Raw genomic sequence first — 229,657 nt, 5'->3', positions numbered from 1 at the left:
GTTTTATATGTTCTTCTTCAAGAACAACACTAAATGATGTTTCTGCCAAAGGACCAGTCTCATCTGAAAAACAAAACAGTTTTAGTTCTTGGTTTATGGTAGTCAATAAGAAATTCAAAAGATCATTTTGGAAATTATTCCTACTAGTGTTAAATTACCGAATTTCTTGCAGGAAGCAACTAACTACTATTTGTTTTATACCTTCCAGCTGATATTTGTATACTAAAATTCATACACAGAAACCTTCATGAAAGAAAATTCCATTGAAAAGTCACAGAATACAATCTTCACCTACCTGCTGCTGCTGCCTCGTAGGCTGCAGTCCACGGGGTCAATTACCAGTTACTTTGATTTTTTTCCTTTAATCTTGAAAACTTTTTTTCCGCAATAGTTTGATTTTTAAAATTCATTTTTAGTTAGAGGATAATTGCTTTACAATGTTGTGTTGGTTTGTGCCATACAATAACTTGAGTCAACCATAAGTATATATACATGTACCCTCCCTCTTGAACCTCGACCCTCCCTCCCTCCCCTTCCCCTCCCCATTCTACCCCACCCTTCTAGGTTGTCACAGAGCATCCGGTTGAGCTCCCCATGTCATACAGCAGCTTCCCACTAGCTATCTGTCTTACAGATGGTAATGTATGTTTCAATACTACTCTCTCAGTTCATCCTACCCTCTCCTTCCCCAGCTGTGTTCATAAATCTGCTCTCTATGTCTACATCTCTATTCCTGTCCTGCCGACAGGTTCATCACTATCATTTCTCTAGATTCCATAAATGTGCATCAATATAGGGTATTTGTTTTTCTCTGACTTCCTGCTGCATAACAGGTTCATCTAACTCACCAGAAGGGATGCAAATCCCTTTTAAAAGGTCCTTTAAAAAGGACCCTACTCCGTCCTTTTTATGGCTGAGTAGTATTCCATTTAAAATTTATTTTTAATTGAAGGATAATTGCTTTACAATATTTTATTATTTCCTGCAGTACAATAAGGTGAATCAGCTCTAAGTATACATATACCCCCCCAAGCAACTTTTAACTGTAAGTGCTAGCCGCTCAGTCGTGTCTGCCTCTCTGCGACCCCACAGACTGTAGTCCACCAGGCTCTTCTGTTCATGGAATTCTCCAGGCAAGAATACTAGAGTGGGTTGCCATTTCCTATTCCAGGGGAATCTTCCTGACCCAGGGATCTAAGTCGGGTCTCCTGCATTGGTAGGCAGATTCTTTACTGTCTAAGCCACCAAGGAAGCCCTATTTTTAATAAGTAAGCCAGCTTAAATTATTTAATGCTCCTCCTCAAATGGGGACAAGGCTTTGTGACCAGCCAGTCGTTAAGATCCCTAAGGGCAGGGCCTCAGCAGCATCTCCTGCTTCTGCTTCATCTCAAGCATCTACAACAGGGTCCTTGGACATCTGGGGCCAGGGGGAAGAGTCTCCTTTTATTTTGAAGGACAATCTTCTTTTCTGCGGATGCAAGAGTAGCAAAAGTCAAGGGCGAGAATGGGGGCAGCCGAGATGGGATCGCCACATCAGAGGAGTGCCCGGACAGGGAGGACTCCGGAGGCAGCAAGTGAACCCAGAGAGCCAGCAGAAGCAGGGTGCGCTCACCGGCCGGGAGCGGGAGGTTGGGGGCAGGCAGACAGAAGTAAGGTTTGGGACCTTCCTTCTGGAGAATCGACGCGAAGCAAGCCGCACCCACCCTCCCAGCAGGTGGAAGCCGTCCCACGCCCGCCGCGCTCCCTTGGGCGAACCCGCGGCGGCAGGTGCGGCGGGAGCATGCGCCCGGGCGGTCCCAGGCCCCGGGCCCCCGCCCCGCGCTCCCCCTCTCCCTGCCCCCAGCGCCGCTGCCCCGTCGCCCGAGCCCCGCGCTGCCGCTCCGCCCAGGCCTGTCGCCCGGTCCGCCCGGTGGGCGGCGCGGCTCTGCTCCGGGTAAGGAGGGCGCCGCCGCGCGCGCCGCGTGCCCGATACCGCGAGGGCGCCCGCCCGCCGCCCCCGGTGTCCCCGCCGGCCGAGGGGCCGGCGCGTCGCCCGCGGTGGGCCGCCAGGCGGGGGGGCGGCGGTTGGGGGTCGCCTCGCCCCGCGCCACCTCTTTCTTTCTCTGTCCCCGCGGGGCGCGCGCCGGGCTCCCCGGGGAGAAGCTGCCCACTTGTCGCCCACTTCGGACGCGAGAGGGAGGATTCCCGTGGCCCTCGGGCCCTCGCCGGGCGTCGCTTCCTCCCGGGCCACCGTCCTGTGGACCGAGACCCGCACCCCGAGTCCGCCCGCCCGGCGATCGGGGTCGTACCTGCCTCCCTGCGCGGGACTCCGCCCAGTGCGTGGCGGGATGGGCTCACCTGGACGGGGTCATCTGCTCGGTCGGTGCGGGCCTGTCCCCCGTGGGGGCGCGCTGGCAGGCTCTGTCCCCCGCTTTTGCATCCCCTTATCGAAGATGAAAGTCCGCAGAGTGTGCTTTATTCCGTATATGCTCGCAGCCACTTAGAGGGGCGGTCTTGATCCGCCCATGGCCCGGTGTGGAAACTTACTAAAAGGACGGTGTGGTGGTTGTTGAGGCTGCAGCGTGTCGAAGCCCGGAGAAGACAGCCCGGTGGGGATCCGATGGGGACCCCTTCGCTGGGCCACGTCCCTGCCCATGGCTCACTCTCCCTGCAGGTTATTCGGTGTCCAGCAGGGGCACCAGGTTCGAGGTCCCAGGGTTGGAGCTTGTCTAGAGGATGCTTCTGGTGGGCTCAGGTTTCAGTCCTTGACCCACAGAAGCCTGGGAGGGTCTCCTGATGGTTTCAGAAAAGGTTGAAGTGGTAAACGGTGGTGGAGTTTATTCTTGATGCTTGGTAATACAAAGATGTTGAATGTATTTAGCTGTTCACAAGATGCTAAGTAACCAATAAGTTACTGCTTATTGCACTTTAGAATCTGGAGAAAGTGGTCAGAGTAGAGATTTTTGGAGTGCACAAATGGATTCAATTCTGTCCCACTCACTTGTTAACACAGTTGAGCAGGAAGAAAGATGAGCTTAGAACTGCTAGTTACTATGTTCTCAGGTTGCCAGACACATCCACGGGTTTGTATTGCAGGTGACCTTGACTGTGGAATTGTTTCCATAGCACTGCTGGACAGAATTGGGGTCAAGAGAAGAATTAAACTTACTCTGCCACTTCAGCAAGCTCTGGGTTTGTGCATATGGACAGAGGAAGGAGGGAGAAAATGGTGCCTGCCCATAAAAAGATGATAATGGTTTAGAGCCAAAAGAAATCATCTGTAGGGCCCAGTTTGGGCGCTGTGGACATCATGCCCTCCCTGGAAGCCCCCACCCTCCCAAACTAGAAAGCATGCATTCGCCTTTCATGATTCAGCATAATTTCTTCTCTGTGAGGGCTTCCCTCATTCTCACAGCCAGAGTTCCTCCCTTTGACCTGCACTTTCCTGGTTCACCCATCAGTGCATGTATAGAAAGAGGTTCTCTTTTAATAACCCTGACTTTAGGTTTTGCCATTAATTAAAAAATTGAGGTATAGTCGACATATAACATTATTTTATGTTCCAGGTGTGCAACCCAGTGATTTGATATATGTGTTATGGACTAATCATCATAATAAGTTTAATTAACATCCATCATCTCAAATAGTTCAGAGAAGGCAATGGCACCCCACTCCAGTACTCTTGCCTGGAAAATCCCATGGACAGAGGAGCCTGGTAGGCTGCAGTCCATGGGGTCGCTAGAGTCAGTCACGACTGAGCAACTTCACTTTCACTTTCCACTTTCATGCATTGAAGAAGGAAATGGCAACCCACTCCAGTGTTCTTGCCTGGAGAATCCCAGGGACGGGGGAGCCTGGTGAGCTGCCGTCTATGGGGTCGCACAGAGTCGGACACGACTGAAGCGACTTAGCAGCAGCAGCAGCATCTCAAATAGTTACAACTTTTTTTTCTTATGAGTGGAAATTTTTAAAGCAACTTTCAAGTGTGCAATGGAGTATTATTAACTACACTGCATCGCACACTTGAAAGTTGCTGGGTGGCTCAGAGGTAAAGAATCCAACTGCCAGTGCAGGAGATGCAAGAGACGGGGTTTAATCCCTGGGTCGGAAAGATCCCCTGGAGAAGAGAATGGCAACGCACTCCAATATTCTTGCCTGGGAAAATTCCATGAACCAAGGAGCATCATGGGCTACAGTCCATGGGGTTGCAAAGAGTCAGACACGACTGAGTGACTGAGTATAAGTGCACACACACACACACATGCACACACACACGTGTTATTAACTATGGTCATCATTAATGATAGTCATCAAAAAAGGTTGTATGTATTCTTCAAGACTTAGTTCCTGTCTTTAAGGAATACATGTATGTCCTTCAAGAGTAGGAACAGGTCCTCAGATCTCTTTATTCAGGGTTTTTTTGCTCTGTGGTCATAGCTTTTTAACGTCAACGATGCTAACCCTCTGGCAACTGATATGGTACCTGGCTGGTGCTTCAGTGTACTCTTACGAGGTGTGTGGACAGTGGAATCCAGGTGGGAGCAGAGGCTAGGCAGTGAGGTGACATTCAGGAAGCCCCTCAGATGATGGAGCAGGAGTTGCTGCTGGAAGCCCTGGCGTTGTCATGGTGAAGGGCAGGGAGAGCGAAAGCCACTGCAGGGAGGGGGAGGGCTCTGTGCAGGCAGCCCAGGCCCCCGTTCCTTCCAGTGTGACTTAGGTTCCCTACTTCAGAGCTGAAGGAGATTTGAAAACCACCATTAGACGTGTGATGATTGCTTTGACTAATTATTTTAATGAGGAACACCACTGCTGGGAACTGGGGACTTGGCGGGAGAGCCAGGTTGGCGAGTTGGGAGCAGGGTAGCAGCCAGGTTCAGTGTTTAGAAAGCTGCATTCACAGACATGTTGAGATGGTGACTTTGGACAGAGGAGCTCTGATGCTGGGTCAGGAGAAAGCCGGCCGGGAAGTGTTCAGCTGTCACGGAGGAGGGGTTGACAGTAAAAAGCAGGGGAGGGAACGGTGAATTCCACAGAGAGGACGGAGTGGTTACCTCCCTGGTGGCTGAGGTTCCACCCAGTGAAGGAGACCCCAAGAGAAACCAGGAGGGTCAGATGCGGGGAAAGCAAGCGGCCAGTGACAGGGGAGCCCATGCAGAGCCAGAGGGGGAGCTCCTTGTTAGGTCAGTACAGATGAATCATCCCAACTGCAAAGATGGATTTCAACTTGGCTAGGAGGAGGTGGTGTTGGCTGCAAGGCTCAGTGTGAGCCTTTGGTCGTGTTTTGCTTTTCTGTTAGGTGTAGACATGCTCCCCTTTCATTTGAATAGTGTTTTGTAGTTTACAGGGTGTTTCCTCCTTGTAGCATTGATGAACATTTTTGTTGTTGTTTAGTCGCTAAGTCTGGTATCCAGCTCTTTTGCAACTCCAGGGACTGTTACCTGCCCGGCTCCTCTGTCCGTGGGGTTTCCGAGGCAAGAGTACTGGAGTGGGTTTTCATTTTCTTCTCCAGAGGCTCTTCCTAACCCAGGGATTGAACCCGTGTTTCCTAAATTGGCAGGCAGATTCTTTAGCACTGAGCCACCAGGAAAGCCCATGGTGAACATTTTGAGGGTAGTTTATATTGTAGGAACAGCTGTCCAAGTGAAGAAAATGCTTTAGGTCCATTAAAAAAAAAAAAAAAAAAACAGTTCGCGTAATTCCAAAGGACCCATGTAACAAGTATTATTATTAGTAGTATTATTAATACAAATATAGTTATTATATTGTAGTTAATAAAACAAAAACAATGAATTAGGATATACTAGGAAGAAATAACAGAGAAAGCAATGGCAACCCACTCCAATACTCTTGCCTGGACAATCCCATGGATGGAAGAGCCTGGTAGGCTACAGTCCATGGGGTCGCTAAGAGTCGGGCACACCTGAGCAACTTCACTTTCACTTTTCACTTTCATGCATTGGAGAAGGAAATGGCACCCCACTCCAGTATTCTTGCCTGGAGAATCCCAGGGACAGAGGAGCCTGTGGGCTGCCGTCTGTGGGGTTGCACAGAGTCAGACACGACTGAAACAACTTAGCAACAGCAGCAGGAAGAAATAAAACTCTAATTACTTCACATACATAGACTTTTTTTTGAACATTTGTTTGTTTAAAAAAAAAAACATACTCTTTTTTTAGCATTTAGAAGAATGTATCCCTATTTTGGGATATTGAGGGTTTCCCTGGTGGCTCAGTTGATAAAGTATCTGCCTGCAGTTCAGGAGACCTGGGTTTGATCCCTGGGTCAGGAGGATCCCCTGGAGAAGGGAATGGCAACCCACTCCAGTGTTCTTGCCTGGGAAATCCCATAGACAGAGGAGCCTTGTGGGCTACAGTCCATGGGTTTGCAAAGAGTTGGACAGGACTGAGCAACTAACATCCCTATTTTATTTTGCAAATACACTTTTCCCCAGGACCAATGGAAAAATGAAAGCTTTGCCCTGAACCCATGGGAGCTGTCACTCTGCTCGCCAGGCCTCTGTACACCTTCTGGGTGGAGTCACTGCAGGAGGGCCCCCAGCCCTGGGAACCCCCTGAACCTCTCTGCTTCCTGTTGAGTAGATTTCAGCTCATGTGTAAGCTGTTTTCTTAATGAACCTGGACGCTGGGGAGAAGGCTTGTGCATCCATTTCGACAATGGATCTGTAAGTGATGAGAGTGCAGTGGCTGCCACAGTTACTAACAGATTGATAACATGTGTGGAAGGGGGGGAATGGGGGACTGGCAGCAGTGGTACCTCTGTTGTCTCGGTGCCTGGCTAGGAGGACGCACTCAGCCCCAGGACAGATGGACAGCAGGGCACTGTCTTACACAGCATTTGGTTTGTGAGCTCTTACTATGGCTTTTGAGGTTGTGACTGCTTTAATTTTTTTTTTAATTGAAGTGTAGTTGATTTACAATGTTGTGTTAATTTCTGCTGGGCAGCAAGGTGACTCAGTTATACACATACATGCATTCTTCTTCATATTCTTTCGCACTATGGTTTATCTCAGGGTGTTGAATATAGTTCCCTGTGCTATACAGTACGACCTTGTTATTTTTAATAGCTTTTAGATTGAATCATGGTTTCCCTAATTACTCCTTGTTTTTTCTCTCTTTTCTTTTTTGAGGGAGGTGAGTGCAGTTCCATTCAGTTGCTCAGTCGTGTCCAACTCTTTGCGACCCCATGGACTGCAGCATGCCTGGCTTCCCTGTCCATCACCAACTCCAGAGCTTGCTCAAACTCATGTCTATCGATTCAGTGATGCCACCCAACCATCTCCTTCTCTGTCGTCCCCTTCTCCTCCCACCTTCAATCTTTCCCAGCATCAGGGTCTTTTCCAAGTCTTTTACAAGTGATGAGTCAGCTCTTCACATCAGGTGGCCAAAATATTGGAGTTTCAGTTTGCATTAGTCCTTCCAGTGAATATTCAGAACTGATCTCCTTTAGGATGGACTGGTTGGATCTCCTTGCAGTCCAAAGGACTCTTCTTCTCCAGTACCACAGTTCAAAAGCATCAATTCTTCAGCACTCAGCCTTCTTTATGGTCCAACTCTCACATCTCACATGACTACTAGAAAAACCATAGCTTTGACTAGAAGGACCTTGACGGACCTTTACTGGCAAAGTAATGTCTGCTTTTTAATATGCTGTCTAGGTAGGTCATAGCTTTTCTTCCAAGGAGCAAGCGTCTTTTAATTTCATGGCTGCAGTCACTGTCTGCAGATTTTGGAGCCCAAAAAAATAAAGTCTGTCACTGTTTCCATTGTTTCCGCATCTATTTGGAGGCCTAAACTCCAGTACTTTGACCACCTCATGCAAAGAGTTGACTCATTGGAAAAGACTCTAATGCTGGGAAGGATTGGGGGCAGGAGGAGAAGGGGACAACAGAGGATGAGATGGCTGGATGGCATCACCGACTCGATGGACGTGAGTTTGAGTGAACTCCGGGAGTTGGTGATGGACAGGGAGGCCTGGCGTGCTGCGATTCATGGGGATGCAGAGTTGGACGCGACTGAGCGACTGAACTGAACTAAACTTAAATGGGGACGAGGCATTTTTGCTGGAAGTCCACTTTGTGTCAGTCGGGTGCTGTGTGCATGGGTTGACTAGTACAGACAACTCCTGCCTTCCTGGACGGTACAGCCCAGCAAGGGTGTGGGGGCAGACTTAAAGCAATCTCTCATGTAAGTATCTGAGGATAGACTTGAAGTGTGTTATGGGAAAGACTGATAGAAGTCCCTAAGTTGGGTGTGTGGGTAGAAGCAGCATCTCTGATGAGACAGCTGCTGGCCAGGCGGGGGCAGGGCAGGAAGAAGTTCAAGGAAAGAGAATGAGCATGTGTGAAGGGGGCGGGAAGGGCATGGCTCAGGTGGACAAGGGGCTGCCGGGGGAGGGGGCGTGGGAGCCAGAAGCCCAGGAAGGCCACACTGAGGGTCATGCATTCTCTTTTTCTTGCCACAAGCAGGCTTTGCAGAGTGTGAGCAGGCGTGACAGGATCTGCTTTGTGATGGGTAAGGCCCCTGTGGGCTGCTGTCTCTAGAATACTGTGCAGGTGGTAGGACCCCATAGGATGCCATCACGGGGTCCAGGTGATGGGAGGTGGGTGTGGAGATGGACAGAGATGGAGGGACTTCTAGGGTGCTTTCCCGGGCAGAATTTACAGAATTGCTTAGGGATGGGAGGGTAAGATTACTTCCCTGAATATTCGAATGAGAAGCTGGGTGAATGTTCATAGATGGAGGAAGGCTGGGGTGAAGTGGACTTTGTAATGTCAGTTGCTATGACTGTTTTTCCAGTGTGCGACCTGCTGGATGTAGGTTATTTTTAAGGAGAAAACTTGGTGGGAGGGCTTGCTCAGTTCACTGCATTTTTCCAAAACCCAGTGACTGCCTGATGTGTGTTAGACACCAAGAAATAAAAGGTGAGTGATTTGGATTCAGTTAGTGACAGACTCAAAACAGGAAAGAAATTACACAAAAATATGAACATTTGGGGATTCAGTGACTATCCATCTTAGACTCTCGGTTTGATTGAAAATGTAAACCACTGACCTTTCAGCCACTCCTTTTATTGTTATTATGGTCACATGACAAATGAAATATAAAAGTTCTCCTCTTGCTTTTTGGCCAGGAGTATCCATTAATTTCTGATCATTGCACCCTTCAGTCCTGGAACTAGAAATTTCTCTTCCAAGGTGGGTTATTAGGGATGCTAGAATGGTGCTTACACATCTATATATTTTGCTCTCAGTTTCTGAGGATGGTTAGAAGAAAGTCTTTCCCCCTACCCCGTCTCTCTTCCAGAACAATGAGCTTGCTGTCATTTTACTCCCAGAAGATAATGTGGATATTTTTCGAGCAACTTAATGTGTGCAATTGAGCTTGGACTGGGATCCATTAAGACTAACAGACCAATAATTTGAGACGAAGTCACCAGCAGAGGAGGGCAGATCCCACGCTTAGAGCTGATTTCCAAGTTGATAGAGATTTTATTTTCTTGGGCTCCAAAATCACTGCAGATGGTGACTGCAGCCATGGAATTAAAAGATGCTTGCTCCTTGGAAGAAAAGCTCTGACAAACCTAGACAGCATGTTAAAAAGCAGAGACACCACTTTGCCAACAAAGGTCTACATAATCAAAGCTATGGTTTTTTCCAGTAAGCATGTATGGTTGTGAGAGCTGAACCATAAGGAAGGCTGAGTGTCCAAGAATTGATGCTTTCCAACTGTGGTGCTGGAGAAGACTCTTAAGGGTCCCTTGGACTGCAAGGAGATCAAACCAGTTAGTCCTAAAGGAAATCAGTCCTGAATATTCATTGGAAGGATAGAATACTGAAGCTGAAGCTCCAGTACTTTGACCACCTGATATGAAGAGCCAACTCATTGGAAAAGACCCTGAAGCTGGGAAAGATTGAGGGCAAAAGGAGAAGGTGGCCAACAGAGGTTGAGATGGTTGGATGGCACATTGACTCAATGAACATGAGTTTGGACAAACTCTGGGAGATAGTGAAGGACAGGGAAGCCTGGCATGCTGCAGCCCATGGGGTTGCAAAGAGTCATATGCGACTTAGTGACAGAATAACAACAGCAACCCTTATGACTCAGCATTTGGCCTGTGTGACAGGTCTGTTGTCGTCAGCATCTTACATGTCAGGGAGCTAGTGGGCAGAGGGAGAAACTTGCCTGAGGCCTGCTGCTCTGAGGTGGTGGAGCCCAGTTTAAGCCCCAGGACGCTGATTCTAGACAGAGCAGGGGGGTTGTGAGAAGAAGCCGAGTGTCCATGGAGTACACGGGGCCACCAGGAAGGGCTCTTGTTCTACTTTCATGCTTTGGGAGATCAGTGATACACATTGGAAACCAAAGATTAGAACAATTTAATACATCCTCTTTTCAGACACTTACTTTTGTTTCTGCTCTAATTCTAAGACCCTCCTTTAAAGAAGGAAATAGTTCTGTTTTCATCTGTCACCTCGGAAAACAAACACAGTATCTACTTGGATTAGCCTGTCACTTTCCAATTTACTTTATTTGAAAAATATTTGAGTCTATAGAAGCGGTGGAGTGAGTGTGTTTTGTTGTTAGTTCACTTGACATTTGGGCACATCTGAAGCAGTTTGGAAACCAAGGGCTATGCTATGATTCCCTTTTGCTTCCTCTGGCCTTGTCCTCTGAGTCTGGGGGGCGGGGGCATGTGTTTTGTTCAGTGATCGTCTTGCTTTGCAACACGGGGTCAGCGTCCTTGTTTATGGCAGGAACCACCACAGTTTGGAGTAGAGGGACTTCTTTGTGGGCTTTCCAGGTGGCGCTAGTGGCAGAACCTACCTGCTGATGCAGGAGACGTTAAGAGATGCAGGTTCGATCCCTGGGTTCAGGAAGATCCCCTGGAGGAGGGCATGGCAACCCACTCCAGTGTTCTTGCCTGGATGCCGCATGGACAGAGGAGCCCCAAGGGCTACAGTCCATTTGGTCACAATGATTTGAACATGATCGAAGCAACTTAGCGTGCACGACTTCTTTGTTTTATCACCTCTTCAAATCCTCGTCATGTGTATAGGAGATGGGCAGGGCAGGCAGAGGGGGGTTTGCTGGAGAGTTGTTTTCAGCCGCTGACCCAGAAGTGTGTAAATGAGACAGGACCTCACATCAGGGGCCCTGAGTAGAGTGACTGCCTGGTTTCTGTGAGGCGTGCACCCAGACGGTACCTCGGCCCTCTCAGGTGGAGGACAGCTCACTCCTCTAAGGTGGAAACGTGAAACGTTCTGGCTGCCCTTTGGGAAGGTCTGATAAAGGGCTGCTCCGTGCAGGTTGTGTTTGCTGTGTAGGAGACAAGCTGTCCCGTTTCCGGCATGGATGGGGTTACGGAGACACAGATGCGGGAACTGGAGTGCTTCCCAGAATCTGCAAAGGCATGTCTGCGTGGTATGGCCTCATTATTTTTCTTGAGGAATTTCCCCCCGCCCCTCCCAGAATACTGTGAGTGGAGGGACCCAGGTTTAAATATTAACATAAAATGTTATCAGATGTGTAGAATTTTTGCCTCATTTCCTCTTTTAGATGACGAGTCCCTAAAAGGAAAAATAGTGCCTGTATTAATGTGCTCTGTAACAATAACAAGCTTAACTAACGTTCTGTGTCATCTTGTGTTAGGAGGACACTGAATTCAAAATTTTCTTCCCAGTACTTGTAAAATGTACTTATAGTGGGTTAAATTCTTGGAGGAAAAGGTTTTTAGGTGAAAGAAATAAGTCAGACCACATTTTCTTTTTTAAAGAAAAATGATTTCAAACAAAAGTTGAAGCAATACATACATACTGCTGCTGCTAAGTTGCTTCAGTCGTGTCCGACTCTGTGTGACCCCATAGATGGCAGCCCACCAGGCTCCCCCGTCCCTGGGATTCTCCAGGCAAGAACACTGGAGTGGGTTGCCATTTCCTTCTCCAATGCATGAAAGTGAAAAGTGAAAGTGAAGTCGCTCAGTCGTGTCCGACTCTTTGCAACCCCAATATATGAAAATATTATATATCTGTCTACTGTGTTTATAACGAGGGTGATCACTGAGTAGTATACAAGCCAGAACACTTTGAAGAGTGAAAGGAGAGCCTGTGGACGAGGAACAGCAGGTCAACAGGTGTGACCAGACTGTTCTGTGCAAGCCAGGAGCTTTGATCCCCCTCAGCATAAGGACACTCGCAGAAAAATAAATATTTTTAAAAGGAGAATAAAATGAAGAGTTGCAAATTTTTATTGAATATTGAAGAGAACTATAATTGTTTCTGGATTTTGACTTTCCTCTCCTTAGAATCTGGTGGAGGCTGAGATGGTTGGATGGCATCACCAACTCAATGGACATGAGTTTGAGTAAACTCCAGGAGATAGGGAAGGACAGGGAAGCCTGGAGTGCTGCAGTCCGTGGGTGGCAAAGAACTGGACATCCCTGAACAACAATTGTGACTGAACAACAAGGCGTTGAATTCACAGAGGAAGGGCCCACCACGACCTTCACCCCCAGCCCCGTAACGGACGGGGCCGGAGGCTGTGCCTTCCACGGTGCCCTTGGCCAAGGCCGGGTGACAGTTCCACAGCTTGTCCATCTTTATTTAATACAAGAGAATGACCTTGATTAAGACAATTTAGCTAGTAATTGTAAAAAATAAATGACTAATGGCAAAATCTGATGTCCCTTGAGGAACTAGTGATAATGTGAAGATCTTTTTACTTGCAAACAGGGCAGCATTTTGGGTAACATTGTAAAAGCTGGTATTTTTGTGCAAGGTGAGCAATCCAGGAGGAAGCTTATTATAAGGAAATAGCTGCCTGAATTTTGTTTTTTCCTTGACTTTACAGGTCTGACCCTGGTGGCTCAGCGATAAAGAATCCATCTGCCAATTCAGGAGACTTGGGTTTGATCCCTGGATCAGGTGGATTCCCCTGGAGAAGTTCTGTGGGCATTGTTTTCTTTATCTGAAATATGGGATCTGATGATTCAAACCTTGTTCCTGCCTTATCTTTGTAAGAAGAGTGAGTAATTTTCCTCATTTAAATGCCTGAAATGCCTGTTCTCAAATAGGAAGGCAACAGTAGGAAAAATCCTCTATTTTATTCTTCTTTTGAAGAAGAAATAGACAGAAGAATTCAGACCCAGTTTTTAAAGTAGCCTCTGTAGCTGTTATGTGCATTAATGATTAACTTACTTATATTTCTTTTTGACTTTATAAAGTATAACTTGATTTCACAAAGCTAAAAGGAAAATAACAGCTCCTTAGACATTCCACTGGACAGTGTGTTTCTTTGATCTCTTTGTCTTTTTGTGTGTGTCTTTTTCTTTCTGTCTGTCTGTCTCTTTTTTTTTTTTCGCCTCTGTGAAACATCATTATGCTTTTGGGTTATACATTTTGTAATCTTTATAAACTCTGTATCTAGAAGGAAGCATTCTGTTGCATTAAGCATTTGTACATACTTTGCATCATGATGTGATCATCTCAGCCTCTAATAGATGTTTTTGGTAAGGATGATTGTAATTGCATTGATTATAAGTTTAAATATTCAAGCCTAAGTTTTAAAAGATATATAAACATATCTTAGTAGCAGCAGCATGAATCGACATTTTATTTAATTTGAGAACTTACATTATACTTACGATTTTTCTTGCCATAATATATCTCTAAAAACCCCAACAACTGTCTTCATACTTGGTTGCCAGCATGGAAGTTAGGAATGCCTTCTGTGTGGCTGCTTTTGAAACATGCCATACATTTTGTTTATGATATAAGCCATCCACCTGAATTGCTTAGATGTGAAAGATACCTTATGAAGTCTAAGATTACAGTTATGAAGTTATTAGGTGTTGTATAGAGTGTATATATGATTGATAACATAGTGTTATAATTGATACTAATTAACTATGCCAAAGCCTTTGACTGTGTGGATCACAATAAACTGTGGAAAATTCTCAAAGAGATGGGAATACCAGACCACCTGACCTGCCTCTTGAGAAACCTATATGCAGGTCAGGAAGCAACAGTTAGAACTGGACATGGAACAACAGACTGGTTCCAAACAGGAAAAGGAGTACGTCAAGGCTGTATATTGTCACTCTGCTTATTTAACTTATATGCAGAGTACATCATGAGAAACGCTGGGCTGGAAGAAGCACAAGCTGGAATCAAGATTGCTGGGAGAAATATCAATAACCTCAGATATGCAGATGACATCACCTTTATGGCAGAAAGTGAAGAGGAACTAAAAAGCCTCTTGATGAAAGTGAGTGGAGAGTGAAAAAGTTGGCTTAAAGCTCAACATTCAGAAAACAAAGATCATGGCATTTGGTCCCATCACTTCATGGGAAATAGATGGGGAAACAGTGGAAACAGTGTCAGACTTTATTTTTCTGGGCTCCAAAATCACTGCAGATGGTGACTGCAGCCATGAAATGAAAAGACGCTTACTCCTTGGAAGAAAAGTTATGACCAACATAGATAGCATATTCAAAAGCAGAGACATTACTTTGCCAACAAATGTCCGTCTGGTCAAGGCTATGGTTTTTCCTGTGGTCATATATGGATGTGAGAGGTGGACTGTGAAGAAAGCTGAGTGCCGAAGAATTGATGCTTTTGAACTGTGGTGTTGGAGAAGACTCTTGAGAGTCCCTTGGACTGCAAGGAGATCCAACCAGTCCATTCCGAAGGAGATCAGCCCTGGGATTTCTTTGGAAGGAATGATGCTAAAGCTGAAACTCCAGTACTTTGGCCACCTCATGCGAAGAGTTGACTCATTGGAAAAGCCTCTGAGGCTGGGAGGGATTGGGGGCAGGAGGAGACGGGGATGACAGAGGATGAGATGGCTGGATGGCATCACTGACTCGATGGACGTGAGTCTGAGTGAACTCCAGGAGATGGTGATGGACAGGGAGGCCTGGCGTGCTGCGATTCATGGGGTCACAAAGAGTTGGACATGACTGAGCAACTGAACTGACTGAACTTTAAATATAATTAGTTAATCACAGAAATCTATCCTGTTGATTACATTTGAAAAATATATTCTTTTGATTATACTTATGGGTAAATTTATGGTGTAATTTGATTTTGTCAGTTTTGAAGTTGAGCAGCTCACTTAATCATGAAGAACTCAGTTAAAAATAAGATAGTTCCCAATGACTCTTATCTTCCCTTCACAAAATAACATCTAAGCCTTTAGGCTTGGATTGTGGACTCTCTGTCTACTGTAAACATGAAGATTTGATTTTTATATTTTAGGATGGGCATACTTAGACTTTTTGGTCTCAGAATGCTGCTATTCTCTAAAAAAACTATTAACGACCCTGCAAGTGTTTTTATTATTGTGTGTGCATGCTTAGTTGCTTCAGTCCTATCTCTTTCCCACCCCATGGACTGTAGCCCATCGGCCTCCTCTGTCCGTGGGATTCTCCAGGCACGCATACTGGAGTAGGTTGCCATGCCCTTCTCCAAGGGATCTTCCTGATGCAGGGATCGAACCTGCATCTCCTGCACTGGAAACGGATTCTTCACCACTGAGCTACATGGGAAGCTCTTTTATTATTATGTATGCTTTATATATATCAGTATTTATTGCATTAGAAGCTAAAGTGGAAAAAGTTTAAATATGTGTACATTTATTTAAATAACAGTAGTGAATTTATAAACATATTATATTTGCATGGAAAATAACTATTTTCCAAAACAAAAATCTTTAGTGGCATTGCTTTGCTGTCATTTTTGTTCAGTTGCTAAGTCGTGCCCAAGTTCTTGACCCCAGGGACTGCATCATGCCAGGCTTCCCTGTCCCTCACCGTCTCCCAGAGTTTGCCCAAGTTCATGTCCATTGAATTGGTGATGCCATCCAACATCTCATTCTCTGTTGCCCTGTTCTCCTTCTGCCTTCAGTCTTTCCCAGCATTAGGGTCTTTCCCAATGAGTCCAATGCTACAATGCTCTAAAATGTGGTTGGTATTAGAGGGATATGCCTTGAACCCGTGGTAACATTATTAACATCTCAGGGTTTAGAGGGAGCTCCACCTGAGGCAGTGGGGCTGGAGCAGTGGCCATGTCCAGGGTTCCAGGCCAGGGCCTGCCCTCAGCGAGCTCTGTGACCTCTACTCTTATTTGCTTGGGCTTCATTTTTTAAGTGAAATGAAATGGTTGGGTTGATTTGGATCAGGATTTCATAAACTGTGCTTCCATCAAACACAAATTCATTGAATAGGCTTTCTGGGACAAACAGGATCTGTTTTCATCAAGATTAGAAATACAGTTTGGATTAAAGTTGAGACTCTTCTATCAGTCATACATTTCACTACTTTTATTTTGTTAAAATTCATCAAAAGGAGAGAGTTTCGTGTCTGGGCTTCCTCTGCCTCCTGAGGTCACAGAGCACAAAGGTTAAGAGCCTGGGCTTTGGACAGAGTTCAGTTTGAACCCCAGCTGTGCTCTTTCTTGCTGTCTAACCTTGCATAGGTCACTCACACTCAGTTTTCCCATCTGTAAAGCAGGTACCCAAGTACCCAAGATTACATAATGTCTATAGATCAGACATTTTGTGAAATTCCTTGCAATTAGTCAATGCTCAATATATGTTAGCAAGTCTTAAAAAAGAACAGGTTCTGATTCCATGATTGACTTATATCTCACTTGATTCTTACATTGTTCTCTGATGGTGGTGTTTTGTAAGAAACACGATTAAAATTTCCTTCACTAGCTTCCCTGGTGGCTCAGATGGTAAAGATTCTGTCTGTAATGCGGGAGACTTGGGTTTGATCCCTGGGTCGGGAAGATCCCCTGGAGGAGGGCATGGCTACCCACTCCAGTATTCTTGCTTGGAGAATCCCAGAGGAGTCTGGCAGGCTGTAGTCCATGGGGTTGCAAAGAGTCGAACATGACTGAGCGACTAACACTTTCACGGTTAAATTTTAGAGTGTGGGTGTCTTGCTGAAGGTGACAGTATGAAGGAACTGCAGAGTCAGGACTGGGACTTCTGATCCCTCATCTGGAGCTCTCCTCCTCCCGGGACTGCTTTTCCAACACTCATGGGGGTGATCCAGACGTCTCTTAGGCTGGGATTCCACTCTGGAGTCTTGTCAGCTTGGGAGACCTTCTTTACACAATCAGCTGGTGTGGACGGTTCAAGAGATTTGCCCAGGGTGGAGTTATAGAAGTGTAAATTAAACCTAGCAGAGCTTGCCTAGATCATCTTCTAGGTGGTCTAACCCATTTTATCTGACAAATGAGGTCACAACTTCCAGAGCAGTGAAGTCCCTGCCTTCAATTAAGCTGTATAATTTATAGTGAGAGTCATGTTTCCACCTTGAAGTGGGGCGGGGGGAGGCAGGTGAGGACAGACACCCTCTGTGAAGTCTGTCCTGCTCTATCTTTACCTGCTTGGGGCTTCCTTGAGGACATTTTTTAGTGGCTGCAGTTTTTTATCTTCACATGAGCAGAGATTCTGCCTTGAACTTGGCAGCACTGAACAGAGTCAGCGAAAGGATGAAGCTGCTAATGGATGATGCAAGTCAGTCTATCCTGACGACTACATCTTACACAACCTGTGGCACTTAGCAGCTGATATACCCTTCTAGTCACCAGAGAACCCTGCGTCTCTGTCCATGTGCTTGTGCTGTGATTTTAATGCCTTTTTTTTTTTTTCCAAAAGACCTGATTATGATAATTGGAGCCCAATAGTCGAAGTAAATTTTCACAGTTGCTAATGTGTAGGTAGCATTTTGATCAAGGCAACTTACAATCAGGCAGTCAGCATTCAGAGGACTCCTGCATTCATATTAGAAGGGCAATCTCTTGTTTTTCCTCTTAAACCTTCACCACTCAGAATCAGAATAGTTCTTCGGTTGAGGGTGGTGGGAGTAGATGATTTAACAGACAAGATACTGAAGTTAAATGAGCTGCAGGATGGAAAGAAGGCATCTCACGCGTGAGGATATTTTGTTTAGTGCTATTACATGCTAAATTCTCTCTTAGGAAGTTCCACTCCATACAGACTTAGAAATTTCACAAAATGTTCGGAGGTTTGGTGAGAAAGTAACAAGATACGAAGTGGCGTCAAAGACTCCAGCTTGTCATCACCATTTGCGTTTAAGATAAACGGTGTTTCTTAATTACAATTTTTTGGGTAGACTTAAGCTAAAATGAAGTTTCAAGTGGGAACTGGTTTGATAAGCGATCAGTGCTTTGAATGGGGTACAGCAAAAGTAAAATCTGTTTAGATTGATCTAGAAAATCAGAAAAATGATCTGTGTGCAGGGATACATAGACAGACACTGACGTAGTGCACGTGGGGCTGGAAGGAGGCTGGTCTGTGTTACCTCGGTTCCCGCCTCCTCTCCTGGGTGGGCCTGTGGCTTCCTCCTGAGCGTGGGGAAGCATCCTCTGCCTCCCCCGAGGCTATCTTTGGGGTTTTAATGTCATCTCGCACCAGGTCCTGTACAAATGCAAAACCATTTTGGATTTAAAATGTATAGACAAGAAAGTCCAGATGGCTCCTGTGGCTTTTATTAGTAACTAGAAGGAGAGCTTGGAGCAGATGGCATGAGGGTGAGGTAGAATCAGTGCTTTCTGTGGGCTGTGAGCCAGCTACAGGACAGTGGGGGGCTCTGGAGGGCCCCACCTGCTGCTCACTCACAGGGCCTTGGGTTGTCGTCACGTAAAGTGGGTGAGGCCACCTCCCTTGTGATGAACCCAACAAATGCTGGTGAATCACTTTGCATATGCATAGTTCCAGGGTGGGGGTTCACCATTGTGATCTTCATGAATTTGGATTAAGAAAAATAATTCAAATTAGGTTAATATGGGAATGATAAAGTTCATCTTTGCCTAGGGCTTCCCAGGTAGCACTAGTGGTAAAGAACCCGCCTGCCAATTCAGGTTGCGTAAGAGACAATCCCTGAGTTCAATCCCTGAGTCAGGAAGATTCCCTGGAGAAGGAAATAGCACCCCACTCCAGTATTCTTGCCTGGAGAACCCCATGGACAGAGGAGCCTGGCAGGTTACACAGAGCTGGACACGACCGAAGTGACTTAGCACTCATGCACAGCTCACTGCTTAATCAAAAATGATGTATGTTGATAGACTTTAATTTTGCAGGAAATGGACTTGCATGCAATTGACAGATTTTTAAGTCATTGAGATTAATTCATTAAGTCTAGCCCTATGTTCTTGAATGTAATCCAATGATAATTCTTTAGAACTATTCCATTTTGCAGACCTTTGGCATTCAGATAGCTGCTTCTAGCTGGTGGAGTGCTCCTAGCTGATAAACTTACGGTAGCATCTATTTCACTCGAGTCTTAGGTTCTCTGTGGACAAGATGGAAGGTGGTTATTGTTACTCAGCATTTTGGCTTTCAGTCTAAAAGACGCCCCCCTCCCCGAAATATCCTTGCCTAATCATAGTACTACTGAAATGTCGAGAGAATCAAGAGTTAATTTATTGAAAGTATCTTGAGAAATTTGTGTACTGTGTTTTTGACAAAATTGATTTTAAGAAACCCATGTGACTTGTATTTCTATATCTATTAACTTGTATTTCTATACCTTTTATTTTATCACATCTGCTTAACTGAAGTCCATAGAATTCTTGCCTCATCATGCATAACATTTTCTGTAGTTTTGCTGACTGAAAATAATGAATGGAATACATATGTGATTGTTGTTGTTTTTCAGTCACCAAATCATGTCCGACTCTTTGCAACCCCATGGACTGTAGCACACCAGGCTTCCCTGTCCCTCACCATCTCCCGGAGACATATGTGATTAACAGCAAACAAATACATGCTGTGTTTTTGCTTTAATCATGTTCTTTTGAGAGCTTGCTCGTGAACAGTCACTCTTGACTTGTATCATACTACGAGTATGTCCATGGCAACAGGCCAGTGTCTGTTCTGTCCTCATTTTTCAAGTATGTGTTTGTTAGAGGCAGAAATGTGGGAAGCTTGTAAAACAGAATGTGACTGTTTGAAAAGAAACTGCATGAAGTTGTATTTGTAGTAAGTTATAACTTACATGTTTTAGTTGAGTGTTTTGATGAACTTTGATTTTTTTTTAGCTGCACTACACAACTTGTGGGGATCTTGGTTCTTCAACCAGGGGTCAAACCTGTGCTCTTGGCAATGAAAGCTTGGAGTCTTAACCACTGGACCACCACTGTGATTTTGTTTTCTTTTTTTTTGTTTTTGGTTTATCCTGGGAGGCCACAAGAAGTATTTAAAAGAAAATGAAACGTAAGAAAGAGAGTAATTTTGACAAAGTACTCCCTGAGAGAAGTCTGTTTTCAGTTTCTTTCAGCTTTGAAACTGGTAACTAGATCTCCTTTTCTTTAATTCTTCAGCACACAGGGATGCAAGTAAACAGATGGAAAAACGTCACTGTCTGTGATGTACCTTTCCTGTGCATTTCACCAGCAGAAGCAGGGTCACTAACTGTACCCTACTTTCAGGGGAGTCTATGGTTCAAGGCTTTCTGGCCTCTGCCCTGGGGAAAGAAGGACTCATAATGTGGAAGACTGCCCAGACATTAGGGAGCTACAAATGACACATGGTCACAATAGAATTAATTTTATCTACCACTTTATTTTTCCAGATCAGAAGCTACAGCATGCCATTCAGAAGTTTTCTTAGCTAATGTGAGAGAATTTGTTTTTGTCATAATAGGTTCTCAACACATTTGAACAAATAATAATATTTAACATGGATTGAGCACCTATTTGTGGAATGGACTTAATACAAGTGAATGCATTAAGTAATAGATATAGATTAAATTAAAGATTGATGACGTATGGCCTTTGGAAGTATAAATCAAATTTGATAGGGGATTTTTAAGGCATTTCAAAAGAATAAAGAAACATGCATTGTTTTGGTTTGTAAGCTCTTATTGATTTTCGAGCAGTCAAGAAACTCTAATACCTATATAATTAGTGTGCTGTGGGAACATATTATTTTTGTCTCCAAGAGAGCAATTGATTTCTGAGAACCTCGATACCTTAGCAAGATAATTGTGGAGAGACAAAGGTAAAACCTCAGTGGTTCAGAAGAGGAATTAGTAGATGCTTTTTGTAGTGCTGTTGAGATTTTATTTTCCTTTCAGTGATTTTGACCATATTCAAAGAGGGCATTTCAGAAATGAAATGCCCTTATTTAACCCCAGGTACAACTTTGGCAGATCAGATACAGAGGCCCATGTCAACAGGGAGGTAAAATTACACGAGTAGTATCATAAGGAAATCAGCTCATATCTTTTTGGTGATCACAAAATTCCTTACCCCAGAACAAGCCATGCTTTCAACAGACTAGAGCGTAGACTTGCTATGTATGACTTCTTTGTGGAAACGACTGTGTTTCATCTCAGATAAGACACATTGATTGTAAGCTACTCCACTGTTTTATTGGCTTCCTGGGTAAAGAATCCACCTGTCAATAATACAGGAGACCCAAGAGATATGGGTTCAGTTCCTGGGTTGGGAAGTTCCCCTGGAGAAGGAAATGACAACCCACTCCAGTATTCTTGCCTGGAGAACCTCATGGACAGAGGAGCCTGGCAGGCTACAGTTATGGGATCGCAAAGAGTCGACACAACTGAGCAACTTCGTACATACATACCACTGTTTTAAGGGCCAGTGGAAAGGGAAAAAAATGCCAAAGCAGAGAGTTATATAATGTTTTCTCATCACTAAGAATTTGTATTTTATGGAAAGGATTCTTCTATTCTTACTTTAGCATATTTTTTATTATATATATATATATATATATATATATATATATATACACATACTATATATATTCAAAAAAGAGGATATTAGCTTAGTAAGTTGGATTGGGCTTTTCTAAAACTTGATCACCCGCAGTGTCCACCTCTACTAACTCACTTGTGACTCATCATCGTTCTGTGTTCCCGTATGTCAGCCTGTGCCCCATATCTCACCTACTATTGCCTCTGCACTTGCCAAACCCATTCATTATCATTATTATTGATTCCCAATCTTTTAAACTTTAATCAACACCTTTATTTTGTGTCATCTCTTAATTTCCCTAAAATTAAAAATGTCGTATTTTCTGAAGTCCCAAATAATGCAATAAAAATGATTTTGTTTTGAAGTCATCATTTATAATTTTGTGATGTTTTTGAAGGTAGTTGGAAGAGCTGTAAGACCTTATAAAACCCAGACTGGATTCAGAGCATCCAATATGATTAATGAGTCGGAGTAATGTTGGGATTGCAATCCAAATCCTTCCCAGTGTTTTAAATTGGGGAGCTGTTTAGAGAGCAGATGTCCACTTTCTGTTGCTGCTGCCAGTGCTGCTTCCTTGCTTCTAACATTTTTATTAGTCTTGACTCTTTCAGTTGCAAATGACAGAAATCCAACTCCATCTGGCATAAGCAGAAAAAGGTCTTTTATTAGCTCATAAAACTAAGCGCTCTTGGTGTGGTGTTGGATTGGATATGGTTAGATTCAGGGGCTCTTCACTCTCAGCTCTGGATTTTTGCCTTCCTCTCTGGGCTCTTCAGAAGAAAAGCTGTGACAAACCTAGTGAGTGAAAGTCCCTCAGTTGTGTCCAACTCTTTGCAACGCCATGGATTGTAGCCTACCAGGCTCTTCTGTCCATGGAATTCTCCAGGCAAGAATACTGGAGTGGGTTGCCATTCCCTTCTCTAGGGTAACCTCCCAACCCAGGGATCGAACCCAGGTATCCTGTATTACAGGCAGATTCTTTACTGTCTGAGCCACCAGGGAGCAGAAACATCACTTTGCTGACAAAAGTCCGTCTAGTCAAAGCTATGGTTTTTCCAGTAGTCATGTACAATGGGTGAGTTGGACCATAAAGAAGGCTGAGTGCTGAAGAACTGATGCTTTCAAACTGTGGTGCTACAGAAGACTCTTGAGAGTCCCTTGGACAGCAAGGAGATCAAACCAGTCAATCCTAAAGGAAATCAACCCTGAGTATTTATTGAAAGGACTGATGCTGAAATTGAGGCTCCAATACTTTGGCTACCTGATGTGAAGAACCAACTCATGGGAAAAGACCCTGACACTGGGAAAGATTGAGGGCAGGAGGAGAAGGGGGTGAGATGGTTAGATGGCATCATCAACTCAGTGGACATGAGTTTGCACAAACTCTCGGAGATAGTGAAGGACAGGGAAGCCTGGAGTGCTACAGTCCATGGGGTCGAAAAGAATTAGACACGATTGAGCAACTGAACAACAGCAACTGTTGGCTTTGGTCTCAGTGAAGCTCTTGGTGGCCTCTGCAGCTCCAGACTTACTTCTACTAATTTTGAGAATCTTAGATTATCAAATATATCTGCCCAGGATTTCCCATCAGAGTCCTGAAATCAAATCTAATTAGTTTTTCTTAGTTTGTGTATCTGTCCTTGAAATGCTTACTGTGGCCAGGAGGGTTTAATTGAATTGGCTTTTTCAGGGTTATTGCCTACCCTGGAACTGTGTGGCCTTGTAATGAGGCTGTCTCAGATAAAGATCAAGAAGCTGGACAAAGGAGGAGGAGGATGTTGGGCTGGCCAAACCAGCGATTCTCCTACTGGCACTCTAAGCAGAAGCCCAGTGGTCTCAACACGTGTAAACCATTTGGCTTATCTGAGCAAGAAGGGAAAGTAAAAACTAGAGTACTGAACCTAGAGCTAGATCTCTACCCTCAGCTCTGACTCTATCAGGCTTGTAGGGCAAGATTACTTTTCCACTTCAAAATTATGTCCACCAAGAATGAAGAGTGAGACAAGCTGATGGCACCCGAGGGAGGCAGAGGGTCAAGTGTGGAAGAGTCCTTCCCAGGAGCCGGGGTGCCCCATGTGCTTCCAGCCCCACCCGTGGATCTTGCATTTTAAACTTTTTGTCTCTAGTTTCTTTTTCTTAGTCCCTCCTTCTGAGTATCCTTTTATTTTATTATTATTATTTTTTAATATAAATTTATTTATTTTAATTGGAGGCTAATTACTTTACAATATTGTATGGTTTTGCCATACATCAACATGAATCTGCCACGGGTGTACATGTGTTCCCCATCCTGAACCCCCTGCCACCTGGGTATCCTTTTAGATGTATGTTGGTGTCTCAAATTATCCTTTATGTCTCTTCTCTTTTATACTTTTTAGCACTTGTTTTCCTATTTCGGGTGATTGTTTTAGCTCTAGATTCCAGTTTTCACTTTTAAAAAGTATGCTTATTTCTATCCACAGAGATTTTCTTACCATATTATGTATTTTGTTTCTAGATTTTCTTTTATCAAATCTGCTTTTTTTAAAAAAAAACTTGAGCAATGTTCTATTCTTGTCTTAGAGAGTCTATTTTTATTTATTTAAGAGTTTGTACATTCTTATTTTTATATCCTTCTAGGCTTTTCCTGTTATGAAGGCTTCTGGGGTGTTCATTTTTTGTTGTTTGTTGTTTTTGCATGTGCTCACATGTTTCCTCGTGTGTTCTGTTAGTTTTAGTCTGTGAGCTCTCTTCCAGGGAGTTTCATGTGAATTCTGGGAGTGGCCCTGGGTGGTCACGGTGTTGCTATGGGGCAGTTTTGCTGTCACTGATTTGAGCTCTCTGTGCCTCTGGGTTGAGGGCGTATGTGCGTGCTAAGCTGCTTAAAGTCGTGTCTGACTCTGTGACCCTATGGACTGTAGCCCACCAGGCTCCTCCACCACTGCTGGCTCTGAAGGTAGAGGGAGGGCTTCAAGTCAAGGCAGGTGGGTGGTTCCCTAAAACTTGGGGAAAAAAACAGACAAAAAAGGATTCTTCCCTGGAAGCTCTGGAATAGAATAAAGCCCTGTTGACACCTTCATTTTAGCCTCTCAAAATCCATCTAGGATTTCTGGCCTCCGTAACTGTATAATAAATTTGTGTTTTTTCAAGGGCCTGCATTTGTGGTCATTTGTTAGGATAGGAAAGTAATGCACACAAGGATGACCCAGCAATTCCTACCAGAAATGTGCCCCAGGAGATGTGCTGTAGAATGTTCAAGACCACTGTCTGTAGCACCCCACACCTGGAAATTACCCAGATGCTGGTCAGAAACAAGTACGTCGTGACACAGCCTGCATACTCTCCGGCGATGAGAGTGACCTGTCTGCAGCTCCGTGTGACAGTCCAGAGAAATGTCAGACGCCATGGGAAGAAAGTGAAAGTGTTAGTCGCTCAGTCTTGTCCAGCTCCTTGTGATTCCATGGACTGTAGCCACCAGGTTCCTCTGTCAATGGAATTCTTCAGGCAAGAATACTGGAGTGGATTGCCATTCCCTTCTCCAGGGGATTTTCTCAACCCAGGGATTGAACCTGGGTCTCCTGTATTGCAGGCAGATCCTTTACCATCTGAGCCACCAGGGAAGCCCAGAACAAGGTGTACTATGTAAGTCCATGTGTATAGAAGATAAAAGAGACTGAAGTAGTGCATTGTGTAGAAAGTCAGGAGGACCCTTGAGATCATCCTGGTTGGCGGTGGGGGGGGTTAGTGACTGTAAGGGGACATGCTTGTAACATTCTGTTTCTTGATTCAGGTGCTAGTTACATGTGTCAAGTGTGTGAAAATGTATTGAGCTACACTTTTATCTTTTATGCATTTTTCTGTGTGTCTGTTCAGTTCAGTCGCTCCGTCGTGTCCAACTCTTTGCGACCCCATGAATCACACACTTGAATTAAAAAAAAACATGTCCCAAACACAGTATTGTTTTCCACGAGAGCTCTGCAGTCCGGTCCGTGTGGATGGGGCGTGATCTCCTAGCCTGTGTGCGGGAGCATCAGACCCAGAACCTTGATCGGATGACGGCCTGCTGCTGTCGACTGACTCCCTCCTGTTCACTGAATCAGATTAAAGGAAGTTTCTGTAGTACCGGGTTTTAATTTGCCGACAAAAATTCTGATGTCTAGAATTCACAATACCCAGTGCAATCTCGAAATGCTTGTCATAGAGACATGCACTAGTAACAAAACAGTTTGATTTATTTCTGCTAATAATGTATGTTCCTGTCATTTAATGTGGCATGTCGTTTCAGGGAGCTGCACCAGTTGTCGTGATATGAGTGCCCATGTGTTAAGGCCACCCCTAGAAGGAGGCTTATTTCGAACAGTGCTCAGTGTTGTGACATCAGAAATTTGATCTGGCAGGGCTCCAAAGTGGCATTTGCCGGAAAAATCTGTCCTAACGAGTGTAGCCTGTTCTCCCTGCTAAGATGGGAAGTGGTCGGTTGCCCAGATCTTGGATGCTAGTCCTGGCGGTGCTATCAGCCAGCCCCAAGAGTTTAGGCAAGTCATTCATTTACACGTTTTCCCATTATAGATGTTAATGTTACTCCTTTGCTTTAAACACATGCTTTGCCTCCATGGTGTAGCCAAAGTCAGCAGCAACAAGGTTTTCAAATGGAGCCATTCATTAAGGTGTAAACTTTTGGAGTAAGACAAGTTCTAGCTGTGCTCTGGCTGTGTCGCTTGGGGCTCATTACCTCTGGAAGGGCTGATGAGAGGCCGCCCCGCAGGCTTGGCATATAGGAAGGGCTGCCTGGATAAATAGTGTCTGCTGGGATGATGGTGTCTGTGGTTTGTTGCAAGTCCCTGATGTTGTTTGAGGCTGATATTGAGGGAGCTTGTAACTTTGTTATTGGATGATAGCATTCACGGGTAATGAAACCCTCACAGAAGTTAACTATGGGGACACAGAAAATCCCTCCTATGAAAAAGTACCCTGAAGGTTGCATTTTTATTATAAATATTCAAATTTGCACTGAAGTATAGAGAGTAAGGAAATGAAGAGCTCTATGCTGGCCATTCAGATTTAATAATCATAGCGAAAAAGTGAAAGTGTTAGTTGGTCAGTCATGTCTGATTCTTTGTGACCCCAAGGACTGTAGCCCACCAGGCTCCTCTATCCATAGTATTTGGCATTGGCTTTTTTTGGCCACAAAGCATGAGGGATCCTAGTTTCGTGACCAGGAATGGAATATGGACCCCCTCCCCAACACTGTAAAGAGAAGTAAGTCTTAACCTCTGGACTGCTAGGGAAGCCCCATGGCTTCCCTTTTTTGAAAAAAAAAAAAAAAAAGGAAACACTGTAATTACAGCTGAAGCCTCCTGACCCCAGACTTGTTTATTTCCAGCAGTCCTGAGATATAACCATGATGCTGTAGTTTGTGTCATTCTCTGCCATGTTTTTATATCTTCTTAGATGTTGATGTTATGTCAGCAGTCATCGTATACATGATCTGTGGCATCGTGCAACTTGATCTTTTTTGTCCAGATGTATCTTAGAGATTTATCTATGATAGAATGTACATCACTCTAGCTCATTTGTTAAATGCTATATTGCCTTCCAGTTTTGAATATATTCCAATTTCTTTTTCCATTCCTGGATGCATATTTGGGGGTATGACCAATTTTTTCTTATTATAAACAAGATCAGAATAAACGTGTTTCACTTCCAAGTGTCTCTATGCATCTAGAAACAGCTGAAGCTAACTGCTGGTTGCACCAGGTTACAGTTCAGTGACCTGTAATGGTTCCTGCTGCTTCCTGCCATCTCTGACACTTGACAAGACTAACCTTTGCCAGCCTCATTCATGGTGTGACAGGATGTTTTTTTTTAATATGCATTTCCTTGTGTGTGTGTGTGTGTTTTATCTTGTCATAGATGTTAAATCTCTGAGCCCTGGATATTCTTCCAGCAAATGCCTCTTTGCTTAAGAGAACCAGACTGAGTTTCTCTAATGAGTGATTTGCATCCGCATCTTCTGTCCCTGCTCAGACTTGACTCCATGGAGGCAGAGATGCTGGGTTCAGCATCTACCCTATGCCCATTGAGGAGCATGAAGAAGGCTGGTGCCTGGTTCACAGACTCCTCCTTCCTCAGGGGCCGAGGAGTTGGAGGCTGGCAGAGTATCCAGGGCTCCCGGCCCACCTGACTCTTACTAACGCACATCACGCATGCTCAGAAAGGGTTTAGGGAGCTCTGCCCCACCCCAAGTGTAAGAGGAAAGGGATTTAGACACAGGGAAAATGGACTGTTTGGTTAAAAAAGAACATGGTATCTATTCTTCCTCAGTTTTTCTTTCCTTATATTGGATGACTAAGGTAACCACTTCACATGTCTAGAAAAATCCCTTAACATTTTAGAGATACGAAACAATAAATTTTATAAGTAAGTTATAAAGCCTAGCAGAAAAAGAGACACGAAGCCAACATCCGACTTAATGAAAACATTATGATAATGTTTGTTTTCCTGTCAACTGCTATGCTGAATTTTATGTTTATCACTTGTTTTCTTCTTCAAAGTAATTTCCTACTTAAAAATATATCTCTAAGGCACATACTGAGTGCTTTTGGATGGTTTTACATTAAAAATGTAGACAGGCTTCTGGTTTCCTTTGTTCATTCAGTATTATTGCTCATATTTTTGTTCTTACAAATGTAGTTGCAGTTGTTTCATCTTCACTATGTAACATTATATTTTGTGACTGTAACACAGTTTTTCAGATTCTTGTAGATATTTGGATTGTTCCCAATTCCACCCCACCCCTGGTGCATTAATACGAACTTGCCTCCTCAGTTCAGTTCGGTCGCTCAGTCATGTCTGACTCTTTGCGACCCTGTGGACTGCAGCATGCCAGGCTTCCCTGTCCATCACCAACTCCAGAGCTTACTCAAACTCGTGTCCATCGAGTTGGTGATGCCATCCAACCATCTCATCCTCTGTCGTCCCCTTCTCTCCCCACCTTCAGTCTTTCCCAGCATCAGGGTCTTTTCAAATAAGTCACTTCTTCCCATCAGGTTGCCAAAGTGTTGGAGTTTCAGCTTCAGCATCAGTCCTTTAAGTGAATATTCAGGACTGATTTCCTTTAGGGTGGACTGGTTGGATCTCCTTGCAGTCCAAAGGACTCTCAAGAGTCTTCTCCAACACCACAATTCAAAAGCTTCAATTCTTCAGTGCTCAGCTTTCTTTATGGTCCAACTCTCATATCCATACATGACTACTGGAAAAACCATTTAACTAGAAGGACCTTTATTGGCAAAGTAATATCTCTGCTTTTTAATATGTTGTCTAGGTTGGTCATAACTTTTCTTCCAAGAAGCAAATGTCTTTTAATTTCATAGCTGCAGTCACCATGTGCAGTGATTTTGGAGCCCCAAAAAAGAAAGTGTCACTGTTTCCATTGTTTCCCCAACTATTTGCCATGAAGTGATGGGACCGCATGCCATGATCTTAGCTCTCCGAATGTTGAGTTTTAAGCCAACTTTTTCACTGTCCTCTTTCACTTTCATTAAGAGGCTCTTTAGTTCTTCCTCGCTTTCTGCCATAAGAATGGTGTCATCTGCATATCTGAGGTTATTGATATTTCTCCCAGCAGTCTTGATTCCAGCTTGTGCTTCATCCAGCCCAGCATTTCTCATGATGTACTCTGCATATAAGTTAAATAAGCAGGGTGACAATATACAGCCTTGACATACTCCTTTCCCCGATTTGGAACCAGTCTGTTGTTCAATGTCGAGTTCTAACTGTTGCTTCTTGACCTGCATATAGGTTGCTCAGGAGGCAGGTTAAGGTGGTCTGGTGTTCCCATCTCTTTAAGAATTTTCCACAGTTGTGATCCACACAGTCAAAGGCTTTGGTGTAGTCAATAAAGTAGAAGTAGATGTTTTTCTGGAACTCTTTTGCTTTTTCGATGATCCAACAGATGTTGGGAATTTGCTCTGTTTCCTCTGCCTTTTCTAAACCCAGCTTGAACATCTGGAAGTTCACAGTTCACGTACTGTTGAAGCTTGGCTTGGAGGATTTTGAGCATTACTTTGCTAGCTTGTGAGATGAGTGCAGTTGTGTGGTAGTTTGAGCATTCTTTGTCATTGCCTTTCCTTGGGATTGGAATGAAAAGTGACCTTTTCCAGTCCTGTGGCCACTGCTGAGTTTTCCAAATTTGCTGGCATATTGAGTGCAGCATTTTCATAGCATCATCTTTTAGGATTTGAAATAGCTCAACTGGAATTCCATCACCTCCACTAGCTTTGTTCATAGTGATGCTTCCTAAGGCCCACTTGACTTTACATTCCAGGGTGTCTGGCTCTAGGTGACTGATGACACCATTGTGGCTATCTGGGTCATGAAGATTTTTTTTTTGCATAATTCTTCTGTGTATTCTTGCCACCTCTTCTTAATATCTTCTGCTTCTGTTAGGTCCCTACAGTTTCTGTCCTTTATTGTGCCCATCTTTGCATGAAATGTTCCCTTGGTATCTCTAATCTTCTTGAAGAGATCTCTAGTCTTTCCCATTCTATTGTTTTCCTCTATTTCTTTGTGTTGATCACTGAGGAATGTTTTCTTATCTCTCTTTGCTATTCTTTGGAACTCTGCATTCAAATGGGTATATCTTTCCTTTTCTCCTTTGCCTTTCAGTTCTCTTCTTTTCTTAGTTATTTGTAAGGCCTCCTCAGACAACCATTTTGCCTTTATGCATTTCTTTTTCTTGGGGATGGTCTCAAGACACTTATGGGGAAGTCTGGGTCAGTCTATTGTGGGGTCACTGCTCCTTTCTCCTGGGTCCTGATGCACACACGGTGCCCTCCCAGAGTCTGTTTCCAAGTCCTGTGTAAGTTCTAGCAGCTCTATGGTGGGGTTAATGGCGACCTCCTCCAAGAGGGCTTATGCCATACCCAGGTCTGTACCCACAGCCCCTGCCCCTGCGGCAGGCCACTGCTGAACTTGCCTCCGAATGGAGTGTAATTGCTGGAGTCTTGGGGTCACGGAATTTGCTAGAACATCATCAACTTTCAAGTTTACACTGCATTGTTTTCCGTGTTTGCAGTGCTCCTCAGCCTTGCCAAGGTCTAATGTCCGAGTTCTTGAATCACCATGACTTGGTGTCTCACTGTGGTTTTTTAGTTTTGATCTCCCCGATCACTGACAAGGCTGAGCTACTTTCCATACATTTCTGTGTGAAATATGTATTCATTCATAGTTTTCCCTCTTTTCCCCCCATTTGGATCGTGATATCTGTCTGCTCTTGTGACCAAAAATATTGCCTCACAAATGTCCCCAAGCTCGAGCATCTTAAAACACCACCTGCTTGTATGCACAGTAATGGATCTTTAGGTGGTTTGAATGGGGCCGATCTGAGCTGGGCCTACGGGGTGGTTCATCTCAGGCTTCAGGCTCAGCATGCTAGATCTGGCTGCAGGCTGTGCATCGGCTTGGGTGTGCTTACCTGTGTTCATTCCAGGGCCTGCTCTGAGGGGGAGAAGGGTAACTCAGCACACTCTGTGAATGGTGGATGTTGCACTGTAGTGGGGCTGAGACTGGTTGTCAGCACACATTTTAAGCCTTGGCTTCCATTGTATCTGCCGATTGCCAAACAAGTGTTAGGACAAACCCAAGGCAAGTGCATTTGGTCCAAGTGGAGCCACAGCAAGAGTGAGGATGTAACACTAAATTCCAGGAGAGTCGAGAATTCAGGCTAAGAAAAGTGAAGGGACGAACAGAGGTAGTTCATGTAAATGGTGAGCAAAACAGAACAGGGGTAACTATGCTGATAGCAGACAAAGTAGGCTCAAGTCAAAAACTCTTGCGAGAGGCAAAGAAGAGTATTATGTAATGATAAAGTGATCAATCATCCAGGAAGATATAATAATTATAAATACACATGTATTTAACTTCAGAGCACCTCACTGTGAAGCAAACATGAACAGAACTGAAGCGAGACCCAGACAATAACAGGTGCAGCAGGAGGCTTCAGCTCCCACTTTCAGTGATGGGGGGAGGATCTGAGAGGTCAGTAAGGAGACAGAGGCTTTGAACAACACTGTGGACCAAGTGAACCCAACAGAAAAAAAACACAGAGCTTTCTACCCAACAATGGCAGAATATCCTTTCTTTTCAAGTGCATATGAAACTTTCTGCAGGATTAGTCATATCTTAGTTCATGAAACAAGTCTTAAGAAATTTAAAATGATTGAAATCATACCAAGTACCTTTACCAGTCAGAATGGAGTGAAAGTAGAGATCAGTAGCAGGAGGAAAACTGGAAAATTCACAAGTAGGTGGAAATACAATAACAGATTCTTAAACAACCATTGGGTCAAAGAAGAAATCTAAAAGGAAACTGGAAAATACCATGAGAGAAATGAAACTGAAAACACAACATATCAGAACATAGGGGATACAGCAAAAACAGTACTAAGATAGAATTTATTGTGCTAAATTCCTACATTAAAAAAGAGGAAAAATCTCAAATAAGCTAAGGTGGAAAAGGGAGAAAAGACTAAACCCAAAGTTAGCAGAAGGGAGAAAATAGCAAAGGATTGGGCAAAAATAAATAAGATAGAAAATTAAAAAAAAAAAACAACCCAACTCTTAAATTGATATTTTTGAGAAGATAAACAATATATTGACAAATCCTTAGCTAAAGTAATTAACCAACAGAGGGAAGATTCAAATAAAATCAGAAGTGAAAGAGGATACAACTGATACCACTGAAATAATAAGGATCATAAGAGATTACCATGAACAATTACAGGCCAAGACACTGGATATATGCATGCTCGTTCAGTCGTGTCCAACTCTTTGTGACCCCCATGGACTGTAGCCTGCCAGGCTCCTGTGTCCATGGAATTCTCTAGGCATGAATACTGGAGTGGATTGCCATGCCCTCCTCCAGGGGATCTTCCCGACTGAGCAGTCGAACTGCACTGCAGGCAGATTCTTCCCACCAGAGAAGCCCCTTACTGGGGGATACTACTTGAATTAATCTTCTAAGGTTAAGCTGACTGTGCATTCCTGATCATGCTAACACTTTTGCATGTTGCTGGATTCAATCTGCTAGTATTTTGTTGAAGACTGTTTTTACCTATATTCATAAGGGATATGGGTCTGTCCTTTTCTTGTGATATCTTTGTTTGGTTTTGAAATCAAGGTAATAGTGGTCTCATAGAATGAACTTAAAGTATTCCTTTCTCTTCTCTTTTTTTGGGAAGCGTCTGTGTTGTGTAAACTTGAGCAGTGTTTCCTCATCTGTGAAAAGGAGGTGATAATAGCTTAAAAAAAGTTGAGTTGTCATAAGAATCAATTAATACGAATAAACTGAAAGTCTGTCTGGAGAGGAGATCCAACCGTGCCGACTGCACGTGGGCGCTCAGCTCACGTTGGCTGTTACTACTGATGCAGGCAGTGGGGAGCTGCCGTCTGTGCCCAACTGTCCAGATGCATTCAGTTGTAATTACTTATTAATTTATTCAAACGCCCACTACTGTGTGTTACAGGTTCTGAGAATCAAGTGGACAAACACATTTTAGCCTGCTACATCTTTGGAATAATGGGAAATCAGTGCAGTAATTGGATATTTGTATTGGCTATTTTGGCACTACATTCACTTTATATTCTATGCAGCAACCTAGAAACAGCTGAAATATGCGTTTTCTAATCTGTGTGGACGTTCTCTCCCTCTGGGAACACCACATGAATTGCCCATTTGCAATTCTTTAAGGGCATACATTATATTTCTTGTTAATATATGTGTGTTTCTTCTCCATAGGGAGACTATATATGATTTACTATTTAATCGGGAATGTTTTGGGGAGTGAAAGGCAGTGTTATTACTAATTACTCTAGGACAAGAGGCATAAGGCAGGACTGTGCTGGGTTATCCAGGGTGTATGAACACCTGGTTCTCTCCTTCTCCAGAATGTCTGTTAAATCTTTCTTATATTCTGCAAGTATCTGTGACTGTCCTGATGATAGTAGATGATCGATAAATATTTCTGGAGGAATTACCAAACAACAGCCAGACAGAGACGGACTGTACATTATTTTTATTGTTTATTTACTGCTTTAATTTGAAGTATTGAAACTGTTCACAGGCTTTCTAATTGACAATCTAATTTGTCTGCTTAATTAGGGGGTCAGTAAGACAAGTGTTTGGCCACTTGCAGCCAGAAAATTCTATGAACCGTGAAGGAAAATAAAAGCGATTAAGAAAGAGGGTTAATTTGAAAAATCAGCACACTATTTCCACATTCTTCACAGAAATTCAAATCATTTCTACATATTCCTGTCTTTTTGTTTAAATATGAAACACTATTTAGAAGTGTAATTGAAATCGCTTAAAATAACCTTGTCCTTTGTAGCAGGTGTTTGGGTGCTGTCACAGGAGTGCCCTGGGGGCACGGCTCTGCCTGCTGCTGCTCACCTTTGCTTCTTCTTGTTTTCAAATCTGACGTTATTCCTCCTCGGTGCTGAAATTTTTTTTATTTCTCTAAAGCTCAGCAGGGAGGCATGTGGCTGACATGACATTTGGGACCCCTGGGAGTAGGCTGTGTATCCTGGAAAATCAGAATAATCCATTTATTTGGATACTGGACCAACGGTATCAGGTTCAGTTTATGTCAAAAGAAGTGTTGTGTTTGGTTGTTTAGAATACATGCTGAGAATTGATGGTCGAAGGAATTACATCAAACTCCCCGCCGTCTGTCTGTCTTTCTGTATATCAGCCCGTCTGCCACCTGTCTGTCTGTCTATCGATCCATCTATCATCTGTCTACATATCATTCCTCTCCTTTGTATTGTATTTGATGGAATTTTTATCTAATTCCTTTTTCTTTTTTGTCTGATAGAATATATGGGCTGTTAGTACCTTTTATATTTTTGCTTTATTATTTCTAAGTCGGAAGAGAATCTGCTACTAAATTGTATTTTGAAACTTCTCAGCATAAAAAATTCTAATTTTTTGCCAATACATAATATAAATTCAAGCTTTCTTGCTTTCTGAAACAAACTGAAGTTACTGAGATAATTACCAGGTATTATCAGGACAGATCACAGATGGTGAGGAGAAGATCCTTAGTAGCCAGATGATTTCAGTTTGACAAGCCACGGGGTGTTATTAGTTATACACAGGCCAGCCTTGGTTGTGCTTCAGTTCAGTTCAGTTCAGTTCAGTTCAATCGCTCAGTTGTGTCCGACTCTTTGCGACCTCACGAATCGCAGCACGCCAGGCCTCCCTGTCTATCACCAACTCCAGGAGTTCACTCAGACTCACGTCCATCGAGTCAGTGATGCCATCCAGCCATCTCATCCTCTGTCATCCCCTTCTCCTCCTGCCCCCAGTCCCTCACAGCATCATAGTCTTTTCCAATGAGTCAACTCCTTGGTTGTGCTTAGCATGCAGTAATACTTTGCTAGAGGCATCAGGTCTAAACTGTTCATTTGCATAGATGTTCAGAGTATTACCCAGAGCTAAACATGATAAATTGTGTTTACATCCAACAAAATGAGTACAGTGCTATTGAATTTAGCAGGAAAGTGTCCATTTTAAGGACACAAATGTTATCTGGCCAGAAGCAAATGTGTCTACTGTAGCTCAAACGGTAAAGAATCTGCCTGCCATGCAGGAGACCAGCATTCGATTCATGGGTTGGGAAGTTCCTCTGGAGAAGGGAATGGAAATCCACTCCAGTATTCTTGCCTGGAGAACTCCATGGGCAGAGAAGCCTGGTGGGCTACAGTCCTTGGGGTCGCAAAGAGCTGGACACGACTGAGTGACTAACACACATAACACACAGAAGCAGATGGCTGTGAGGAAGTGTCGTTTGTTTGTGGTTTTTTTGTTTTTTGTATACCAAGGAGAGAGGGAGGGGAGTTACGGAGTTTGAGAACATGTTCATATTATTAGTAGAGTCATACCAGCACTCTAACAGGAGTATCATATGGGTGCAGAGCTAATATCCTCTGGGCTCCAGGCTTTTCTGTAATTTGAGAGATGGGCGTATGCAGTTTGGGGCATGTGGAGAGTTTGTTGAGAGCGGCCTGTGGAGACAGTGAACAGTGGGGATTAGGCATCCACAGTCCTGGTCATCAAGATGCTCACAGCCTTGTAAGGGAGACACCTCTGCAGATGGAAACAGGAAGTGTCTGAAGTGTTGAGTGTTGTGGCTGAGACAAGGACAGGTGTGGTGCGTTTGAGGTAAGACACACACACCTTGTCCATCGGAGCCAGAGATGAGCGAGGAAGGCTTTTCTCCAGGAGGTGCAATTGTTCAGTCACGTCCTGCAGAATGAGTAAGCACGGGAGAGGCTGACAGAGGAGGCAGCAGCTCTGAGGTTGAGGGGCCAGCACCGTGCAGGACTGGGGAGCTGAGGGCACATGGTGTCCAGAGGACAAGAGACCTGTGCTCATGGGGCATGAGACTGAAGGGAAGGGGGTCAGTGAGTAGGAGCAGAGGGGATGATGAATTCAAGACAAGCTGAGTAGATTCAACACCCCAACCTGGTGGGCATGTCAGGGGAAGGAAGGGAAAGACGAAGCGATGGTGGCTCTGGCAGAGTCAGGGCCACCATTAGCCCAGAGGTGTTTTCGTTTGAATTAGAAAAAGACGCATTTTCATCCTGTCAGGTAGAAACTCTGTGACATGAGGAATGGCCGGTGTACGTGTTACTGAGTCCAAGCTCATTATGCTCATTGCACGACAGGCCAATAAGTTGAATGCAAACTGTTGAGACAAGGAAGACAACTTTATTTGGAAAGCTGGCAGACCGAGAAGATGGCAGACTAAAGTCTCAAAATAACCGTCTTATCCAGGTCTGGACGCCAGGTTCTTTTATGGAACAAAGATAGGAGAGGTGGTAAGAAGGTAAGGTAAAAAGGCCATTAATCTTGCAAATATCTCCTGGAATGGTCAGCCTCAAGGAGGGAAGGTGTCTGTTTCTTCCTTGCTGTAGCCACCCACAGGTGAACAGGGTCCTGAACAAAGGCACTTTGGTTTAACATTCAGGCAGAAGAGCAGGTTCCCCAAGGCAGGTTATTATGTTTGGACAGAATTCTTTCGGGGCACAAAAGCAATGGGAAGCAAAGGTTAAAGTAAAAGAAACAGATCCAACCAGGAGTCAATTCTTCTCTGTAACATGCAGAGCCCAGGGTGAACGTCAGTTTCCACCAGCCCCTTGGCTCACTCTTGTGCAGTGCACAGTCTGAACAACTGTAGGAGCAGATATGGGCAGATGGGCAGCCACTGTCATCATTAGTGCAAATGGGAAGAGCGAGAGGAACTGGGAGGTCATGGGAGGGGCAGTCATGTGCTCAGTTTGTAGTATTTAGGGTCACTGTTCAGGCTGTGTGTGTGCTCAGTCACTTAGTTGGGTCTGACTCTTTGAAATCCAGTGGACTGTAGCCCACCAGGCTCCTCTGTCCATGGAATTCTCCAGGCAAGAATACTGGAGGGGGTTGCCATTTCCTACTACAGGGAATCTTCCCAATGCAGGGATCAAACCCACATCTCTTGTGTCTCCTGTATTGGCAATTAGATTCTCTACCACTGTGCCACTTGGGAAGCTTCATTATTCTGGTGGAAATATCAAATAAGAAGTCAGATATAAGAGTCTAAAACACTTGGGACTACAGGTGGTTTGGGTCCTTAAACTTAAAAAAAAATTACATGTAAATTGCAGTTAAAATTATTCATACTGCACAACCTTTTGAATCATGGCTCCAGTGGGACTCATAATACTAAGTTTCAGTTCTCCAGAAAGGTTAATCTGCTCTGTCAAAAAAGTAATTCCAACTAACTTACCAAAAAATGTCTACTACTGTTTACTAATATACAAAGACTGGTCACGAGTAACTGGATTGGTGAAGTTTTTTACTTTCTCTGCTGCAGACCACAGGGCTATGCCTTGTGTGATGGGGACCTAGTACCTAGAGTACCTTTGCCTTGATGCTCTCAGAAAGTCAGACTGTGTGAGTAGAATCTGTACAGGTAAACTGCAGCCAATCCATATTGGTTAGGTCAGCTAAGCAAAAACCCAAAGATTTCATGAGCGGGAGGACCAAAAGAAACATGTTCTAGGTAAACCAGGCTTCCCAGGTATCTCAGATGGTAAAGAATCCACCTGCCAGTGCAGGAGACGTGGGTTCAATCCCTGGGTTGGGAAGATTCCCTGGAGAAGGGAATGGCAACCCATTCCAGTAGTTTTGCCTGGAGAATTCCATGGACAGAAGAGCCTGTACAGTCCATGGGGTCGCAAAGAGTCAAACACAACTGAGTGACTCAGACTTTTTCTTTCACATAAGAGATGTTAAGAAGATCAGTAGATAGTGGACATTTGGGTGAATTCCACCTTGCAATGTCTTTTTGCAGCTCATTGCCAGTGTCCCTTTTCATTATTTAAGTTAAAAGTTTTAATACAGGATGCATGGTCACCTCTGTTGCTGCATTCACTGTGGAGGGAGATTCGGTCACTGAAGTCGTGTCTGAATTTTGTTTGAAATATCAGTGACATCCTTTACTTTCAATGTTACCCTTCTGGTTCTAAAGTGACATTTCCAGCCAGCCAAGCAAAATAGCACTGGCAGATTAAGCATCTAAAACGTCAAACTGATGATAATTGGGTGCTTTCTGAACATCTGCTTTTGAGACAGTGATGTCATACATATCTTGGATATGTAATAATTTTTAGATGCTGATATTAATATGTCAGTGAACATCTTCCTAGACTAATATTTCCATGTATTTCATTGTAGGATTTTAAAACTATTTATAGTCTTCAGTGTATAGACACCCAGTTTAAAAGATCAAATAGCACAGACAGGTATTAAAATTAAAATTCTCTATTGTACCCCGTACTGCTATTAAACCCCCAGTCTTTTCATAAAGGAATCAACAAACAAAAAACCAAAACACAAAAAAGCTAAAAAACCCAAATCCTTTATGCATGTACACATATATACATTATACATATACATTATACATACATACACACACAGGCAACTGTTGCTCTGAACTTGGCATTTTTGCACTTAAAATTAGATGCAATCATCTAATTGTTTTCAGTGGTGCATAGCATTCCACTCTGTGATATCCTGTAACTTATTTAAACAGTGTCCCCACAGTACCCATTTAGGTGGTTTTTATTTTTGGTCATCACATACCCAGTTACACCCAGTGTTCTTATTCCTATATCTTAGTATAATTTTGCAATTGACTCACAGGTAAAATCTCACCAGTAGAAGTCTTGTCTCAAAGAGTTCGTGCTTTAAAAATATTGGTAAGCCTTTCATATGGTTCTCAGAAGAGCTCACCCCAGGTGATACTCTGTCTGACACATCCGGGAGAGTGCCTCTTGTCCTTAGGCAGCATTTTTGTCTCTTGTGGATGACTTGCCTGCTGATCTGGTCTCCGTGGTGCGGCTACAGACTTGAAGAGGGGGCTTCCCTGCCCTCTTAGACTCCTTCTCACATGATGCTTTTCACAACATCCCACACAGAGGTGGGTGTCACGTGGGTACCTCTGGTAGCCTTTGCCACCCACCACCCAGGGACTGACTGGCAAAGTGTAGCCCATGATAACTGGGGAAGCTAAGCATTTTTTCAAAGTGATTTTATGGATGTTTGGCGTGTATGTGGGTGTTCTGGGCATAAAACCCCAAAGCATATGTAGGCTGTAAAATTTCAAATTCCCTTCATAAAAATGCAAGTTTCTCAAATGAAAACAGGAAATTTTATTTGACTATACAAGAATAAAATATGTGTTGTCTAACTGTGGATATAAAATATCTGATACTGAATAAATGTTAGTTCCTGTTCTTCCTCTCCCTCTGCAGCTCTAAGAATCTGTGACTCTGATCTAATCAGTGAATTATGAACTTTGAGAAGTAGAAATACGAGGCATTATTTATTCTTATGCATCTCAGAGTATTACTGAATTAAAGAGAGCTCACTTATGTTGAACAACGAATGTAACTTGAATCCAGGGTACATATAGCCTTCAGAAAAAGAGAGGATCCCTGGGGGTCAGAGCTCGACCTTGAGGGGTGAAGAGGGCCTAAGGTGTCCATATGTAGTGCTTTATTTAGTTTATTTAGAAATAAAAATATCTAATGCATATGTAACGTTGTTACAACAATGACACTTAAATCCAACCTGGTAAAATGTACAATGAGGGAATGAAATTTACTTGCTTAAAGTCTGGCTGTTCCATAAACAGCTAACCTTGAGAGAGAAGGAAGTTGAAAGGTGAGATTGTCTGGCCAAGAGGCAGTGGGATCCAGGGTGTGGGGCTGGAGGCAAATATGACACCTGTGACGTCTGGTGGGATTGTAACGGCTGTAATGACCTGTCTGACTAGCGGATACTTCTGTCAGCAGTTTTATAAGTGTGTCTTGGGGTGGGGGTCAGGATATTTAGATTCTGGTCTTTGGCTCAGATGGTAACTGGCTCTGTGACCAAGGTCAAGCCCTTTACCAGACCAGGGCTCAGTTTCTTTGTCTCTATAACAAAAGTCTTAGAAGACTTTTAGTGTTTGTCTCTCAGTCTGACTGTCTGACTCTTTGTGACCCCATGGACTGTAGCCCTCCAGTCTCCTCTGTCCATGGGATTCTCCAGGCAAGAATACTGGAGTGGGTTGTCAATTTTCTTCATCAGGGGATCTTCCTGACACAAGGATTGAACCTGCTGTCCTGCATTGCTGGCATATTCTTTACGGTCTGAGCCACCAGGGAAGCCCTAGAAGATTTTTAAGGGCTTTCTAATTTCACCAAGGCTCAGTGTTGGTACTCAGTGAGCAAGTAAGATGAGCGGAGTGCATGTGGGTGGCCAGGCTCACGGGGTCTTGACTGAAGAATAGAGGAAGTTGAACTTGATGTTGTGGGTGCTTGGACCCGACATACCGACAGGAGGGAGGCATGGCTGGCTGCAGCAGGGGCAGAGAAATTTTTTTTATCGTGTCCTTAGATAATGAAAAGATGTTTAGAGTAGGCTTATTTTAAGTTCTTACTTTTCAATAGCATCAAATTTTTAAAAAAATCATTTTGTTCCTCCATATATTGGCTTCATGCCCCATATATGACTTGATACCAGTTTGCATCAGCCAGCGGAATCCATTTACATGTGGAGGAACCATAGAAAGGAGATGTTAATAAAAGCAGTTTCGATTTTTTCTCCCTTTTTTAGTGTGTTAGCAGATGCTGTTTTAAAGTATACCTGAGATTTTGTTTTTGTTCGGGTATAGCCAGGTAAACAGATAGAGCTGACTTCCACTGAAAAGATAGTTTGTGATTCACATTTCCCAAGAGTAGGGGGTCCATTCACAGGGGCAGGACCCTGTGGGGAGGCCCCAGAGTCGGGCAGAGGGGAGCAGTGGGAAGAGAAAAACTCAGGCAGGGGCCTTTGTTTGGTTTTCTGGGAAATGAATGGGGAAGCAAGGTCAGCAACCTGAGCAGGTTCAAGATCGTCTAGGCTGGATAATTCCAGTGGTCTCCGGCTACAGGGGCTGTCTCTGATTGTCCAGTACCTGGCCCTGGGGTTGGTTTAGGGCAAGCGGATAGTGTCCCAGACTGCAGGAGCCCGTAAGGAGAGGGAGTGAGCTATGGACTCAGAAGTGCTTGGTTTGCATGTCAGAGGTGTGACCCCGGCAGGCTGTTTGCTATCTCCAGGGATTGGCTCACGCTGATAGGGACAGTCCCTCCCCCGTCCACATGGCCCTCACATGTCAATCATGGAATACAGAAAATAAAAATCATGATGAATACAAATAGGAAAAAGATATTCCATTCAGGATATTTGAACAAAATGAGGGCATTTTTGCCTCTGCGTCTGCATCTCAGTTCCAGTAGAGCAATGGGAAGCCGTCCTGCCTGTATTTTTGTCTGAAAGGTTAATCTCTGTTATCTTCAGTCTGTGTCCTGCTTGGGATCAGAGCAAAAGGGAATTTTGAAAAGCAGACTTGACACAGCAGGTGAAATTCAAAGAGTAGTCTATTATCGGATATATTGCATAGGATTTTAGCATTTTCTATAGTTCTGGAAAGCAATTGGTACTGCCCTTCATTCTTATGAAAGAGGGGTGATGGCAGGATGCTTGGACATCCTGTGATCAAGGACTTGTCTGACAGTGAGCAAAAGAAAGGGCATCATCTGACGGCTCCAGGCTTACGACGTGAAACTACCAGACGCACATTAGTGGGTGAAGTCCTTCAGTTTCACTGCCTTGACTGGAATTCTTGGACAGGGAACTCAAGGCACTGATTAATTACAAAACATCACTGCAATGTGTCCTAAAGGTATATAATGCATCTGGAGCTGTCAGGAGGGAACAGAATGGCCAGCCTTTTGGGTTGTTTTCCGACCTCATAATCCTGGCTTCCAAAACCATGGATTTTAAGTTGGCTAATGGAAATGTACCATAGCAAGAGATTCATTTTATGTTCCTTAAACTATTATCTTCCCTTGTTCAGAGCAGTGTTTTTTTTTTTTCCCTAAAGCTTTTATTTTCAGTTTTCAGAACTAAAGTTGGAAACCTAAGAAGGCACAATGATGGTTTTGTTTCTCTCAATTCATCCTAATTTCCTGAAGTGTGCTGGTAGGGAGGATAAGGAAAAGTGCTCATTTTTCCCTTTAAAAAAAATTAACTCTATTCATAATAGCAGTGTGGATTTGTAACCTTTATGAGATAATTAATTAGTCTCGACAGAAGCAAAGAATGTTAAAGCAAGCAGGAGCTTTGGAGAACATTTAGTCCAATACCTTTATTTTACAGACAAAAAGAAATCAGGCCCAGAGTATACATGTCACTTGTTTCCAGTTACCCAACTCTTGGTAAGGTTGGGATTCAGCCTTAGGTTACCTGACCCCTGACCCAGCATTTTTCCTGCTCTATCATATTATGTTAAATCATTTTTTATTTGCAAAACTGTTCTAGAAATGAGGTCAGTGTATCATAAGGAAATGTAAATTTTTTTCTGTAATACAAAATCATGATCTTTAATGCATCTATCTACACATCTATAATCTTCAGTTCAGTTCAATCATTCAGTCATGTCCAACTCTTTGCAACCCCATGGACTGCAGCACACCAGGCTCCCCTGTCCATCACCAACTCCTGGAGCTTGCTCAAACTCAAATCCATTGAGCTGGTGATGCCAGCCAACCATCTTGTCCTCTGTCATCCTGTTTTCCTCCTGCCTTCAATCTTTGCCAGCATCGGGGTATTTTCTAATGAGCCAGCATATATAATCTTGTTCCATCCTAAAAAAACAAAACAAAACACACACACACACACACGGGCATAAGGACTTGGAGTAATTTAGCTTTGAACAAAGGTAATGTTATTTTTATGAGGAATAGGCTTCTATCTATCTAGGCAGCATTTCAATAGCAAGTAAAAAAGTGTGAACCAAACATCCTCATCCACTCACTGAGTGACAGACAGCATATTATGTATTTCTTTTTATGTTTGAATGATACAGTGATTATACAAACGCTTCAGTAGCTGCTGTGCTCACATAATCAGCCCTGTTTCTTGTTACCATTTCAGTTTCACTGTAGAACCTTTATGAGAAGAGACTTGTGTTGTTTTGAATTATGTAGATTTCCTGTGCAATGACTGGGTAGAGAGGGATGGAATTGAGGTGAGGAACGGCCATAGAAAATCACACCTGATACAGTGCATCATTTCACGTTTGTAGTGGAGCAGAGGTCGATAGGACCGATTGCTGACTCCCCACCCGCCCTGCCCCCCGCCCCACGGCTGTGGCCTTGCAGAGCCTTGTGTGGTCCACAGGCCTTCGGCAGTGGCTTCACGGGGGGCTTGTTGGAAACTCCTGCTCTTAGGCCCTTCCGAGACCCACGGAATCCAAATCTGCAGGTTAACAAGCTCCTCAGGTGATTGAAGCTCAGAGGATGAGATGGTTGGATGGCATCACTGACTAAATGGACATGAGTTTGAGTAAGCTCCAGGAGATGGTGATGGACAGGGAAACCTGGTGTGCTGTAGTCCATGGGGTCGCAAAGGGTCGGACTCGACTGAGCGACTGAACTGAACTGAACAGGTGATTCACATGCGTGTTAGTTTGAGGAGCACTGGGTTGTAGCATGTTTTGTAAGGATGTGGCTATATTACTCACACAAAGACATCCAAGATAACTTTGGACATGAAATCTGTGGGGCACCCAAGTACCGTTCTTGAACCTGGCATCCATGCCTTCCGTCTCCTTGGACCCAGCTGGTCTGCTTCTGGGAAGTCTTTCGTATGCATCCTGGCACATGTGCAAAATGCCCCGTGTGCTGTTTTTTTTTTTTTTTTTTCACTGCAGCATTATGTGGTTGGAAAACAGATTGGAGACAACCTAGACATCCCAAAGCGTGGAATCAGTTAAATAAATCATGAAATATCCATTCAGTGTGATACTATGTAACTGCAAATAGAAGGTATATGCTCTTACAACCTGATACAGACCTCTGAGGTATTTTAAGTTAGAAGAAAGATAGAAAACAGTGCCATCTTTGTGCACAACAAAAAGAAAATAAATTCATTTTCTTATATTTTTATAAAGAAAACTTTGCATGGATATGTCAGAATCTAGTAAAAATGATGATTAGGTGGAGGTATTATGAGTTAGCCAGATGGGGGAGGATGGGGGAGAGGAAGAGAATTTTCACTATCTTTAATGTTTCTCTATTTTTGCCTTGCATCATAAGAACTCAAAATAAATTATGTGTATAGACTAAGGCATCCATCTCAAGGAATCTATCATAGTCAGTTCTGTATGACTGTATAAGCAAATGGCAGCCTGACACAGTCATCTTCAGACTTGCTGGTTTGCTCACCGCGTCAGTAAAGAAACTTCAGTCACGTGTCTGGACATACACGGATTATTTGTTTACTCAAAGTTAATGTGATTTACTTTTATACAAGCTACATTTTGTACCTTAAAGCCATAGACTAAAAAAGAAACAAAAAGTACAATATAAAAATGAAATTAATAGTATTTGTTTTAACAGTTAAAAACTAGTTTGCTGTCATTAAACTATTAACATGCATGATTCTTTTTCGAAGCCTTGATTCAGAGCATTGTGTTGCTTATTATCTGAGGTCTTCTTTTAAGGTTTAGTTTTAGTGGCTGTCATGCCTGGGCAACCAACCCTCCTGGTTTGTCTCGGACTGAAGGGTCCCTCAGATACAGGACTTAAGTGCTGTGACCAGTTCAATTCCAGGCAGACTAGGACAGTCCATCACCCTGGTCTGAAGGAAATGATTGTTGGCCAAATTTACTAAACCCCAATACTCCTTTACCAGCATCACCCATCAGTTATACAGTCAGCTGCTGAATTTTCATCTTCTGTGATGACAATCAGTTTTTTCCCGGAAGCTAATGAATAGTGTTGCATATTTATAGTCCCAAAAGTGAGCTGAAAGCCCACTGACGCTCTTAATTTGAAAGATTCTAAAATTGGGAAACTCTGTCCCTTGAATTTTAAGTGTAAATTTATTATGAGTTTTTAATGGGAGCATACCTTGTTTATGGGTTTCCCTGGTGGCTCAGGTGGTAAAGAATCTGCCTGCAATGCAGGCGACCAAGGTTCAGTCCCTGGGTTGGGAATGGCTACCCACTCCATCTTGTTTATGGCCACAAAATTATGTAAATAAGGCCCATATTTTGATAGATGCTCTTGGAGTTCAGTTCAGTTCAGTTCAGTCACTCAGTCGTGTCCGACTCTTTGCAACCCCATGAGCTGCAGCACGATAGGCCTCCCTGTCCAACACCAACTCCCGGAGCCCACCCAAACTCACGTCCATCAAGTCAATGATGCCATCCAACCATCTCATCCTCTGTCGTTCCCTTCTCCTCCTGCCCCCAATCCCTCCCAGCATCAGAGTCTTTTCAAATGAGTCAGCTCTTCGCATCAGGTGGCCAAAATATTGGAGTTTCAACTTCAACATCAGTGCTTCCAATGAACACCCAGGGCTGATCTCCTTTAGGATGGACTGGTTGGATCTCCTTGCAGTCCAAGGGACTCTCAAGAGTCTTCTCCAACACCACAGTTCAAAAGCATCAATTCTTCAGCGCTCAGCTTTCTTTATAAGTCCAACTCTGACATCCATACATGACTACTGGAAAAACCATAGCCTTGACTAGACGGACCTTTGTTGGCAAAGTAATGTCTCTGGTTTTGAATATGCTGTCTAGGTTGGTCATAACTTTCCTTCCAAGGAGTAAGCGTCTTTTAATTTCATAGCTGCAATCACCATCTGCAGTGATTTTGGAGCCCAGAAAAATAAAGTCAGCCACTGTTTCCACTGTTTCCCCATCTGTTTGTCATGAAGTGATGGGACCAGATGCCATGATCTTAGTTTTCTGAATGTTGAACTTTAAGCCAACTTTTTCACTCTCCTCTTTCACTTTCATCAAGAGGCTCTTTAGTTCTTCTTCACTTTCTGCCATAAGGGTGGTGTCATCTGCATATGTGAGGTTATTGATATATCTCCCAGCAATCTAGATTCCAGCTTGTGCTTTCTCCAGCCCAGCATTTCTCATGATGTACTCTGCTTATAAGTTAAATAAGCAGGGTGACAATATACAGCCTTGATGTACTCCTTTTCCTATTTGGAACCAGTCTGTTATTCCATGTTCAGTTCTAACTGTTGCTTCTTGACCTGCATACAGATTTGCTAGGAGGCAGGTCAGGTGGTCTGGTATTCCCATCTCTTTCAGAATTTTCCACAGTTTATTGTGATCCACACACTCAAAGGCTTTGGCTCTTGGAGTACCTTTCAAAAAAGAAGGGATTCTCTTAGTCTTTGTTGAATGGTCGGCTTTCCTCCAGGTGGCTGTGAGCCTTGCCTGATGCACTGCTGCCTCCGAGGACAGAAACTCTTTGGGGTCACTTTTGTTGTCCGTGGTTTCTACACAAGGATATTTGAAGGCATTTGTCCACTCTGGGAGGTTTGGTGGGACTAAACTTGGACTTGGATGTTACCTAACTGAGCTTGTAAGCTGTAGTGTTTAATAGGTCCCAACAGTCTAAAAACTGTGGGGTGAGATGGGGGCTTGCTGGGGGCAGGGGCGACCCTCTTCCATCACCCTGCCTTTGATCCTTACTTTCTGTCATATTTAAGCCCAAAGAGTTAAGACAGTAACAAAGGTTCCTCTCGCATCCTCATGGATGGTGGCGTGGCCCCCGTGTCCCCCGCAGGGCACCAGCTGCTAGTGTGTCACCCCCCCCATCCACAGTGCTTCATGGCTTGGCCATCTGCAGACAGAAAAGTCAGTTTTCAGCGTGTCCAACAATTACCCAGAAATGTGGCCAACAATTACCCAGAAACGTGGTCTAAACCACATTTTTTGTGTGTTCTGGGAGCAAGCTGATGAAGAACAGAAGCCTGTGGATAGTGTGACCCTCCCCCCGCCCCGAGTCATGGTAATTGTCACCACACTTTAGTTTTATTTTACAATGAAGTACTTGTTAGTGACATTTTTATGGAGACAGCTGGAGTTCGTTTAGGTTTATTAGGTTAAATCTATGGCAATAGTATCACTTATTGACAGCGTCACATGCTATCCTGTAGACTTCATCAGTGTCAGCGAGGATTCTCAGAGACGTATATCAAGAAAAAGTCCAAAGCTCTTGTCTCTTTTATTCACTTTTTAAAAAAGCCTTAAGCAAAGCAACTTCTGACTTGTTAACATTCCCTGTGAACGAGAAAATAAATGATGCTTCTTAGTTGGTTTATGTAACTCTTTGCTTGAATTTTCCTGGTTTGGTTTAATCTTCTAGTGATGGCATTTATACTCTTCTGTTGAAGTCATGTTTTAGAGGAGGTTGTACATTTGCTCCAAGATGAATATCCCTCATATGGTTTTTAGATACATCAGTAGATTTTAGATAACAGCTTTTTAATATTCAACTAATTCTCTGATGCTTTAAATTTCAGTTGACAAATTCTGATACTTTTTCCCTGCAATATATATTCCATACATATTGTATTGATTTCTGCACAAGCCGGCAGCTGTTGTTAAATTTTCTGTAAAATATAGTTGAATGTCAGACAACATTTGTGCTATTCTTATGACAAATAAACATGTAAATTTGATAATTCTCCTCTAATGAACTTTTAAAGTACCATAAGCATTGAATATTTGTTGAGTAAGCTTTTTTTCCCCTCCAACAATGAAAACAATTGAAAATAGCTTTAAAAAATGACAGGCATTGAGGGTTTTCAAAAATATTTGTTTACTTATTTATTTGGCTTTGCCAGATCTTAGTTGCAGCAAGCAGGATCCAGTTCCCTGACTAGGGATCGAATCCAGGCCCCCTGCATTGGAATCATGGAGTCTTAGCCACTGGACCGCCAGGGAAATCCCAGTATTGAGGCTTTTTGAAGACCAATTATAATGCTTAGTTTTGGTACACAATATTGAAAATTTGTGATCTTCTACCTGAGTGACGTTTAAAATAGAATTTGTTTTCTATTAAAAGCAAAATACACTGCTCTAAATTTCTTTTCTTCTTTTGCTGTCACCCCAAGTCACATCATGTTTTTTGCTGAAAAAGCAAGGTACAATACACTAATTTGACAGTTACGCAACTTGATGTTCAGCTTCATTGAAATACACTCTGGTTATGCAACACTGGAATTCTAGAAATAAATTTGGACACTACCTGGCCCTAACAGCAGGGGGGTTTTTAAAACACATTTTTTTTTTCTCTTCTAAGAGAGAGGTTGTGATTTATTATGTTGTTGTCTCTACCCTGCAGCTCTATTTTCACACTAATGTAAATTGTTTTAGATTCTCTTATTTCACAGTTGAGGCATTTAATTCTAAGAAAAGAAAAGCAGATTAAGTCAACAAATTAAAAATATTCAGACCCCCAAATTAAAGTTTTTTTTAGAAATTTAGTATTTATAGTAATCATTATACCAATTGTGTGTTTGTCTTAGTTGATTTCAGTTTCACCAGGAAGCAGCTTCTCGTTGCTCTCCTGTTGTCAGACTTGTTTTATATTTAGCGGTCCAGTCCGCAGCGTGTCATCCTGTGGCTTATACTTCTCTGGATCTGACATTAGTGCCGTTGCTGTCCCAGCTGGAGAAATAGCTTAATGCTTAGAAGAAGGATGAGATCTGCTGTGTGTATACAGATGCCAGCAAGATGCTCAAAGAATGCAAATTGAATTATGTGAGGGGCTTTTGAGGATTTGTATTTTTACCACTTTTAATGGGATAAACGAAACCATTCCTCAAATTGCCTATTGTCCTAGTATTATAATGGAGATTTTCCTCCATGTAGTTCCGGAAATAGTTTAATCTTTTCTGTAGGCTGCTTGTTAAACAAAAGAGATTTAGTCACTTACCTTCTGTCTTAAAAATAATAACAAAAGGAAAGCAGAAACTGTGAACTCATACATATTTATATGTGAACAGAAAATTATATTGAAAAATAAACACTTTAATTCTTAGTAGTGATTTTACAACAAACAGGGCATTTCTTTGCAAATCACCACAAAATAATTTATTGAATACCCAGTCTCTATTATTGGCATTGACCTCTGTGTTACAGATGATGAAGCCTTGAGGAGCCATTTGATTGACTGAGGGTAAACCCAACTTGGCTTCCCAGGGGCTCAGTGGTAAAGAATCCACCTGTCAATGCAGGAGACACAAGAGATGCAGGTTCAATCCCTGGGTTGGGAAGATTCCATGGAGGAGGAAATGGAAACCCACTCCAGTATTCTTGCCTGGAAAATTCTATGGACAGTGGAGCCTGGCGGGCTACTGTCCATGGGATCACAGAGAGTTGGATACTATTGAGCTACTGAGCACAGCACAAACCTAAATAGTGAGTGGTGGATCCAGGATTTGAACCCACATCTACAAATTCTAAAGCATGTGGTCTTTCTACTTTACCATTTCTCCTTCTCTGTAGCTATTAAAACTCAGAGAAAGCTGGAATCTTGCTTAAAAATGGGATGGGAAGAGTAACTGCTAAAATTAAAGTGTCTCTACACCCTCTGTGTCCTTGGGGACTGGCTGAACTAAATTATTTTGACATAGTCATGCCATAAGATCAAATTTTTTGGTTCTTTTGGAAACTCTCAGCTATAATACTCCTATGTTTAAAAAAAAAATTACTGACTGTGCTAGAGACCCTCAAGAGAAAACTTGTCTCTGTTAGTATTATTTGCTAATACAGACAGCAGTGGCTAGCTGCTTGTCGTCACTTTTCTTGTTGTTCAGTCTTTGCTGGGGTTGCTGCTGCTGCTAAGTCACTTCAGTCGTGTTTGACTCTGCGACCATATGGGCTGTAGCCCATCTGACTCCTCTGACAGTGGGATTCTCCAGGCAAGAATACTAGAGTGGGTTGCCGTGGCCTCCTCAAGGGGATATTCCTGACCCAGGGATGGAACCTGTGTCTCTTACAGCTAACCTGCTGGCAGGCGAGATCTTTACCAGGAGTGCCACCTGGGAAGCCCATGTTCAGTCTTGAAACCCTCTCTAACCCAGCTGAAACCGACCTGAGGAGACCGTGCTAGCAGAGTGCCCCGTGTCCTTTCTGCAGAGTATCGTTCCAGGCCTCTCTGTCTGCACTTGCCCCTCACCTGCCACCCTCCACAGGGGTTGGTCTGCTCAGCTGAATAGAGCACGCAGTGTAGACCGCGCTGTCTGAAGAACTGTTCCCTCTGCCGGGAGAATTCTTCCTCAGGCCTCATCCAAACAGCTGGCGCCTTCAAAACCCATTGTCTTCCTTACTTGCCTTATTTTATATTTTCCTCCCTATTCTATTTTCTCCCAGCATAGCCCAGGGCATTTGGTTTTTAAAAAAATTTTTTTAATGCAATGCCTTATCTCTCACTAAAGTTCGGCATCTTTTAAAAAAGGCATATAACGAAGTCCAGTCCAGCCCATAGGAGCTATTGTTTAGTCTACTGAAGTCATGAATTACTGAAATCCTCAAATATTAATTAGCTAGATGGCCTGAAGAAGAATTAACACAGCTTCCAGAAGTGCTAGACTACTTCCAGGGAGTAGTGGCTGTGCTGAGGGATGTGGCTCATTAAGTGATTCTGAAAGATTCAGGGACGCGCCTTGACCGTTGTCCCTGCAGTCTCCTGTTAGAGGAACTGGTCCACTTCCTGGGTATACAGACAGAGGTACTCTCTTGCAAAATAATTATATCTCTAGTTACCAGTGGAACTAATGTCTGCACTTTTTTAAGCGTTGTGAGAGATCTGTTCACTTCCACCAAGGTAATTCTCCACCTGAGAATGGAATATCAACACCAGAAAAGTGAAAACCAAATTGATTTTAATTTAGATGATTCCTATCTTTTGATGGCATTTATGGCTTTTAAGGTGGAGAAGGAAATGGCAACCCACTCCAGTATTCTTGCCTGGAGAATCCCAGGGACGGGGGAGCCTGGTGGGCTGCCATCTATGGGGTCACACAGAGTTGGACACGACTGAAGCGACTTAGCAGCAGCAACAGCATGGCTTTTAAGGACACAACGAGATGTTTAGGCATTTGGGATTTTTTAACCTAAATAGCCTCATTTTCATCAAGCTGAGAAACTGTCACTGGAGAAGAAGCAGGGGAATTTTTTCCAACTAATGAACTTCTGGGGTGAGGGAACATCAGTAATTGAAGCATCCCCATGCACTACAACAGAAGTGCTTCTCTCTAGCAAGTTGTTCTGTTTGTGCTTTCAGATCATCTATTTTCTCTTGATGCTGGTTTGCAATCTTTGAATTTAATGGGTTAAGTCACCAAACCTCCCCTCTGGTGTTCTGTCACTTCTGGGTGGGTGAGTGGTGGTCTGTGCATGTATGTACTGGCACAAAGAAAATCATGCATTTCTTTCTTCCTGGAGTCAATCAGTAGATGATAGTGGATGGAACGGTATAAAGCACATCAGTAGGACAAGGGCCGTGTTCATAAAGCCTATCTTATAAAGACAGTTTGTATGGGCCATGTAGAATTTTTTATGTATGTATGTATCCATTTATTTAAAATTAAAAAAAAATTTATTTTGTATTGAAGTATTGTTGATTTACAATTTTGTGTTAGTTTCAGGTGTACAGCAAAATAATTCAGGTATACACATATATTTTTTTTCAGATTTTTTTTCCTTTATAGATTATTATAAGATATTGAATGTAGTTCCCTGTGCTATACAGTAAATCCTTGCTGTTTATCTGTGTTATATATAATAGTGTGTATCTGTTAAACCCATACTCCTAATTTATCCCTTCCCCTTCTTCCCTTTTCCCCTTTGGTAACTGTAAGTTTATTTTCTATATTTTTGAGTCTATTTCTGTTTTGTGTAGATTCGTTAGTATTAATTTTTAGATTCCACATATAAGTGATATCGTATGGTATGTGTCTTTCTCCGTCTGATTTACTTCCCTTAGTGTGATAATCTCTGGGTCCATCCATGTTGCTGCAGATGACAATATTTCATTCTTTCTTATGGCTGAGTAATATTCCATCATAAGTCTACCACATCTTAGGCCAGTCATCTGTTGATGGGTGCTTGAGTTACTTCCATGTCTTGGCTATTGTAAACAGTACTGCAGTGAACATTAGGGTCCATGTATATTTTTGAATTAAGTCTTCATCTTTTAGGGATGTATGGCCAGGAGTGGGATTGTTAAATCATATCTGTTTTTAGTTTTTTAAGGAAACTCAGTGCTCTTTTCCATACTGGTTGTACCACTTCACATTCTTGCCAACAGTGTGGGAGGTTTCCCTTTTCTCCATACGCTTTCCAGGATTTATTTGTAGACTTTTTGATTATGGCCATTCTGACTGGTGTGAGGTGGTATTTCACTGTAGTTTTGATTTGCATTTCTCTAGTTATCAGTGATGTGAGTATCTTTTTATTGCTTGTTGGCCCTCTGTGTGTCTTCTTTAGAGATATGTCTGTTTAGATCTTCTGTACATTTTTTGATTGGGTTGTTTGTTTTTCATTTTGATATTGAGTTGTATGAACTCTTTGTATATTATGGATATTAACCCCTGTTGGTCACATCATTTGCAAATATTTTCTCCCATTCTGTAGGTTGTTTTTTTAGTTTTGTTGATGAATTTCCTTTGCAAAAGCTTAGAAGTTAGATTAGGTCCCATTTGTTTAGTTTTGCTTTTATTTGTTTTACCTTGGGAGACTGACCTAAGAAAATATTGCCCTAATTTATGTCTGAGAATGTTTGGCTTGTGTTTTCTTCTAGGAGTTTTATGGTTTCATGTCTTATATCTAGGTCATTTAATTTAGATGATACTTAATATATTAATTATCCTTTTTTGTGTATGTCCTGTCATGGATGGTCATCTTTCAATATTGTAAAATCCAAAAAAGTCTTTAAAGAAATCTATTAAAGTTTTTTGATAATAAACTTTGTAATTTATATGTATTGAAAACAATTCTTTAATTCTGTGAATTCTTAACACTGTGAAAGAAGACATCATGCTAAACTTTTACTTCACTAGAGAACTTGCTAAGGCATCTTCAGATTATTTATGCTCTCAATCTGTCCTGCAAAGGAGCCTCTGCACCTGTCATTAGGGGTTCCTAGTAGGCAGTAAGACTCTTGAACCCAGGAAAGAGCACCAAGTTCCCTTGAGGGGCAACGCTGGGCTTCTGTGTGGAGACTGAGGGTCTGGTGAGAGGGGTGGAGGGGTTGTCAGTTGTGCAGGTAATGGATGAGCCTGTAAGTGCAGGGGACCCCTCTGAGGGTCCCCTCTGGGGGAGCTCCTTGAGCAGAAGGCTGAGGATACCTCCCCGACTGCACCTCCCCCACCAAGGGGAGAGGAGGAGCAGCGAGCAAGGGTCCCAGATGGAGCCCCCCAGACCCATGTGGGAGCCAGGACCCCACACAGCAGTCTGGATGCAGGCTTTCCACATAGAATGATAGAGATGTTGATGTAGAATTTCTTTTTCCCCCAATTAAACTTAAAGCTATAGAAAGCTAGGTTTTAGAAGTTTCAGACGCTACTATTTTAATTTTGCATATGTGTTGGAAAGTATTCTACCGAGATAAGCCTCTGGTCTGCCATTTTGTTTATACTTTTAATTATCTGTAGTTGTCTTCACAGGGCTTCGGATGTTAGGAGAAATTATTTTTCTCTGATAGTTGTTATCATGATTACTGTTTTATAACAGCAAATATGAATTCAGTAATTCAGGAGGTAATCTGACAAGGAAGCTATATTTTACTGATGATTTTTAAAGCATAGAAAGGATTCTTGGGAATTGAAACCAGCTATTTAAATTAGTGCACATTTATGGCTTATCAGAGTGATGGAGCCACAGAGTGAGACATTTATGCCAAAACTAAACCTCAGGGAAATCAGTTCTTTCGTATTTAAAATGATTAGCTGATTTATTAGATAGTTCCCAGTCTGAAGCTTTATGACTATATTCAAAACTATTTTGGAGAGTTAACATCAGAATCTTTCTGTACAAAAAAATGCTAAGATAGTGGAAGGTTTTTGTAGATAACAATGCTCTTTTTTATAAATCAGCTCCCAGAACATCATCTTAAATAGACAGGAAAATATTAGCTATGGATACATTTCAAAAGTTCTTTTATAATTTCTGTACTTTATGTATTTTTGTATTTTAAACCTCAGTTCAAATCAGAGAATACCGTTCCTACTGTGTGACACCTATTGTCCTAAACTAACTTATTATTTGTGGATTCCTTCTTATTTTTCAGGCTAATGAAGTATGATTATTTGTTGAGCATTTAGAAACTTTTGGTAGTGAGTTTAAACAGTTGTGTGTATGTGTGCTCAGCTGCTCAGTCGTGTCTGACTCTTTGCAACCCCATTGGAGTGTAGCCCTTCAGGCTCCTCTGTCCGTGGGATTTCCCAGACAAGAATACTGAAGTAGATTGCCATTTCCTCTTCCAGAGGGTCTTCCTGACCCAGGGATGGAACCTGCGTCTCTTGTGTCTCCTGTATTAGCAGGCAGACTCTTTACCACTGCACCACTTGGGAAGCCCTGAACAGTTTACTAAATACCAGTTATTCCTGATTACACTTCAGTGCTAATGTCCCGTAACCATGACTTAACAGTTTGAATAGCAGATATTGGTTATCTTCCAGTTCCTCAGATTAGAAGCTTGACTTGGATCCTGCTGGGCTAAATTCAATGGGCAGGGCTGCGTCCCTTCCAGAGGCTCAAAGGTTGAGGGTGGGGAATCTGTTTCTTGCCTTTTCTAGCTTCTTGAGATCTCCTGCACTCTTTGTCTCATGGCCCTTCCTCTATGTTCAAAACTAGCAAAGGACCATCTCTTGGGTTTTTGTTGTCACAGTCACATCTTCCTCTGACCACAACTGGGAAAGCTTGTCCACTTTCAGAGACCTCTGTGATCCTATTGGATCCACATGGATAAGCCAAGGTTATCTCCCCATCTCAAGAACCTTAACCTAACCATACCAGCAGAATCACTTTTGCCGTATGACATAGTGTAGTCATGGTTTCTGAAGATGAGGGTATGAACGTCTTTGGGGGCTGTCCTGCCTTCATTAGCTCTGGTTGCAGAACCACTTGGGGCTTCTTTGCAGGAGGCGGGATGACCATGCACCCGTTGCTAAGGGAACAGCACCATTACTGAGCTCATTTGCTTAGGGGTGTTTAGTCATGCCGGTGGCGCTAGTGGTAAAGATTCTGCCTGCCAATGCAAGAGATGCAGGTTCAATCCCTGGGTAGGGAAGATCCTCTGGAGAAGGAAATGGCAACTAAGTCCAGTATTCTTGCCTGGAGAATCCCATGGACAGAGGATCCTGGCAAGCTACAGTCCACGGGGTTGCAATGAGCCAGACATGACTGAGTGCACATAAACACACAGAGTCATGAGGTCTACAAATACAGTGCTTTCTTGTTGCATATACACAACATGATCTAATTAGGACTAAGGGGCTGTCATCCCAAAAGAGTCCTAAAGAGCTCAGTAGCAAAGAGGCCAATGGGGAGTGATGGAATCTTTGCTGCTGCTTTGAATGTGCTTTTCAAGAATTTAATTTCACAAAACTGTTCTAGATATTTTTACGTTAAAAATTTCCTTTAAATAGTGCTAATTTATCTTTTGGCTGATACAAGTACTCTATTTTGCCCTAAACGATCTGCGAGTGAACTGAAATGCAGCATTCCTTCATGGATTTTAAATTTACATCCACTGTGAATGATTAGTGTTTTGAAAGGTTAGCAAGCTGTGAGGTTAAGATATGATTTGGGGAATAATCTATTTTAAACTCTTGTAATGTGAAGAGAACAAACAATCTTGAATACTATTTTAAGCATGTCCATTCATCGAAGCCCAGCAGGAGATATCTTGAGTAGGGGAGAGTCTAAATTCTAATCGACAGAATTAATTAAATTAATGAGAACTGGAGCTCTGCTATATTCATCAGATGACATGAGATGTGTCTAGGATACAGAGAAGCAAAGGTCAAGGGAAATGTGTAGTTAATGACTTTAAGAAGAGGACGCCGTCGTCTCATATAGACGGATGTAAATTTGATGGTTGACAACATGGTATTCACAGGGGAGTATTTTAATATCAACCCACGGTTATGTGGGTTGACTTTAAGGTGTCTTGGCGATGAAAATTACTCCTGTAGACCCACTGGCCCTGGACGTCAAAGGGGCAGTCAGTTACCATGGAGGGATCCCAGCACAAATGTCTCTTTACAATAAACTCCACCATCATCTGAATGTTCCTGTAAGGATCCTGAGCTTTCTTAGTTCTTTCTCCTCTGGTGACAGACCTGGACCCTCTCAGGAGCCCTGATCTGCATCCAGTCCTCTGTTCCAGTGACCCTTCACCTTGTCTCTGTGTCCCAAGTCAACCATCTGTGCTGAACTCTCAGTTGAGGCAGTAGCTGTTTCTTCCTCTTCTCCTCCTGCTTCTCCAGCTCCTCTTCTTCTTCCCCTCTTCTTCCTCCCTACCTCCTTGCCCTTCTCTTCATCTTCCTCCCCTTCTTTCCCCTCTCCTCCTCCTTCATCACTTGCTCCTTCCTTGTATCCTGATATCTTTTTGGACTTTATGTCTCTGTGCTTTCTCTTTAATCAGATTTTTACTCTCTACCTTTCCTGCCAGTGTTGAGAAGTCCCTGTGTTTCAGCTGTGATTCTCTTCTCCTTTTTCACTTTTTCTCTTGATGACTTCTGTTATCTGGATGGTAACCCGGTTGTTTCTGCCTCACTGCAGTTCCATATCTCAGCTCCAGGCTGGGTGCAGGTGAACTCTTCCTGCTTATCCTTCACTATGTCAACTCACAGTCTCCCCAGTCCTCTTTTCTCTTTCTTGTTGATCTCTTTTTATGTACGAGTAAGTCACCACTTAACCCATTCTCTTAACTGTGTGCCATGTGTGCCAAGTCACTTAAGTCATGTCTGACTCTTTGCGATCCCATGGACTGTAGCCAGCAGGCTACTCTGTCCATGGGATTCTCCAGGAAAGAATACTGGAGTGGGTTGCTAAGCCCTCCTCCAGGGGATCTTTCCCACCCAGGGATTGAACCCAGGTCTTCTGCATTGCAGGCATATTCTTTATCATTGAGCCACCAGGGAAGCCCATATGCATCTTTTTAAAAAATTTTAAATAGACAAAGACTGGCTGAATGGATACAAAAACAAGACCCCTACATATGTTGTCTACAAGAGACCCACCTCAAAACAGGGGACACATACAGACTGAAAGTGAAGGGCTGGAAAAAGATTTTCCATGCAAATTGGGACCAAAAGAAAGCAGGAGTCACAATACTCGTATCAGATAAATTAGGCTTTAAAACAAAGGCTGTGAAAAGAGACAAAGAAGGTCACTACATAATGATCAAAGGATCAATCCAAGAAGAAGATATAACAATTATAAATATATATCCACCCAACATGGGAGCACCGCAGTATGTAAGACAAATCCTAACAAGTATGAAAGGAGAAATTAACAATAACACAATAATAGTGGGAGACTTTAATACCCCACTCACACTTATGGATAGATCAACTAAACAGAAAATTAACAAGGAAAAAAAAAATGTATCTATAAAGTTCACTAAAGCAAAGCACAGTAAAATGAGGTATGGCAATAAAAGGCGTTAAATTTATCAAAAAAAAATTTTTTAAATAATCCATTTTTTAATAATTTTAGTAATTAACAAAAATATTTTTTAAAGAGTTTGTATATTTAGGGGATGAAACAAGATGTCATTCTAGAGATGGGCACGATTTGAGCTCTTCAAAGAGGAGGGCATGGCAACCCACCAAGTATTCTTGCTTGAACAATTCCATGGACAGAGGACCCTGGCAGGCTACAGTCCATGGGGTCGCAAACAGCTGGACAGGACTGAGCAATGAACACTTTCATTTTCACTTTCAAAGAGAATTGCAGTATATATAGTGGCTGGCCTTAAACATCTGATACAAGAATCAATGTCTGTCTTTCCTGAATTAGGTTTTTTTTTTAAATTATTTATTTTAATTGGAGGCTAATTACTTTACAATATTGTAGTGGTTTTTGCCATACATTGACATGAATCAGCCATGGGTGTACATGTTGTCCCCCGTCCTGAACCCTCCTTCCCCATCCCATCCCTCAGGGTCATCCCAGTGCTCCGGCCCTAAGTGCCCTGTCTCATGCATTGAACCTGGACTTACGATCTATTTCACATATGGTAATATACATGTTTCAATGCTATTCTCTCAAATCATCCCATCCTTGCCTTCTCCCACAGAGTCCAAAAGTCTGTTCTTTACATCTGTGTCTTTTGCTGTCTTGCATATAGGGTCATTGTTACCATCTTTCTAAATTCCTTATATATGCATTAGTATACTGTACTGGTGTTTTTCTTTCTGGCTTACTTCACTCTATATAATAGGCTCCAGTTTCATCCACCTCATTAGAACTGATTCAAATGCATTCTTTTTAATAGCTAAGTAATAGTAATACCCATATGCATCTTAACCTTAATTAATAGTTAATAATAATTAACAAGAAAATAAAAGTAAAGATTAATAAAAAAATAAATAATAAAAAAGAAAAGAAAAAGGGAAAAGGTTTTTTTCTGTTTTTTAAGCAAAAGCAAAGGAATAATACAGACTTTTCTATAGCAACACGTTTGAAACTCCGGAGTAACTGGATGATTTCCTAGCAAAATAATGATTATCAAAATGCATCCAGGAAAAGTTGAATATTTGAATAGGTCAAACAGTAAAATAGACTGGAGGACAGGATCCAGCCAGGATCACAGCTGAACTATCCTTCAACTTTAAAAGAACAAGTAATTCCAATGATATTCAGACTCTTTCAAGCCATGTAAAAAGATGAAAAATTTTTATGAAACCAGCATATGAAATCTGAGGAACATAGCACAAAGCCAAAACTGTAGGTGACAAATACATGTCACATACAAATATGAAATTCTAAATAAATATTGCCAAATGTAATCCAGCAGCATATTAGAAAAATGATATCTTATTACCAAGGAGGATATAGCATGCAGTAATGTAAATTAAACAGTGCAACACAGTTCAGTATTATAAAATCTGCCAACATAATTCTTACATCAGCAGATTAAAAAGGAAAAGCCATATAATGATTTTTAACACTGAAAGATTTTTGATAAAATTTAGCCACCGTTCCTTGCAAAAATTGGTGTGTTAAAGAATATAATAAAAATTATTTACCAAAATATAATAGTGAATATACCAAATAGGTAAATATCAAAATATTTAAATTAAAATCAAGAAATTGAAATGCCCACTGTCATCATTGCTATTCAGTATTGTTTTGGAGGTTTTAGTGAATGAAATAAAAAACAGAATTTAATGAGTGATATAAACGAGCTCTCTCTCGCTCTCTCTCTCTCTATATATATGTGCAGATGATGTGATTTTATACCTAGGAAACCCAGGAGAATCTAATTACTGTACCACCAGAATGTCTGGGATTTCAGTACAAACTAAGTTTACCCAATTTAAATTAAAACCAGTTGAGATTCTAATTTGGAAGTGAATTCACTATTAACTTGGGGGGAGCTGACATTTTTGTGGTATGCACTTTCATTTGTTCAGATACTAAGTTACATGATTTTACTGTCTTCCCTTTCCTGTTCAGTGACCCCAGCTTCTGCTCTATGGCCCCGCAGGCTCCGGGATGATGTCCCAGACGACGCCTGGCAGAGGCTTTTAGCTCTCCCCTCTCTCCTTTTGCTCCTGCTGCTCCCACCTAGACTGCCTGCTGAATTCTGGTTTTCTGGGAGGCAGAGGTCTCCAGGAAGTTCCCTCTGTTCAGAAGCAATCCTTCTTCATTTTGTTCGCAGATGCGTTGTTTGGATTTCTTAACTGGTGCCCATTAGCACTGTGTCTGCCTATTTATTCACTAAAACGTTGAGTACCTCCATATGCCGGGTGAGGGTGGCGCTTGTTTGTCTGCACTTGTGTCTCCCCCGGTAGAGCTGGTGCAACGTGAGCACAAGTCAAGTCCCCAGGCATCCCCAGCATGTTGTGTCCTCACTCTCAGCACCCGCGCCGTTCAGGGAAATGAGCAGCAACTGGTTTTGAATTCAGTTGTATTGGAATGAGACTCAGCCTAAATGTGCAAATGAACAATGCTCTCAGCAGAGCAGGCAGAAGTCTTCGCTCCAGTGACACCGTGGACCTATTAGAAGGTGAAGGTTGGGGAAGTGCAATTATATTCAGGGAGCATCTAATTCTGGGTTTATTTCCCAACAGCAATAAGTTGTTAACACTGGGAAAATTATATCATTTCCAGTGGGTACCACAAAGGGAGGCATTATTTATATCCATGTGTGATAAAATTGGTTGGTTGTTACCAACAGTTGTTTTTCTCACATATTATAAGATACTGTCTGATGGGGCTGGATGCAACATAATGTTCGAAATGAAGTTGAGATGCTGGTGTGAAAGGTTGTGAGGTTGTGTTTATGGTTAATGGAATTGGAGAGGTGTTTCTCAGGAACACGATTTACATGGTTCTGTCCTTAAGAACGACAGCTTATTCACTCTTCACTCCCTGCCATGTTTAATTTGAGATTAGAACATCATTAATAAACATTGTGCAGTTTCCTAGAACTAGGATTCTTAACTGTCAGGTAGAATTCATCTGTCAGTGGTTCTTCAGTCTGTATTCTCTAGGGAATGGGGATGAATGTGATGCTGAGTGGCCAGACAGATATGCTGTGGGGCAGACGGAATATCTGTACTTTTGGGGTTTCTAATATTGGAACTCCTGAAAAGATATTTTATAAGTTAAAATGGAGTCATGCTAAAGAGAGAATTTTTAGAGCTCCCAAATCGATAAAACATTTCAATTTATTTTTAATTTTAAAATGATTTACTTTGGGAAGCAGTTTTTACCTACTTTTGTTTCTATAACATATGGTTAAATTGTGATGTACATTTAGTCCCCAAAGCAAATTTGATAAATAGTTTCATTTGTTGACAAATCGTGCTTTTTTTTGGCAGTTAAAATCAGCATGTATCATTTTTAAATGAGGAAAAGAGTGTTTAAAATCATCAATGTAATTAAATATGGTACAATTACCTTCAATTAACAATATACTGTTATAATTTTTTCTTTTTTACTGAAGTATAGTTGATTTATAATGATTCAGATGTACAGCAAAGTGACTCAGTTTTATATATATATATATATTCTTTTTCATTATAGGTTATTACAATATAGAAAGAAGTTTAAGGTTTGAAAAAACTCCGAGCTGGATGCCAATAGGAGCCGCCCGTAGCCTCTTCCCCCCCTCGCCAGCGTGTCCTTGTGGGCGTCCATCTGGGGCTCTGAGGTCCAGGTGCAGTCCTAACACTGGGTCTAGGTCCTCTCAGGGTCTCTCGGTCTTGAATAGTCCTTGTTCTTACAAGGAACGATCTTCTTCCCCATTGGGAACGACCTCTGTCACCATCCGGGTGACAGCACTCTACACACACGATTTTAGGAATGCAACTGTTGTAGAAAACGAGATATTTATATCTGCTTGGGAGTCAACACTGCTGTAATGATTTTGGTAAAGCGTATAATTGTAATGTTGTAAAATGCTTATGTGAAAACAGGGATGTTGAGTAATCTTACCAGAGGATCTTCAGGGTTTGTCACATTGCTTTCTGTGTTTAGCAAAATCAAATGTCTCATGTTGTGTAGAAATGGCAGCAGATCTTCTGGTGCTGTGATGGCCAACAGACGGCGTGCGAGCTCCTTTGTGGGAACCACACGAAGTCATCCTGCCGTCTCCAGGCAAAGGCAGGAAATCCACCGATTACAGTTCTTCCAGCCTTATTTAATGGTTTTGTTGTTCAGTCATTCAGTCATGTCTGACTCTTTGCGACCCCATGGACTGCAGCACTACAGGCTTCCCTGTCCTTCACCGTCTTCCGGGGCTTGCTCAAACTCACGTCCATTGAGTTGGTGATGCCATCCAACCGTCTCATCCTCTGTCACCCCCTTCTCCTTAAAGTGCATTTAAAAAATTTTATACTTTAGCATGTGTATTTCTTCGCAAGAACAGGTCAGTGTGTTGTGCTGGAAAAATAGTAATATTTATCCACTGATATAAAAATATCATAATATTTATCCACTCATATCAAAAAATTTGATGAGTTTTTCCTTTTAACCTGAGCAACTCTTTTTTTGTTGATTGCATATATGAATATCAAAGGAAAAAATAGTACACATTATTTATTTTTCAATTACTAGACCAGGCACTGTGTCTGTATTTTTATTCCAGAAGACAGCACACTTGTTGGCATGTTAAGAAGAACTCAGGACATTTTTGTTTGGCATTTAGTTATTCGTTTGGCTGCGTTGCAGCATGCAGGATCTTCATCGTGTCGTGTAGGATCTATCGCTGGGGCACACGGACTCTCTGGTTGTGGCAAGCAGGCTCACAAGTTGCGGCGTGTGGGCCTCAGAGCTTGAGGGCTTCAGAGCACGGGTTCTCTAATTATGGTGCGAGGGCTTAGTTGCTCCTTAGTACGTGGGATCTTAGTTCCCCGACCAGAGATCGAACTGACTTCCGCTGCATTGCAGGGCAGATTCTTAACCACTGGACCACCAGGGAAGTCCCCGTATTTTTTTAAGTAGTTAAAAGTCCACAAGAATTCTTCCTGCCCAGCTGGGTTGAGTTTGGCTTTTGTTACTCCATCAAGTTGCTTTATTGTCTTGAGATGTTTGAATGTTTGACTTGGAGGTGTACTTTATCACCTGTTGCCACCAACATGCTTGCAGCTCTGACCTTTTACCATCTGCTCCTTCCCCAGGAACATTTTACTGCAAGATAAACATTAAAACTAATGTTCACATAGCACGTTTTGACCAGTCTTCTCCAAGGGTGTGTGTATATGAATGTGTGTTTGTGCAGTGTATGTGTGTATATGGTTATAACAATGCTTGTTGACAATTTTAAAACTCTAGAAAGTAACAAGGAAAGAATATTTATGTCAGTCCCACCCCCCCATGTATAACCATCATTAATATTTTGCTGTTTCTTTCCAATTACTTTTCTATGCATGTGAGTTTGGACTTTTCCACACACCTTTCTATGTGTGTGGACTCATACATGCAGAGTACCTTGCCTGAAGTAGGGGCTTTATAAATATGTGGAAAAATGAACATTTCAATACATGTAATCAATTCTATTTTAAATTTTAGGATCATAGAATATGTACTGTTTTGTGTCTTTTGATTTGTTTACTTAAGTCAGAAAATTCTCAATATGTTTTATAAAAACAGGTTTTGACAGCTTCATAATCATATATGTGTGTGTATGTAATATATAAATTTCTTTAACCTTTCTCCCATATTGCTATTACTTTGCGTTATCGCTGTAATAATGTTGTGATGTCCATTTTTACCATTAACTTTTATCAGGACCACTTCCTTATCATATCAACCCTAGAGGAGGAGTTACTGGAACATAGACTATAAACTTAAAACAATTTTTGAGCTTTGCTGCCAGATTTTTATTATTTAGAAATGATCTTTTTATTGAATTACAAAGGATCGCTATCCATCTAGAAAGCAGAAACGTTTAAAGTACAAAGAAGATTGGGAAGAAATTATTTATAATCCCAGCATGTAAAGATGACTTCATTTAAGATTTTGTTTTGCACAATTTTAGTCTTTTTTATTTCCATTATATGTTTTACCAAAAAGGATTATTTATTTCCTTAACTCCTTTGTTCCGCACTTGGTGTGTCATTGTGTGTTAGTCGCTCAGTCGTGTCCGACTCTCTGTGACCCCATGGACTGTAGCTGACCAGGTTCCTCCGTCCATGGGATTTTCCAGGCAAGAATACTGGATTGGGTAGCCATTTCCTTCTCCAGGAGATCTTCCCAGGGGATTGAACCCAGGTCTCCTGCATTGCAGGCAGATTCTTTACCATCTGAGCCACCTGGGAAGCCCCTGGTGTGTCATTAACATAGACTTTCTCTGCCATTCGACAGTCTTCTGCAGTGTAACTTTTTGACCTGTTGTTAAAATGACATATCTGTATCCGTCTTCTCTTGGTAAATCTTCAGTTTGTTTCCAGTCACTCACAGTTTGTTTCCAGTGCTCAGTCACTCAATCGTGTCTGATTCTTCAACTCCGTGGACTGTAGCCCGCCAGGCTCCTCTGTCTGTGGGGTTTTCTAGGCAAGAATACTGGAGTGGGTTGCCATTTCCTCCTCCAGGGGATCTTCCTGACCCAGGGATCAAACCCGCTTCTCTTGTTGTCTCTTGCATTGGGAGGCAGGTTCTTTACCACTGGCACCACCTAAGAAGCCTAGATCCATCTTAGCTAACATTTTAAATACTAGCATGGCTTTACAAGCTGTAACGAGACACCTTGTTACATTATGAACCCAGATATGCTCAGGGTCACATTATGGCCTTGTCCATATGCTTTTTTAAATTCACCTCAAGTGTTTACTTGTCTACCTGTTTTTATCATCTCTATGTATTGTGTTACCCCCCAGTTTTATGATAACTTCATTGGCATTTAACAGTTCTCTCCACCAAAATACAAAACATGTTTTGAAAAAAGTTGTACTCAGCTGTTTGGTTGGGGTTTAAAACACAAGGCGCGTCAAGGGCAAGAGAGAAAGAAGTGTGTTTGCAAACCACGCTGTGGCCTGACACTGTGCAGTCATGTAAGCCGATTGCTGGCTGGGACTCTGAAGATCAGAGCGAATTCTCATTCATGTTGGTTTCTCGTGTTTCCCAGAGCTCTCAGTTCTGGGGCGAAACTGAAGCTGCATTCTGATCCTGGTTCAGAGCCTCCTCTTCTCTTAGTACCCTCTCCTCTGAAGTAGTGGGGCTCAGAGTTCCAGGGTGGGAAGCAGTTCAGTGGATCTGAAGCGGTAGACCCAGACAAACAGATCAGGCTCTCTTTTGTTCTTGGGAGGGGCCCAAAATCCCCGTCAAGGCGGCTTATCTGCAGTTCCAGCTGGGAACCCAATGTCATGTTCAGAGTAAGGAAAATTAAAAGAAGAAAGTAGTGGCATTTAGAGTCAAGGGCGGCCCATTTCACGGCTCTTCTCCTACAGTTAAAGGAAATTTATATTAGAAATACCCTCGTCTCGTTTCCCTGGGAGAGTTTTGTTATTCAGAGAAAAATATGTGGGTTTATTGTTTCAGACACTGGAGTTAGGATTTGTAGAATCCACTCAGTACGGCCAGAGTTATCAGCCGACTTTATGAGTTATTTTAAAAAGTTCCTCTGTGCAGCTCTTTATTTTGTTCTGTGTGGGTTCTTTTTCTTTGTTCATAAAGATCTCTGTTAATCTGGAGCTGCTTAAATTCTGCGGTATTTCACCCACTTTGATCTGTGCTTTCTTTCCATTTCTGAGACTATAATTTAGTCAGTGGTTAGGTTAGGGTCTGGACACTCATGCTCACAACACTCACACACCAAATTTCTTATTATGAATAGGTCAGTGGGCTCCAGGGGAGTGAGAATTTCTGCATCTGAGATTACAGAAGAGATTGGCAAAGAAACGGTAGGAATTCCATTTACTGACTTACGAAGTGCACTTGTGTGGTACCAGGCATTCTGTGTTCTCCATTTGTAGGAGACCTCCCAGTATAATCTTGACAGCAGTTTGGGATTCAAACTTAATTTATGAAAAGTGTTCGAAATAACAAGGATGTAGTCTTTAAAATGAGAGTTTAAAAATACACAATCCGCCATCCGTCACTGCCATCTTCACGGCAGCTTTGCAGCAGTGGTGTTTAATTATGTAGGTGATGATTTTTCTCCATTAGTCTAACAAATAAATGGCAGAAACAGGCGTCACTTTGAAGAAGCAGTGTCGGAAGCAAGTCGTGCTGCCTGGCCTGGGTCTCCATGATGAACGGCTGTGCTCTGCTTACGTGAAGGCTCCTGAATCAGTTATGTAGTCTGTGGGCTGATTAACGGCAGGTTGCTGTGAAGGACGGCCATGTTGCTCTGGGTCGTTTTTTGACAGGGGCCGGAGCGGGGGTCTTAGACCCCTTTGAACATCTTATGTAAGCTATTGATAGCCTCCTTAGAGAAGTGTTTATATCCATTTTCACACACAATTTTATATAAAATTCAGATTTCCAGAATCCTCAAAGGCATTGTGGACCACCCCTGCTGTTAAGAACAGCTACACTAAATGAGTACAAAACACCAGTGTGTGTGTCTGTGGACCTGAGTGTGTGCTGTGGGTAGTGTATGTGTGCATTTTTCAAGTTCTCCGTTTTCTCCGTGATTAAAACAAGAGGAAGTCAGAAGGGGTTCTAATATTCCTGATAATTTCCCCTCTTCACTCAGGCGGAAATCATAGTTTCTTGAAGAAGAAGCAAGAAAGGTGTTCCGTAACCTTTCACCGTGTGCTGGCATCTCTTGGTGAGGAAAGTCATCGCAGGGTGCTCAGGAGTGGGGGTGGGGGCAGGTAGATGAAAGCTGTAGTGATGTGCCAGAAAGGTGGAATTGAAAAGCAGCTACAGAAGTAAAGTTTTTGTGAGCTGTTCATCGGGTCCTTGGAGGTCTCAGTAGATACTGAGCACTTTATAGAATGGAGATGTCTCTTCACCCTGAAACCTGGGTGTCAGTTTAAACCCCCTGCCTTCCTCATCTTGTGCCTCCGGCCAGTCAGCGGCTGGTACCCATCTTACCTCCCAGGCGAGTGTGGAGTGGCCCTTGCTCCTCCCCTCAGCTCTTGTTCTAGGTGGTTGAGGGTCTCATCCCTGTTGTTCAGGCTGTCCCATCATTCCAGAATATAATATAACTTTGCGGGTAAGCACAGACCAGGGTTTGAATTCGAATTCCACGTTTTTACTGATGAGCTGTGCAACTGGAGAGATTTGTGAACCTCTCTGAGCCTCTGTTTCCTCCTGTTTGGCGTGGGAATGATAACGGTCCCAGTACTGGGGATGTTAAGGTGTAAATGAGCTGAATTAGATGCTGTACATGGTCCATGGCAAATTCTTTAAAAGCCTCCTCGACCATCTTTTCTATTTCTAATCTTGCTACTTTTCTAATTAATTCTCCACATTTCCACTAAAAAGACCTTAATATAATGCAATAATATTTTTTTTCTTCCTAGTGACTAAAAGCTTTTGCTAGAACATCATTGACTAACGATAAACCAAAAGGTCCTTAACAAGACTTACAAAGCTTCTCGTGACCGGGGTCCTGCCTGTTTGCCTGGCATCTTTATCACTTGATTATGTGTGTGTGTGCTGATCTCTTTAAAAAAGTTACAGTTCTTTAAAAAAGTTACGGTACCATTTACAAATTTTAACAAGACAGAAGAGTTTAAAAGGCTTTCTCCTCATTCTGGATGAACCACTCAAAGTAATGTGCTGTGTGTACCCCTGGATCTGCCTAGATATAGGTATGGAGACCTGGGAATAATGTCCATATGGACGGCATGTGACTCGTTTGCTGCTTGCTCTGTATTTATCAGTACATCACAGCCTCATGCTGCCTCAGCAGATCCACATCTGTGACTTACTGTTTAATAGCTGCACCGAATTCTGTTGTATTGTGTCTGTTTTCTCTCCATCTGAAATGATTGTGTGTGCTGTTGTGGTCAGAACATAATTCCATTTTCCTCACCTGATGGATCATCATGGGTCCTGATGCCATGCGTCCTTACTTTGCTGATTGATCAGATAGGAAATTCCTATCGATGGGGTCCGTTCTCCACGACACTGCTTTCAAACTCTTGGCACCTGGGGATCATTTATTGGTCATGTAGCACAGACTCAGATGTCTGATTAACAATATCCCAAAACTCATCCTAAGTTTTAATCATAAAGTAAAATTTTAAAATGATGATGCCTTCAGTGTCACCTCTAACCCTTCAGAATGACCTTCCATAGTGACCACCCTTGTTATTCCATTTTTATTTCTGTTTAATGGAAAGTTGTACTGAGCTGTTGGTAGGTTTTTGGCTGTGATACCAAAAGATGGTTCTTTAGGTCCATGTGGGTTGTTCTGGATATTTAGAGCTCACCTGAACCCAGATTTATTTTGTTTCATCAAATGTCGTCTTGACACTTAAACACACTCAGAGCCTGGCAGGTTGAGTCTCTACTTCAGAGGACACTCAGATGCATTTGCAACTTCTTCTTTGATCACATTTGTTCCAGGAACATGTTTTTTTCATGCTCCCTTCTTTGTTGTCGTTCAGTCACTCAGTCTTGTCCAACTGTGCGACCCTGTGGACTGCAGCACGCCAGGCTTCCCTGTCCTTCACCATCTCCCAGAGTTTTCTCAGACTCATGTCCATCGAGTTGGTGATGCCATCCAACCATCTCATCCTCTGTCATCCCCTTCTCCTCCCGCTCTCAGTCTTTCCCAGCATCAGGGTCTTTTCCCGTGAGTCGGATCTTCACATCCCGTGGCCAAACTATTGGTGCTTCAGCTTCAGCATCAGTCCTTCCAGTGAATATTTAGGGTTGATTTCCTTTAGGATTGACTTGTTTGATCTCCTTGTAATCCAAGGGACTCTCAAGAATCTTCTTCAGCACCTGCAACACTCCCTTCTGCAGTATTTCAATAATGTTCTTTATCAATAGCATGATTGATTTCTTTCCTCACTGAGTAAAGAAAATCGTCACATGTTGACGAAAAGCTAAATTCTCTGTGATCAAGTTGTTTATATCACAATTTGCCTACATAAGACTTCCTGACAGCTCACCTTCCATATTTACAATTGTTACATTTCAGCCCTGGAGATACACGTCGAGATGGTTTAAGATTTTGAAGGTGTTGCTGAGATAAACCATTTAACAAGGACACTGAACTCGTGGCACTGGTCTTTGGTGTCATAAGGAATTTTGTTTTTATCATCTGCTTGTAAAATCCTCAGGAACCTCTTTCCCCCGACAGTCCTCATGTGGAGGTTGGAAACTGTAGGGCTCAGCCCTCCTCCAGCTCCCTAAAAACATGTGCCTTGGTGGCTGTGGCTCCATTCATGTCCAGTTTCTCCCATTTCTTTCTGTATTGAAGTATGATCAGGGAAGCACTGTTGGCTGCCAGCTCTCTCCTGTGACTAATATGGAATGTCTGCTGACGTTCGGATGAAGTTGTCCACTTGGCATACTGGCGCCCTTCTAGGGGTGGGCATCTCACTGATGCCCTGCTGGTGCTGGTGAGCTCCGCCCTTCCTTCTGCAGTCTGTGTACTGAATCCTCTCTTTGCTCGTGCAGTGGTATTCTCAGTGATAAACAGATGTATCTACCCACCGTCCAAGAGCTGTTCCTGCCGTATACTTGTGACTGTGTCCACCCGGGGAGCAAAGACCTGCTACCATGCTCCCGTAAAAATGATTGCATTTCATTAAGAAATTTTGCCAGCAGCCCATCTGATTTTATCAAGGCATTGTGTTTTCTTTCTGTTTGTTGTTTTCTAATCCCCTGACTCGTTTTGTTTTTAAATAATAGTATGTCATTTGTGCCTACTTTAGATATGAGGTGTGGAACTTTGAATAATCCTTCTTCTCCATCAGTGACAAAATCTGTCACTTTCATACTAGAAAGCGTTATTTTGCAACTGTTCTGAGAAAAAACGGCAAGACAAAACAACGTTCCTTCTGTACCCAGGAGCACGTGGCTTCCTCGGAAATGTCCTTGAATCCTTCCATGACCCCGAGCCGGCTTTTGTTTTGCGTTTTGTTGCCACTTCTGTCCCCGGAGTGGAACAAACAGTTGGCAGGTTTTCAGAAGACTTATGTCCTTACTTGTACTTTGCCCACTAAACTGGTATGACCTTGAGAAAGTCTCTTAACTTCTCTGGGCTTGAGTTTGATTTATCTGTAAAAGTATTTTTTCAGGTCCACAAACCCTGTGGTTTTTTATGACTGAATTTAACTGGTTAATTGTTTGCTTTAAGCCTGTGCTTCCAGTTCCCTTTTTTCATTGTAAAGTATAATTTTATAAGCACAGCTAACAATTATGTTCATAAAATGTAAGATTTTTAGAAAGGAAAAACATCTTTATCTGCCATGTAAACCATCCCACAGGAAAGAGATTGTTGACAGGCAATGATATTTCTCAGTAAACATTGCCTTTTGGATTCTTTTTTTAATTAAAAAAATATTTTTTAATTGGAGGAAAATTGCTTTACAATGTTGTGTTGGTTTTTGCTGTACAATACAAATCAGCCATAATTATACATGTATCACCTCCCTTTTGAGCCCCCCTCCCCTCCCTCCAGTCCACCTTTCTAGGTCAGGTGGATGAACCTAGAGCCTATTATACAGAAAGAAGTAAGCCTTTCAGATTCTTAAAATGACCGGTTTGGTTTTTGTTTGAAACCCTCTGAATACTGCTGTTTTCTTTGCAACATCACATAAAGCTCCCAAATGTTCAGCCGAGAGAGCATTTTGAAATGCTGGCAAGAGTGAAGTTGATCATCCCAGCTCTCAGCTGTTTTGCTGCAGTGCCTTGGATTTATCATTCATAAATGATATAAAACTGGTTCCTCTCATCCCCAACTTTGCATCTTTCAGTTTTGTTGAAACATGAAAAATGTCCTCTCATTTTCTGCAGCTTCTTAACTTTCCTTCCAGCTTTATTGTTATCGTCTCCCCAGGTCTCTCCTTCCCGTTTGCTTTTCTTAGCTGTATTGCATGCATGTATATATGTATCTATGTATATGGACGAGGCGCTTTTGAAGTTAACTGAGAAATTTCAAAGCAATGAACAGGAGGCAGTCACACAAAACTTGTTAAGTGCAATCTGCTGGGAAACAGAGTAGAAGTGAGAAGAAGGCTGGGAGAGTTAAACACACACATGACATTTATTTTTGTAGAAATAAAATATTCCTGAGAAATCACTCATTCTTGCCATTTCATTTTTGGTTTCTATCATCTTTCAAGTTTTTCCTTGGAACCTTGTAAAGTGAGCTGTGAATGTAAGAAAGTTTTTCACGACATTCTTACCAATGAATTTCAAGCCAATTCATAAAGATTTTAAAAACAGTTCCCCGTTCTTGTATAAAAGGCATGCACCCAAGTGTGTGGAAGAAGGTTGAGTAAGCGATGTTCGCTACAAGTGGTTGAGGACAGTGCAGCTTGAAAGAGAAGGTGGACAGTGGCTACGACCTGACATGAGGTGGCTTCCAGGGGACACTGGGATGGGAACAAAGCCAAGTGCAAAACAGCCTGTATCATGTGCTCTTACATAAGAAGGAAGGGGGCAACAAGGAAAAAAACAAGTGTGATTGCTATTTTTAAAAGAAGAAACCTGGAAAGGATAAACCTTAAAAGACTGAGGTTGGTCCCCTGTTAGGTTAGAATGGTGTTGGGGATAGGATGTGGAGTGGATAGATACTTCTTTGAGTCCCTTTTTGTAGAGCTTCAACTTTGGAAAGTCTGATATTCTGCGTATTAAAAGTCAAAATAAATCATTAGGAACTGAAAGAAAATAGAAATAAACAGAACTCAGCCACATTTCTGTCTTCTCTGTGTTGAGGAGAGAAAGAATGAATCCAAGTAGTGTATGAACAGAGTTTCTAACTGTGTACCCCATTCCTGGATGGCAGAGCAGGAAGAGAAGATTGTCAACAGATCCTGAAATCTTTGTTGTGGGTTTGTTCCTTGCTGGACTGGGGTTGAAAGAGTTCTGAAGCTGCAGTAGATACAATGTAGGATTTAGTACATGAGTAAGCATGGTACCTTGTTAGAGGAGGAACACGAACATAGAAAAAGAAAGAGCCCTTTGGGGATGGGTAGGAATAAGATGGATCTTTTTGAACTTATGATTTATTGTGTATGTGTGTGTGTGTGTGTATACACACATACATGGGCTTCCCTGGTGACTTAGATGGTAAAGAATCTGCCTGCAATGTGGGAGACCTGAGTTTGATCCCTGGGTTGGTAAGATCCCCTGGAGAAGGAAATGACAACCCACTCCAGTGTTCTTGCCTGGAGAAATCCACGAACTGAGGCTACAGTCCATGGGGTCACAAAGAGTTGGACATGACTGAGCAACTAACATTTTCATATACATATGTAAATGTCTATTCATGTATGTATTTTGTATACCTAGACAGCATATTAAAAAGCAGAGACATTACTTTGCCAACAAAAGTCCATCAAGTCAAAGCTATGGTTTTTCCAGTAGTCATGTATGGATGTGAGAGTTGGACTATAAAGAAAGCTGAGTGCTGAAGAATTGAGGCTTTTGAACTGTGGTGTTGGAGAAGACTCTTGAGAGTCCATTGGACAGCAAGGAGATCCAACCAGTCCATCCTAAAGGAAATCAACCCTGAATATTCATTGGAAGGACTGATGCTGAAGCTGAAACTCCAATACCTTGGCCACCTGATGCCAAGAGCTGACTCATTTGAAAAGACCCTGATTCTGGGAAAGATTGAAGGCGGGAGGAGAAGGGGATGACAGAGGATGAGATGGTTGGATGGCATCACTGACTCAATAGACATGAGTTTGAATAAACTCCAGGAGTTGGTGATGGACAGGGAGGCCTGGTGTGCTGCAGTCCATGGGGTTGCAAAGAGTCGGACATGACTGAGCGACTGAACTGAACTGAACTAATGTATTTTGTATATAACTGTAGTAAAGGAATTGGAGAATACTATAATTGTGTGATCAAAATTATCATCACCAGTGGACCCAGGAACACCATATAGATCCAGTTGGCATATCCTGGGAAGACACATCATCACTCATGTCAAATGCTGGCAAAAAACATTCATAACCTGAATCTAATCACAAGGAAACATCAGACAAATCCAAAGCGGAGAACTTTGTTTTCAAAAATAAGGCAGGGAAAAGACTATATTCTTTAGAAATGTTAATGTTATAAGAGATAAAGGCTATGGAATATGTTCCAGATTGAGGGAGACTAAAGGCACATGTCAGTTAAATTTAATATCTGACCTTAAACTGAATCCTGCTTGGGAGGGGAAAATACTATGAAGTGCATTGTTGGATAAATTGGAAAAATGGAACATGAGTGGAAGATTAAAGTATTGAATAATGTTAAATTTAGAGATGTTTATAACTGAGCTATTGTTACCAAGAGAGCCTTCCTATTCTTGGGGAAAATAAACTGCTCTTAGGGAAAATTTTTAGTATTTAGGGGTAAAGAGAGCCCAAATGATTAAAAAAATCATATGTACACATATTTCTGTATCTACCTATACCTGTGTACATATAGACACTTGATTGGGGGCAAGCAAATGAGGTGGAATGTTAACAATAAATCTAGACAGAGGCTATTCTGTTCTCTGTACTGTTTTGTTCTTGAAACCTTTCTTTATGTTTGACATTATTTCCAAATGAAAAGGTTTTTCTCAAGTAAATTTTACCCGAAAAATAGGCATTTGTATGTTAAATAGTCATTCAGTTCAGTTCAGTTCAGTTGCTCAGTCATATCTGACTATTTTTGACCCCATGAATTGTAGCATGCCAGGCTTCCCTGTCCATCACCAACTCTCGGAGTCCACCCAAACTCAGGTCCATCGAGTCGGTGATGCCATCCAGCCATCTCATCCTCTGTCGACCCTTTCTACTCCTGCCCCCAATCCCTCCCAGCATCAGGGTCTTTTCCAATGAGTCAACTCTTCGCATGAGGTGGCCAAAATATTGGAGTTTCAGCTTCAGCATCAGTCCTTCCAATGAACACCCAGGACTGATCTCCTTCAGGATGGACTGGTTGGATCTCCTTGCAGGCCAAGGGACTCTCAAGAGTCTTCTCCAACACCACAGTTCAAAAGCATCAATTCTTTGGTGCTCAGCTTTCTTTACAGTCCAATGCTCACATCTATACATGACCACTGGAAAAATGATAGCCTTGACTAGACGGACCTTTGTTGGCAAAGTAATGTCTCTGCTTTTGAATATGCTATCTAGGTTGGTCATAACTTTCCTTTCAAGGAGTAAGCGTCTTTTAATTTCATAGCTGCAGTCACCATCTGCAGTGATTTTGGAGCCCAGAAAAATAAAGTCTGACACTGTTTCCACTGTTTCCCCATCTATTTGCCATGAAGTGATGGGACCAGATGCCATGATCTTAGTTTTCTGAATGTTGAGTTTTAAGCCAACTTTTTCACTCTCCTCTTTAACTTTCATCAAGAGGCTCTTTAGTTCTTTGCTTTCTGCCATAAGGGTGGTGTCATCTGCATATGTGAGGTTATTGATATTTCTGCCAGCAATCTTGATTCCAGTTTGTGCTTCTTCCAGCCCAGCATTTCTCATGATGTACTCTGCATATAAGTCATTAATCATGATTAAAAAGCAGCTCTAGGTCTAACAGTACTAGATTTTAATCATCATTTCCATTAGTATATTTACAAGTTTATTCTCAATTAAGAATAAACCAATAATGCTGAATCATCTCAAAACTGCTCAAAAGCTGTTAATCATTCAGCAAGACTATGGTAAACAAGACCTATACTGAAGAAAATAATAATAAATGGGAATGAATGAGAAAGTCTTCTATAAAAATAAATCCCTTTTACAATAGCAACAAGTATAAAAGGTACACAGAAATAAATACGATGAAGTCTATGTGAAAATTTTGAAAAACATCTTGGACAAAGAAATGATTAGATTAAATGAGAGGGAACAAGTTCCTAAATTAGAAAACTTAATCAGATACAGATTGCTCTCCAGATAGACTCATTATAAGCAATGAAGACACTGCGATGTAGATAAATATGCCAATAAATAGGATTAAAAGGCCAGGAAAAGACCCAGGCATGTAGGAACATGATATAATAGAGGAAATTTTGCAGACCAATGAAAGTATAGACTATTCAAAAAGTTTTTTAAAAAATAATAATTTGTTTTCCATATGAAAAAATAGAGCTCTACCACACTCTAGAAAAAAAATCTATACTGTGGCATTATAGATTTAAATAGAAAGAACAAAGGTTTAAAATTACACTGGGAGAATATTCATTTAACTTCACTGTTACAAAGGATTTCATAGGCTAGATGTGCCAACAACATAGGACATAATTTATATATTACATTAAAATGAAATTCTCCACAAAGTTATCATATACAAAATGAAGAGCCAAGTCACAGACTGGGGATAAGTAACCATTATAATCCCTGGTGGCTCAGATGGTAAATAATCCACTTGTAATTCAGGAGACTTTGTTTGATCCCTGGGCCAGGAAGATCCCCTGGAGAAGGGAATGGCTACCTGGAAATCCCATGGACAGAGGAGCCTGGAGGACTATATATAGTCCGTGGGGCCGCAAAGAGTGAAACAGGACCTAAAGACTAACACACTCAGCAAAAGATTGTTACCAGAGCTCAGGAGACTGTCCTTCAAATCATTAAGGAAAAGGGGCAAATGAAATAAATGGGGTGTTCATGGGGCATAGACTTTGGCAGATGGAATATTTTAAAGCATGTACAAGTGACCATGCCATCTTTGAGGGCAAAATCTGTTAGAGCAGCCTTCTTTCTTAATACTTGTGTTACTGAGCTTCCAGGCTTGTGTGAGTGTGTGCAGAGCCACACTAAGTGTTTTAACATCAGACTGTGGAGCTATTTCAGTGACTGATATTATTATGTTGTGAAATTTCACAGGACCAGCCCTTTCCAGAGCAAGAAAATGGCTTTTAGGCTGGAATAAGATTGGAAGGCATCAACCACCAACATCCATCTGTATTTTGTGTGCTCTCTGTAGCTGAGGTAAGAGATAATGTTGCTGCTGCTGCTGCTGCTAAGTCACTTCAGTCGTGTCCGACTCTGTGTGACCCCACAGACGGCAGCCCACCAGGCTCCCCTGTCCCTGGGATTCTCCAGGCAAGAACACTGGAGTGGGTTGCCATTTCCTTCTGCAATGCATGAAAGTGAAAAGTGAAAGTGAAGTCGCTCAGTCGTATCCGACCCTCAGCGACCCCATGGACTGCAGCCCACCAGGCTCCTCCATCCATGGGATTTTCCAGGCAAGAGTACTGGAGTGGGGTGCCATTGCCTTCTCCGAAGAGATGATGTTACTGTTAGGCTAATTGTAATGACAGAGGAGAATTTTATAGAGAATGACAAATTTCAGTGCTTTGTGTTATAAACAAGTTCCAATACATTATGGATTCATTTTATTCAGTGATGGGTGAAATATGTTTTTTAATGATTTTTTTTCCTTCTCTGAAGATTATAATTTTTTAGTAAGTCCCTCCTCACTAATGGTTACTCTTACTTAATTTAATTGGTAATAGTTTTCACCTGAGGTTGGTGAAATCCCTGAATCCCACAGTGTTGCTTTTTTCTGTTAAAAGAGACATAGTTATTCAGGTTTTATCTGCACTAATGAGAAATGTATATGAAAAATATCCATGCTTATGAATTATGCATTTGCATACATACATGAATTTTATGAAAACTATATAGGGTTAAGAGCCATTGATAAAAGTAAATGACTTATAAAATACAATATTTACTAAATATTTTGTTAGCAAATTGATAAAAGACCTCAGTATTTTGAATAACATCAAACATCAAAAACACTATTCACTTAATTTGCTGATTGATTACAGTTATTAAACTTGTATAGCATTTATAGGAGGTGTGTTTTCCAGACTGTATTATTATTTTCTTTGTTGAGTGTGCTGGATGCATATGTCAGAGTTGAAGTAAGATCATCCCCATGTTGGTTTTTGCTTGGTACTTCAATGTCTTCGGATGTGAATCTAAATCAGGCAGCAGGAGATGGGGTTTCTGAAAGGAATATTTGATAGGTATTGAATGTCATTGAATAAATAACTTGTTGATCAATGGATATGTAAATTGATCTCAGAGTCCTAGACTGAGTAAAAAGATAATTTTCTTGCAGAAAAAATCTTAGACTTGAAAGATAGCGTCTAGTTTGTCCGCATTTAGTCTTATCCAGATGTCATCTATGAATTTGTTCTCTAACATAAGCAATTTTGGTAACAATTGGTTCATATATGTTGATGGTGTCGACGGAGTAAACGGAAATGCTGATTTTGTGTACACTTCAAATGCATGACTCAAAGATTGTAAACATTCTGTTTTACAGGTGTGTGGTTACCATCTAAGGCTTCGTTTAGATGGTTATTTAAGCTGCTACGATTTTTGGACCAATGTTGGCTTCCCTGACGTCCATCCAGTGGGGTGGTGTGAGAAAACCAAACATGACTTATACATCCCTCAGGGTAAGTAGGAGGGAAAGGCAGTCAGCTTTATCTTAACAATGATTTATGAAATACTAATAAGAAAGCCTGTGTGAATTGATTTTCAAAATGAAAATTTGATCCCAAAGAGCCATAAGACTACAAAGATATCACTCTTAGAAATAAAAAATGTCTTTAAAAGCATCAGTGATCATTTGGGTCAAGTATTCTGAGGTATGTAGGGCAGAAATAAAATCTTACAAGAACATTTTATCTTACATGAAGTTTATTAAGCTTTATAAGGAATGAAGAAACTAATGTTTAAATTACGTTAAAACATTTCCCTTAATCAGTGATGCTGCACAGTAAGGAACCTTGATTCACTGTATATCATTTGTTTCAAGCAGAAATCACAGCAAGCAGGGAACTCCAAAAGAGAAAAATTTCATTATTTTAAAAAATTTTTATTTTTTAAATTTTGGATGCATTGGATCTTTGTTGCTGCTCACGGGCTTTCTCTAGTTGTGGCAAGAGGAAGCCACTCTCTGGTTGAAGTGTGTGGGCTTCTCATCATGAAGGAGGAAAGGAACAGGCCGAGCTAACTCCATCTTGAAAATGAAGGAAACTCTATCTTGCACTTTCAGTGAATTTTGGACTATGTGCCTGGTGGCCATGGGGATAACATACCTACGGCCAAACTGATAAACACGATTCCGTACCAATATTTCCCATCGCCAAAAAGAATGTAATAATCCCCTATGTAGTCAATCACCTTTATAATCTTTATGGCACCCATTGGTGTAATCTACAATGTATAATCAGCTGACTCTTCTGATTATGAAACATGGCTGTAACCTAATTGTATCTCCCTTTAACACTTTCCAGGCTAGGTTTAAGGAATTTGGGGGTGTGGGCTTGAGTAGTACATGTAAGGTATATAAGGTTTTCACAAAAGTTGGTCGGGGTCCCTGGCTAAAGAGGAAAGTCTGCCTCGGACCAGCTGGTGTAATAAACTGCACTCCACTATCCACGCTGTCCTTCTGAGTGAGTTTGTTTCCTGGAGGGTTTGGCTGTAACAATCTCAGTGGCTTCTCTCATTGCAGAGCACAGGCTGTAGAGCACGTGGGCTCAGTAGTTGTGGCTCGGGGGCTGTAGAGCTCAGACTCAGTAGTTGCGGCACAGGGCATGTGGGATTTTCTCAGACCAGGGATCAAACCCATGTCCCCTGCATTGGCAGGTGGACCCTTAACCACTGGACCACCAAGGAAGTCCTTCACTATTTTCTCTGGATGGGAGTTAAAAATTTTGTCTTAGTCTCCTATCTCAGTTCAGTTCAGTTCTGTCGGTCAGTCGTGTTCAACTCTTTACGAGCCTATGGACTGCAGCACGCCAGGCCTCCCTGGCTATCACCAAGTCCTGGAGTTTACTCAGACTCATGTCCATTGAGTCAGTGATGCCATACAAACATCTCATCCTCTGTCATCCCCTTCTCCTCCTGCCTTCAATCTTTCCCAGCATCAGGGTCTTTTCAAATGAGTCAGTTCTTCGTGTCAGGTGGCCAAAGTATTGGAGTTTCAGCGTCAGCATCAGTCCTTCCAGTGAATATTGAGGGTTGAGTTCCTTTAGGATGGACTGGTTAGATCTTCTTGCAGTTCAAGGGACTCTCAAGAGTCTTCTCCAATAGCATACCTCTTTAGGCAAGAGGAACTGGGTCTGGCAGACGTGGCTGAAACCTTTCTTATCTGCTGAGAGCTAGCGAGGGGACAGTTCACAGGTTGCGATGCTGGTGAGCCCGTTCCCTTGACCAACACTCTTTTGTATTAATATAAGGTCTCCTGCTTGGGTCTTAGACTCCAGATGACCATGGCAATGTCTGGAGTCACCATATAGTTGTTTTATTCTCAGGAAGCAGCTTGGGGTGTCCTCTGGGATCCACCCCCAAGGCTGGTGGCAGGGTCCCCTGAGATTGCTGGATCTCATGAGCCTGTGACAAGCCCCATGCTCATCAATTTATCAAGCCCTTACTGTGTACAGACCCTGAGGATAGAGCTTTGAATAAAATAAATCCTCTCTGTCCTCATGGGGCTTTCATTCCAGAGGGGAGGAGAGGATAAGCAGAAAAGGATGCATGTTCAGCAGCCTCAGGGGTGGAGGCTGAGAGGGGCACAGGCCTGCCCTCGCAGTAAGTGTCCTGAAGACAGATGCTTGGACAGATGTGTTGCAGGAAGGAGGACCCCTTCCAGGGCCCAAAACTGGGTTCTTGTCTAATAAGAATTGTTGGAAATGAACTGTCCAAGGAGCAGTGTCAGCATGTGCTGACAAAGCAAGAGATTTTATTGGGAAGGGGCACCTGGGTGGAGAGCAGTAGGGTAAGAGAACCCAAGAGAACAGCTCTGCCACGTGGCTCACAGTCTTGGGTTTTATGGTGATGGGATTAGTTTCTGGGTTGTTTTTAGCCAGTCATTCTGACTCAGGGTCCTTCCTGGTGGTACATGCCTTGTTCAGCCAAGATGGATGCCAGAGAGAAGGATTCTGGTAGGTGGTTGGACATGTGGTGTCTCCTTTTGACCTTTCCTGAACTCTTCTGGTTGGTAGTGGCTCATTAGTTCCATGTTCCTTACCAGGACTTCCTGTCATAAAACAACTCATGCAAATGGTTTCTATGGTGTCTGGCCAGGGTGGGCGGTTTCAGTCAGTGTGCTTCCCCTAACAGATGCACAGGACAGACAGCTAGGTGGCTTCTGGGAAGAAGCCCAGCCTGCAGGTGTGTGGTGGAACCACAGGGAGGTGAAGGCACTGGAGTGCAGAGGTGAGGGCCAGGAGCCGGGAGGTGAGTGGCAGGTGTGGCCATACCTTGAAAGCCCTGTAAGGAGTTTGATGTCTCTTCTGAATGTCATTCGTCTGAAGTGTCTACTGAGCTGAGTGGTCTGGGCCAGGCCGAGGCCAACCGCTTTAGGGACATGGGCAGGAGGGGCAAGTGTTCTGCGTGTATAGACAAGGAGCAGAGAGCTGGGACTGCCCCATGGCCTGGGGGGCTTCCTGTCATTCATTCCTGCATCTAATTCCCTGGGACTGCTCTCCATCAGGCCATCGCTGGCTTGGGGACTCATGAGCTCTGCCCTGCCCCCCTCTGCCCATTTTGGAAGCCTTCACAGGAGATGAGAGTCCATCAGACCACCAGGTCCTGGTTCCATAGTTTAATGAGTTTTAGGATTTGTAGAGAATGACATGCATGTTGAGAAATCACACTCAACAGGTTTGAATTCCATACACTGAAAACACACTGAAGCAGTTTAGAGATTTTCATTTAAATCTTTTGTGTCTGCTGAAGGACATCGAATTTATGGCAGAAAACTGAATAAGAATAATATGGTTATTATGCACATGGTTACATCTTGGGGGCATTGTGGGTAATCCATCCTTTTTTTTAGGTTATGGAAAAGATAGATTTGTTTGGATGGATTGCCTGAAGGCATGAAAATTACAAAATGCTCCCGAGAAATTATTCAGAGTTCTGTTAAGTATTTTCTTCCTTAGTATAAAGCAGATTTTTACTTCAATTTAAATTTCTTAAAATTCACTATGTATTCTGTTGTGTTTAATCTTTAAAGAATCCTTAACTTCCTATGACTTTTATCGCTAAAATTTTCAGTTTTCTATGGACAAACCTTCCCCCCTCCATACACACCCTTTAAACATACAATTACGTACTTTAATTAAATGGAGAGTAGAAAACTTTGCACTGAAAGCCAGCTAAAATTGCCTGCAAGGCGGGAGAACTGGATTCGATACCTGGGTCAGGAGATCCTGAGGAGAAGGGAATGGCTACCCATTCCAGTATTCTTGCCTGGAGAATCCCATGGGCAGAGGAGCCTGGTGGGCTTCAGTCCATGGAGTCTCAAAGAGTTAGACACAACTAAGCAACTAACGCTTCCACTAACATTTTAAGTGCCTTTTAGAATACATTTCCTTTTGCTTTTAATGAGTTAGTCAATTAAACTTAGTCTGGTGCTTTGAGACCTGCTGATAAACCAGGTAGACTCTGACTGTACCTGGTCCAGGTGTATTTACGTGCAATGAAAAAGAGGGTGATATTTCACACAGATTCAAAGGGTTTATGAGAATTGGGTAGCACATACTCACATGCTCTGTATCCCAGCAGCCTAAAGGGTGTTCAGGAGAGGGGGTCACGGCCCCGCCTCCTCTGGGCCCTCGGGGAGCCACACACTGGGGAGGGGCCGGAAGTCTGGGGCCAGAAGAGGCCCGGTCACCTGCTGACTACGTCCCCTGAGGATAGCCCACCCCCTTCCCCAGGCTTCTGTGTCCTGCTCTGTAAACCAGTGTTCACAGCTGCTCAAAGTGTTTCATTGTTGTTTTTATTTGCTCGCTAAGTCGAGTCAGACTCTTTGTGACCCCATGGACTGCAGCGTGCCAGGCTCCCTTGTCCTTTATTACCTCTTGGAGTTTGCTCAAAACTCATGTTCATTGAGTTGGTTATGCTATTCAACCGTCTCATCCTCTGTCGCCCCCTTCTCCTCCTACTCTCAGTCTCTCCCAACATCAGGGTCTTTTCCAGTGAGTCAGTTCTTCCCATCAGGTGGCCAAATCATCGGAGATTCAGCTTCAGTGTCAGTCCTTCCAATGAATATTCAGGGTTGACTTCCTTTAGGATGGACTGGTTTCATAGACTTATTTCAAGGAAAGAGAGTTATAGAGGTATGAAAATGCTTTTTAAAATATACTAAAGGAAACTAAAGATCAAGACCCAGTATAGACAGTAAAGAAGTAGGAAGAAAACCTTCTTCCAGGCCCCAGATAGTGTGCATACTTTCTAAATTTCTAGCCTGGCTAACTTACAGCCAGGAAAAGTGGAGCTTTATCATTGTCATAAGAATCCTTGGTATTTTTAATACTAAAAAATATGTGCAGGTACTAAAAAAAGCATTCATTGTTTTCAACTATAATTTATTTATGGATAAGTGCATGTGTTCCTTAAACATGGAGAAAGCCATTAATTTCAACTCTGGTCAAAGTAAGTGATAATCTTAGTGCTAAAGAACTTATCTTACAACATTTGCAAATAATGGTATTTGGAAATACCACATCAGATCAGATCAGTTGCTCAGTCGTGTCCGACTCTTTGCGACCCCATGAATCACAGCACACCAGGCCTCCCTGTCCATCACCAACTCCCGGAGTTCACTGAGACTCATATCCATCGAGTCAGTGATGCCATCCAGCCATCTCATCCTCTGTCATCCCCGTCTCCTCCTGCCCCCAATCCCTCCCAGCATCAGAGTCTTTTCCAATGAGTCAACTCCTCGCATGAGGTAGCCAAAGTACTGGAGTTTCAGCTTTAGCATCATTCCTTCTAAAGAAATCCCAGGGCTGATCTCCTTTAGAATGGACTGGCTGGATCTCCTTGCAGTCCAAGGGACTCTCAAGAGTCTTCTCCAACACCACAGTTCAGAAGCATCAATTCTTCAGTGCTCAGCCTTCACAGTCCAACTCTCACATCCATACATGACCACAGGAAAAACCATAGCCTTGACCAGATGAACCTTTGTTGGCAAAGTAACGTCTCTGGTTTTGAATATGTGATCTAGGTTGGTCATAATTTTCCTTCCAGGGAGTAAGCGTCTTTTAATTTCATGGCTGCAGTCACCATCTGCAGTGATTTTGGAGCCCAGAAAAATAAAGTCTGACACTGTTTCCACTGTTTCCCCATCTATTTCCCATGAAGTGACGGGACCGCATGCCATGATCTTCGTTTTCTGAATGTTGAGCTTTAAGCCAACTTTTTCACTCTCCACTTTCACCTTCATCAAGAGGCTTTTGAGTTCCTCTTCACTTTCTGCCATAAGGGTGGTGTCATCTGCATATCTGAGGTTATTGATATTTCTCCCGGCAATCTTGATTCCAGCTTGTATTTCTTCCAGTCCAGCGTTTCTCATTAAGTACTCTGCATATAAGTTAAATAAACAGGGTGACAATATACAGCCTTGACGAACTCCTTTTCCTGTTTGGAACCAGTCTGTTGTTCCATGTCCAGTTCTAACTGTTGCTTCCTGACCTGCATACAAATTTCTCAAGAGGCAGATCAGGTGGTCTGGTATTCCCGTCTCTTTCAGAATTTTCCACAGTTGATTGTGATCCACACAGTCAAAGGCTTTGGCATAGTTAATAAAGCAGAAATAGATGTTTTTCTGGAACTCTCTTGCTTTTTCCATGATCCAGCGGATGTTGGCAATTTGATCTCTGGTTCCTCTGCCTTTTCTAAAACCAGCTTGAACATCTGGAAGTTCACGGTTCACATATTGCTGAAGCCTGGCTTGGAGAATTTTGAGCATTACTTTACTAGTGTGTGAGATGAGTGCAATTGTGTGGTAGTTTGAGCATTCTTTGGCATTGCCTTTCTTTGGGATTGGAATGAAAACTGACCTTTTCCAGTCCCGTGGCCACTGCTGAGTTTTCCAAATTGGCTGGCATATTGAGTGCAGCACTTTCACAGCATCATCTTTCAGGATTTAAAATAGCTCCACTGGAATTCCATCACCTCCACTAGCTTTGTTCGTAGTGATGCTTTCTAAGGCCCACTTGACTTCACATTCCAGGATGTCTGGCTCTAGGTGAGTGATCACACCATTGTGATTATCTGGGTCGTGAAGATCTTTTTTGTACAGTTCTTCTGTGTATTCTTGCCATCTCTTCTTAATATTTTCTGCTTCTTAGGTCCATACCATTTCTGTCCTTTATCGAGCCCATCTTTACATGAAATGTTCCTTTGGTATACCACCCATCAAAAGCCTAGAGGGAGTGAGGAAATTATTTGATATTACCATATTCAGTAAACAGTGTATTTTAAAATTAATACCAGTTACTCTAAGAACTGAAGAGGGAAAATGATAAGGGAAATAAAACCTACCTGCATGACAAAAGAGAAAAGCACAAAATAAAAGCTTGTTTCCTGGGAATTTTTTAAATGAATGTATACCTGGTAACAGTCCGTTGGAATATTTTTACTGGCTGGCTTCATTCTGGAGGACAAGTGTTGATACTCGGTAGACTTTTCTGATGATAAACTTCACAGTTTTGACAGTGGCTCAGTCCTGTTTGGTGTCCTTTCTGCCTCTCCCTCGTTGTGCTGTTACAGGCCAATGCCTAAGGAATTTCAGGTCAGAATGAAGCTGGAGGCCATCGTCAGGAAGAACCCTTCCTTGATATGTGTTTGGAGACCATAGCAGATATTGTTGGAAATTGCTTGCAAGTGCATTTTGACAATTGGGATGATAGTTACGATTATTAGTGAGACACCGACATGCGTTGTATTTCCATGTGTTTGTGTTTGCTGTTAAGAATTTATGTTCACTCCACCACTGAACAGTTTCAGCCAAGTCGCTGTTCTTGCCATTCTTATAGTAACGAACATCAGGAATTTCGAGGCTGACTTGTCACTACCTTCTCTTGCTTGTGAACTGTTGAATTAAAGAGCCTGGGAAACTGTTTCTCTGTCTCTGAGAGGTTGCCTAATGAGGTCTCATCTGAAATAATGTGACCAGTTCAGAGCACTGCACCATATCATGTCTAGTTTGTAAGGGAAGCATTTTTGTGAAGAGAAACTTAAGAACTTACAGTATTTTTTTTTTCCTGAAAAATGTTGAACTCAGACTGTCATATTTTTAAAAGGAAAGATTCGGGGAGACTAGAGAGAATAATTTGAAAGCCTACGGGGAGCAGAGAAAATGTATGCTTGCCATGCCATTAAACTAACATTGCAGGAGTTAAAAGGATTTTTGGGGTGAAAATCTGAAATATGGAAGAGGGCATGGCAAAAATAATTTTTGTGGCCTTTCTTCAGAGTATATATCCTGAATAATCAACAGATCCCCACCTGAGGCTGTGGTTCTTCACCTGCATGTCTCTGGGAGGGGGGCAGTTTTCATCTTTGAATTAAGCAGAGTATAGCTTCATTTCTGTATGTGTCTTAGGTAGAATAGTCTGTGCCCCTGGAAAAGAAAGAGGGAGGAAATTGTAGGCATATGAAGTCCGGTCTGTCCTATTAAAATTTGGACTGACCTATTAATATTTTCTTGCTGCTGGCAAGAAGTGGTAGGAAAGGTTTATTAAAATATTCACTCTTTGGGGAGATCACTGGCAGTTCAGGTCCTAGTCAAACACTTTTTAAAGAAATATTTTTAAATTTCAAGAAGGTTATGTAAAAGAAGTTTGGCCACTCAGCTGACAAAATAGAATCCTAAAATTACTTCTGATTTTCTTAGGCTGTAAAATATTTTAGCTGTGCAGTAATATTTTCCATGTGTCTTTTAACATCCAGAATGATCACTACTCTTGGATTCTTTCTCCAGTGTTAATACAGGATCTAAAATAGAATCCTGTTTCTGCAGGTATGATGTCAATCGTCCTTTAGGTCCAGCCAGTTGGTTGGTGTTGGGATCATGGAAGAACTCTGTTAGAACCCCAAGATGAGTGGGCTGATTGAGTTCTCTGAAGCCATCTCTACCTGAGTGGCAATGCCCATTTTATTTTTGTTTATGCAAACCACATTTCAATACAAAGGGTGTCATAAGGATACTGTAGAAGATTCTGTTAACCCTTGAGGGACCCAGAGGTTGGGAATCTGCAGATCCTTCCTCATAATACAAATGGACTGTGTTTATAAAGACATATTAGGCAGCTGTTTAAAAAGTTGGTACTGTTTTTTATCCAACGAAATGAGAAGCATTGCCATGAACCAACATTTAAAACTATTTATTTCCACTTAGGTAACTTAACTTATAACTAATGTTAATTCATTAACTGACTTTGACCACCTGATGCAAACAGCAGACTTCATTAGAAAAGACCCTGAAGCTGGGAAAGACTGAGGGCAGGAGCAAAAGAGGACGGCAGAGAACGAGATGGTTGGATGGCATCACCTAGTCAACGGACGTGAGCCTGAGCAAATCTGGGAGGTAGTGAAGGACAGGGAAGCCTGGCAAAAAGTCGGATACGATTTAGCGACTGCACAACGTCAACAACAAGGTTATTAAATATACTTCACTTTGGAGTTAAATGTAAGAAATGCAGAAACCTAAAAAGTGAAAATTGATAATGAGAGCTCAGACTTGCCAGATTCTTTCACCAAGCCAACTTAGTGGCTGAACACTGACATAGGAACTCATTTCTTGTTATTTATCTGTTTCCTCATTACAGAAACAGAATCTCTCCACTTACTTAGTTCTCTGATTTATTTCAGTGGCATTTTATAGCTTTTATTTTATTTTATAGCTTTTCTTATGTAGATCTTATATATATTTGGCTAAATTTTATAGCTATTTTATTACTTTGGATGCTAATGTATACAGTACTATGTTTTTAATTTCAAATTTCACTTGTTCTTTGCCAGTGTATAGGAAAGCAATTGAATTTCTATATATTAACCTTGTATCCTGCAACCTTGTTATAATCCATTATTGATTCTAGATTTTTGATTAGTTGCTCAGTTGTGCAACCCTTTGCAACCCCATGGACTGTAGCCTGCCAGATTCTCCAGGCAAGGATACTGGAGTGCTTTGCCATTCCCTACTCCAGGGGATCTTCCCAACCCAGGGACTGAACCCAGGTCTCCTGCATTGCAGGCAGATTCTTTACCATCTGAGCCACCAGGGAAGCGCGTAGAAGGGAGAGAACCTAGTAAGAATAAAAGAAAGGGATCTATATATATTTGTGTAAAAACATTATCAAGATCTAATTCACATGCTGTACAATTCATCCATTTATAAAATCCAGGGTTTTAAATATATTTACACAATTGTACAGCCATCACCACAGTCAGTTTTAGAATGTTTTCATCACTTGGGCCACTTAGCTCTTATCCCCAACCCTCCGATTCTGCAGCATTCGGAGAACATCAGTCTACTTCCTGTCTCACCCATTCTGAATATTTCATGTAAATAGAATCACATGAGCTGTGGCCTCTGGTGTCTGACTCCTTTCACTTAGCTTAATGATCTTAGAGTTCATCCACATTGCTGCATGCATCGGAGTTCATTGTTTCTTTTTAGTTTCTAATAATATTCTTTGCGTAGATAAACCACAGTTTGCATATTCGGTTTATCAGTTGATGGGCATTTGAGCTGGTTTCGCTTTTTGACTCCTTCAAACAGTGCTGCTGTGAATATTTGTGTATGCGTTTTTGCTTGAACGTGTTTTCTAGGGTTTATACATAGCATTGAAATTGGGGTCATATAGTAATTCTACATTTGCCTTACTGAATAGTGAGTAAGTAATTACTTACTGTGGAGAAGGAAATGGCAACCCACTCCAGTATTCTTGCCTGGAGAATCCCACGGACAGAGAAGCCTGGTGGGCTACAGTCCACGGGGTCGCAAAGAGTCGGACATGACTGAGCGACTTAAAACTTAATTACTTACTGACTTTTTAACCACAGGAGGCTGCACTTTTTAAAATTCCCACAAGTAGTGGGAAATCCCATGGAGCCCTGGGGGGCTACAGTCCACGGGGTCGCAAAGAGTCAGACACGACTAAACAACAAGTGGTGTGTGAGTGCCACAGCTTCGCCACATCCTTGATGACACTTGCTGTGTGTTCCTGTGTACTACTTTGTAACAAATTACCATGAAGTTAGTGAGCTGAAGCAGTACAGATTTCCTGTCTTATTATTCTGGAAGTCAGCAGTTCAAGATGGGTTTCACTTCGGTTTTGGAATATTAATGAGGAATTAGTGGGATGGGTAGATTGAGGTCTTTTTATGAAAGACCTTTAAAAGCCAAAGTGAGGAGTTTATAGTCAAACACTGATGTAACCATGGTGGAGCATTTATTTTGCAATAATAGGCCAAATTGGGGCTTCCCCTATGGCTCAGCTGGTAAAAAATCCACCTATAATGCAGGAGACACAGAAGATGCAGATTTGATCCCTGGGTTGGGAAGATCCCCTGGAAGAGAAAATGGCAACCCACTCCAGTATTCTTGCCTGAAGAATTCCATGGACAGAGAAGCCTGGCGGACTACAGTCCATAGGTTGCAAAGAGTTGGATAACAACTTAGCAACTAACCAACAACAACAATATGTAATTTAAACAAGAGATAGGCATACCAGACCACCTGACCTGCCTCTTGAGAAACCTGTATGCAGGTCAGGAAGCAACAGTTAGAACTGGACATGGAACAACAGACTGGTTCCAAATAGGAAAAGGTATATGTCAAGGCTGTATATTGTCACCCTGCTTATTTAACTTATATGCAGAGTACATCATGAGAAATGCTGGGCTGGAGAAACCACAAGCTGGAATCAAGATTGCCAGGAGAAATATCAATAACCTCAGATATGCAGATGACACCACCCTTATGGCAGAAAGCAAAGAACTAAAGAGCCTCTTGATGAAAGTTAAAGAGGAGAGTGAAAAAGTTGGCTTAAAGCTCAACATTCAGTAAACTAAGATCATGGCATCCGGTCCCATCACTTCATGGCAGATAGATGGGGAAACAGTGGAAACAGTGGCTGACTTTACTATTTTTATTTTTCTGGGCTCCAAAATCATTGCACATGGTGATTGCAGCTGTGAAATTAAAAGACGCTTACTCCTTGGAAGGAAAGTTATGAGCAATCTAGATAGCATATTCAAAAGCAGAGACATTAGTTTGCTAACAAAGGTCCATCTAGTCAAGGCTATGGTTTTTCCTGTGGTCATGTATGGATGTGAGAGTTGGACTGTGGAGAAAGCTGAGTGCCAAAGAATTGATGCTTTTGAGCCGTGGTGTTGGAGAAGACTCTTGAGAGTCCCTTGGACTGCAAGGAGATCCAATCAGTCCATCCTAAAGGAAATCAGTCCTGGGTGTTCATTGGAAGGACTGATGCTGAGGTTGAAACTCCAATATTTTGGCCACCTGGTGCAAAGAGCTGACTCATTTGAAAAGACCCTGATGCTGGGAAAGATTGAGGGCAGGAGGAGAAGGGGATGACAGAGGATGAGATGGTTGGATGGCATCATTGACTCGATTGGACATGGGTTTGGGTGGACTCCGGGAGTTGGTGATGGACAGGGAGTCCTAGCGTGCTGCGGTTCATGGGGTCGCAAAGAGTTGAACAAGACTGAGTGACTGAACTGAACTGAACTGAAACATTAGAATAGTCATCTTATTGTTCATACTGTTTTTGTAGCCTTTCCCCCCACTTACTTGAAGATATAATTTGAACATATTCCCTTTCTTTAAATAGTCCTTGATAACCTGGTTATTAATGACTGCATCCTTGTCTATATGTGAGTATACTGCACTTTATTTTTGTATTGTACATTAATTTTGTCTAGTTCTTAAATAACAATAGAAGACATGCTTTTATAAAAATAGTTATATGTTTATTGCTTAAATTTTTTTTTTAATTTTAAATATTTTTAAAAATCTAAATAAAACTTTTTTAAGTTTGTTATTATTTTGTGGTTGTTGTTAGTGGAATTATTATATTGCAGAATATGGAGGTAATTTTTAAGCTTTGAGTAAATATTTATAGATTGCCCTTCATATATTTTCTTTTCTTCCAACGATATAAGAAAATTCAGATATTAAAAAGAAAAAAATGGAACAAGACCAGATATCTCAAAATATAGACACAGATTTTATGTGAAGATTTTAAATTTGTTTGCCTGTTTTTTTCTATTGAGTTGTATCAATTCTTTATATATAACCTCTTATCAGATAACATAATTTGCAAACATTTTGTCCTACTCAGTAGGTTGCTTTTTCATTTTGTTGATGATTTTCTTTTCTGTGCAGAAGCCTTTTAGTCTAATGTAGTCCCACTCATTTCTTTTTGTTTTCATTGCCTTTGCTTTTTGTATCAAATCCCGGAAGTCATCACCACTATCAGGAGCTTATTGCCTGTTTTCTTCTAGGAGTTTTTAGGGTTTTAGGCCTTATAGTCAAGCCCTTAATCTACTTTCCAGGTTTGTACAAGGTAAATTAACCTGCTCCATACTGGCATTTCTCTGTAATAGATTTATGTTTGGCATCCTCAATTACTAGATATTAATCAGTTTTCATTCACTAATTTCCTTTCCCATTTCCAGGAATCTTTGTTGCCAATTCGCATCTGCTTTTGGCTTTTTACCTGTTTTCATTGTAGCTTTATGTTCTTGTACTAGTTTCATTAAAGTTTTTGTATAATATACATGTGTTTATACTGTATTATTACATTCATTTCTCCTTATACCCAAGTTACTCTCTTCTAGTAAATAGCAGGTGGAGGTAATTCCTCCATGCTAATTTTCATGAGCTAACTAGCATATCAGACCATTCTATAAAATGTTAGTGCCGTAATACATTAAGAATGGATTTCTTGCTCCTGTCAAAGTACAGTCATGGTTGATAGGAGTCAGTTCTGCTCCATTTAATTACTATCCCCTGGGTCCTTGGGAATCTTTTTTTCTCAGACCTGAGAACGGGAAGAGGGCTGATGGTCACACATGAGAGGGCTTTGGGGCCAGACTCAGAAGTGGCTTCTTGCATCGTTTCTGTGCACATGCATTGGCCAGAACGCAATTACGTATCAGCATTTAAATGCACAGAAGTAAAAGGAGTGCAGTTCATCTGTTTCCCCAAGAGGGAGATGAGCAATTAGCCATTCCATGCTATGCATTTTTTGCTAATTCCCATACCATTGCATATACACAGTCATGCACACCTCGAACATGCATATGTTCATGAGCCCATGTCCTTTATAAAATCACTGCCTGCGCTATAAAAATGGGTTAATATTGTGTACATCTGTTTTCATCTTCTCGTTCCCAGTCAGTGGTGGCTTTTCTCGGTCTCTACCATTGGGAGGCCTAGACATATGAAGTCCCTGCTCTGCCTCATGAGCATGACCTGAATCAGAGCAAGAAGTAGTGTCTGAGGGGCTTTCCTAGAGAACCCAGCCTCTTAAAATGATGGCAGAACCCAGTCTGGCTTCCCTGGTGCTGGTGGTCTAGCCCCCATTGCTTGCTGGCACAGGTGCTTGCTCCTGTCTCAGTGCCCAGCAGTCTTGGAGCATCACTGGGCCTCAGAGCAGCTCCCTGGAGATCTTGATCTCTGTAAATTGCAGGTCAGGATACCTGGGCTCCAGCTTTGCTTATTAGTCGTCCTGCTTTTGACATGTCAGCCAGAGTACCAGGTCTCTCTTTCCTCATCGACAAAATGAGGAGTTATTAATAGAGGAAGAGGACTCTTAAGTCCTTCCAGCATGTATTTATGGTCAATATTCTGTCTGTTCTTATTGAACCTTCTCAGTACGACTCAGAAGATCCCTGTTTATTGCTTGTTATTAAAAAGACTGTTGTCTATTACTTGAGAATTGCTTGTCCTGGGACACCTATGATTTTGGGTTCTGAAATTGGCTTGTGGTATAATTACTGTTGTCTTGCCTCCATGGAACAGATTACCCAGACCAGAAGGTTAGGAATGTAAGGACTTGTGTTATTTATTCATGATCCCAGTTTTCTTCTCATTAGACTGTTGTTCCTGGGGAAAGTGATAGAGGATGTTGTTGTGAGCAAAGCCTGGAACCCATCTCACCGCTCAGCTGGTCTTCTTACGTGGCAAGCTGGGGTGTGTCATGCCTGCCTCCTGCGAACACCACACATCAGACGCCTCGTCTGGGCTCCGTCCAGGCTGGAGTGCTGCCTGGAAGTACCAGTGGGATTCTGAGGCACCATTAGGACACAGTGATGCACCAGAATCATTACTGGCTCAGCTTCCAGTGAACTCATGTGGGTGGAGCACACCATACATAAGCAGAAGCCAGGTAGACACGCTTCTCTTGGCCGTAAGTGAAGAGGGTGAAGGCTGTTGTTGTTCCCTGTATTTTTTTTTTTTTCTTGTTTCAAGTATGAATTTAGCCATGTGACCGGATCTGTACCCTGCCCCTTCCTCTGTTCCTCTGCCTCCGCCCATGAGCCTGGCAGGACTCAGGTCCAGGCAGGAAGAGGAGAGGGGGGAATGGGTGTCATTTGCAAGGCTTTCATGGCTGGAAGACACTCTGTTCTTTGGGTTCATTGAACAGGGAAAATAGAATTCATGCATGTGTTTTCTTTTTTGCACATGCACAGCTCATTTCTGGAGAGTCACACAGAGGCAGTTAATACTTAAGAATCACTTAACACAATCACAGTCTTTTATTTTCACATATTGATCATGTATCTGGTCCTATCACTTCATGGCAAATAGATGGGGAAATAATGAAAACAGTGAGAAACTTTATTTTGGGGGGCTTACAAATCACCCCACTCCAGTACTCTTGCCTGGAAAATCCCATGGATGGAGGAGCCTGGTAGGCTGCAGTCCATGGGGTCGCAAAGAGTTGGACACGACTGAGCGACTTCCCTTTCACTTTTCACTTTCCTGCATTGGAGAAGGAAATGGCAACCCACTCCAGTGTTCTTGCCTGGAGAATCCCAGGGAAGGGGAGGCTGGTGGGCTGCCATCTATGGGGTCTCACAGAGTCAGACACGACTAAAGCGACTTAGCAGCAGCAAAATCACTGCAGATGGTGACTGCAACCATGAAATTAAAAAAACGCTTGCTCCTTGAAAGAAAAGCTATGACCAACATAGACAGAATTTTAAAAAGCAGAGACATTACTTTGCCAACAAAGGTCTGTCTAGTCAAAGCTATGGTTTTTCCAGTGGTCATGTATGGACGTGAGAGTTGGACTATAAAGAAGGCTGAATGCTGAAGAATTGATGCTTTTGAACTGTGGTGTTGGAGAAGACTCTTGAGAGTCCCTTGGACTGCAAGGAGATCCAACCAGTCCATCCTAAAGGAAATCAGTCCTGAGTATTCATTGGAAGGACTGAAGCTGAAGCTCCAATACTTTGGCCACCTGATGTGAAGAACTGACTCATTGGAAAAGACCCTGATGCTAGGAAAGATTGAAGGTGGGAGGAGAAGGGGACAACAGAGGATGAGATGGTTGGATGGCATCACTAACTCGATGGACATGAGTTTAAGTAAACTCCAGGAGTTGATGATGGACAGGGAAGCCTGGCATGCTGCGGTCCATGGGGTCACAAAGAGTCGGACACGACTGAGTGACTGAACTGAACTGATTGATCATGTAAAGCGAGTGGGGCTGTTCCTCTGGCCTCAGCTGCTGGGTCTGTCTTCGGGGCCAGAGCAGCACTGGATGCCTGCTCACCAAGCGTTCTTCACCCCACCACTTGCAGGTCTCATTTGTTGCCATTACCCTCCCTGAATGCGTTGGTCAGGTCCCCTGGGGGTCCTCCCAGGTGGGGAACCTGGAGCTGGCTGAGGAGCCTCAGTGCTCAAGGGGCAGATTCAGATCTTGTGCAGAAATGTGGAGGCCCAAGTAGCAAGGAATGAGTTTGGACAGTTTTTTAAAATACGAGCTATAAAGGTAAATGCAGCTGCAGAAATGTTAAACCAATGTATATTTTAAAATTATAATGAGAAATAGTAAACTTTGAAAATTGTAATTCCAAACCTTTAGTTATGAGAATAAAACCCTAATCGATGCAGAATAATTGGAAGAATTGGAAAAATCAATTCACAGTTTGAGGTCAGACAGTGATTGTTAGTCTTTTCAAACTTCTGAGGAGCCTCCTGGAGTGAGCTGGCCGGGCCACTTACTCACACCACCTTTGCACCCTGGTCCACCTGCTTGACCTTGTGGAATCAACGCGTGGACCAGTGAATGACTGCTCGTGAGCATGAAGGCAAGCAAAACAGCCTACTCAGAGGTTATCATAGACTTCCATTCTTGCTGCTGCTGCTGCTGAGTCGCTTCAGTCGTGTCCAACTCTGTGTGACCCCATAGACGGCAACCCACCAGGCTCCCCCATCCCTGGGATTCTCCAGGCAAGAACACTGGAGTGGGTTGCCATTTCCTTCTCCAATGCAGGAAAGTGAAAAGTGAAAGTGAAGTCGCTCAGTCGTGTCTGACTCTTCTCGACCCCATGGACTGCAGCCCACCAGGCTCCTCCGTCCATGGGATTTTCCAGGCAAGAGTACTAGAGTGGGGTGCCATCGCCTTCTCCGTCCATTCTTAATAGGGGCTATTAAATTGTTGTTGTTATTCAGTTGGTAAGTCCTGTCCAACTCTTTGTGACCCCATGGACTGCAGCATGCCACACTTCCTTGTCCTTTACTATCTCCTGGAGTTTGCTCAAACTCATGTTCATTGAGTCAGTGATGCCATCCAACCATCTCATCCTCGGTCCCCTCCTTCTCCTCCTGCCCTCAGTGTTTCCCACCATCAGGGTCTTTTCCAATGAGCTGGCTCTTCACATCTGGTGGCCAAAGTACTGGAGCTTCAGCTTCAGCGTCAGTCTTTCCAATGAATATTCAGAGTCGAGTTCCTTTAGGACTGAATGGTTTGATCTTGCTGTCCAAGCGACTCTCAGGAGTCCTCTCCAGTACCACAATTCAAAAGCATCAGTTCTGTGGCTCTCAGCCTTCTTTATGTTTTTTAACTCTTGCTTTTAGTTAAAAATACTAAAGTGGAGGTGACTTATTTACTATTGTTTCTGTACACAAATGTAGGTGACCACTTTCCTCCTCGAAGTGCTTTGAAAGCCCCATCAACCTCTGATGCTGAGCCCCTCATTTCTGGTCCTGTCTGTCCACTGAGTGGGAACTTTGACCTTTTCATCTCAGGGACTGCTGGACAGTCAGTGATGCCAGAATAATATAGGTGGATCATATGTAGTCCCTGTGTGTTAGCTGTTCACCCATTTTGAGGGAACACCTTTTCACACATTTTGATGGAATATTGCTTTTAGGAATTTGTTAGAATACCAACTTGTAAAGTTCAAATTTGTACTTATATATTTATTCCAGAATTAAACCAAGTATAAAGAAAGTGCACTGATAGCATAGTTAGGGATATTTATGTTCTAAACCAGTGGTTTTCAAGCTCTATTCCCTTTCAACTCTGTGTCCTCAGGGCTCCCTGGCTCATCTTTAATCAGAATTTTCTATAGTGAGCTTCTCCATATTATTATTATTATATTTTTTTTACTGGACGTCTTCTCAAGATCAAAAGGGATTTAAAACAAAATGCTATTTCGTTTTTTAAAAAGCAGTTGATTATAATAGGTCCAGTTAGGAGGAAGAGGGATACTCAAATTAAGAGGGCTGGAAGTTCTAGTGTACTAGAAAGAGTTTTATGTACAGCAAAACATTCAGCAAGTAAAAGTACCAGTTGCTTGTAGTCTCACATTCCTTCTTGCTTTATGTCAAAGCTTCATTTTATTTTTCCAAGAAGAAAATTACAAGAAAGTAAAATTACAAAAAGATCTGGTCAAAAGGGCAACCCCCAGGCTCTGTCACAGGGTTGTTACGGGTTCACCTTAAGCTGTATGTCTTTGGCATCTGAAACAATTATGTTTATTATCAGCACAGACCTCAGGGAGAAAAGAAAGATTTTCAAGGATCAGAGAGTAAACTGTAGTCAGTATCCTCCATTCAGTAGACATGATAATGGATCTTAGAGAGAAATATGTTTTTATAGAAGCTGTAGAGTAACAAACCAGGTATTGGAGAAATATTCAACTGTTTTGTAAGTCATGAATTATCAGAGGTTTTATTTTCCTGCTGCTATTTCTAAACTTGAGAAACCCAATACACTTTCATTTTCAAGCAAGTCAAAGAACACTTATAGCTTTCAGAGTGAACCTTTTTGCCACGTCTTAAACACTGGCCGAGTTGTCTTTTGACTGATTTTTGGTGAATTTTCTGTTTCCCTGATTTGGTAAGCTCCAGGGCATTTTCCCCCACTCCATTTTCTTTAATATTCCTTGAGTGACCATCTTTGTAGACTCCTGGTTCCCAGCATTTTAAGACTGGAAAGAAACTTTAAGTTAATACAGTCTAACATGGTTATATTAAAGATGAAATAAGAGAAACACAGGCTGTGGCTTTAAATTACATTGTGGTATGATTTTAAAACAGCTTAACTGTTATAATTATGGCAGCTTTTACCTGTTTTAAATTTAGATATAAAGGATCATATGTTTATCTTTTCTAATTTCTTAAGTTATAAGGTTAATTTTAGAAAAAAATGAAAGCATCTAAGCCAGTGGATAAATTATAATAAGATCCTTTTTTTGAACCCTGTGATTATTAATGAATTTATCATTTAATCTGTCTTTGTCTTTTAAATATCTTGAAAATAACCAAAACATTCTTTTAACTCTTACAGGCTTTTGTGAAACCTGGGTAAAATATTAATAATATGCATAAAATGTCTGTGTGTTCTTAGAACTACAGTTGTATTAAATATCTGATGCAAAAGTAGAACAGTCGTGTTTTAGAAAATGTTAGCAACACGTCTGAATTGTTGGATTTCTCATGACTTGTCCCTCTTGTAACATCACAGCGATGCACCATGGTTTTCTACTGAATGTGAAACCGGAAGATGTGGGTAAGCGAAACCCCAGGTGAATTTGCTTGCTGCAATTATGGATTTTGACGACCAAAGAAAAAAGGTACACGTTTACATTAGTGTGATATTATACTGGCGTTTTCCCTGTGTCTCCTGTGAGGCTGGCTTCAGAGGCTCTAAGTTCTTGTCTCAGAAGGAGGATTGAACTTGGTCTGAGTTCATTGCTGGTCTTGTGTCTCTGGTCTCGTGTCTCAGCCGACATGTGTGGAAGAGGATTCTATAGATTAGACACAACTGATTTTCTGAAGGCTCTCACACATCTTTGTTTGCACTTGCTGCTTAGATGTCATAAATTTTGTTCCTTTAAAAAAAAAGCTTCTTTTTGTTGGTATCATCAGAGTTTTCTTGGAACTGTTGTCATTAAGCAGCTTAAGAATGATTACCTCCTTGTTCTCTACTAGTCAAACAAAAAGTTTGATGTTGAAGTGAAAATCGATTCACAGATTTCTATACCATCCTTGTTGTGACATCTGTGTGTGTTTTTTTTAAATATACACATCTTCAAAATTAAATTATCCTTAAGTGAAAGCCTTTCATTTTTTTTTATACAGACAGCTGAAAGCAACTGTGGAATTCAATAAATCTTCTACAGCATATGACAGTTCAAAATTCATTTTCCATACAAGCACAGTTTATTTTCATATTAATAAAAAATTGAAGTCAATGAATATTTATAGGCTTTATTAATAAAGATGTATTTAAGTTGGATATACAGTTGGATATAATTGAAAAGAAATCTTATTTGCTCTATGCCTAATTTGAAAATAACTTCTAATTCATCTCATAGAGAATAATCAGTATATATATATTTTAGTAAAATATAGAGATGAGTATTTGGCTTGGCCATGGGTTATCAAGAGCAGATATTGGCAATGTCCTTTATTTTTCTGACAAGTGAAAACAATAACTGTGCTAAATGCTATTCAGGAATATGTTATAGATGTTCTATCCCACATACATTGTTATTAATGTTTACATTTCATTTTAAGCATATTAAGTTCTTATTTGTGGCTTTCTATTGTTTACTCTTATTATAGCACTTACTGTAGAAATGATCTTTGGATCTCATAATTATAAATTCAGTAATGTTTCATTACTGAAAATGAGCATCAATTTTTTTCTTTATATTCTTACTTAACTTTCATTATAAAATCACTACATTTCTAAGAAAAGCTTAATCTTGATAGTACATCACATGTTATTTAGAATTTTAATTGACAGATTATTTTCTTGTGATTCCTAAGATACATAATACAATAGTATCCAATTGAGCATATTTACAAGCTTATTGTGTGATCACATTGGATTAGTATTACCTTTTGAAATATCATTTGAAAATACCATATGAAAACCTTTAGCTCCTAAAGTAAATTTAGTATACTTCTTTATTTACTATCTCAGCATTGAACTTTTAAAATCTCTTATGATTTCGCTGATCCTTCCAAAGAAATATTTCATATGTCTTCTTTCTCTTTCATGGAAGTTCCTTTGTCCTTTATTAGTGGAAAAAAAGTTGAAAAGTATCTGGTACTTCTGACGAGATTAGAACCCTAATGTTACCTCCATGGCTGTGGGCAGAATGGAAATCCCTTTAGGATTTTAGGGCTAAATTAAGATGTGACATGGGGCTTTAGAAAATCTGCGGTGAATTGCTTCCACATACCCTTAGGTCTGCCAGAATATATCCATCTTGAAATGACATACATGTCTTGGGGCTTGTGGAGAATTTGAGGTCCCCCAAGGAGCCTCTGACCTCCTGCAGCACGTGCTGTCACGGCCCGTCCCTTGTCTCCTCCCCAGGCAGGCCCCCAGTTGGGTACATGCTCCTCCTGCCCCCGGAGGTGGAGGGGAGGAGATGGCCTGGGGGCTGGCCCAGTTGTCTGAATAGAAGCAGGTTACAGAGAAGACTCAGAAGCATGGCTTCAGATCCTATTCAGCAGTGTTCCCAAAGATACAGGGCGTTGAAAATGAGCATCAGGTTTTTCCTCTGAATTCTTGTTCAAGGCGATTAAAGGTGGAGGGTGAGACTCTTTCCAAGTAGGGAAATTAGTTGCTTTCCCTATCTTCTCTTGGCCCGATGCATCCATCTGTGCCTTTATGAATGTGTTGATCCTATTGTTCCGTAATCTTCTCTTTTGAAGTCAATATCCTTAAGGACTGTCTTTGTCCCTCGCAGGATGGATGCTGAGTGTACGTGTGAATGAATGGGTGAGTGCAGGGGTGCTCAGTGGCATGGAGTGTACCCTAAAACCCTCCTATTTGAATGGGAGTCCAGTGTGTCAGTCACAGAGCACTCTCCCCTTGAGCCCAGCTGCCAGGAAATCTAAGGTGGCCTTCTGCACAGGAAAGCTCCCTAGGTCACCCTGGTGGGATTTCTTTCCAGCTCTGACTCCTGTTTAACCAAGTTAGTAACTTCGTGGTTACCTGACCTATTTACGTTTCCCCCCTCTGGAGAGCAGTGGCCCGTAGTGCCCCCCGGGAGGTTTGCTATAAGCATCGGGATAAGGAGCCTCGCTGTGCCCGGCTCTTTCTAGGGCCTCAGTGGCCACCACCGTGGTTACTGGTCAGTGCAGGTGCTCTGGGCCGCTCTCCCAGGAGCCCTGGGCCTCATGGAAGTCATCACCAGCTGTAGAGGGAGAGGAGATGAGCCCAGGCTCCCTGGGGAACAAAACAGCGAGTCTTCCCGGAATCCCTGGAGATGCTGGCAGAGAACGTGTGATGTACCGTGGGCCCAGTCTTAATACTGATGGTGATGATGATGCCAGACACTTTTCTCAGGGCTTTTTATGCACCAGTGTATCCTCACAGCAGCTGGAACGATGTAATATATGACCCTGTGTGTCTGGCCTCTTTCACTTGCTGTAACGTTTTGAAGGTTTCATCCAAGTTGTAGCATGAATCAGTGTTTTATCCTTTTTTGTTTCTGAACAGTATTCCCTTGTATGGATGTATCGCGTTTTGTTCATTCATCACTGATCGACGTTTGGGTTGTTTCCCTTTTGGCTATTGTAATAATGCTGCTGTGAACATCTGGGTGTGTTTTTGTGTGCGTGCATGCTTTCACTTCACTCAGGTACACATCTAGGAGTGGAATTGCTGGATCTTATGGTATTTGGAGAAGGCAATGGCACCCCACTCCAGCACTCTTGCCTGGAAAATCCCATGGATGGAGGAGCCTGGTGGGCTGCCAGTCCATGGGGTCGCTAAGAGTTGGACACGACTGAGTGACTTCACTTTCACTTTTCACTTTCACGCACTGGAGAAGGAAATGACAACCCACTCCAGCATTCTTGCCTAGAGAATCTCAGGGACGGGGGAGCCTGGTGGGCTGCTGTCTATGGGGTCACACAGAGTCGGACATAACTGAAGCAACTTAGCAGCAGCAGCAGCATGGTATTTCTCTGTTTAAAATTGTTCTCCAAAGTGGCTGCACCATGTCACATTCTCATTGGAACCTCTCACAAAGGTCCAAGGAACCTCTCTACATCCTTGCCAACATTTGTTCCTATCTATTCTGTTTATTTTGTAATTATCCTATTGGGCCTTATGTGTTTAGATCCCGAGAGTCTGGATTATGACCTGTGACCACTAGGTTGCATCTTGGCCGAGAGGGGTGGGCTGCAGCAGTGGTTGCTCTGTGGCTGTAGTAATGGTGGTCACAGTAGTGGATGTGATGCTGTTGGTCTCCAGTGTCAGAGACACAGTCCTAGTAGAATAAGAAGACCCAGGTGCTGAATATGGGGTTTGTTCCAGGTACCTAGTTAGGTATGTCGTGTATCTCATCTTTATCTTCACAACAACTCTTGTTAATTTTTTTATTGAGATATAGTTGACGTGTAGCTTTGTATCAATATGAGTTTTAGGTGCATCATATGATTCAAGATTTGTTTATGTTCTGCAAGCATCACCACCGTAAGTCTAGTCACACAACAGCCCTTCTAGGTAGGTGTTATTTCTTCTTTATAGTCGGCATGGAGAACTGAAGTCGACCAGAGTGTCTTAGACAGTCTGCTTAGACTGTGTGCTTAGACAGTCAGTCGTGTCAGACTCTTTGTGACCCCATGGACTGTAGTCCATCAGGCTCCTCTGTCCATGGGGATTCTCCAGGCAAGAATACTAGAGTGGTTGCCATGCCCTTCTCCAAGGGATCTTCCTGATCCAGGGATAGAACCCAGGTCTGCTGCACTGCAGGCAGATTCTTTACACTTAGGTAATTAGACAGCTAGTGTACACTTAGATGTTTTGCTCTCATTTTAGCTCTTACTTAAGAGCTATGATGAGCCATTGAAATTAAGGAGCATCATTGTCAGTGTTGGAGAGGAGGACCGTGGCAGTCTGTGTGAAGATATTCTACACTCTGCCAGGACTAGTCAGGCCAGGTATTCTGATTTTCATACTGAAAATTTCAGTTGTGTGTGGTTCATTGGTAGGTGAGCTGTGAAGTTTTTCTTACAATGGTAAGACTTTAAGATGCTACTTCTTGATTATATGTGTGCTGAGCGCTAAGTCGCTTCAGCTGTGTCTGACTCTTTGCAACCCCATGGACTATAGCACGCCAGGCTCCTCTGTCCATGGGAATCTCCAGACAAGAATACTGGAGTGGGTTGCTGTGGATTACGGTGTATATTAATTACCATGGTTACTCTCTAATAAATATTTATGATGTACTCAGTGTGTGTCGCGTTCAGTTTACAGCCAACTATTATGGTTAATAACTGTTCTTTTGTTTGGTTGCACACTGTACTCTGTTATATCTGAAAACCCATTACTGTCCCCTTATCAGGAATTGTACATTAAATTACAATAGACGGATGGATGCTTTTAGGAAGTTTAGCCTTAATTTGGGGGAAAAAAATGTATTCTACAAATAAACTTAAAACAGAGAATTTAAAAAAGAGTAATATTTGATAAATATTTGCCCTGTGGGAAGCGCTGCTAAGCTGTGAAATGAATTATAGATGAATTCCAAATAGATGTTTTAGGAACTTCTACTGAATCATTAATAAATTGAGTCTCTTCAGCAAGTCTTTTCATATTTAATGCATTAACTGGATTATGTATTTGTGGCATTTCTAAATGAAACAAGAGCATCATAGCCAAGAGGAATTGTCGGGGTAAGTGGTTTATGTGTAGGACTCGAAGCTGGTTTGAATTTTAGGTCAGACCAATAAGTTTAAAGCTTTTTGTTTGAAAACACCTGCGGGTGGACTCCTGCAAAGCGAAAGTCCAAGTGCAAGCCTGTGAGTGCTCGCTGTAATTAAGGCTTGCCAGCGCTCGAGGAAGTCGCCTGACCCCCACGGGTCCTGGTGTAATTATCTGTCAGAGAGGGAGCAGAGTCTGGAGTTCGTCCTGTCACTTGGCAGTGTCTCCAACAAGGATGCATTTTTGAAAATGGTTTTGAAATACGAGGCTAAAACAAGATACCCCGTTTAAAATGACAGTCCTTTGAGCTAAACTTCTAATTAATGGCCATTATGGTACTGCGGTGATTGATCACCATCTTCATTTGGGAAGGAGACTGGGACAACTTTCAAAAATATTATGACCCATTAATGAAAAGATAATTTTCCGAGTAGGTGACAATATTAATTAGTGTCAGCCGTGATTTCCGGAAGAGTTGAAATGGGTACATCCGTGCGACCACAGTCACAACAAACAGCGATCGATGGTAACTGCTGTGCTGCTCCCTTGGGTGTGGCGTCCCATGCGGGCTCTTCCTCTCCCCGTCCATGCAGCCACCCCACAAGGGAGCCTCGGGGAGGAACCAGCGCAGGTGGCTTGGGCGACTCCCCCGAGGCTACAGGGTCTCTATGTGGTAGAGCAGATGAGGACCAGGTAGCCCAGATCTACAACCCGAGCTCTTCCTCTGTAGCTCGGCATCTCCACCTGTGCAGGGCAGACAGTGACTCAGCCCTGGGGGCCGTGTAGCTCTGGCGCAGCCGCTGGCTCTGTGGTTTAGCACAAAAGCAGCCATGAACTACCTGGAAGCTGTGAGTGTGGCTGGGTCCCTAGAAAACTTTATTTGTGGACAATTCCAATTCTTATACGTGTCATCAGATGGTCTTCTTCTTTTTTTTTAGCAGTTTAAAAATGTAAAAACCATTTTTAGCCACTGGCATGCACAGAATGGGTGCCAACCCTGTTTAGCCTGGCAACTGTATTTGCCAGGTCCTGTCTTAATAGATCCGCCGTGCTGATTTGACGGTGAGATGAACTCACTGAGTTGTTACCTTTAGTATAATCTGTTTTAGACCCCCACCTTATTTTTTCAGATATTTGATCTGTAAAGAAAACCAAATCGGTATTTAATTTTCAATCTAGTTTTAGGTAAGTTTTATACAGTCAGTCAAGGAGGTAGAAGAGATGGTGCCATGGATCAACACTTTCTAGACTTAAATGCATGTTTCTTAATAGCAATGGATTGTTGTTTTTTAGTTGCTAAGTCATGTCCAACGCTTTGTGACCCCTTGGACTGTAACCCACCAGGCTCCACTGTCCATGGGATTTCCCAGGCAAGAATACTGGAGTGGGTTACTATTTCCTTCTCCAGGGGATCTTCCCAACCCAGGAATTGAAACTTGCATCTCCTGCACTGGCAGGTGGATTCTTTACCACTGAGCCATCAGGAAAACCCATCAGTGGATTATCAGTCATTAATTCAATTTTCAGAGTAAAGGTAGTCAGTCTCTCTGCCCCTGCCACCCCATGATGTATATTCTTTCCCAGAGTCAGTGTCTCTGCCGCTGCTGGTGTATTTTCCAAGAACTGTGTGGAGACTTACCTTGCACATTTTTTATGGAAGTCAGTGTATCTAGCACAGAAACCTTCCTGGCAGCGTGAAGAACTGTGGTGGCAGGGAGCTGGCCCACTGGGCTGGAGCCACTGCCACGCTCGCGGGTACCCTCACCTGCTCATCCCCCAGCCTGACCTGCAGGATCTGCCAAGATCCTGCCGTGTGACCTTTTGGCTGGAGGCGCCAGCTGAGTCACGAGCTCGGGAGAATAGAAATAGCACATTTCACAGCTTCTCCACAGAACACTGTCTGTGTGGAACCTCTTAAATAAAATATGACGATGAAGGAGCACTGGTTGTTCTGAACCCTTGTTTCGGGATCATGCATCTCTTTGAGTGTCTGCTGTAGACGACGAAGCTGCAGAGTGCACGTGCCTGCATACACAGAGGCTGGATGCTGTTTGTGTTTCAAGGGTTAATGGACTTTTTTTAAACTTTTCATTTTGTACTGGGGTATAGCCAATTAACAATGTTGTGGTAATTTCAGGTGAACAGTGAAGGGACTCAGCCATACATATACATGTATCTATTCTTCCCCAAACCCCCCTCCCAAGCAGGCTGCCACATGACATTGAGCAGAGTTCCATGTGCTGCACAGTCCTTATTGGTTATCCGTTTTAAATATAGCAGCATGTACATGCCCATCCCAAACTCCCTAACTATCCCTTCCCCCTGGCAACCATAAGTTCATTCTCTAAGTCTCTGAGTCTCTTTCTGTGTTGTATATAAGTTTATTTGTATCATTTCTTTTTAGACTCCACAGGTAAGGGATGCCCTATGATATTTCTCCTTCTCTGTCTGACTTATTTCACTCAGTGTGACAGTCTCTAGGTCCATCCATGTTGCTGCAAATGGTACTATTTCATTCTTTTTAATGGCTATCATTCCATTGTATATTTGTACCACATCTTCTTTATCCATCCCTCTGTCGATGGACATTTAGGTTGCTTCTATGGCTTGGCTCTTGTGAGCAGTGCTTCAGTGAACCCTGGGGAGCATGTATGCTTTCAGATCATGCTTTTTGTGTTTTTTTTTTCAAGAGTTAATGGACTTTTGACCAAGTTAGTGGAAGGCCCTCCATTCCCTATACTCTATCACCTCATTCAAAGCTTTGCATTTACTCAGAAATTGTGAGGCTACTTGCCTGCTGTGATAGTGAAGACTCATTCCCCAAGCTTCGTCGGATGGTGCTGTCTAGACTCACTGCCTTCGGAGCAAACCAGACAGTCTGTGGCTGCATCTTAGCTTCGAAGGAGACATGGTGTCTGCTGTTGCTCTGAACAGAAGTGTGCCTTTTCTGACCAGCTGCCACGCTGACATCCCAAATGCCCTCGCTAATACTGACACTTGGCTAATTATGCTGAGCGTTGTCTCTTTCGCTCACATCCTGCTTTACTCTATTTTTACCCCTGGAAGAATATCTCTCAAAAATAAAGAACTAAATGAAGACACCCCAGAATAAACTGATTAGGCAGGATGGCGAATACAGCTCCCACCTTGTTACAGAATCTGTGTCGTTCCTTGTGATACAAGAAAGGGCGATAGACTCAGGGAAAGGGAGATCTTCTCCAAGCAGGGCGTGGGTGGAGTCTCACTCGGGTTAATTTATTTCCAGATGAAGTTGTGTTATCTTTCCATTGCTGCTGTAACAAATTACTGCAAACTCAGTGGCTTAAAGTGACACAAACTGGCACATTATATTTCCCTGTGTTGCTGGGCTAGAGCAGAGGTTTCAGCAAGGCCATCTCCCTTCAGGGAGCTCTGAGGAGTCCAGTTCCCAGTCTTTGTCAGTTTCTATTCCTTGGCTCTTGGTGATTTTCTTCGCCTTTAAAGTCAGCAGGCAGGACAAATAGAGTAGCATTGAAACATGTATATCACCATATGCAAAATTAGACAGCTAGTGGGAATTTGCTGTATGATGCAGGGAACTCAAACCTGGTGCCCTGTGATGACCTAGAGGGAAAGGAGGGTTTGGGAGGTGAGAGGGAGGCTCAAGAGGGAGGGGACATATGTATGTCATGTCGTGTATAGTTGCTCAGTCATGTCCAACTCTTTGTGACCCCATGGACTGTAGCCCTCCAGGCTTCTCTGTCCATGGGATTCTCCAAGCAAGAATACTGGAGTGGGTTGCCATTCCCTTCCCCAGGGGATCTTTCTGACCCAAGGATTAAACCTGCATCTCCTGCATTGCAGGCAGATTCTGTACATTTGAGCCACTAAGGAAGCCCAGAGGTATGTATACATATGGCTGATTCATGTGGATGTATGGCAGAAACTAATGCAATATTGTAAAGCAATTATCCTCCAATTAAAAATAAATAAATACAAATTAAAATTCTATTGTTGATAACTCTATCCTATTTCTATGCAAAAATGAATATATATTGTAGTTTTCATTGTGAAATCTGTTTAAATATAAAGCTTCTAAATATTAAACAATATAAAGTCAGCAGGTATCACCTCCATCCCTCCCTCTGACATTTCTGCCTCGGGACGTCTGGTTATCATGGGCCCACAGGATAACCCAGGATAGGACGATCTCTGCTGTCTCGGAGTCCTTCACTTGGTCACACCTTCAGTGTCCCTCCTGTGATGTACAGGAGCATTTTCATAGGTTATAGGGGTTAGGCTGTGACGTTACTGAGACCATCTTCTGCCTACTGCAGTGGTGTCAGGTAAAGTTAAGATACTAACAACAGAAGAGGCCGGCCCTTCCTTCCATGTAATTGGCATCTTTGATTCACTGAGCTCAGTCGGGTAGAAGGGACCATTCTGGGAGCCGGGGGCCAGGGACGGGACCTTACAGCCTGGCTGGGAGACGAGTTACATCACAGAGCAGTGTCGAGTACAGGGCACAGACGCGTTCACCCACTGCAGTGCAGCAAGCAGAGACTCGGAGGGGCAGATGGCTGCTCAAGAAGAGCAGTCTCTCTTCTCTTAGAGAAGTGTACAACATGCCTTGTTTTATTGCATTTCCAAACACCAAATGCCTTTATTTACTATCGCGTAGAGACAAAGGATATTCAGATTTAATGTTTTAAACCATGTGCATGTGTATGCATGTATGTGTATTTGTGCACACACACACAGATATATCTACTTAGTTTAACCGAGAGCTGCTTGGGCCAGCAGGCTGTTGCAGATCTGTGTTTGGACCTGGGTAATGGGACATCACGGTTAACTGCACGGCTGTGGCACTGTCGGGGCTCAGCTGCAGGGAGCAGGGGCCTGCAGCTCAGGCAGCTGGAATAAATCCTTTTCTGCTACTACTCCTTAGAGACTTATTGCCCACACCTCCTCTTCTGGCCTCCGTCTATGTGTGTGCATCCTTGCTTCCTTGGCAGAGCCAGCACGGGCCATGGAAACAAGGGACCAGACTGCATTCATGGGGACAGTCTTCTCCTGACCCTGAGGGGGCCTTCAACAGACAGAGACGGGTGTGTAGATCTTGAAAACGCAGAGGGTGGATTTGTATTGCAGGATTGTTGAAGTTGGGCTTCCCTGATAGCTCAGACAGTAAAGAATCCACCTGCAATGCAGGAGCCACAGGGTCAATCCCTGGGTCGGGGAGATCCCCTGGAGAAGGGAATGGCAATCCACTCCAGTATTCTTACCTGGAGAATTCCATGAACAGAAGAGTCTGGAGGGCTACATACAGTCCATGGGGTCACAAAGAGTCAGACATAAAAACCATCTTTGGAGCTTCCCCAGTGGCTCAGATGGTAAAGAATCTGCCTGCAATGTAGGAGACCCAGGTCTGATTCCTAGGTTGAAGCAAATGAGAGAGGAATCAGAGCTGAACTGTCTGTGGTGGGTCCAGAGGTGCAGGCAGGGCAGGGTCGCAGCCCCGTGAGTAGCTGATGATCAGGGACTCAGGAGGGACACAGAGTGGACACACGTGTCACTGACTGTATCCAGTATCCTGGCTTCAGGGTGGAACTGGGGGAACTTTTCCAGGCTTCCATGCAGGTGAAGGTTTCCTGCAGCTGCAGAATGTGAGCTCCAGTCCCCAGGGAGCAGGTTAGGAATGGTGGGCTCCCGCCTCACCCCAGACCTGCCAAGTCACATTCTGCATTTGAACTGGAGCCCTCTCCGCAGAGCTGTAGTCCTGTATTTAACCAGAACTTGATGTCACTTATGTGTTCCATACGAGCATGTCCTGGGGCACACAGACCCAGATCTGTTTCTTCCCTCGGTGTCCACAGTTTACTAAACAGCAGCTCAACCAGCAGCTTGCTCAGTTCAGACACTGGGGAGCTATTCCTAAAACCTACCTGTCTCAGAATAGCATGTAGCCCCCACCTTATCCTATTGATTCTCACTCCTGGTACTGTGTCCCTTGTCTCCTTACGTCTCTTCATCTCCATGACAACCACCATAATGAAAGCCGGCATCAGCTCTCTCATGGACCTCTACGCTTCCCATCCAGCTGGGCTCTCTGCACCCCGAGACCCTGTCAGTCCATGCTGCACAGAGATGCCAGAGTGGACTTACATGTGAAATGGAGCACCCACCTTTAGGTGGTGGTTATTGTTGAGTTGCTCAGTTGTGTCCAACTCTTTGTGACCCCATGGACTGCAGCACACTAGGCTTCCCTGTCCTTCACCATCTCCCAAAGTCTGCTTAAACTCATGTGCATTGATTAGCTGATGCCATCCGACCATCTCATCCTCTGTTGTCCCCTTCTCCTCCTGCCTTCAATCTTTCCCAGCATCAGAGTCTTTCCAACAACTCTCAGTATATCTGACTAGGTCCTGCATGCTCCATTCTCAGCTCACTGTCTCTTCCCATCCTTTATAACTTGAAAGACAGCTGTGTGGTTTAGAAAACTGCAAGGATCAGGTAGATGACTCTGGACTTGGTTTCCACAGTTCTCTTTGGAGTGACGGTGATGCTGCAGTCTCCACCTCTCAGGAATGGTCATGTACTGCCCTTTCTCATGCCCCTGGCAATGTGCGTTCATTTCTTGGGGAACTGGCCATACTCAGGACCCATGCGGGGTCATTTCACGACCCTTAGCACCTGGCAGAGCCCTTCTGCTTGGATGAACGGTGCATCTGGGTCTCACAGTCATGGAACTCTGCTGCAGGAAGGCGAGAGGTCATGTGGTAACATGCAGGATAGAATCAGGGAAATCAAAGAATTCCATTTTCGTGTTTTTTAAACAAAGATTTGCTTTGTGAAGTCAGTAGATTTGGTTTTTTTCCCCTAATAAATGGAATTGGGCTCAATTTTATGTGAATGTGCCAAAGGTGGAGGCTTTTAATCAAGAACCACCAGGGAAACAGAGGCTGTTGTCTTGTCCCCCACAGGAGCCTCGTCCCCGGCCATCGCTTCCTCTTCTGCCGTTTCTATTACCCTTCTGCAGCTCCTCTCTCCTCTGGGAAGGGGTTTCTGCCCTTTCTTTAATGGCTGCCTGTTTACAAACTTCCAAGTGAGGCCACTTTGTGTCCCGTGGCCTGAGAAGACAAAGAGCCATCCCAAGGGCTTACCTTCAATCAGGTCCGCAGGTTTCGGGGGCCCCAGAGCCCATCCTAGCCTCCGCCTCCCCATCGGCCGTGTTCCCAGCCTCCAAGGAGGCTGCTCCATGGTCTTGTCCCCTCACACCCTCTCCCCATGCCCTCACAACCCTCTGTACTTCTCCTTCACGGGGAGACCAAAGAAAAGCAAAGAGGAATCACCCCGTCCTCAATGGCCAGTCTCCTTCCCACACGGGGTCTAGACACATACTTGCAGCCTCTGCCTGCCTCGGTGGGAGAGACATCCCAGCTCCATCGGAGCGTTCACTTTCCTCTTGTGTGAATTTAATCCGACATTAGATCACACACCCGTGTGTTTAGTTCTTTATCATGTTTTGCCACTGGAATGTAAGCTCCTGGTATGTGTGTTAGCCTCTCAGTCATGTCTAACTCTTTGCCACCCCATGGACTGTAGCCCACCAGGCTCCTCTGTCCATGGGATTCTCCAGGCAAGAATACTGGAGTGGGTTGCCATGGCCCCCTCCAGGGGATCTTCCAGACCCAGGGGTTGAACCCAGGTCTCCTGCATTGGCAGGTGGATTCTTCACTGTCTGAGCTGTGGAGGAAGCTCTTTTCTCTCTTGGTTTCCCAAGAACTCTTGATGTTCTTGTGCCTGTAGAGCAGCCCCAGCCCCTGGCATCTCATAGGAACCAAATAAATACTTGCTGAATAGATGAATGAGGGTTGTAAATAAAAATGCACTGATAGGTTGTTTACTGGCAGTAAATTACTATTACTAAGGATCACTTACGACTCATTCCTTATCAAAACAAATGTGCATTAACCCCTGGCATTAACTGGATCTCCTCTACATAATCCCCCATAAAAGAGGAACTATAACACCACATGGGACATTGGACTTTAATTGGTGCTTCTATGTTCCTAATAGACTTTTAATAGGCCACACGGTAGCTATGAGCATAGCTAAGAATGATATAATATTTGAATAACTGAAATCATGCATTGTTTCATTATATATGATGCTGTCTCCCTTGGAATGTTGACACAGTGAGTCATGTCAATGATAACGGTGTCGGGGAGGCAGAGCCCATTTCAAGGCCATTATACTAGTGGCACGTGACTAACAGGGGGGCCAAGGATGGTAATGGATACATAATGGATAACGAAGGGCTAGGATTCTGCACAGTGATGGCTGCTAGTGATTTTCTAGTAGTAATAACCTCCTTCTCTCAAAATAAATGTAACTTCAGTGTTGAAAACTGTTAGCAGCGTGAAGGGCCCCCATTGCTTTGGGGGTGGCCCACTTTGCTTGGCTTAAGCTTTTCCTCCAGAAACCCAGGTTCATCTCGCTGCTTCCCAGGCACCGAGGCAAGCTGCTCTGACCGCCTGCACCACGTGTCCCCCGATCAGTGTGTCAGCAGGGCCCTCCTCAAGGAACACACACCCCCACACCCCAGACTGACTACCTTGTGCGTATCTCCTCCTTCGCTGGTCTCCACTCTGATGGTTTCTCACTTGCATCCAGGATTCTGGAATCAACAAGCAGTTTGCCCTGGTGCGTGGTAGTACCCTCAGGACACCTGCTGCCTGGCCCTTGTGTGGTGCTCCCTCGCGCCCCTTCACTCCTCCTTTGCTGGCTTTGGAGGCAGCACCCCAGCTGGGGTGGTGTCCACTCTGTGCTCCTTCCCGCCCAGCACCTTCCTGCCAGACATTCTGAGGCTCTGCAGCGGCCCCAGTCAAGTGTTGCTGTGCGAGTTCAGAGATGTGCTTTGCTCTGATCGCTCTTCATAATTCATGTCACCACCTGTGAGCCAAGGCAGTGCTGGACCCAGGATTCCCTTCCGCTGAGGCTCACTGCAAAGTCTCCATTTCCCTGGGCTCCAGAAACCACATTTATTCAAGAATAAGGGCTCCCCAGGTGTGGTGCTAGTGGTAAAGAATCCACCTGCCAATGTAGGAGATGCAAGAGACACAGGTTTAATCCCTGGGTCAAGAAGATCCCCTGGAGGAGGAAATGGCTTCCCACTCCAGTGGTTTTGCCTAAAGAATCCCATGGACAGAGGAGCCTGGTGGGCTACAGTCCATGGGGTCACAAAGAGTCAGACCAAGACTGAACAACTAACACACATTAGTCTCTGTGTGACTGGGATGCAGATACAAGAGGGATGTGTGATCCATGGGGTTGGGGGAGGCTGAGGATGCTGTGGACGGGGTGGGGCAGGAATGCAGAGGACAGAGGAGCCGTCCTCAGGCAGGGAAGTCGGCCCCCTCAGCCCCTTGTTTGCTGACCTTCAGCATCCACCAACATGTATGATGACTCTGTCTGTTCTGGGTTGGTTTGCAAAGTGTTTTTTAAAATTCCATTTTGTTTTTCTAGCACAGGAAAACCAGGGTTTATGGAATAGCTAATAAGGCCAATCAGATAAGCTGTAGGCATCTGCAGAAATTAAACTGAGAAGGAGGATGAATTGCATGGAATTTTAAGACTGTTTTCGCCTCAGCCACAAAATATTTTATCCCTAAAATAATGTTTTCATAATAAAAATAAATTTCAGCCATTTTTCAGCTGCAGAAATGTTGTGAGGCTTTTCTGAGTTTGCTGTTTGCATATGTTTGTGTTTATTCCTCAAACCGTCAGACTTGGCGTGATTGACTCATCCCGGGGGATCTGCCCAAATGGATTATGGGGTCAGAGAGGACCCTCTGCCCCGCTTTCAGACCCCGGCAACCCTAACACCAGAGAGAAAACCCTGGCAGGTCGGTCAGCTCAGCTTTACCGGGTAATTATACAAGTAGGTAATCCAGCACCTGGTGGAGGTGAGGCGTTAGCTACCCCATCTCTGGGGTACACGGGTTCCGGGGTTCCACACTTCAGGTGAGGTGACAGGAGTTTTGAGGCTGGACGGAAACCCGCCTTCCTTCCCTGGACCAGCCACCGCTAAGCCTAGACCCCCTTCCGCAGCTCAGGTGGGTTTGCTCTCAGCTGCCTAAACAAAGACAAAGCCTGCTTTTCCTGTGCTAGCAAAACAAAATGAAATTTTAAAGAATGTTTGCAGACCAGCTCAGAGCAGACAGCATCACTACACATGTTGGTGGACGCTGACTTTGGAGGTTGATGGACGAGACCTGCAGACCACAGGGTTTCCCTGCCCCACTCTGGGAGGAGCAGCCGCTCTGCTGAGGCGGCGAGGGCTTCGCTCACCTGCCCACTTGGAGCAGGGTGACGAGTTTCTCGGTGCTTCTCCTAGCTGCCTGTGTCAGATGCATCTTTATTGCAGTTGTCCTGTCTGGGGGCCTCTGTCTTCCTTACTGGTCCTCTGGTGCTCTCTGTCATGGCAGCTCCAGGCTAAGAACCACAGAGCATCAAGTGGAGAATCAGGGACCTTCCTGTTAGGTGTGCTGATCTGGCTGGGATGGCCATTATTCGGGCCATACAGCACGTGGGTGGTCATCAGTTCCATGGGCCTCTTCCCACTGTGCCTGTTTTTAAGCTGATGATAACTCTGATGCCATAGTTGTCCCTTTATTGAAAAAAATATTTTTAAAAGAAAACGGCTAAGATGGCTATAGATCATCTATTAGGGACTAAGATCCCTAGTAAATCTGTTAAAATATTAAATATTTACATTAAAATTTCAATATGAATTATATTGCAAGTGAACACTGGAGTGGATTGCCATTCCCTTCTCCAGGGGATCTTCCTGACTTGGGGATCTGACCCAGGTCTCCTTCATTGCAGGCAGATTCTTTACCATCTGAGCCACAAGGGAAAGTTTAGTCACTCAGTTGTGTCCAGCTCTTTGCGACCCTGTGGACTGTAGCCCTCCAAGCTCCTCTGTCAAGGAATTCTCCAGGCAAGAATATTGGAGTAAGTTGGTATTCCCTTCTGCAGGGGAATCTTCCTGACCCAGGGATCGAACCCAGATCTCCTATATTGCAGGCAGATTCTTTACCATCTGAGCCACTAGGGAAGCCCAAGAATACTGGAGTGGGTAGCGTATCCCTTCTCTAGGGGAACCAGAGTCTCCTGCATTGCAGGCAGATTCTTTACCAGCTGAGCTACCCGGGAAGTCCACATATGTATACACATAATCATATGTATGATTATATTAAAATATATTTGTATATGATCATAAACATAATGTAAAATATAATTAGTTACTTATTAAGGATGATCTGTGTGGAGGTTGGCAGAACTGGTATATTATCTGAATGAAGGCCAGCAGTTGCTGATTTCAGATTTCAGAACCAAGGCTTTCAAGGTAGAAAAGTGGGAGAAAGGCAAGAAATGAATGGATAGGCATAAATATTCAGGACCACATGAACTGAAACACTGGAAATAGTTTCTGGTTGGCACTGATGATTTCTTTTGGTTTTTATATAAAATAAACTAGAAAACTAGCTTGAGATGATTAGATCTTTGTATAATACTTTATTTTACATTATGTTAAGCTGTGTGACCTGTGGAGTTTTAGAGGATAAATAGCTTGTGAATAATTTTGTCTTTTTTTTCCCCTGTACCAAGAGCCCCGTGGGCAACTAAGTTATTTTCAACAGACATAATTTAAATTCCTGATGTTGACTTATGAACAAATACATAAGGAAACATGAGCAAACATGTTCATTTCAAACATTTATTCTCCTCCATTGCTTGAAAGTTATGCACTGGCTTGAACATGTTTTATTTTCTCCAGAAAGGTAATCCATTTTCAGAACACATTGTTGTGGTTGAGCTAACCACTCGGCTATACACGGAAAGAGGAGAAGTCTCCTGCAGTCAGCCAGATGGATTACTTGTTTCAGAGAGAGTGGTGCATGGAAATATGAGAAAGTTATAGAGAACTTTAAATTCATAACACAGCCCATCTTTAAAAACTTTGTATGTATCTTTATCAAAGCAACTCATATACAACATGCAGAAAGTAGCTCTCCTAGTTTTGTTATTGAACACTCGTCCCAAGACCTCCTTCTCCCACTCTTTGCACTCTGCAGAGGCCCCCACTGTCCTTTACTGGAGCTAATCGTTACGGTGTTTACCTGTGACTCCAAACATAGCCTTGTTCTGCACCGTCACGACACGCTGTGAGATCCTTGCTGTGTAGACAGAGCCTCTTCCCTCCCCTACTCTCTTCCTCCCCCTTACATGCTCTTCCCTCCATCTGTCCCCTCAATATAGAGAGATATTAGTTAAAACAATTTTTTAAAAATCCATGGCATGTTAGTCATCATAACCTAGAGACTTATGTGTCCCCTTTTGTATCCCAAAGAATAAATGCCTGAGAACAATCCAAGCAACTTTCACATGTTTCAATATCATCTTACTCAAAGGGAAAAAAAGTGTTGGTAGCCCAGAGGGATGTCTGTAGAATAAATGGATAAGGTTTTGGTTAAACTTAAATGGGCTCTTTAGATGTGTTTGTTTAGTACTGTTTACATAACTTGAATGGACATTCTTGAATCTATACATTCACTTGTTTGTTCATTCATCCAACAAATAGAGTGTTAAAATGCTTCAACACATATATTCCAAATATTATCTGGTACTGGTGACAAAAAATATTAGAAGAAACATCCAGATTGAAATTCCACATGGAAGGAACTTGGAAGTTGTCAGTCTCTTTTGACAACAAGGAAAAAGTTGAACAGACTGAAAACTGACAGCTCTTTTTGGATTCAAAAATGAGGCGAGGGCACAGGGTGACTTCATTGCCCCCAAGATCGGAGAGACAGACAGGTGGACACTGGGCATCATGGCTTACTGGAACAGAGTTGCTGAGCAGAAGCCAACCTGGGAACCAGGGCTGGGCAGGAGGACCTGAACCGTAATTGATGAGTTACTGGGGGCTCAGAGTTCAAAGCTCCGGGGGACCAAGTTGTGGTGGGTGGCACTTAGAGTGCTATGAGATTTGCCAATAGACCAAGTTTAACCAGGAGCTCAACTGTTGTAAATCTAGGAGAAAACACCCATCACACGTCTGGCAGTGGAAGGGGCAGAGGAATCATTTGGAAATGTATAGGGTACTCCGTCCTTCTTAACAGGGCTGCCTTTAGGAGAAGCTCTTTAACCAAAGCCCACCCTGCTGGGGCATTGGCAGAGCCTAACTGACTTGTGAGGGCGGATGGTTCTCATTCAGTCACTCAGTCATGTCTGACTCTTTGTGACCCCGTGGACTGTAGCCTGCCAGGCTCCTCTGTCCGTGAGATTTACCAGTCAAGAATACTGGAATAGGTAGACATTTCCTTGTCCAGGGCATCTTCCTGACCCAGGGCCCGAATGCATGTCTCCTGTACTGGCAGGCGGGTTCTTTACCACTGAGCCATCAGGCAAGCCTGAGCCAGAATATATCACAACAGAAATCTCCAAAACGTTAGCAGGGAACCTGCAGCCAGAGCTGCTTCAGTGCTTACAAATCTTAATGGCAGAGCTTTTGAAAATATTTATGTTAGTTATAACCATAAACTCATTTTGAGAGAGTTTGTCTTCACACCACTTATGAAGGAGCTTTTTCTTCCTAAGACATCACCCACGCATCTGGCCATGGAGCCCCAAGTGTGGCTGCTTCATGCCCAACTCTGATGAAATATTTAAAGATCTGTTAACAAAGACTAAAGCCCTGGGGATGCTGTTAGAAATCTGGCATTTTTATTTCTTGCAAGAATCCTATGGCAGAAATTTATCTTATGGGATAATCTAATTGTATTTGTTATAGCAGTAACTGTAGAAATAGAGAAGTGGAAACTTATGTAGACATATTTATCAGCAATGGAGACATTGAGAGTTGAATGTCCTCTGCATTAGGCCCTCCACCAGGTTTCTCTTGGACTCATTGTCTTACAAAATTAAAATTTTGTAAGACAAAATTTTACAAAATTCAAAAAATTACAAAATTAAACAAAAGTCTATGGCCTTAAAAACATTACATTATTTTGATTGTTTTGGCTATACCTCTGAGTTTGATGGCAAATTCAGTTGATAAACAACTGTTCCATGGTATCCCCCTGAAGAGGCATTTCCAAGTTTTTATCCAGAAACCATCTTCAGAGTAATCTAGGACATGTAGTTTAAGAAAATGTGATTTCCAGGTATTATTCCTGATGTCCACTCCTCCAGTCCCAAATTCAAGTCCTGATGGGGGAAGGGGACAGTTGGTACTTTGCTTATTACTAAGTTTTGAAAACCACTGCCCAAGAAATACGATGAATTGGGCGGTGACCTTGACAAATGAAAGAATTTTAGATTGGCTATGGTGAAACTATTGATTTTTAAATTTAATGATAAGTTGTTTTCCATAATCCTTATTATAGGAACAGACTAGGTAGGAGGTGAGGGAGCTGTATTTGCAAAGGAGGAGATTAGCGGGGGAAGGAAACGGAGATGATTTCCCGGAGTGGGAGGGAAGAAAGGAACGTAGGGGCTGATGGTTCCAGCTACTGAGCAGTAGCTCTGGAGAGTCGAGGTTTTCAAATCCCCATCAGTTGCTTGGAAATGCACATTTCCTGCCCGCTGTGTATCTCAGTAGCTTCTTGTATCAAATGGAGCTATTACATGACAAGGGTAGTTTTTTAAAGTATATCAACTCTTTTGTTCTAATTCTTTTCCTTCATGGTCCCTCGACATCAGTTCTTGCCTGGATAGACACAGATAGTGTATAGTAAGCAGATTAACTCAACATGGAATTAATGTTTAATGTGCAAAACTGTGGTAGTTCTGGATGGCAGTCCTGTGTTAGTTATCCCATGTTGCTTTGTTTTCATTATGAAAACACCATTTTATATTCTTATTAATTTTTGTTGGGGTTTAGTTGCTTTACAAAGCTGTGTTATTTTCTGCTATACAGCAAAGTGAATGAGCTATACGTATATGTATATCCCCTCTGTTTGAATTTCCTTCTCACTTAGGTCACCACGGAGCACTGAGTAGAGTTCCCTGTGCTATACAGTAGGTCTTCATTAGTTTTCTGTCTTATACACAGTATTCAGTAATATATGTCAATCTCAGTCTCCCAATTCATGGGAGATTCAATTCTGCCCTTGGTGTTTACAAGAATTTGCCCTTGGTGTCTATAAGAACTTGTTCTCTACGTCTGTGACTTTATTTCTGCTTTGCAAATAAATTCATGTATACCATTTTTTAAGATTTCACATAAAAGCAACGTTATACGATGTTTGTCTTTCTCCTTCTGCCTTATTTCTCTCTGTATGACACTGTGTACTATGTCCATCCATGTCACTGCAAATGGTAGCAAATGCCCTTTTTATTTTAAAAACGGAATTTCCCTCTGCTACAGTAGGTTCTTAGGTCGAGTGCTCCCAGATAACCTCACAATTTTTATTTCTGGAAGGTTCTTTCAGTAAACTCTTCTCAGCTTAAGTCTGGCTTTGCCATTTACTGGCTGTCTGATCCCTGCAAACCTCTTAAAAGGTTCTTTTCCATCATCTATGAAAACAATGTATAGTGGTCATTAAATGAGAATGTGTGTGTGTGTGTGTATAACAGCTATGCCTGGAATGCAAAAGTTCACAACAAAAGGACTCACCTCGCCTTACCACGCATGCCTGTTCTTACACTGTGGGGTGTTTTGTGAAAATGCAACACAAGTGTCCCAGTCCTGCCGTGAACAGGTGTCTGGCCTCTGTCCTCTTCCTGCTTCTCCTGTCTGGCCCCCAGCAGAGCCCTGCATCTTTGGAAGTCAGATTCACTGTGGTCTCATTAGCATGAATAGTTATGACTAGTGGGTATTGGGATAATGTATGAAAACTCAGTTCTTCTTTCTAGAATGAAATTCAAGGCCAAGTCTCATTAACTGAAACCATATTCATTTAAAGCTACACGGATTCAGGTACAGTAGAGCCTGTTTCTAAATAAAGCTCACGTCATACACATAGGTGCTTATAATTCATTCACCACAAGCCTTCGAAATAGATTTGAGGCCTCTGACAATAAAATACACATATCCAATAAGCCTGTTGAAATGGAAATTAAAATTTAAAAACCATATAGCAGGAGCAAAAAGCATAATAGTTACTTAGGCTAATAAAATTATTCTGATTGAGCATTAAATTGAGCTCCACTGTTCCCCAATAAATAACTGCTTATTATCCAACTGCCCAAAAGAAGAGGGATGATAATTACCGTCATACGTCTTACTCAGCTGATGGTTTTCGAGGTAAGGTGATGTGTGAGCCAAGGTGCCAGGAACCTTGGAGGCAGCCAGACGACTGAGGCAGGGACAGAGCGCCGAGGTCCAGAGGAAGTCCCCGATGTGGGGACTGGAATTGGATGGCAAATGATGAGGCAAAGCAAGAAAGACGGTGCAAGTCCAGACAATCGCCAGCTTTGGAGTTGCCTGAAGGATTTGTCCTGGTTATTTATGTGCTGATATAGTTCTTAAGTGTCTCAGTTATTTTACTGACCATTAATAACTAGTGCATATAGAGGTAATACCATCAGGAAGCTTCACTGTCTGTTCAAGGATAGGAGCTTGAGACAGCGGCCAATTTCATTTTCTGACTTTTGTTTTCCAGTTCATCAAAATCTGGGCTAGAAGGGTCTATATATTTACTCAGCTTTATGCAAACCCAAATATGTGAAAAATCATAAAAGCATGAAATACAGTGCTGGAGATGATTTGGTTTTCAGAATGATTCTTCGCTTTACAAAAGGACTCTTTGTAAATATTCTTAAACTGCCACTCTTCTTTAGTAACATGAAAATCTGGTTAGAAGTCTTAAAATTGGATTTTCCTCCCAAGTTATGAAGATCCAAAGATATGAAAATATCTTTCATAAAGACGTATATGGATACGGAATTTGGTTATAAATTCCAAGTTTAGATAGCCCTTGTAGGGAGGGGGCCTCATATCACTGGATTAGAAAGGGCTGTTGTAAATTTCCACTGTTTTCATCGTCAGTAATTATATACAGCCTTGGAAAGAGTAATTTAATATTTCTTAATGTAAACGTAAGGGGAAAATGTTGAATAGAGAACATAAGAAATCATGTCTATCTGCTTTCAAAACATTTTAAAAGATATTTTCTTTTACTTTTTCAGTTTTAGACCTGAATTCCACATAGGATTCCCAGGTTTGGTCCAATAGCTATAGCTGAACTAGAAAGACTTAGCTGTCCTGCACACTGGATCTGGGCGCGCTTGGCTTGCCTGGTTTGTGTTTAGACGTGGTTTCCTTGCTTTTGAAACGCACACTATAGCATTACAAAATTTAAAAGAGAAGGACTTTTTAAAAATTGAGTCTGGCTCATATTCATCTATGTATTTGCATATCTAATAAAATTCTATTCTGTGTTGAACATAATAAATGATACAGTGTATAGAGTTGGGAGTATTTGTCTCCCTTTAAAAAGAATAGTTTATTTTATCAGACAGTTGATTACTGGTGGTTCTTCTTCATCTTGTTGAGGCTTTATTGTAGCTTTTTTTAGAACTGGTCTGGAGTAGCCGTTATCTAGGATGTGGTTCTGGCATGTGCCTTTTTGGTGCCTCAGTCAAATCCTCAAGGTGTTACTAAGGTCCCTCCACTCTGGTCTCTCTGTTCTCCAGCGGTGTGTGTCCTCCAGTTTGAGTGAAAGTCGCTCAGTCGCGTCTGACTCTTTGTGACCCCGTGGACTGCAGCCCACCAGGCTCCTCTGTCCGTGGAATTCTTCAGGCAAGAATACTGGAGTGGGTTGTCATGCCCTCCTCCACGGGATCTTCCCAACCCAGGGATCAAACCCGGGTCTCCTGCGTTGCTGGAGATTCTTTACTATCTGAACCCTATCTTTGTCTTGTTTTCAGCTGTGTATCAGCTGCTCTCCACCAAGTCTCACCTCACACACGTGCAGTCCGGCCATTGGCCAAGGTCCTGTGAGTAACCCGGTAGACTCGGGGATCCCCTTCTCAGAGCTCTGTCCTCCCCGGTCTTTGTCCTCCCATCTCCAGCTGCATACTCAGCTCTGAACGAACGGCCATCTTTTCTCCTCAGCACAGCCTGACTACTTTCCAGAGTTGTCCTTCATAGCTGTTAGAATCACTCTTTATTAGGATCACTCTTAATCCGTCTACCTCACTGCACATATTGTTTTGCTCTCCTTGCCTCTTTGGGTCCAATGGCTCCATCTCTCTTCGTTTGTCAGGATATGAAGATTTATTGCTTCCTTTTGCTCCATGCATTTCCTGTCATTTTAAGTTTTATTCTGATGTCAGATGATGACTCTCACTATTGAGGGTGCCGGCCTTGTTCTTGCAGTGGCTGCAGGACAGGAAGTATTCTTTGAAAAACATCATAGAATTTCTAGTTGGGAAAACAGATGGGTCCTACCCTTTCAAGTTCTATTCAATCCTTGACAATTTTTTTTTTTTTAAATGTGACAACTTCTTTAATTTTTTGGAAAAACTGGTACAACCGCCTTTGGTGGCTAGATCAGAAAGCTGTTTCATAGCACATTTTCAGTATTGTTTCAGCTGAATGTGAGATTATAACAATTTTAATCTCAACTTCAGAGGTCTGTTTTCTCGTATTTTGACACAGGCATAGTGGTATACTGATGACCAAGGACTAATTTCCGACAGGTTCATTTTGATGGCTGGGACCACAGATACTACTGCTGGGTGGATGCAGATAGCCCTGACCTTCACCCCATTGCACGGTGTGATGTCACAGGTCGTCCCCTGGAAGTACCATGTCGTGCGTATCTTGCTGCTCATGTTGTTGCTTTTTAAAGACTTAGTCTGAAGTCTATCTCAGTGCTGTTTTTCTCATGTCACTGTAGGTATTTTAAAGCTTAATATCACATAGGTGAATTGATTAACTGATATAATAGTGACACTGAAAGCCAATTACTCATAATTAAGCCTTAAGCCTTGTATAAATGAGTTATCATCATTAAGGAATTATTTTGATAATGTAGTCTAGAAGAATCTTTGTTTTCCACATTTTAGTTGCGGAAAACTGAGCTCAGTCTAAATTCATCTGGGATCAAACCAGGTCTCTTATGTCTCCTGCATTGGCAGGCAGATTCTTTACCACTAGTGCCACCTGGGAAGCCCCTTGTTTGGATTAATTATTATTAATCTAGTTTATTATAGGTTTCCTGATTAACCTTTTGTTTTATAATTATTCAAATCTGCATTATTAGTCTTAGTTTTAAATACCTAGACTTTAAGACATACTCGTAGTTCTATATACCACACACACACATATATATCATCTACACCCCCATTGTTAAAGCAAAAATACATACACATACACACACATAATCCTACTCCAGCATTTATTTTCTTACTTATTTATCACAGAATCTTTTTACACTGGAAAGTAGAGATAATTCTTTGGTCTGGGTCCTGCAGAAAAGCAAAATATGAGGGTCTAGCATCGATGTTGCAACAGCTTCTTTACTATCTTGTCTTATTTCTTTGCCATAATAGTCTGTGTAAAATCAAAATCTAACCTTTTACCAGCATCTTTCGACTCGAGGCTCCTATGCACATACCAGGCCAGTCATGGTCTGTCCTCTGCTAACCTCTTGCCCTACCCTTCGCCATTTCAACCAAGAACAGAATTACTTCATTGATACGTAACAGGTTTGCTCATAGTACCTTGAACATTGGCCTTGTAACATTCTGACGACAGTGCGTCACGTTTGTGTCCACTGCTCTCTTAGCTTCCTTTTCAGAAAGTCGCACCCCACGGTCAGTGTCATGTGCCTGAGGACTGAGGAGCTGGCAGGATCACGTGCTCTGCAGCTTGGACCACATGTAGCATCTTCACTCTTGCGCCATCCCCTATGAGTGTACTTGTACAAACAGCCACATCAAATCATCTTTTACCACCCATGCTGTTTTAAGTCAAAGCATTTACTCATATAATTCAAGCCAAATTTGTAAGTCCAATATCTTTGATAATCAGATCAAAGTAATTATGTTTTGTAAGTAGATCTATAAAGCCAAACCCAGTATTTTATCATATATGAACAAAGTCATCTTAGCAATATTAATTTTCTTATATTTCAGATGTTGTAACTTTCAGACATTGTACTCTGTAGTTCTACTTCAGTTGTATTTATATGATTCATCAATTGCCTTCAGTACTTTATATAATATGATAGTTTTATTGATCAAATGCTGCAAAAGACTGTTCAACATTTAGGACTTGGAAAAGGGCTTAGAAATCATCTAATCTACCCTGTTATTTGGTGGAGGCAGAACCTGGCTTGAACTTTATCTGTTTTATTGATTTACTCTAGTGAATTTTTATAAAAGATACAGCAGTAGGTCATCTATGAGGGGTATTCTGTGAAAATAAGAGCAATCAAAGAAAATATGAGGTAGACACTTTTTATATCTGCTCTTCTCATCTGGTTTTCTTTATGAATATTTTCCTTTGACCCTTTTTCAACAGATCTGTAGCTCAGAATTATAATACATGCCTTGGAAACAAAGGAATAGAAAATAGAAAGAGAATATATGTTATATATATATTTATATATGCATTTTTTCTTTCTTGGAGTGACTTCCTAATTTATGTTTGTGGGAAGTCATGAAATATAATAAAATCGCTGCTTATGAACAAGTAAAACTAAATGCAGATTGCTACAGTGGTTTTGAAGACAGAGCAGATGGGCCAGTCTAGCCCGGCTCCTAGAAGGGTGTTGACCTGAATTCAGAAGCTCATGAGGGGCCTGGACCAGCGGAGGGACAGAGGTGGCCTCTAAAGGTAGAAAGGCCACAAGAAAACGCAAGTCAAATTTGTTGGTCTTCATGCAGATTTTATTAGAATCAATTAGAATTTTGTTTTCCTAATGAGTTTGTGTCTGTTCTTTCAGTGCCATTTTATCAGTGTCTTTATTCTCACTGCAGAAACCGAGCCGAGACGTAATGCACGTGATGGCTGCACACTTCTGTGGGAATCCTTGTGCAGTGCGTTTTGGCCAAGACCATGATATTAATAACCCATAGTATTCCAGCACGAAAATTCTTGAAAAAGGTAACTATGAAAAACCTTTTGAGAGAGAAACTTGAATGTCCCCACTCAGCCAGGAAGAGCGCCAGCTTGTGCAGCCAAGTGCCCATGACCTCCTCTTAGCCTCATTACTGGCCAGGTACTCACTGACATGTCGCCTGTGTCCACTGCTACAGTGAGATCTCCTTTCCTCAGCCCAGGAGGGCACAGTTTGCCTGTTTTAGCTGATGTATAATCCTTCAGGGTGGATTTTTTTTCTACACGTAGAATCAAAATTAAATACTTAAAAGTTAGCAGTGAGGTGTCAGGATCTTTTTCTTGTGCTTTGCATCCCCTAAATGTCCTTAAAAAGATAAAAATATCAGGACCACTTCAGACAACTACGGGATTGCCTCTTGGCAGTATTTTTAGTCATAGCATTTGGAAACTAAAATCCCAATCACATTTGATGCTAAATTTGTTTAAATAGAGGTCGTTTCTTTTATTAAATTATTGGATGCTAAGTCGCTTCAGTCATATCCAACTCTTAGGGACTCTGTGGACTGTAGCCTGTCAGGCTCCTCGTGAGATTCTCAAGGCAAGAATACTGGAGTGAGTTGCTATTTCCTCCTCCAAGAGATCTTCCTGGCCCAAGAATTGAACCCACATCTCTTATGTCTACCGCATTGGTACCTGGGTTCTTTATTGCTAGCGCCCAAGTGAAAGTGTTAGTCATGTCTGACTCTTTGTGACCCCATGGACTGTGACCCCAGGCTCCTCTGTCCATGGAATTCTCTAGGCAAGAATACTGGAGCAGGTAGCCATTCCCTTTGTCCAGGGGATCTTCCCAATCCAGGGATCAAATTCAAGTCTCCCTCATTGCAGGCAGATGCTTTACCACCTGAGCCACCAGGGAAGCCCCTGCAAATTATCCATTCCACCAGGCAATGGGGTGGTGCCCAATATTTTTTGCGTTGGAAATTAAGCGAGCTTGAAAAGCAAGATGGCGGACTTTGGAGTTAGGAAAGCTTGGGTTTAAATTTCCATTCTGCTCTGGCTGCCTGTGGCTTTGGGCAGGTTCCTTCACCTGTGGGACTCACAGGCTTGTGAGATTTAGTACCTGAACCACGTTACTGCCTGCTGCTGGCTGTCTGGGCTCAGCAGCCCTGCAGGATGGAATGGGCAGGTGAAGAGTACAAGCACATTTGCTTCCTAGACTGCCGTTTCTCTTCATTGATCCAGAAAATTGGGAGTTGACTTGACTGCCTACAACTTAAAACAACCATTCTGTTTTTTTCCCAGGTACTTGTTATGATTGCACAGTCCATAAAAGGGTCGCTGATCTTGGAGCAAATGTGGAATAACTGTTCCAAACACTGAGAGTGACTAACATAGGCTTGAGATAAGCAGGCCCTGTAAGTCCCATGAACCTAAGCATGAAAGAGCCTTGCTGTTCTTTAAAATAAAAGTTGGAATACTTATTGTACCCAATTCCAATGTGCATGTGGGTTTTTCTCCCCACGCCAGCTGGGTATCCCATGGTTCAGCTCAAGTCTGACATGTGTCGCCTTAAAAAAGTGCCCAACATGAGAGTTGTGAGTTAAGGTTTATCTGGGGCACAATGCAGACTGGAGCCTTGGAGACAGCACCTCAGATAGCTATGAGATTGTTCTAAAGAGGTGGGGGAAAGGACAATGTAGCCGTGATCTTGGTGAAGGGGGTGTATATGCAATCAAGCACATATTTTTTGGTAGAAAGGTTCTTCCAATCTCATGAAGCTTCTGTTAGTCATGAGAAACAGTTGACACCATGAAGGATTTTAGGGCTTTTCTAGATATGAGGAGATACAAGAATTGGGCTCAGAAAATGAGCTCCTGAGAATATCCAATGATCTGAAGACCTGTCCTGCCAGTTTTTCCTGGAGCACAGAGGGAGTTATTTCTTCTCTCCACCCTGAGCTCCTTTCAGGGTGTGTTGACGGTCAGCAGCAGCAGCACAAGATTTAATGCTCGTAGAGGTAGATGCCAAACGCGCGTGGCAAGTGCCAGTTTGTAGTTGATGTGCTGTTAACTGGAGGCGGTGGTGCAGTCCTACATCACTGCTTCCCCTACTCCAGCATCCTCATCCCCAGTTCTCACAGGGGTCACAAGTCCAGGGTGTCGTGTGGGCTTCTCAGGGACTGGCTATAAATCTGGAGGTTCCTACTGTCCTCTCCTTAGGTTTATTGATTTGCTAGCATGGTTCATAGAACTGAGAAACCTTTTACTCACTCAATCACTGGTTTATCATAAAAGGATACATCTGGGGAGCAGCTGGTGAAAGAGATGCTTAGAATGAGGTCTGGGGAGGGCCATGGAGCTTCCCTGCCCTTCTCCAAATCCCCTCTCCCACAGATTCCATGCGGGTTCACCAACCCGGCCAAGCTTTGGCCACTTTTCAGGGGTTTCATTACAGAGGCACTGCAATTCAGTCCTTGGCCATTGGAGCTTGAGCTCAGTCTCCGCTCCTCTCCCCTCTCGGGGGTCGGGAGTCGGGACTGGGCAGGACTGGAAGCTCCAAACCTCTGATCAGTGGTTGCTTCTCCTGACACCTGGCCCCCATTCTGTGGTGCTTTGCACAGTCATATCATTAATGTAATAAAGTGAAGTGAAGTGAAAGTCGCTCAGTCGTGTCCAACTCTTTGCGACCCCATGGACTATATAGTCCATGGAATTCTCCAGGCCAGAATACTGGAGTTGGGAGGCTTTCTCTTCTCCAGGGGATCTTCCCAACCCAGGGATTGAACCCAGGTCTCCCACACTGCAGGTGAATTTTTTACTTTCTAGTGGGATCTTTTGTGGGATCTCTTCATAATGACACACGGTCATACTGTAGTTACCAGGGGAAGCAAATAGCTGGCCCTCACCCCAGCCTGGATTGGGGGCTCAAATTAATGCCCCCAAATTTACAAATTAATGCCCACTCAGTGCCAGCCTAAGGAGTGGGTTGGGTGAGATCAGAGGGAGAAATGCACAGAGAGAAGGTGAGCACGCACACTTCTGACCTCCTTGTCTTCCTTTTACCTGCCTCTACTCTACTCATTCCCCTTTTCAGGTTCTTAAATAAGAATTCTTTCCACCCCAGGGCCTTTGCATAAGCCATCTTCTCTGTCCAGAATAGTCCATCTCTTCTTCTTAAACATGACTCATTCCCACCCTTGAGAATTCGTCTCCACTGGTCCCTTGTGAGAAAGGCCTTCCCTTGCCGCGTCCACTGTGATTTTGCATTTCACCACTTCCTTTGCTCCATTGTGCATATCACAGTTTGTAATTACTCTAATTGTCTATTTCTTTTTGTCACTAGTCCCAGTGAGACCGTAAGCTTCAGGAGTGGAGTGTCTGTCAACATTTTGCCAGTGTCTGGCTTCCAATAAATATTTATCTGCTTATCCATCTCTCTCTAAGCGTTACTTAATCACTTATACCAAAACCAGAAGCATCTCAGGAGACCAGCCTAGCCTTTCGCTGGCAACCTTTATGGAGTGAATTCTTGAGTAGTAGCTGTGCAGTTAGTCTATTCAGGCCTGGTAGGACACACATGGCCAACACCCCCACAGCTAACAAAAGAACCTTTCATAAATAGGAAGCTGACAGGCAGAAAAAGGAGATTTCCTTGTTGGCTTCCATGTCTAAATCATTTTGTCATTGTTCTTTCTTTAGCTTCTGTTTGTTTTATATTTGGAAGTAATTATGAAACTTGATTACAAATAAACAAAACATTATTATGAAGTTAAATGTATATTAATAGTAGTACAAACTACAACAATAAGATCTATAACCTTTGTAATTTATCTAAGGACCTCAAGAGCATTGCTAATTTATTTAACTGTTAAGCATAAATAAGCATACTAGAACATAACTTGATAAAAGATACAGCTCATTTTTACTCCATTTAGTTCATTCCATAGCAGATGTATAAATATGGCAGAACAACTTGTAAATACACCATATGGGCTGGTATGTTGTTTTTCCTGTTAAGAGAGATATAAGATTTAAATCTGCATTAAGAAATGAATGATTAATAAAGCTCTCTTTGGGACCTTTGGGATTAAGAGCATTTGGGAACCAATTTCTAATTGGGAATTAGAAAAGTTTTATTCTGTCAGAGATGGAAATCCCCTTAGAGTATAGAATAAGTTAATGAAGGGGCTTCCTGGATGGCTCAGTGGTGGAGAGTCCACCTACCAATGCAGGGGACAGGGGTTCGATCCCTAGTCTGGGAAGATCCTACGTGCTGTGGGCCAACTAAGCCCCTGCACCGCAGCTTCTGAGCCTGGGCTCTAGAGCCCTGGAGCCTAAGCTATACTGAGTCCACACATCCTAGAAGCCATGCTCCTCAACAAGAGAAGCCACCACAGTGAGAAGCCTGTGCACCACAACTAGAGAGGCCCCCATTAGCCACAACTAGAGAAGAAGCCTGTGCAGCCAAAAATAAATAAATACATAAAATTACTTTTTTAAAAGAAGAGTTAATACAGATATAGTCCAGATCTGGAATGATAAATGTGATGGTGGACAGATGTTATTCCGAGGAAAAAAGTGAAGATTCTTAACTTTTCCAGGTAACAACACATCTCCAATTTCATTCTAAGGAGAATTTCATAAGGAATCTTTAGTATTTGTTCTTCCAAAATAACAGCAGGCAAGTAATCAGCAGTTTTAAGAGTCCCTAAGTACTCGTTGACTTAATAGACAATTACAGCAGATTGTGTTAAAAAAGAAAAAAAAAGTTAGCTATTTTAGAAGTCCCTAATTACAGATTTACGTGATAGACTTATCAGGGAAAGATAATACATTTCAAAACGTACTTACAGTCTTAGTGATATTGCTGTTTTCGGTGCTCCTTGTTGCAGCGCTTGTCGTGTGAGCTCTGTCTGCTGGGGGGTGAGCGGGGCCCGCCGCTTTGTTCTGGAGCTCGGTCTCCGCTGCCCTGTGTGGTGTCCTGTGGCCAGGTGGTCTCAGTTCCCGTTACAGACGGGCAGACTGTGTCTAGACAAGACTCGGCTCTGGCCAAGGTCACTGACATTGAGGACAAGAGCACACGAACTGCTGGACGCCACGGAAGAACCCAGTGGTTTGACAGTGGGTGACGCTGGTTCTTATGGGAGCCCAGTTTAGAATCACATCTGGCCAGATGTGTGGACATCAGCACATGGATGTCCACCTTTAGGGATTTCTCTGAGTTGTCACCCTGTTCAGAAGACCATCACGCCTTCAAGGAAAAGGGACAGGATGCAGTTATTATACTCCTGCCCCTGTGTCCACCTTGGGGGACCTTGGGTGATGGACTGACCGCCTGGGTTTCGAGACTTGAGGGAGGGTTTTTCTATCCCAGGGATCCTATTTCTTTGGTCACTGAATGAAGGTTTACTTGGTGTCACCAGTATACTGAACACTGTACCAGGATTAAGAAAGTCCTATGGGACAGAACTGTGCTTCAGGGGCCAGGATGACGAAGGAGGAGGGTGCCGCTGGGGGCTTTGACAAAGGTCACTCGGGGTGACACAGGGCTGTGCCGGGCACTGGGATGCAGCATGAAGAGCCTGAGATTCCTCCTCCTGAGATGCATTCTCCTGGCCACACCACGTCTTCTTACAAATTAGGGCTTGGAGAAGGTGGTGAGGGCAAGTCCACAGTGGCTTTAAAGGCAAGCTTGGTGCTCTCAGCATCGTGAAGATGTTCTGTTCACTTGTCTAAAAAGATGAACAAGTCCTTGTCCATTGTGTCTTATAAGTGGATATATCATAAAGGGCTCCATGGAATGACAGTAGAATCACATATTTCTAATGTAAAGTAAATGCTATGTATTTGCGTTACCAGAGAAGCTGGAAGGAGATCATGGGTTTTGTTTTTCATCTCACTCTGCGTTGGAAGCAACCAAGAATTGAGAAGCTGAAAACATAGACTGACTTAAAATTGAATGAATGCTGCAAATGACAAGCTTATAGAATTGGAAATTTATAAAATGTTTGGTAACTAAGGGCCTTTGGCTTATACATGGCATGTCATCCATGCTTTGATACGGATTTTAAGTCAGGAAGTAAAAATTAGAATTGTTTTCCTTAGCAAGACAGCCAGTTTCACTTCATGTAAGATCACTGTGAATGGTGGACCACCCTTATCCTCCTGGGCTAGCGGCTCTCCATGCCCTCACACCAGCAGTGGGACCACAGGCCTTTCCTCCAGGCCCAGTTCCCTGGACCGCATGTCTGGGAGCATCTCACGCTGGGGCTGCAAACACACAGTCAGAGATGCTGAGGCTGGCTAGTGGCCTACTGCCCTCTGGGCCTGCCACCTCGCCCCAGAGCATTGTTTAGAGTACTCCTAATTTGACTAATTCCTCTAGTCAAAGCTATGGTTTTTCCAGTAGTCATGAATGGATGTGAGAGTTGGATTGTAAAGAAAGCTGAGCGCCAAAGAATTGATGCTTTTGAACTGTGGTGTTGAAGAAGGCTCTTGAGAGTCCCTTGAACTGCGAGGAGATCCAGGCAGTCCATCCTAAAGGAAATCAGTCCTGAATATTCATTGGAAGGACTGATGCTGAAGCTGAAACCTGATGCCAAGAACCGACTCATTGGAAAAGACCCTGATTCTGGGAAGGATTGAAGGTGAGAGGAGGATGAGATGGTTGGATGGCATCACTGATGAGATGGACATGAGTTTGAGCAAGCTCTGGGAGTTGGTGATGCACAGGGAAGCCTGGCGTGCTGCAGTCCATGGGGTCACAAAGTGTCGGACACAACTGAGCAACTGAACTGAGCTGTATTTGACTGACGTCATTCCTTCACTCACTAATATTTTCTCTGTGCACCATTATTTCTATCAGCACCAAACAGTGGAGGACGCTGAGGGGCGGACATAGCTGCTGGCGGTGTGCCCCTTGTCCTCCTGAAGCCCCAGCCCTGTCCTTCAAGGCGCTGTTCCTTGGATGGTCCTGCCTTCTCCTTATTGCTCCTGTACTTGGCTGTTTTCCTGGACATTAAAAGCTCTTCTGTCCCGAGGAATGGTAAAGCAGAGTAACGGAAGTGTGGTTTTGCAGGTTTCTGATCTTTAATGTGCAGTGTGTTTTCTAAATGCACGAAGAACATCCACCATCATTTTCTTTGAAGTTATCGTTCTACTGTTCACGTCAGTGGACCTGTTTTGTAAAGAAAGTCATTAGAATGGGAGGGAACTCTTTTTCTAATGTAATGTCTCGGACTAAATTTTATGTCATGCCAGGCACCTAGGGGAAATTTAACAGCACAGGGCAGTCACATCTTATTCCAGGGGTAGCTTCAAAATTCAGCAAGTAAGGCAAACGAACAAACAAAATGTCTCACCACAGTCACCGAAAAGTGTCTCGGTCTCCTTTAAGCCCAGCACAGTGAGTTTTCCTTCCATCAGCAAACCAGGCAGTCAGCAGGTATAGGGAGAGGTGTGTGATTGGTGTGAGTGGAGGGGCCCAGTTGTGTGAAAACCGTACCACATCTTAAACTCCAGGGCCATCGGAACTGGGGCGTCTGCTCCCGTTGTGGGGAGCACAGGTTGGGAGGGGAGCTGAGGAGAGGAGTGGGGGTCTCTGACTCCCAGCACCTGCCCCTGGGCCCGGTGCGATCACCCGGTCTTCGTTCTGTGCATTTCGGGTGTTTGATGACTTTGTCACACGTGTCTACCCTCGCTGCCCAGGAGTAGCTGGGGTCACTGATGAGGAAAACTTGTGTGTATAATAAACATATGAAAGTTGAGATTCCAGCAGTTACTCGTTGGGCAGTGTAGCAGACTAAAAAGACCACGGATCTGCATGTTAGGGGTCTTGAATGCTTGTCCTAACTGCCAAAAGGTGATTGGCACAAATTATTTACGCTTCCAGCGCTTTATTTCCTGACTTTCAAAAATAATCGGATGGCTTCGGTCAGTGGTTCCCAACCTGGTTGGGGAAACACTTAAGAAATACTATTCAGAAGCTTGCCTCTGGGATTCTGACTTTGAGGGGCCTGGAAATATATGTATTTGAAATCTTTGCATCCCTCTGTCTGTCCTCTGGGGCACTCCCAGGCTCTCTGCACTGTTCTGTCCATGGTCTCCATCCTGGTGTTCAGATGGGATGGTCCACACAGCCAGAGTCATGTCTGACTCCAGTGGTTGGAGCCCTCGAAGGACCTTCTCAGAATGGGGCGCCTCTGTGTCTGTTACTTGTTCTTTCCATAAGTCAGCATGTGGGGGTGCCCATCCGAAGATGTCCCCTCCATGGGGCTCCCCTCCTGCCCCCACCGGGACAGCTCTGACACACCCAGGAGGAGTGTAGCCTGTCTTAGGTCTGAAATCCAGGCTTATTCAGAGCCCCCGGGAGTGTTCTGGGGTGCGGGTCTGAGCGTTTGTCACAGACACAGCAGAGGAAGTTTCCTCCCCCTTAGACACGTGGCAGCTCTGCCAACACTGTTCTCAAGTCATTCAACATGGGAGCGTCAAGTTAGGTTTAGAGTAGGAGGCTTGAGGAGAAATGTAATTACCCGTTAAATATTTAAAAGCATTTCTTAAGCGACTCCCAGCATTTTCCATTGAGAATATCCAAAAGCTCGTTGTTGAGAATGCTCTTATTAAGTGTGGCCACGTGAGGTCAAGGCGACCATGGATGCTGTGATCACCGCTGTAGGTGTGTCTGCCGGTTATTGGGATGGTGTTCCAGCTACTCCACTTTGGAGTCTTGAGTTACAGAGAGCATCTCATTTTTCTAAAAAACGTTTGTATTTATGCACATTTGGTTATAAGAACAGATGACGTTTCTGTCAGCAACTAATGTTTGATCTTTTTAGTCAGCAGATTATGTGTGACACTTTTAATGAAAATGGAACTTATTGACTAATTTCCTCTGTTAGTAAAAGGGGGCAAAAGCAGTTCAAGGATTGGAGAAGCTGAGAAACAAGTCATGAGCAACTGTGGTACACTTAGAGTTCTCAGCCTGCCCCTTACCTCCCCTCATATGGACAAGGAAAATCCTGGGAGTAAGGATAGCATAGCCAATAGTCTTGTGGCTTTTATTTGTAGCATTTTGTTGTATGAGGTAGAGTGGAAGGATGGAGATAGAAATAGAAGCAGAAATAGAGAGCAAGAGAGAGAATGAACGAGAATCAGAAAAGGAGAGGAGGGGATGGATTTGCAGCACTTACACTTAGATTCATTGGGAATAATCCGTTTACACAAACCAAGCACCACATTTGTCATTTAAAAAATAGCTGTTTTCATATGAAAGATCAGCTAAATTAGGAGGTTCAGAAAGTAAGAAATAATTTTAGTTTTTTTATATTATCTTTGGGAGAGAATTTGTGTAAGAGTTAAAGTTTAGGAGACAAGTGCATCTGCTTTGATTTCTTTCTTAAGAATAATGAAGAAATGAGACAGTCTAGTGAAGTAGTATTTGTATTGGAGGCTGTTTGATGTCACATTACCCTTCAGTTCCTCGTTGTACACTTATCAGTTAGAAGGAGATTTAATCCAATTTACTTTATGTGTAAGTCAATTTCTCTGTTAGCCAATATCTCTAAAGGCTTTTCTACTCCTAAAATTCTATGTGATCTCTGTGGATCACAGAGTTTTCCTTTCTGTTGGTCGAGGGCTTTGCTTTCCTGATTTTTTCTTTTTTTTTTTTTTTTTTGAAAGGTTAAAATGGGTTATAAAGCTGTTGGGCATTTGAGAAAGAGCCTAGTCTTGTGTGTTTAGTTGTGGTATAAAGTGATGCTACAAATCCTTTACTTCAGAGTGTTTGATGGAGAGGTATCTGGGATCAAACCTGTATTTCTCCCTTCTGTCCCTGATGTCATCCTAGCCATATGTCACATCTCACCATTCAGGCTTCCTCACGGCCCCGTCTCCTCCTCTCTGTGGCTCAGGCCCATGCACAGTTTAAGGCTCTGTATCTCTCCCTCGGGCCAAACCACCTCTTTCCCAGAAGAGCCCTGGACCCCCAGGGCTGTGCCCACACGTGGATGGGAGACCTTCACTGCCCTGGTTCCTGGTGTAGTAGCTCCACTGTGCTGTCCTGTCCCTTATTTAAAATTACATGTGTGATTAAGTGCATTTTATTATATTCTGCTGAGAAAATCCTTGCCAGCTGCTCCACTGTCTCCTTTTAAACACAGAACAAAGCCCCAAGTGACGTGTTTCACTTTTCTCCTTGGCTGCTCGGAAGCTCTGTTGGGTCTGCCCTGTCCACGCTGCTATCCCTTTTCAGTCCAGGACATCTGTGAGGAGGAATCATGCGGTTACCATTGTGTCCACCCATCCTGCCCAACTCCATCTCCTTCCGCATGTTTGCCTGCATTAGGCACTTGGTTAATTCACCTTCCTCCACTCACACTGCCATTGTTATGCTTGAAAGGCTTGTCCAGATCAGCTAATATTCACACTTTTTACTCATTTCTCAAAATTATTGTTCTGTTTTTTTTTTTATGTGTCATGAAATCTGATGGCCTGAAACCCAGTACAGAAAACTGTGGTGTTTGGTTACACCATTTTAGTCTTCTTTTTGAGAAACTCGTTATTATGGTACAATGGGTATTTATTGTCCCTAATTTCATTAGAAGGTGGAGAATAGGTAGGAATAACCTATAATTTCAGTTTGAGAGATATCCTTATTACTTGCATTCTCCAACATTTGGAGTAATTGTTTCACTAAATCTTCTTAGCAAACTCTAGTATGAATTTCCTGGGGAGTATGGTGGAAAAAAACAGGATACTAACCTAAGTGTTAGTTGCTCAGGGACTGTAGGCCACCAGGCTCCTCTGTCCATGGAATTCTCCAGGAAAGAATGCTGGAGTGGGTAGTCTTTCCCTCCTCCAGGGGATCTTCCCTACCCAGGGGATCTTCCCTACCCAGGGGATCTTCCCGACCCAGGGGTCAAACCCAGGTCTCCCACATTGCAGGCAGATTCTTTACTCTCTGAGCCACCAGGGAAGGCCTAAAGTTTCCAATCCAAAATAAAGATCGCTAAAGCTTAATCCTTTGAAGTGAGAATATGTGTATATTTTAACCATTTGCTTTATTTTTACATTTTTAGTCCTAGATTTAATACTGCTGCACTCCTTGTCCAGCTTTTAATTTCAGTTGATTGAGCTCACTGTCTATTTGGCTGAGAAAATAAAAGTTCTGGGTGGAGACATTGGTTCTCCCATCCCCACAAGTTGCTCCCTTTCCTCGAGCCTGGCTGTGCTTGGGCCTCTCTGGCCGTGACTCAGGACATTCCCCAGAATCACACCCTCTCCTTCTGCATCATCACGTTTCCTCTACGGAAACAGAAACAGGAAAATACCTCCTTGGCCACAACCCACTTTTCTGTCACCTTTTATACTAAAAGTCCTCAAAAAAGTAGATCCTCCAAAAAAATAAAAGTGAGGACTGAGCAGCAAAGTTCTTAGCTGTATTTCAACACTCCTTACCCACTGCTGCATAGGATTCAGTTCAATGTGAGTCACTCAGCAAGTGTTTTATAGAGAAAGGACATTAGCACTGGGTGGTAACATCCTCTAGAGGATGTACAGACAAGTAGTGGCTGTCTAGTCACTCAGTCGGAGAAGGCAATGGCACCCCACTCCAGTACTCTTGCCTGGAAAATCCCATGGATGGAGGAGCCTGGAAGGCTGCAGTCCATGGGGTCGCTGAGGGTCGGACACGACTGAGTGACTTCACTTTCACTTTTCACTTTCATGCATTGGAGAAGGAAATGGCAACCTACTCCATGGTTCTTGCCTGGAGAATCCCAGGGACGGGGGAGCCTGCTGGGCTGCCGTCTATGGGGTCACACAGAGTCGGACACGACTGAAGTGACTTAGCAGCAGCAGCAGCAGTCACTCAGTCATGTCTGACTCTTGGTGACCCCGTGGACTGTAGCCTGACAGGCTCCTCTGTCCATGGGATTTCCCAGGCAAGAATACTGGATTAGACTCCCATTTCCTTCTCCAGGGGATCTTCCTGACATAGGAATCAAACCCACATCTCTCGCGTTGGCGGTAGATTCTTACCACTGAGCCACCAGGGAAGCCCAGAAAAGTCAGACAGAGTCAAATGCCAGCAGACAGTACTTTGTCTTCCTCACATTGCCCTCCCCGTGGGTTGTACTGTCTGGGGCAAAGTCGAACGGCCTTGTCTGGGTGTGAGGGGGGCTGGAGGAGATGACTGTGTTAGCTGACACATTGCTCCCGGGACCAGAGTCAGGGCTCATGAGCCAGAAGGGATCTAATTGCAGACGCTGGCACCTGCAGTGTCTGTCCTGGTGGCTTATGGCCAGTGAGGAACCTCATGGGAATGGGCATCTATGACCACGCTCTGCTGTGGTCTCGTGTTAGAACAAACCTTATTCACTGCTCAGATAATTTCCTGTTCACAGGGATATTTCCCATTTCTTTTTTGTCCTCATGGAAACAATTCTACATTTATTCTTGGCAGAGTAAAATTTTCAAGGAAGACTTGAAATAAATGAGGAGTTATTCATGCTGCTAGTTAGCAGACCAACAGTTTATTTTAGACAGTCTAAGCTCTGAAATGAGAATAAAATGTGATTATTTCACAGCATTATGGTCAGGATGTACCAAAATAAGACTCAGAGGTGTTCACTGTTGTTGTCTTTATATTTATTCATTCACAAGACACACTTTAATTCAACATTTCTTGTGGGCGGTCACTACTGCAGCCGGTCAGGGATGCAGCATAAACAAGCTGGAGACGGCAGGTGTCCTCACACCCCAGCTCACTGATAAGGCGATGAACAAGTAGACTAGGAAGGTCATTTCAGGTAAAATGTTAAAATGAAGACCAAAAAGGGTAAGACGGTCAGGGACGATCTCTGCAGAAGGGATTTTGAGCTGTGAACATTTTCTCTTGAGACCTAATTCTCCAAATATCCAAGTTACAAGTAAGATGTTCTTGGCAAATATACAATTACTTTCTGGGGAAAAGCATTAATTTTGTTGTAGGTTCCCTTTATCCTAGAGGCAATAATATGGACTAATTCATAGGCTTCTCGTCCCCAACAGAGGGTTCTCTAATTCACCCTTGAGTCCGCCCATTAAACTTCATCAGACAAAATTTGCCAAGAAAAGTTGGATTCTGTGCATTTTTATTGCATGCTGTCCTTGACTTCTTTGTTACATCCTTGCTGTGGTTCTTAATGAGGTAACTCTTCTCTGAGAGCCAAGGTCATGCCTGTTCTTACAGATTCTACAGGAGAGGGTCACCCCACCCATCAGGACTCTGGAGAGATACACGCAGTGATAAATATTTAAAGTAGCACTTCACACCTTGATTGAATCAAGTGCATTAAAATAGCCCTGACAAAAATACTCCTGTAGCCTTCATTGGAACTCTGTCCCCACGGAGCTACATCTGGGCTGGCTGGTGGGGGAACTGGCACGCGGCCTGTTTAAGGTTCCAGCCCTTGGTGCCAATAGCCTAGGAAGAGTGTCGTGAGGCACGATTTGGAGAAAAGTCTATAGTCTGTGCTTCTTTCTCATAGATTCTTTTTTGTTTTCACATAAGCATACTTCTTTTAAAAACCTTGTTATTTATTTACCTGGCTGTGGTGTGCAGGACCCTGTTGTCATTGTGTGTGTGTTAACCACTCAGCTGTGTCCAACTTTTTGTGACCCCCATTGACTGCAGCCCGCCAGTCTCCTCTGTCCATGGGATTTTCCAGGCAAGGATACTGGAGTGGGTTGCCATGCTCTCTTCCAGGTGATCTTCCTGACCCAGGGATCGAATCCACGACTCCTGCATTGTAGGTAGATTCTTTACCGTCTGAGCCACCAGGGAAGCCCGTTGTCATTAACTGGGTAAAAAGAACTTTTATATCATTCATAATCTCTGGGTTTTCTTTTCATGTCAGTTCTGTTATTGTTGTCTCAATTTTACATAGCTTCGAAAGATGAAAAATATTGTTTTATAGGATGCATCTTTGGTGGTGTCTGTTGAGGGTCTTAGAAACACAGACTCCCCCCACACACACCTGTACATATGCTACAAGTTTGCCGCAACGCATCCAAGGTTATCATGAAACATTTTGCTGCTTGTATGTCAAAGCAAGAGGTGAGACTGTTTAAACGTTATTGCCATCTCCCAGAACCCTAGACCGGCTACTGTGATCATGTCTAGCTTGACTTTCCTGAAAAATTTAAATTAAACATTCTAAAATGAAAGTATTTATTTAACTTGTCTCAGATATATGTACCTTTACCAAAGTCATCATTCTACAAGATGCTTTTTTTATAGTCTCTAGTCTAGAAGATTCTTAAGCAAATATTTTTACATTTAAAAAAAGAGAGGCAAAAAACAAGAAGCACTTCCTCCAGTTTCATATGCAGTCACTTCAGTTGTATCCAAATTTTTGCAACATCATGGACTGTAGCCCACCAGACTCCTCTGTCCATGGGATTCCCCAGGCAAGAATCCTGGAGTGGGTTGTCATTTCCTCCTCCAGGGGATCTTCCTGACCCAGGGGTCTAACCCACATCTCCTGCATTGGCAGGCAGGTTCTTTACCCACTTTAAATTAAGCCCCAGCTTAATTTAGAACAACTCAAATGACTGGTGCTCCCAAAGCCTTTGGGAAGGCTTGGGAGCCTAGACCTACATTAAGTAAAGTGGCTGTTTCAGCTGCTTTCCCAGAAAACACTCCCAGGCAGTGAATGCCTGCAAGGAATGGATGTTGTTTTTATCATTTCATGTCAGAATTCCTCCTTCTGATGTTGAAGGTTTGGCATTTTGAAAGGAAATAAAAAATATTCTTAAAATAAGTTGTCAGCATTTTGTTTTGTACAGCTGACAAGAAGGGTGACATGAGGGTGTAGCTGAAGACACTTGAAGATAACTCGTCATTTTCAGAGACCAGACAGAGCCCTCGGTGTCCTTTTCAGATGAATTTCAGACAGGCTTATTTTTGTTTTCAGGTAAATCATCAAGGGGTTAAAAAAAAATGTTCAACTCTGTTTAGAGTTCATGTAGAAGCTGCATAAACCATTATTTGAAAGAAATTGCATCAGTTCTTATCTGCACGAAAACAGGACTTTTGGCACAAAATTATCACACCATTTACATTTTATTTGAATGAATTTACATAGTGAATAAAAAGAAGTAGGTGTATTTGTTAACACAGAAATATTTAAAGATGACAACATTGGGACTACAGGATGTAAACCTCCTTTTAAGCCAGGGTCCAGGATTAGACATGTTGTTTTTTCTAAATGAGCAGAACACAGACTCAGGAAGACTTGATCTACGTCTGTGCTGTGAAACAGACAAAGGTGACGGCCTTAAGAGGTACTGATTATTCTTTACACAGAGAGCCAGGCACCGTAGAATGTAAACCCCCTACCCCGGTGCTCCAGGTGGGTCGCTGGACCTGAATTGCCAGCATCACACAGTCAAGAGTCAAAAGCAGAGGAGCACCTGCCACTCCGGGGTGAGGGGTTGGATAAACCTAAGGTGTCTGGGTGTTCCTCATGGAAACTTCCAGCACCACTCAGCCTCTGTTTGTGGTTTGTCTGGAACAGTTTTGCCAACTCAAGAATTGTTGTTGTTCAGTCACTAAGTCGTGTCTGACTCTTTGCAGCCCCATAGACCACAGCGCACCAGGCTCCCCTGTCCTTCACTATCTCTCAGAGTTTGCTCAGATTCATGTCCATTGAGTCGGTGATGCCATCCAACCATCTTCTCCTGCCCTCAATCTTTCCCAGCATCAGGGTCTTTTCCAATGAATCGGCTCTTCACATCAGGTGATGGTGGACGTCATTTCAGATCTGTTCTCTTCTCTTCACATCTGTTCCCCTGTGTGTGGTCACACCTTGCTCACAGGTTTGATCTGGAGACTCACACCTCTTATTTCCAGGAGCCCTGAGCTGTTTCTTCAGTCGCCGCCGTCTTTTCTCTTTGCTCCACTTGTTTTCCTATCGTGGTGCTCAATCTTCTATCTTAAGCACTTTCTCTCTTGTTCTCTTGCTTGAAATAGTTCTTGACTTTGTCTTCCATCCCTTTGATTTTTTTTTTTTTTTAACTATACTACGATTTTTTTCCCTCCAGTTTCTGAGAACATGTCCCTCTTCTCTGATTTGTTTCTCTGTTGCATCCTGTTCTTATTTGAAGGCTGCATGTCTTTTCTTAACTCTCAGACAGTATCTGAGGCTGTGGTTTTCCTGCTCCCTTGCGTGTTGGTTTGTCTTCCAATTAGGTCGGCCGGCTTCTCTCTCCTGTGTGAGACATTTCTCAAATTGTGACCATCTTTCTCCAAGTTCCTTCTTGAGGATGAGGCACCTGCAGTCCTTGCCTGCGTGCTCGGAGCCTGCCAGCTGGTGGGGCTCAGGGGCAGTGGTCAGGAGGGACCTGGCCGACGCCAAGGAGTCAACATCACCGCCAGGGGTCTCCCAACAGAGACTTGCTTCCAGATGTGTCCTAGTAGGTATTTGCCACATCATCTCTCTGAAGACTCCTGGCTCCCAGCTTACCCATTTTTGAGCCTCGAAACTGTGAGGACCTCTCTGATCCTCTGTCATTTTTGTTCTCATCCTTTGTCTTTATGCATTTATAGCCTTTATTCGTTTACTAATTATGTTAGTATCGAGAGAAAGGATTATCAAGAAGAAATGATAAATTCAATTTTCCAGTCTGCCATTTTTCCCTAACTTATTTTTAAAACTTTATTTATCCCCAAATAATAATTCTGCTAATAGCATATGACTTAATTTCTAACTCTCTTCAGTTGTTCTGCCTCATTATACCTGTACCTTCCTCTTAATATACATACAAAATATAAAATTTTCTACAGTGAATCTTTGTTTGGTTTGGCTCTGTAAATTTTATGATAATGGCTGATTAAAGTACTGTGTTCAAAAGGATCCTCAAAGGCATGGTCTTAATTTTATATGCACAGAACTTCTGAATTTACTGTTGCCTTCAGTTAAAACTTTCATCCTGACAAGAGAGTCCCTTAATGAACTGCGCTCACATTTATCTGATGCTTCTGTCACTTGGTCTGTCATTTGCTTTGACTTCATGTTACCACATAGTGAAACTGAGCTGGGTAAAAATTTAAAAATAAGCTTGCAGATGTATTTTTACTTTAGTAAGTAAAAGGAAAAAGAGTATCCGACTTTAGATAACACTTTTAATTCTCAAAATGACATGATTAATGACCCAATTTAGTAAAAGCATTGATAATGTAAGAAAGATCATCCCTGGGTCTTAAAATCACTTCTATCCATTATTATAAAATTCTCAAAGGTTAATATATATGTCTGATTTTACTGAACTGGGAAATAATTATATGAGAATTCTATGGAGTTTTTTTTTTCTATCTTTAAGGAAGAAGACTGCATATGAAATACTTAGCTTTATAGTAATTATAATGTTGATTTTCCAAAGATGCTATATTATTTGACATCTTAAGAATTTTATGAAGTATAAAATTCCAAACTACATGAATTAAAAATATTGTAGAAACTGTATCTTTACTGTTTTATTTTTAAGGATTTTATTAAATGCAAAAACATACAGGCACACACACACTCACTCACAGATACTTACCACTGCAGTTGTTATTCATAATTTGTTACAGAAAATAAGAATATAAGCTATCTGAATGCTTCTCTCCACCTTGGTACATAGAGCTGTTAAAGCTCCCCTTGTAGAGCATGAACCATCAGTAAGAAACTTATAAATCAGAAATTTGAAATAAAGCCTTTAGTTATGAAAATACTAAGCCAGGTATGGTGGGTTTTAATTATCCCTTTGTCTCAATTATTCCCATTTTGATGAAATAATAAATACAGCATCATATTCCAGTTCCTGTTATTACAGATCTGTGCCCACACATGTCAGATTTAATATTCATTTGCCTGCCTTTTCGTGGGGCCAGATGGAGAGGTATATTGGCTATTTATAAGAACTAGCTAGCTGTTATTACTGAATTTTCCAAATTACTTCAACAATAATCGTGGGTGTGTTGAGGGTGGTTTAGGATTGCATTAGAAATGCCAGAACAGAAATCCAAAATAAATAACATGGTACCACGTATCTACAAATGATGGGACCGGTGACTCAGTTAGACACGTGGCGTTGATCTCAGTTATAATAATAGACTCTCCAAAAGGCGCGGGTGTGAAGGAGAACAAATGGCTCTGCAGGTAATAAATGGACTTGGATCTTGGGGGCCTGTTATAGAACACTGTGAGCATCAATTATGTAGTAAATGCCAAAATTAATTTCAGAGGATACAGCAATCCCAGTCCTGGTTAAATGCCCAACAGAAACATGGGTATAAATTCACTGAAAGTCACGTGCCAGAATGTGTGTAGCAGCACATTGAGAGCAGCTCAAGCCTGAATCTTCCCAAATGCCCGTCAGTTGCCAGTGATGCTCTGCACCTTGTTTATGGAGTGGGAGCCCCGCGGGAAGGAGAGGGAGCAGACTAACCACGCAGCAACATGGATGTGACTCATGGACCAGTGGGAACCGAGACAAACACCAAGGCAAACCCTGAAAAGTTCCTTTAATCAAAGGGGCAAAAGCAGGCAAAATGGACCACTCCAGAAAGCTCCACACTGTGTCACGCCTGGGTGATGCTCTGTTTCTTCATGCTCCTGGCCGGCGTGTGTTCAGTCTATGAAAACAGCTAATAATCTGGGTGTTCTATGTATAAAGTCTACCATGAATAGAAACAAGTTCAGAAACAATTGCTTCAAAAGTCTCAGAGGTAGCCCTCCTGGCTGACATCTCTCCCATGTTTCTACAAGCCTGACCCTCTGTGTTTGGTGGACCTCACGAGAGTGTGACATGAAACCAGTCTAGAGAACTCTCCATGGAAATTTGACGTTTCCAGGAGCAACAGCTGCAGCCCAGCCCCAGGCTCGGGGACCAACTCCAGGATCAGTTGGCCAGCCCCACAAGCACCCCTTACTGACGTCCAGGTGCAGCTAGCTGGTTTTTCAGTTCTCACTGGAGTTTCAGAGTTCACAGGACTCATCTTAGGTTTTAACTGCATGGCTCTCTCACAGAGTAAAAGTGAATGAACAAGCAGAGCAATATGTGGAAATTTCCCTGAGTTAGAAATTAGGAGACTGGCTTTTCTGCCCTGTATGCTGCGTTCATTTCCCAGCCATTGGCTTTTTCTTGATCTTTTCACTTACCTTTGGTTCGAGGGGAGAAATAACTTCTCCTGTGAGACAACAGGTCTGGCAGAGAGATAAATTGGGACAGTGAACACTCACCTTAAGTTCCTTCCAGTAGGATTTATATTTCATGAAAATCCACAGTTTTATCCTGGAATTAAGCCTCATGAGCATCTACCTCCCACACGTGAAAGAGGCATGGAGTCTGCTGTCAGACGGAAGTTGGCCTGGCTTCTGGGCTTTTCACACCACAGGGGATGCTGGGATCTTAGGAAGAATGAAATAGCAGGACCACTCACCTGAGCCTCTCTCAAAGTGACCCACGCGCACTGACACTCCCTCTCTCATCCCCACCACCCGGGCTTTTGTCTGAGGATTCTCTGCTGGTGATTCACCAGCACTAAAGCATCTTTTGCAAGAGAACAAAGAGGCAGGCTTTGTGAAGCAGCAGCATGTCACATCCAAGCACAGGAGCGTCTGCTGCCCTTGGCCGGCCCCTTCCCGCTCCCACACCCTCCACAGACCTGGCCCTCAAGGGAAGGAGATGAATGTATGATGTTAACTAAGCAGCGTGAGAAAGTGTGTATGGAGAGCCACGTATGGGTGGTCCTGTGAGGGTCTCCAGCTGCTCTAAGAGCGTCAAGAAAAGTTTCCCCAAAAGATACCTTCCTGGGTCCTGAAGGATGAGTAAGCGTCAACTAAGCAAACACGGGAAGAAGGGATATTCTAGCTGAGACACAGAACATGCATGTGGGTGTGCAGGTGTGTGGGTGTGTGATTGCACGTAATTTTAATCTTGCATACCTCGAGCCTGGACTTGGGTGTGATGATGGGGGATGAAAGGGACACATGAGGCTGAAGAGTGGCTGGAGTTGATCCCGTAGTCCTAAACCTTCCAGCCTGTCCTGGCTGCGGGCCTTCTCAGCCTCTCAGGTTGCTAGTTCGGATGTTTCATCTTGCCTTCATGTATGAGCCGGTTCAGCCAGGCTGGTGTCTCTCCCCCAGTGCCCAGGCTGGAGGCTGATGGAGTGAGAGGAAGGGCTGGCTCCTCCTTCTGTTACAAGAACAGAATATTAGACCTTCTCTCTGTGAGTTCATCCTTCAGCTGGTCCGGGATGTGGCATCAAGAACACATCTTTTCTAACAGTTGTAACTGTGGTTTTGTTGCTACTAATTCACCGAGAAATTTTTGAATGACGCGTCAACATTGGGTTTCTGTTGTGTGCCAAGATTTTTGACATATGATGCTGAATTTAATTATCACAACACACATTTTACAAGAGACCTGATCTCCATCTCAGAGCTGAGGAAACCATGGTTGATTTTGGAGGGTTGGCCATCTCCCTGGTTATGGCTGAGGTTGTTTCATGGACTCTCTGTGCTCCTCCCTCTCTGCTTCTCTACCATGAGGATTCCACTGCCCTGGCCTGAGCACCTCCCAGAGGCCCTGCCTCCTTCTCCATCTCATTGGATGTCAAGATTTCAACATATAAAATGGGGTGGAGTGTGATGCAAACATTCAGACCACAGCATGGACTAATTGTTTATTCCAGAAACGTTATTGAAATACTGCTGTGCCCAGGTAATATGGTGAGAGCTGCGAGAAGTGATAAAGGATATCTAAGACTCTCAATGACCTTGTTGTCTAATAAGGTTGAAAATATAGGAAACATATGAATGCAGGTGATTTAATGCAAAGCAGAGAATGATGAGCATCTCAAAAGAAGCACAGATGAGTGCTTAGGGTTTCAGGGGAGGGAGAGATTAATTTGTGGTGCAGTTGACACAGAAAGCTTTCCAGAGGAAGTGATGTTCATGCTGTAAAGTGAGAGAAATCAGCCAAGTGAACCTGTGGGGGGAGGTAGGAGGAGAGGCGGGGCGAGGGGGAGATGGTTTCTTGGTTGAGGGACCCCTCAAGTTCCCTTAGCAAGGCCAGACCCAAACATAAGCATTGCCTCTCTCCCCTGCTTTATCGTCATTGGAAATGGGTATTTATCTTGTGTGTGTGTGTGGTGTGTGCACCATTCATTGCATCTCCAATGCCTGGAACAGTTCTTGGCATCTGGTAGGCCCTCAGTTAGTATTTGGGGGAGGAAGAAGGAAAGAAGAAAGGGGGAAGGGATCTGAACTTGAATTTGGTCCTCATCTCCAAGTAGGCAGACGGTGGCTCCTACAGAGTTGATCAAAATGTGAGCCAGATGGTGCCTGCTATACTTAGCTTAAGTGTACACTGGAGCAATTTAAAAACACCTTGCTTCCTATTTACTATTATCTGGATGTTAAATATCCAGTTTTGGGAAACAGTAATTATAATGTTGAACTCAAGTCGTCTCTGAGTTGCCTGTGATTGGTAGGACAGAAAAGGAAAACTGCCCAGGAGTGGCACACAGAAACGCGGTAGTTTTGTGCTCTTGAAACAGGTGACTCAGTGGGTATCTCTAAGAAGTCCTTTTGCATTCCTCTTGTTTGTGTTTACCTAATAAGGACACACAGTCATCAGAGGACTCGGAGGAGCCTGTGAGAGTCACAGTCATAGGCTCACTTGTGATTCCTCCACTGTTCTGGAAGTGAAGTGTTCCCTAAATACAAGTTGTTACTCCTTGGTCTTCATTTGCTTTTTTTCCCACACATTCCTTCAGTTATACCTGTGTCATAGCTTTATTGTAAATGCAACCAAGCTCTGTCGGTGTTTGTAGTTACACAATAATAACTTTTTTTACCTATTTTGAACTCGCTTTCTTTTTTGAGCCTTTGTTCTATCACAGTTTCTGAAAACGAAGCAGTGCCCATATCAGTGTATGAATGTGTTAGCCTTTAATTCTAACCAGATAAAATTCAGACATGTACAAAACACGAGAGAATAGTTTTTGTTCCACCAAAGATTCCCGTCCATCTTCTTTGTTTTGTTATCAGTATATCCAGTCTTATAAAGTATTTTCTCATAATTTTATCTTTCCTGAAATTGCTTTTTGGGAACTATCGAGTGAAAGATGCAATATACAAACAAATTGAATTAAACATGAAAGACAGATGATTCGGGCTCCGTTCTTCTGGTGTGCTGGGGAGTTAACCAGGCACAGTTCATTAACACTAATGGAAAAATTCATCATTTACCATGAGCTTATCTAGACATTGTAGGGCAATTTCTCTCCCTAATTTGCTATATAATTTGATTACTTCTAAATGTACTAAGATTCGAAAAGGAGGTATTTTATCAATCATGCATCTTAAAGATTACTTCTCATTAATTTAAATATGAATTCCTTTGAGAAGAGACTTCCTATCCCCAAATCAATTATTTTCTATAAATATCTCCATGATTTCCTAGGCACTATAGCCTTCTTTATGTTTCCGGATAATAAAAGCATATACTTGCCATTGTTTAACTATAACTTACATTCTCTTCGTGTTTTAAGTATGGCTCAAGATTCAGAAAAAAATTTTTTTTTTTTTCTTAATTTGACTCAGAAATCTCTATGGAGTAGAGATTTGGGACTTCCTTGGTGGTTCAGTGATTAAGAATCTGCCTGCCAATGCAGGGGATATGGGTTTGATCCCTGCTCTGGGAAGATCTCACATGTTGTAGGGCAACCAAGCCCAAATGCCACAACTAAAGTGTAGCCCCTGCTTGCCACAGCCAGAGAAAGCAAAGCAGCGACAACAAGATGTGTATGTGCATAGAAATGGACTCGCAAATGTGCTGATGTCGCATATCGGAGATAAAGTTTATTTGCTCTATTGCCAAAAGATTAAATTTGAAACCAAAGGGGTCTCGAGCCTAATTAGGATTAGAGGTTTCCCTCCAGAAGCAGAGACACTCCCAGCCTGCAAAGGACTTCGTAAATACTGAGCAATCATACTTCACCACCTTCAAATCTTCTCTTTGGACTTAAAGTAAAAATTCACATTAGGACACATCTTAGCTCTGCAGCCCAACGCCTAAAAGGGTCACCCTTCCACCCTAGTGAGCATGCAAACTGGTTCTGGATACAGATTCCGTTAGTGATGGTGCCCTTGGGTACCAGAAAGGCTCACTGGCCTCTGCTTGTCTTTTCTTTTGCAGGCTAAGTCGCTTCAGTTGTGTCTGACTCTGTGACCCTGTAGACTGTAGCCCACCAGGCTCCTCTCTCCATGGGAGTCTTCAGGCAAAAACCAGAGTGGGTTGCCGTTCCCTCCTCCAAGGGATCTTCCTAACCCAGGGATTGAACCCACATCTCTTGCTTCTCCTTCACTGGCAGGTGGATTCTTTACCCCTAGGGCCACCTTTCTTCTCTTTGCTTCAGTGGGAAAAGAAAATGTTACAAAGAGGCAACAGTAAAGTATATGAAAAAGGAATGAAAATCTCTGCATTTCTAAAGAAAATAAGAAAGTAGGGAGAATGCAATCTGTTGGAGACCCTTTTGTGGTGAAGTCTGACTGGTCCAGGTGTCTTCTGGGAGCCGTGAAGTCAGTGAGAGAATGGGCCATGCTTGTGTGTATTTGCATTTATGCATTTGTCAACCAGGGAATCCATGACGTTTAGTAGATTCTCAAATAGGATTTCGACTCCAAAGAGGCTCTGGAATAATATTTGTTAATCCTTCAGGAATGATTAGGTGGCACAGTGGCGCAGTGGTAAAGAATTTGCCTGCCAATGCAGGAGCCACAGGAGACATGAGTTTGATCCCTGGGTGGGGACGAGCCTCTGGAGAAGGAAATGGCAACCCACTCCAGTATTCTTGCCTGGAGAATCCCACAGACAAAGGAGCCTGGCAGGCTACAGTCCATGGGGTCACAGAGAATGGGGCACGACTGAGCACGCATGCACAGCATCAATCAGAAAGAACCTGCAGAGGAGAGAGAGCCTCAGAGGAAGAGGCTGTCAGGAGGCGGCTTACCGAGACAGAGAGATACAAGACCCTGGACGGTCATTGTGATGGTGACCACACTCCTCTATGGTGCACGGACACACTCGCATCAGTGACGCTTGCACACGTGGTGTACACAATAAAACCAGAAGGAAACGGGGGATCCATCTGGGAAACCATGATGGTTTCTAGCCCTGGGGGCTCTGGGAAACCATCTACTAACATTCTATACTAGAAAGTTTATAATTTATAAATTATATATAGTTTTTCTAAAAACAGAAACCTCAGTATATAGCTTACAAGCTAAAATGAGGACAAGTAAAACCTTGTTCAGGCTCTAAGGTAGTAAAATTTCTCGTAGTTTTCATGGTCTGAATATATAAGTAAACCTTGCATGTGGGTAGAAAGTATGGGGCAGAAATTGAAGTAAAGAATCAACACATTTAAGATTTCACTGCCGAACTGGTTAAATTTAATGAGACAATCGAGATTTAAACCATTTAAAAAATCCAACAAAGTTAACATTCAGAACCCTGAAACTTCCAAAGAACATCCACCTCGAGGGTAAAGTCATGGGTCGATTTCATCTTTCCATCTTTCCTGTCAAGTGCTGCTTTAAAAAGTGGCCCATCGCTGGTCTAGATAGAAATGGGGCCTTTTATCTGAGAGAAGCTGACGTGTGATACCACTGAGAAGAGTGTGTGGTTTCAACTAAAAAGAAACCCTGAGTTACCTCTACTAGTTTCCTTCCTCCAGAACATCTCTGCCTTCAACTATCCCCAAACACACACATCTGCACAGACTCACGGTCCCTTGAAAGCTTCAGCGTGCCACACACAGGAGGCGGCAGGCGGGAGTGGAGGTGCTTCTCCAGAAAGCTCAGCTCCGGGAGGGAAGGGAAGAAAGCAGCCAGCACAGCCTTGCTCCCTCCCGCCTCTGCAAATGGCCCACCTGCCCTGAAACCTCGGTTCTGCTTCACTCGGTTTTCAGGATGGGGTCATTGTCAGTCAGGGCCTCTAGCTCTGAGATCAGGTCCTGTAGAGTCACACGGAGCTCGGTGGATGGGCCTGAATAGTCTGTGCTGTTGCAAATGGGTCCTAGTTTCAGCTTTCTCGGATTGCACAGCTAACGCATCCGGAGAGCTTAAATGCCAGCTGATCTAGGCAGATTTGCCAACAAACACACACAACTGGAACATTTCTATTGAAACTATTTTTATACGGGCAAGTTTTTAAAAGATGGTAATTAGCAAAATTAAAGACAAAAGAAAACTTCTTCTGCCTTTTCAAATACTGTTACCTGCAGTACCAAGCCAGAGCCCCATCTCCTGCCTGGAGCCCCCTCCACCCCCACGCCACCCCAGCCACATCTCTCTTGTCTAAAGGATGCTCTTCTGTGTGAAATCGCACAGGCTCCCATTACTGAGAGGCTCTTAGGAAATCCATCCCCGCTGCTGCAGCTGGAGGCCAGGGACCACTCAGCTGCTCCTGAGGTGCCTGGCTTAGCGGGGGTAACGTGGGAAGCTGAGACCCTCGCTTAGAGCCAGAGAGACCCAATGTCGTGGCGTGTGGTGGAATTCACACTCTGAGCGGCCGTCTGTCTCTGCTCATCTGCAGAAGGAGACCACGGGGTCCCTCAGTCCTGCTGTTTAAAACACTGGAAACAGAGAACATGATCTTAGCCCTGTCTGTGGTATCTCATCACACTCAGGGGGTTAGGCTTCAGGGTTTGATGCCCAGATTGAAGCCTCTGAGCCCCACGGGCTGGTTTTCTACACTCTGCATCAGAACCAGCTTCCTTCTGCTGCTGATGCTGCTGCTCTGGTCCAGACCCTTGGCCTGCCTGCCATCAGCTCCTGTCCCCCCATCCCGTCCCTCAGCCTGCTCCTCTTTTGGCCAGAGCTGCCAGTATAAACTTCCCGACCTTTAACCTTTCTTTCCCAATTCAGGAACCTCCAGCATCTCTGGGAAGTTGAAGCTCTCGGGCCCCGTATGGTGAGAAAGGGTCTCCGCCCTGTTTCCTGGCCCAGTGGTCTTCTCCCAGGATCTTTCATCTGTCTGTCTCCATGCCTGAGACTGATGAGGCCAGACCTATTTCAAAAACCTGCCCCCTGTGCCCTCCTCGGTCCTAGATTAATTAACAGCAACGGCAACAACAAAAACAATTTTATGAAAACATTCCCTTCCCAGAGTGTGTTTATTTAATGAAATAATGCATATAATGTAATATACACTTATAGTGCCTGATACATAGTATATGCTTAAGAAGTATGTATCCCTGTTGTTACGGTTATATTGTTATTAAACACTTACTATGAGTAGTAACAATAAACTCACAATATAGTATCCACAGCTTTTGCCTTTTAAAGACGTTTTTAAATGGGAACCATTTTTAAAGTCTTTATTGAATTTGTTGCAGCATTGCTTCTGTTTATGTTCAGGTCTTTTTGGCCTCAGGGCATTGAGATTTTGGCTCCCCAATCAGTGAAGGAACCTGCATCCCCTGCATTGGAAGGCAAAGTCTTAACCACTGGACTGCCAGGGAAGTCCCTGCCTTTGCCTTTTAGATTTTTAATTCATTTCTTTTTGGACCCTCAGGTCAAAGACCCTTGAGGTAGGCTCTGTACAGTTGTCCAGGTTCCCTAATGCCTAATGCAGTGCTGTGCATACAGTTGTTGCTGTTCAGTCGCTAAATCGTGTTCAGCTCTTTGCAGCCCCATGCAGCATGCCAGACTTCCCTTGACCCTCACCATCTTTCGGAGTCTGCTCACATTCATGTCCATTGAGTCGGTGATGTCATCCATCTCATCCTCTGTCACCCGCTTCTCCTCCTGTCCTCAGTCTTTCCCAGCATACAGTGGCACGCAGTGAATGTTTGTGGATGGAATCTTGGCAGCATTTCTGCCCTCCCCCCGCTCCTGGCCTCCACTCACACAGGGTCTGCTTGGACACTTGCATGGCCAAGGTAGGTGGAATCTTGTATTTGGCTGTGTAGAAGAAACATTAGTTTGTGTGTATGTGGGTGTGAATATTTAAATTCTCATTTAAAACATGTTAGGATGGAATGCAAAATCTTTTTTCTGGCAGAAAGTCAAGCCTGTCTCTTCTCTATTTTCTCCTCCTTTCTCACGGTTTTTATAAATTACAGCTTGTCCCAATAAAAAATTATCCAGATGGCCAGTTCCTCACATCACATTTTATTCCATGCAGAGAACGTGTCTTTGTTTCTAAAGAATTCCTTTTTCACCACATGTTCTATTCTTGAAACAACTCAGTAAATTTCGGAATGAAATTGAAAAAAAAAAAAAAAACACTGAATGGCTTAAATTCTCTCCAAGTGTTCTGATTTTCCTACCTTTCTCTCTGTATAATCAACAATGCCAGAGACATTACATAAATACATTAACATCATAAATATCCATTTGGCAATGCATCCACTATGTACAGGGCGATAATGTCAAGTATTCCACCACTTTTATTTATATATGATGTATTCAGAAAAAGTCTCATCCCAGAGGAAGTTTGGCATAGAACTGAAAAGCCTAGATCCTAGCATGAGTCAGCCTGGGTCTCAAACCCGACTCCAGCGTCCTACCTGTGTGGCCTTGTATGACTTACTTCACCTCTCTGTACCTCAATTGCTTCATCTATAAAATGAAGATAATAATAGAACCTATCTTGAGGGATGTTGTGAGAATTCAGAAACTTAACGTATAAAGAGAGCTTAAGTCAGGGCATAACAAAGAGTAAAAACTATAGAACTATGATCTGTTTTAGATATTATGAGTATTAGATGAATCAAGTTGTGTTTAGGTATCATCTACTCTTTAAATTTTTGAATGATTTTACTGCCTAAATTTAGTAGAAATAAAAAAATTCATATATATATTTTAGATTAGTTTGGTCATCTTATATAAAATATTTTGCATGTTGATTCTCAGTAACAAATAGTTAAATTACTTGAACAGTATGTCAAGATAGCTTATGGTAGAAAAAGTAGTGTTGAATCATATTTTCTTGAAAGAAGTAAGTGTTCATTTTTATCCACAGTTACATGGGTGCCCCTAATCTTTAGGCTTCCCAGGTGGCACTAGGGGTAAAAAACTTGCCTGCCAATGCAGAAGACACAAGAGACTCGGGCTCAATCCCTGGGCTGGGAAGATCCCCTGGAGGAGGGCATAGTAACCCACTCGCGTATTCTTGCCTGGAGAATCCCATGGATACAGTCCTTAGGGTTGCCACAAGGACACAACTAAAGTGACTTAGCACACATGCATGCCCTAATATTTAATATCTCAGTGTGGTTTATTTAAACTTAAAAAAAAAAAAGAAATATATAAAAGCCTCCCTTCCAGGTTTAATAAGATTACTAATGTTGATTATTGCTAATTGGGATGATACTGCTTTATGCACATTAAATTGCAGTACAAGTTTGCCTTTGGTATGTTAACTGACTTAGGGGAAGAGAACTGGCAATCAACTTCAGGAATTTGAAGAAAACCTGATATTGAGACCTTTGATTGCTGCTCTATATATGTATCATTTGTACTTGCTCACAATCCTCATAGAAGTAAAATCAGTAACACTTTTAAGTCCTAGTTAGCTTTTGTACATTTCCATAGAAAATATTACAGGAATTCTACAATTACAGCAACCTGCCTTTCAGTGTTTATCATGCCTTTTAATACCGTTGGCCAAAAGGTCAATGTTACCTTCAAAATAAAAATTATCCATTTAACATACTATGCACGTTTAAGCTGTCCACATGTTAAAGCTGGATGGCAGTGAGGCAAAGGTTTGTCTTCCCCCGCTGTTTCCTGGCACACCCCCCTGTTCTTCAAGTCTCTGTCCCCATCCTCCGAGGAGGCAGCATCCAGGGCTTCCTTGCTGCCTTTGCTGCAGGAGGCAAGCCCCTTAGATGATCTGTTCCATGAACACTTCCAAATACTTGGCCTCCACTCACTCCAACAATTAAATTCTTGTCTTTTGAAGATAACCCAGGAGACTTTAGCATCTAACCTCCCGGCTTAGATATATTGTCTTGTCTAGGTCTGAGAAAGAAAGACTACAACTGGCCAGGAAAATAATTAAGACTAAGCTGTATGATGCGGTGAGCCTCCTGGAGATTGCATTAGGGAAGAACTCTTCACAGTCTCACTGCAGCCTAAGTCCTGGGCTGCGTGAGGCCATGTTCCCAGACCAGGCTCCTTCTGGGAGCTATTGGCCTTTCTTGGATGACTTCCCTTTTCTGGATCAGCAAGAAGGTTGTCAGCGACCTGACACTCTTCCTGGAATACCGCTGACCTCTGGGTTTTACTTATGTTTTGAAGTACAGCACCCAAGGGGCTGTTTCATCTTTCCCAGTTTGCTTGAATGTGTAAACCCTCTAACGTCAAGTCATGGAGAGAAGATGCTAATGGATACTTGGGCAGGTATCTGTTCAGAGAGGGGGGCCAAGGCACTCAGGACGGAAGGACTCTTGGTGCCCGAGGCCCCTCTGGCCACCCCGGGGCTGTCAGTGCCCAGCACTTGGGAATCTTCCAATTAGGTGTGTGGTGACAGCTTAGTTACACTCTCCTGGTCCAGACTGTCCATCCCCCAGGGTTTGACAGAGCATGGCCCGTTATTTTTATCAGGACAAGGGAATTATAGAGAAGCAGGGACCACATCAGCTGCTTGGGACTAAGAAGATGAAAACGTGGTGAGTACAAGATGATAATAGTGTTGGATGAGTAGGGCCCGGAGCCCAGGGGTTTGGAAATCAGCAGCTCTCGTCTTGACTCTTGGAATTGGAGCCAAGCAGGAGGAATCAGAAATGAAGGTGAGGAATCCCAGGAAGTGGGCAAAGCACAGTAAAAGAGAATAATTCAGAGGTGTAGGCACATGGAGGCCTGGTCAGCTGGGGAGGCAGATCTGCCTTCCAGGGGTGGGGTTAGGAGGCAGAGGCCTTGTCATGGGAGGGGGCCTGGCAAGAACCAAGTGGGAACATAGGGCTTCCCTGAGGAGGACCCCTGGGTTCTTGGCATGACAGTAGATAAGACTCTTACTTTTTTAAGTTTATTTTTACTTTCTGGCCATTCTGTGCAGCAGGCAGGATCTTAGTTCCCTGACCAGGGATCGAACCCATGCCCCCTGCATTGGAAGCTCGGAGTCTTAACCACAGGACTACCAGGAAAAGTCTCTCTAGACCAGGCTTTTAGAAACAAAGTGTGTGTGTATGTTAGTCAGTCAGTTATGTCTGACTCTTTGTGACCCTATGGGCTATAGCCCACCACGCTCCTCTGTCCATGGGGATTCTCCAGGCAAGAATACTAGAGTGGATTGTCATGCCCTCCTCCAGGGGATCTTCCCAACCCAGGGATCAAACCCAGGTCTCCTGCACTGAGGGCAGATTCTTTACCATCTGAGCCACCAGGGAAGCCCAAGAATCCTGGAGTGGCTTGCCATGCCCTCCTCCAGGGGATCTTCCCAACACAGGGATTGAACCCGTGTCTCCTGCATTTCCTTCTCCTTCATTGGCAGGCACATTCTTTATCACTGAGCCAACAAGGAGCAATGCAAATGCCAGGTTCTGTGATGCAAAGCCCACGAGGCTGAGCCCTGGGCTCCACTATCAGAACTGGGACCTGCTTCAGGTTCAGACCTTTGGACTTTAGACTGAACAGTGGGATTTAGCGACTCACCAAAGGCTTCAGATCAGGATTGGTCCTGAGAATAAGGGCCACTGCACTGACCTGTGAAATCAGGTGCTCCTGTCATGGAAGGAAGGTGAATTCAGAGGCTGAGGACATCAGAGGCCTGACATCACCTGCAGTGATTCAGCACTGGCCGCTCCAGCTCTGGCCCTGGTACAACCAGCAGAGCAGCAGCAGCCAAGGATGCTGCTCCTAAGAGGAGGGCAGGACAGTTTTTAAGGAAAGAATATATACCAATACAGTTTTCTTTTATTTTTTTATTTCTTCTCAGATGATATAGAAATTATACTTGCTTCTCAATTATACTTACATATTCTTAAAAGCAAAACTAGTATTTTTAATGGCCATCATTTTTCTGTTTCTATTTATGAAGAGGTCTACTAGATCTCAGATCTGGTCCAAAAATCTTCTTTCAAAAAAAAAATTTTTATTTGTTTTTGGCTGTGTCAGGCCTTAGTTGCAGCACCACAAGCATCTCTTGTGGCTCTCGGGCTCAGTTGCTCTACAGCATGTGGATCTTAGTCCCCCCGAGCCCCAGCCCAGGGATCGAACCTGCAACCCCTGTGTTGGAAGGCAGACTCTCAACCACTGGACCACCAAGGACATCCCCCAAAACCTCTTTTAAATTTTGCAGCTGTCTAGAAGTTTTTGTTTGTTTAGCATTTGCCCTCTAGTCATCTGTCTTGCTGATGAACTTGGACCTGACATATTTTATAAATTATTCAGCTGAACTGTATGAAATTCCTGGTATTCAGCTGTGTCTGACTTTTGAAAGCTATGTAGTTTCTGCAGTCTCTTCCTCCTTTCCCTGCAAGCAGCACACATACATTGAATTAAGGACAGCTGTGGTTCCCAGTCAGGAGAACCCCACCTCCTACGGAGTTCCCGCTCAGTCCAGCCATCCCACCCGTGGTTTTCTTGCTTCCTTCACTCTGTCCACAATGAGCTGAAATTTGAACCTGCCACCTCCCTGTCCATCAGAAGCTACCATTTTCCTTTGACCAACAGAGACTTGAGGCATAGAAATTTCAGCTTATATGTCAGCAATTTGCTGAAGAGTATGTCGTCAGAACCTTCCCCCCCTCCCCAATATTTGGCTAAATCAGTAGTAAGTTTTAAATGGTTTTCATCACACCTAGGACAACCACTTTAATCAACTTTCTTCTATGTGTATCGTTTTATGAAGAGTCATGTATATTCTTAAACACGCACATATACACACATATCCCCTGGAGGAGGAAGTGGCCACCCATCCCGGTATTCTTGCCTGGAGAATCCTATGGACAGAGGAGCCTGACAGGCTACCATCCATCAATAGGGTTGCATAGATTCGGACATGACTGAAGTGACTTAGAACACATACACACACATAAGGGTGTGCGTGTGCAGAAAGGCTCATGATGGGGATGCCATCTCTGTAACATAAATATTTCTCTGCACTGAACGCAAGTAAGCACAGAGCTACAACCCAGAAATGCATTCCCAGCAGAGCCGAGGTTGAATGGGGTGCTGACAATGCCACTGAAAGCCCATCATCTCTGCTCCTTACAAACTTCCATTTCTCTCCCATTGTTACCTTCTTTCAGGGTCTTCACCAGCATCTTCTGCAAAATATGCTCTTGTCATTTAATATATTCTTTTGAACTTCACACTTCATTCTGATCTGTATAATAAGGAGATACTCTATCATATGCCTTGCCTCTCAGAACTGAGAAATACCCCATTCTGGTGATGCTCGAGGCACTGCGTTGGTGCTAATAATTAAGTGATTTGTTTCGGGGTTTCCCAAGAAGATGCCAAGTCACATTGGGAAAACTGCTTATCTTGTGTGAACCTGTTTTCTTACCAATGAAAAATACATCAATACTATCTTTAGTTTTTCATGCCTTAGTACCTGTGAGACAAAGAAGAGCTGGAATGGGATTAAGAACTAAGTGAATGATTAAATGACTAAAAGGACTGATTAATGAGTCAAGATTGAGGAAAACAGAATTTCTCTTAACTGAGCAAGAGGGCGAATGGTAGCTTCTACAAGCCTGGGCAGATAAGCCTGAGGAAGACGGCGTGAGTGCTGTGCAGCCCAACTCACACAGGGGTCATGATATGAAATCAAGGAAATTCATGGCCATAATGATCACTAAACCATCTCGAGTTGGGAGTATGTGTTGATGGATGGTTAGCAAAGCTTCTGAGTGATAGTATTTTAGTGAAAACTCAACTGTGCGTGAAATAAACATTTTCCATCTCCCTTAGGTTAGCCTAATGCCTTTCAACTCTCATCTGCAGAAAATTCTTTCCAAAAATCTCCCTTAAATCTCATAAGTTGCAGCCTAAACCGATCGGTCCTGCTGGAAACTGCTTTATCACCATTCACGCCTCACACAGGACCCAGCACAGACTGATTTATTTTCCCCTAGAAATGGTGGGCTGGGTACCACTGCTTTCTCTGGGAATAGTGCCTCTGCCACTCTGCACAAGAATCATGTTCCCTTTCTGACAGTGCCGAAAGCGCCGTCCCACTTCGGCCCACATGGTTGGTGCTAATATTTAAGTGATTGATTTGGGGGGTTTCCCACGAAGGTGCCAAGTCACATTGGGAAAATTGCTTATCTTGTGTGAGCCTGTTTTCTTACCAATGAAAACTATGTTAAAGATATTTTTGGGTATTTATTGAACCCAGATCTCCTGCATTGCAGGCAGATTCTTTACCGTCTGAGCCACCAGGGATTCCCTTGGGTGTTTAGTGCTAAATAATAGAGATAATGTATGTAAAACACTTTGTATTGCAGTGGGGCTATGTAGACACTCAGTAGGGATAGCTTTTGTTCTTATTTTAAATTGTGTTTTTTGGAACATATCCCAGCTTCTTCACTAGAACTGTATTCTCTCAAGTGCCTAGCATGCAGCACATGCTAAATTAGTGGGTTGTTGGATCAATAACTGGATAAACAAACTAATAGATCAATGCCAATTAATATGAACTACAGAACATATGTGCATGGAACGCTGCTGTCTGGCAAAGTACAGGTTTACCCTGTTATGTCAAGCGAGGCTAGTGTTATCAGAATCACCCCACTCCAAATTCCAGAAGGCCCATTCCAGATCCAGGTTGGTACTGAAGCCTTCTGAGGTTAGACTTCATGTAGGGGCTCCCTAGAAAACTCAGTCTATTGTAAAATAGAGGGAAACCTCATTGCTCCTGAGTCAATTCCTAGGCAGGTTAATAAGAAGTCCGGGGTCCCCAAGGAGGAGAAAGGGGTCTGGGGCTCTTGAGGAGGAGATAGGGGTCTGGAATTCTTAAGGAGGAGAAAAGGACAACCTTTCCATGAGAGCAGCGTCCAGTCCTGGGGTGTGTGTGTATGTATGTGTGTGTCTATATGTATGTATGTGTATGTATGTATGTGTGTGTATGTCTGTGTATGTCTGTATCCGTGTCTATCTATGTATGTGTGTGTGTCTATGTTTGTGTATATGTGTGTGTCTCTGTGTGTGTATGTCTTTTTTTTTCTCTGCATTCCTTAGTCTTAGTCACATAAGACGTTTTTTTTTTTCTTTAAGCCCGGAGCTGATGATTACACAACAAAACAGCTCAGCTTAAACTCTGTACTAAGGATTATATAACAACAATGTATCCTGCTTGAGGACAGTTTCTCCTTCTTGAAAACCTTCTGACTAATCCTGTTATCTTAAAATGTATATTATGGAAGTGGGTCTGGTAAGATCTTTCTATTGTTAGTTCTAATCCTGTCATCTAAAATGTAAATTGTGAGAGTGGGTCTAGTAAGATCTTTACAACCTTGAGACATTCTTTGGATTTATTGCAATAACCAATTAAAAAAAGTATTTAGCTTGCTTGCTAAGACTAGCAAGGGGGGCACTCTCTGTCCCCCTTCTGATGTCTATGTCAGAAGCTTTCTCTGTCCTTTTTATACTTTAATAAAACTGCTACAGAAAAGCTCTTGAGTGATCCTGATCCCTGGTCCCAGAGCTAAATCTTCGGAGATCACAAATCCGACATCGTTCACTGTTAGCTATCACTCCCTAATTTGATCATGACTTGAAAATAACAAAAGCAAACTCTCCTGTATCAGAAAGGATTTATTATGCATCGTGTTACCAGCACATTTACAGTAACTAGGAAGTGAATTCCTGGAAAAAAAGAGCCCACTGCCAAGATCACATTTGAGTCCATGCTCCCTTGGATGTAAAGGATGATAGCACTGTCATCATGAGAGCACTTCCCAGACCTGGGGTGTGTGTGTATGTATGTGTGTGTCTATGTGTGTGTATGTGTGTGTCTGTGTATGTATGTGTGTGTGTGTGCGTGTCTGTGTGTGTCTCTGTGTGTATGTGTGTGTCTGTGTGTATGTAGTTTTCGTGTGTATGTAGTTTTCATGTGTATTTGTGTCTGTGTGAGTATACATGTGTGTGCCTGTATGTCTGTGTGTGTATTTGTGTGTGTGTGTGTCTGTGTTTATGTGTATCTGCGTCTGTGTATGTATGTGTATTTGTGTGTGTTGTGTATGTGCCTGTATGTGTGGGTCTCTGTGTGTGTGTGTCTATGTATGTGTCTATTTGTATGTCTGTGTGGGTATGTTTCTGCGTGTGTCTGTGTGTGTGAGATTTCTCATGGTCACAACACCCCGAGGAGCTGGATCTGATTTTCCCGTTTCCCTGGAGGAACTGGAGCCTGGGTGTGGGCCACGTCCCTGAGGGGCGCCATCACGCCTGGTCATCCTCCGATGGCGCCTCCCTTGTTCAGAAACAGGTTGGAGCCTCTGCAGGCAGAACCGTGGGTGCAGAGCCCTGGAGACAGCAGTCACCCGTGGAAGGGACTGGACCACTGGTCCCGGCAGAGCTTTGACCTGAACCTGCCGTCGGGCTCCAACCACATCTGGAATTCAGGATCCAGCTGCAACCCAGTCTCTCCTCTTTCACCCACAATCGGCGCTTCACGTTCAAACAGAAAACTTCCTAGCCAGGCGCAGGAGGATGAAGCGGACAACCAGATACAGAATTTCCAGATAAACAAATGATAAAAAAAAAAGCTTAATATTCTCTTGCTGGTAAATGTTTAATTACCCCATAGTATTTTGTGATGCAGGTAGTCCCCTCAGGGCATGAATTTTCAAGGACACAGACTGAGTCAGCTGTTTATATGGCATTTTCCCTGCACGTGCATCTTTATGACAGTCTTCTGTTGTTAAGTTTCTTAAATTGTGGAAACTGTATTGCTGACGACTGAGTCTGTGATGTCTGCTGACCAGTGTCTGAGGCCTGCGCAGAGGGCCACATGGGAAGAAACTTAACGGAGTGTGTTCCATGGAAGGAAAGCGTCTCTATTCAGCATTTCGGTTTTGGATGTGTGTCTGTTCCCATGACAGGTCAGCCCTGATGCGTCACCCTAAACTGACGCCTGTCCTCTCATTTTTATACAAACCAGTGCTTTCGGCTGTCTGTGTTCGGACAGGAACTTGAAAAAGGAGGCAACGCTTCAGAATCGTCTGAGAGAACAAACACAGGCAAAAAAAGTGGAATCAGGCTCTGCACATTCCGTATCGAAAAATCGCTATAGCTTGAACTTCAGTAGAAGACTCCAGAAGGTGAACAACCAGTTCAGGTAAGGAAGCCTTAAAAATGTGAAACAGAGAGTAAAGCATGTAGAAGAGAAAAGGACAAACTTGTTGCTGATAATAATTCCTTATGTTTCTTCAAAATCTTTTTTTTTTAATTTCTGGATAATATTATGTTCACTAGCTCGTAGAATTCATCTGAGTCTTGACACTTCATTTTTAAAATATTTTTACTTACTTCACCCTCAGTAATGTGAGTTGACCTCTAAGTGGAGGGATTATATGGAAGTGACAGAAAGCAAATCTCACGTGTAAAATTCTATAAGACTCCCTGCATCTTTGGAGATGTCTCACAGGTGGCATCTCTCTGGACACATGGCCCAGTATCCACGTCCTCTCATCCTACCAGCACCCTCTCGCTCACCTGGTACTTGTCATCTTTAACCCAAACATCCCTCAGACATGATTTCCTTCTTTAAGTAGTTTCCATCTTCATTTATCAATGGCACATCATCCTTTTGTTCCTAAATGTAAACTTATGACTATCGGTCCTCAGTTTTTATTTGTTGTTGTTGTTGTTCAGTCATGTTTGACTCTTTGTGACCCAAAGGACTGCAGCCTGCCAGGCTTCCCTGTCCTTCACGATCTCCTGGAGCTTGCTCAAACTCATGTCCATTGAGTCAGTGATGCCATCCAACCATCTCATCCTCTGTCGCCCTCTTCTCCTACCTTCAATCTTTCCCAGCATCAGGGTCTTTTCCAGTGAGTTGGCTCTTTGCATCAGGTGGCCAAAGTATTGGAGCTTCAGCTTCAGCATCTATCCTTCCAGTGAATATTCAGTACCGATTTCCTTTAGGAGTGACTGGTTTGATCCCCTTTCTATCCAAGGTATTCTCAAGAGTCTTCTCCAACACCAGAGTTTGAAAGCATCAATTCTTCGACGCTCAGCCTTCTTTGTGGTCCACCTCTCACATCTGTCCATGACTACTGGATTATTTACACATAATTTTCTAAGAAGCTGTAGATGCAACTGTATTTGCACTTTTTTTTTTAACCTAAACAAGTAAATAATCTAAATGACATTTAAGAATAAAAGCTTCATTCCCCATGCTGGGAATTATAAACACAGGAAGATCTAATACAAAGTGAATGACTGACAGCCAGAGATGGAGCCATGAAAGGCTTGAAAGAGGTGAGAAGTGGGTGTCTTCAGACCCTGCTGTGGGCAGAAAGCACTGGCGTTCAGGGTTGAAGGACCCCACCCAAGGTGAGCTTTGGGGGAGCTACTAGGGGAGGGGCTGCTGGTTCTCCCGACCCTCCACCCCCAGCCCTGTTCTTCCTACTCAGCATGTGGGACCAGAAGGTGTGCATGCCTCTACGCAGAGGCTGACTTAGTGGGGATACTCTTGTACGCACGAGACCTGATCCATCATTGGGAGAGTTTGGCTCATGCTGTGCTGTGCTTAGTCGCTCAGTCCTGTCCGACTCTTTGTGATTCCAGGGACTGCAGCCTGCCAGGCTCCTCTGTCCATGGGATTCTCCAGGCAAGAATACTGGAGTGGGTTGTCATGCCCTCCTCCAGGGGATCTTCCCAAAGTTCAGCTCATAGGACATGCTTTTCAGGTGGATTTTACATCTCAGACTGCGCATTTTGTTCCTTTTATAGAGCATTCAGGTGATGTTGCATTTTCATTCACTTAGCTGATTTAAAGTGTGGTGGCTCTGCACGCTCCTGCGCACCCTCCCTCTGCGGCGTGCCATGCGCTGCCTCTCGGTACCAAGGCGCTCCTCTGTCGCATCTGTATCCTGCATCTCATCCTTTGTTCTACACCCACTCCTCTTGCCGAAACTGCACAGGGTCTGGGTTTTCTTCACTGCTTTTCACACCCACGCCATTTTCAACTTCAACTGGCTGAGAGCTTCAACAGCCTTTCCGTTTCCTAGTGGAGGGAGAAGTTTTTCTCTTTTTCTAAAAACTGTTTTTCCCAGGAACCCTGTTTGTTTATTCCAGAGGCCAGTACATCCCTTTGCTCTTACTCTTTTTGTTCTGTTCTGTTATCTTTTTTCCCAAACAAAAATGCTCTTGTAAACATTTTAGACATTCATTCTCAATGTCAAAAGCCAGAGAGAATAAACAGCTCTTTGAACTGCTTTAAAAAGTGATGACACCGTGGCGTTCTCTCAGAGGTTAGCCAAGCCTTTCTCTTCAGCACAGATGTACAGCTCCCTAACTCCGCGTATGGTACACTGTTGAGTACCTTACGATTTTGAAGGGGGTTTTCACTGAAATGGATCAGTAAGCATAATTACTACTGATAGAAAAAGAAGAGAACATTAGTTGATGTGTGTATGCATGCCCATCACTTCAGTCATGGCTGACTCTTTTTGACCCCACGGACTGTAGCCCACCAGGCTCCTCTGTCCATGGGATTCTCCAGGCAAGTATACTGGAATGGGTTGCCATGCTCTCCTCCAGGGGATCTTCCTGACCCTGGGATCAAACCAGAGATTCTGGTGTCTCCTGCTTTGCAGGTGGATTCTTTACCCATTGAGCCACCTGGGAAGCCCTGTTAATTGATTACCAAGCCAAAAAGAAGAAAAAAAAAATCACACATGATGCTATTCTGTGAAATTGTCTTTTGTAAGCTCAGGGAACTGTGTTAGCAGCTGGGCAGGGGAAGGGAGACCCATGGTGAAAGTCTAGGATTCTTAAGCCATACTTTTTCTTTCACATCCTGAGACCAAAGTCATGCTCGTGCCCCAATCCTCGTCCTCTTTTTCTACACCGATCATCATAACGTTGTTTGGATCAATGGTCTTGACAGTAATGTCTGCTTGGACCTGCTCCCCGCCACCCCACCCTCCCAATCTCCCTGACCTCCTGTTCATGGTCCAGAATTCCAACTGGAGGAGAAAAAGAGAACAAGGAAATCAACAAGGAAGAGTATGTCTGCTAATGATGAGCAGATACAATTTAACTCTTCACAGTTTACTTGTGATAATCTCCTGAGGCTGCCTGTACTCTAACCCAGATCTTTGCTCTTAAAATAATAAGATACCACGTAGAGGTGGAGGAGAATGTTCAAATCCCATCTGGCCTCTTCTACATGCTGAGGGAAAATAATTTTTACTTGGCCCATGTCCAAGGATAGGCATGGGCATTAAATTAGCAAGTGAAAGTGTCTTAGTCGCTCAGTCATGTCAGACTGTTTGCGACTGTAGCCTGCCAGTCTCTTCTGTCCATGGGATTCTCCAGGCAAGAATGCTGGAGTGGGTTGCCATTTTCTCCTCCCAGGGATCTTCCCAACCCAGAGATCAAACCTGGGTCTTCTGCGTTGCAGGTGGATTCTTTGCTGTCTGAGCCACCAGGGAAGGCACGGGGTTAAATTAGCAAAGATCAGAGTTTTAATTTCCCCTGGCTTCCAGGGCATGCACCATCACTGAGCTCCGGACAGGCCCGCTCTGACTTCTTATACTGGCAACGCTGTGACCTTAGAATCTCCAGACTGCTTACAGTTCCAGGGGAAAATATAAAATTAACTCTTGACTTTCTTCCAAAATCAATTAGATGCTGCCCAGCAATTGAGGAACTTTTTCTTTTCCTTAATGGCACTCCAGTTCTGTGTTTATTTTTAAAAAGCATGCTTGTTCTGATGTTAATCTTTGGAGAGGGAACTGTAATTAGTAAATTCTAAGTCTCCATGATTTAGTAGTGGAAACAGTCTATTTATGGTCACATTTTCTTAGTGGAGGGTCATGTTATGGATTCGAGTGTATTCAGTTTAATTCAGTTCAGTCGCTCAGTTGTGTCCGACTCTTCGCGACCCGATGAATCACAGCACGCCAGGCTTCCCTGTCCATCACCAACTCCCGGAGTTCACCCAGACCCACGTCCATTGAGTCAGTGATGCCATCCAGCCATCTCATCCTCTGTCGTCCCCTTCTCCTCCTTCCCCCAATCCCTCCCAGCATCAGAGTCTTTTCCAATGAGTCAACTCTTCACCTGAGGTGGCCAAAGTACTGGAGTTTCAGCCTCAGCATCATTCCTTCCTAAGAAATCCCAGGGCTGATCTCCTTCAGAATGGACTGAGTGGATCTCCTTGCAGTCCAAGGGACTCTCAAGAGTCTTCTCCAACACCACAGTTCAAAAGCATCAATTCTTTCGCACTCAGCCTTCTTCACAGTCCAACCCTCACATCCATACATGACCACAGGAAAAACCATAGCCTTAACTAGACGAACCTTTGTTGGCAAAGTAATGTCTCTGCTTTGGAATATGCTATCTAGGTTGGACATAACTTTCCTTCCAAGGAGTAAGCGTCTTTTAATTTCATGGCTGCAGTCACCATCTGCAGTGATTTTGGAGCCCAAAAAAATAAAGTCTGACACTGTTTCCACTGTTTCCCCATCTATTTCCCATGAAGTGATGGGACCAGATGCCATGATCTTTGTTTTCTGAATGTTGAGCTTTAAGCCAACCTTTTCACTCTCCACTTTCACTTTCATCAAGAGGCTTTTTAGTTCCTCTTCACTTTCTGCCATAAGGGTGGTGTCATCTGCATATCTGAGGTTATTGATATTTCTCCCGGCAATCTTGATTCCAGCTTGTGCTTCTTCCAGTCCAGCATTTCTCATTATGTACTCTGCATATAAGTTAAATAAGCAGGGTGATAATATACAGCCTTGACATACTCCTTTTCCTATTTGGAACCAGTCTGTTGTTCCGTGTCCAGTTCTAACTGTTGCTTCCTAACCTGCATACAGATTTCTCAAGAGGCAGGTCAGGTGGTCTGGTATTCCCATCTCTTTCACAATTTTCCGCAGTTTCTTGTGATCCACACATTCAAAGGCTTTGGCATAGTCAATAAAGCAGAAATAGATGTTTTTCTGGAACTCTCTTGCTTTTTCCATGATCCAGCGGATGTTGGCAATTTGATCTCTGGTTCCTCTGCCTTTTCTAAAACCAGCTTGAACATCAGGAAGTTCACGGTTCACATATTGCTGAAGCCTGGCCTGCAGAATTTTGAGCATTACTTGACTAGCATGTGAGATGAGTGCAATTGTGTGGTAATTTGAGCATTCTTTAGCATTGCCTTTCTTTGGGATTGGAATGAAAACTGACCTTTTCCAGTCCCGTGGCCACTGCTGAGTTTTCCAAATTTGCTGGCATATTGAGTGCAGCACTTTCACAGCATCATTTTTCAGGATTTGAAATAGCTCAACTGGAATTCCATCACCTCCACTAGCTTTGTTCGTAGTGATGCTTTCTAAGGCCCACTTGACTTCACATTCCAGGATGTCTGGCTCTAGGTCAGTGATCACATCATCGTGATTATCTGGGTCATGAAGATCTTTTTTGTATAGTTCTTCTGTGTATTCTTGCCACCTCTTCTTAATATCTTCTGCTTCTGTTAGGTCCATACCTTTTCTGTCCTTTATCGAGCCCATCTTTGCATGAAATGTCCCCTTGGTATCTCTGATTTTCTTGAAGAGATCTCTAGTCTTTCCCATTCTGTTGTTTTCCTCTATTTCTTTGCATTGATCACTGAGGAAGGCTTTCTTATCTCTTCTTGCTATTCTTTGGAACTCTGCATTCAGATGCTTATATCTTTCCTTTTCTCCTTTGCTTTTCGCTTCTCTTCTTTTCACAGCTATTTGTAAGGACTCGCCAGACAGCCATTTTGCTTTTTTGCATTTCTTTTCCATGGGGATTGTCTTGAACCCTGTCTCCTGTACAATGTCATGAACCTCATTCCATAGTTCATCAGGCACTCTATCTATCAGATCTAGGCCCTTAAATCTATTTCTCACTTCCACTGTATAATCATAAGGGATTTGATTTAGGTCATACCTGAATGGTCTAGTGGTTTTTCCTACTTTCTTCAATTTCAGTCTGAATTTGGTAATAAGGAGTTCATGATCTGAGCACAGTCAGCTCCTGGTCTTGTTTGTGTTGACTATATAGAGCTTCTCCATCTTTGGCTGCAAAGAATATAATCAGTCTGATTTCGGTGTTGACCATCTGGTGATGTCCATGTATAGAGTCTTCTCTTGTGTTGTTGGAAAAGGGTGTTTGCTATGACCAGTGCATTTTCTTGGCAAAACTCTATTAGCCTTTGCCCTGCTTCATTCCATACTCCAAGGCCAAATTTGCCTGTTACTCCAGGGGTTTCTTGACTTCCTACTTTTGCATTCCAGTCCCCTATAATGAAAAGGACATCTTTTTTGGGTGTTAGTTCTAAAAGGTCTTGTAGGTCTTCATAGAACCGTTCAACTTCGAGTGTATTACATACTACTTAATGTTTATGAGATCCATTTTCAGAGTCTAAGTTTGCATGTTAATACAACCTTGAAGAGTCGGATTCACAATAAGATGCCACTACTGAAAAACTATATACTATTAGATATAGTCTCTTTTTTGGTGCTAATAGAACCAGGCTTCCCTGGTGGCTCAATAATAAAGAATCCGCCAGCAATGCAGGAGATGAGGATTCAATCCCTGGATTGGAAAGATCCCCTGGAGAAAGAAATGGCTACCCACTCTGGTATTCTTGTCTGGGAAATCCCATGGACAGAGGAGCCTGACAGCCTATAGTTTATGGGGTTTCGAGAGAGGGACACGACTTGAGTAACTAAACCATCACCACCAGAGTGAGTAGTAGTATGTTCACGGTGCATTAAATGCAGGCAAATGACCTTACCCTTGAGTATCTTGCATCCAGGAATGAACTCTAGGGTGAAAAATGACTTTAATATATACCTTTAAAGTTTCCCATAATCTTGTCATTTAGGCAAAATGGATGTTATTGTCATTAGAGTGTTGTCACTTAACTGGTGAGGAAGTCAAGGGTCTTCCTAGTAGCTAATCCAAGACCTGGGTCTTCTGGTTAAGTCCAGCATATTCTTAGTTCTGTAACCTCAGAGCACCAGATTTATTGACAATAATGCTAATTGCACACACTCAGCTCCTGCTGCAAAGCCCTGTGAAAGACAATTCATATACATGGTCTAGTGAATTTTATTTCATCCTCACAGCAACTCTATGCGTGGTAAATATTCTGACTCTGATTTTATGATGTCGGCACCTGAAGGTTCAGGGTGGATAGGCAAAGTGTGCAGGACCACGCTGTGGCAGAAGAGGTGGGATCTGAATCCAGAACACCTGACCCTGAATTCTGTGTGCATTTCAAAGCATCAGGCTGGCACCAACACAGCAGCTGGGGGCTCTGAACCTGCCTGGCTGGGTTCAGATTTAGACATTCTCCTGCTGTTCAGGATTCTCAGGGTCATCTTGAGAGGAATTTATTTACTTGATGGAAATAGAACTACTGAGGGGGAAGGATCTTAACTGTGTCCTCCCCAAACTGTTTATTCTTATTTATACTGTAGAATGTAAAACTTGCACCTTGAACACGTTTCTTTGTAATTGGTACTAAAGGCTTCGATCTGCAACAAGGGAATAAGATTATGCTCACTAAACAGTTTTCTCATAAAGGAAATTGCTAGAAACGCAGCTCCCCTCCCCCACCTTATACAATCTGTTCGCTGGCTTCCCCAGGCCAGCACAGGACTTTTTTCCAGGCCCCTCCCGTCCACCTCAGTATTCTCTAATAGCATCTTCTGCCTCCCAGAGCAGTGTTTAACATACTCTAATTCACACAATCGGCAGAACCATTAGTTATAATAGCTGTCATATTCAATCACTGCTATTAAGAGAATCTAACAAAACGCCTTATAAAGCTCACTTTGTTTTTCCTAATGCCTGCCATATTATAAATTCTGCACACTTCCCAAAGGCCTATATTGACGATGAAAGTGGCTGGGAAAAAATTATGGTAATCAGACAAGAACGGCAGGCAGTAAGGCGGTTCCTTAATGATCCTAATAATAAATTCGTCTGCTCTGAGGTAACTAGTTGGTATTCAGGACTCAAATTACCTTCTACAAGGTCCATTCTCAGAATTAAAGCAGTGTTAGCTGGTTTTCCGTATGAACCTTCCAAGACTTTCCATAGGTTTTCTTTAAGTGCTCCTTCCCACATGACTTTTGTGCTTCAGAAGGTGAAGTCTCCCAGGTGCCCCACATTTCCTGTCTCTGGCCATGGAGATTCTTATTTCTGTGCTGGTTCCTTTGTTCCATCCTTCCTGCCTTCTTCACTCCTGTCGCATCTTCTCCCTTCATCAAGGCTCATTTTGGTCTTGAAACTTTCCACAGCAGTTCAGCCCATATGAGCTTCCAGACCTTAGAGATGGTGTTTTACACATCATGTGTGTTTCTAATGTCTAGCTCAGTGCCTGACACTAGCATTCCAGGTTCCCATGCTATATTGTTCTTTACAGCATCGGACTTTACTTTCACCCCGAGACACATCCACAACTGAGTGTCATTTCTGCTTTGGCCCAGCTGCTTCATTCTTTCTGGAGCTATTTGTAATTGCCTTCTGCTCCTCTCCAGTAGCATACAGGACACCTTCTGACCAGGGGGCTCATCTTCCAGTGTCATATATTTTTGCCTTTTCATACTGTTTATGAGGTTCTTTGCCAACAAAGGTCCGTCTAGTCAAGGCTATGGTTTTTCCAGTGGTCATGTATGAATGTGAGAGTTGGACTGTGAAGAAAGCTGAGTGCCGAAGAATTGATGCTTTTGAACTGTGGTTTGAAGAAGACTCTTGAGAGTCCCTTGGACTGCAAGGAGATCCAACCAGTCCATCCTAAAGGAGATTTGTCCTGGGTGTTCTTTGGAAGGACTGATGATGAAGCTGAAACTCCAATACTTTGGCCACCTCATGCGAAGAGGTGACTCATTGGAAAAGACCCTGATGCTGGGAGGAATTGGGGGCAGGAGGAGAAGGGGACAACAGAGGATGAGATGGTTGGATGGTATCACTGACTCGATGGACATGAGTTTGAGTAAATTCTGGGAGTTGGTGATGGACAGGGAGGCCTGGCGTGCTGTGATTCATGGGGTCAGAAAGAGTTGGACATGACTGAGTGACTGAACTGAACTGAACTGAACTGATGGGGTTCTCCAGGCAAGAATACTGGAGTGGATTGCCATTCTCTCCTCCAGTGGACCACAATTTGTCAGAACTCTACTCTATGACCTGTCTGTCTCCGGTGGCCCTGCACAGCATGACTCATATCTTCATTGAGTTACGCAGGCCCCTTCACCACGACAAGGCTGTGATCTACGAAGGGGCTTATTTGTGTGTGTGTCTTATTTTCTCAAGAAGACTAGAGGCTGCTAAAGAATGAGAACTAGTTTTCATTATGCTTTTATTTTTTCTCCATTACTGTTCACATTATAGGTTTTTAGTGAATCTTAGTTGATTGATTCAGATGCATACATTTGTTTTCCCCTGAGAGTCTCAGTGTCTTCAACTGTAAAATGAATACAAATATTCGAACCTTGGATTTTTTAATGGAGGTGTATGGATGTAGGTGCTTCCCCGGTAGCTCAGATGGTAAACAGTCTGCCTGCAATGTGCAATGCAGAAGACCTGAGTTCAACCCCTGGGTCCAGAAGATCCCCTGGAGAAGAGAATGGCTACCCATTCCATAAATATAGATGTATGACTGGGCCTGGAACATAGTAGAAACTATGGAAATAATATTTATCTTCCATTTTTATAAAAATAGTTGATTTTAAAATCTACAATTGAACCCATTCTAGCTGTGTATGTGCCACACATCTTTGCATGAAACATAGAGATTTGGCCCTTTGTTTATTTAGTCTGAATTAAAGTAAACTGCTTAAGCTAGTGAGCAGTGATCAAAACACCAAGAGACCCCTGTCCTCAGCCTGTGGAGACTGTAGTTGGACAGGAAGCCCCCGGCCATCCAGACGACCCCACCCGCTCCCCCGCTCCTGCCTCCACCGCAACTCCCCACTTCTAGTTGGACTCTAAGGGGCCTTGTCATCCAGCCAAATATGATGGTCCTGGAGCTTTACAGTGAGAAAGGACTCAGAAGGTTATCTCAGCCAACTTCTGCACAGAGAAATAAGGACATCAGAGCCAAGAACTTAGTCTGTCATTGACACTGTCACTGGTGGCAACCCCAAGCCCTCTGACCCCCAGGCATCACTCTGTCAACATCCCATCCCCCATCCTCCCCCGGAATTAGGATGAGGTCAGAACAGAGTTGGTTTCTGGCATATGAATACCGGAATGACACTAATTTGCTGTATTCAGCATCCACATGGTAGCCGTTCATTTGCTCCTCACTTATCCATTGAACAAACCCTTAGAAAGGCACTGCTCCAAACTCCAGTGATACAGCAGTGGACAGAACAGACTAAACTCCTTGTCCCTGTTAAACTTTGACCTGACGGTAAGAAAACTGCCCAGCCTGCTGAGTGGAGGGATGGGGATCCGAGCTCAGGCAGGACGGCATTGGTCCCCCAGCCTGGGCGCTGAGCTGCTGCCCCCAGGGCACCAACATCAGTTCACCCAGGGAGCTGGGTGAGCTCCTGGGTGTGGAGCATCTGCTGGGGCTGAAGGTGAAGACGAGGGGCCAGGGACAAGAAGGGGAACAAGACTGCCAACCCTTCAGGGAGAATATTTTCAGGAGCGAAGATGGAGGAAGGAAAGCAAAGTTAAACATAACGGAAAAGAGACTCCTGGGTTGTGATGAGTGACAGGGAATGAGAGGGGGGCTTCTGGTTTCAGCAGTGACCACCTTAGATTCCTGGAGACGGTGAGCAGATCAAGGCGATCAAGAAGAACTAAACAATTCTGTTGAATATTTTGCAAGCTGAAACTGAGCTGAGTCTGTCAAGATCAGCCCAGGGGTGTGGACAGAAGCCGACATGATGAAAGGACCCAGATACTGAATTCCGCTCGCCTCAGCTCCCCTGGCACCTTCATTACAGTCTCGTGTGTTTCCTAAACAAATTTACAGTTTTGCTAAAATGTGATAATATAACCAATGCATGCCTTCAAAAGATCTTTAAAAATATTTTTCTGTGCTTATTTTCATGAGGCATTTTATGATCTATTGTGGATCTCTGGATTTCTGGAATCCTGCCTTGGCTCAGGCCCTTAGCAATTAAATGCTGAGAACAGTCTGTGCCCAAGTGTCCATGGTTTATTCCATCAAGGAAATGTTGGTGTTCTTGCACCCCAGAAAAACAAAACTTTGTTGCCTAAGCACCAGCAGGCATTTTTTTTCTCGTCTACATACTTCATTTGGCTTTAAAATAATTGTTATTCAGTCACCCAGTTGAGTCTGACTCTTTGTGACCACATGGACTGCAGCACGCCAGGCTTCCCTGTCCTTCACTATCTCCCAGCTCAAACTCATGTCCATTGAGTTGGTGATGCCATCCAACCATCTCATCCTTGTCACCCCCTTCTCCTCCTGTCCTAAATCTTTCCCAGTATCAGAGTCTTTTCCAGTGAGTCAGCTCTTCGAGTCAGGTGGCCAAAGTATTGAAGCTTTGGCATCAGTCCTTCCAATGAATATTCAGGGTCGATTTCCTTTGAGATTGACTGGTTTAGTCTCCTTGCTGTCCAAGGAACTCTCAAGAGTCTTCTCCAACACCACAGTTTGAAAGCATCAATTCTTCAGCACTCAGTCTTCTTTAAGGTCCAACTCTTGCAATAGTAATTGTTGGCACATGACTGGCCTGACGTTACTGCTGACCACATGCAGTAGATGCCCCCAAGGCCAGTGCCGTTGTTCACTCACCCAGTTGTTGTTCACTCAGCCAGTCATGTCCAGCTCTTTTCAACCCCCTGGACTGCAGCATGCCGGGCCTCCTTGTCCCTCACCATCTCCCGGAGTTTGCCCAAGTTCACATTCATTGCTTCAGTGAGGCCGTTCAGCCATCTCATCCTCTGACATCCTCTTCTCCTTCTGCCGTCAATCTTTCCCAGCATCAGGAACTTTTCCAATGAGTCCTCTGTTCTCATCAGGTGACCAGAATACTGGAGCTTCAGCTTCAGTCCTTCCAGTGACTATTCAAGGTTGATCTCCCTTAAGATTGACTGGTTTGATCTCCTTGCTGTCCAAGAGTCTTTCAGGACTCTTGTCCAGCACCACAGTTCGAAGGCATCAATTCTTTGGCGTTCTGCGTTCTTTACAGTCTGGCTCTCACAGCCATATGTGACCACTGGGAAGAGTCACCATAGCCTTTACTACATGGACCTTTGTTGGCAGAGTAATGTCTCTGCTTTTCAACACACTGTCTATTTGTCATCGCTTTCCTGCCAAGAAGCAATCATCTTCTGATTTCATGGCTGCAGTCACTGTCTGCAGTGATTTTAGAGCCCACGAAGAGGAAATCTGTCACTACTTCCACTTTTTCCCCTTCCATTTGCCATGCAGTAATGGGGCCATGGCTACTTCCATTGCCATCACGATAAAGGCTGCATGCCCAGACCAGCGTGCCACGCTCCCCCAGCTCAGCTCCAGCCGCAGCCTCACCTCTGGTCCTGCCTTTCCTCACACAGGCAGATGCTTCACCCAGACCAGTTGACCTGCTTATTCATGTCCCCAAATGCTCTCTCCTGCATTTCACTTGTGCTCAGCCTTTGCTTTCCTCCTGCCCTCATTCCCTAGATCTCTGTGGTCCCATCCATCACTCACCTCCCCCTTCTTTCAGAACGGACCCAGCTGCATCCTCTGCCTCCTCCCAACCACACAGATCTGAGCCCTCCCTCTGGTCATCACGAGCACTACTATACACCCAGGTCTCTCCTCCCCCTGTGCCATCTCCAGCTCCAGGTCATCTGTAGATGCTCACAGACCCTCTCACCCTCCGTTGCTGGGAGGCGATATGTAGGGGAGAAGAAAGCTGGCTTTGGAGTTTGTTGACTTTGCCTCCAGACTCATTCACCCTCCATCATCGACTCACTGTGCCCTTAAGATGGGCAAGTAGTTTAACATCTCTGAGCCTCAGTTACTTGACTCATAACAAGCATCCTTGTAGAGTTTTTGTGGGAATGAAATGCAGTTAAGTGAAATGAAGAGTCTGGGAGTCCTTAGGCAGCACCTACCTCACTCAGGAGATGTAACTGAATCTCAGCAGTTTACAGAGTTTGACTTGGTGTAGCTCCCTGATGATGTAATAATTTTGAAAGAAACAATTATTCCTAAATAGATCTGTGATTAATTGCACTGCTTTGTATTTTTTGAAAAGCCACTTAGTAAACTTATTTGATTTGTTTTTAAATTGCCTTTTAAAATCCTCATCAAAATTATATATGGCATACTGGCTTCTATTTTTTTTTTTTTTTAATTTTGTAGAATAGAACCTTGATCTTCATGGTATTGTAGAGGGAAGCTTTCAGATAGTTTGAAAATCAACTCACCTTTATAAAACTTATAAAGTTTGAGGGAAAATACCCAACTATTTGCCAAAAAGATGTAAGCAGAGCTAAAAATAGTTCTTTTTTTCCATCTTATTCTTTGCAAAATGACTCTACTGTGCACAAGTGTTTCCGGCATCCTGTGTGGACCAACTTTCTCTTCTAGAGGCTCCCTACTTAAGGCCAAGTCCTCTTTCTACCATTCATGTTCTTGCTTATAAGAATGTAGATAAATCCTGATATCTATATCTATATATATAGATAGATAGATATAGAATTAATAAAAATATTCCACATAGTTTTATGCATGACCAAAAATGCATAAGAGTTTATAGACTGTTATAATATGTTGTTTCACTGACTGTTCTGAACGAACCCTGTAAGGCAAGTACTGACCAGGTTTGGCAGGTCAGGAAGCTGAAGCCTCTAGACTTTTAACTATTCACTCTGGGCCTCCTACCCAGGGAACAGGGTGAAGACATGGACCCAGGCTTTGGGTGGACTCATACCGGTCTGCATCACCGCAGAGTAACTACCTGGGATGGGTATGTACCGCAGTGGCTGTGTGCAGGTCCTTTTTTTAAGACCAAAAGATGGGATTTCAAGAGCAGTTCTTTCTCAGTTACTTGCTTTTTTGATTAAAAAAAAAAAAAGTCTTCATGGTTAAAAAGCATCTGATTAATGGAATGCATTTTTACATGACATACATATTTTTGCAGGGCTTTCCTGGTGGCCCAGACAGCAAAGAATCTGCCTGCAATGCAGGAGACCCAGGTTGGATCCCTGGGTTGGGAAGAATCCCCTGGAGAAGGAAATGACAACCCATCCAGTATTTTTGCCTAGAGAATTCCATGGACAGAGGAACCTTGTGGACTACAGTCAAAGGGGTCTCAAAGAGTCAGATACGACTGAGGGACTAACACAAACACACACACACACACACACACACACATGTTTTTAGAACATGTAGATAAGATTGCCTCAAATTATGTACCAGTTGGTCTTCCCTGATGGCTCAGCAGCAAAGAATTTGGAGATGTGGGTTTGATCCCTGGGACAGGAAGATCCCCTGGGCAAGGAAATGTCAATCCACTCTGGTATTCTTGCCGGGAAATCCCATGGACAGAGGAGCCTGGTGGGCTACAGTCCATGGCGTCTCAAAAGAGTCAGACATGACTAAGTAAGTGACTAAGTGATAATTATGTACCAGTCACTTAGGTTTATGTGTAAGATTTAGTAACTGAATCCATTTCCTCATCCAAAACAGAAACTGAAATAATACTAGAATGTCCACATGAAAGACTTTTCAGTGAGAATAAAATGAGAGCGAGGTTATCCAAGTGCAACCAGAAAATATACCTGCGAAGCAAGGTATTCTACTTTTCATTAAAATCTTAAATATTACAGATCAATTAATCCATCCTCTCAAGTTCTGACCACCTACAATTAATTACTAAGTAATTAGTAACACTGGCAAAGTTTCATTTTAGAAACTTCCACATTCATTACAAACTATGAGCCTCAAGTTTTAATGAAGTTCCATGATGAAAGAGTTGCAGAATTAATCCTCACTGTATCCTGGAGCATCTTAAAAGTTAATTAATTCTCTGACATTCAACAGTGTAACTAAATTACTTTGTACAGTTGTTTGAGCACAATGTCTATAATCTTCTGATTAAAATAAGCACAGAAATCATCAGGAACAATTATTATTTACCACCTACCACACCATCAGTTACGATCATTCCGATCATTGGTAGCTCTTCCTCAGAATCTAAAGATTATTCTCCAGAGACTTTTAGAAACTTTTGGCTACAATAGAACCAGAGGCTGGGGGCTTTGGAGTTTCAAGTTTCAAAGTTAAGAGTTTCTGAACAAAGTTTTTAAATCTTAAACTGGAGAAGACTTCTAACAAGCCTCCACGCTTCAGAATACCTGCTATTTCACCACTGTTTACCTGTGATTTCTATTTAAATTTGTGCTGCTGTCATGATTTATTCCTGCCTCACAGGATAATGAATCCAGGTTTTATTTTTATTTTTGTTCTTCGCCCAGACTTGTACGGCAAACAAAGTGCTTGAAAATCAAAGGAAAAGAAGATATTGAGTTGGTTATACTCCCCAGAGTTAAAAACAAAAGCAACAGCAAAAACACAGACGCTGATTTTTGTTGGGAAGGATGCCTTGTTTGTGTGTTCAGTTGGTGTTATTGTTCCAGAAAGGAGTGTTGGGTAAAGAAGCTTCCAGAGGCCAAGAGACTTGTGCTTTTGTCTTATGCGCTTATCCTAACCCTGCTTCACTACTCTGACCTTCATCTTCTCGTTTTTAAAGCGAAAGACCCCGTCATCTGCCTCCGTGGTCCTCTCTGATCACAGGACAAATCTAAACCTATAGGAACCGCCGTCTCAGTGGTGGAGTCTCTCTCTGCCATCCCCACAGGGCGTGGGGGGAACCAGAAGTGTCTCCTTGTATTCTTATAAACTGGGGGATTGGAAAATGTACTTCGTTAGCAAGATAGGCAAGAAGCTTGCACAAACTTAAGCTTTAAAAGCTGAGAGATTACTGAAAGTGAAAATGTTAGTCATTCAGTTGTGTCCAACTCTTTGTTGCCCCAGGGACTATAGCCTGGCAGGCTCCTCTGTCCATGGGATTTCCCAGGCAAGAATACTGGAGGGGGTTGCCATGCCCTCCTCTAGGGGATCTTCCCAACCCGGGAATCAAACCTGCATCTTCTACACTGAAGGCAGATTCTTTACCTCTGAGCCAAGAGGGATTATTAGAGTGTAAGAAAAAAGAATTGCATATTTTTACTGATTGGGTTTCTTTGCATTTAAGGCTCAATAGAGACAGATGCCCTCTGTTATTTTGAGGTTATATAGTAACAAGCTAAGGAATAAATTTCCCCTTGGGTGTGTTAATTTGGTGTAATAATTCCTATTTGGTTGGATGAAAATGTTGATCATTTGTAATTAGTATGTCTTCAGCCACAGTAGTTCTATGTTTGTATCTTCCAGAATGTGATAGGAGATATGTTTATCTTCTAGAGGAAAAGAAAATTAGTGAGTTTTCTCCTTGTTTAACTAAAAGTTCAACAGATTAGCATAGTTGGGTTGCACTGTACTTCCCCTCCAATACAATTACCCATTCGACTTTTCTTAGAAGAAAAATAGGTGCTTTGCAGTCATTGATCAACAGGGCTGTGACTCTATGGGCTGATTTCAGGCAGAGCCCAAGCTCTGCTTAGCTGAGAGAACTCTGGATTTCATCGCGTCCACAAAGTGGGGAGGAATCCTTTCCTCAGAAAATGGAGGGAGTTCAGTTGCTCTGTTTTGTTGGTACATCTATATGTGTCTCCCTTGCCTGAAGAATTTCCATGTAATATAACTAGATAGGGACATTACTTTAAATAAAATATCTCCTACCTCATTTCCAATGAATATTGAGGGTTGATTTCCTTTAGGATTGACCGGTTTGATCTCCTTGTAGTCCGAAGGATGCTCAAGAGTCTTCTCCAGCACCACAATTTGAAAGCATCAGTTCTTTGGCTCTCAGCCGAAGTGTGGTAATCACAGTCAACTCGAGCAGGATGTTCTAAGTAAAAGGAAACTGGTGACCTTGTAAGAGAACATAATGAATATTCTCAATGTTAGTCCAGAACAATTTCAGCAGCCATCTTGCATCAACAGTGCTGTAAGACAACACGAACGGAGTCCTGGTTCTTATGATAAGCAAGTCCTCTAACTGTCAAACCCTCCTGCTGGCTTCTGCTGCTTTCTGCAAGTGTCAATCAAAATGTTAATGATAAGAACTTAAAAGATGGAATGAAATGGAACTCACGTTTCTCATTAAAAAGGAGAGTTATTAGCTTTATGCGTGCATGCTAAGTCACTTCAGTCATGTCCAACTCTGCGACCCTATGGTCTATGGCCTGCCAGACTCCTCTGATCATGAGATTTCCCAGGCAAGAATACTGGAGTGGGTTGCCATGCCCTCCTCCAGAGGATCTTCCAGATCCAGGGATCAAACCTATGTCCATTATGTCTCCTACACTGGCATGCGAGTTCTTTACCCCTGGTGCCTTATTTTGCTTAAAATGACAAAAAGCAGCCCTGTATCCTGGAGTCAGAGAAGGGCTGAAATTCAGAGGGTTGAGCTGGAGATTTGGAGGTGCTGAGATTCCATTAATGAGTTCCTTTTCCTGCCAGATGCTCTGAGACATCTACACTAACAGGCCCGCCAGAAGCCATCTTGGTGGGGCCAGTAAGCCTCAGAGCAGGAGGAAAATTCTTAGATCTGAGCATGGGGCCTGGATGCCTCTAGCCTCCTTCCAAGGACATCGTGAGCTTTTTTCTTTTCTCTTAGTTTGGTTTTTAGTATATTCTATATTATCATTCATAAACTTCCCTTCATCCTTCTTTTCAAAGTAAACTCTTTTCCTGTGGAGCTCCAGAAACACGTGAAAATGAGAAGCCAGTTTTCTTGCTGAAATCAAGTCATAGTTTATAGTTTATGGATTTTAAAGAATTATAAGCCTTATGGACAAAATATTTTGAATATTCAAATGTGGAGAAAGTTATAGTGCACTGGTGGAAAAGTCTAGTAAAAATAAATCTGCTTTAATAAGGAGATACTTATTTTTAGTTTTGAGGCTTGAGGGGCTGACAGTTCTGGAAACTCAATTCCACAGCACCACGTCTGGTGCGGTGTGGGCAGCCATGCCATGAGCTTCCTCAGAGAACTCCAGAAATAACCCTCTGGGACTGGAATCTGCCGCTGACACCTCCTCTGCCGCGTCTGGTTATGCTAGGATGCAGCTTCACCTGTCCAAGTCACTCAGCCTGGGGGCTTCCCAGGTGGCGCAGTGGTAAACAATCAACCTGCCGATGCAGGAGATGCAGGAGACGCAAGAGGCACAGGTTTGATCCCTGGGTTGGGAAGATTCCCTGGAGAAGGGAATGGCTACCCACTGCAGTATTTGTGCCTGGAGAATTCCATGGACAGAGGAGCCTGGTGAGCTACACTCCATGGGGTGGCAAGGAGCTGGGCACGACTGAGCGACTGAGCACATCACCTGTCCAAGTCGCTCAGCCTGCAGGCATGGTGTCCCGGGATGCAGTCAGACAGAAGTCCCTAAACTGGGGGCCCTCTACATGCTCACTGTCCAGGGTTTGGGCAGAGTGGGTAACCCAGAGAGCCACGGAGAAGAGGATCTCTATTCTGGATCAGAAGTACAGCTTCATGTTCCAGCCCGGAACAGCTCTCCTCCTCCTGGGCTAACACGCAAGTCCTAGATTCTTAGATCCTCCACCCATCCGCCCAGGCCAGATGATTTTGTTGTTCAGTCTTTCCCAGCATTAGGGTCTTTTCCAATGAATCAGCTCTTTGCATCAGGTGGCCAAAGTATTGGAGCCTCAGCTTCAGCATCAGTCCTTCCAATGAATATTCCATGTTGATTTCCTTTAGGATTGACTGGTTTGATCTCATTATTATACACAGTAGTGTATATATGTCAGTCCCAATCTCCCAATTCATCCCACCCATCCCCTTTTCCCCTTGGTATCCACACATTTGTTTTCTATGTCTATAGTGCTTTATTTTTAACGCCCTTTTATGTAAATTCTCTTTTGATCCACCCAACTACTGCTTTGAATAAGGAGATCCTCTCCACCTGACAGGCCAGGAAGCAAAGGCTCACAATCTCAATGGCTTAGCCCTTCAGGCAGCATGTGTGTCTGGATTTGAAATCAGGTCCCACCACCCTTCTGCCAGGACCCTCCCCTATGCCACAGTCAGGAGGACAGCCCGCTGCAGGGCAAGAGCTTTGGAGTGTCCAGGACGAGCTGAGCTCTCTCTCTCTGTCCTTTAGCAGCAAGTGACCTTGGACAGGTTGCCCAGCCTACTCTCTATCACCTTAATGGAAAATGGTGATCACAGTTCCTGAGACAGAAAGCAAACATGAATCTGCTTTATGATTTGGGAAGTACTGGGCGAATATGTTATTATCACCGTCACTGTGATAGCCAGCGTATTAAGGAAACTGCTATTATTTCATGCTACTGCTAAGAAATGTTTTTTTTTAAGTGTCTTTCCAGAGTTACAGACTAAAAACTAGGCAAAGTATGTTAATAAAAATCCACTACCACTGGGGGAAAATTTTTTTAAAGCCTTATCTTTCTAAAGGCAAATAAAGGGAAAAAAAAAAAGTCATCAGAGTAGCTACATGTAGAATAACTCAGAAATCTTATCTTTTTTTTTAGTTTAGTTTCTCATTTCCTTAACTATGTATTATTTTATTATTTACTTTATCATTATTTTATAATCTGATTTTTTACACATCAAAACCATTAAAGGTTTGCAGCCAAAATTTGAAGGAAATGGCATCATCTAAAATTAATAAAGGAAAACGAGAAAACAGTGAATGATGGAGAGCCATGTAAATAATAGAAAAACTATTATCTTTGCTAATAAATATCATCTATGACATAAATGATATGCGATGTACCCCGACAAGGCAACAGTAACCATGGCAACAAGAAGAGATGCAATGCACTCAGATTGACTCCACCAAATACCTAATTGGCACACTAAACGCATTTCAGGTATATTTTCATACAGTGCTGAAGTATTTTTTATCCTTACTTATGTAAGATAATAGCCCCCTTTAATTCATAAAGAGATTAAATTTTCTTGTATCTCCCAATTTATGTAATAGATCAAAACAGAACAGCCCAAGTGTACCGGGGTCAGCAGCAACACCTGTTCTCTACTTGGCAGTGGGGATTCCTAGGTCTGAAGAATTTCAGCTCAGAAATCATCTAACACAGTGACTATCCAGTGATCACTTACATGCATTCAACATGTCAAATTCTGATTATCTCTCTATTTAGGCATGAGCTACTTGGCATTCCTATTTGAAGTCTGCTGTCTGCAATAATGGAATGTCAGAATAGCAGTGATGTCTGGATAGAGAAACTCAGAACCAGGTTTGGCTGAAGGTCTTTTAAGAAAAGAAATGACACTGCCTTGTTCTCTCAGTTGCTCCAGGATCTTGTACCTTCTCTCCTGTCTTACCCTTCTGCTCTAACCTTTAGGAAAAGCTCTTCTTGTCCTAGGACTGAGCTAAGGACTCAGAGCTCAAGGCCTGAGCTAAGGACTTAAGAGCTCAAGGACTGAGCTGTTCTTTACTGACTCTCATTATGAGGTATAAACACCAAGTTTAGTAAACTTGTTCTCATAAAATAGGCACTTTCTCTCCATTAGGGCAGTTTCTTTCCAAGCCCTCAGTACTTATCATGGAGGAAAAACAGGTCTCACATCCTCCACCTGATGGAGAGGCATGGGCTGTCTCTCTTTGATCCTGGAATATTTGAGAGGTGAAGGTTCTTCTGTGTGGCCTGGAGATATTTCTCATTAGCACTGGAATTAGAGATGAGGAAAGCAGGCCTGGCAACACCCTGGGCCAAGCGATGAATAAAGGAGACAAATGCTTTGCTTTGGGGGTGTCCACTCCCCAGAGACACCCACACAGTTCTCATGTGTTCCTAGCCTCTGAGAAAGGAGATGTCCACACTGGGAGGAAGATGAAGTTATATAGAATTCCCTATCATGTATGGATGTGAGAGCTGGACCGTAAAAAAGACTGAGTGCCAAAGTTGATGCTTTTGAATTGTGGTGCTGGAGAAGACTCTTAAGAGTCCCTTGGATAGCAAGGACATCAAGCTAGTCAATCCTAAAGGAAAGCATCCCTGACTCTTCATTGGAAGGACTGATACAGAAGCTAAAGTTCCAATACTTTGGCCACCTGATGCAAAGACTCATAGGAAAGACTGAAGGCAAGAGGAGGATGGGGCGGCAGAGGATGAGATGGTTGGATGGCATCACCAACTCATTGGACGTGAGTTTGAGCAAACTCTGGGAGATAGCAAAGGACAAGGAAGCCTGGTGCGCTGCAATCTTCGGGGTGGCAAAGAGTTAGAGACACAACTTAGAGACAGAACAACAGCAATGAGAACCTACTGTGCAGCACAGGAACTCTACTCAGTGCTCTGTGGTGACCTAAATGGGAAGGAAGTCCAAAAGGGAGGCGATAGGTGTATATGTATGGCTGGTTCATTTTGTTGTACAGCAGAAACTAACACAGCATTATAAAGCAACTACACTCCAATAAAAATTAATTTAAACAAATAAAGCACTGTATTGTTGAAGGTATGCTGTTGCTGCTGCTGCTGCTAAGTTGCTTCAGTCGTGTCCGACTCTGTGCGACCCCATAGACGGCAGCCCATGAGGCTCCTCCATCCATGGGATTCTCCAGGCAAGAACACTGGAATGGGTTGCCATTGTCTTCTTCCGTTGAAGGTATGACCAGTACTCAAACACGTCTCTGTAAGTTCATCACAGCGGATTCATAGCACCTTAGATTTAACCTCCTGACCCACCTCCCATTGGTGGGCATGCCCTAGATGCCCTGTGACTTTTGCTGCTTCTATGACCATTTGCTCAGGTCCCCTTTCAACATAAAAGTAAGCTTCTTCTGCAAAAACTTTGGGGACTTTACTTTGTGTTGGACAGATTGGCATTGAAGTCTGAAGTGAAAAGCCATTTCCGCGTCTCTTGACATTCTTATTCTGTTCACTGACAGTCTTTCCTTTCTTGTGAAGACTGTTTTCTGCTTGGCCAGAAATTTCTCCTTGGAGATGACAGAATTGCTGTCTTAACCATTAATGAATGTTACAGCCCAAATCCTTTTCATTTGAAAGAAATATGAACGTGTCTGCCTGAAGCCTCACTTTATGACAAACCAGAGGGAACCACTGCTGTCCCAAGACCCTCAGCCCCGCTGGTGATGCACCTTCAGACACTGCCTCCTGCCCACTTGGGGAAGCAGTCCCATTCACAGGTGATATTTGCATGTTTAAAAAAGAAGCTGCTGCATGTGGAGAGGAGAATAGTCCAGTCATCTGTGTTTCACACAAGTGCCCTGAAGTTTTGTGGGAAACCCTTCCCTGAGGGCCTGAGAATCTGGGTTGAGTCACGCTTTCTGTGGCATCAGGCATCTGTCACATGCTGGGCTGCATTTGCCTAAACTGTGGAGGTAGCTGCTGTTTATTTCTTCATGATGTTTACATCAGAATTTTTTTTTTTCACTTCTGTGAACATCGTTGTTTTTTTTGTTTAGTCACTAAGTCATGTCTGACCTTTGGTGACCCCCTGGACTGTAGCCCATCAGGCTCCTCTGTCCATGGGATTCTCCGGTCAAGAATACTGGAGAGGATTGCCATTTCCTTTCTCCAGGGGATCTTCCTGACCCAGGGATGCAACCTGAGTCTCCTGCATTGCAGGCAGATTCTTTACTGCTGAGCCACCTGGGAAACCCTCTGTGAATACAGGGGTTGAGTAATAAGAAGTTTCAAAGGAATCCTTGTTTGAGTGTTGTTTCACTGTTTAGCCTTAAAATGAAGAACATTTCCTGAAAAATCTTTCTAAGGCAGCTCTCCCCAAATCCTGCAGAACACACACACAAAACAAGTAGAAGGAAAAATGAAGCTATAACAGGAAAGAAGATGAAACAGGAGGGAGCAGAAAGGTAGAGCAGAGCTTGTAGAGCACAGAGCGAGGGACACAGAAGATTAAACACACACACACTATGAAAGAAAACCTTACTGTCAAGTGTGCCTGCTTTCCAAGCGTGGTCTTGGTGGCCACGCACCTGTACCCGCACTCGGCTCCTTGTAAGCCCAGAGACTCAAGGCATCCAGTGTGGATGGAATGAACTTAATACCAGATGTCAATACTCAAGAGAAGTTAGTCTTGGAATGAATGCCAAAGTGTTAGAAGTTTTCTCTGAGGGCTCCATGCTACCAAAGGTAGACCCTCCTCTCTGAACACATCTAGAGAATTCCTTGGGGAAGCACAGGAGATGAGAAGGTCCCCGTCGTGTGTTGTGGGCAGTGAACGCAGGCCAGGTGTGCTTTGTCCATACAGGTTCTTCTGCAGTAACAAGCAGCGGGGAAGTACACGGTCATAGTGTCTCTTGAACCCTGAGGCAGAAGGTGTACATCCTAGGAAAGAGCTTCAAAAGCAATCAGTTTTTAGACTGTATTTTACTGCCTTCCAGGGGCGTTGGGGTAACCCAGAAGTGAACAGATGAAGGCCAAGCTGTGGGAGGGGAGGGGAGCCAAGCCTCCCTGCCTGGTACCACATCCCTAACCCTGCAGGACCCTCTTGGCCCTTCCTCAGAACCATTTTTTCCTGGATCCAGTCGTTCCTTTGTTCCTGTGGCCTTTAAACACACTCTTCCTACTCATTATTATTCCAGTGTTATTCCAGGCCTGGGGAGGGCGAGGTGGATGAGGACAGAGCTGTGCTTAGTGAGAGCCACTGACAGCAGCCAGGGGAGATGGTGCTGGGAGGTCCAGGAGGGTGTCTCTGAGGAAATGACAGGGGCCCCACATCTGAAGGGGGAGCAGAGGTGAGCTGGGCCTCAGGGCAGGGCAGCAGGGAGGGCAAGGGGAGAAGAGAAGGATGTGTGTGGGTGTTTCCATGAGCTGATGGTGTGGGTACTGTGTGTGTTACGTTGTGTGCTGGGGTGATACATGTCAGAGTCTTCTTCCTATGTTGAGGGTACCCTGCCCTACAGGTACCCTCTGTCCCTCAGCTAAAGATGATGGAGCGGGGTTTGGACCCATCTCACTGCCGAGCCCCCACCCTGGGCCGTCTCCATACTCTGCCTCTTAATGTGAGTTGAGCAGGCTCGTGGGGGCTGCAGACAGTGATGTGTGAAGCCATCTGCTTGCCAAGATCAGAGAGAGTCAGAGGTCTGAGCCCTTGACTTCCCACACCGAGACATGTGAGGCTGTAAAGATGGGGTTTCAAGAGTCCTTAGTGGGAAAGATGCTGAAGCTCAGGATGGAGCAGATCCCCCAGGGCCCTGGGCATCTCTGTCTCTGAGGCAGGGGACCAGTGGAAATGAGTCATGCATTCGCCAGCCCCCTCCCCCATCAGAGCATCAGCAAAAGACCTGCGTGTGGAGAGCAGAGCTTGCTGACCTGGCCAGGCAGACTTTGCCCCAGCATCTGCATGACCTGGCGCTTCCCAGGGGGCGGTAGTGGTAAAGAACCCACCTGCCAATGCAGGAGACATAGGAGATGCAGGTTCAATCCTTGAGTTGGGAAGATCCCCTGGAAGAGGGCAAGGCAACCCACTCCAGTATTCTTGCCTGGAGTATCCCATGGACAGGAGCCTGGTGGGCTACAGTCCATGGGATTGCAAAGAGTTGGACATGACTGAAACAACTTAGCACACATGCACTGCATGACCTGAGTCCTCTTGCAGTCGCTTCTTGAATAATGCTGAGTGCATCTTCCTGACTGTTTATGTGTCCATGAGACCGTGAACTCATGGCACTGGACTCTGCTTGTTTTTGCATCCTCTTCACCTGGCCTTGTGCCACTCCTGCAGGGAACACTCTGTGCTGGATGCATTTTGTCTCATTTCTGGAACTAAGTCTCTTGCCCCTTTCTCTGTAAAAGATTTTGTTGCCTTATCAAATTTATATGTCAGCTATGCAAGCAGTTGTTTTACTAATACACATAATTAGATTACACATTGTCTTAACTCTCCCAGCCTGGTATGTTTTAAAGAGCTAACACTTGCTGGAAATAGATTTAAAAAATCTCCTTACACCATTTGAAAATAGGAAGACAACATTAGTCAGTCCTAAAGGAAATCAACCCTGACTATTCATTGGAAGGATGGATGCTAAAGCTGAAGTTCCAATATTTTTGCCACCTGATACAAAGAACTGACTCATTGGAAAAGACCCTGATGCTGGGAAAGATTGAGGGCAAGAAGAGAAAGGGGCGACAGAGGATGAGATGGTTGGATGGCATCACTGATTCAGTGGATGTGAGTATGAGCAAGCTCCAGGAGATGGTGAAGGACAGGGAAGCCTGGCATGCTGCAGTCCACTGGGTTGCAAAGAGTCGGACACGACTGAATGACTGAACAACAACATTAACAAGGACAGAATGATGTTCGAGTCTTCAGACGCTGGACTTGTTCTTCCAGATACTGAACTTACTGTGGGGATTATAAATGGACAGAACTTTCTAGTAAGATTCCGTGAGCTGTAGATGGTTTTTGCTAGTCATCCAGATGTGCTGTAGCATCGGATTGTGGTGTTCAATTTGCATTGTCCAATTTCCTACCTCGCCGTACATTTTCCAGTATGTTGATTTGTTCTTCGTCTAAAAACTAAAAGTGTCAGAACCCTTTATGCCCATTAACCTACTTACTCACTGGATCTTGAAAGAGAAAATTCTTCACTATTGGTAAAGTACCAAAGAGTCAACTATTTGCAAAACTTAAAAATGGAGATTCTCTCTTTTGCCTCAGAAGGTTAGATGGGGGAAAAAAAAAAACACATGTAAGTTTTGGAACTCACTGTCCTTTCAGCTGCAAAGGTCAAACAAGGATATTTGACCTTTTCCTTGTCATTTGCTTAAATGTCTGGTAACTGATGCTTATTATTCCACAAGAGGCTGAGAAGGTACAGGAAGTCTTGCTTGTTCGTCATGACCAGCATCTGGCAGGGACTAGGCACTGAACACAGTTATTGTAATCCAACATATTGCTTAATTGAGACTTAGGTATGTGTCAGCTGTCTGCCATACTCTGAAAATTATAATGAATTTGATGCTGAATATATGCTTTATTGCTTTATGATTCAGACAGCCCTCCAGAGACTTTGTAAAGTTCTCAGTCATTGTTTTACCATCACTTTAAATTGTATTGTGCTATGATAGCCCCCTTTAATAGGAATTCCCCGTCAATAGCATACTCTTAGTATCAACCTATATCCATAATTTCTAAACTGAAACATCAAAGAGAAAGTATTTATGAAGCTGACTTCAAGGCAGCTTTTTAGTATACTTTTGGAACTACCTCCAATTGCTTTTCAGAGAACTCTGAGATACATGTTTTATAATTGAACAGTGGGGTTGGTACAGAGAAGCCTTGAAGGAAGTCCGTCATGATCATGCAGACAGCCAGCAGCCATCGGTATAGAACGGGACCGAGAAGCTCGCTGGTGGGAAACGTCGCAGGACTCGTCCAGTGCCTCTGCAGTCCCTGCCCCTGCAGCCACAGCTGCCCCTCTCAACCATCCCGATGATGAACTGGTATCCTGTATAGCCAGGCATTTGTCATATCACATAATGCAAGCCACTGGGGCTTCCCAGGTGGCACTAGCTGTAAGGAACCTGCCTGCCAATACAGGAGATGTAACAGATGAGGGTTCAATCCCTGGGTCAGGAAGATCCCTGGAGGAGGAAATAGCAGCCCACTCCAGTATTCTTGCCTGGGAAATCCCATGGACAGGGGAGCCTGGCTAATGACAGTGAAAGCCATTGCTGAAGTCAGACACTTAAGATGCCGACATCCTTCATACCATGTGGTACCCTAGGGGCATCTTTCATCAGCACGAGTCCTCTGTCCTGCAGAATTTCAGCAAAATACAGACTGGTGGACTGTATTTCTCCACCAGACGTTGACCCTTTGATGGTCAATGTCTCCATCAAAGTCACAGGCTGGATTCAGTCCACAACAGAAATTTTCTAGAAATGGCTGAATTCATCCACTGAGTCTGCCTGACCACAGGAATGAGCCAGGATTTCCACCCAGTTCTCCAGTGAAGACATGAATGCAGACTCTGATGGCCTCCATGGAGTCTCATTGCCTCAAGGCCTGCAGGCTTCATCAGAATCCTCACACACTGGCAGCCTAGCCAATTAGACCTGCGTGGCGTGGCCTATTGACTTGTGTATGTTGAAGTTGCAGCGGGGTGAAGACCACAGGGAGCATCCCGTTCCCAAAGGATGCCTCTGCCACATCCAGGCTGAGAGTCCCATACCAACATTCAGGGCCCTCATGGCCAGACTGAGACTCTGGAAGCAATGGCCACCGTGGCCTTTGACGTCCTCTTCCCTGCCAAGACCCGAGGCAGGAGGAAAACAAGCATCACATCCCGGAAGGAGACTGAGGAAGTTACCAGCTGTGTTGATATCACACGTCTGCAATTCTTTAATAGGCAGCATGTTGAGAAAACTTTTAACAATTTAAAAGAAAAATCAGTATGAGTTCTGCAACAGAATTTGCTATGAAAAATCCCTCCCCGTTATGAGCAGATCACTTACTGGGAGGGAAAAAAAAAAATCCTTCCCGCTACTGTCTCTGCCTCTCTCCAGAACTCATTTCAGACCCATGTTATTGCCCTAAGAGGGAAAAAAAGAAACCTCCATTAAAAACCAGAAGTTGTACCCTGCACAGCAGCAGCCCAGAGCCTCAGGGGGACAACATGATTCTTATTCAAACAGCGAATCTGAACGCTGCCATGCTCCCTGGAGTCAGATCTTATTTGCATTTTGGAAACTGTTCGGTATTGATTTTATTGAGTTATTTAAAATTAGATACTTTAGAAATTAATGTGCACAGGTATTGGTCGTGGAGAATATCACCACTTATAAAAACTGAGAAAGTTTGCTCTTAAATTGCAAGAATGGCAGTGACAGTACTAAGGTTGTTGTTCAGTCGCTCAGTCGTGTCCAACTCTTTGTGACTCCATGGACTGCAGCACGCCAGGCTTCCCTGTCCTTCACCACCTTCTGGAGCTTGCTCAAACTCATGTTCATCGAGCTGGTGATCCCATCCAACCATCTCATCTTCTGTTGTCTTCTTCTCCTGCCTTCAATCTTTCTCAGCATCTGAATCTTTTCCAGTGAGTTGACTCTTCACATCAGGGGTCCAGAGAATTGGAGCTTCAGCTTCAGCATCAGTCCTTCCAATGAATATTCAGGGTTGATTTCCATTAGGATGAACTGGTTTGGTCTCCCTGCTGTCCATGGGACTCCAATGAGTCTTCCCCAGCACCATGGTGTTAATATCTTCATCATTTTGGAGACTACAAGGTTAATTGCCTTTCAGACTGCTGAGAGTAACGAGTTTTCATTCAATTTCTACTTAACGGAAGAGGCTAGGACTAGGATAGGCAGATGTTATGTGATCCTGGAGAATTTCCCTGACACACTTTGGGGAAGTGTTGAAGAAAACAAGATTTGGTGCGAAGTCAGATTATGCACAATTCTTCATCTTGAGGAAGAGCATACAGAGAATTAACAGGCATACAGAATTCACAGGCATACAGTCCATCTTTTGACCTTCAAATACTTTGTTACTTTTTGTAGTATTTATTGAATAAAGTCCTATCTTTTTTAGTGATTTTTTAAAAGTTTGGTCCCTTAATAGTTATTGTACCTAGTTGAATAGCGTGAGTGTTGTGGAAAATGGTTTTTAGTACTCAAAGTATTCCATTTACTGTCTTCCCAGACTCACACCTGTGTTTTTCAACTGAGTTTTGCTAGTTCCCTTCTTGACTCGTTTAAAAATAAATAAATAAGGACAGAACACTATGGTAGAATTGCATAGGTGTCATTACGTATTAAGGGCTTCCCGTGGCACTCGTGGTGGCCAGTGCAGGAGTTGCAAGGGATGTGGGTTCCATCCCTGGTCAGGAAGATCCCCTGGAGTAGGAAATGGCAACCCACTCCAGTATTCTTGCCTCGGAAGTCCCATGGATGGAGGAGTCCGGCAGTCTACAGTCCATGGGGCCACAAAGAGTCAGGCGCAACTGAGCACAATTACAAATTGGGCTTATTGTGCAAAATGACTTTTCTGAAACTGCTTTAATAACACCAGTCAAAAAGTTCCCATTGTTGTTTTTGCTCTCTCCTTCTCCAAGTAATAATCAGAGATCATGTAGAGGAAGGACCAGGGCTGGCCAAGCTGCAGTCAAGGCCACTCTCACCCTGTAAGAAGAGCTCTTAAATTAGCCAGAGAGCTGCTGGGGGCCCCAGGGTGTTCTGGGGGCTTATCAAGACCATTATCAGGTCTTCTGGGGAGATGTAAGCTCAACTCACAGGCGGAACTATTGTCAAGACTTAAACTGGAAAAAAAATTAGGTAACTGGAAGCAAAGCCACTTCTGTGATTTTGGGGACAACAGTGACTTGTCTGATGAACCACTTAAGGATGGGAAGAAGCCTGGGCGAAGGCGAGGATGCTCATCCCATGGGGTGCCAGCACCTGCTTCTCCCACTGTTCACCATAGCCAAGTGACATTGTGTTTTCTTTCTTTTGAACTATGGAGAAACTGCAGTGCACAGAGTATGCATAACCTCCCAGGGCACACAGCCAGTACATGGCTGGCTGGCACCAGCACCACTAGTTTGTCTTCCCCAGGAAGGCAGTAGGGGGCAGGGTGTGATGCCCTGATAAGTAGTTTGGCAGCAGAGGCTGGGGGCTCCAACCTGTGTTAAATCTGCCTGAGAAACCCCTTCCTGATTTCACTTGGAGACAAAATGAGAGTGGATTGTCCAGCTTTCCACAGTTATCTGGGGTCATAGCATGAACTCAGTCGAAGGATGTGTGTATTTTCATCAAAGGGTAATTAATCAGCAGAGTGTTCTAACTCTGCTTCAGAGAACAGGTGCCGTATGTCAATATCCACTTCCTTTCACTGCTTTCTTACAGGGATTTTTCTTAAAGCTGTCACCTGAGCGCCTACATTCCAAACACAAATCAAAACCTTGCCTCCTCCAAGTGTCACCTGAAAACAAAATCAGTGTCCCTTATGAGTGCTCTTGAGAAAACATTCATATTTAACTCTGAGTCAATGAAAGCAAGTTAGAAAATGTTGAACTTACTAAAGGATCCTTTTGCTCTAAGATCAGCCATTCAACAAATATTTTACAGGGCAATCATTGTGTGTCCAGCACTGTAAACTTCAAAGAGTCCATCCAATCGTAGCTGGATCAGAGGAAAGAAATACAGAGCACAAAGTTTTTTAGTTGAGAAATTCTGGAAAATTCTGGTCATGGGAAGTGAGATAAAAGAGTTCATTGCTCTGTTATTTAATCCAAAAGCTTTGATCTCTATTTGTACTATGGTTAAAAGCACAAGTCCTGGATCATTCATTCGTTGACTGATTCTGTTTTATAAGCACTGGGTTGGACGTGGGGGTATGTTACTTCCCAAACCAGAGACAGTTCTTCGTGCTCCGTTGTTCAGTCATGTCCAACTCTTTGCAACCCCATGGACTGTAGACCTCCAAGCTCCTCTGTCCATGGGATTTCCTGGGCAAGAGTACAGGAATGGGTTGCCATTTTCTTCTCCAGGGGATCTTACCCTTCCCGACCCAGAGATCAACCCTACATCTGCACTGGGAGGCAGATTCTTTTCCAACTGCACCAGCTGGGAAGCCCCCATCTCCAAATATCATCAACCAGGGGCTTAGGGCCTCAACATATGAACTTTGCTGCTGCTGCTGCTAAGTTGCTTCAGTCGTGTCTGACTCTGTATGAACTTTGGGAGGACACAAATACTCAGTCCATAACACCAACTTGATGAGAACATGCAAAAATGATGATAGAATTGCTTATTATTTATGAGGCATGACTGATCAAAAGCTCTCTTTTGTGTATTACCCTTCTTTGGTGAGATGTCATTTTTGTTGTTGCTGCTATTGATTTCTTTCTGTTAGATGCCCCCTCGACACTGATGTGCCCTTGCTCCTATTTTTATGTAAGTATGCCCACTCCCCCTTCCATGTTCTATCTCTTAGTAGATGACCAAGTCAAGTTAATAGTCAAAAACTGACCTGAGACACTGATTTCTAGTATCCTCTAGGATTCTAATATCTCTGTTAAAAATACGTTCAAGTAACTTACTTGTATCTATATTGATATTGGTTAAGTCTCATTGGGGGCACAAATATTATATGCAGCAGAATTTCATTACAATGAAAGCTGTTTGCTCGTCTCTTGATTCCATTGTAATGAGATCAGAAAAAGAGCATATTAATTCTGAAGAATTTGCATAGTGTTTGTATGTTATAGAGCTTTGTATAATACCATATGCCTTTGCAACGTCCATTCATTTACCAAGACAAAAGTAGAAAGCAGTAGAAACACAAATTACCAAAACACTGCTGGAGAGGAGAGAGAAAGCAAGTGTGACTATAGCGAGTAGAGGAAATAATTCTATAGCCAGTATTGAGGAATGGGGAGGAGGTGACGACGAAACCAAAAAAAAAAAAAAAAGAGAGAGAGAGAGAGAGAGATATTTTGAATCATTTCAAAAATATACTTCCCATTCTGGAAAATCTGACTTCCCTTGGTATGCAGATGAGTCTCTCCCCCTGGAGAAACCACCTGTGGCTATAACACTTATTGCATTTTCCTTATATAGAACTGTTTTTCACAGAGAGCTGAGCAGCAGAATTACTTGGTCGGTCCTCTAGTCTCTCTTTCCTCAAATCTGACATGATACTTGGAGTCAGTCTGGGCTGAACCTGGGGTCTGCTTCCCCAGGCATGGAGCCCGTTACCAGCCTCTCCCGGACTGAACAGGGTCATAACCTTCCCCCGCTTTGACCCCAGTAAGAGCTGACGCTGAATCAGCTGCAAAGTACAGTGCTTTTGTTTATTGATTTATTTTTGGCTGTGCTGGGTCTTTGTTGCTGCACTCGAGTGGCTTTCTCTAGTGTCAGCGAGCTGGGGCTACTGTCTGTTTCGCTGCACGGTCTTCTCATTGCTTCTCTTGTTGCTGTTGCGGAGGACAGGCTCTAGGCACTCGGGCTTCAGGGGTTGTGGCACACAGGCTTAGTTGCTCTCAGGCATGTGGGATCTTCCCAGACCAGGGATCGAACCAGTGTCCCTTGCATTGGTAGACGGATTCTTAACCACTGGACCACCAGGGACGCCCTGACTTACTATATATATATATATATATATAGTGTAAATATGGTAAATCCTGAATATTCTTTGGAAGGACTGATGCTGAAGCTGAAGCTCCAATACTTTGTCCATCTGATGCAAAGAGCCAACTCATTGGAAAAGACTGATGCTAGGAAAGATTGAGGGCAAGAGGAGAAGGGGGCGACAGAGGATGAGATGGTTGGATGGCATCACTGGATTCAATGGACATGAGTTTGACCAAACTCTGGGAGATAGTGAAGGAGAGTGGAGCCTAGTGTGCTGCAGGCCAGGGGGTCGCAAAGATCGGACATGATCAATCGACTGAGCACAGCCTCCTTTGTAGCTGCATGAGGCTGGAGTTACAGATCTGTGTTCCACCAGTTATGAATTTTCACTTTGCATGCAAGGTAACTTAGCCTATTGTTACATACCTGGAATTTGTAGAAATCAAGTTTCCAGTCTTGCATCACATCTTCAGGCAAGGTGCCCCACACAGATCTCTACGTGAAGCACAGTAACTCTATCCCAGGCAATTTCTCCACCACCCCAAGAATGAGATGTTCCTGATCTATGTGAATTTCTCAAGAGGCAAAGAATGGTTCCCTCCCAGCAAGTTGTAAATCACTCAGGAGTTAGAGAAGCAGGGAGAAGTAGCATTTCCTGTGTACACGCTGCCTCTCTGAAATGGGCTGAGGTGAGGAATCTGTATTCTCAAGAACACAGTGTGCTTCCTGGCAGCAGGTGGACCAGCTTCCAAAGGCCCCTTTGAAGTAGAAACTAAAGTAATGCTTAATGGTCATTCTGCTCCCATGGAGGGGCGGCAGTGGGTGGGGGGCATAAATCAGAAACACAGTCGGGCTTGGAACTTGGATCACATGAGGCTTTTCTCAATGGTCACAAACTCTAGCCTCCTAACAAATAGCAGTTGGATTATTAAGTACTTTTATGGGTCAGTCTAGTGAAAGAGCAGCTGTAAAACTGAAACACATGGAACCAGATAGGTAACAAAAAAAGACAAAAAAGGTGGTGGAAATAATTGGGTTTCTTAGCACTTTGAGTATTTCACAGCAATGCAGTTACCGTATTTATAAAGGATAAAACACCATTGGGTTTAATGGAGCTGCCTGGGTGTTTATGGTTTACATAATGCACTTACAGTGTATTCCTTGTTCATATGCTTGTTTTTAAAATGTATGACCTGTTTATTATAAGAAGTTTTAAATGCAGTGAATTTCTTAGAAAATTCATAAAGTAGAAATCGAGATGGCAGTACATAAAAGAAATTTTGAAATAGTGTTCTTAATTTGAAAAAGTTGAAGTCAAGGGTAAAAGCAGATGCTTTGGGGCTGCTCAGCTAGGACTACTGACTAAGTTTCATCACCCGTGACAGTTTAGAATCGAAAAGGTAATTTTTCTTTTCTCCATTTTCTCTCTCTTCTCGCCAATGAACTTGCAATACTTCTGACTGACGTTAAAAGAACCACAGGCAAGTCTGAGAAGGGTGGACCCTTGAAAGGTAAATTTGTGTTACTTTTTCCCCATGAAGCCCTCTTCCTTATGGAAACAAGCTCAATAAGTCACTCATTTAGTTAAAATAGTGAAAACTGCTGCTGCTGCTGCTGCTGCTAAGTCGCTTCAGTCGTGTCCAACTCTGTGTGACCCCATAGACAGCAGCCCACCAGGCTTCCCCGTCCCTGGGATTCTCCAGGCAAGAACACTGGAGTGGGTTGCCATTTCCTCCTCCAATGCATGAAAGTGAAAAGTGGAAGTGAAGTCGCTCAGTCGAGTCCAACTCTAGTGACCCCATGGACTGCAGCCTAACTAATGCTTGGTAAATGGTGAGAAAAGGTACAGATGTATGCGTTCTTGCTTTCTTTCCCTTAACAAGCTCATTCTCCCAGACTTAGCCTTTTTCCAGCTACAAGTCAATAACCCAGAATTCTGAGAAGGCAAAAAGAAACATTATTGATTTTTAGTAGGTGGTAGATGTGCTTAGTACAAAATTCAAAAGGTCTGAAGAATTCACAGTGAAAATGTGTGCCCCTCCTCATCCCCTCCTGCAGCTCCAGCTTGTACCCAGGCCAGGGCTGTTCTCTCCTTACTTAGGGATGCCTCTGTGTGTGTGTGTGTGTGTACATGGTTACACATATCCCTGTGTTCACTTAGCACAATAAAGTTTGGGAAACGGTTCACATCAGTGTGTGTGAAGGATCCTTGCCCTTGTTCACCACATGGATGGACTCTGACTTTGTCGATGGCCATCCAGGTGGTTTTCCACATTTTTATGTAAAGAATGCTGAAGAGTGGTCCACATTCATCATTTCACACTGTGAGAGTCTACTGGGCAGATACCAGAAGTGAAATCACAGGTCTGTGGGGACACGCATTTTAGATAATGCCAGATTTTTCTCCATAAAACCTGTACAGTATACCCACACCAGCAATGTATGAGAGGACTCCCCCCTCCCGCCCCCGCCGCTTTCCACCTATTGTATTAGGAAATTTTTTCATCTAAACCAAAAAAGATAGGTTAAAAAAAATAGACTTAAGTCTGAGAGTGAGCATCTTTGCATATTTCAAGAGCCATTTGTATTCATTTTTCTGTGAACAATCATCTAAATTCTGTTCCCATTTTTCTATTATGGCTCTGTGGGGCTTTCCAGATGGCACTAGTTGTAAAGAACCCACCTGTCAATGCAGAAGACATAAGAGACGCGGGGAAGATCCCCTAGAGGAGGAAATGACAACCCACTCCAGTATTCTTGCCTGGAGAATCCCGTGGACAGAGGAGCCTAGTGGGCTACGGTCCGTGGAATCGTAAAGGGTCAGACATGACCTAGCGCCCATGCACATGTGACTCCGTGTGTGTATATACAAGGAAATTAACCCCTTTAATGTATTGCAAGTTGGAACTACTTTTTCTGTTTTCGTTTGTCTTTGAAATTGCTAATGGTACTTTTTATGTTTTTTTAAATACAGTTTTTGGATACGAATATACCAGTCTTTTCCTTTGTGGCTTCTAGTTTTGTATCACAGTTGGGCTTTTCTTTCCTTAAAAAAAGAAGTCTACCATTTCTTTATTTTATTGCTTCATGGTCTTCAGTTTGAAAGCATTTCTCCCTTTAACCTCTGTATTTGTGGAGGTGAGAGGTGAAGTAACTTGTACTCTTGTCCTGGCCGTTGATCTAAGTGTCCACAATTTGTTAACTGAATGTTCCATCTGTTCCCCCACTGACTTAAATCTCACCTTCATCTTATACTAAATCCCTCTACTATGTAGTTTATTTATTCGCATGGATCTTCTTGTCTGTTCCTGTGTTAGTACTACATTGTTTCAAGTGCTGCAGCTTTATAGTAAGTTTTAAAATCTAAATAGCAGTTAGGCTCTTCTTTGTAAAAAAATATTTATTTAGGCTGCCCAGTTCTTACTTGCGGCGTGCCGGTTCTCTAGTTGTGGTGCAGGGGCTCAATAGTTGTGATGGGTGGATTTAGTTGCCCTGAGGCATGTGGGCTCTTAGTTCCCTGCCAAGGATTGAACCTGAGTCCCCTACATCCCAAGGGGGATTCTTAATCAGTGGACCACCAGGGAAGTCTTGAGGCTCCCCTTAACATTGTTCCAGCTACTCTTTCTTGTTTGTTTTTTTCCAAATGAACTTCAGAATCAGTTTTTCTAGTATGAAACCAAAATCCTGTTGTTAATCTCACTGTGCTGTGTGCTTCGTTGCTCAGTCATGTCCGACTCTTTGCAACCCTGTGGACTGTAGCTCGCCAGGCTCCTTGGGGATCTTCCTGAGCCAGGGATCCAACCTGCATGTTCTACGACGCCTGTATTTGCAGGTGGATTCTTTACCCACTGAGCCTAAATTTATGGTTTAACTCTGAATGTGCTCCTTTATTAAGTTAAACACAATAAGCCTTTCCCACACCCAAATCATTCCTGTCCCTTGATAGCATTTCTGGTTTCCTTCATGTAGAAATTGGTTTCCTTCATGTAGAAATTGTACCCTTCTTATGGAGTTTATTCCTAAGCATTTCATCATTTTTCTTGCTACAACAAGTGGATTCATTTCTTTCTTGATACCTTGGAGGTAATGTTGATTGCGTATAAAAGCTGTCAATTTCTATACAGCAATTTTGACTTTGTGATCAAGTCAAATTCTCATCTATATGTAATTTTTTCAAGTAATTGCTTTCCAGGTAAATAAATGGGTCATCTACAAATAATTATCATTTTATCTATTAAAAGCTGTTTGTTTTGTTTTTTTCTGATTTTCCCCGAATTGACCAGCTTAGCAACTTCTGGACAGTAGAGTAAGCCTTCTCCCTGGCAAGTAGGAAGGGGGTCTCTCTGAGACCACAGACCCCCCATCTCCTGGGGGGCCAACACAGACCTCTGCTTCTATCTTAATTTTGTTTGGCTAGTCTCTTACTGAGCTTCCCAGGTGGTAAAGGACCTGCCTGCCAATGCAGGAGGCTTAAAAGATGTGGATTTGATCCCTAGTTCAGGAAGATCCCCTGGAGAAGCACATGGCAACCCCCTCCAGTATTCTTTCCTGGAGAATCCCACAGACAGAGGAAGCTGGTGGGCTACAGTCCATAGGGTCACAAAGAGTCGGTCAGGACTGAGGCCACTTAGCAGCAGCAGTGGCCTTTCTTCTTACTCTAAGAAATGAGAGTAATTCATTTCTCATGTTTATTGAACAGTGGGATGGGAGCTGGTCACAGCTTTTGTGGTTTATTTAAACATTTACTTTATTGGTTTCCTTATAAATCCCATTTAACATGCAATAGCTTTAAGTTACCTAGGTTGGAATATTCAGAGGATGGCTATTACACGGAGTAGTCTTATTATCTGGAAATTAGTAACCTGGGGAGGAGTCAGGGTCCTTCCCCCTCGCGCCTTCTCCAGGTAGCTCCAGCATCTGGGTGTCCCCAGTCTCACCAGTGGGAACCTCAGCCGTGCGCTGCAGGGCATACAGGGCAGTTAAGATCCCGGCCTGAGAGACTATTAATAAGCTTAGCTGGATTGCAGTTGAATTTATCAGAAGGTGAGGAAAATTAACGCGAGAAGTTATGGATGTCATCTTGCTCGGAACTCATGATTTGCCAGTTGTGCAACCCTGGCAAATCGTGTAACCTCTCTGCTGTGATATTTTCAGTCTGGGGATGTGACTATTATTAAATATTCAGTTAATTGATATAATATCAGTTACTAATCTTAATTAAAAGTATTCATTCATAGTAGATACTCAGTCCTGTACTTACATTTGTCATCTCACTCTACTGTCTTTATTAGGAGACCTCACTTAACAGCCCTGCGTGTTGCTGTTATTACTCACTGTGGTTACCGTGATCCCATGTGGCATTTTAGATAAGGAAGTAGGTTGGTCTTTGGGGCTTCTCCCTTGCTGCTTCAGCAGAATGAAGGAGCAGCTGGGCTAAGAACTGGCAGCCGTAGGTTTTTAATCAGCTGCCTCCTCGAGCTCAGCATCACTCCATCGGGTGGCCTCCCTGCATGGTCCTGTCTACCATCTTCTCAGAAGTGGATTAGGATGGACTCTCACCTCTTGCCAAAGTCTCTGCAAGTTGGAGATGTTAAATCACATAAATCAAAGTAGACCTCCTAGAGATAAGACATTGGCATTAAAAAGCATTGTGAAGGTGTATGAAATATTTTAATGAAAGAAAGTAAGCCCTACTAGAAATCATATTAATAGTCAAAGGGAACAGTCACCAAGATTTCCTTTAAATTGTAGATGACAAGTCATTTCCTTTCCTTTAATCAAGTACACTAGTGTTGGGGTCTTGTTCCAGCTGTACTTTTATCACAGTGGCCTATCTTTACATCCCTGGGTAAGACTAGAAAAGGGTCAATAGAAGGAAAAGCCACATTTAAGAAGTCGGTAACACCGTGTGGAGTCTGAGAACTCACTGGGTTCTTCTTTATCTGTGACTGACATCGTTTAAGTGATGCGATGTAACCAGCAGTCGTCATCCTACCAGACATCAGACACAGGAGAGGCAAAAGTATCCACCAACGCTTTTATTTTTTTCTTTTATTAATCTATTTTGGCTGCTTTATGGCACACAGACTTCTCTAGTTGTGGTAGGAGGGCTTGCTTGCCCCTCGGCATGTGGGGTCTTGGCTTCCCAGGTGGTGCTAGTGGTAAAGAACCATCCTGTCGATGCAGGAGACATAAGAGACCTGGGTTCAATCCCTGGGTCAGGAAGATCCCCTGGAGGAGGGCATGGCAACCCATTCTAGTATTTTTTCTTAGAGAATCCCATGTACAGAGAAGCCTGGTGGGCTACGTTCCATGGGGGTCTCAAAGAATTGGATGAGACTTAGTGATTAAACAACAAGAGTACGATAGAATTTTCTTTTTCTTCTCATAAACATTTTTTTATCTGTTTCTCTGTCTGGAAGGTAAGTTCCCTAAAGGCAGGAATCTTTGATTCTATTCCTATATGTGTCCCAAGCATTATGTCAGGTCCCAGAAAATAGTAGGTATTGATGGCTGGATGGCATCACTGACTCGATGGACATGAGTCTCAGTGAACTCCGGGAGTTGGTGATGGACAGGGAGGCCTGGCGTGCTGCGATTCATGGGGTCGCAAAGAGTAGGACATGACTGAACAACTGATCTGATCTGATCTGACATAGACAACTGTTGGATGAATGAACGGACAAATTAATGAAGTCATTGTATGCAGCCAGTATTGACTTCTTTGAAGCTCAGCAGAACTTCCTATTTCATGAAGAAAGTGGTTAGGAGCATATTAAACATAGGGTTGAACTATGGTTTTGTTTTTTTTTTACAATTATATATGGATGGAGGAGCCTGGTGGGCTGAGGTCCATAGGGTCACAAAGAGTCGGACATGACTAAAGTGACTAAGCATGCATGCACATGTGGGATCTTAGTTCCTCAAACAGGAATCGAACCTGAGTCCCCTGCATTGGAAGGTAGATTGTTAACCACTGGACCATCAGGGAAGTCCCTCCATCAACACTTTAAAATATGGAAACTGATGAGTGTATGAAACTATGCATAGTGAAGGTTTAGCAAAGCAAAAGAGTGAACATTTTTTGACATGGAAGAAACAAACAAATGGTTTAATAAGACGTCAATCATATAAAGATTCAGGCTTGTCTTAAGGTTACAATTCATTTCGGAAAGACCAGGTGAAGCTTGGGTTTCGAGAGAGGGTGAGGGCTGCAGAATGCAGTCTGGGTTAGTGGAGGACACAGCCATGCCTGTGTTCAGAGACCCTCCCAGGAGAGGCAGAAATGTGTTTTTTCTTCACCAGGGAGCATCCTTTAGAGTGTATCTCTTTGTCCTGTTTACCAGACGATCACTGCCTCGGGTATCTAGTGGATCTTAGCTAAGCATCCTAGTTCTGAAACATGCTTCCAGGGCTTTGCTTTGTTTCTTACCAAAACTGAGTCAGAATCCATATTTTATGATGCCCTCCATAGACCTGTGAGCTTGCAGAGGCTTTTGGAGGGACCCCACAAATATGATTGCCCCAAGAAAGAGAGAGGTGTTGATGGGTTGTCATGAGTAAACAGGGAAAAGAAAAGAAGCTCCCCTGAAAAAAGGGCTAGAAATTATTTTTAACACCCTCTGTGATTATTTAGCTAAATGTGGGAGGCGTACCAAACTTTATTTCCAAGTATGTGACCTTTTCACAATCATAAGCTGTGCCCTGGAATGTGCCAGAGTATGCAGTAGTTTTAATTAGCCTCCCTATCGTATAAAACCAGCAACCAAACTGAATATGAGGCTGTTTTTTTTTTTTTTAATACCCATCAATTTGAGTAATTAGAAAAAACAAAAAGAATTGCAAGGAGTGTTCTTCAACTGAGTTTATCCTGTCTTTTTAAATTTTAACTGGAGCAGGGCAAAAAAGAAAAAGTAAATGACACTATTTAGTTTCACTTCTTACTTTAGAGAAATGAATGTGGCCAGTTCTAGTTAATTAGCAGAGGCACATTTATGTCAAGGTTCGGCCTGTGCACCTTATGTGGGAAAGATAGGTGATTTGTGTTATTTTTCTCTGTGGGTTTTGGGGACTATGATTTAGCAAGGCAACATCCTGGAATACGTTAGAAAATAACAATGACAGCTCCATCTTCTATTTTGTGCCCTGAAAAGCTGTTAATGTAGATGTAAATGCTATGCTTATAATATAAAAATGCTTGGGAATTACTGGCCCCTTAGCCAGGGCTTGTGAGAGGACAAAGCAAGACAGTGAAAATCAGGTTTTGCCCAACTTGACTGCGATGACTAACCCTCTATAAAGAATGCAGAGACAGGCCCCCATTTGAAGGAGTTCTATAGGTGACCATCCAAACGTCACAATAAATCACAGCAGTTGTGAACAGTGCAGAAGAGCACTGTCTAATAAGAAATAGGAAGAGCTTACAGCAAAGTAGGAACAATTATCCATTTTATGGGATATGGGACTTCCCTGGTGGCCCAATGGCGAAGATTCTGAGATCCCAATGCATGGGGCCTGGGTTCAACTTTTGGTCAGGCGACTAGACCCAGCACAGCCAAATAAATAAATATTTTAGAAAAAGAAAAATGAATTTACTATCATACCTCACTGACAAAACTGTAGGGAGAATTAAATGGAGAGACTTCAATGGCAAATACCAAGCATGGCACATAATAGGTTCCCATTGGGTAGTAGGTATTTTGTAATTGGAATGAATTTCAACATGTTTATTCAATGCTTCTTGAATGACCACACCTGAAAACAAATGAGGAACAAAGAATCCATTTCTTGAATGTGACTAAAATAACAATTTTGGCCTGGGTCTACGAGGGGGAAGTCTCTGGACTATGGCCTCATATATAATTTATCATTTGTCTCCATTAAACCATAATAAATTATAAAGAACCAGAGGCACAGGCTTTGTACTAGAAACCTCCTCTGAACACAACCTGAGGGGACTATTTGTACTTCCACCACGTTCCTGCAGAGAATCATTTGCTATTAATAACATGGGACCATCTTTATTTGTCCATGATTTCAATTCTGTAAAATATCACATAAAAGCTGCCCTTTCCTGGACTCAGCCTCTCCAGCCTGGGATACTTAGGGACACTTGAAAAGTATAAAATCCATGACTGTCTGTACAACAGCAGAGATGTATTTAAGACACGGGCTATGAGATACGTGTATGCTGTATGCTCAGTCACTCAGACATGTCTGACTCTTTGTGACCCCATGGACTGTAGCCTACCAGGCTCTTCTGTCCATGGAATTTTTCAGGCAAGAAGACTGGAGTGGGTTGCCACTTCCTACTTCAGGGGATCTTCCTGACCTTGGGATCAAGCCTGCCTCTCTTGCATCTCATAGTTCTGGTCAAAAGCTGTATCAGTAATGTGTGTGTGTGTGTGTGTGTGTGTGTGTGTACGTGCCCATGTGTGTGCGCTCAGTCGCTTCCAACTCTTTGTGACCCCGTGGACTGTTGCCCACCAGGCTCCTCTGCCCATGGCATTTTCTAGGCAAGAACACTGGAGTGGGTTGCCATTTTCTTCTCCCGGGGATCTTCCTAACCCAGGGATCAAACCCGTGTCTCCTACATTGGCAGGCGGATTCTTTACCGATGAGCCACTGGGGAAGCCCCATGTACCAATCATAGCCACGACTTGTTGGCATTCTGAAAATGAAGCGGAAGTGGATGGCAGAAATTTCATATTTTCTCTTAGGATTAAAGTGTTCAGATAATTTAGATAATCAACAACATAAAGAATACCCTTTCAGGACTCACCTCTTCTCCATGTGTTACATTTTATTTCCTTGGTAGAAGATCTGTGTCCTTTAGGTTGTTGGTGATCTAAAATAACTGGGCACTTTAATCCTAAGAAATGATATGAAATTTCTGCCACCCACTTCCACATCACTTTCAGAATGCCAACGAGTTGATTGCATTTAGTTTGGGGTCCCTGAGAAAAGGTTAAATATTAATTAACTTGCATAGCTTTAGGCAACATTGCCAGAATCCTGCAGCCCTCTCTTTTTAGCATTGCTAATCAGAATCTTTGCTGTTATTTTCTAAACCTTAACTCTTTTAGAGTCTGGGCATACCACTGGTTTGCATGCATGCTCAGTCGCTTCAGTCCTATCTAACTCTTTTCGAGTCCGTGGACTGTAGCCCACCAGGCTCCTCTGTCCATGGGATTATCCAGGCAAGAATACTGGAGTGGGTTGCTATTTTCTTCTCCAGGGGAATCTTTCCGACCCAGGGATCAAACCCAAGTGAGTCTCTTGTGTCTCCTGTATTGCAGGCGGATTGTTTACCACTTCACCACCTGAGATTAGCCAGTTACCTAAGAATCAGTGTTCCTGATTAGAAGTGGTTTGTTTACAGGACATAAAGCTCCAGTTTGCCCTCAGAATTCAGGGTGGGGAGGAAATGGTAGGGCTTTTTCCTGTTTCAGTGGTTTCTATGAATCACATTGCATGCTCACAACACATGAAACATCTCTTCTAACTTTTAGATGTAACAGATGCCACTGGATACTATGGTAAATGTGTGTGTGAGTGTGTGTGTGTGTGTATGTGTGTGTACACTCAGTTATGTTTGACTCTTTGCAACCCCATGGACTGTAACCCACAGGCTCCCCTGTCCCTGTGTTTCCCCAGGCTAGAATACTGGAGTGGGTTGCCATTTCCTTCTCTAGGGGATCTTACTGACCTGGGGATCAAACCTCTGTCTCCTTCTCCTGCAGGCAGAGTCTTTACCACTAGCGCCACCTGGGAAGCTCCATAGTCAATGGTAATCGCCATGCTAGAATTTACCACTGTTGTGTATCAGGACTTTGGTTTGGATGATCATGGAAAGAGGACCTGGATGTGATTCTTCAGAGACTCTCGTGGTTCTGTGTGGTCTGTGCTGTGGTCCTCACTCTTTCCTACATCAGAATCTCCTATGTAACCTTTTACTAAATACATGGATTCAGGCCCCACCCAAGCTATTATAACTTAGATATTCCGGAAATGGAGCCAGGTCCCTCCGATTTAGGGGACCTGAGGGACTGAACAGGTCGCAGTAAGGATCTCTGGTGGCCTGTGGATGGGAAGGTGGGAGAGAAAGGAATGGGGCAGGGGTGGGGCAGGAGGACTATCCTACAGAGAGTAAACGTGCAGAGACCATGAGGGGCTGCATGGGCAAAACGTTCTCACGTCCTCACCATGGATCAAAGGAGAAAAGCTGTTCATCCCATTGATTTCTGGCAAAACTGACATCAAAATCAAACGCTTGTGTATGTTTTCAAGATGTATTTTTCTATGGCAGGGGCTTGACACCCACAATTCTTCTTTATGACCCTTGTGACAGCTTGCCTTGTCCTGGGAGGCTTTTTTTCTCCTCCCTGATCTTTATTTCATTGACAGGCAAATAAATATAACTTTAAATTTCCCAGAGCACTCGCTATGGCCCTGCTAGACAGTTCTTCGGGGTAGCCGTTCCTCAACCCTTCATCCTAATTCTTCGACCATCTTTACATCATGTTTCTGCTTCCCTATGATCTGTGTCCAGTTTACAGAGCACACATCTGAACTAGCCCCAGAAGTGTCCAGGCAGCACTTGAGGGTAGTGACCACAAATCCTGTTTTTAAGGAAAACTGGGTTTTAATGTGCTTCAGGCCAAAGGACAAAAGAAAAGGTTTCTGTCCAGCAGCAAAGCCGACTGTTGATGAGAATCGCAAAGGTAGTCAGGCCATTGTTGAAACCGGAGGTGATGGTTTTTCCTTGACTTAAAAAAAATCCCTTGAACAATTCTCCATCCCCCAGTCATTCCGTCCGTTCTTTGTACCTCGTGTTTGTGTTATCATAGGAATTGTGAACATGGAGCATTGTTCAGACCCTGTCCTGTGTGTGCAAGAGGTCACTTGCATTTCTCGAAGCCACTGCATTTATGTCGCGCCTGTCTGTCAATGGTTGGGAGCACTTGCTCTTTGGAGATGGCTGGGGGGAGCTCCCAAGGATCTGGTAACTTGCTACTTTCAGGAGGGGAAATAAATGGGGAGTGGGTGGGTTGAATAGTGCTGAGGACTTGATGCTTTTGAATTGTGGTGCTGGAGAAGACTCTTGAGAGTCCCCCGGACAGCAGAGAGATCAAACCAGTCAATCCTAAAGGAAATCAACACTGAATATTCATTGGAAAGACTGATGCTGAAGGTAAAGCTCCAAAACTTTGGCCACCTGATGTGAAGAGCCTACTTATTAGAAGATACCATGATGCTGGGAAAGACTGAAGGCAGGAGAAGGGAACGACAGAGGATGAGATGGTTGGATGGCATCACGGACTCAATGGTTGTGAGTTTGAGCAAACTCCCGGAGATAGTGACAGACAGGGAAGCCTGATGTGCTGCAGTTCATAGGGTCGAAAAGAGCTGGAGATGACTGAGCAACTGAACAACAACAAGGAAATGAAGAGGCCTTGGTGACCTGGGAACATGGGACTGGATTCAACAACCGTTCAGATGTGGATTAGTCAAAACACAACCAAATCTATGTCTCCGCACACTGGCTTGTCACTTGGTCCTCTTGGAATGTTCACTCCAAGTCTGCTTGTCAGGTACCTGCCAGCAGAACCTTGGCCTCACCAGCAAATTCTGCCATTATTTTGAAATGACAGGAGAATCTGCTTCTACCTCTTGGTCTATTGTAAAATGTTTACATCTTTCTCGATATGCTGTCAGGGCTGACAGACTAAATGAGGACTTGTCACATGCCACTTTAGCTTGTCTCTGTGTATTTTCAGCCCCCATTAAAAACACAGATAGTAGTAATTAAGTCTTCTTTAGAAATCATCCCTTAGTGGTGATGTGCTTTTCAGTTCCTTCAATGAGATGCTGTACCTTGATAAATCACTCCGTTGGCAGCAGCAGCAGCAACAGAACCTGAATAATTGTAAACCCTTCCTTTGCTAATACTTAGCAAAGTCATTATCCAGTGCAGTTTCCTCACACCAGAACAAGGAGGCCTACATGAGTAAATTTTCAGAAACCCTCCTTCATCCTTTTCTTTTGGGAGGAGTCGCTGGTCACTCAAGAAATGAGTCATAAGTGATGGCACCTCAGAGAAATGGCCTTATTGCGTAGGGCCTCCCCTCCTGATATTCATCAAGTTTGGACCAATCCTGAGGCCCTGTTGAGTCTAAATCCCAAAAGAAGATGCTAAAAGTCCCTTTGTCATGATAAAGTTTCCATTTATTTCCATTTTGCTTTAAAAAAAATTATAATTAAGTGTTTACCAAACATAGTAGAAAAGCTTTTGTATACATGTGTGTGTATGTTAGTCACTCAGTCGTGTCTGACTCTTTGAGACCCTGTGGACTGTAGCCCACCAGGCTCCTCTGTCCATTGGATTCTCCAGGCCAGAATACTGGAATGGGCTGCCATGCCATCCTCCAGGGGATCTTCCCAACCTAGGGATCAAACTCAGGTCTCCTGTATCGCAGGCAGATGCTTTACCATACATATATATATATATATATATATATATATATATGTAAATAGTATGTTTGTGTGTTAGTCACTCAGTCATGTCTGACTCTTTGCAACCCCATAGACTATAGCCTGCCAGGCTCCTCTGTCCATGGGATTCTCCAGGCAAGAATATGGGGTGGGTTGCCATCCCTTTCTCCAGAGGATCTTCTGAACCCAGGGATTGAACCCTGGTCTCCTGTATTGCAGGCAGATTCTTTACTGTTTGAGCTACAGGGAAGTCCTTTACTATAATATAAATATTTTAGAAAACTTATGAATTTTAAAGCTGAGTGCTGAACAATTGATGCTTTTGAACTGTGGTGTTGGAGAAACCTTTTGAGAGTCCCCTGGACTCCAAGGAGATCCAACCAGTCCATCCTAAAGGAGATCAGTCCTGAGTGTTCATTGGAAGGACTGATGTTGAAGCTGAAACTCCAATACTTTGGCCACCTGATGTGAAGAACAGACTCTTTGTAAAAGACCCTGGTGCTGGAAAAGATTGAAGGCAGGAGGAGAAGGGGACAACAGAGGATGAGATGGTTGGATGGCATCCCCGACTCAATGGACATGAGTTTGGGTAAATTCTGGGAGTTCGTGATGGACAGGGAGGCCTGGCGTGCTGCAGTCCATGGGGTTGAAAAGAATTGGACATGACTGAGTGACTGAACTGAACTGAAAAAATTTATGACATTTTGATTCCACTTGTTTGACTTAGTATGAATAGAATCCTAGATCTCTAATCAAAAATTTTATATAGTTCCATGTATTTTGGCATCTAGTATTACTGCTAAAAGTCTAGAAAGTTTATTATCTTAGTGATTAAAAAAAGTTGAATAAGCCTTGAAACTTCTAATCTGATTCTTAGAATATAAAGAAATATTATATTGTTAAAAAAAAAAAACAGGAAATGTGATCCAGTATTATTAACTAAAGTACAGATTTTGTTCAAATCTCAAAAAAAAAGCTTAGAATTATTCAGGGAAAAAATATTATATTATGTAAATAAAAGGAGACAGATGGGTTAAAGGGAGAGAAGACTATTTCCATTTTAGCTCAGCTTTGGAAATCTAGGCCAACACTGATAAAAATTGAAGAAACACAGATTGAAACCAGATCTGTCTCACCAGAGAAACCAGTGCTGCATGAAGGCTCCCGCCCGGGCGGCTCTGGCTGGAGAAAACCACCCACCCTGGCTTCAGAGATCTTGCTCTCCTACTGGACTTCTCCAGATTTGATTTTTTTTTTCAATGATCCAAGTCATCACCGATCAGAATGAATCATAAGTGATTTTTTACATGACATTTGGAGGATGTTTCAAAGGCAGAAAGCAAGAGCCGCTGGACTCTTCCCCCTCAGCCTGTATTTCTTGTTCTGATTAGCAGCATTTTAAAACCCAAACTCTCACTTGCTGACATTTTCATTAGCGCTTATTCCATGTTCTGGCTTTTAAATTTTAATGCCTGTCTTATAAAGAAGGAGAGAGTGGAGGCTTCCTAATCAGAAATGTATTCCTTTCAATTTACCATCGCAAGGAGTCGGACACAACTGAGTGACTGAACTGAACTGAAAGGAAAAAAAAGGAAAGAATCCCTTGTTGAATAGTCACGACCAGGATGTAAAGAGTCGTGGGGAAACATGATAAGGTGGAGACAAACACTGACTCTGTGTATCTGAGGTGCCACTAAGTCAGACGTGCGATCCTTCTGTACACTTTCCTCCCTTGAATATGTGATAGTTGTAACTCCACTGTCTTCCAGGTTTTTTTGTGTGATAAAATACACATAACACAAAAGTTACCATGTTGCCCATTTTTAAGTACCCAGTTCGGTGGCATTAAATGAATTGACATTGTATGCAATCCTCACCACTTTCCACCTCCAAACTGGAATCCTGTCCTCCTTGACTAGTAACTCCCACCTCACCACCCCCAAGCCCCAGGTCATCACTGCTCTACTCTCTGTCTCTGTGTATTTGACTGTTCTAGGTATTTCATATAAATAGAGTCATACAATATTTATCCTTTTGTGTCTGGCTTATTTCACTTAGCATAATGTCTTCAAGGTTTATCCATGTTGCAGTATGTATCAGGATTTCATTCCTTTCTAAGGCTAAATAAATTCCCACTGTATGTATCTACCATGTTTTGTTTATTCCCTTGCCATCAATGGGCACTGAAGTTCATGTCATTTTTGGACAGAGATCATTTCCCTGCTTCTTTTCTAATTGAGACGCCTTCCTGTGGGTTAGGAAATGTTCCCTCCTCTTCAGTTTTTGGGAAAAGTCTGAGAAGAATTTGGGCTTCACTGATGGCTCAGATGGAAGAGAATCTGCCTGCCAGTGCAAGAACCACAGGAGACCTGGGTTCAATCCCTGGGTTGGGAAGATCCCCTGGAGAAGGGAATGGCTACCCACTCCAGTATTCCGGCCTGGAGAATCCCATGGACAGAGGAGCCTGGCTGGCTAGAGTCCATGGGATTGCAAAGAGTCGGACACGACTGAGCAACTAACACTTTCACTTTTGAGAAGAATTTATGTAAGTTCTTTCAGTGTTTGGTAGAATTCACCCATGGAGCCATCTGGTCCAAGGATTTTTTTGTCAAGGAGTTTTTGGTTCCTGGTTCAATGTTCTTACTAATTATAGATCTATTCAGATTCTCCATTTCTTCATGATTCACTCTTGGTAGGTTTTGTGTTTCTAAGAATGTGTTCACTGCATCTGTGTTAATTTGTGGGCATATAAGGGCATATAGCTGTTCATAGTGGTCTCTCATAATCTATTTTATTTCTGTAGAGTGGGTAGTAATTCACCCACTTTCATTTCTGATTTCAATAGGTTGCGTCTTCTCTTTCTCAGTTAATCTTTTTGATTTTGTTAATTTTTCAAGAAAAAAAAAAAAACTCTTGCTTTCATTGTCTTTATTGTTTTCTTTATTCTGTCAGTCTCCACTCTACTGTTTATTATTTCCTTCCTTCTGCTAGCTCTTAGTTTTTCTTCTTTTTCTAGATCCTTAAATTTTGAAGGCAGATTGTTGATTTGAGTTCTTTTTTCTTTTCTTGATGCAGCATTTACAGCCATAAATTTTCCTCATAGCACTGCTTTCTCAGAATCCCCTAAGTTTTGGTATGTTGTGTTTTCATTTAAATTTGTATCTTTAAGGGACAAATACTTGTATTTTCTAATTTTCTTTCTGATTTCCTCTTTGAGTCATTGATAAAGAGTTTGTCATTTAATTTCTACAAATTTGTGAATTTCCCAGATTTCCTGCTGTTACTGATTTCCAGTTTTATCCTGTCCTAGTCAACAAAGATTCTTTGTATGATACATATGTTTTAAACTGTATTAAGACTTGATTTGTGGCCTAACATAAGGTTTGTCTTAGAAAATGTCCCGTGTGAACTTGAGAAGAATGTGTATTCTGTGGTTGGGTATACTATTCCATATGGTTTCTGTTAGATCTGGTTAGGTTATGGTTCTAGTCCTCTATTCCTGTACTTACCTTCATGTCTGGTTGTTCTATCTATCGGATTATGTGTTCAGTTTTTGTTACTTTTACCAGCAGAGCTCTGAGTTCGTTGCTGGGGCCCTGGTAGTTCTCCTTATTCTTTCTTTCCTGCAGTAGATAGTGTTCTGGGAGAGAGGGTGGGATAAACAACTTTCTTACTTGTTGCATTGCACGAAGATCAAACCAGTGAATCCTAAAGGAAATTAACCCTGAATATTCAGTGGAAGGAAGGACTGATACTGAAGCTGAAGCTCCAATACTTTGATCACCTTATTTGTACAGTTGACTCATTGGAAAAGACCCTGATGCTGGCAAAAATTGAGGGCAGGAGGAGAAGGGGACGACAAAGGATGAGATGGTTGGATGGCATCACCAACACAATGGACATCAGCCTGAGCAAACTCCAGGAGATGGTGAAGGACAGGGAGGCCTGGTGTGCTGCAGCCCATGGGGTAACAGAGAGTTGGACACGACTTAGCAACTAAACCACAATCCTTAAATACCTGGCTCCCAAAAGGCGAAGGGGAGAATGAAGGGAAAAAAATTTCAAGGCACTCTGAAATACCCTAAAAGCCACATCAGCCAGCAGGGGTTTCAGCAACAGCATCTGGCTCCTCCATGCCTACCGCTCCACAGTCAGCCACCAGAACACAGAGCCCTAGCATTTGGAGCACAAGTTCCTGGTTGTCCACCCTGTACATCCTGCAAGTCACACGCAAACTGCTCCAGGAACATGGGTACAGCTTCTGGCCAGGGGGCTGAGGGCAGTGCACGGGTAGCCACCACTGCACTGAGAGCCAGAGTTGACCAAAAGTAACCATGACTTATCTCCCAAGCCTCCCCTGGAAGCTGCACGCCTTCAAATAGACTCCAGGTTCCAAAATAGTTGCATCAGACAGCTTCTGCCAGTGTCGTTGCTGTCTAGAGAGGAAGCAGATTCCTGGCACTTCCTACTCACCATCCTCTCTGCCGTTCCCAGGCTCTGCTGCTGAAGGTCTGGGCAGAGAGTGGAGGCTTTCCTGACTGCCCACACGGGTGTTTAGATGACGGTAACTTTACCAAGATACACCCCAATTCTGGATTCTCATTCACCTGATGGCCCTTTCAGTTATAGATTCAAGTATCTTTGAGCTTATAGATACAAAATGCTCAGGAGAATGGGTAGCTTTATTGTATGTGTGTTACGTGTGTTAGTTGCTCAGTCGTGTCTGACTCTTTGTGACTCCATAAACTGTAGCCCAGACTCCACTGTCCGTGGGGATTCTCCAGGCAAGAATACTGGCGTGGGTTGCCATGCCCTTTCCAGGGGATCTTCCCAACCCAGGGATCCGCCCCAAGTCTCCCACATTGCAGACAGATTTTTTTAAATAATCTGAGCCACCAGGGAAGGTTTTACTGTGTGTGTGTGTGTGTGTGTATGTGTGTGTGTGTATACATGTGTGTGTGTGTGTGTGTGTGTGTGTATATATATATATATAGCGAGAGAGAGTTTGTTTGTTTCATTGTTTTGCTTTTTTCTCAGAGACATTAGCTATGCATTTGCTGGATCTCCTTCTTTAATCTTTTCTTAAAAATTCTTTTTTTTTTAACTTCAACTGTATTTTGCTAGGATTTTTCATTTTTATCTTTTGCGTCCCTTGCTCAGTGTTCAGCAAGGTCTGTTCTCCCTTTCTGCTTCCTCCAGTTTCATCTTCATTCCTGTTAAGGTTTTATTTTTCTTTCTACTTATTTTATGTGTGTGTGTGTGTGTGTGTGTGTGTGTTCTGGCTCTCTTTGTTAACTTGTTATCTCTTCCTCAAATGATTGCTTTTCTACTTTGTATAGAAATGGCCAAATTCTGAGTTTCTATTGTTTTTATTTTCATAAAAGAGGGAGACCATCATGTAAATAACTTTTCAGAATCAGCTCATCTGAAAAATGTTGAAGTTTTTAGAGGACGAGTTTCGGATTTGGCCTCCAGCGTTCATGCCTCATGACGGGAAGGCTAGAGGCAGGTGGAACACACTGTGGTGGAAGTTGGGATTTAATCAAATTCAGGGAGCCCACCGCTGCTTTATTTTAAAGCTCTTGATTGCATCTCTGCCTTGCACATCCCGGCGTGGTGTGGCTGCCCCTGCAGAAAGCACAGATGGTGACTGTCAGACCCATGCATCAAACCCATGGCCCTCCTGGAGGCAGCTGTGTCCTCCGGCTGGCATCCTGAATGTAGCTATTTTCCAACCATTTTAAAAATTAGCCTTAAATATACTTTTGAAAAAAAAAAAAAACAAACCACATTTCTGGATGCACCTTCTTCTGCTCCTAACAAAGTCTCAGTAAATCAGAATGATGAAAGGGAGCCTCATCTCCATTTGAGGGGGAAAAAATTGACTTGTGGGCCATTTATAAAAGCAGATAAAGATGTGACATCTTCATGGATGACGTGATCATGATTATTTTTACAGGGAAGAGAAAATGGAGTGATTCACAGCAATTCCAGAGAGCTGAATGCTGGCCAGTGGACACAAGTATAAGGAGACAGTTTTACTCCAGCCTAAGGAAAGTCTTCCCTGGTGGCTCAAACGGTAAAGAATCTACCTGCAGTGCAGAAGACCTGGGTTTGAACCCTGAGTTGGGAAGATCCTCGCTACCCACTCCAGTATTCTTGTCTGGAGAATCCCACGGACAGCAGAGCCTGGCAGTCAACAGTCCAAGGGGTTGAAAACAGTCGGACACAACGGAGCAACTTTCACTTACAGATATTTAGAAAAAAACTGTTAACTTAAAACAATGAGTAACATGGACATAACAAGCGCCATGTAGATAGCATCACTGACTCAATGGACATGAATCTGAGCCAACTCCAGGAGACAGTGAAGACAGGGAGACCTGGTATGCTGCAGTCCATGGGGTCGCAGTCAGACACGACGGAACGTCTGAACAGCAGCAGCTGTCTCTTAAAGATGGATAAAGGACATATGTTCTAAGGTGTCTGAGGGACACCAGAGATCTTTTCTGAGGGCCTCTTCTCCCCTAAGCAGCAAACAAGGTGGACACGGGTGCCGCCTACACACGTCTCAGATCTCGGGCTGGAGGAGGAGTCAGGCAGGTGCCCAGCGTGGCCTGGAGAGGACTTCGGGCACGGGGACTCAGGGCCGGGGCTCCCGTGGCATCTGGAACCCGGGGCCCTGGGCTGTACGATTCCCACCCTGGTCCCCAGTGCTGCAGGCACTCAGGCTCCGCTGATTTCATCTGGAGCAGTGGTTCATTACAGCCCCCGACTCACACATTTGCTCATTCACTTAACTTTACTAACAGGTAAGAACCTAGAGCTTCTGAGTACAAAAGCATATATATTTCTAAATTGCCCAATAAAAGCTTTATTCAGTTGGAAGTGTATGTTCAGTTTTTTCATTTGTTGCAAATTCCACTCGTGCTCTCTGAATAAAACTGTTGGAGGAGAAAACAGTATCTATTCAAGTTGTGTCCTTGAAGGAAATAATAGCTGTCCTCACAACTCCCCTTTTTAATTACTTTTACTACCCAGGTTGAAATAAGCACAGGAGCTGTATAATGATGGCGATGATTATAATGCATAATTCTGTGAAGTTTTTGTTTGAAGGATCTCTCAGTGAAACCGTCTGGTGAGCAACACATGACTGAGTTCATTTCTGTTTTCTTAGGCTTAGGTGTCATCAGGATGCAGAATGTATAATTACCCTCTAGGTTGAACTGATGTCTATCTCAGATGAGATGACATTTTGTCAGGAGGCAATGTGAGGTCCAGATAGGTTAGGTAACGTGCCTAAGGTCACACAGCTTGACTCCGGCATAGCTGGGATTGGAACCCAGATCTCTCTGACTCTAAAATCCATGCCCACTCTTTCCACGGTAGTACGCTTCAGGCAAAATAAAGTAATTGCTGTAGACAAGCACTGCTGTGGTAAAACAGGAAGGGGTTCTTTATTACAGCAAGGAAGGCAGGGTGATCCATGGATCATGTTACAGGGCCTCCATTGCAGGGAAATGAGTGGGGCGGATACATGGTGGATCAGCTCCTTCTCCCTCTAAAATGCTGCATTTCCGTGCGAGGTCTCTGTCCTATTCCAGGAAAGGTCCGTGGCTTGTATTGTTCATGGCTTCTACCTTAGTTCCTTTTTATTTAATTGCGGTTGTTCAGTTGCTCAGTCGTGTCCAGCACTATAATTCTAAAGCATCAGTTCTTCTGCGCAAAGCCTTTCTTATGGTCCAGCTCTCACATCCGTACCCTACACGTTGATTAATTCACTGCACCATTATTTACTGAGCTCCTAAGAGGTGCCAGGCACAGTGGAAAAACACAGGGTTCCGCCTTCAGAGAGAATCAGGCTTCTTGTTTGGAAAGTTCCTGGGGTTATAACCAGCCTACGTGACTTTTAAGTCTTTGCTTCTCAAAGTCTGATCCTGAGAACCATCACGGGAGCATCACCAGAGAGCTTGTAGCAATGACAGAACCTCAGTTCCCCACCACCCATTCTATCAATACATGAGCAAAACCCCCGGAAGACCCAGCACAGCAGAGCCTGAGAAGCTCTGCCCTGAGACTCAGGGTCAAGTCAGGGTAGGGGATTGTATGTTTAGTTTACAGTGGCTGTATACCTGTGGGTTTAAGTTGTCCTTCACATAGCAAACTCTTTCTGAGGGATTGTTAACGTAAGTGACACTCCTTGGTACTGGAGAGCACCACTAAATTACAAGTAAGCAAATAGAGATTTACCTCTCCTGTTCAAAAAATGACAACTTTCCAGACACTGCTCATGTTTCCTTCTGCAAATATTTATCCAGTTACCCTTGCATTCAGGGGATTTGTGCTTGCTCAGACGTTGTGAATTGGTATTTGCAGGCTTGGCCAAGCACCTGCTTGTGTGGCCGGCACAGGGTTTTCATAAATGTTTAATCCTTTGTGAGCATTTAAAAACCGAGAGATTTTCATGTAAAAATGCAGACTTCTGGCTTCTCTGGAAAATCAGGCAGCCCCACCTTCCTGATGGCACAACAGGCTAGCTCTGGGGGCCCCCTCCTACAAGTAGGGGCCGTGCTCACCCGTTTACCCACCCCCACCCACTCCACCAGCCCCCTGGACTGGAGGCCCCAGAGCTGACCCTGCCTCCTGGAATGGCCACCTTTTAGTCACCTTCAGGGTCTCCGTTCAGAAGCAGCCCCCACAGGAGGAGAGAAGAGGGCAGGACTGTTGGTGAGGATGGATATACGGCTCCAGGCTTGCGATCCTCAGCCCTGGTGCAGGAGTTCATAAAGGCATCAGTGCCCACTCCCATCGACACCCCAGAAAGTCTGACTTAACTGGTTTGGGCATCACCAGATTTAAAAATCTCCACAGGTGATTCTAATATGGCTTGAGAACTACCAACTGAGCCCATATATCAATACATTACTTGCAAAAAAACCTGAAATATGCCAAAGTGAGGAATAAAATATGCATACATACGTGTGTATGTGGATACAAGGGCTTCCCAGGTGGCTCAAGTGGTAAAGAATCTGCAAGCAATGTAGGAAGTGCAGGTTCCATCCCTGGGTCAGGAAGATCCCTTGGAGAAGGAAATAGCAATCTACTCCAGTATTCTTGCCTGAAGAATCCCATGGACAGAGGAGCCTGACAGGCTACAATCTGTGGGGTTGCAAAGAGTCAGACACGACTGAGCACACACACACACATATAAATTGACAGAATTACCTTGAAGCCTCATTTCTCTGAAGATTCAATGAAGCCTGCTGATCCAAGATGTTTTGTCTAATGACCGACCACTTACTTTCCTATAGAAAGAGAGTCGGCCAAGCAGATGAGTAGTGTGAGCAAGATGGCTTTAAACTGCGTTATAGAAACTAGACTTTTTTTTTAGGATTTAAATTCAAATGCTGCCTTGAGCTAAATATAATTTACATTCTCGATTACAAAAACAAGAATTTGCAGGATACCAGCCAGCACTGTGAGTAGATCATCCAGGGCCCCTCTGACAATTGCTTTTACCGTAGAATTGCTTTACTGCCTTGTCTATTATCACATAGCCCAAAATTCTATTAGTACTTTAATTGTTTTAGAACAATGTTTATTACTGTTGGAATTCAGCTGTTCATGCCACAGAAGTGTCTATCCGAGGGACATCATTAGAGGATGACCTCCTGTAACACCGCAGCTTTAGTGGGACCTGTCCCCTCACCCCAACCCTGATCCCGCTCAGGTCCTCAGATTTGCAGATTTGGCTGCAGCACTCTGGCAAGTGAAGTGCCTGCCGTTTCGGGCAGAGCCTCTTGATGAGGGAGTCTGACAATCACCAGAGTAATTCATACGATGGCTTTATGCAAGAAATTTCATTATTTCTAATAGCTGATTGTGGTTTAATATTTTAATGTAATTATGCTTAATTATATATTGTAATAATGCATTGATCAGGCTTTGGATCTGGGTCTAAGTAAAATACAGCTTGTGGAAAATTTTCCTCCAGTTTTTTTTGTTTTTTTTTTTCTAAAAAGGAATTAAGTCCTGAAGTGAAACTGGATGCAAATCCGACAAGCAATCTCTTGCCAGAGAAAATATTGGCATAATATATTTGAATGGCCTAGTTTATCAGCTCCCTTGGCTAAATCCCCAAAGCATATATTGTTTGAGAATTATTTCGGAGCTTCTGTTGCTCACCCTTGCACTAACCTACTTTGGGTCATTTCTGTTTTGTTTTATGAGCTTTTACCAACTGGCCGTCTGCGTGTGGGAGACACATGTCATGTACTGTGATGGTCATTAAAATGGGGGAGAAGAGCTTGGAACTAATGGCAAGATAAGACTGGGGTCTCACTGGTCTGTGCTGCCCACTGTGGCCAGACACGCCAGCTGGACGCAGACAGCAAGAGCTGACATACAGCCCCTCAATGTAGGGGCCGCGCAGACCCTTCTCCACCCCACATCCCCACCAAGGCATCTCCCTTGTGAGGGCCCCCAAGGTGTGGGACCTGGGGCCTGACAGACAGCCAGACGTGGGCCTCAGCAAAGTCCCCAGAAACAGAGGGGCCAGCCCGCCCACTCACGAAAGGAGAGGAAGGGAAGGGAAGGGGAGAGGAAGGTAGAAAAGAGACCCCAAAAGGGAGCAGTGCCTCACATTCACACAGTCCTGCCCCATCAAAGGAACCCTGTTCCCATGAGAATCCTGCCTTGTTGCTGACTCACGCCATCTTCCAATGGAGAAACCTGCGGCTCCAGAAGTGGGACACGCGGCGCACACAGGCGTGCACGGGGCGGCCTGTTGCCGAGTCCGGGGCTCTGTCCCCACGTCACAGCAGCCTGGCCGCGCCTGCAGGCAGCTCCTCACAGGGGACAGTGCTCCCTGGCTCAGAACTGTTCATTCTGTGCTTAGCAGAGTTTAACAGTGCCTGTTTTGAAATCTTTCCTCAAGAGCACATTGTAAAGTTTAGAAAAAGGAAACAACAGAAAAAAAAACCTTGCCGCCACCAGAGGAGAGAAGGGAGAGAAAACCTCCCAGCAGAGGCTCCCAGAGAAGGTTTATTAAAGGTCACCTCGTTCGTGACGGATGAGATGGTTGCATGGCATCACTGACTCAGTGGACATGAACCTGAGCAAACTTCGGGAGATAGTGAAGGACAGGGAAGCCTGGCGTGCTGCAGCCCATGAAGTTTCAAAGAGCTGGACACGACTTAGTGACTGAACCACCAACCTCAACCTCTACGACGCTGCGGAGAACACAACACGTAAACCTCGTGGAGATGAGAAACAGCACGAGGTCTGTGGGAAGAGGGGTGACGGGGGGCGGGAGTCCGGGACTGGCTTTGATCCCACCTCTGCGCTTCGCTGGTCCTGGGACTGGGGACTGCAGCCAGGTCACTAGGTACCCACACATCTGGAACCCCAGCCTCCCCTGGGGTGGGGATCGACCACATATCCTGTTAGCTGCGCTTCTGGCGGGGCGGGGCGGGGGGTATCCTGCAGGTGAAAGGTGTTCTTGTTTCTGTGCCTTTACTGATCCAACTTCCGAACACATATGCGCTCAATCACATTCAAGTCTTTGCAACCCCACAAACTGTATCCCGCCAGGTTCCTCTGCCATGGGATTCTCCAGGCAAGAATAGTGGCGTGGCTTGTCATGTCCTTCTCCAGGGGATCTTCCCCACCCAGGGATCGAACCCGTGTCTTTTATCTCCTACATTGGCAGACAGGTTCTTTACCACTAGCGCCACCTGGGAAGCCCCTTCCATGGTCCGAATGGAGCAGGTCAAAGCCTGCGTCTCCTTCAGCCTCTCACTTTTTTCTCAGGGGCCCCAGCTGCCCCACCAACACTTCTGTGAATTGACTGCTCTCTCTGACCAGGTCACTCTTACTCACCAGACCTAAGCCAGGATGGCATGATCACACCCAGGCTGCTGGCTGGCCCCACGTATGGCGGGCACATTCAGAGTCACTCTGACACAGTGTTCTTCTCTGACCCTCAGCCGCATCCATCCCCCAACCCTGACCACAGAATCTGCCTCTTGACTTAGACTGTCTCCTGAAATACATCTGCAGTGCCCTCTCCCCGCCCCCCATAAGCCCCTTATTACAAATCTCCTCTCTCTTCTGTGTCTTTTACCCTGATCTCGTGTGCTCTAACCTTGACCCCATAGATGTCACACCTCAAGGCCCAACTCCTACCTCCCAGGCAGGTGAGTAACTTCCTCCCCGTGGATTCTTCCTAAATCTTCATTTCCAGACCAGTCTTTGTGTGTTGATAATATTCCTCGATTCCGTAAATGCCCATCGGTCCCTTCATAAGGCTGTGTAATGTCAAGACCAAGGGCACAGACCGGGAGGCCAGACAGCCCAGCGGCAGGTCCTGACTCTGCCACTTTCTAGAAGGTTCTTGGGCAAGTTCCATTCCCTCTTTGTGCCTTAAAACAATGCCTGGCACTTAGTGCTATATGAGAGCTGGGCCTTGTGGGGTGGGGTCAGCTTGGGAGGCAAAGGAGAAGAGGGCTGAATTGTAGCAGCTTTGAGCAGGAAAAGCTGAGCGTTTCACCTAGTATTGGATAGGACATTCTTTGCCTGCATTTCCCTTCCAGGTCTGTCTTAACTGGATCTATCTCTTCACCGCCCCCCACCCCCCCAGCCCCTGCCCCACTGCCCTGTGCTGCCGGTCACATTACTGCCTTTGGTTCAGTCCATTATGTTTTTCCTTTCTGTCTTCCCTCTTCCACCCAGCTCTCTCATTAGAACTTGTGGGTAGAGCTTTTTACTTACATTTCAGAGCAGTTTATAAATAGCCTGTTTAGTTTCAGCCAGCAGGTAAAAGCTTTTGTCAAATCATTCCTCCTCCCTGGATCACTGTTATCTGGGGCTCCCAGGAAGGAAAAGTTGAGAGTTACGTGTTTTTCTAATCATTAAGGAAGCACAACTGGCAGCCCAAGCGATGGTGTTCCATTTCCCTACCTATAATTGAACGATAAGATTTGGACCACTCATCAACACCCGTAATATTTTTTCTTCTGAGAAAAATTCTCCTAAAGACTCTTAGATTATGACATAAGATTCAAGAAAACCAAAGTCCAAAAATAATTGAGAAACAAGGTTCAGATTCACTCCATGCAAATTACTTTAGCACATCATTTCTTCACCAAGAAAGAAATGAGAACATAAGCAAAATTAGCCAATGTTTGAAAGAATAACACAGACAGATGAGGGATCCGGGTGGGAGGGGGGGCTCCCCAGAATTCCCCACTCCTGTTCAAAGTCTGAAGTAGAATGGCATTTCCCCCATATAGTTATGTGGGGGATATCTGGCATTGTTACAGTTACATAATTAAATACATTAAACATTTTCTTAGGGCTTCCCTGGTAGTTCAGTGGTAGAGAATCCACTTGCCAATGCAGAAGACTCAGGTTTGATGCCTGGGTCAGGAAGATCCCCTGAAGGAGGGCATGGCAACCCACTCCAGTATTCTTGCCTGAAGAATCCCATGGACAGAGGAGCCTGGGGTCACAAAGAGTCAGACCTGACTTAGCGACTAAACCACAGAAACTACTTCCTTTCCTAACTCATTAACATTGATCCTGCAACTGAAAAATCCATCAGCCTCAGTCCTTCAGACATAACCTCATTCTCGGGACTCCCACAGGATCTTCAGTGGAAGGCAGCCTTTCCAGAAAAAAATCACAGATCCTGGTCGCAGTTACTTTCAACAGAGGTGAAGGCAGGGTTTTGTGTACGGGTGTCATTTACTTGAGAAAGGGACTTACCTGGTCATCACAGGGTCCCCTTTGCATCGGAAATGAGGCTCCATTTACAATAGACTGTCTCCCTGCTGTATGAGTGACTCGGGGCTCCCCGAACAGAGACCCACCAGTGTTGATTATTTCCGTGCCCACGCTGAAGTAGTGAACCAAGGAAATTGCCATGTCTCTGCTGAGGTGATGAAGCCCTGGCACATGTCCTCAGGTGCCCGTTGTTACTGGAATGTCTGATATGGGGGGCGGTGCTTCCCAGGTGGCACTAGTGGTAAAGAAACTGCCTGCCAATGCAGGAGACATAAGAGATGCGGGTTCGATCCCTGGGATGGGAAGATCCCTTGGAGGAGGGCATGGCAACCCACTCCAGTATTCTTGCCTGGAAAATCCCATGGACAGAGGAGCCTGGCAGGCTACAGTCTATGGAGTTGCAAAGAGTCAGACATGACTGAAGCAACCTAGCCCACATGCACTAATATGGTAGGTTTGGAATACTTGCTTAGAAGTTACCTGGACATAGTTCCTTAGTAGGTATTTTTACTAATACTTATAAAATATGTAATTTTTAAATTGTAATTTAAATTAAATTATAATCATATAAATGGGAAACAATAGTCAATTAGTTCCAGAAAAAGTCATGCCATCTCTTATCCCACCACATAGGCACGTGATAGATGTCAGAGCTTCCCTCCAATCTCTTGTAATCTTGGAAATTAGGGAGACTGTCATTTGTGTACGATATCATGAATGTGTAAAATTAGCATCTAGGTCAAAATGTGAGAGTGTGAAAATGTTAGTTGCTCAGTCGTGTCCGACTTTCTGCAACACGACAGCCCGCCAGGCTCCTCTGTCCGTGGGATTCTCCGGGCGAAGATACTGAAGTGGATTGCCATGTCCTCCGTCAGGGGATCTTCCAGACCCACGGATTGAACTCATGTCTCATTTTGTCTCCTGCATTGGCGGGTGGGTTCTTTACCACTAGCACCACCTGAGGTTTGCTAAACCTTCAGAAAATCCAGCCTCCACCTTCCCCCAAACAGACAGATTCATTTAGTGGGGACACAGACCTGAGACCACAATGTGCTCAAGTGCGCGGCACCACGTTGGCCCCTCCCTGCCTTGAGCGGTGAGCCCAAGGCCGTCCCGCCACTTGAACTGCATCCCTGTCCTCCAGGGTGGGAGCCGTGGGAGCAGTGGATGGAAGAGTCTAGTGCTGTTCAGCAGAGCTGCCAACCACACCTTGGGTTCATTTCCAAGTGGCTGCTCCGTGCCCAAGGCAATCTGTTTCCCAAATGAACGTGTGGAAAATTCCCTTTTTTGGAGCCCAGTGAGGTTTGGTGTGTTTTTTGTTTTGTTTTATTTTTTTGCATTTCAGAGGCCTTCAGGAACGTGATCCCTGCCACTGGACATCTTTGTTCCTCCAAAACATGAGCCTCACTCCTGATGTCTTTTCAGAATCCTGATATCTTGGAAACCACACGTGATTGGTTCATCCAGGGCATGGGTTTGAGACATATGTGATGTGTTTTTTAAGCCCATGGCATTTCAGTGAAAGCAACCAGCTGATGGATACGGCAGTTCTTTTCCAGAATAAAGCTGGGTTTTGGCTCAGGTCTTAATCCCTAAGAGCACAGAGCTTTTAACTCCTGGCTTCCCAGGAGAGCCCTGGCGATTCTGCATGTCCGGAACTGCAGACCTCTGTTGTGATGCTTCCTCCCTGGCTTTCCAGGGCTTGTTTTGTATACGCTCCTGTCCAACCTGACGACTTCATTAAGGAACATTCACACTTGTAAACCTACTGGCTTTGCGAAGAAGACGTGAAGTTTCAGCCTTACACACTGTTGGCTGAACGACTCAGAGGAGATAACCTATTTACATACTAAAAAGGTCAGTGTCGGACAGTTCGCATCTAGAAATGAATTTGCCTCTGCTGGCAACTGGAGCAGAAGAATTTGGGAGAGGGCCGCAATTTTGCTGTCTGTCTCTCTGTATAGAGAGCACACGGGAGTAAAATGCAGGATGTCTGTGTGCGGTGGTCAGGCAGAGATGGGCATGTGGACAGGCTCCCTTTCTGATCACTAACCAGTAGGTGACTGTGAGCATGTAGAATGCAGGGCAACCTCACCTACTAACAACTGTAATTAATTTGAGGTGGAAATATATGCATGATAGGGTTTTCCTGGTGACTCAGCAGTAAAGACTCTGCCTGAGGTGCAGGAGCCGAAGGAGACCTGGGTTTGATCCCTGGGTCGAGAAGATTCCCTTGGAGGAGGACATGGCAACCCACTCCAGCATTCTTGCCTGGAGAATCCCCTGGACAGAGGAGCCTGGCGGGCTACAGTCCATAGTGAAGACACGAAAGAATCAGACACGACTGAGCGCTGCTTACTTACCCTGTCTGCTACATTAGTAAAGGCAGACGGAGAGGGCTAAAGACAGTTCGTTTTGTGATCTTCCCTTTCAGAGCCTTTAAAATATCAACAGCTTTACTTGGCTAATGCGTGTTGAAAGAATCTTAAAAGATGTCACTATAAAGTCCAGAGTTTTCTCTGGAATCTCTGTAGTGATTTTGTCCTTGCCTGTTTGTATATTCAAAGCAAAATAATGAGGGAATTGAGACTTGTGCGTTCTAACTCGCTTCAGTCCTGTCGGACTCTTTGCAACTCCATGGATTATAGCCCGCCAGGCTCCTCTGTCCATGGGATTCTCCAGGCAAGAATACTGGAGTGGCTTGCCATGTCCTACCTCCAGAGGATCTTCCCCACCCAGGGATCAAGCTCGCATCTCTATGTCTCCTGCATTGGCAGGTGGGTTCTTTACCACTAGGGCCAGCTGGGAAACCCATTGACATCCATAGCTCCATATGAATGTCTGGATATAATAGAAGAGTAAAGTCCCTTTTGAAGGTGGAAAAGGCTGTTCAGAAAGGCTGGGGAGGAGTGTGGGCGGAAGTGGACGCTGACTCCTTGGCGAGAGCGGCGGGCACCCTTGCAGCCTTAGGGCCAAGGCCACTCAGAGCTCTGGTCCCCAGGGAGCACCCCATTCGGAGGGCCTGACTGGGGCTCCGCTCTCAGCTGCAGCCTCTTCCCTGAGTCCCCCGAGGTTGTCGTACCTGCAGGGACTCACAGCAGCAGCTGGCATCCAGGTGTTCCCCCAGGATCCTGAGCTACGTCCCACACCCAATGCCACCCCGCCGGGGCACCCTGGGAGCCAGACCTGGACCCGGGCCCATGGTGATGAAGGTGGCGGCTTACAGGAGGGAAACAGGCTTTGTGTGCTGTGCATCCAGGCGGCTGGTGCAGTCCACTTAGGGCTGCATCCATCGAGGCTCTGCACCTTCCCTGCCTCCCGACTAAGGGAGAGAGGCCAGTGCAGAGACAGGCCGGCTCCTCCTTGCCATCAGCGGGTCACAGAGATTATTCGAACCCGCTTAGCAAATGGCCGTGGTCTTGGGCCTTCACAACGTCTGTTTCTCACGACTGTGGTTTTGAAACAGAGCTGCAGCAGTGTGGCTATGTTGTGGAGGGTGACACCTGGGCAGTGATGCTGTCTGTCCAGGGTTCCACCGGGTTAGCCCTCAGCGGGGAGAGGCCACGAGGATGCCCAGGAGGTCGCCTCTCTCGCCCACTTACCTCTCTTGCAGGGCTCTTGGCTACACAGATGCCCCAGGCCCTGCACCAGCCTGTCTTCATGTATTCCTTGTCGGCCCAGCCTTTCCGGGACCCTCCCCTGGGCCAGCTTGGCCGACGTGCAGGCCTGCAAGGTGGCCGGATGGGCACTGGAGGAGGTTGAGAGGCTGCTCGGGGCTGGGGTGGTGGACCTGCCCACGGCCAGGTTTCTCTTAGTTGCAGAGTCCCCGTGTCAAATTCCAGGTCCACACTTGAGGGAGAAGCAGACCTGGCCTGAGGAAGCTCGTGAAGCCCCTGGGTGGGCCCTGCATGCCCCCCGCCCCCAGCCTTCTCCAGTGCTGGCTCAACCGCCTGCCCCCTGGGCTGGTGGTGATTGAGACTTCAGCCCCGCATCACAGGTTTCCTGTGAGGAAATATGTACCATGTGAGCCCCCAGGCATGTGCCCTGGCAGCTCCTGGTGAGCCCCCATGCACTGTGCCCAAGGGGATCCCTCTGCCTGCCCCACCCCGAGGCACCAGGGCCCCTGTTCTCCTTCCAGGTAGCTCCCTGTTGCCCTGTGTCCACCCGCAGCCACAGGGGAGCAGGTCAGCCTCAGGTTTATTAGTAAAGTAGGTCACCACGCGGCACAAGACGCCAGACAGAGGGGAAAATGGATTCAGTTCAGTCAGTGGCTCAGTCGTGTCCGACTCATTGCGACCCCATGGACTGCAGCACGCCAGGCTTCCCTGTCCATCACCAACTACTGGAGCTTACTCAAACTCATGTCCTTCAGGTCAGTGATGCCATCCAACCATCTCATCCCCTTCTCCTCCTGCCTTCAATCTTTCCCAGCATCAGGGTCTTTGCAAATGAGTCAGTTATTCGCATCAGGTGGCCAAAGTATTGGAGTTTCAGCTTCAGTATCAGTCCTTCCAATGAATATTCAGGACTGATTTCCTTTAGGATGGACTCGTTGGATCTCCTTGCAGTCCAAGGAAACATTTCATGCAAAGATGGGCACAATAAAGGACAGAAATGGTATGGACCAAGCAGAAGATATTAAGAAGAGGTGGCAAGAATACACAGATGAACTGTACAAAAAGATTTTCATGACCCAGATAACCACGATAGTGTGATAGTCACCTAGAGCCAGACATCCTGGAATGTGAAGTCAAGTGGGTCTCAGGAAGCATCACTATGAACAAAGCTAGTGGAGGTGATGGAATTCCAGTTGAGCTATTTCAAATCCTAAAAGATGATGCTGTGAAAGTGCTGCACTCAATATAACAGCAAATTTGGAAAATGAACTAGATTTTAATATAAACATGTCCAACAGCATTGTCGATGCTCACTCAGCTGACCCTGAACCCTGAGAGGTGGGTGGACACCTCACTCCACTCCCTGGGCCTGTACCCCAGAGCCTCTCACTGAGGCCAGCACTGAGTAGATCTCCCAGTAAGTATTTGTTGAGTGACTGTTGAACAGCAAGGGCATTTGAGCTGGATTTTGAAGCAAAAGTGGGCTATGTCCAAGCGGAGAAAAGAAGGGACACCAAGCGCAGGAGGAAAACCAGAAGTGGAGGGGATAGCGATGATCGTGAACTGCATTCACACAATCAGGAGGCGCGTTTGCTTCTTGGCCCATTTTACAGACAGGGAAGTAGAGGCGCCGCAGACCGAGGAACCTCTTCAGGTCACACAGTCAGAGCTGCATCCTGAGTTGACGTCTCACCCCCAAGCATGTGCCCACTGGGCTTCAGGAAGGTGGGCCTGGGGTGGAGAAAGGGCCAAGCCTGGGCCGAGCATGCAGGCCAGTCAGGCAGTACCCATGTCTTAGGCCGAAAGTCCTATTTTGAAGCTGGTGCTTCAGGGAGGTGCAAACCGCAAAGACCTGCTAGGAGGTGAGCGTGAGCAGGGGCCAGGCTGGGTTCGGCGGGCAGAGCCGCCTCACAGGAAGTAGACGGGACACAGGATGAAAAGGTGAGATGAGCCAGGCTGACTCCTCTTATAGCTTCTGCTACACGGCCTGGCACTTAATTAGGATAATCATGTGTCAGCGACGCAGCCCACAGGCTTCATCGGGAAGAATGCGAAAGCAGTGGCGTCATCAAAAAATGGAACTTTGGGGACAGGATCCAGTGTGGGGGCTGGAGGATAAGATGATGAATTTATTGTGGGATCTTCTGAGTTCAGGTCCCCGCAGGTGACACCAGGGGCAGAAATACCAGATGGGGCCTCACCAGGCACAAACCCCAGAGAGCATGGCCAAGAATGGAGGCCAGTGAGTCCATGACCAGGAAGCATAGGAAGCGGGGAAGGCAGAGGCCGGCAGTGAGTGTCCAGGTCACAAGGTTCCCGCTGGGGCTGTGGGATTGGGCTGCAGGGGATTTGGGAAAACTGTGTGTGTGTGCGTGTGTGTGTGTGTGTGTGTGTTGTTAGTTGCTCAGTCATGTTGGACTCTTTGTGACCCCATGGTCTGTCCACGGAATTCTCTAGGCAAGGACACTGGAGTGGGTTCATATGCGTGTATTTTTTTCCCTTAAGGGGTGGGTCACAGCTTTTGTTAACTTCTGGAGAGTGGGAGGAGCATTATCCCAGAGCAGGAATCACTCTTATGGAATATCAGAATGTTTAGAATTTAGAATTCTAGTTTCAGAACATTAGAGTTTCTTTAGGAAATTTGTGTTTGGCGGGGGTGTGGGGTGGGGCGGCGAGGAGAGGGTTCTGATCTGATAAGTTTCAAGTCTGACACTGAATAAAGTGGAGTCTGGGGGGTGATTAAGGAAAGTAGCTGGCCCAGCACAAGTCTCCCCAGGCTGGGGCATGTCTCAGAAGGGAGGTGGTGAGGGAGGACCAAAGATGCCATGGAAAATGATCAGGAAGCCACAGTCACAGTTCTGAGCTCTCCTTAATGGGTACACGTGGGATCCCAGCCTTTCATTGCTGGAAGAGGTCTTGTACATTTCTAGATTAAAGATACAGAAGGCATTGGAGAGGCTTCTGTGACTATGGGCGCCCGCAGGGATGCAACTCAGAGACAACAGCCTGTGATATTCCCTAACATTGACATACCTTTGACTTGCTAACTACCATTAGAGGCCCCTGAGGACAAGGACCACATCCTAAATTTCCCTCTGAATTCTCACATTCTGTAGCACATTCTCTGGCACCAAAATTGGTCCCCAAGAAGAGTCTTTGGAGGTTCAAAGTGTGGGTGTTGTGATGATGGTTCTGTTTGTACAGCTGAAAACAAGGCGGCTCCCTAGGGGGCATCTTAGTCTCATCCACTGAGGCCACAGTGTCTGTGCGCACGCATGCTCAGTTGCTCAGTCATGTCCGACTCTTTGGGACCCCATGGACTGTAGCTCACTGGACTCCTCTGTCCATGAAATTTCCCAGGCAAGTACACTCGAGTGGGCTGTCACGCCCTCCTCCAGGGAATCTTCCCAACCCAGGGATTGAACCTGCATCTCCGGCATTGGCAGGTGGGTTCTTTACCACTGAGCCACCTGGGAAGCCCGTGACTGCATTGAGTGGCGAGTGAGGGAGTGAGGACTTGAGGAGCTGAGCGGGCTTGGGGGAGCGCTATTCCTCTGCTGTTTGTTCCCGTGGGGCAGAGACTGGAGCAGGGCTCAGTGGCCAGGGACAGGGCGTGTGGAAGATGACTGGTGGGCCCTCGTGTTAAGCGCCATCCGGGGAGACTTAAGGCGGGTTGTTGTCTCTGGCCGGAGATGCAACACAGGACAGTCCCTCTTGTTTGCTTTCCTGGCCAGAAGGAGGCCTCCACTCCAAGCTCTGTTACCTACCCGGGTCTCGGCACCTAGCCCGGAAGTGGCAGCTGACTTTGAACTCCTTTCCTGTTTCTCTGGCTCTTTCTGCCAGAGCAGATTCTTTCAGAGCACAGGCAGGCCATGAAGTCAATGCAATGGTTCTAAACAGAGAGACGAGACCAGACGACAGCACATCATCCCGTTACAGAGGCTCCCATTTTGTGAAACCTTCGTTAGGAACGTGGGGGTGAGCACACACGCAAGGGGTAGTCCCTGGGGAGCGTATTTCTTACTCTAGTCGTGGAAGTGTTCTATAGATGGGTGCAAGCATTTAAGAGTAGGGGCTAAATTAGTCTTATATCTGTTCACATCTTTATAGCAAGTGTCTTGCCAGAGCAGCTGTGAGACAGATGTGCGAGTACGGGGGTGAATTAGGAGGGGAATTTTCTGCAGCCCCTCCTGCCAGGTGTCCGTGGGCACAGGCAGGTGGATGTGACGTGTACACTCATCACAGGGTGCCACTCGGGGATGCCCGGTGTCTATAGGTCACTTTTATTTCTTACATTCAAAAATGCCTTTTAAAGCAGCATGTGCAATCTCCCCGGCCTCATCCAAGGGCTCCCTACATGTCCATTAACTCTGAAAGATGGTTAATGGACACAATCTTTGCACAGGAGGGAGTGCTGAGAAAAAGTCAGGATGGCGCTGCCTAAGCAGAGCAGCCTTAAATAGTCAGGCCATGAAAAGGGGCCACTAACCAACTCCACTGTTGACAAAAGAGACCTAGGCTGGAGACACAGTCCCCAGTGGCCCTGGAACCAGGACAGTCAGGCGCGTGGCAGCGCTGGCTCAGCGAGATGGGAACATGGGCATCAAGAGAGATTTAAGGGGGCAGCAGCCCCACTGAAGGAAATGGGCCCGCTGGTCTGCACGAGGTTGCCTGGGAGGGAAGTCATGCGGGGCAAAGGGCCCAGCTCAGAGCCTGCACAATGTCATCGTTCTTGGTCTTTCCAAACTGCTGCGTCATCCCTGGAACTCGCTGACTCGGTGTCCTTCCAAAGCAAAACCGGGGTGTCTACTATGTGATGCCGCACCCCCGAGAACTCGGGGAACCAGGTATGCTGCCCCCATCAAGACCAAGGTCAAGGTCAGCCACTCTGGGCTACAACTGGGCCACCATCACCTCAGGAAAGCAGCCGCATCCACACAGCGGTCCTGGGTAGAGACGAAGGACAGGACAACAGCCTCCTTCTCCGTGGACTTGGCACCATCTGACCAGTTCTCTGTGCTGAACTCAACATGAAGACAGAGACACGTGCCAAAGGGAAGCATGAAAGGGAAACCTTCCGATGCTGCTCTGAGGCCCAGTGAAGTTCACCTACTGTATGCTGAGAAAATCTGTAGCAAATGGGCTTTCTCCTGAAGCTCAACATAGAATGAATTTCTCAGGGGGAAGAAATCCTAACTAGCAATATTGAGTGATGATGCCAAATGATGATCCAGGCCTTTGGATATTTTAAATTCTAGTCAGTAAAGTCTGTCTCATTAGATTTCATTGAACTTGTTCTTTACTTTGGAAAAAGGTAGGTTGAGTAGCATCAGCATCTCTGTCCAGAAAGAGAATTTCAGACCCAAGAAAGACAGGAAGGGAGTGTGAGGCTGTGCGGGCTGGGCCACCTGCCCGCGGTGTGGCTCTGTTTACTCTTTGGTTTAGCACGTCATTTATACCCATTTAAAAACCCAGTCTACCTCTGACATGGACAGTGATTTCTTGGCTCATAGTACTAAGAAGAGGGAATGTGATCCTTTTTTTAAATTTGTATTTGTTTGTCCAGAAGAGGATATTTTAACCTCTGAAAACCATCAAAGCAATACTTCAGCTCCTTTTGGAGAACAGTAGTTGCTGGAGCGTGTGTTTACAAGAGACTGTCTCTGGAGCACATCCCTGAGCCTGGGATGAGGGCCCAGGGACCCTGGTGCTGGCGTGGCTTCCCCAGGCAGCCAGGAATTGAGACACAACCAGGGTGTGTCTTAGCTAATTCCTGGTCCCACTTTTCTATGTGTATTTCCCTACTGTGACCCCAGCCCTTGCCTGGCACAGAGCCTTCCCGGGAGAGCCCTTCTTCCTCACCACGGCTCTTACCCACTGACATCGGCAACATCTGGACTCATTTCTCGTCGCAGTTGTGCGTGTTGGGGGTGTTCCTGTCACTTAGCTGGCAGAAGGCAGGGATGTCACTGAACATCCTCCAGTTGGCAGGGCAGCCCCACAGCAGGAAGGATCAGCCCAGCGTGGAGTAATGCTGGGGTAGGAAGGTTGTCCTTGAGCATTGTCCCTGCGGTCAGCATCGTCTCCTTCAGCCCCAACCCCAGTCTATGGGCGGAGCCTCAGGATTCACCCCCAGCATCTCCTGCCTCCAGCTCTGGGCTCAGCCACAGTGCAATGTCCAGCCCCCAGAACTCTCTGAGGGGGAGAGGCTGCAGGCTGTCCCCTAGAGGCACCCAGGTCTCCTCCTCCCAGGCGTCCTCTCACCCAGGGTCCCTGGCCCTGACTGCACATTAGGGCAGTGTCAACCTGGGAGTCTAATCCCTGCCCAACTCTTGGGCAGATCCAGCACCACTGATTTGGAATCTGCAGCGTAAGCCTGGCCTGAGATGGTGTTTAAAGCTCTCCAGGTGGCTCTGCAAGCTCCGGGAGTCGATGATGGACAGGGAGGCCTGGCTTGCTGCAGTCCATGGGGTCACAAAGAGTTGGACACAACTGAGTGACTGAACTAACTGATTGGGCTTCAGCTTCCTCATCATTTTCCTGGGAATTCCCTCAGCAGAGAGTTCCCAAGTCCCTGTTGCTGGCCAGGCCCCAGGGGAGGCCCTGGAGGCTCAGGTGAGAGAGAGGGGTCTGGAAAGGGCAGGTGGGCAGCCCTCAGCTCCTGACTACCCTTTCATTACTACCCCTTCATTATCCCTTCAGCCACTGCCCCTGCCCTCCTGACCCTGCAGGCCAGATGATAGAAGGTTCTAGAATGCCAGAGCCCCACCAAGATGGAGGCTGCCATTGCACCATGGTGACTGTCACCCTACGTAGGTCAGCCTAGAACAAGAGGCCAGAAAAGACAGTAGGAGCTGGTGTCACTTCTGAGCTGGTACGTACGAATGTGGCTGGATGGTTACTGTTTAAACCCCCAGCGTTGTGAGGAATGTGAAGTGTGTTTTACTCAAACATTGAAGGACTACAACCCAAGGTGTTATTTCCATTGAGTGTTTTGAATCAGGCTTTTCACGTCACACTGTGGGTGGCTGAGTTTGTGGCATCTCTGCTGGGCGGTAAGGAGCATGCCTAGTACCTCAGGAGGGAGGTAGGAAACGGGAAAATTATATGTATCCAGCCCAGACCCAGGAGTGCTCTGCTTCCGTTTACTTAAGTGTAAATAAGAGCAGTGTGGCGGGGGCGAGAGGAGGAGGTGCAGGCAGGAGCGGTCTCAGGGCAGCCTCTGTCTGGGCTGCTGATGTGAGCTGTGCTTTGTGACTTGCAACTGGAGCTGGTGGCCTCAGCTCTGCAGCCACTCATGGAAGGGACAGTTGGAACACATCCCTCAGTCACTCCCTGGGGTGCC

The 229,657-nt window shown here is 43.7% G+C and overlaps 1 protein-coding gene across 1 annotated transcript; it reads left to right on the top strand.

The window, feature by feature from the left end:
- Positions 1 to 56,353: 56,353 nt before the first annotated feature.
- L3MBTL4 (L3MBTL histone methyl-lysine binding protein 4) lies at positions 56,354 to 211,822 on the top strand. Its single transcript, XM_059881118.1, is given in 13 exon segments — positions 56,354 to 56,401; positions 75,801 to 75,905; positions 77,254 to 77,389; positions 80,779 to 80,863; positions 84,438 to 84,576; positions 84,579 to 84,672; positions 96,743 to 96,808; positions 96,811 to 96,851; positions 120,647 to 120,793; positions 127,906 to 128,134; positions 159,127 to 159,340; positions 192,890 to 192,927; positions 210,870 to 211,822. Coding segments are annotated over 13 exon segments (1,599 nt in total). The 3' UTR covers positions 211,127 to 211,822.
- Positions 211,823 to 229,657: the final 17,835 nt, after the last annotated feature.

This window comes from Bos taurus, chromosome 24, assembly GCF_002263795.3.
Source record: "Bos taurus isolate L1 Dominette 01449 registration number 42190680 breed Hereford chromosome 24, ARS-UCD2.0, whole genome shotgun sequence".
NCBI lineage: Eukaryota > Metazoa > Chordata > Mammalia > Artiodactyla > Bovidae > Bos > Bos taurus.
Note: the sequence above shows the minus strand (reverse complement) of the source record. Positions and strands in the feature narration are given on the sequence as shown.